General features: G+C 42.7%; 3 protein-coding genes across 9 annotated transcripts; 1 reads left to right on the top strand and 2 right to left on the bottom strand.

The window, feature by feature from the left end:
* Positions 1-15,576: 15,576 nt before the first annotated feature.
* On the bottom strand, positions 15,577-67,087 carry CAPN11 (calpain 11). The gene is made up of 22 exons (XM_054977788.1): positions 66,906-67,087; positions 44,481-44,771; positions 41,419-41,488; positions 38,196-38,314; positions 37,874-38,007; positions 37,530-37,698; positions 36,402-36,485; positions 36,234-36,319; positions 35,775-35,849; positions 35,052-35,212; positions 34,647-34,816; positions 34,537-34,548; positions 33,804-34,015; positions 33,503-33,542; positions 31,826-31,891; positions 31,442-31,499; positions 31,235-31,299; positions 29,942-30,010; positions 29,748-29,826; positions 20,290-20,406; positions 18,886-18,944; positions 15,577-18,349 (listed from the first exon to the last, which is right to left on the bottom strand). The coding sequence occupies exons 2-22, from the start codon at positions 44,724-44,726 to the stop codon at positions 18,323-18,325; spliced, it is 2,118 nt and encodes a 705-aa protein (XP_054833763.1). The 5' UTR covers positions 44,727-44,771; positions 66,906-67,087; the 3' UTR covers positions 15,577-18,322.
* A 9,520-nt stretch (positions 67,088-76,607) lies between these two features.
* Positions 76,608-203,106, bottom strand: TMEM63B (transmembrane protein 63B). Of its 4 annotated transcripts, none has more exons than XM_054977679.1 (24): positions 202,979-203,106; positions 128,869-129,055; positions 127,145-127,228; positions 123,109-123,143; positions 115,030-115,120; positions 109,399-109,436; positions 107,115-107,257; positions 104,493-104,544; positions 104,210-104,318; positions 102,338-102,408; positions 101,906-101,986; positions 100,931-101,054; positions 100,137-100,270; positions 99,367-99,504; positions 98,860-99,013; positions 95,636-95,742; positions 90,553-90,639; positions 90,291-90,356; positions 89,495-89,657; positions 85,746-85,851; positions 85,199-85,366; positions 84,005-84,120; positions 81,830-81,910; positions 76,608-79,518 (listed from the first exon to the last, which is right to left on the bottom strand). In XM_054977679.1, exons 2-24 carry the CDS (start codon positions 129,031-129,033, stop codon positions 79,351-79,353), a joined length of 2,481 nt encoding a protein of 826 aa, XP_054833654.1. In that variant the 5' UTR covers positions 129,034-129,055; positions 202,979-203,106; the 3' UTR covers positions 76,608-79,350. The 4 variants fall into 4 exon arrangements, with proteins under 4 accessions (XP_054833654.1, XP_054833670.1, XP_054833663.1 ...); XM_054977695.1 differs by having other exon boundaries at positions 76,608-79,515; XM_054977688.1 differs by lacking the exon at positions 202,979-203,106 and adding an exon at positions 184,861-184,884.
* Positions 203,107-203,213: 107 nt separating this feature from the next.
* MRPL14 (mitochondrial ribosomal protein L14) lies at positions 203,214-220,243 on the top strand. Of its 4 annotated transcripts, none has more exons than XM_054977725.1 (3): positions 203,214-203,320; positions 209,391-209,484; positions 219,749-220,243. In XM_054977725.1, exons 2-3 carry the CDS (start codon positions 209,411-209,413, stop codon positions 220,113-220,115), a joined length of 441 nt encoding a protein of 146 aa, XP_054833700.1. In that variant the 5' UTR covers positions 203,214-203,320; positions 209,391-209,410; the 3' UTR covers positions 220,116-220,243. The 4 variants fall into 4 exon arrangements, with proteins under 4 accessions (XP_054833700.1, XP_054833708.1, XP_054833715.1 ...); XM_054977733.1 differs by lacking the exon at positions 203,214-203,320 and adding an exon at positions 203,340-203,413; XM_054977740.1 differs by lacking the exon at positions 203,214-203,320 and adding an exon at positions 204,070-204,088.
* Positions 220,244-288,358: the final 68,115 nt, after the last annotated feature.

Below are 288,358 nucleotides of genomic sequence, written 5' to 3'. Positions count from 1 at the left end.
CTCTGTTCCCTCCCTAAGTGTGTTCCATGTATGGGTGGTGTGGGCCTGTGATCTCATCAGCTCACGTCAGTTGGCTGCATCCCTGCGTGCCATAATGTTGGCAATGGGGACACACTGCTTCATGATTGGCAGATATCAGCAGGGGTGCCTGAGCATTGATAGAGGGGTTCACTGTCATTTTCATTCTGTAGTGTGTGCATAAGATGCCAACTAGCAGCACTGGTACCATATTGGTGCCAGGGATGCCCTAGTGTTGGGATTTTAGGTTGGAGCTGCCATCAATTAATCCTCCAGTGTTAGTTCCACTAAAAGAAACGTGAAAACTGCCTGTTTGTTTACTTCATTTATACCCTGCCTTTCTCCTCAAAGGGTTTATAAATGGAGAGGGCTTCTCTCCATTTTATCTCTACAACAACCTGAGAGGTAGGTTAGGCTGAGAGTGAATGCTTGGCCCAAGGCCACCCAGCAAGCTTCCATGGCAGATGAGGAGTTCAGACCTGCATCTTCCAGATCCTAGTCCAACACTGCTCTCAAAAGGGGCAGTAGAGCCAAGGAGACTGGCTTACAGCCTAGTCACTCAGAGGCTATTAAAGGCATGTGACCACAATGACAACTTCATTGCAAAACAGAGCATCTCCCCCCCCCTCCCCAATACATCTACTTTAAGGGGCCAAAATAAGTGGATGGTAACCCTTAAACACCATCAAAGCTGGAGCTAGAGTCTGACATCAGCTGGGGTGGGAAGAAGAAAGTAGCTGGAAAAGAGGTGCGAGGGAGCCCAAACAATGACTTTTGCCCCATGACAATTGCAGACACAGTGATAATGAGTGATTCCGCACACGTTGGATAATGCACTTTCAATGCACTTTATCAATCTTTTGAGGTGGATTTTTTGTTCTGCACAAGAAAAAATCCATTCCAAATGATCTATAAAGAGGATTGGAAGTGCATTATCCAACGTGTGCGGAATCACTCAATGTTGAAAAGCTTACTTATTGAAAGTGGGGATGGGAGCAGGGATGAGGTTAATGAACCCTTGATAAGAGTCACTTCAAGAGATCTGGCAAGGTGTTCCTTAATGCAGGCCAAGGAGGAGATAAAGCTGCTACATGGCTCATTGGTATGAAAACCATATGACCAGTGTTTTTTGCTAAATAAAACAGAAGTCCAGTGGACAAAATACAAGGCTTTCCCCCAGCTTAATCACAATTCTACGCAACAAGCGTGCATATTTGCATAAATCTTACTGAACTGGCATAAGAACATTAGCACTAGGCACTTGGGGAGCAGATAGGTGAGATGAGAAGAAAGCCCTGTGCCAATCCATCTTCCTTTACGCACCAAGGGAGGATTGATGGGTATGGGAATGTGGATGTGATATCGGATAGTTTAGGCTTTGTGATATGGACTGGAGTATGTCAAGGCACATACTATATCCTGCGATAATACAAATTATTGGTGAAAACAATAATTTCTGTCTCCAAGAGGCCCAGTAGAGATCACGCAGGACAATGCTACACCAGGAACACCACCCTTTGGCAGTAAGTGTGATAAATTATAGTGAGCCTGTGCAGCAGCTTTATAGCTCCTGGGCAAAGTCCAGAAGAGGCCGTAGGAGGTTGCTGGCTGCACAAAGGATCCAGGTTTCTTCTCCTGAAGGCTACTGAGTGGCATTGCTGAGAACAGCTGCATGGTAGACCTCAGTATTTTTGTGGCTGGAATTGTAGATGTCTGGCAGACTGATGACAACTGAATCCTACCCCGCCCTACACACAAGAAGGATACAATGTGGTCAATTCATTCTTAAAGGATTATAAATAGTTTGGGAAAGTGTGTCTTGGCTGTTTCTTCACTTTGCCTGTTGTGAAATAGCAGTTGTTTGAAGCAGGTGGGGTCGGCCAGCTGTCTCCCATCCTGTTCTCCTAAGATTCTTTGGGCCAAACCTGCTGTCATTAATGTAGGAAATGGCTCTCTGTCTTCTTGAGACAGGAACAGGATATTGCTGTGTTCTTCCTCTTTCATCCCATCCCCTCCAGCCCAACCAGAGTCATCCATACAGTTGCCACATTCATGATTAATACCAGGGGGTTTTTTCTGGGAAAAGAGGTGGTGGAACTCTCAAGAGGGAAATGAGGAAGAAACACATGGGTTTCTTTGAAATAAAATTATTTTCAAGCACTATTGTCAAGTATTTTCAAGAGCTTCCGGAACTCTGTTCCACCGTGTTCCCCCTGAAAAAAAACCTCTGGTTAACGCACATCACATGAAATTTGTTTTATTTAACACATTTATATTCTGCCTTACAAGATCAAAAAGGCTGTCAAAGTAGCTTTGAATATTAAAACAATACATGAAAATGATTCTAAAACATTTTATAATAATGAATACCAGCCTATAATAAATAAAAAGCCTGAACAAACAGAAGGGGAATAACTAAAATATCTAGATGTAAAAACCCAGTCAGGATCCAGCATCTACAGAGCCTAAGAAGTGTAGGAAATGATCAAAAGCTTGGGTAAAAAGAAAAATTTCTAGAGGCACCTTAAACTTAAAAGGATAAATGCCAGATGGTAGTTATCTGTTAAAATATCTGTGCCCTTCCTTTCCCTATGGCTCAGAGTGAATTAAAAACTCAAATTCAAAATATACAATAACCCCTTCAAATAATCACCACCTCTCAAGAAAGTTCTGACCAACTTACAGTACCTATTGAACCCCCGTATAGAGATGGCTTCTCTCTCACTTCATCAGGAATCCAGATCAATTGAATGGTTCCATGGAACAAACAAGGCTCTGATTGATCGGATGCAAGCTGGCAAAGGGGAAACAGCCAGCACATGGCAGTCTGAAGCCTGCAGCTGGCACATGGGGGAACGATGGGTCTTTACATATGTGGATTCTAGGCACTGAGGCTCTTTACAGGTCACAGCCAGCACCTGGAACCCAACTTTGAAACAAAATAGCAGCCAATGAAGCTGTTTTAAAATAAGCAAGATATGTTCCCATCAGCTAGCTTCAGAGAAGATTCTGTCTCTTATAACCACCTACCCTCTTTTAGAAGATAAAAATAGTCTTCAAAGAAGATCAAAGTTGAACCTGCTACCTTTTTAGTCTGGTTAAAAGCACCAGATCTAACAATTGAAAATTAACCAGGTAATTACTACTGCTAAGCAACTTGGGAAGATAAGCAGGGTACACTCTTAATTCTCTGGAATACAAGGGGTAGCAATAGGTGCATTCATTCTGCCCCCCCCCAATTTTGGCTTTTGCAGTGTCTGAATTATAGCAACAAAACATGCTAAGGGTGTCTGAAGTTGGCTTGTGGTTTATGCAGGGTTTTTTTCTGGTAAAAGAGGTGGCAGAAATGAGGTGGCAGAAATGAGGAAGAGGGAAATGAGGAAGAAACATTATTTCTTTGAAATAATTATTTCTTTGAAATAATATTATTTTCTCACACTATTGCCGAGTATTTTCAAGAGGTGCCGGAACTCCGTTCCACCACGTTCCCCCTGAAAAAAAGCCCTGGGTTTATGCATTTCAAGCCTGTGCTTCTGCCAAAATGTTTCTGAAGTGTTTTATAGATTAAAATCTATCAAAGAAGAGTTTAAAATATAGCGAAACCCACAAGCAATAGGATCTGTAGTTGTAACTCATTGGATGTGACACTTTAAAATGACAAAGGGGTAGCCAGGCGTGTTAGTCTATTGTAGCAAAACAAAAGTCCAATGGCAATTTAGAGACTTAACATTTATTTTAGTATGAGCTTCCGTAAGTCACAGCTCACTTTAGATATGTGAAGGGAAAATCACACTGGAAACTCTTCTTATGGGGAAGGTGGGAATTCTGCCAGGAGTCTTTAAAGTATAAAATGTAAGGGAGGAGTAAAAGTAGTAAGGTTACTAACTGCTAACTGAATTAGCAGTTACACATAATGGTTGATGAGGGAGGTTAAAGGTTTGAGCAGATAAGCAAAGTGATGGACTGGGATACAGGAAGATGGGTAGGAGATGGGGGGAAATTGGAGAAACTGGTTGCCCAACTTAGTATTTGCACAGGTTCGTGCAATTTTGGCTCATTAAAACATTTGGAGAAATTCACCCATTTTTATACAAAATGTTCTTGATTATCAAAAAAATGAAAGAGAAAGGAAGAGAGGAACTGAGTCAATAGCAAGGTATGGCTTTCTGAAGTTTGGTCAGCGAATGAGAAAACACAGTTAATGACCAATTCTAACCAAAGGGTGTTATATTCATCAAGTACATGTGCTATGTTAGTGCAAAAAGAGGAAAGAGCAACCCATTTTTGTTAATGTTTGCTTTTTAGAAAAAAAAACAAAAGAAACATAAGGGCAGTTTCTTTCCGAAAGCCATGAATCAGTATGCGCTAAAATAGCCCATTTGTGATATAGTGGAAATATTAGTCACAAAAAGTGGACAGCAGACTTTCTGGTGGTATCTAACAGCTATTTAGAGAGCCAACCAGGGACAGTTTCAGCCAAAGATGAGTTCTCTGCTTCTGAGGATGTTATAGAGGGGCTCAACTAAAAACACGCCAGCTGTGAATGGGAAGAAAATTGAGTCCTCCAAACTGGAAATGGCTCCTTATTTTGTTACTTCCAGAATGGACATTAATGGGACACCAACTGAAGTGCTCAGATGACTTTACATTCTATGCTATGCACGCAAAACACTCAGCCTATGGGGCTTTGCCAAAATAGCCTTTTAAGTTCTCCTGCTGTGTCATTCTACTCTTCCCCCCTCTCCTCTGTGTAGAGATTACCTTAGTCCCATCTTGACACCTGATGCACATGCAAGACAAACTGTGACATCAAGTGCAACCCTACAGCTTGACTTGGTGAACAGGAAGAAAAATCAAAGAGATCAGAATCATGGACAGCAAATTTAAAAAAAATTAAAAGGAATCTTGGACAGAATTTTCAGTGATGAGGCACACAAAGCAGCCCTCCGCTTTTGTCTGAAGAATAATCAAGGCATGACAATCAAAAGAAGGTTAGCTTGCTGCTGTAGGCAACCTGTTCCTGCTGGGGCTGCTGCTACCACCTTGGCAAATCACCCGGTCTGAGCAGCCAGAATCATCTTAAAGCAGTGTGATACTCCAAAATTTGAAGGCATCCCCTGAACAGAAGCAGCAGCTGAGCATCCTGGGGCCTCTCCCCTCTTCGCCCAACCTTACTCCATACAAAAGGCCTTTTGTGTCAGCCAGTGTGGAATGGCTGCAAACAGGATTGGAAAAAGAAGGAAAAACCCACATCAGATAGGGAGAGACAGTGTCGGACAGGCTGTCTGCAACAGGCAGCAGCTGGCATAAACAGGTGGGCACAGGCGGTATAAATTCTCCCCCTGCCTCACCTCCTTTTGCTCAGAAGCTGCTGACTGGGAGAAGCTTCAGGAATTATGCAAGCAGTTGGGAGTGGAAGCAAATGGCAGAGAGCTAGAAGGGCAGCTAGCTCCTTGGTGGTAAAACCATAAACTTAATTGGAAGCTGCAGTAGGAAAGGCTGATGGCCCCCCAAAACCCAGTGTATGTTATACATTTTGTGGCACTACTTGCTGCTGAGAGTCTGCACGACTTTTGTTCCAAGTTTATGTATGCCAGTATGCTTTGATATTGTCAGGTATTGGGTTATCAAGATCACAGGCCCATCTGGCCATTCAACTTTGGCCTGTTGGAGACAACTGTATATACAACAGGCCATACTTAATCTACCTTTTGTTAATTAAAACAAAATCACAATTTTTTCAAATTCAACTGTGCTTTTTAAAAAGGATGAGATTTAACCAAAGTTAAGCACCCTTTGGTCTCACTGATTTTGGTCTTATCCTCTCCCAATGAAATCAGTGATATTTCAGAGCATTGGACATTTGCTGGAATGTGCACAATGTGCTTGCAGATAATTGAACACAGCACCCCACACTCTAAAATCAGTTGCTTTGAAAGTTATATTTATTCTCCTCAAGAACAAAAATATCACCAGTTCCTACCAGTCCAGTTCTTCCTCTTTTTTAAACCCATTATTTATTTGCAATATCTACATTTTATAACAGAAGATTCAGTCTAGTGTCCATGTGTGCATTTGGAAATTGTACATAATTTCCTTACACGTTTCATAGTGCTTTATCAGTGCCTCAACTCCTACATGGCAGAAAGTCTCCTGAGAAACTGCCCCACAGAAGGCAGGGACAGAGCAGTAATGTTAAATTCAGTAGTGATACCACTTGTCGCAGTAGCCATGCCAGTAAGCCACATAGCTCCCTTTGCTTGTATTCTGTCTCAGCATGTAAACAATGCAAAGTGTTCTATACACATACATACACACTTAGGTTAGTTACCCCTTGGTCTTCCCCCCACCCAAGTGGTATGCTCCCACTTGTCCTCTCTCCTGGCCATCTGTGCTCTGACCCCAGCTGCAGTTTGCTGCAAGCAAGTTCCGTCTCAGGCTTTAGCCCATCTGCCTCTTCCCTGGGAATAAAAGTGGTGACAGTTCTAAACATGGTGCTTTTCAAACTGCCTAACAAGAATTAGATCAAGACGATCTGTTTCCATAGCATGAGGCGGCCTCAAAAATAACTAGTTCCACATCCATTAATCACACTACACTTTTGTGTCCAATATTGTATATCACAAAAACTGGTAATTCTCTGATAGTTCAAAACCACCTTGTTTCCTCCTTGCTCCCAACCCCTTGTATAGGCTTTAATTTAGGCTGTTTACCACGGCCCCTCCCTGTAGTTGAATGATATGTATTCATGACCTCTGGCAAGCAGGTCCTGTTCAAATTAAGCCTTGGATATCAGCTGCTTTGTTTATCAGGGAATTACTCTGGTCATTTAGCAATATGCCAAAGTGGCCCCCTTTTAAAGCAAAGGGCTCTGTGTTCTTGGCAGGATTTCCTGCACATAGGTTTGTGTAAGTATTTCTAAGAGCACTCACACCAGCAATCTGGCAAGGAGTAATTCTACCTCATGCTTACTCTATTCTTCATCCAAGGAGTTCAGAAAAGGTTATATAGTTCTCATTTCTGTTTTTTAATAAAAGTATCTCGTGAAGAAGTTGAGTGGCTGTCCCAATTTTATTAATCTTATGAATTGCTTGAAGATTTGAACTCGTGGTTTAAGCATTCTACACCAATGCACTTACATAGTAGTAGCTCTCAGGTGCACCTGAGTAACAATCATCACCACTTCAGACCTGCCTTTCCCAAATGACATTCCTGTAGCCAGTTTTGTGTAGTGGTTAAGAAGACTTATCTGTTGAACCAGGTTTCATTCCCCACTCCCCTGCCTGAAGCCACCTGGGTGACCTTGGGTCAGTAACAGCTCTCTCAGCCCCACCCAGCTCACAGGGTGATTGTCATGAAGATAACAACACACTGTAAACCGCTCTGAGTGTGGCATTAAGTCCTGAAGGGCGGTATATAAATCAAGTATTGTTATCTATCATTCTTACTGAAGTGGGTTATTCCTGTGAGGTGGGGTGCAGGGATGTGTGATTCAGGTTCAGGTTTCATATTTTAATACCAAATTTTACCAACTTTGGTAAGATTAGGTATTATTGAAGCATGTTCCGTATTATTGAAGCAATTTGGTAATACTGAACTTAAGTTTACCGAAGTGCTTTGGAAAGCTTCGGAGAGCTTCAGGAGCCCCGGCAGCAAGAATTGCGGTTCCCTGCTTCGGGGCTTTCCAGGGGCCTGGGAGTGCCATTTTCGGACTGAATTTTACCAAATTTGCTGGGAACCTACTCCTAACTGTTCTCTCACGACCATCCAACTTTCATGAAGGTGCCCCTATCTACCTTGAATCTTCATTATCCCTTATGCAGTTGGAGTCATTTTTCCCCCACAATAGAAAAAATGGGGTGGCTTGGGGCACTTTCTTTGGGGAGCCATAAAATGCCCCTTGAAGTCCAGCATTCATTAATCTTGGGTCTTTACAGGACAGTCCACTGAAAATTTTATAATTTCACAAAATGCAAAGCCCCCCCCCCCAAATCCAGCACCTCTGGGGCAGGCTAACCAGCCACTTTCCATTCGTTTCTATTGTGTGTGTGTGGGGGGGGGAATGAATCCCACTGCAGAAACACATGAATCATGGCCCCCGAGGGTCCAATCTCCCTGAAATTTGGGGAGGAAGGCGGTTCTAGAGGACAGTTAGGACTAGGTCCCCTGGAAATTGGGTGAATTTTACTTGCAAAATACCACCCCAGCCCCATGTTTAGCTTCCCTAGATAGCTCTCTTGGTTAGCTCCCCTAGTTTTCCTCAGAAGGAATAATGGAGATTGGAGGTGGATAGGGGCACCTTCTTTGGGGGAGCTATCTAGGGGAGCTAAATTGCCCCCCCAAAGTCCAATCTTCATGTGACTTAGGGAGCCTTGAGAGGGCAGTCAGAAGTATGTCCTCTGAAAAATTTGAAGATTGTGTAAAATGCCTCCCCCATCCCCTTGGATAGCCCCAAATTTCCCCCATAAGAAATGGAGATTGGAGGTGGATAGGGGCACCAGGGTGGATTTGATTTAAATCAAACTGATTTAAATCACGATTTAAATCACTAGTCAGTAAGGCTTGATTTAAATCATAGTTTTCTACATAAAGACTAATTCTTGCTGGTATAACTTTAATATGCAAGTAGATGAAGATTTTTAGAACAACTTTTCATATTAGTTTTACAGTTGTATAAAATATTGATTTTAATACTATTAGAAACACATTATAGTTAATTTATTGTGAGATGAATTATCCCCAGTTTAGGTTAATCATTCATATTTGGACAACTTTTCTGTTGTACTTTATTGGAAGGAGAAAAATAATTATTACCTTAATAATAACAATTTAAATAGTTTTATTTATTTAACTGAAACAATAACATTACAGCATATGTTATTTGCTTAAACAAACATCCATGTTTGTTAACTAATTTGGCTAAACAATATATATATATTTTAAGACACTTAGACTGTCAGCCCAGCCTACACATGAAAAACTTAAATACTGTCCTCTGTAGCTCACTCGTCATCTTCTTCTTCTTTTTTGTTCATAATCTGGAAAAGAAAAACAAGCTTTCCTGCTTTTTTGGGTCCCAAACGATTTCTCAATTTAGAATGAATGAGTCCAAAGGAAGAGAATATTCTTTCAACACCTGCAGAAGAAGCTACTGCTGTTAAAAGTGAAATCATTACTTGAACAGTCTCTAAATCCAAGTGCTTAAGTGACTTCCACCAGTTCACTGGTGTGACTTTCTTTAAAATATCTTCAGCAAACATATATTTTTTGAATGGTTCCCCCTTAGCACTGAAGTTTATTATAGTTGGCATTACAGATGGATGATTGCTGGATACCCATGTCATAGCTAACTCCTCTTCCTCAGCACTTAAGTTTTGACCCTGGTACTGGATATTGACAATATTTGCCAAAAAATGAGCTGGAGACAGTGCTTGTTCCATTCGTTTTTTTAATGCTTGTAATTTAATTCTGTCCATGTGTAGTTCTGTTTTTAAGTGTTCACTCAGTTCCTTCCAAATTTCAACAGCATCAGCAATAAAACAGCTATTTTTCTGTATTTTGTTTAAAGCTTCAGAGATGGGTTTCAGGATGCTCAGCATATGTTCAACATTTCTCTTAAGCCCAATGTTGAGGATTTTGGCCGTGACAGTGCCATCTATTTTATCTCGATTTTGTTCACAAACTGCCATCAGAATAGGCCAGTTCTTGATATACTGCTCAAAACAGTCCACCACAGAGTTCCATCTAACATCTTGTGGGAGCGTTAGCTTGGTTCCACCCATCCTTTTCAGAGCTGCTGCAGCAAAATGATTGTTACGGAAGTATTTAGCAATTTCAACAACATTAGTCTTTATTTCTGGAACACTTAAGACTTTGGCTACGAGGTGCAGCAAATGAGCACTGCAACCATATGTTATTAGCTTTGTATTCCCTTCCTGCTCTTCTAAATTTCTTCTCATCTTGGATACATTTGCAGCATTGTCTGTGACCAAACTGCATACTAGACATTTGAATTTTTGTTTACATGTTATTATAGCTTTTACTGCCACTTCTTGTATCTGCTGTGTGTGCATTTCCTGACGTATCAATTGTTTATGCAAGGAAGACTTTCCCTTCTTCTGTTGTTATACAAGCACATACAACAGGATCATTGTGGACATTACTCCACCCATCAATACTTAGGTTAACAATTCTACCCTCCAGAGCTGTTGCACATTGCTCCATTTCTCTGTCATACACTTTATCCAGCAGTTTCCCGGCAACATCTGCTCTGCAGGGTGGACTGTATCCTGGTCTCAGTGACTGAACCATATTAATGAAATGTGGGTTCTCAGTCAGACGGAAAGAAGAGTTCGTTGCATAAACAAACTGGGCAATTTTTTCATCAATTAACTCTTTTTCTAATCTGCTAGTTTTTATCACAAACTTATCTATGGTGGTTCAAGGAGGGAAGGGTTTTTTCTTTCTTTTAGGTGATATACTGTGGGTGTCTGATGATGATGCAAATGAAGCACTATCCGGGATGGATAACTCTGAAACTGTAGAACAGGAGGATGGTGATCTTGAAGGTGGATAGTTTCCAGAATCCTTAATGTTGACGATGAATTCCCCTAAACAAAAAACTCAATGCTGTTATTTTATTGTTTATACAATTTCTGCTTATTGTACAGCACTGCCCCAAAAGGAATATTTGCTTTTCTTCATAACTGTACCAAATGATAGTAACATGCAGTAATAATAAGAAATATAATTTTGCTCAAACATGACAGTTCAAGGCAGTCTTTAGAAATATGATTCAATAAAAATGTTTACCAACCTGAAGATCCTGCCTGTTCAAATGTGTTTCTTTGGTCATCTTCATCACAGCACTTCTCATGATGTTGCCTCATTCGGGCCACCAGGCCTTGCATTTCTTTGTTGCAGTGTTTGCATTTTGCATGCATGCCTGCCTTACCGATAGGTAAAGGAACTTCATTAAAGTATTCCCAAACTGGGTCTCTTTTACGGCCTGCTGCCATTATAGGTTTTTTCCTCCAAGGAAAGAATGTGATAAACCTCAGGTCATGCACACAAAAGATCCAAAGACTTGTGCAGTATTGTGCTCAAAAAGTTTCACTTTCATTTTGTACTGCTTGCCCCTCCCTCCTCACATTTAGTTTCTTCTTGTGCAGATCTATTCCACTCCAAACAATCAGAAAAATATTGTTTCTATTCACTGAACTTCTTGAAACTTAGCACTGGAGGGGTTGATTCTGTCTTCATAGGTTTGTAGAACAATAGGATTAAGGTCTTTTCCTCAACTCTGTTCATATTATAACATTTTTGCTGTGAAGAAGAGGCATGTGATCTCTGCTGAGCTGACACAAATTCAGTTTTGAGAATTGCAAAACATAAGAACATAAGAACATAAGCAAAGCCATGTTGGATCAGGCCAGTGGCCCATCCAGTCCAACATTCTGTCACACACAGTGGCTAGAAATCCAGTGCCATCTAAAGGACTGTCAGTGAGGCCAGGACACCAGAAGCCCTCCCACTGCCTTCCTTCCAGCACCAAGACAACAGAGCACCACCTCCCCACAAAGAGAATACCATCTATCTCCTGTGGCTAATAGCCACTGATGGACCTCTGCTCCATACATTCGTCCAGTCCCCTCTTGAAGCTGGCAATGCTTGTAGCTGCCACCACCTCCTGTGGCAACGAATTCCATGTGTTTATCACCCTTTGTGTAAAGTAGTATTTTCTTCTATCTGTTCTAACCCGACTGCTCAATAAACCAAGCATCTGTGATAGTATCTTGTAGGCAGAGAAACTGCCCAATAATCTTACAAAAACCTCTGGAAGAGCATGACATTGTGAATGGATTAATGGAATTTATTTACCAAAAAAATTAAACATATACAGCCTTATTCTACATAATTAAAAACTAATCTTTATTTCATGATGGAAAAACCTTTGGATGGTAATATATTTTCCTCAAAAAGCATTTTATTTAAAAAAATCCAATTTAAATTTTAAAAAATCTGATTTAAATAAAAAAAAATCTGATTTAAATAAAAAAATCTGATTTTTTTTATTTTTTTAAAAAAATCATTTTTATCCACCCTGAGGGGCACCTTCTTTGGGACGCTATAACATGGTCTTCTAAAATCCAGTCTTCATGAAAGCTGGGTGGTTTTGAGAGAACAGTTAGGAGTAGGTCCCCACAAATGTATTATTCAGTAAAAAATGTCCCCCAGGGCCTCTGGATATTTGGGGATGACATTTCCCATTGGAAACAATGGCTGAAGATTACAGAATAATACCAAAGCAGTTTTGGAAATTCGAAGCCAAAGTGGGAAACTGATTCAGGATTTGGGCTTGCCTCAATTTTTCCCTTGCTTCAGTAATGCCAAAGCAGGAAACCCGAATCTTTTCCCTGTGCACACCCTAGTGTGATATACACAAACAGCATCATGTGCCAAGCTGTTCAAGTGAAGCACCTTGCCACAAGAGCTGCAGCAATTTCCCCTCAGAATCTGTGGGGAACTCCTTAACACAACTTGCTTTCCTCATCAGTCACTGCATGGGATTGTTAAAAGTATATTATGTGAGAAACCAGCTACATAATAGGATTCAGCCAGACACAGACATACTCATGCTTTGAGCAGCACCAAGCCTCCACCTTCATTGGTATGCATTTCCTGGAAGCCTTTCATATCCAGCTGTGCTCCACTGGTTGATGAAATAACTCTGGAAAGAACTCCCTCAAAGTCTAAGTAAGGGCAAGGGCCTTGTGTGGTCCACTCTCACAGCCAGCAGGCTGGAACTGCTGCTCCGTTGCTCTTGTTAATCCTGTGGTTTCTGAGAAAATTCTTGATCTTCCCAGACACTGTAGAACCCAAGAGAGGCAACAGCCAGGTGGAAAAGAACATCATCTCCCCTTTTTGGAATGTTGGCACAGGGCTTCTCGGTTGGACCCAACAAGTGGGATCCGCACTCAGTGCCAAAGGACTGCTGAAAGTCTTGCCTGATGCTCTGCCTATGGCCTATCTTAAATTATATCAAGTGCTAGCATTTCCTCAATTAAAACAAATGCTTTGAACAAGCATTAACAGCTGTACTTCTTAACATCAAGGGCAAAAGGCGCATATTAAATATTAAAATCACATTTGTGGACTATACCCTTCCTTCAGTTCCTGCTATGTAGATAAATCCTTCCCTGCTGATGTCATGACCTGAAGCCCCCACTTTTGAGGTGGCCAAATCCACTGCATTTTATCCTTGGGTTGTGCGCAGACAACCACCTGTCAGGAACAGGGAGATGACACTGAAGAAATTGTACATGGTCCACATTTATTTTCTGTGCTGCGTCATGGTCTCTCATAACAGAAAAGATGACATTACTCCATCCAAATGTGAGTGGTATTACTGAAACAAGACATGTCTGCTTTTATATGACCATTACAAATGCCTGTACTTGGTGGGTGACTCAATCCATCCCAACCAGACCAATTTTGGAACTATATGTAACTTCTTGAGGGGGGGGGGGAAATCCCATATATGGAAGGATGAGTGCTTATCTTACACCATAGATATTTTAAGAAGCAGAAAGTGACACACTTTCCCTGTAGCAAATACCCCCTTCCCCCTTCAAAAAAAGTCTCTCATAGGAATGAAATTGGCTAGAGCAGAAGCCATTTGGAATGTGACCTGGTCAGATTTATAATTTGACATTGTACAGAACTAAAAGATGTGACTGCAATCTGGAAAACATTTCCAGCTCCTAGAAATGAATGCTTCTTACTCTCCCTCCATTTGTGAGAGTACCATGCTAGTTATATAGAACCATCCTAATTATGCTAAGGAAGATTGTTTCTATTGCTCTACAGAAATAACCATCTAAAGCTAGTCTTTGTTAATTGGGGGTGTAGTAAATGGACAATGAGCTGGGTTCAAATCCCACTCAGCCATGAAACTCACTTGCTGACCTTGGGACAGTCACCTTCTCTCAGCCTGAATTCAGAGTTCCTGTGAGGACAAAAGGAGGAAATAACCCTGATCTCCTTAAAGGGAAGATGGTAGAAAAATGCAGTAGGATTGATGGAATAAGGCAGGAGTCCCTGACAATGTCTTGCACCTTTCCTGGTGAATACCAAGTGATTTTAGAAAGCAGGTGGGGCCCAGCAGGGCTTTTGATCGGCTATTAGGGATCTAATCAGCTGGTAGATTAAAATAATGTTTTAGTGATAGTTGCCACCAGTGCTGGTTTTATTCTCTCTCATTCCTCCTTCCCAGTGTATTTTTCAAATTACCTTCTTCCCCCAGCACTCAGGCTTCCTCTGTCTGTAGCTCCGCTTTCTGGGGCAGCCACTGTGTGCTGCACTGACACCCATGTTGGAATTCAAAAAGTGCTGCAGGCTCCAAAAAGGTGGGGGACCCCTAGAATAAGGCATCAATGGAACTCTAATAGTTTTATGTAAAGCAAACACAAAGAGCTCAGTCTTCTCAAGCAAAGGTGCTTTGCATCAGCTTCCCCCCCCCCAATATAAAGCAGACAGTGGTGTGCCTTCACCTTTTACTCAGAATTAAGGCATAACATACTTTTGTGGGACACTGCTGTGCCTATTCCTTTCAGCCCAGGCCAGTAGAATACTGTGACAGGGAGCACTTCCAAACATTTTAAGACACAAGAGGAAAGACTGTAAGAGTCCTTTGGCCACCTTTTATTAGGCTCCCTGCTTCTCCTCAAGATGTTCTTAGGGGCTGGAAGGATGCCTGAGTGGGCTGAGATCAGCAAGAGGAGGAGGGAGATGATGCTCGATCTGGCAGCGGCTTCCATGCCTTTCTGAGCCAGCCCCCTCTTCACTAGTTCCAATACAGTCTTCTTCCAGACTCGGAGCCAGCAGGACAGCTCTGCTGGAATTTAGTCCATTGGCACTTTAGGGATGACAGCATCAGTGCCAGACAGCAGGAAAGATGGCAGCTCATACTCAGGGAGCAAAGAGCAATGCTGCCACCTACTGTTATGTAGTTTAAAAGCAAATCCCGTTTGCATTTTATTTAAATATTACAGTTTGACTTCATGTGGCCAAATTCACAACTAGTCACTGATCATGGAAAAGTATAAATTGGACTTAAAATTATATTTTATGCTTGCTTCATAGCGGGAAACTAATACCTATCAACAACAAACATTAAAAACCTATCTGCTTATTTTACCACTATTGGGCTGCATGTTTAGATGGAGAGCAGAACCTGGTTTTCTGCATCCTTCTGGGTGACGGACGCTCCAGGAAACCAGCAAACCCTCCGCTCCCCCTGACCAGTACCTCTGAGCCCAACGATACATGTTGATCTTTCACAGCTTAAGAACTCAAGGGAGAGCTGCAAATTTTCCATAAGCAGTCAAAACCCTTTCAGGTTACAGATGCACAGAATACTTTTACAATGGTATGAAGTTATTAGCACAGTAGATTTTTAGAAAATGAATAATATACCTGAAAGCAGAATAAATAAGCCTACTAAGGTGCCACCACAGTGACATTAACTCTGTAAGCTGACACACTCACTGCACCAGAGTAGATACAGCTCTATTTATTATTTCACATATGTTGCATGTTGGCTAAAGAGGCAGCTCTGCTATTTGAGCTGGAGTGGTTATCAATACAGACAGAAGTCCTAAGGCAGTGGGAAGGTGCAAGTCCCTGCTGCAAAGCACCACCAAGGCCGTTGCCAATGTGAATGAGGGGTTTGGTGGCTGAAACTGGGCAGGAAGACACACCTGACAAAAGCATTGGGGTTCAGGGAAAAAAATTGACTATGTGATGGAATGTCCTTCTAGAAGAGAATGACAGGCAAAAAAAGAGCAAACAGTTTTCTGCATGCTGATCTGTTATGGTGACTTCTAGTATCTGCTGCCCAGAAAAGCCCCTTTCCACCCCAATCTGCGTAATGTAACACATCCTCCAGTGCTACAATTTGGCTTTTAAAATGGGGACTAGGTATTATTTTGGCAATTCTGAACCCACCCACCCCACCACACACACACACAATTAAAAACTTGCGTAAGTTTTTTTATTCTGAGAGAGCTGGGACAGTGTTCAGAAAACAAGGCTGCAGCACAGCAGACAATCAGATCTTGCAGCCATAGAGGATGCAGCCACCTCTGCATCCTGCTGTTAGATCTACTACTCCCACTTAAATCTTACATCCATATTTTTCCCAATAGCTGGTTTAGTATTTTAATAATATCATTACCACTAATTGTATGACTCCTCTATAAAACACTTTATTTTATGTATAATTTGTATGCACTGTGTACTGCTGATTTTTGGTAATGTTTAACTGACTGTGGATCATAATAAACTATGGATGGGATACACAGCCAACCGAATGCATGTCCATCCTGATCACTACTGTCAGGCATTCCCACTAAGAGCAAAGGGACAGTTATACTTTATGCCTTGCTGAATGGTGGCTCCCCACTCACCTGCCAACGACATTTATGGATGGAGATTCTTATCTACAGAAGAGCAACATTAACCTAGAAGGAAGCAACAACCTTAAGAACATTCTTCTGGAAAAAAATATTTTTGTTGTGCACCTGGCAAGGTGGGAGGTTTGATAGGTATCTGCAATAGCTGCTAAACTGTGAACTCTAGCAAAGATCCTGTTAAACTCATGCAGTAGGAGGAGTGCAGGATAAGATGCTCTGTAACAGCTTAGCATTAAGAGGACACCTGAGTGGAACTCATTCCATCATTTATGTGTGTTATTCCATTCAAAAACCCCTGGAAAAGACTGATATATCCTGATCTGCCACAGAAAGGCCTATTAGAGCTAACAAGGCATCTCAGAGATCTTCCCTGTAGGCAATGATCAGCTTCAACCATGAAAACCACATTCAGGAAAAGAAATAGGAAGTGGTCACAGATGGGTAGGAGCGGCAACAACTGGACTGAGATAACCTCGTCTGGATAGGCAATGACGCTATGGTTACAGCCCTAAGAACACTTTCCTGGGAGTAAGTCCCACCAAACAAAATGGGACTGACTTCTGAGTACACCTGCTTAGGATTGCTCCTTATGAGTAGTTCATACAGTTACTGAGACACATTTGGGCAGACTGCAAGCTCCCATTTGAAGGCTTTCACAGCTGTTTCCTTCTATTCTCACCAACCGATTGTGGGGGTAAACATGAAAAAGAAACTGAGCAGCTTAGGAACAAGCAGGCACGCCCCTAGTAGCATTTTCCTGCTGGCCCTAGTAGCATTTTCCTGCTAACTTTGCTTCCTTGCACAATTTCAAAAAGCTAAATTACTGTTATGAGTATATGGCACTAACGGCAGGACTCCCAAGTATCTGGGAAGAAATAGGAAGTTACCCACCGCCTTCTCTTTCCCCCTCTTAACATGGCCACCAGTGCTGAAACTTTCTCCCTACCTCTTGACGATTTTTTTTTTGGTTGCCTTGCCAGAGCAACTTACATAATTGGGCTTGACCTAAGAAGAAAGCAGAGACACTTTGAACCAAAGCAACCAATTCTTGACATAGTGCTCACTAGCATGACCTAACTGATCTTGGGGGGCCTTGACTTCCAAGCAGGTGACTTGGAAGAGGCAGAGACGACCGTAGGTGTTTCATGCAAAGATAAAATGGGGACAGTACTGGCTATTGAGCCCTTTTTATGCCTTGGGTACCTGGTAAATATGTGACCTCCATCTTTTTGGCTGCTCTATCACTTGATAATGCACACCAAGAGTTAAATTAAAAGTTAAACCCTTAATCTGCCACTGAGTTAACTTACTAGAAAAAAAGCAAAGCAGAGCTTGTGGTAATGCTCAGAGAGAGCAAGTGAGGTTTTTCTTGCAGGATCCAGATCAGTAGCAGTGGCCAGAGAGGAGGGAGAGAAAGCAACACAGCCCCACACCCTCTGCTTTGAAGGTAGGTGCCCTCCTGACAAGTGCAACTACACTAAAGCCTACATGCAGTGACCCCAGCATGCATCTGTGCCCCCTCTCACACCTCTGTCCCAGCTCTCTTGAGCACTGGCACATGCCATGCTCCAGCAGGAAACAGCTGCCCCTCAGCCCTACTAACTAAAGAAACTGGATAGGTTTCTGAACAGGTGATGTGGGGCGAACTTAATCCTGGGGTACCGATATGTTTGCCATCACAAGGAAAGGAAGCACATTCTGGGCTCTGCATAGGTGGGTGAGAAGAGAGGGGCAGGGCGATGAGTCATTCTGTGTGTCAGCCTGACATGAGAGAGGCACTTGGGGCAGCCTAGTCCAATGGGATCTTCTCAGACAGTTCCGTCTTTGCTTTAGCCGCACATTGTGAACATCAGCCACTGTAAACAAAAGAGGGTGAGACAGTAAACGACTTGCAGAGGATCCAAAGGCAGCAGAGAACCCACATACCCTCAATGTGATCCGGGAGCAATGTGGCAATTTGTGGTCAACTTCACGAGGTTCTGCCACAGTGGTCAGTTTTCCAGCCCGATAACAATCTGTCAGTGACTGGAAAGGATTTTTTTTCACTTGTTGAAAGCACATCCCACCCTACTTTTATTTCTTAAAAACTGATTTTGCATGCCTATCACTTTTTCCTCCTCTTTTAAAACTAATTTTAGAATGTCAGTTTAAAAAAATAAAATTGTCAGTTGCCAAAAGGTTTATAGGACCAGTGAGTCATCAGCGAGAGACCACTCTGCCCCGTCCTTTGGGCTCCACTGGCTTTTGTATCCATGCATATTGAAACTTTCCCAAGAGATCTACTGCCCCTTCGATGGTTTCCTCAAGTTTTTCTTGAGGAAAGTAGGCTGATCCCCTTTTCTCACACCTGCTGTCTTCAAATCAAACCAGAATCATGCCTTAACTTTCTTACCTCACCAAGATTCATCTCAGCAATCCCAGTACCTTCAGGATCCATACTTTGGAAGAATCCTGCAGAGTTTCAAGGAAAAAAACACAAAAATTGTAATGGCAGGCTAAATTAAGAGCAATATTTCCAGTTAAGGTTCCCAATTAAGACAGTGACCTTCACGCAATTCTTCTTTGGAGCATATGATTCAGTTTGCAGTCTGCTGACCATGGTGAATTTTTGACATGAGATAAGGGTGGACATAAGTTATAAACTAGAAAAGGCGTGCATCACAGCACTTAAGAATGGCAGGAGACCAGGGAGGTCTCTAAAGGGAGACCCTTCAAAACCTGGGGCACCTCCTCTCTTGAATATCGCTCCTATTCTGTAGCCATTCCACTAGCTACTCATCAGTTACTGGGCTCAATTCAAAGTTTTTGACTACCACGTAAAAAGTCGTTCACGGCCTTGTCCCCTCGTATTTGCAGAACCGCTTCTCCCCCTATCCTTACCATGGCAGCTTTGCTCAGCTGAACAGGGCCTTCTGCAGATACCACCCTGCAGTTTGGCAATATTTACAGGTGACTGAACATGAGTTTTCTCTGTGATAACCCCTACCTTATGGACTGGCCTGCCTGAGGAGTTCAGGAAAGCTCCTACTCTACTGGTTTTCCGCAAACTATACAAAACTGAATTATTCAGGAGGGCTTTTTTACTCAGATAACTGTGCTGTGCTATAAGAAATGGCTCAGAGAGATGCCTTGGTAAAGGGACAGGGACTGCAGAATATTCTACTGGGTACTGTCTGTTGATGTAGATATGTTCCTACTACAGAGTTTCCACATTGTTAAAGATGTCATGTCTAATGAATTATTCTTTTTCTTTTTAATTTCAACTCATACCCTACTGTATTTGTTCAGTGAACGTCTTAGCAGTTGATCTTATTGACTTGCACTGTGTAATCCACTTTGGGTCTCAGTAAGAAATATGGACAATAAATTAATTGTAAAAAGCTAAGAACAATTATCTTCGTCATCAAGACAAACTCTGTTCCTTCATCATCACATCTCAAAAGCTGAACAGAGTCTAACACCATCTTTGTCAGGATACTTTTAACACAGTCTGAAAATGCACCAATTAGAAGATGCTCTCCCCTCTCACAACCCAAGCCCATGACAGCATCACTAGAGGAAGGTGTTAGTTTTCAGATGAACTCAGAAGGCAGATATGTCCATGCAATAACCCTGCTTCCTTTTGCTTTAGGGCTAGTTCACCCATACAGCGGAATCAGTAGTTATCCTGACCATCTTATCTCTCTCTCTTGTAAGAGAAGGACAGGGATGTGCAAGCCTGCCTGAAGGCATCTTGTTAAGGCCTGCGAGATTCACCAAAGGCTACCTCTTCAGGACAAGCCATAGCAACACTTACTGAACATCGTCTCCAACTTGACTAAACAGCAGACAAAATTATCGAAGTCCACACCCAGTGACTCATCAGCATAACGTGCCACCACCACCTGGTGCAGCTTGTTATCCAGTTTGAAGCCTGAAAAAGAAAGAAATAAAAAACATGGGTGGACAGCCTGCTCCAAAAGCTAGAATGCAGAAGTAGGAGTCCTGAGAGCCACTACACAGCCCACTGTACTCTGAAGAGAGGAATCAGAAACTCAGCTTGGGGGTGCCTGAGAAACAGGGTAATGGACCATCAAATGCTAGATGTCTGGCAACAGCCTAATCCCAATGCTAAACCAAAAAGAGGCTCCCATGGGGAAAAAAACTACCAAAAACCTGGGTATCAACCTTCCGGGGAATATCATCAACTGATACAGTCAATTCATGTATATATAATATACATTCAGATCAGTGCATAGAAAAGTGCAACAATAATCATAAATAGTACAATAAGTAATCCAATAAATAGTCTCCAATAAATACAATCTTAATCACGTAACAGAATCACGACATCCAAGATCCTATAAACAGTCCCACCTACAGTGGCATCAAACAATTAAATTCGCTGCTTGTGCTTTATCTTCTTCAGGTTGACAAGAAATTACCGATGGCAGAGTCACGCTGGGCACCAGGCAAGTAATCAAGCTCGTATACTTATTTAGACAATGTCTTCTTTATTGCAGGTAACTCAATCCCGGGGGACGCTGCCGATGCAAGCTCCCCCCAAGTCAACAAGAAATTACCGATGGCAGGGTCATGAGGGGCACCAGGTAAGTAATCAAGCTTGTGTGCTTATTTAGATAATGTCGTTTTCTTTTTTGCAGGTAACTCGAGCCTGGGGGACGCCGCTGGTGCAAGCTCCGCCCAACAGACTGCTAGCTCCCCATCTGTTTTGCCATGCTTTCTCTTTTTTTTTTTTATAAATTTTTTTTATTGGATTAGATGTCATTAAATTGTACATTACAATCAGTTTCCTTTAATTTTTCCAATTCTAACCCCCTCCCTTTCCCCCCCTTTTGTTGACTTCCAACAGTTTTCCAACCCCTTGTCCCTTTTTCCTTACTCATTTTAAATTTATTCTATCTGTCAAACGTAAACTTTCACTTTCTTCTAAGCTTATCTATATAACACAATGCTCCTTCTGTCTTCCTACTTACTTTAACAACTAAATAATACATAACTAAATAATACATTCTTGGCATATTTTCTTTTGATAATAATCATTTAGCTAATTTTGGTACTCTATACTCTATCTTATAATCTCATCTTCAATATGGGACAAACAATTTATCCCTCATTTAGCATAATTTTAGATACTTCTATAAACAGTACATTCAATATAAGTCAACCAATTTAACTTATACTCTATATATTTCTTTTTCTACATATCTTCATACTGTTTTAATTATATAATTGTATTATTCTTTCATTATGCAACTATCCACCAAAAATAGTCAACCAATTTGACCCATATATACCTCCAAACCAATTCAATCAATTTAATACATGATCTATACATTAATATATATTTTCCCACCTTACTTAAATTCCTTCATTGCAATTATAAAATTATCTCCATTATACAATTATTGCCAGAAATGAAATTAATTAGTTTCTATCCTTATAATTAGTTAATTTCTATCATTATAATTCTTGTAATAACACCTATAATACTTAATGCTATATATAATAGTCTAATAAAATAGTTGCTTAGAAATTCTCATTTACCTCTCCACCCCCCGGTAAAGTCACCTCCCTCTACTTTTATTGTATTTCAGTAATTTTCAAACTGCCACAGTTCTCCTCTCACCTCCCATTTCTTCACTAAATATTGTTTCAGCTTCTCCCAATCCGTGTTGAACTGTCCTGGATCAAGGTCTCTCAGTTTCCTTGTCATTTTGTCCATTTCCGCCATGTACAGCAATTTATATATCCAGTCCTCAATAGTTGGCACTTCTTGCACTTTCCACTTTTGCGCGTACAAAAGTCTAGCCGCTGCTGTCATGTAAAATAGCAATGTCCTATATTGTGCTGGAATATCCTCCATTCCCAAGTTCAGTAGCAGGAGTTCTGGGTTCTTATTAATTTGAAATTGTAAAATCTCGCTTATTACTCTTATTATTTCCCCCCAGTACTGCCTAGCTACCTCACAAGTCCACCACATATGATACAAAGATCCCTCATGCTTTTTACATTTCCAGCATTTATTAGACGTGTTCAAATTCCCTAGCACAATTTTCTTTGGTGTCATATACCAACGATAAATCATTTTGTAGACATTCTCTTTAATATTGGTGCATGTCGTGATCTTCACTGTATTCTTCCACAAGTATTCCCACGCCTCCATTGTTATTTCCTTATTAAAGTTTATAGCCCACTTCACCATTTGCACTTTAACTGTTTCATCTTCAGTATACCATTTCAGCAGCACTTTATATACCTTAGAGATTTCCTTTTTATCCTCTTGTAAAAGTGCCTGTTCTAATTCCGAATTCTCCATTCTTATCCCTCCACACAGTCCGAATTATAAAGATCTCTGATCTGTCTGTACTGAAACCAATCGTAACTTGGAGACAACTCGTCCTGCGTCTTTATTTGGGGTTTAGAAAATTCCATTCGGGTTATCTCCTTGTATGTTAAACACTGTTGTTCATTATCGACAGTTCTCGGATCTATTACTTCATATGGAACCACCCATGAGGGGATTCCATCTTGTAGGTAATTTCTGTACTTCTTCCAAGTTGTGAATAGGCTTCTCCGAATATAATGATGTAAGAACATAGAGTCCGCTTTCACTTTATCATACCATAAATATGCATGCCATCCGAATATTTTTTTATATCCTTCTAAGGCCAGTAATTTCCGGTTTTTCAGCATCATCCAGTCTTTCAAACACACTAAACAAATTGCGTCATAATAAAGTCTTAGGCTGGGCAGTTGCATTCCGCCTCTTTCTTTTGCATCTTGTAACACTTTCATTTTCACTCGAGGCTTTTTGCCTGCCCAAACAAAATCTGATATTTTCCTCTGCCATTTTTCAAACTGCTTAGAGTCTCGGATAATTGGTATTGTCTGTAACAGAAACATCACTCTTGGCAACACATTCATCTTAATTACTGCAATTCTTCCCAACCATGACAAGTTCAGTCTGTTCCATTTAATCAAGTCTTGCTCTATCTGAGTCCACAGTTTCTCATAGTTGTTTTTAAATAAATCTATATTCTTTGCAGTCAGTTCAATTCCCAGATATTTCACCTTACTTGTTACTTCGCAGTCTGTTATTTCCATTAATAGTTGTTGTTTTTGTTTAGTCATATTTTTACATAATATCTTTGACTTCTTTTTGTTTACGTAAAATCCTGCCAAATCTCCAAACTCCTTAATCTTCTCTATTACTTTTGGCATATTCTCCATTGGATCTTCCACAATTAGCATTATATCGTCCGCAAATGCTCTGGCCTTATAGGAAAAGTCCTTTATTTTTATTCCACGGATTGCATTGTCTTCTCGTATCTGTATCATCAGTATTTCCAAAACCAAAATAAACAACAGTGGAGACAACGGGCAACCTTGTCTTGTTCCTTTACCTATAGTCAATTTCTTGCTCACCTCGTCATTCACCACAATTGCTGCACTCTGGTCTCTGTAAATTTCCTTTACTGCTCTTATGAATCTTTCTCCCATTTGTAGCTTTTCCATGGTGGCAAACATAAAGTCCCAGTTCAAATTGTCAAACGCTTTTTCAGCGTCCACAAAGAAGAAACCAACCTCCTTATCACAACATTTGTCATAGTATTCAATAGCATTTATAACTGTCCTTAAATTGTCTTTGATTTGTCTATTTGGCAAAAAACCAGCTTGCTCCTCCTCAATAACTTCAGAAAGCCATCCCTTCACTCTTTCCGCCAGTATCTTCGCAAAAATTTTATAATCATTATTAAGTAACGATATAGGTCTATAGTTTTTCACGTTAGTCAGATCTTGCCCCTCTTTGGGGATCAGTGATATATTAGCTTCACTCCAAGTGTCTGGGATCCGTTGATCCTTTAAAACACCATTAATCACATCTTTTAGGAATGGTGCCAGTTCATTAGCCATTACCTTATAAAATTTGGCTGTAAGTCCATCCGGTCCTGGCGCCTTTCCCAAGTTTGTTGACTGTATTGCCTTTCTTATTTCTTCCTCCGTTACTTCATTGTTCAATTTGTCTCTCCAAGCTTCCGAAATTACTGGGAGCTTCATTTTCTCCAAGTATGTCGCTATTGAGTCTTTATTCACCTCTTTTTTATTATACAATTTGGCATAAAATTTATAAAAGGCTCTGCTAATAGCTGTCTGTTCCAGGTACACTTTATTGTCCTCACAGATTTTATTTATTATTTTCTTCTCCTTTCTCTTCTTCAATTGCCATGCCAAATATTTCCCAGGTTTATTTGCGCCTTCGAACGCCTTTTGATTCATTCTCTTAAGATTCCATTCCAATTCTTTATTATTCATTGCTGTCAGCTGTTCTTGAAGAATTTTAATGTCCTGGTAGATTTTCTTTTTCCCTGGTCTTTTCTTTAACTGTATTTCTTTGGCTTTTATTTTCTCCGTGATCTCCTGTCTCTTCTCCTCTTTTTTTTTCCTGGCTCTTCCATTTAAGTCCATCAATATGCCCCTAATTACTGCCTTGTAGGTGTCCCATACCTTGTTGGTTGGTACTTCTCTATTCATGTTATATTGTATGAAAAACTTTGTTTCTCTTCTCAACACCTCCATTTTTTCTCCCTCTTGCAGCAAATCCTCATTTAATCTCCATCCTTTCCTTTTACTCCTTTTCCCCAACTTCCACATAATTGGATTATGATCTGAGCCTACCATAGGCATTATTTCCACATCCTTAGTCCAAAGCGCTAAGTCTTTTGAGGCCCAGATCATATCGATTCTTGATAGCATAGAGTGTCTCGCGGAGAAAAACGTATATTGTCTGCATTTGGGATTTTGTCTTCTCCATACATCTTCTAAAGTTTCCTGTTGCATCAATACAAAAAACGTCTTTGGTAATAATCCTCTTTTCTTTTGTGCAGTTGCTGACTTTTTATCTAGTTCCAAGTTTGTCACTCCATTGAAGTCTCCTGCAAGAATTATCTGGTCATAAGAAAGTTCATCTAATTGCTTCCTCAAGTCCTCAAAGAAGCTTTCTTTTGCTCCGTTAGGTGCATAGATTCCAATCACCAATACTCTCTTTAAATTCCATATACATTCCACTGCTATAAATCTGGCTTCCGCATCTCTCATCACTAACTTTGGCTGTAGCTCCTCTTTTATATACAATACCACTCCCCTTTTTTTCTTATTAGAGGCCGCTACAAAATCACTGCCCAATTTATTCAATTTTAGATACTTTGCATCCTGTTTTCTAATATGAGTCTCTTGCAAACATACAATATCACATTTTTGTTTTAATAGCCAGTGGAAAATACTTTTTCTCTTATTCGGTGAATTAAGTCCATTTACATTCCAAGATAAAACTTTGCACTCCATATTCATAATCTTGTTGCTGGTAAGTCCTTTTCATTGTCCCTTATAAACTGCTCCATCTCTGATTCAGATCTAATGCGCTTTTTCGCTCCTCCAAATTCAAGGGACACTCCTTCTGGTAGTTCCCATCTGTACCTTATTTTCATGTCCTTCAGAATCTGAATTAGAACTTTATATTTTTTTCGATCTAACAACACTGATCTGGGTAATTCCTTCATGATAATAATCGTCTTGCCATCAATCTCCAATGGATCTTGAAACTGTTTAGTCACAATCTTCTCTTTTATATTTCTGGTCGTGAATTGCACAATCACATCTCTTGGTAGTTTCCTCTGGGTCGCGATTCTTGAATTTACAAGATATACCACATCTAGGATAGCCACAACTTCCTCCTCCTCCTTCCCCAGGTATTCAGCTAACACCTCAGTGATCTGTTCTTGAGCTGTCTTTCCTTCCACTTCCGGCAAGCCGCGAAACCTCAGCTGCTTCTCCATATGTTTACTTTCCGCAACCGCCATTCTCCCCCTCATCACCCTCATCTCTGTTCGTTGCGTATCTGCTAAGTTCTCCACCGCGCTTTCCACTACCTTGACTCTTTGCTGTGTTCCCTGCAGGTCATTTTGCATTGTTTCCATACCTTTCTTCACTTCTGCCAGCTCATTTTTCACTGTCTCTTTAACCTCTTTAACCTCTTTCACCAACTCCGGTTTCATGTCCTTGAGCTCTTTAATCACTTCTAAAAGTTTTTTATCCAAATTCTCTATCGCCGATTGCCACTCTTTTTTCGACATCGTGGGGCTTGCTTTGGCTCGCTCCCACGAGTCCGCTCTCTTCCTTAGCTCCGTGGCGTTTAATTTAATGTCCTTTTAGTTTAAATGTCCCGGTCTTTCCAAAAAAAACTTTTAAAGAGTCCAAAATGTCGGGCGTCTTTTCTCTATGGTTCCTCTATGATTTTTGTAATCCAATATGGCTTACTTCCTCTTTCGCTGAAGCTGCGGCTCTTCCCCTTTCAAAAATGGCGATTCCCTACTTCCTGCCCTCCGGCAAGGGCCGCCTCTTTCCAGCAACTCTATTGTTGTATTGCACTGATTAATCAGATTTTCCCAGAGGATGTAACAGCCTTATTCCATCATTGTCTGACAACCAGTTACTTCCAATGGGACAACGAATTCTATGAACAGATGGATGGGGTGGCCATGGGGAGCCCACTCAGCCCAGTTATAGCAAACTTCTACATGGAACATTTTGAAAAAACAGCTCTAGAATCAGCACCCCACAAACCCAGTGTATGGTTCCGGTTTGTGGATGATACATTCATCATTTGGAGCCATGGGGAGGAAGAATTGATGGAGTTTTTGAATCATCTCAACAACATCCACCTGAACATACAATTCACAATGGAGAAAGAAAGTGAGGGAAAACTCTCATTCCTGGATACCTTGGTCATCCGCAAAGCAAACTTTCAGTTAGGTCACAAGGTCTACAGGAAACCAACTCACACTGATCGGTACTTACACAAAAACTCCAATCACCACCCCCGACAGAAAAGAGGCATAACGAAAACATTAGTGGATCGTGCAAGACGGATATGTGAGCCGCGCTTTCTCAATGAGGAAATTAATCATCTAAACCACGCACTTCAGGCAAATGGCTACTCCAGAAATGAAATCCGAAGAGCAATCAAACCCAGGATGAATCAAACAACCAAGGAAAAACAGTCACCTACAGGAAAAGTGTTTTTGCCATATATCAAAGGAATTACTGATCAGATGGGAAAGCTTATGAAAAAGCATAACCTTCAAGCAGTATTCAGACCCACCCGAAAAATACAACAGATGCTACGATCAGCAAAAGACAGCAGAGACCCCCTCACCTCTGCAGGAGTATACCGTATACCCTGCAGCTGTGGACAAGTTTACATCGGGACCACAAAGCGTAGCATCCAGACAAGAATAAAAGAACATGAAAGACACTGCAGACTTGGACAGCCTGAAAAATCAGCAGTGGCTGAACATAGCCTAACTCAAACAGGGCACAGTATCTTATTCCAGGACACCAAAATACTGGACAACACTTCCAACTACTTTGTCAGACTGCACAGGGAAGCCATTGAAATTCACAAGCATAAGCAAAACTTCAACAGGAAAGAAGAAACCTTAAGAATGAACAGAGCATGGGCTCCAGTTCTGAAAAACACCAGGCCAACAAAACACTCCACACCCGACAATAGCCCTGCAGAGAAGATTAGCACATCAAGCACCAATCCATATGCAAAAGAACCTCCTCAGGATACAATGAAGCCTCCCGCCATTAGCATTCCACACCCTGGGAAACTCTTACAGAATGACTCAGCTCAACCCCACCCCTCCTGAGTAGATACAAATGACCTACATCTTTTCCACACTGTGACACTGAGAGATCTCTGTCTTTTGGTGCTACACCTCTGAAGATGCCAGCCACAGCTGCTGGCGAAACGTCAGGAACTACAATGCCAAGACCACGGCAATACAGCCCGGAAAACCCCCAACAACCAACTCTATTGTTGTTACGTACTTCCTGTTTCCCGACTTCCCACAGCAGTTCTCGCGATGGTGAAACTTTCTCACAGCCTGATATCTCCTTATAGCCACAGGTATTCAAAACAATAGTCCAATTTCTTTAATAACTTCGTTTAACTTAGTCCTTTTTCTAATATAATTCTTGCCGGGTCCTCCCCTCCTTATACTTAGTCTGTTGCAGTTTAAAAGTCTGCTTTAATTCTTCTTTACTTTAAGTAATCTGTCCCGTTTCAAGAGATAGTGATCTTTACCTTCTCATTCACTTTCCTTGGGTTGTAATTGCTGTTTCAATCTTAGATTCCCATCCACTCTTCCTTCCCCTGTTGAAGCTTGGGCATGTAGGTCTTATGCCAACCGCATTGGCACCAGGACTGCCGCAGAGATTATAGCCGACCTGTCTTAGGGTGGGACCTCAAGGGTCGGGAGAGGATCCGTTGCGTAGGACCCCCCCTCGGCCGAGATCGACGCGCCCTGAGGTGCTTGAGCATTCTATGCCTGTTCTCCGCCTGAGAACAGTCGGCCGTGGGCTTGATTTTGCCCCGCCGGCCGCTTAAATGGCAGCCCGGTCAGCTCCACGATTAGAGCTGCGTTAGACCTTCATGGATCCCAAACCGGAAGTTTTGTTTTGCCATGCTTTCTCAAGGGCAGCTCAACTTGTGGCAAACAAAGACAGTTCATAGATACATGGATGTCTCATACTCCATTACATGGTGGTCGGTCCTGCAGTCTGTTGGGCGGAGCTTGCACCAGCAGCTCCACCTAACAGACTGAAGATTGTATTTATTGGAGACTATTTATTGGATTACTTATTGTACTATTTATGATTATTGTTGCACTTTATGCACTGTTGTACTTTTCTATGCACTGATCTGAATATATACTATATGTACATGAACTGACTGTATCGGTTGATGATATTCCCCAGGAGGGTGGCATCCAGGTTTTTAACAACCCAATCCCACTAGACTCTTTGCCATACAGGTTGCAGACTGTCCCATTTGGATTCAAAGAAGATTTATTGTCTCAAGACTCTTAATACATTTTCTGCCAACAATATGACTACAGGTCCCAAGAATGCCCCATGCAAGGGGAATTGATACCAGGTATTAAAGGCAATCCTCACTTTCACAAAGCCCGTCGGAGAGGCAGAACTACCTTCCACTCAGAGGACATGATCAACAGGCTCTGCCTTCAGTTTCTGAGAATGGGACTTCATCCTGAGCATAGCCAGCTGCCCTGATGACTGTACAAGACAGCTGTTAATTCAGAATACCTGACAGCTAATGTTCCAGTCATTTAATCAATAACGGCTTCAACATCCCACCACCAGTGTTGCTTTATCTTCCAGGCTTACCAGCTGATTCCAGAGCCAGACGCATCTCATAAGCACTCATGGTGCCTGACTTGTCTATGTCATGCTGCCGAAAGATGTTCTGCATTGACAGAGAGGGGAGATTGTGAGGAGCCATGACCTTTCTCCACAGTACTTGACCAATCCCAATTTTCTTCTTCTCAAAGAATTTTGTAAGCCAAGAATTCCCTTCTTACCAGCCAAGCTCTGATCTTGTTCCACAAAATCTGAAACTCCACAATGCCCAGGCGAGCACTGCCATCTTTCTGAAGAGCAGAAGAGTCAAGGACAGAATTTTTTAAAAATAAGTTTAAGAAGCTGGATCTCTCTCTCTCTCTCTCTCTCTCTCAAAGCCCACAAACTGGAACCCAGAAAGCACTCTGATTTGCCAGGTCTACACCCATCCCCCCTGGACAAGGCAGAGTCAGATGTTGAGAGGGGGGAAGGATGTGACTCAAAGGCAAATTGAATTGCTTGTTAGGGAGAGCTCAATTGTCTGTCCAATCATGATGATTTCCTCATAGACCATGAGAGAACAGTTGTGACTGGATAGAGTTCAACTCTCCCTAACATGTGATTCCATTTGCCTTTAGGAGTTTCCCCCCCCCCTCCCCTTTTTTGTCTAGGAAAGCTGCAAAGCAAGGAGGGGGAAGTTATTGTTATTTCTGAACATTTCGGGATTAAATGGGACCAGCAATACTGGTATATCCAAGAATTCTGATATTGCTTGGCATTCCTGAATATACTCAAACTATACCAATAAGATTTTTCTGGCATATTTTGGAACTGGATATACCAAATTGCACAATCTTATTATGTATCCTTCAGGCTTTGTTCACAAGACCACTTGGCACAGTACTGTTCAGGTCACTTTCTGATGCCAGTACAATTAACACTTGGCATTCAACTTGGGGTTTGATTCTATTTACGGCACATAGCTTATTGCTACTAAAGGATAAGTCTACACCTCTCATACAGCACTACTGATTCTCTGGAAATAGAAAATATAGATCAGGAATAGGCAACATACTTGGGTTATTGGCTCTCCTGTCCCCTCTTGCTCTCATTCTCTTGTTCTAAAGTGCTCTGCCTGTAACCTGTGGAGGTCTTACTGGCACTATCTTGCTGTGCCCAGCATTGTCAAAAACTTCTGCAATCAGCATTATTGTAATGCTACAGAAAGTGTACATAGTTCTTTGACAACAGGGCGAGTGTTTCAACAAGTTTCAGTTACATGCTTTGAGCATGCAACTTGTCCTACAGTCTATACAACAGCCAAAAACAAACACTTAAGACCAAGGAGGAGGAGGATACTGTGCAACCGACCTCAGAAAGTTCATTCATCATAAGCCACAGTGCATTCAGGCTGGGGAATGACTATTTGCAGCACTCTGTTAGACATTCTATCCTTTTAGCCTATCTATGATCCTCCCGTTCTTAATAGGAAATCCTTCACATTTCTTTGCCACCCTTCCACTGGAAGAGGATACATCCATCAGGTTGACCATGTTGCGGCAGGAATCCATGCTGAACCCGTCTGTCTTCAGGTCCTTGTCTGAGAAGGAGAGGAAAGAAAGGCAGTTATTTTGAAAACCATATTCAAGCCAGCACTTGGATGGGGCAGGTGGGGAGAAAAATGCAAAAGCTGCTCTCCAACCCCATACTGCAGGGTGAAAGGAGTAAGAAAAAGCTCTTACGCCTGACAACAACTCTGTTCAGGATGGTCCGGAGCTCAAACACACTGATTTCCATGTCCTGGAGGAAGGGAGAGGAGAACGTTAATCACTTATTTGTTCAAAGCAGAAACCACCAGTCCATGTACTAAATGGGAGACAGGATAAATAAGGAAAGCAGCTTCTGAATATTTATGACACAGAAATCCAAACTCTGTCTCATATAATGCAGCTTTCAGTGAACAGTAACTTCTGGTTGCAGGGAAACGTCCAGGATCTCACTGCCTTCTTAAGAAGGTCATTCAGAGTCCTCCAGGCACATTATCAAAGTTAATCAGTTGCTCTTTTACCAACTCATACAAAACTGCCACCACCACATTCCCCGAAATGGGGAGTCACAGTACCTACCTCTCCTGCAAGCTGCTGGAACATGTTCCGGAAGTTTTCATCTACATCATCTTCAGAGATTTCCTCCTGAAGAGACGCACCAGAAGGAGCCGCTTAAACTATGCGTTTCAGACTCTAGAAGCTTCTAACAATGCATTCCAAAAACTTGGACCAAGAGCAGTTCATGTCCCTCTTATCATGAATAACGCCTGAATTACTTGTTTGTTCTTTCTTTTATCCAGCAGCTGGCCTCCTCCTACCCCCAAGTCTGTCCACAGCTTCATCTTTCATCCCACTCCATTTTAATCAGTAAGGCTTATCTAAGCCAGTTAAGGCTTATCTAATCAGTGTTACTTTGAATTAGTAGGAAAGGAGGTAAATTTGCGGCCCAGGGAACCAGGAAACGGACCACTATAAGACCACTAAACTGTAATAAGGAAATTTCAATGGAAGCTTGGGAAAAGGTATGGAAAAATGTAATTAAGATTTCAGCATGTACCACTGTGCGTGAAAATGTATACAAAATGTTATGTCAGGTATTTTACAAAGAAATATAAATAAAACCCCGGAATTGCTGTTATTATGTATGAACTTAGAAGATTTTGATAAAATGGACAGAGTTATGGTGTTCTATATGATTACGGCGGCCAGAATGCGTTATGCACAGATGTGGAAGACTCAGGAGATACCATCTATGGAAGACTGGATTTTGAAAGTCTTGAATATGGCAGAAATGGACAAATTAACAAGGAAATTGAAAGAACAAGAAGAATTGGACTATATATTAAGCTGGGAAAAATTTAAGAAATATGAGGAGAAAAAGTGGGACATGAAGGGGAAATTGTGGTCTTTGGAGAAGTAGGGGAGATAGAAACTTACTTGAGGTTAAAAAGGGGTATATTTTACTGTATTTTATTGGACTAGTATAGTATATTTACAGGGGAGTATAATTATGAGTAATAAGGTTATAGGGAGTATATGTGAAATATAGATAATATAGTTAATTGGTATGTGAAGAAAAGTATGTTACATATATATATGTAGTTTCTTTTTTAGTTAGTATATGTACCTATTATTACCTATATAATTTTTATATTTTTAATTAAGATAAGCAATATAGTTAGGGTAGATTGTTAAGATAATTAAAGAGATTTGATAGGTATAATATAGATATATATTACATTATTATATTATTATTTTAGATTTTAAGAATTTATAGGATATACTTTTTAGATTAAGTTGGGTATGGAAAACTGCTGGGAGTCACTAGAAAAGGGGGGGGAAGGATGGGGAAAATGTAATGGGGTGAAAAATGATAATGATTTTTATGTGTATGTTTATAAACCCATCCAATAAAAATTCTTTAAATTTTTTTTTTTAAAAAAGACCACTAATCCATCTAGGATCGTACTGACTGGCAACATTTCTCCAAGTGCCAAGCAGAGAATGATCTTTCCCAGCACTTGCTACTTTAGATCCTTTTAAGTGGAAATGCCCTGGATTGAACTTGCATTTTTCTGCACGTACAGCATGTATTCAGTTATGGTCACTTCCATGTCCTAATGGCATACTTTTAAGGGCAAGGATAGCCCAGACACAGGTTCCTTTCAAATATCTGTGCACACAAGTTATCAAAAATGTAGCACAGCAGGGAAGTGCAACCCTTCACCCCTCCTGGGTTTTGCTTGGGGCTCTTACCTCATCTGGCAAATCTGCTGAAATCTCCTCATCCAACTCCCTAAAGAAGCAAAACACACTGTAAGGAAAACTCCAGCAAAGAAAAACTTGTAGAAAAAAGGCTTTGGCAGAGATGTCCTCAGATGTTATATACAGAAACTTGCTAACATACAAGCAAAACATGAAAGGTTACTATGGGAACCACTGCACATTTCTCAACTACTTACGAGCTTTTGAGCCTCCAACATCAAAAGCCTGAACGATTTTTCCCCATCTCCTAGCACAGACACCTTTCTTATAGCGGTACAGTGCATAGACTTACTCTGTGTCTGACTGCTTCTCAGTGAAGACCCGCAGGACGAAGTCTGCTTCTTTGTTAGGTTCAAATGTAGAAGGCACTATGATGTACTCGCCAGGGGGCAGGCGGATGTGGTTGCTCACCTCCCGTAGGTTGATAAAGGTCTCTGAGCGTGCCCGAGACTGGTTCCTTAGGAAGAAATCCTTCTTCAAGTGAACACTCTGGCAACCCTGGAACTGAGAGAGAAGCAGCCTAAAGTGTACAACTATACAGGTAGGTAGAACCCCCAGCACTGAGGCCTACAGCATACAAAAACATGTACATAGAGAACAGAGAAATAAAACTCAAACAAGAAGGGCAGATCTTTGGATTCAAAATTTTTTCTTTAACTACGACAGTTGCAGGTAGGCATCTTACAAAAAAAAAACCCTCACCAAATTAGCTTAAATATGAACCTTGGAAACAGAATTATGAAAAATAAATGTGTACATTTTGCACAATTAATTCAACTCAAACAGAGCAGGCGTCTCTGATGAAGAATTTGGACTTTTCCGTGATTAGTTTTGCACACAAGAACTTCAAGCACTCACAGAGGAACTCTATTTCACATCCAAGAAAAAAGGAAGTACTATTTCAAGACTTCTTCCAGAATAATTAGGGAAGGGAAACATATTTTGACTCAACCCCTTTAAGCCAAATCTGAGATTTCCATCTTCATATACAAGTCAGCAATAATTTTGGGTGACTCAAGACATACCTCCTCAGGAACCTGCAAAGAAAGAGGAGAAAAAAGAAAGCCAATATTAGGAATTAATTCCTGCTAAACCGCTTTGCTCAGAAGACCACTAAGATAGCTTGTGGGATTACCTCATAGACTGCAAAGCCAATAGTGTGCATATCTCCTCCAACTCGGCGCTCTTTTCGCCGGTGTTTCTGCATCAGCGCCACTAAGAAGCTGCAAGCTACTTCATCATCATCTGGGTCATCATCTTCTTCCAAGAGCTTGATCTTGAACTGTGGATTAACCCAGAATGTGGCTGCAGGGAGAAAGACAGATTAAGGTAATGTATGGTGCTTCTCAACCTCAGGCCACACAAGCTGGTGCTTGGTTTCTATAACTGCCAAGGTCTATAGAATGAATCCAAGGCAGGCTCCAGATACAGTTTCATACTACATACACACAGAAAGGCAAACATAAGATTGGGCTGTTTGCTAGCACTCTACCACCAAAAGAGAGGAGAGATCAGAGGTGGCAGAGAAGACTGGAATTACCTGCATGGTTCCTGCAACCCCCAGCAGTACTGCCACGGCGCCAGCTGCCCTCAAACAGAGTGGTGTGCCACTTGCTCAAGTCATCCTTAGTCAGAGCATCCGGGGAGAGGTTACAGATCTCCAGCCTAGAGAACTCACGCATAAAGTCTCGGAAGGACATCCTGCAGGGAACAGAAGAAGCAGTGAGGCTGAAGAGAATGTCACTGTACAACTGCTCAGAGACCTTTCAAGTCAAGAGAAAACACTCACTTTTGCTATTCTCTAACCACCCTTGAGATAGGAACTCAAAAGGGGCAAGGGGATTTGAAGAGACAACTAACTGGCATTAAGTACTTCTGAATATACTCCTGCAGAGTCAGGGTGAAGTCACCATGAAGGCCACTTGGAAAAGTCCCAGTGGACTGATGGGCTGGGCCAGCCACCCCAGCCCCAAATGAGGCGGGACTCCTGATGCAATCCCATGTGAGCAGAGCATGAGTCACCACCACACCAAGGCTAGTAAGCACGAACCATAGCCTTTCATTTTCAGCTTGCTCTTCCTCCTTCCCTCCCTCCATTGTGGGGGGGCGGGGGGGAGGAGGAGGAACTTTTCTATGGCCATTTTAGCTTCCCAGTCTGCCTCAGAACAGTGTTATCAACCAGCGGTTCACTGTCAGGATGTGAGCATGTGCACTGAAAATGAGTGATGTCATGTGTCTTAGAACTCACCACTCATACACTCACCAAAATTCACCATCCTCCATTTTTAGCTGCAGGTCCTCTCTCTGATCAGGGTCCACTTCATTCCACTCAGAAGAGCTAAGATGGAAGCACAACAGCAGTGAGGCAAGACGATGCAGTACTGAGTTACACTTCAATCCCCCCCATTTCCCTTTTCAGATTTTGTTCTGCAACAATCACATCTAAAGACCAGCAATATGCCAGTTCACACAGATATGTATATCACTTAATGATTCATTGCTGACTTTGTGAACTAATTCCCCTGAAAAATAATGCGTCAGAACTTGTGTATGAATTCAACCTGTGAAGACTCATTTGCACATGCAAACATGCTTTATCAAGTGACAAACACGCATGTAAACCACTCCTAAGTGCTACCCAAGGTCCTTACCAGATGGAATCCCTCTCAGCTGTAGTAGCTTGGCCCACTCTAATAACGCTATAATACCACAGCCAACTAACCTGTCACTCCAAGCTCCAGTCCACTCCACCTGCCCCCAGGGATTCCTTATGCGAATTAGCTGTTCCTGGCGACCACGATGCTCCACCTATTAAAGACCAACAGTTAGACAACCTGCAGATTTCAAAAAGCAACCTCCATGTCGTCTCATTCCATCAAGAGAAACTTACATCCCTAAATCCTGTGACAGAATAAGCATGACCCTTGACTAGCTTCTTGAAAGTAACTGCTTCCATGTCAAATGCACTAGTGATCTGAGGAGAGAACACACACAGCATTGGTTAATAGGCCTCCATGCTTCCTTTCATCATAATCAGCCACCTATTGCATACTTCTGGGCTCTCAGAGAAGGAAAAGGCAGTGCAGGGGAAGGATATAAATGGCTGCCAAGAACAACAAACTAGAAGCAGCCCACAGCTTGGCCAACTTATTGAACCTGAGCTGCCTGACTAGAAAGACTATTTCCAGTATTTTCTAATGTTCAGATGTAAACATGGCTGTGTATATCACTACTTTCATAAGGACTACACAAACAAAACAAATGGTCCGCCTCTAAATTAGGAAAGGACTGAAAACTTTGCTTCCCAGCTTGCTATCATCTGGAGACCCAAGAGGGAAGCTTGGAGGGAAGCTCTGATGACAGCCAGCTCTCAATGACTTCCAGTTTGCAGCATGCCTCTAAGGAGATTAAAAGGCGTATGAGGAAAAGAAACAGTATTTGGGGCACTGTGTCTGCAGTACTTTTCAATAGTAATTTGAAACCATAAAGCTCCCCTCTTGTTTACAGCAATATGCATTTGAAAGCCATTTCTCCACTTACATTTTAAAAGTGCCCACAGGGAAATTGACAAAAAATGGCTAGACACCCAGTAACTGAATGAGAGCCTGAAATACGTTTTGAAAAACCTCCTAATACAATCTATCAAAATGGCACCTGATTTTTTGCACAGAACAAAATCATTTCCCTTTTTTCTGTAGGCTCTGCTTGAGAAGTGAAATGGACACACCCTTGTGTTTTCTTGAATCAGAATAGTTTGTGGTATGCATTTCCACTACAGCCCAAAACAAAATGTTGTTTAACATGGGAAATAGAATGCAATGGCACAATGCTTTTTGACTCACATTTTGTTCATCCTTGAACCCTTTCTGCTGCTATGCCCTGGTCATCCTCCACCGATTGAACCTCAGCTATGCTGACACCTTGCCTCATAATAGGCCAGCAAAATGAGAGCCAAAAAGGGAAGCTATTCTGAATATGAAGTTATTTCAAACACTACCCCTCTTTTGGGGTTCCTTACATCAATGGAGCAGCCAAGCAAGGATCCCCTGTCAAGAGCCTTGCAAATGACCTTGGAGAGGTTGTTAGGGGGGCGCTTGAGGTCGTACATTTCTGCCACACCACCTGTGAAGTCTTCAAAGCCCTCAGTGGTGCTGCCCCCTGATAGGGCCTCATAAGAGCCATTCAACCTGTGCATAAGACAAATGTGAAAATTAGTAGGATAGTTAGAAGATCCATATGGGGGGGGGGGGGTGAGAGTGAATGGAGAGCAGAAATAAAACCAGAACAGGGCCTGCTTGCTAGAGAAAGTATGTGAAGGATTGGGGAGCACCTCTGCATAATCTCTACCAAGGCAGAACTCACTTGGCATAGGCCTTTTCCAGCAGAGCACTCCAGAACTCTTGGCATTCTGCAGAGTGCACAAAAACCAGCTCTCCATCCTTGGTTGGTAGCCGATCATCTACTACGACATCCACCCATTCACCAAATTGCCAGATCTGGTGAAAAGCAATGGAGAAATAATGAGGTATGGCTGAGCTACATTTGAATACACCCTTGAGCCCTTTGTTTGATTTTAGACTTGGCATAGTTCAGCATCCCACCTGTCAAGAAAAAAGAGGTTGATTTCAAATCATTGTGAAGAACCTCCCATGTGAATGATGGACCACCTCCCCCTTGGCCTTACCTGGAAGTGGAAGATGCCAGCATAGTCCTCCTGAAAGCTCTGTCCATGAGGTACAACACGGTGTAGGAGTTCCTCATTGAGTGTCAAGGAGCCAATAGCAGCCAACAACCAGCAGTCACCTGAGGAATACAGAAATAATTTTCCATTAGATCTGGGTTTTAATATCTCCATTTCCATGCTAGGCTTCTGTGGAGAAATTCCCTCCACCCTAGAATTCACCTCAATATTTCAATGATTGTGACTGCACTCTGTTCATGAGCAGGAACCTACCTACAACTCATAGCTGGCAAAAAAGAGGAGGTTGGGTGAAGAAGGTGCCATTAAGCTCTAAGCACAGAGCACTCAATTTCTTAGTTATGCTAATGATTCTAAGTATGCAATTGTTTACTACACCATATCCTGATGGAAGGTGACATCCAGGGAGAGAGAGAGAAACAACTAAACTGCTAGACTGTATTTTCTTCCTCATGGGGCAGAAAGATCTGAATGACCCTGGGGCGGGGAGCAGGGGAGAAAATCTTCCATGGGAAGATGATGAATTCACTGGACACAGGGAAAAAACTCTTACTCTCTTCTACAGTTTCTGACCAGGGAGTAGTGTTATGTCAGCAGCAGGCAGGATGGGGCAGAGGCCAAGGACACCCCTGCTGTATGTAACTGTGTTTTTCCCCCCTGCAGTGCAAACTTCACTCTCAGTAAAGGGGAAAATGGGAACTTTATTACTTTATGGGCATGGATGCTCACATCACGGGACAATTTGCCCATTTAATTCACACATGCTTCTACTTTTTGTTAACAACAAATCAGTGGACATCAAGGAGAATTTTCTGGAATTTCTGAATGTCACAGATACAACAGAAAAGGTTCTGGCAAGCACTGTGTTGGACAGGATGGCACAGTAGCTTTTAAACGAATCCTGGGGCAAAAGCCAACAGAGGCAAGGAACCTCCAGTTTAGGACAAGGCCGTCGAAAGGGACTATAGTGTGATATTGGTAGGAACTTGAAAGAATATGGGAGTGAGAGTAGAATGGCAAAGGAGGGCCATGTGCAGAGACTAAGGGACTGGGGAAGCAGAGGGTTGTTGGAGAGGGAGACAGGTTTCAGGTGTCTGTATGCCAATCTGAGCTAAGCCTCTGAGGCAAGGTGGGGGAGTTGGAGCGCTTGGTGCTGAATGAAAATTTAGGTATAGCAGGTGTCTCAGAAACATGGTGGAAAGGGAAGCTCAATAGGATATAGTCATCCCTGGGTATAAGCTCTACAGGCAGCACAGGGAGGGATGTGATGGGGGGAGGCCACAGAATAAAATAAGTTAGAAAACATTAAGGGAATGAACTTCCCTAGGGGAGTGATGTGGGTGGAAATACTAGGCCCTAAGGGTTACTTAAAAGCGGGGATTATCATTCACCTGATCAAAATCTTGAACCTGATCTTGAGATGCAGAAGGAAATCAAGGAGGTGACAAAGGCAGCTAATGTTGTGATAATGGGAGACTTCAGTTACTCTCACATTGACTTAGTAAACATACACTAGAGTTGAATTATTCAAAAAGGCTTTTTACTCAGATAGGAGGGCTGAATTGTAGGGAGGGGATTGCACATGATCTGCTAATGAGTTAGGAACCATAGACCTCACTACTATGTTGTAGTGGATTCCTACTAATGCTACGTTTTGTGAACCTGTATCTATTTACCCTATGGCATTGTTTATGGAAATGTTCCTGGTATTGACTGTACTAATCTTACACTGTGTAATCTGCCTTGAGTCTCAGTGAGAAAGGTGGACTATAAATAGATAGATAGATAGATAGATAGATAGATAGATAGATAGATAGATAGATAGATAGATAGATAGATAGATAGATAGATAGATAGATAGATAGATAGATAGATAGATAGATAGATAGATAGATGAATGAGACTCTTAAGACATCATAAATGACTATGTACTAGAACAGTTGGTCACAGAGCCAGAGGGACAGTCATATTGAACTTGGTTCTGTGCAGGGCTCAAGAGAGATGTAGATACTGGAAACAGTGACCACAACGCTATTACGCTCAGAATTCTTGCTAATGGAATATTATCCCTAAAGTCTAAACTTCAGAAAAATGAGGAGAACAGTTAAAAGGAACCTTGAAGTGAAACATAAGAGAGTCAAATCCTTAGGAGGATCCTTGGAAACTATTTTAAACCACACTAACTGAAACCCAGGTAAACTGCATTCCCCAGGTTAGGAAAGGCAAAGAAACCATAAAAAGCAAAAAGGCTTATTTTAAAAAGTGTTAGTCTGCCTCAATGAAGTGATTACAGGGTATGGAAAAAGAACAGTAAGTAATTAGGCATGCAAAAAGAAGAATTTGAGGAGCAGACTGCTAAAAGCATCGAGACAAACAAACAGTTCTTTAAATGCATCCAGAGCAGGAAACTAGTCAAAGAAGCAGTTGGGCCTTTGGATGACCATGGAATAAAAAGACTGCTAAAGGAAGATGTGGAAAAAGATTTCCCCAGCAGTGCAGAATTAGAGGTTTACAGTTAAACAAACAACATGCACCCATGTGAGCTTTTATGCCCTTGCAGTTGCAGAGAAAAGCACAAGAACCCATGAGAAGAGTGATGAAACTCAGGAGCCAGAGGAGATTTGGCAAAGGTTCTAGTAACTGAAGAAGAAGTCAATAGCGTCCTTTGCCTTGTTTCCCTGAGCATGGCAAGTACTATATACTCCTCACCCCATATAACCTGCATATCCTTCTACCATAATTTTAGCACTAGAGGGCACCCAATGAAGTTCATGAACAGATTCAGGACAGACAAAAGGAAATACTTTATGCAATGAATAATTAAACTGTGGGATTCACTGTGAGTGGATGGCTTTAAAGCAGAGTTAGAGAGATTCATAGAAGATAGCGGCTACTAGTCGTGGTGACCAAATGGAACCTTCATAATCAGAGGAGGCAAGCCTCTGAATACCATTGCAGGGCACTAGGAGGGGACTGTGATCTCTCTCCTGTTTGTTGGCCTTCCACGATAACTGGTTGGCTGCTCTGCGAAATAGGTTGCTGAACTAGATGGACCCACAGGGCTCTTTTTATGTTCCTATAACCACCATCTCCTTACCCTTACGCTGCTTCTAGTTGCCTAGTCATTGGAAATCTTGCTCTTAGAAGCCGCTTTTAATTTGCAGTATAGTAAGATATGCACAAGTTTATGCACAAGATATGCACTAACCTAATGCTCCTTGGCAGATATCTGTCCTTGTGGCACCTCCAACAATAAATTGAGGGTCATCTACAATTTCCTGCAAGAGGATAAAAGATGAAATAAACCACTGATGCACAGCGTCTTCACACAAGTGTAATAGCAGTACAAAAACACCCTGGTTGCTTGAACATTAAACATAGCATGGACACAACATAATTTGTCACCAATCCATTTTTTCCTTGCTCAAACGCAGGTGACTGCGGCTTATTGTATTTCTCTTCTATTTCTCTCTGTGTCTTGAGTTCTCTTCAGAGATCATTATCTTCCCTTGGTTGAGGGAATCACTTAACTATTTTGGAGGGCTTTCTTCTTCTGCTGCTGCTACTTTTTTAAAAAACCACAACTGTGGTTTGTTGCAATTTTCTTTGCTTATATCTTATTGTCTATGGGAGAACTGGACACAATATGTACTTCATGTATTTAGGACCTCTCTTCACATTGCCAAATGCGAAAGGGCTGAACAGGTCTAAGAAAAGGTCTAAGAAACAGATTTGATTCATATACCACTTACCTACTCACAGAGGCTCTCAAAATGTAAGACATTTGAAAACAGAGACCTTGTGAAAACTCATGACATAAGTAACCTGACAGAGCACGTATATATTAGAGCAATGCCTGCACTTTGTTTTTGGTGCTTCAGTGCCAAACAGAATAGGGGGCACTGTACTCCAGATCAGCACCTGCTACAAGCCACATAGTGAGCCTCATACAAAACATATCCAAGAACTCCTTGAAAAGCCATAATTGGCTCAGGGATGTAATAGAGTATTCTCTAGTTTGTACTCAGAGATATTTGTTTATTAAGTTATTTTTTCTCTCTGCCTTTTCTTAGAAGCCATCCACAAGGTCCCTAATAACAGCAGTAAAAAGCCACAATGATAAAATTACAGAATCTATAAATGTCCGCAGAAATCTGGTGTAAATAATAAAGCTGAACAGACAAAAAGCAAGAAGAAATGCTGATAGATACTAAAACTAACCGAGGGCCCCCAAGAGTTCTCTTCAAAAAAGCTCAGCTTTGATTTGGTGGCAAACATTAATTAAGCAAGGGCCAAAACAGATCTCCCTGTGAAGGAAGTTTCATAGTTTTGCCAACACGATTTAGAAAATCCTCTCTTTTGTGGTTACCCACTGAACTTCAGATGATGTGGGCCCTGGAAAAGGACAAATGAGGAAGTTCTCAGTGAGTATATAGATTCAAATGGGAAGTATCCTTAAAGTATCCTGGGTTCAGTCTATTTAGGGCTTTAACTGTTAAAACCAATACTTAAAATTGGGCTGGAAACAAATTAGCAGCCAATGATCAACATAATAAATCCACATGACTAGTGCAAGTTAACGAACTGGCTGCTGTGTTCTGAACTAGTTACTGTTTCCAGCCATGCTCTTGCAAAGAAAAATCCCAAAACAAAATCCAGGTAATATCCTTCCTTAAGACCAACCTAAATGATACAGATCAGCTTCTATACTTCCAAAGCTTTGATGTAATCAAGGTATGAATTATTCTAGGTAATTCTTCTCTAGAAAAGGATGCAGTCCAAGCCAATAAAAACAGCTTCTAGCCACTACCAACCTTTTGTACATCCTGGGGCAAAGATGTATCTAAGAGCACACTGAAGCTGTGACCTCAAATCTTAAGAAGAACACAGACAAGGGAGGTATACTACAAGAAGCAGTTCTCAGTTTGCACACTAAATTCAATGCAATTTGAGGCCTACAGAGTTAGTCTGTAGTCACAAAATAGCAAAGAGTCCAGTAGCACCTTTAAGACTAACCAATTTTATTGTAGCATAACCTTTTGAGAACCACAGTTCTCTTCATCAGATGCAGAAGACAGAAACTATAAAGCAACAGAGAAGCTTTTAAATGTATTTTTAGCATATCAACTCAACTTCTGGGAGAAAAGGATTTGGCGCTCCCCCCCCCCCCCGCTACAACTGAATGCATGACAAAGACCAATGGGAAAGACCTGGCCCAAAGCAAGGATACATGAAGTATTTAGTACAAGGATGAGTACAGTTGAAGGCTGAGCCAGAAAAGAGGCAGCTCAGGAGAAGCCAACATGCCACATCTGTGACTCAGCAGGATCTGATCTACAGTCACAACTGTAGCAAGATATGACCATTCACTTAAATAAGTTTGGCAGCAAGTCATGTAACAGCTGTACAGTTATCGTTGCATGTGTTCCATTCACTGAGTGATACAAAATTCAGCGAAGCCCTAGAAAGTTAAGGGACTTCCAATGTTAATTTTTTTTAAATAAATGTGCAAGTTGAGCAGACAAGTTGACATGGGAACAAGCTCAAAGGCAAGCAGTGATCCAAGCCATCAAGCTCCCCTCAAAAGTCACTGTCCATAACCTCCCAAGTATACAGTCTTGTAGCTCAGCAGTTTTAGCTCCTTCTCACACAGAGAGAATGGGAGGCAGTGGCATATGGCTAAGTCCAATCAGCAAATTCACAGTGGAGCTCTGAACTAGGGATATAGACCTCACATGTTTGTATCTTTTAGAGCCCACTGTCTCCAATCAATGGGCAAACCACATCAAGATTAACATTAAGTGTTGCTCCATACACGCATCTCCAAGTCATAGCTATTATATATGACTGACTTCAAAATAATTACTCCAAAGTACTGAACTTGGTTTAGTAATATAGGATATTGCTAGGCGTTCTAGAGAATTCTATGATAACGAATGCTTAAGTAAAGAAAGTGGCTGGCATCTTTCTCCTGTGCTGAAGGCAAGGCTTCCTTTCATAAGCTCAGATACATCTGGAACTTGGCTAGATTCAACAATCCACTGAAATTTACTGCAGAAGTCAAAGAGAGACTTCGGTAGGAAGGAGATTAATTAGAAGATGGAGAGAGGCTGTTGGAGTAATTAATATACCCCTGGGTAAAGCAAAATATGTTAACATCTGCTAACAAGACATTTAGTGAAAGCTGCTAATATGAGCTATTACAAGAAATAATAACTAACCAAAATAGTCCTCTAAGGGCCCCCAACAAGTACAGAGCCAGGCACTCACCGATGGGCGCATCCAGCGCACGCCACGGGTTTTGCCAGAACTGGGTCCAAGTTCCTTGAAGCCAAGAACGGAAGGAATGGCAGGAAACTGGGGGTCTTCAAATAAAGTGCCACTTTCCAAACATTCCTGCTTCAGAGAATCATAATCCTGACTGAGGTATTTAACAGCATTGTGGTGATCGCCCACTCCTTCTGCCCGCAAACGATTCCTTTCCAGTTTGGCAGCAATTCCTCCAAAAGTAATCATGGTACGGCCAGCTAGACACTGGCAACAGAACCCTCAGCAGTTCTCCTGGAATCCAAAATAAATATGTGAGAAATGGGCCTGACTGTATGAATGTCAAAAGCAAGACCCTCTAGTACTCAATATTAAGGACGAGGAAGAACAGTTGAACTGGAAAAAGTTACAATCAAAAAATCCGTAACATGACACATTTTCTAGCCTATACTGTACTCCTGGTTTAAAGATGTAGTGATTATAGTTTGTTTGGGGTCTTTTTCATAAAGTATTTTCAAGATATTGAAAATCCATTGGTCTAGGTGAATAAGCCCTGCTACATCAAGATTTCAACCTGGGAGATAGGGAATTGCTACCCTGGGATAATCTGTGGATAGGATATGAATTTTACATGTCGCACCTGCACCCAACAGCTGCATGATATAGGCAGAGATTCAACATGAAAGCTTTCCTGCCAAAACTTTACTTGTTGGATTTCCTCAGTTGGCAACCCAATTTGAATAGACAAAGTCCAGTGGAAAGAGAAATGCTTGCAGCTGGACTGGCCACACAATCTGACTATTCCTGCCTCAAATGGGAGCTTCATCCAGCACTGAGGTAGGGGATGACAGGGAAGAGAAAGAGAAGGGACAGCCTAGCATGCAGAAAAGAACTTCTAGCAAGTGAAAAGGCTCCAGTAATTACACTACTTTTCTTCCTCTCAGCTCCAATGAGAGAATGCTTGCTGCTGAGATCAACCTACAGGAAAGACTAAAAACATATTTTTAGAGAGAAATTTTTATTTTATTAGCAAGATTAAAAGCCCAGTAAAAAGGGCAATTCGACATTTCTCTGCTTAGCATAATTCAGTTTTTTCTCTAATTCTATTACTGTTAACATTGATAGCTGTTGTTGCAAACATTTTATTTCTTGTTGCACCTTAACATTCCCTGGCACAGTTCTTAATTCTTCCGCCCTTAAAAAAAAAAATTCCTGCAGAATACTTTGCATTTTTCCTGCTTTTTCCCTTTAAATCTGAGTTATGACATATAAAGTGGCCTCTTATAAATGCTTTGCTTGCATCCCAAACCATTCTCAAGTCTGTACCCTTGTTCAAATTTAATTCAAAAAATTCTTTCAGCCTTTTTTTTACAATCATCAACAATTGCCTCGTTCTGTAATAAAGATTCATTTAGTTGCCACCTAAATGTATTAGATTTGGTTCTATAACTTACTCTTATAGGATTATGGTCTGAAAAAGACTTCAGCAATATTTCCACTTTAACCATTTTGGTCACCAAATTTTTTGATACCCAGACCATATCTATACGTGACAAAGATTTATCTCTCTCTGATCAGGGCCTTTTTTCTGGGAAAAGAGGTGGTGGAACTCAGTGGGTTGCCCTCAGTGAAAATGGTCACATGGCTGGTGGCCCCGCCCCCTAATCTCCAGACAGAGGAGAGTTTAGATTGCTCTACACGCTGAGGTCAATCTAAACTCCCCTCTGTCTGGAGATCAGGGGGCGGGGCTACCAGCCATGTGACCATTTTCAAGAGGTTCCGGAACTCTGTTCCCCCGCGTTCCCCCTGAAAAAAAGCCCTGTCTCTGAGTAAAATGTATATTCTCTTGAATCCCCATTTTTTTGTCTCCAAACATCCACCAAACCCATATTATCAATCATATCAGAACAAACCTTCGGTCATTTGTCTTGAGTATCTTTTATGTTTTTTTCAGAGCACCTATCTATTTGTGGAGATACTACTCCATTCCAATTACCCATCAACCAACAGTTTTCATAGGACAAAACAGCCAATTTTTCCCAAAGATATTTGTAGACCCTCCCCTTCTCATTTGGTGCATCAATTCCCACCATCAAAAGTTTACTCCCATTTAATGTCACCTCTGCTCCCATCGATCTGCCATGGTTGTCAGATATAACAAGTTCTGGTTTCAATGCAACCTTTAGCTACAATACCACCCCCCTTTTTTGTTATTTAAAGAGACAAATCCTCCCCCAAATTTTGTAATCCAAATATGAGTTTCTTGTAAGCAAATGATGTCAGCTCATTTTTTTCAAATAACGAAATATTTTTCGTCTTTTTTTGAAGAGCATTAGCCCCCAAAACAGATCATCTTAAGCTACTTTTTTAAAAAATCATCAAATTTGGCAAACTCTCTTGACTCCTGATGACAATGCACCTGTAGTATATGGCTGTCCAAGGGCTGCCTATGCATGCATTGTGAGTGTTTATCAAAGATCCTCCCTGACATTTGTTTTTTACTCTTTCACCAAGAAGGTTAGTGCGCCACATAGTAGTTGTCTAATTTTTTCCTTACAACAGCCCTGTGAATTGATTAGGCTGAGATGCAGTAATCTTGCTGCCGGCTATATAGGAAGCTTTATAGCTCATCAGGGATCAGCGTTTGGTTTTTAGGGACAACATTTTAAATAGTGAATCAGCCTGGAGTATTGTTCAAGCCAGTACTGTGAATAACCCTATTGTCTGGGTTCATCCTCAACTGAATGCACAGCAAACTGGAACATTCTGGATAATCCACAACACAGTTTCTAACTCTGCACAGACGCAAGTGCCTGCAGGTTCAGTGAAGGGAAGTGGGAGAAGCCTCACTTCTGGCAGCAATGTGGCTCATTTAACAGGAAAAAAACTCTTGGGTAAGTATTATCAGACAGAAAGATCAGGAAAGGTTTGAAGTAGATGAGATGCTAAGAGATCTGTTATTGGATCCTCCTGACATTTAAAAAAATGCACACAGAAATTCCATGAGGACCATATTCAAAATGGGGCTGCATGGGAAGCAGGAAAGAAACTCTAGTGTGGTTTCACCCATTAAAACCAACCCCCATGCACTCTTATTAGCCATAAAAGGAAAAAAAGAGACAGACTGCTCACCTTTTTCCCTTGAAGGTTAACAGCAGCATGGGGCTTCGACTGCTGAAACTGTACTGGCAGGGGGAGGGTTTTAAACCACTTTTATCCCTTGTGCAGCTCTAATCTAGATCTGACCCTCGTGTCCAAAAATGATGACAGATTAAGAAGCTCCTCATCTGTCTACCCTTTATAAAAGCAGCATTCTGTAACCAGAAAACCCAATTGCAACTTGTGTTGTCGAAATGTATATATTTACTCCATTCTGATAGCTAAATGTGATATATGTTTGTCTTGGAAAAACCATGGGAAGATACGAGTGATGAGAAGTAGAAATTATTCAGAATGAAAAATTCTGTGCCTTCTCATCACTAAAAAGCAAAAACTAGAATCTGTGTTATTTTAAACTTTATACAGAAATGTTGCTATAATTCTTTTCTGAATCTATGGGGGGCTAGAAACTTGGTGTTTTAAAATTACAGGCTGCTTCAGAAGTCCATATGGTTCCTTTCCTACTGCAACCCTTGAGTTAATTAAGATACTCCTCTGCTCTGGAGATGTTATTACTAGGGATGGATTCATTCTCACACTGGGATCTATTATGTATAGAGATCAGTTCCATAGGAAATAGTGGCACTCTCACATATACACCATCATGTACATTCTTTGAATATGTACTAATTTCACTGCATGTACATTCTTTGTGAGTCCATCATCAATTGGGACTTCCTGCCTCATGTACATATGCAACAACATATATAATGGAGGACCTTGAATCAGTCACAGCTCTCTCAGAGCTCTCTCAGCTTCACTTACCTCACAGGGTGATTGTTGTGAAGATAATAATAATATACTTTGTAAACTGCTCTGAGTGGTGTTAAATTGCCCTGAAGGGTGGTATATAAATCAAATGTTATTATTATACACATCCTTTTCCACATGTAAAAATCTAGATCTTATGGATTGAAACTGTCTACATTCAAAACAGCATAAATGTTCTTCCATTGTTCTAAATTTCTACAAATTAAGTGCATTCTGCCCATCTACAGCTGTTGTACTGAAAGCAGTTGACCAAATTTACCTCTGAACTTTAATGACAAGAGCTACACAAACATGTACTAAGAATAACTACCTCTATCATTACACCGAGGTTGATGGCAATCACCCATGAAATAACAATCCAGTTTACCTCACAGTAAATGACGTAAGAATAAGTTAATGCAAACCCTTCCCCCTAAACTAGGTACATATCTTTCAAAAGAGGCCTGACTCACTGGATGAGGTGGGGCAAAGCAGAATATCTGGGCATGGCTTCTCTATTTCCTGGTTTGTGGTTTCCCTTTTCCATATACATTGTTGTGTGCTAACATAAAGCAGGCCAGTACAGCACCAACAGGGATGTATGGATTCCCCTTTAAAGACACAGCTTTTCCAAATAAAGAGTGGTATCCCTGATGTGATGGTTCACAGCCTTGAAAATGTATGACATTTCTCTATACTTGTGCATACCCACAATAATCTAAAAAGTCTACTAAAAGCCCTAAGCAAACTGGAAAATCTAAAATAAACATTAAAAATCTACTATATAAACCCAAATAAATGGATCGAAGATACAAGGAGTGCTTTGCAAAGAAATACTATGTTACTAATTAATTTAGTAATTACTAGGTAAATAATAAGCGTGTCCTACAGGAATCATTCTTGTCTAAATACATTCTAATCTTTTTTTCAGAAAAAAATTTATTTATAAAATGCAATATACAAACATAGTTATATTTTTTTATCTTTTGTTAACTTAACCAATAAACACTAAACATTATTAAACTATGTACATCAATTCTGTTCTTGTTATCTTCTTTGTGTAACCATTTTTGTTTGCTATGATACTAAAGAAAAGGGATACCGTAAAGTAAAATTATAATATTTCTTTACATAAATTCAAGTGGTATTGTGAAGGTAGTTTAAATTATCAGTTTTATTTTACAGTCTAATCTTTAAACACCAAGAAAAAAGAAAATCATTGGAATGTTTAGTTCTTGCATAATGAGTCAACATCTGGTTACACAGGTGGTTGCTAGAAGAATAATTATGGGTTCTTTTTCTTCCCTATCTAGCTTTATCTGACTACACATATTAGGAGCCCAATATACACTATAACTTCCTAATGTATACACTTGGACTGGGGGGAGGTCTTCTTAATTATACCACCGTTTATACCACATGAAAGCCCTGCTTCTTCCAATACAGAAATTAGTATTTCTCTACAGAGGTAGGCAAGTATGTCCATTGAACTGTCCAGGAAAAGGAACTGGGTTGATGCCTGGTACTATATAGAACCCCTGGAAGGGAAAGAATGAGATGATGACAATGACAACAATGGTGTGCTTATAAATACCACCCTTCTGGACAAATTAGTGGCAACACAGCTGGGGCTGAGAGGAGCAGTTTAGCCAAGGCCACTTGCAGAGTTCACAGCAGCAGTGGGAGTCAAACCATCAAAGTGCTGGCTCAGAGCCCAGCCACTTAACCGCTATGCTACAGCAGCACAGCACAGCACCCATGATTAATGTGTAAAGTACTACAGAACAAGATCCAGTAATATTCTGAATTATATATGGTCCACTTCAGGATACATAACACTTGCAGAATTTTATAAAAAGTAACAATTATAAAATTTTGTATAAATTAATGAGATAATTAGAGATTGAAACATTTTGCATAAAAGAATTGGGCATTAAGATTTAATGTAATCTCTTTAAAGCTGATTTTTAAAAGATGAAATGGAAAGGAAAAATCCACTAGGTGGAAAATCAATTAGGCATTTGCTAAAAACAGCAGATAATAAGCATGTCTTAACTGGAAAAAACAAATTCCACTTTCGCGGAGGCTTTTCTACATAGCAAGTACTTCCATGCAGATTAGCAAAGTTTGCCTATAGTCATGAATTTTGTTTGCAAACACTTATGTATGTAGAGTAAAACAGGGCTGCGCTTACCTGTCACTGTTGTTCATCAACCGTCTTCTGTGTAAGCACACATTGGGACTGTGCATATGCAGGCCGGCCTCAGAAAGAGCTTTTTAGCTCTAAAAATCTGAAAGCAGGCGTTCTGCCTTGACCTTGCATGCACAAGCCCCTTTCCAACCAAAATGGATGGGTAGGCAGAGTGCCCCTATTTCCCTCAGTTCTCCTGGGCTGAAATAGGGAAGGTACAAGCAAAATCTTGCACTCACAGTGGGGCAGGAGGGAGAAAATGTGTGCCTGCACAGAAGACATTCAATGAACAACAGTTAGAGGTAAGTGCAACCCTGTTTTTGTTGTCATTCTTCTGTGCAGTCCCACAAGCTACTCACCAATGGAGGAGGGTATATGTGGATCAGCCAAACAAGGAATGCAGGAAAGCTTTTTCCACTGCTGATTCTCTTCTGGCATTCGTGTTGACAGAGTAGTGCTTTACGAAGATTTCCACTGAAGACTACGTGGCAGCCTGACAGATGTGTTGAAGAGGAACCCCTTGCAGGAACACTGCTGACGAAGCATGTGCCCTGGTTGAGTGTGCCTTGATCACCAAAGGACATGGGACCCCAGCCTTACCATAACAGAATCTAATGACTGTCACTATCCAGCATGATAAAGTCTGAGAGGATGCTGCTAAACCTTTGCAACATCCAAAATAACACAACAAGAGTGATATGGATTTGCTAATACCCTTTGTTCTATGTAAATAATACAATAAAGCCTTCTTTACATCCAAACTGTGTAGGGTATGTTCTGCATCCAAAGTAGGTTTTGGAAAAAACACAGGTTGTGTAACTTTTTGCTGTAGGAAGGAATTCAAGGCTAGTACATAAGACAACTTTCTCTGGGAAGAACTGAATAAAAAGGGGTTCAACCTGAAGGGCCGTGATCTACCCTACTTGTCTAGCCAAAGTTATGGCAACCAGGAGTCCTACTTTCCAATACAGGGAAAGGGGGCAAGAACAGTGGTAGCATGAGTTGAGAAAGAACCAAGGGCAGACTCCACTGAGGGACTGGTGGCAATCTTGGTGAGAAAGTATTAAATATACACTTAAGGAACTGTTTAGGAATGTGACGGGAGAAGACTGTCTTGCCATCAACACTTTCAAGAAAGGCTGAAATTGTAGCCAAATGTACTTTAATGGAAGAAACAGATAGCCTTTGTTTCTGGAGTGATAGTAAATATTCAAAAACCTGAGTCAACAGACAGGGAAAAGGTGACTATCTAGGTTCCAACCACACTGTGAAATGGTTCTATTTGTCATGGTAAGAGGAGTGTATCGATGACTTGCGAGCATTTACAATGATCTGGGTCACTTCCCTGGAAAAGGATGAACCGGTGGGTTCAACAACCATGCTATCAATCTCAAAGTGGCTATATTGTGGCTACACCTGACCCCTGTGCAAGAGGTCTGGTACTGTGGAAGCTGGAGGTACTGGCTTTGGGACATACCCTTTAGAGTGGATGACGGATTCTGCAAAGGAACTTGGTTATTAGAGGTGTAGGTAGAAAAAGCCCTTGAGCCCATGGGATTTGGAAAGCATCCCCTAGAGAAAGGGGGTTGGCACCTACCAGGGAACAGAAATGCTTGGTCTTTGTGTTGAATTGTGTTGTAAACAGGTCCATGGTAGGGAATCTCCACTGCTGAAAAACAGGCAGGATATATTTGAAATTGACTGTCCACTCATGATGAGTGTGAAACACCCTGCTGAGTATGTCTGCTCTGCTGCTCTCTACACCAGCTATATGGATAGCCTGCGGAAGGGCATTGTTTAGTATCGCCCATTCTCACAGAGTTGTAGCCTCGGCACAGAGGGTTAGTGATGCCATTCCTCCCTGCTTGTTCAGACAATATAGTTGTGGTGTTATCTGTGTGACTCTGAACTCTCTTCTTGAGAAGTAGACCTGCAAAAGAAGCAAGGGAGTAATGGATTGTCCTAAGTTCTAACACATTAATGTGCAACCTTGATTCCCTCAGTGACCAAGTCCCCTGAATTGAGGAAGGATCACAATGGGCTCCCCAACCTAGTGCTGAAGCCTTGGTGGTGACAGAGTCGAGATGTCAGCATAGGCCTCCCCAAACAGGCACCCTTGAGTCAAATTCTCAGGTTGGGCCCACCATATCAAGGATCTGACTACAGATCTGGGGACAGATAACCTAACACGTTGACTGGTCATGGTCGGGTTGCAGGGACATAAAAACCAATTTTGTAATGGCCTCATCCTCAGTCAGGCAAAAAATACAACAGAAGTGGTAGAGGCCATGAGACCCAGTAATGTCTGGATTAATAAGGTGGATTGATAACGCTTGGCAATAAAGAAGTTAGTCAACAATTGGAGCTTCTTTATTCATTCAGTGCATAGGAATATCCTCTTCACCCCAATGAAGTGTAGAGTTTTCCTGGAGGTAAGGATAGATTTCTCTCAATTCATCAACAAACCCAGACTGGAAATAGTGTTTAGAGCATGGTAAATAGGTTCACAGAATAATGCTGGGAATTTCATTACCAGAAACTAGTCATCCAAGTAGGGGTAAACAAAACACCCCTGCAAACTATACATCCATGTCTAAAATTTTAATGACAGTGGATAAGGTAAGCGTGCAAAACTTTTGAGCCTTATGTTCGGAATTGGACCCACCAGACCTGCCGGCAGCCTGCCCAGGCTGCCTTGCAATGCCCACCATACCCCCAACTTGCTGGGGGAGGGGCACAACAACTGCAGCTCAGAAGCATGATGGTGGAGGCAAATGGGTACCAAGAAGTCAGCCTGCCAAGTAGAGCACTGCAGGACGGAGAGTGACAGAGGAGCAACAGCCCATACACCCTGCAGCCGAGCTGAGCCACACTGACAGAGAAGATGGGAGCCCAGGAGCTGCATGAGCCAGGGCCAGATGGAGGCGAGGCCAGAAGAACGTGACAGAGGCTGCCGAGGAGAGCCCCTATGCCCAAAGAGATCCACTGCCCGCCAGCCAAGGGGCAGGCTCACCTTAGACCTGGCTGGCCTGCCCAAAAGACCAAGAATAGGGCAGGATGGCCATCAGAGGCCAGGTGGGGGTGGGGCAAGGCTCTTTGGCAGCCCATGGTGCAGGTGATGGGTCTCACCTTGAGGGTGGGACCCTGGGGGCAGGGCGGGGTGGAGTATCCTTTAGTAGGAGGGTATCAAAAGGGCTCATAATCCTCTGGCCAGGGAGGAAAGTGGGAGGACTGTTCCTGGCGCAAGAGCAGCTTCCCAGGTGGGGAGAGAGTTTAGAGGCTCATCACCCCACTTTCTCACCTGTTGTATCTGAGGCCAGAAAAGGGGAGATCCCCTGGGAGGAGAGGGACACCAAGGGCTGGCCAGGTGGCCCGGGCAAGGCACCCTCTACTGACAAAGCAGCTTCTCCACACCCCTGGTACAACAGCTGACCTGCGCAGGACCAGCGCGACCAACAGGCAACTGCACACCTTAATGAACTTATTTAAGCCAAGAAAGTCAGGGATGGGTCTAACTCTGTCATCTTTCTTCTCAACCAGAAAATACCTGGAGTAAAAAACCATAAAGGGGAAAATCCGATTGAACTCTTTAAATGGCACCTTTAGCCCTTAAAAGCCACAATGGCCTCCTTGAGCTCAGGAGAACAGGGACCTGAACAAAGGAGGCAGAAACAAAGGTGAGAACTCAGAGAAATACAACTGGTAACCTTGTCTAACTACTGATAGGACCCAAGTGTCATTCGTGATAGAGTCCCATATTGGAGCAAAGGGATACAATCTGCCCAAAAAGAATAGAGGTGACTGACTCAACATTGGTTAGTCAGAACAAAGACTTATGTCGGTTGTTGGGGGTTTTCCGGGCTGTATTGCCGTGGTCTTGGCATTGTAGTTCCTGACGTTTCGCCAGCAGCTGTGGCTGGCATCTTCAGAGGTGTAGCACCAAAAGACAGAGATCTCTCAGTGTCACAGTGTGGAAAAGATGTAGGTCATTTGTATCTACTCAGGAGGGGTGGGGTTGAGCTGAGTCATTCTGTAAGAGTTTCCCAGGGTGTGGAATGCTAATGGCGGGAGGCTTCACTGTAACCTGAGGAGGTTCTTTTGCATATGGATTGGTGCTTGATGTGCTAATCTTCTCTGCAGGGCTATTGTCGGGTGTGGAGTGTTTTGTTGGCCTGGTGTTTTTCAGAACTGGAGCCCATGCTCTGTTCATTCTTAAGGTTTCTTCTTTCCTGTTGAAGTTTTGCTTATGCTTGTGAATTTCAATGGCTTCCCTGTGCAGTCTGACAAAGTAGTTGGAAGTGTTGTCCAGTATTTTGGTGTCCTGGAATAAGATACTGTGCCCTGTTTGAGTTAGGCTATGTTCAGCCACTGCTGATTTTTCAGGCTGTCCAAGTCTGCAGTGTCTTTCATGTTCTTTTATTCTTGTCTGGATGCTACGCTTTGTGGTCCCAATGTAAACTTGTCCACAGCTGCAGGGTATACGGTATACTCCTGCAGAGGTGAGGGGGTCTCTGCTGTCTTTTGCTGATCGTAGCATCTGTTGTATTTTTCGGGTGGGTCTGAATACTGCTTGAAGGTTATGCTTTTCCATAAGCTTTCCCATCTGATCAGTAATTCCTTTGATATATGGCAAAAACACTTTTCCTGTAGGTGACTGTTTTTCCTTGGTTGTTTGATTCATCCTGGGTTTGATTGCTCTTCGGATTTCATTTCTGGAGTAGCCATTTGCCTGAAGTGCGTGGTTTAGATGATTAATTTCCTCATTGAGAAAGCGCGGCTCACATATCCGTCTTGCACGATCCACTAATGTTTTCATTATGCCTCTTTTCTGTCGGGGGTGGTGATTGGAGTTTTTGTGTAAGTACCGATCAGTGTGAGTTGGTTTCCTGTAGACCTTGTGACCTAACTGAAAGTTTGCTTTGCGGATGACCAAGGTATCCAGGAATGAGAGTTTTCCCTCACTTTCTTTCTCCATTGTGAATTGTATGTTCAGGTGGATGTTGTTGAGATGATTCAAAAACTCCCTCAATTCTTCCTCCCCATGGCTCCAAATGATGAATGAAATCCGAAGAGCAATCAAACCCAGGATGAATCAAACAACCAAGGAAAAACAGTCACCTACAGGAAAAGTGTTTTTGCCATATATCAAAGGAATTACTGATCAGATGGGAAAGCTTATGGAAAAGCATAACCTTCAAGCAGTATTCAGACCCACCCGAAAAATACAACAGATGCTACGATCAGCAAAAGACAGCAGAGACCCCCTCACCTCTGCAGGAGTATACCGTATACCCTGCAGCTGTGGACAAGTTTACATCGGGACCACAAAGCGTAGCATCCAGACAAGAATAAAAGAACATGAAAGACACTGCAGACTTGGACAGCCTGAAAAATCAGCAGTGGCTGAACATAGCCTAACTCAAACAGGGCACAGTATCTTATTCCAGGACACCAAAATACTGGACAACACTTCCAACTACTTTGTCAGACTGCACAGGGAAGCCATTGAAATTCACAAGCATAAGCAAAACTTCAACAGGAAAGAAGAAACCTTAAGAATGAACAGAGCATGGGCTCCAGTTCTGAAAAACACCAGGCCAACAAAACACTCCACACCCGACAATAGCCCTGCAGAGAAGATTAGCACATCAAGCACCAATCCATATGCAAAAGAACCTCCTCAGGTTACAGTGAAGCCTCCCGCCATTAGCATTCCACACCCTGGGAAACTCTTACAGAATGACTCAGCTCAACCCCACCCCTCCTGAGTAGATACAAATGACCTACATCTTTTCCACACTGTGACACTGAGAGATCTCTGTCTTTTGGTGCTACACCTCTGAAGATGCCAGCCACAGCTGCTGGCGAAACGTCAGGAACTACAATGCCAAGACCACGGCAATACAGCCCGGAAAACCCCCAACAACCATCGTTCTCCGGCCGTGAAAGCCTTCGACAATACAAAGACTTATGTCCTTGAGGAACAGGCTTAGGAGAATATGGTCTGTCAGCTTTACCCTTGACCCTCTTTCAGTGATGTGGCGTTGAGCTGATGAGTAAGACTTCTGGATATAAGGCTGATGGTAGGGATACCTTCCTGGGTGGTGCTGATAAGCTTGAGGCCCTTGGTTTTTAGGTCTGGTCGGTTGCAGTTGGGAGGGAGCAATAACTCCCAAGGACTTTGACGTCTGGTGGTTCTTTTTCATTGGGGTCAATGACTCATCTGTTTTTTTCGGAGAACAGTAGTGTGCTCTTGAAAGGAAAGTCTTCAATTTTATTCTTTTTATCTTGAAGGAATGCAGTGAAATGTAACCAGGCATGACGTCTCATGACAGTGGCAGACGTCACTGATATGGCAGAGCAATCAGCAATGTGCTTCCCTGCTGTCATCTGCTGTTTAGCCAATTTAGTGGCCTCCCCTTGGAGGATCTTCACAAGGGCAGGCCAGTTGTTAGGGAGATACGGAGTGTAATTGGATAGTCTTTCCAACAAAAAAACTGTAGGACCCCATGATGGCTTGGTAGTTCGCGATCCTAAAATTGAAGGCCACAGAGGGATACATTTCCTACCCTCTCTATCTGCCAGGGCAGATAAGCAACTGAGGCAGTACCAGTCCTGCACCTCTTCCACCACCAGAGATGATGGGCAGGGGTAAGTAAGCAGAAAGAGGCAATCCTGCTGTTTTAATTCTCAGTCTTCTCAATCTTCTGAGAAGTTGCAGGGATGGATGCCAGGTCTTCCCATATGCTGCGTGCAATGTCCAAAAGATCCTCCACTGGTGGAAAGGCTATCAAGGCAGGGGAATCAGAGTATAAAGTTTGCAACACCTTACTCTTTGGCTTAGGGGTGGATGCCAGTTCAAGTGCCCTGGCCATGCATACCATTTGCTCTGAAAAGAGGTGATAGTCCTTGTCCTTGTTCAGGGAAGACAATGCAGTATCACTCACCATTTCCTCCGGAGGTGGATCTAATGCCAGTTCAGAAGCGATATCAGAACATGAGGCAATGTCTTCCTCCTCTCCTGAATCCAAAAAGGCCAGTGAAAGTGATCGGAACTGATGGTGCAAGGCTGGTGGAACTTCAGGAAAAGTATCTGCTGGAACCATCACGGTCGGAACCGGTGGCAGGGCTGGTGCCATCAAAATGGGAACTGATTAAGAGCCTGGAACCAATGGCATAGGAATGGAAAATGGAGATCCTGGAACTGAGGAAACACAGAAGCAGATTGCAACCATTTCAAAAAATCCTGCCAATTATTAGCAGGTGGTGGTATCGGAATTGTAGGCCAAGATGCACACCACTGAGTAGTTGGGGGTGTGGATATGGTCTGTGGAAATCATGAGGCAGAAGCCAGATGTTGTATATTCAAGAACCGAGAAGGGCCCTGCAAGGTCATCGGAACTGATGTTGGTTCCGTAGGTAAGTTTGGGGGTGGCAATTCTTCAAGGGGCATATATTCCTCTTCCTCCTCATTCAAGAATGGTATCTGAGGCAGTGAAGGAGTCTGAGGTGGGTCCATGATTTCCTCCTCTATGATAATGGAAGAAGTCAATGTTGGAGAACGACTGTGCCTGCTGTGTGTGGCAGATGCTGACCTCTTCTAATGCTTAGTCTTACTTTTCACCTTCTTCACAGGTGGTTTAGAAGTGGCATGCTCCAGATGGGTTGGATCTGGGGAGTGGTGTTTCCTGCACCTGGATGTACAACCAGATAGAGGGGTCACGCGCAGTGCAGCAGGAATCCGAGAGGAGAGTTGTTGGAACTGATGCACAGTGATTGGTCAGATCAGAAGACCTGGTGCTCGGAACAGTAGCAGATGGTTCATTGTGGGACTGGGGCAAATAACTTTCGTGGCAGATAACTTCACTGCCAGTTTGTCTGAGCCAAAGAGTACTTTCTCTCATAGTGCTGCCTTAAGCTGAGAAGTTCTGTCACACCTGGCTTTTGGTGTGAATCTTTGGCAGTGTTTGAAACCTAACACACTGTGAACCTCACCAAGATAAAGGAAGCAAAGATTGTATTCACCGGTACGGCACTTTCATTTTGCATTGCAAACATTCTTGAAAAGTGATTTTTGAGACGTAGTGAAAAACTGATGAATGAAGGAGCTAGGAAGAACCTCTCTTTCATCAGTGGCAGAAGAAGAATTGAGGGAAATAGGGGTGCTTTGCTTACCTAACCACTTCTTGGTGGGAAAGGGACTTGCACATGTGCGATCAGGGCAAAGCACCCCTTTCAGGTTTTCAGAGGTAGAAATCTCTTTCCAAGGCCAGCCTGCACCTGCGCAGTCCCAATGTGGGACTGTACAGAAGAACAACGATGAATGGCTAATTGCACAAGCACATATTTCACAGCATGCACACATGCTGGGAAGGCACTATGAAGCAGTAGGAATTGTTAGGGAGACTTCAGGGTTACTATCGTGCTTATTCACTAAAGTGCAAGCCAATTTGTGTCCAAGGACTCCTTTTCAGCCTTTTCTATACTCTTCCAGAGAGGCCTCATCCCTGTTTTGACACTGCTTCACTATTTTCTCAGGAACCCTGCAAAGTTCAAGCCACTCTGCTACTGAAGTTTCCAAACTTAGAAGTTGTCCAAATGTGAATTTTCTAGCAGCTTCAAATGTGTACTGCACTTGAAAGACTTTGTCCAGCTCCGGCTGCAAGCAACATAAGCCAACAATACGACAAAGGGGAAAAAATGGTCATGCTGCACAGACTTGTGCTAAGTCTGTTCTTTCCTGACTGGCAGGAAAGTTGTTGGGTCATCATAATATCATCACCAACAAGACAATGCAAGTCTGTAAAAATACAACAACAAAAAATTGCTGGCAGAGAGGCACAGGCACTGCAGATCAAGGTCAAACATCAAATCCCAACTTATTTCAAAAATAAATATATGAAATAATTTTAGTAACAGTTTAGCAAAATTAGTAAGGTGTCAAGTGCTGGTGCTTTTACAAGTCTCCTTTCACTGACCAAGTCACTACAAGTGGGCAACAGGATTGTTTCCTACAAAACAGTTGGGGACAGGATACTGCCTATATATTTTTCTTTATATTTCTGCAGGTCAAAAAGAGGAGGCTTACGTTGTCTTTGAAGTAAAAGACAGAAATAAAGAGAAAGGGACTGCAACATCTCTGAAAAGGCCAGTCGCCCTCACTGCAATGCAAGTCTGCCATTCTGCTGTAATGGGCCCATGGCCAGTCCTACAATAATAAGGAAGAATGAAGCTATGTGAAAGAGCTGGGACTGCCAGTACATGAAAGCGTTTTAAAACAGTGTGTGCTGGTGGTGGTAGTGGAGGCAGAACGCAGTTAAATTTTCTAACGAAAGTAGCAGAAGGAAGGAAGAATTAACCAGCAGTGGGCAACGTGATTCTAAAGAGAGAGCTGCAGCCTTATTTATTAATGATATTGCTGACATTATTATAAACACTGACAATGTAGCAACAGCATTATTGTCTTTTGGATCACACTGCTAGGGCACTATAGTATTTATTACTGGTGTGGTGCGTGAGTGATCTGATGATACTAGGTGTGTCTGCGATTTCACTGGAAAGTATTGCATATGTGAGTAATTACTTCTGGTATTACACCTCTTTGGATATTAACTCCTTTAGAAGAGAATGTAACTGTTTTGACCAGTCTCTCACATGCTTCAGCCTTCCTACCCCATGCCCAGTAGAGTTTACTCTCCCCAACCAATCATCCCTCTATTCTCTTACTTCCAGCAGCATCTGGTACTGTTCATACAGTTGTCATGGGAATCTTCCCAGTAGCCCTGCAGGTTATATACTTAGCCCCTGTGTCATAAAGATGTTGCTGGGTACAGCAAGAAATTTCAGGCAGCTCAAGGTGAAAATAGCCCAGAATTCTCCTGATCCAGGAAATGTGCAGGATGCTCCTAGAGAGGCAATCCTATGACCCTGTCTAGATCAGCTGCATTACCTCAGTCTAGGCAACATTTCTGAGAGGGGACACTAAGCTCTCTCACTGTGCCTACCCCAGGTACTGACCTGTGCCCCTGGCACACATACAGCTTAGCAGAAAAGTGAGAACTACCTCAGCAATGCAATATTGTAAAGGAATCTGGTCCTATAAGTATCAGAGCAAGTCCACACAAACAGTTAAAGCAGAATTCTGCTAGTCTGGTTTTCCAAAGCACTATGCAATGTTGGGAGGGGAGGGGAACTGTATGTCCATATTGAGGAGCAGTGGGGAGCAGTGAAGATTGGCAGACCCTCCTGCCTCTCTTCCTTTTGTGAGTCATGGCCAACAGCTGGTCATTTCTGCTATGTCTGAAGCCCAGAACTAGAGTCAGCTGTGAAGCTGTTGGCCCCAAGAGGTGCTCAGAAAGGAATATTAAATTCAAAGCTAATATTAGATTCTGGAGCATCTCACAATGGCTATCTTTGCATCACTGGAAGGCAGAGTTTGTTATGAATCCCGAAGTCCAAGTGTTAGTTGCACACATTTCTTCTCAGGTACAGTATCCAGTTCTACAATTATTGGGAAGCAAATCCAAAAACTGCCAAAGAGAACAGACATGTGGATGGAATGTCACATCCAGAGATCCTTCTCTTCTCCAGAAATCAGGTATTCCCAGTGTCTGTAGGTCACATCTAGAGAGCCACATGGCTTCCAAAATTCAAAACTGCAGTTACACTGCCCGGCCCATTCATCATGATCTCCTTCCTGGTGGCTCTTCCTTTTAGTTCTCCTCAGCACATCCTTCAAACCTGGCACTCTGCCAATCAGAGCAGCCAGTGATTAGTCAGCTTTTAAACATTTGTTAGCAGAAGAGAATTCTCCCTGCCACCCCCTTGAAACTGGTAAGCTCACCCATTCCAGCACACTTGAGCAAGCCCATGCAACTTTGAGAAGAGTGGAGCACAGCTGGCATAATCATTTGATTTTACAGAAGCACTTCCTGCTACTTCCATTTCCTGTCAGTGTGAACTAAAAATGGCACTTCCAAATTCCCAATGGGGCAGCTTTCTATTTGAACAGTGTATTGAGATCCTATGCAATGCAGTGTTTTAACCTTTCAAAGTCCATTTAAGTACATTGCCTTAGAAGAGTAACTGAGTTTAGGACTGCACGAAGCACTTTTCCTCTACAACATGAGCACTAAAGCTGCACCCTGCATTGATTTACTTCCCTTTTCCTCTTCCACCAGACCAAAAGAAGCAGCTACTAGACAGAACTTTGGCCTTATGAGAACACTTGCACTAGACTGAAAATTCTAGGAATTCTAAGTTGCAGCATGAAGACAAACAGTCCAGATGGATTTTTTGACAACTCGAATCTGCTGATTTTATCAACTGATTATTACAAGTACAAAACTTATGCAAAAGGTGGTACTCACTCCAAGCATTGAGTTAAAGAATATGACTTCTACTGTACACACCCTGGAAAGTCACAGATGAAGGAAGAAGCAGGAACTTCAAGCACCATAACAGTGGTGTGGCCCAAGCACATTACCATTCAGCATCCCAGCCGACTACAGAAACTCCTATCAGTGCCCAGCCACCCCAAGAGCTCAGTCTCCTTTCATGTAACTTTAGGTAGAAACAAACATAGCTTTACACTGTACCCACTGATCTGCAAATATTTCAAATCCCAGAATACCCTGGATTAATGCTTTAGGGTACACTGAATAAACTGGGACTGCCTGCTAAAAAGGGTGTTCTGCAAGGCGGCCAGGTATTCCTCCTATTCCTTCTCTTTTAGATACACAATGCTGTACTTTGGCAAGTTCTAGCTCCCTGCCCCTGCTTTAGCATTGGTATCAGGCTCCTGCTGTAATGTAATAAGCTTTCTGCTTGTGATTTCCACAAGTCCTTTGCAGCAAGCACACCCTGACCAAGGTCTGCACGAAACTGCTCAAAGAAAAAAGTGATTAAAGTGCATATCATCCTATAGACTAGAAAGGGTAAGGAAGCTAAGCAGATAGACCAAAGTAGCTGAATCCTAGTTTCTTATATTCCATATGACTGGGGGCATGATGGACCATACAGATTAGCTCAAATGTGGGCAGTGACTCGATCATATACAGCATTATTGGAACAGAAGCGACTCAGCATGCCCGTATACTAGGGGTGTTATTTTCCCCCTTGGATGTGGACAGTGATGCTTCTCTATCTGATCTGGAAGCTTCATCTGACTCCTCTTCCTCCCGTGCCCTTTTGTACTGTCTTTCCTGCTGGTTTTACCAGAAGCCAGATGCTTTCCGCATAGTACTCCTGTGCAAGTGTGCCACTCATGTGCAGTAGGATTCGCTGGAGATTTGCAATAGGGAGCAGGGTTATTTGGATTAGGTTTCTAATTTTTATTCTGCTACTGCAAAAGTGCAAAGGAACATGAATCAGCTCCAATCAAAATCAAGTTTTATCTGTTGCAGTATGCTGGCATGGAGAGTGTTACACCACACGATTCTACACTGTCCTGACTCTGCAACTTTGGTGCAACTAGCAAATATTCCCAATATAAACAAGTATGTGCTTCTTGGCCCGTATCACTGCAAAGGAAAATATTAATTTGTCAGCAATACCCAGTATATTCGGACAGAGTTTCCAGAAATCAAGATACAAAGCTACATTTTCCTGCTCCTGAAATCTCCTACTGCCCACTTTCATTTCCTTTCTGCACACTTATCTCCATACCTTTTGTTAATCCAACCTTTATCTCCTTCCCCTCAAAAATACTGGAAACCCAAAAAGTAGATGCAGAATAAACTCAGCAAAATATTCAGAAAACCTTAAAGAGTCCAGTAGCACCTTTAAGACTAACCAATTTTATTGTAGCATAAGCTTTCGAGAATCAAGTTCTCTTCATCAGATGCCTGATCAAAACTGGGCAGATACAGAAGAAGAGGGGAGAAGAGAGAGAGAGAGAGAGGAAAGAACATATATCACAAAGAGACAGAATGCAATTAGCGTGGAGGCAATCAAAACATTCCTTTGCTTGGAAATGTAAACATCTCCTTTTGGTGTGCAGTCAGTTTGCCGTATTAGTTTGTAGCAGTGAAGGTATCCAATTCCTATGTAGTATAAGCCTTCGATAACCACAGCTCTCCCTGCCAGCTGCATCTGACAAAGAGAACTGTGGTCCCCGAAAGCCCACACCAGGCATCACTGGGCTCCCCCAGATCACGTGAGTGATCTGTTTTGATCAGGCACCTGATGAAGAGAACTTGATTCTCGAAAGCTTATGCTACAATAAAATTGGTTAGTCTTAAAGGTGCTACTGGACTCTTTTTGATTTTGCTACTACAGACTAACACGGCTAACTCCTCTGGATCTATGACCACAGAAAACCTTAGTTTGCATAATTTGGTCTGAACTCTGAGTTTGGTTTTCCATTTGGATGGGTGGGGGAGAGAATACAAAACTTTCCTTCCATGAATAAGTAATCAATCTGGAACATTTAATGCTATTTGTAGTATATTACTTTAGGAACCCTGATTCCAAAATGGCAGACAGATCAAATCCAAGATTCATACTTGATCCATGTTTCAAAGTGAGCAGCAGTCCTATAACTGAATAGTTTATGGTTACAAACAGGGCTTAACAAATCCTAGGCATTAAGGTGCATAGAAATTTAATGCAGCACCTAGTATTTTCAGCAGTCATTTATTGTAAGTGTTTCTTGGTGATTCTCAGTAGATGTACAAAGTTTATACAGGTTAAGGATAGAGATTAGCTTTTTGTTGTGATGACAACCAGTGTTAACATATATTTATTTATACACTACAACACTTGCTATAGCTTTTAAAAATGGTGAGAAACTGAAAAAATTAGAGCTAGGTTTTGGGGCAGCAATAATTTGAAAACATAGGCATTAAAATATAAAACCCTGAAGGGTCCTAAATTTTGTGGCTCCTGAAGGCTCCTCTAAATTTTGTGTTGGGGGTGACTCCAAGAGCCGAAGAACATTTGCCAAGGCTTGGTTACAAATACACATCATTTGAACAGTGGGGCCACTCTGAAAGTTCGTTTATTGAATTTTTTTTCAAACTATTGTTTCTAAAATCCAGTTCCACAAGTTTGCAGCACATCAGCAAAGATTGTGTGGTGTCTGTGACATCATAATCTATTTTTGCATCCCAAGTTTCTCCAGTTGTTTAAAAAAATGACATGAATGTTTAAATATATAACAACACATGTATAACTGTACAATGTTCCAAGGCACAATGGGAAGGGTACGATGAATATTTGAACTAGCTGCTACATATATCGGTCATTTCCATTGAAAAAGTAGGAGAAAGCTGGGCTCACCCACGAGAGAAAAATATCTATTGTAATTCCTGTTTTAATGTTATAGCTGTATGTACACACACTATATGCATTGTTTTCCTAGATTTGTAAAAGGCTATGAATTGCCACACCCAGCAAAGCTTAAAGAATATTCATGCCTTGTGCTGAGCCATCCCAGGGTAGCTCACACGAGAGGGAAAAAATATAGAAGCTCCAACACAGGAATGTATGGGGCAAGAAGAACACAGCAGCTAGGTTACAGGGAACTGCAACAAGGAAAATCTGACAAAAATGGTAGGGAGACACCAGTTTAAGCTGGCCGGGCTTGCAGTAACACAAGTCCATGGAAACTGGATACCTGTAATGATTAAAAGGAAATCGGGATCACAATTTAATATGGTCATATTGTGTGCACAACAATTTTCAGCCTACATCTCATGGTCTACCAACTACAGAGAAGTTATTAGTCATTCATCAAGCATCATAAACTCCATAGCACACAGGCAGTTTGGATGCACAGTTAAACCAAGTGACAGAGAATGCGATTTTTCCACTGACATTCAAAATGTATTTGGTTGTTTAAGCAGGGTAACAGATACTGTGCCATAAGTAGATAGCTGCTACTTGTGCATCTCAGATTGTCACAGAGCAGCCTTCTTAGACCAAACATTGGCCTGTAATGTGGCCAAGGTGTGTGTGTTATGTGCCGTCAAGTTGTTTCCAAACTATGGCCACCCTATGAATGGAAGACCTCAAAAACGTTCTCTCTTTAACAGACTTGCTCAGATCCTGCAAACTGGAGGATGTGGCTTCTTTCGTTGAGTCCAGTCATCTTGTTTTGGGTCTTCCTCTTTTCCTGCTGCCTTCCACTTTTCCTAGCATTATTGACTTTTCTCATGATGTGACCAAAGTACGATAGCTTTAGTCTTGTAATTTTAGCTTCTAAGGAGAATTCAGGCTTGATTTGGAAACACTGTCAGTTCAAGAACTGTAACATGTGAACCCACTTACACAGAAGGGAAACATGGATGCCTACATGTACAGCTCAGATGGGCATTTCCAAAGGTTGGCCTCCCTCCTGGTCCTTGGGATCATGAGCAGGAGCACCTGTAACCACCCCAAAAAACAGCAGCATCTCAACCCCTAAGCCCAACATAACCTGAACTGTTCTGTGTGATTTCTACTTTGCTGCTAGCTGTTGCTGAGATTCTCCCAACCGCTTTAGTAATGTTTCCTTTCCCCTTCCTACAACCTGTAGTTTGACCTCATTCCCAGAAGAACGGCATTAGAAAGACAAGAATAAACGGGATAACAGCTCTGGATTTCCAAACTGCCTGTTCCCCTAGTCTGGCATTTCACTGCCACATATCAGTGCAGGGGCGTGGTGGGAGGAAGAAGGGCATCCCCAGACATTTTATCAGGGTTGGCTTTGAAACAGTGGCAAGGAATCCCCCCCCCCCCTTTTACAAGCCTAAGAACAGCCGCTTCCTCTTCTAGAGCCCAAGGCGACGCAAGATTTTGGCCTGCCCAGGGCCTTCCCGAGAGTTACGCATCAGCTGGCGTCCATCCAGACTTACTTGCAGCCACCAAGCCTAGGGGTGTCTGAAACCCAGTAAAGTGCCCTAGCGGAAATGGAAGGAGAAATGTTTCCCGACCCCGATTCTCCTGAGTCCCCACCCCACTGCTTGCATATACAGCATTCTGAGAAAAGTTGCCCTGGGGCTGCTCTGCTCCTCGTCGTCCAGACTCGAGCCACAAGCCTCGCCCAACTGCGAGGGAAACCCTCAACTCTGCAGTTTGCAGCAGGCCCCCAACCTCTCTGGCCGTCCAGTGGAGACCGGGGCCACTCTTTACGAGGAGCACCTCGGGACACCTTGGCTCCTCTAGATCGACGCTGGCACCGAGAGAAGCCGCTACCTCAGCCCCAGAGGAGCAGGGCGCGTGTGCGCAGCCGGCTTCCGAGGCCCTGCGGTAGGAGCAGGGAAGGGTCATTAGAATTAGCAATACCTCGCGAGGAGCTCTTAATCGGATCTGAGGGCGGCTGCTGAGCAATGCCCGGACAGACTTACTTGCTTGCCTTGCGAGGCCAGAGCTCCGTTTCCTTGTTGGCTGAAGAGCAGCAGCGGTGATGAGGCTCCTACACCCTGCCGCCGCTCATCACCGCAGAGTTCGAGCTGAGCAGCTACCCTCCCCGGCTCCGCGCAGGGAAGGTGGGGTTTGGCCCGGCAGGATGTGCATGCGGCTCAGATTGAGCCCTGGCGAGGGGGATGGGCGCAGGAGTTAAAGGAGCCGAAGCGCCTCCGCCCGGCCTAGACGCCGCCGAAGACCGCTGCGCGCGAGCCCTCCGCTGTACGCCGCGCGCAAACACTCGGGGGCCGAAAAAAAGTGAGGGCCTCACTTTTTACACCTCATACTCATGCCTGACTCTTTCTCTGCCAACTAACGCTGCACCTTCCCCATCAATGACGAGGACACTAATTTATACTACAATAAATTTGGTGACAGCAACCTAACGTGACTACCTTTCTCCGAATGATTTCCAGTCTAACTATGGTCCCCTCACACAAGGTCAGGTAGAAATCCCCATTCAGGCAATGAACCTACACAGGAGCGTAAACATATATCCTTTAACCTTTCTTGTATTCTTTATGGCAAGTTGTGGAATAGTCTCTTTTTGGCACATTGAGACTCAAGCTCTTCCATTTCATGCAACTCAATATTTTTAAACAACCGGTTATGACTCCCTCAGGACTGGGAGGTGAGACCAGCGGGATAAGGATGAGCTGGAAAAGGAGCTCCATGGCAAATTTGTATGTTGCTCATTAATGTTAACACAGATGTGAGACTCCAGCAGTGTGTGCTGAGAAGGGGGAAAGTAGCAAGGAGTTATTTTGCAACTGGGTCCCAAAAAGTACAATAAGGGTAGAAGTGGATCCCACTCCCAAAAAGTTGGGAGTACTGGTTTACTGGTTGAGCCATAACGCTGCTGTGTGTGTGTGTGTTGCTGCTATGCCCTATTAAATTATTACCAGGGCAGACTGAAACTAATCTTTTGAGTATACCCCACCTTCCTCCCCAATAGAGACCCAAAGCAGCTTACATCGTTCTCCTCTCCTCCGTTTTTACTCACAACCATCCTCTGAGAGAGGTTAGGCTAAGACTATGTAACTGGCCCAAGATCACTCAGTAAGCTTCCACAGCAGACTGGAAATCTGGACCTGGGTTTCACATATCCTAGTCTAGCAATCTAACCACAACATGACACTGTGGCTTACTCCCAGGAAAGTGTTTTTTAAGATTACTGTTAGGCTGAAACACTAAGTACAGTTACTAAGGAGTAAGTCCCATTGGCCTCAGTAGGACTTACTTCTGAGTATACATTCTTAGGATTCTACTGCTAATTGGCTTCTTTCACCATGTTACCAGCACGGTTGGGCTGGCAAAGAATGTGCTGCTACTGCAATTGTGCATACAAAGAACCTAGATATGTAAGTACTGTGCTTTATGGGGTTGTAAAAATCATTGGGATTATGCCTAGCTGAGAGTGAAAGGCTGAATGAGACAGGGAACAAGCACACTGGGAAAGTGACTATTGAGGAATAAGCTTGGATAACGCCAGCTTGGGAACTGTCCCTCCCCACTATTTGTTTAAGCTCACTAGAGTGTCCCATTTCATGTTTTTTCTTTGTTGTATTTGAGTAACTCAGTACATAATGCCTGGCTACAGGCACAACAGACATAAAGAGGGTAGGGACAAATAGGTTTCCCTAGAGGCAAGTTTATATTGAAGGGTAGGGCAAATTCCACCTTCCCCCATTTTGTTCATGCCATGATGCCATCATTCAGGGTTTTGCAAGTGATGGCTTGATATATGCCACAGAATATCTAACAATTTGGCAGCCACTTTTCCCATTACAAAATCCAGTGGTTTCTCTTACAACCATTGATGACACCAGAAATATAACAAGTGAACACTGCCTATGAACGATGAGACAAACGTGACATATAAAGGAGTTCTTTTTAAAAAATTAGACCAGTTTGCCTTGGAGAAGGCAAGAAGGAGGCTGAGCACCAAGACCCTGCAGGATGAAGAAAGCCAAGGTCTGCACATGAAGAGTCTCTTACACAGCCATATTAGCACTGCGGTTACTGATAAGGTAAATAGAATATGTGACTTCCCAGAACCGGGCAATGGAAACACATTGCCTCACCCCTACCTAGGTATGTGTGTATTGACACAGCCATAGGGGATGAAGTGAAGGGAGAGAGAAAAGAGAACATGACTTAAGGTGATGCCTCATGTGATGGAGCTAATACCACAGATGGCTGGTGTAAATTTTTATAATGGTTGGTTGGTGGGAAAAAACCCACGGCCTGTTTCATACATGCCTATGCTAGTGGCTGGTCAATTACAACACAAGTCTTCGGAGGAAGGCAGAAGGCACCGGAAGAATCATTTGTATGAACAATCCGATATTCAGTTAATGGATTTTAGCCGCACAAAGTGCGACTCTGCAAAGAAAAGGGAAACGTACTCCAACTTGAGTGCTGGTAGAAGTGAAACTTACAGCATTCAAAGCCAAAAGGCTTTGCACTTCCCCCCTCATTTTAATGGATCATGCAATGAAGCCTGCCATATTCTCCATTAGTGCCTACTCTTTACAAATGCACAAGAAGTATACATTACTTTGGATCTCTGAAAGTTCCCCCCTGGAAAACCCAGAAGTTGCTTACACATCACTACTGTATAAACAATACATTTTCAATCTAACAATTTCCGCGGGAAAGAAAAACAAATAAAACAAACAGAGTTCAGCCACGGCAGAAGACTAAAGAAAAAAAAATGAAACGAGAAAAGGAGCCTGCATCTTTAAGAGCGCAGCCCTGCCCTCCTCCTCTTCAAACGACAGGCACCACTGCGTCTCCCTGGAATCTCAACCCCCTTTCTGAGTCAGGGCTCTGCTATGCCGGCCAGCAGCTGCCACACCCAAAGCGGCTGGGGTGCATAACGGGGCGGGGAAACTACTGCCACTCAGCGCTCAGGCTTGGCTTTCGCGGCGATCTCCCGTTTAAGGCAACAAACGGAAGAATGCCGCGGAGTGAGCATGCTCGAAGTGCTTTCCCCTCGCTGTTGGCAAAGAGCAGCGGCGGCTACCGCCGCCTCCCAGAACGCCTGGCAGATTCAGGGGGGCTCCCAGCAGCCTTAAAGCCGTCCCCTTTACGTCTAAAGATCAAGCCCGCCAACCTGGTCGCCAAGAGCACAGTTCAAGAAGACCACCGCTGACTGCGCAGACCCGACGTGATTGGTTCGCGACCAGCTTCTGCCTGGGCCAATAAAACAAAAGAGCCGCCCCGCCCCGCGGGCTGTCGGTGGCAGGCCGACCTGCCCTAGACTTCGGTGATAGCTGGCCGAGAGCCGGTGTTCGTTGCGCGTAAGCTCCTTCCGCTGACACTGATCAGACGTTTCTTCAAGCGAAGTTTCAGCCGTACGGTGGTGGTGGTCTGCAGTAGAAAAGCTAGATTCGGCTCCGGCAGCACCTTAAAAACCAGCTAGATTTTCTTCTTACTCTCCAAAGCTGATACCTGGGAAATCAAGTTGGTCTTTAAGGTGCTACTGGACCCACCACGAAGTTTCAAAATGGGCATGAACGGCCTCAACTTGATCGATGGAAGCACCACGGTAAATGGGGTGGCTCCTTGGAGACTACAGTGCTGGTTTAATATTGTGGCAACTTTGAGTCTAGTAGCACATTAAAGACCAACAAGATTTCCGGGCTACAAGCTTTCCAGAGTCAAAGCCCCCTTGGTCAGATAGCCAGCTGTTGTTTGAATTGGGAAGTGAGCCCAGAGGGTGATGGCTTTCTTTCTACAATCATGCACTCCTGCCTCTCCAACTGGTCTTTATTTTCCTGCATCCTTTTACTGTCTTGGGTGAGAGGAGCATTCTGGGGAACATCAACTTGCCCATTATAAAGCCCTAGTGTCCTCAACCTATGGTGGCAACACATGATCTGGGAGCTGGGTTCTGAAGAGCTTGGAGCTTAGTTGGATCAGGGCCACAGGGAGTGGCAGCTTAAGTTTTTCCTCCATTTTATTGATCTGAAAAGCTATGGGGAGCCATTTGCCCAGTTAGAGAAACTTACATGAAGCCATCCAATACATGTTACTCAACATCTGATCAAAGAGAGTGAGGTTAATACATTGGGTATATGCTGGCTATTACCATATACCTGTGAGAAATCTCCCCAGCTATCTGTTCCCTCTAGGGATCCAGTGTGCGTGTGTGTGTGGGTGTCACAGCAAACTTGTCCTTGTATGTAAATTGCAGGGCTTTTCTGACATCAGCATTTCTTCTACTGCTCCCTATTCTGACAATATTTGAGCATGGTTACACTGACAGATACTTCCCCGTCTCTGTTTAATCAAAATGCTTTCCAGGAGCCCATCCTTTAGTGATGTCTTCATTTCAAGCACCATTTTGCTTCCAAACACTAGCAGCACAAAGGGTTTATTGTTGCCATTCATTGATGGAGGATTTTGCTGGCAACTGCTGCAAAAAGGATGCTGGGCCAGACAGACTCTTGGTCTGATTCAGCAGGTCCTCATTTCACATAATGCTACTCAAATGATTTCACTTGGCCAGTTGCTTTAGGCTGTTCCTGCATTGGGCAGGCGGTTGGACTAGATGGCTTGTAAGGCCCCTTCCAACTCTATGAATTTGGCAACACTGAGGTATAACAACAGATTCCAAAATGAAGTGCAATGGAGACAATTCATTTTATAGGATAGCCCCTCCAACTCCCAGTCAAGTGTCAGCATAATAAAAAAGGATAGGCATGAGCATCTAGCTCTGGAGGCCAGCAATGCTGATGTTTGCTCCACCACACAGGGCTATTTAAAAAAACGAGGGCAGATATATACTACAGTATTGTAGAAGGAAAGCAGACTTTTAAAAACCCTAAAGAAAATACAGGAATTTAGCAGCACCTTAAACTTTAAGGCTTAAAGGCTAATACAATTTTATTTCAGCTTAAGCTTTCATGGCTTTATATCCTGTCCTCTTCATTCCATGATTGCCACATATATTCGGGTGGCTTAGAGAGGGATTCTCTTGACCTTATAAGTCAAAATACAGAATATCTGTCTACTGGCACAGTTATCCCTTTGCTTAACTTCAAAAGGGTGGTGAAGCAAGATATTCCTTTATAAAAGCTCTTCCTCAGTAGAGCTTGTTCTTCTAATTACTTAAAAGTTTTATCTTTAATAACAGTTCCCGCTGATCTACTTAGAACAGATGTTAAGCTAACTGGCTTGTAATTTCCTGGCTCTTAAAAAAAAAATCCCTCAGCATTACATTTGTTACTTGCCAGTCCTCTGATTAGGAGAGTGATCTTAGTGACAACTTGCATGTTACTGTTAGGAATCAATCATTTGAGGTCTTTAAGAACCTTGCAGTGGATACCATTTGGACCCAGTTTTAGGCGGGCAGTCATGTTGGTCTGCAGTAGAACAGCAGGATTTGAGTCCAGTGGCACCTTAGAAACCAACAAGCTTTTCAGGGTATGACCGCCCTTCTTCTGATACCATTTGGACTCAGTCACTGGTTGGTTTTGATTTGTTAATTAGGCTTAGAACTTCCATCTCTGATCACCCCTATTTTGTGTTTTTTCATGCACCTTCCTTGAGAACACTACTTCTTGAATCTCTCATTACCAAGGAATCTCTCTTTCCTCAACCTTAGAAGGGTATCTTCAGTGTAAGGATATTGGTTTACCATCTGATCGATGTCATCTTTGTGTCCCAAGATCCTAGTTCTTAACAGCAGATGAACTGACAGCGTGGGAGCTGAATGGCTCAGAGTGGAAGGTTCCTGAGAGTCACCTCCATGAACATCTCTGCCTTTCTCAGATAGCCTAATATCTAATGATGTGTGGATGTTATCAATGCACTATGTAGTCATTTGCAACTGGACTGGCTTCTCTGTGTTATGTGTGTTACGTGCCATCAAATCACTTTCGACCAGTGGCAACCCTATTAATTAATGACCTCCAAAACATCCAATCATTAACAGCCTTGCTCAGATCTTGCAAACTGGAGGCTGTGGCTTCCTGAATTGAGTCAAGCCATCTCAATTTAGGTCTTCCTCTTTTCCTACTGCCTTCTACTTTTCCTAGCATTATTGTCTTTTTCAGTGAGTCTTGTCTTCTTGTGATGTGACCAGAGTAAGACACCATCAGTTTAGTCATGTTAGCTTCTAGGGAGAATTCAGGTTTGATTTGATCTAGAACCCACTTATCTGTCTTTTGGGCTGTCTAGAGTATTTGTAAAACTCTCCTCCAGCACATTTCAAATGAATCAACTTTCTTCCTGTCAGATTTCTTAATTGTCCAGCTTTCACATCCATACATAGTAACGGGGAATACCCTAGTATGAATTATCTTGATCTTGGTCCCCAGTGGCACATCTTTGTCCTTAAGGATCTTTTAGTTCCTTCTTTTCATGGCTGCCATTCCAAGACTCAAATCTTCTTGATTTCTTGGTTGCAGTCTCCCTTTTGTTTGATGATTGAGCCAAGGATTAGAAAATACTGAACAATTTCAGTTTCTTCATTATCTACCTTCAAATTGTGTAATTCCTCAGTAATAACTTTTATCTTCTTGATGTTCAGCTGTAATCCTGCTTTACCACTTTCACTCTTAACCATCATCAGTAGTAATTTCAAGTCTTCACTATTTTCTTCCAGTAAATATCTCAAATTGTTAATGTTCCTTCCACCAATTTTCTCTCCACTTCATCTAAATCTAATCCAGCTTTATTTATGTTCTATGTATAGGTTGAACAGACGGGGATAATATACATCCTTGTCTGGCTTGTCTAGTTACAAATTATTGTTATGTAGTAGAAGTGGGAACGACCCCGGAAAAAACCAAACTGTGCAGTTCGTGGTTCATCCTGTTTCACGAACCACAAACTTTCACAAACTTGCTCCAGTTCGCGAACTGGTTTGTGGGGTTTAAATGCCCCTTTCCATGCTGCTGCGAAGCAGCACAGAAAGAGGCATTTCACCCCCACTGGCTTGGATCAGCTGCTTGGTGGGGAGATCCCCGACAAGCAGCTGATCTGGGGGCTGAAATGCCCCCTTCCTTGCCACTTCACAGTAGCATGGAAAGGGGCATTTCACCCCTGCAGGTGTGGATCAGCTGCTTGTCAGGGAGATCCCTGACAAGCAGCTGATCTGGAGGTGGAAATGTCTCTTTCCCTGCTGCTGCAAAGCGGCACAGAAAGGGGTATTAGGGTTTAACACAAACTAAACAAACCGGCAGATCAGTTTGTGGAAGTTTGTGGAAAACAGGCTTCCACGAACCGCTGGTTCACAAAGCACGTACTGGCCTGGTTCATGATGAACTTTAGTTTGTCTTGCAGTTCATGCCCATCTCTATTATGTAGTGCAGTATCCAGAGGTGTGTGTGGATGCAGCCTTAGTTTTTCCACCTTCCTTCACTTCAAGGGAAAGAACCAGGAGCTCACTGCATCAAGTACATGTCCACAGTTGCCCCCACCTCATACTGGTAGCACCCATTCCCCTCCTTTACAACCATTATTACTTTTAGATCTTTTTTTTTAAAATTTAATTTTAATTTCCTTTTAATTTGTAAAGGCTGTATCCTATCATGCAGTTCTAAATACTCACGTTTTTTCATATGGGGCAGCAATTTCTGCCAGCTTCATCCTCCCTCAGCAGGCCATGGAGCCTCTTTTCAAAATATTGACTCTGGAGCCACAGGACCCTGAAGACATGGGGCAAAGTAGAAGTCTGAAGTGGAAGGAGAGACTCAGCAGAAATCACTGCAGGCTCTTAAGGAAACTTAAATGCCCTTAAGCCTTCAGAAAATGCAGATGGATAGAGGTCAAAACTTGTAATTAAAACTTATTCTAAAGCTTCCTGAATTGTGAAAAGAGACCCCCAGTGCAGTCTTCTTCACCTTGATGCTGAACTTGGTTGTTTCAAGTTACCTTATCCAAGAATCTTTGTCCCTGATTCTTTGTTGTTGGGGTTTTTCTTCTCTTTGCAGAGTTACAATTGAGTGCAAAGGTCTGATAAATACCTTTGGTTTACTCTCCCCAATTTCAATAGTGACTAATTATTACAAAAGGAAGTATGACTGACTCACTTTCTGTGATGATTGAACAAAGGGCGGCAATTATAAGGGAGGGCTCTAAAGGTTCCTGTAAACCTTTCTCTAGCATAGATTTATTTTTAGCTAATGACTTTTGATTCTTAATGGTGGAAGGGAGCTCACAAAGAGCAGGAATCAGTTTGGTTGCCACTTTCAATGAATTTATCTTTGTATTTTATAGGGGAATGGCTGCTCTTCATCCCTCCCTCCCCCCGGAGTACAGTAAGACTTCATGTGGAGAAACCAGCCCTCAACCCATGGCTTTAAGTGGCCTGATCCTCACTGATAGACATTGTAACAGTGCATCTGTGTATGCAAAGCATATGAAGATCTACTTCATGTCTTTTCAATATACAAATATACCCCTCAGCATAACGTGTTAGTCACTAATAGTTATTAGTAATACTCAACAGCTTGCCTACTCTTTGTTGGATCATCATCATAATATAGCGTTGAACATTGTATTTTCTAGACCATGACAATCTTCACATTCTAACAATTTTCTCCAACTGCCAGTGTTATCAGAATTTCCCCTTTGACTGTGCTTGTGATCTGCGTTAAACTCAGATTGATTCTTCTGAGTGGTTTTTTACTAGATCTACATCTTTTGGTGAAAGGTTGTGCAAGATTTTTAATTATATGGAATTCTTCACCAAGCATAATAGAAAAACTCTTTAACAATGTGGAAAGATGTTCAGTAATGAAAAACAGCTTGCTTCTTGGAATTTCCCCAGCTCAAGTTCTCTCTTTACTATGCTTTACTTATCCTTTTGTTCATACAATTGAAGTTGCAAAAAACTGCCCCCCTCCCCACCAACAATGAAAGAAATACATCAACCTCTTTTTTGGTTTTTGCAGAAACTCTCAGGACTAAAGGATCAGAACAGAAAAACTGTCTTCCATCATGTATCAAGATATGTGAAAAAGGATTTAGTCATTCGGAGAGTGCTAATTGTTCCACTTTAGATAGTGGCTTGCCAAATTAAAAATATTGTGGTGTGGTTGTCTTTAAGACATTGGGGCAGTCTTTCTCATGGCCTAACCTACCTCATAGGGTTGTTGTGATGATACGATGGGGAAGGGAGAACCATGTACATGGCTCTGAGCTTCTTGGAGGAAGGAAGGATGAAAATGTACTAGATACATATACAGCTCTCAAAAAACAAAAAACCAACTTTCCCCTGGAAGTAAAACTGTGACTTAATCGGGGGCTTCAACAAACCAATCAAATCCATTTCTCCACTTTTAATTATCTTGATGAAATGGGTGCAGGGATATGTCTGTGGTTAGAAAAACAAAGCAGGCTTCCTTTTTTCTGCATTGGCTGTACAGCTGTCAAACTACCAGTTTTGTAGTTCTCCCTGCAAAGGGAGAAGCAGCTCTTTGGAATCTGCCAGAATGGCTTGCTTGCAGCTCCGCTTTACCCTCTTCTGATTGTAACCAGCTGTATGCATAGCCTAGCTTTGCTGATGCTGTTGTTTGCTACCCCAAGATCCCCCACTTTTCCAAGCAGTGGGTTAGTCTTGCTCTCCCCCAACTCTCCCCTCCATTCCACCATAATCCGCCCCATAAAGAACACAGAGAGACCAGAAATATGGTAAGTTCCTTTTTTGCTTTTTTTACACAAATATATACAGGGTATTATACACATCTCTACACAGACATAGTGCCAGTTAGAACACAGCTCCCTGCAGGGGAGCACCAATGGTCCACATCCAACGCATCCATTAATCACCAGCATAGGCCAGCCCTGCACTGCAGCTGTATGGACAGAAAGATCAGAGCCATTCCAGTCAGCTCTTGCTGCATTGAGGACAGGTTGGGGCAGTGGGGCTGCTGCAGATGGGGCAGTGGTGGCTGGGCTTAGGAATATGGTGCTAAGGGACCAGTATAGGTATAGACAGGAAATCCTGGCATGGGAAACAAACTATTTCTAGACAGTATCAGAAAGACATTGTGGAATAAACAAACAAAAGAAAACCTCTGTGCATTTCAGCTGTAGTGCAGTTGGTGGTGGTGGGGAGAATGAGAGATGCTCTAAACACAGACTTGGCTCCTCCACCTCGTTCCCCAGACAACAACACAAAAAAACCCACTACAAGAAGAAACCCATCTGGTAAGAGTGAACTGGGTTCCCCCACCTCTCATGACTCCTCTCCTGGAAGGGTCCATGAAGTCCAGCTCCTCCTCCCAGTTTTCTGAGAATCCTAATCAAGAAGCTACAAGCAAGGGCATCCCGGTGTTATACCCAATTTCCATAACCGTGACCAAGTCTCCTCTTCCAGTGCTTCGGCTCCCTGCTTCAACCAGGGCAGGGGAGGGAAGGTTTATCCCATCCCAGTACAGTGGTAGAGATCTTGATTCATTAACCTCTATAAAACCTTTCAAACCACCAGCTGGAAGAACAAAGGCAATTACAGACATCTCCCATTTGGAGGCATGAGTATGTGGTTGGAGGGGCATCATCTTTGCTTCCTCTTAACACTGATATCTCTCAAAGGCTGCCTGTGGTAGGCAGGAAATAGAGGAAGGGAATGCAAAAAATTAAAAACAGCAGGATGTGTCCTCCTTTACGTTTTTCATGATGGGGAGCAGGAGGTGGTGGTGCTTCAGAGAAGAGATTCATCTCAGAACAGCTTTGACCCACCTCAGACAGTAGACCTAGAACCCCTCCCCCCGCCTAGAGAAAGCTATGTCTCACCAGAAATGAAAAAGGAATCCAGTGCTTTCCCACACCTCCCTCACCCCATCCTGCATGTGCCACCCCCAAGGCCAACTGCTCCATCTCTCCCTTTCTCTTTGCTTTTATCCTGTGAGTTGGAAGTACCAAAAGGTATATTAAAGTGCCTATAAAAGTTGATTCTATTATCACCTTTGGTTCATGCCAATCTTAAAGAAGCTAAAAGCCCTATTGGTTGAACTCTGAGCAATCCCAGCTGTCTGCGCAAGTGATGCAGACAATGGATGGAAGTTTAGCAACTCTTGAAGAGCAAAGCTCGTGAGACAGCAACACCTGGAGTGGGAAGGCAATTCCTTGGGGCTGCATACAAGGCAAAGGGGCTGATAAAACAGCTGAGCCACCAGTAAGTGTACACCCAGGAGGCCTTGTGCAAGATCCTGAGGTGAATCTGGGAGAGCTGGAAGGTGAACAGCACCTGGGATCCAGTAGTCTCTCCCTCTACAGCAAACCAACCCTCCTCTTCCCTACAAATCAGACGGGACAGGAGACCATTTGGGTTTTAGTCAGATTTAAAAGTTAAAACAAAAATGTGCAAAAATGCTGAGTAGCCAAAATCATTGTGCCTCAGGATCAGGACCCATGGCATTACTCAATATGGGCCACTATACTTTTTTCAGGGATGTTGGTGGGGGGAAGCTAGCAAGAAGTACAGACAGTCTGGCTGGGGCAACCTCTCCTGCTTTCCCCCTGTGCTTCCCCTTGCCCTGCTAGAAATGTTTTGCTGCTAGAAATGTTTTTGCCATTTGCAATTGCTCGCTGGCAAGTATATGACACTGGGTAGCACACTCCAGATGCGGCTTTCACTGGGCAGGTGCATGGCGGCAGCCTCTTTTGGTACAACACCTCTGCCTCTAGACTGCTCATGGGCAACCTTTCCCTGGGACAGACAGAGTAGGAAGGACTGGCAGAGACACCAGATTATCACAGGGCTGCATCTTGGGCACTGGAACAGGAATGCTGGCTGACGCACAGGCTTGTAGGAGATTTGTACACAAGTTAAAAATAGCTTTGTGTGGCTGGAACCACCAATCCTTGCTAGGATCAAAATCCAGAACCTTGATTAAAGATCAGTTCTTTTTTAAGCTTAGTAAGCAATTAGTGTTCATGATTCTGGATCAGGGATAAGAGACGGGAGTGGGCTGTCAAGGAAGTGCTCCCCAAAAGAGGAGAATCTTGCCGCTAGGAAGCATCCAGACTCCTGTTGTCCAGTCTGGCTCCCATCACAGTGGGAGCAGTAAGGAGCAAGTCCATGCCGTGCCCTACACGCCATCTTGGCTTTGTAGAGTTTTCAGTAGTAAAGGGTAGGTAGCATGTCAGATAAATTCCTCCTCCATCCTGAGGGGATGGGGAACACAGAGAGAGAACTGCAATAGCAAAGGCAGGAAATGGAGGTCTGATGCAAGGGTCCCTCCTCGTCTTGAAACGAGCAGAAATGCAGCAGCCAGGTCAGTGGGAAGGAGCAATGGTTGGTGCCTCTCATGGGGTGCCCTTTTTCCAGTTCCATTGTCCCCCCCACCTCTCTCTCTTTCACACACACACAGCAGCAACCTCTTCATCCCATAGGACTCCCCTGCCCCCTTTCATACTCCTACGTCTCTAATGGTGGATCTCGTTTTCTATCAGGCTGTCTTCACAGGACTGGAAATCTGTATCATTCATGCCATTTGGGTTGATGAGCTCCTCATCTTGGGAACCCTGTTCCTCAGTCTCAGCCACGTCACCTTCAGGCGAAGCATCTTGCAACACTTGGGCGATGTACTTCTGCTGTGGAGTGGATATAATAAAACACAATAAGGGACCGATTAGCCCAGCCTGTCCACAGGTACCCCCTGGCAGCAGAGCATGATGGGTAAGTGCCATGCAGCTGAGTTGCTCAGAGCAGTCATGCTGGCACAGAAAGGAACCCTACATTGTATGGAATAGCTGCTTTATAGCATGAAGGAGCAGGAGTACCATGTGACCAAGAGCTTTTCTTTAAAACGATGGACAATGTTTGTAACTTTGTCTGAGGTGTAGCATTTACCTTTCTGGATTTCATAACTACAGAAGAACAGAAGAAAAGCCCTGTGGGGTCAAACCACTGATCCACTTAGTCCATCATTCTGTCTCACAGGCGGGCCTGTAAGACAGAGATGTTCTGCCAGGCGTATGGTTGAGGCGATCAGGGTTTCCACCAAATGAGCCTCTCTCCCGGTCTCCTCTATGTGTGTAGGGGGTATTGACCATCTACCCCGCCCCCATATGAGCGACCATGCATGGTTAAGCTGCACCTCCACCTCTGTCAGATGCTATATGGTTTTTATATGGTGAGCAGGTGTTTTATTAGAAAGCTGTGTTAATTGATTGTGATTTTATCTTGTATATTTTATCTTATGTTGTGACCCACCCTGAGCCCGCTTGTGGGGAGGGCGGGATATAAATATAATAAATAATAATAATAATAATAATAATAATAATAATAATAATAATACAAGGTGGCCAACAGTTGCTCTGGAGGACCAGCAACAGGGCACAGAGGCCATGGCCTCCATCACATGTTGCCTCCTGAGACTGGGTTTCTGAACTTACTGCTGCTGAACAGAGAGTTATTATGGCTAGTCGCCAATGATGGACCTATCCTCCCCGAATCTGTCTAAACTCTCTTTAAAGCCATTTATATGCTATACTACATATTAAGATCCTGAAAAAAATCCTGCAGATTACAACGATTTGCACTGATGATCTTCTGACATTTCCCTCCTCTGGGGCTTTTTGGATCAAAGAGGCTTGATTTTGTCTTCCTTCAGCAAGACTCAAGGAAGTGGTTGAACTCTATATAGTTTTCAAATAAGACCTCTCAAAGGCCACTCACTGTGGATGCACAAATCTTAAGACTGTGTGTTCCTGCTGTCCCTCTCCAGGCCCATAACCTCAAGAGCCTCTAGCAAGTAAAGTTGTTTTTCTGGGTGGTAGAGAGAATGCCTCTAAAGTCATGGTTGTGCTTCAATGCCACCCTCTATCTGCTGGGCCAGTAGATGTGAGAAATATGGAAAATCCTATTATTTTTGTTCCATGTTGGTTAATCTCTTGGATGCAACAGAAGGTTGCTTATTAAGAAATCAACATTAGAAGCCATTAACCATAAAGCAACACCCCTCAGCAATGTTGTGACAAGCTATTCAAATCCTGTCCCATTTTTATTTTTTAGATCTGCCTAAGCAAGGGACTAGTTAGGGTTGCTTGAGCAAATCACTTTCTGTATGAGCCTCCTTTCCTCATCTAGAACACAGGATGTATACTTGTAATATACTTGTAAAGACAAAAATGAATACCTGTCTCAAATCACTGATCTGTCACAAGGAAAAGTGCTCTGATGCACCAAACAAGCAATTCCTTTGCAAGATTTCTCCATTCGTTCCAATGGAAGAGGAAATGCCATACATTTAAAATGATGAGCATGTTGATCCTCTTTCTCCATTGTGTAGCGAATGGAGATATAAGGCTCTGGATTAAGTAAAAGACAATAAGGAATTTTGCACTTCAGGAAAGTTGTATAAAAAGCTGCTGAAAGCCCTGTTAGATTTTTTGCTCTTTGTGGCATGACTTCAGCCATTAGAATGTCCTCAATGCCTGTTCAGACCTCGAGGAACTTGGGGTGCAGGGAAGGGGTCCACCATGAAGCCTCCCATAAAATAATGTTCCCATTCCAATAAGAACTATTTGCATTGGGAGAAGATGGCCCCAGCTCTTTCTGCAGCACTCACAGCACATGCCAATGCGTTAGAGCCAGAAAGCGAAAGAGAAAGGGGCACTGACCAGTCTGGTTTCATTGTCCAGCTGAGAGACAGAGGCAGAAAGTGAACAGACAGCATGGGGAGGGGAATAAAAAGGTTGCAGATCCATCATCTCAGACAGGGCCAGTAACAGAGAAGCCTGTTTTCTGCCCATGCTCCTTGGATGCTGTCCGTGCACAGCCAAAAAGGTGGGAGTCTGACAGGAAATCTGTCCAGGCCTCTCCCTCCTCCCCAAACTCAGACATAAGAGGACACAGAACATCTGGTGATTCAGGAGGCCAATGGAGGAGCTGGAGACTCACAGCTGATTTAGGAGCTGGTGGGTTGGCAGCCGGTCGTCCATTTTCCCTTCCATCTGGAGCATCCACCTCTGTGTGATCAATCTGGAAGGCAGGAGAAGAGGCATGAAACCAAGTGGCAAAGAACACAGCCTGCCATTCTGTCCCTGTTGCAGCTGCAGGAGCATTTCTGCATAATTCAGCTAGGAGGGTGCAAAGGGTGACAATCTCTTGTATATGACAAAGTGGCCTATGGCTATTTATTTATTCTGTAGATGGTTATACCACACTTTTCTCCCCACAGAGGACTCAAACTGGCTTACAACATTCCTGACTTTATTTTATCCTCCATTTTAAGGAATGCTCATGATGCAAAACACTGATTAGTCATTAGCACATTGCTCTGTGCAGCAGACTAAACAGTTACCCATCTGGAATTCATCTCTGCCAGAACTCCCAGGTGTTGAGGTTCCAGTATTCTACATATGGAAAAGGGTGGCCCTCAACCTCCTCAACATGTCTTCTCTAAGAGCAAAATGTCAATGCCTCACTGTGGAAGCTACTTCTTGGTTTCTTCCCACATCTCCAGATTGGAGTCAAGTGGCACCATGTGTGTGCCGCTGCTGACTTCCCTGGTCAACATTCTCTTGGGAAAGGACTAGATCATTGCCCTTGTCCACATGGTTTCTTCATCCACACTACTACAGTAGCTTGAGAAGATGCTATGGGGAAGCAAGTCCCTCAGGGAGACCCATGGAAGGGCAGCAGCTTTCCTTATTCTGTACCAATGTTATACAAAAGGCACAGAAATACCATTGTGAAAGAGAAGAGAGTAGCAGACACTCTTCCATCATCTCAATTTGACATATATGTACTCCCCAAAAGCTTTTGACAAATTTCCTTGCCGAAGACTCCTGAGCAGTGATGGGATAAGAGGACAGGATTTTGACTTCTCTTAAGGATTCAAAATCGGTTAAACAGTTGGAAGCAGAGAATAGGAATAAGTGGACAGTTCTCAGTGGAGGGAAGTAAGCAGTGGGTCCCACAAGCATCTGTAACTGGGGCCAATGCTATTCAATCTGTTCATAAATGATCTGGAACTGGGGATGAGTATTGTTGTGGCCAAGTCTGCAGATGACACAAAATTATTCAGGATGGTAAAGACCAAGGCCAACTGTGAAGAGCTCCAGGAGAACCTCCACAAATTGGGTGAGCGGGCAACTACATGGCAAATGAAGATAAGTGTTGGTAAATACAACAATAACAACAACAACAGCCTTAACTTTAAATATAAGTTTATGGGGGTCTAAACTGGCTGAGACTAAAACAGAAAGATCTTGAGGAAACAGTGGGAAGCTCAGGAAAATGTTGACTCTGTGTGGCAGCACTGAAAAAGGCAAATTCCAAGCTGGGAATAATCATGAAAGGAATTGAAAATAAAATGGCCAGTATTATAATGCCCATGGACAGATCTATGGTGCATCCTCATTTGGGATACTGTGTGCAGTTCTGGTCACTGTATTTCAGAAAGGATATTTCAGAGCTGGAAAAAGTACAGAAGAGGGCAACCAAGAAGATTAAGGGGTTGGATTACTTTCCCTATGATGAAAGGTGTAGGTGCCTGGGTCTTTTTAGTCTTGGAAAAAGGTGGCTAAGGGGGAACACAACAGGCATATTAAATTGTGCATGTGGTAAAGGAAATGGAAAGAGAGCTTTTACTTCCTCTCCCATAATACTCCGGGGCACCTAGTCAAGTTGATGGGTAATGGATTCAGGATAGACAAAAGGAATTATTTTATTCAATGAATAATTAAATTGTAGACTTAATGATGGTGATTATTGTAGATGGCATTAAAACAAGGTTAGACAGATCCATGGAGGATAGGGCTACTGGTTGGTTGCTGTGTGAAAAGGTATGCTGGCTTAGATGAACCACTGATGTGTTCCAGAAGACCACCTCTTATGCTCTTAAGTCTGCTTCATACATGATGATTTTTCACTTACATGAACTTCAAGTAAAATGGACATGTACATGCTCTCCCCATTACAGTGTACAGAAGTTTACATGGATTTTTCTTTGTAAGAAAGACACATCTTTGTAAGAAAATGACACATGAAACATTTGGGGTAGCCATCACCAACCTACTCCCATGTCTGACCTTATAACACCCATTCCTCAAATATATTTTAGTTCATTACCTTGTAATTGTGAGCACTGAGGTATTTGAAGTGTCCAAAGCAGACGTGACACAAGCAGATCACTATGGTGATGACCAGAACCACAAAGGTGAACATGGATGTGAGAGCCAGAAATCCTGAAGGAGGCAAAGATCCACTGTCAAAGCGCAATCTTCTTTTTCTTTTTGCTTCTACTTTGGCCCTCAGTCCTGTGACATTACTGGTGCTGGCCAGAAACATCCACCCCATTTCACTACTATTGGAAGTTACAGCCTTAGTCCACCAGTGGGACCAAGAGGCTAAAGAAGCTATGGGCAGACAAAAGTGGGTACTTCTGCACACAATGCTGAATAAATTTATGGAACCCACTTATGCTAGGATGGCCTCTAACATAAGTGGCTTCAAAAAGGGATGAGACAAATTAATGGACGATAGGTCCATTAATTACTATTAATTAATACGTCCATTAATTACTATTAGCCATAATGGCTAAATAGACTCTCCAAGTTCAGAGGTAATAATATCTGTGCTGGGGAGCAACCACAAAGGGAAGCTTTGGATTTGATGCCCTTGCTTCTGGGCTTTCTGATAACATTTGGTGGGTCACTGTGGGAAAGAAGCTGCCAAACTGGGCTGTTAAGCCTTAACCAACCAGGCTCTTGTTGTCATCTCCTCCCTTCATTATGATTTGGAGGATCTGTTACATCTGCATGGGGAATCTAGTATCCTGGAGCCCCTGGTTTAAAAGAGAAGTGCCTGCCTTCACTCAAGTAAACTGCAGGTAAAAGATCCTATAGGTTTCCTTGACAGAGGGTAAGCTGGTAGAGCCTTTTGAGTGGAACAGCCCATATTTGACTTCATTTATACCTAGGCTTTCTCTCCAAAGGGAACCCCACAAAGCAGGTTACATTGTCCATATTTCTGTACTCTGATGAGGAATCTGTAGAACTGGACCCTTCTGCCTTCATCCATCATGCCCCCCCTCCCCCAGAATATACTCTAACAGAATGAATCAACTCCTTTAACTGCACTTTGAAGTGACCTGCTTGAGGGATAATGGGTGCAAGTCAGCATACTGGTTACATCTCAATGAAAACCCTCAAATATTGTCAAGACACAGGTTAGCAAACCAGACAGAGTATCGGGATAAAAATCCACCAATGAAGGTGGTAATCTGCCTCCCCATCCTTTACCTACACTATCTCTGCCACTCACCTGTGCGCACAGTAGAGAAAAAAAGGAGCCAAAAGAGACAGAGGATAGGTGCAGCCACCACCTGGTTCACAGCCCCTGAATGGATCTTCTTATCTAGCTTGGCTGGCAGGTAAGCATAGTATAGGTTGTACCGGTCCACCAGGTGCTTCAGCAGCATGTACATCAGACCTATAAGAAAAAGGAGAAGGAAAGAAGAGCTGAAATCTTGGCTGATTGGCAGACAGGAGACCACAGTTTTAATCTGTAGGGAGGGCTTGTTCTCTTGCCTGCTGGAAAATGGACTAGACTTAAAAAACCAGCTGCCTTCATGACTGAGCTTTCCAGCCTCCATTAAGCAATGAACCAGGATATTGTAGTTTGCAGTGCTCATCAAAATTATCTTGAATTGAGAATTTTCAGGACAAACGATCAACTGCTCTGTATCACCCAGATATAGTTTTAAATAAACCCATTACATTGAACCTAAATAAAACCATTGTGGATGGGCATCTATCTGGTTAATTATTTTATAACCAAATCTTGGCAAAGTGGGACCAAGGAGGCTTACCAAAGGGAACAATGATAGGGCAGGTGATACTGTAGGTCATGACAACTGTGAAAACGCACATCATCCAGGCATAAGCAGCCCCGAACTGGAATTCATAGGCCTGATGCTGAAAGACAGAGGGGAAAAGAGATCCTGTCAGTAAAGCACATGCAAAAATGGAGAGCCATGGAGGGAGAGCCATGATAAAGCAATCACCTTCAAGACTCGCATAATTTAAATCTCATGTAAAGATGTGAAGGGTAGGGAAAGTCTCCCCAATTTTTCCCCAAGGCATTTCCCCTCAAGTTTTTCATAAGGAAAAATGGAACCATTTGGGGAAACACCGAAAAATAAAGCCTTGTATGAAATATTTTCTCTTTTAGAATGGATGAAACATTTCTGAAGGCAAGTTTTTTCATACTCAAAAAGCAGAGCATAAAAATGCCTGAGGACTTCCCCAGTTTGGAATACCATTGCTGGGAGGCAGTCGGAGGAGAGAGCTTTGGCCTCTAGAATAGGGCAGCTGGTTGGCCACTGTGTGGAACAGGATGCTGGACTAGATGGACTGCTGGTCTGGTCCAGCAGCCTCTAACTTTTCCAATGGCAGAACTGGGAAATTTTGGGGAGCACTGAAAAAACTTCTATGAAGTATTTTCTCAGATGAGAAAAACTTTGCCTTAAAAAGTATTTCAGTCATTCCAACTGCATGGCCTGAAAAAAGTCCTCTGACTGAAATTTTGGAGAACACTGAGAAAAACTTTTCCTTTTTGGAATGAGTTTTCAGAGAAAAGGTTTTACTCAAACTGTGCAGCATGAAAATGTTTCTGTAAAAATCAACAGCACTAGAGAACAATAATTCCTATGCATGCCATAGGCATACGCACCATATTCAAGAGCATTTTTGTTTAAATGTAAATAATTTTGGCAACAATATGCTATATAACTCCTAGATGGCAAAAATTAAATATACTTGTGATATGATAGCATAGGGTGCAACAGTTTCCAACCTATTCTCAACTTTTGATTTTTCTTATAGAACTTGTGATTTTTCTTATAGAAAAATGAAGACATTTATACTTTTCAAAACCATAAGCCAACTAAAGTATTTTCTGCATGGGGCTTTTTCGCCAGTTCTTGTCCTAAACAGCTTCGATGTATCCTCCGAGTTCTGTAGACATGGTTAAAATACCCCGATTCATTCTCCAAACTGCTTCCAGACTTCTTTGTGTTCTGCATAGAGCAAGGCTGCATCTGTCGCAGAACTGATCTTTCTCCGGCTTTTCTGCAGCTTTTCTCCCTGAGCAAATAGCCCAAATTTTCTTTCTCTCAAAGGCTGATTCCGCACATGTTGGATAATGCACTTCCAATCCTCTTTATAGATAATTTGGAACTGATTTTTTTGTGTGCAGAACAAAAAATCCACCTCAAACGATTGATAAAGTGCATTATCCAACGTGTGCGGAATCAGCCAAAGTTAAGATGCCTTTTTTTCAGTGTAGAATGTTTTCTTTAGGATAAGCCTCTCCTGCATCCTGACTGGTTGAATAACAATGTGAACACCTTTCCTCTCCTTTCTTTTCTCACCACTCTTGGCCATAGTCTTTAAAAAAAAATGGTAGTAATTTGTTTTGTGCTTTGTGTGCACAGTAGCCTTGGCAGTTAACCTGGGCAGTAAATTGTTTTCTCAGGCAAGAAAACACTGCTTAAAAGACCTTTGTTTTTCCTGTTTGTAAAAAAAAATGTTTTAAAACACAAAGGCTGCAGTGTTGCCATTTCAAAAGGGGGAATGGTCTACAGAGACCCACACCTGTCATGGGTTGGCCACTCAGCAGGTGCCACTTGGCTTGCAATTGGGTACCTGCATGAGAGGGGCTTGATGCTTTTTGTGCTGCAATGTTCACAAAAGCAGCTGAGCTTGCCAACAGCAATGGTGCAAGGGAGTGCAGCTGGCACATGGTTTGGTGCTGCAACACATTGCAACAGCCTCTCCAGTCCTATCTTCTCCCCTGATGCCAGTGGAGGGGGGGGGGATTTTCTCACACAGAACCCTTCTAACATCTAAACATTACAATGTTGCTACGTGTGTGCAAAAAAAACCCTGACAAAACTGCTGATGTGTCGTCTCCCCTCCAAAAGCCCGCAGCAGAATCGGGGTGTTTTTCTAGTGCAGAAATAAACAGACACCACTTCACTTTAACTCCCTTAAAGTGTGGAATTAAAGAACTGAAGCAGTCCGGGGCCAGAACTGATGAATAAAGCGGATCCAAGGCTCATGGGTTGAATATGCAAAAAGCTCAATGTAAAGTTCACTATGTAGAGGAGGCCTAAGTTTTATATGCTAAGTAGTCTTGTGCATCTAAGGAACCCTTGCTGGCTGGATGATGGTCCTCAAACTGAGAGGTCCTTATACTGACTGTCCCATCAGCTAAAGAAGCTCACCTGGTGGGTACATGGGAGAAAGCCTTTTCATTGGCAGTCCCACGATTGTGAAGCAGTGTCCCCAGGGAGGTATGCCTGGCACCCTCACTGCTGATCTTCAGGAGGCAGCTGAAGACTTATTTAGGATGGTTTTTGCTATGTATTTTAACTGTGTTTTTTAATCTGTGTTTTTAATGTTTTCTCATATTTATATTTCTTTAAATTTTATATTCTTAGCTGCCTTGAGCTCCTTTTTTGGTGGAAAAGTAGGTAATAATTTTTTAAATAAATAAATAAACTAAGTTTCCAAATTGCTATAGAAATTGCCAACGCAATAACTCATCTACATTTAGCCAATACATACCCAGCAAAGTAAAAAAAAATAAATCCAAAGACTGTATACAGTAAACATGAAGATGGTTAATCTAATAATACACACAAATTAAATCTAATTCTTCCCTTTTAATATGTTATCTGTATATTATAGTAGTTGACACCTATCAAAACAAATAGCACATAAACAGTCATAGAAGATATACAAATCAAACATTATTTGATACCATGATTAATGGCAGCTCAAGATTACTACTGTGCAAATCAAACAGGTCAAATAAGCTGCAAATGTCCATGTGATCTACTGAGAAATGCCAAATGTTAACCACAAGTTAAATCATTCAGTCTCTGCTGAGTACTGCTGAAGCAAAAATCCTGAATGCATCAGGAGTACGGAGCAACTGGAGCAAGAATTAACAGATAGGATGTATACCACCACACTATATATGGGTATCAATTAATAACCATATTCTTTAATTTTTGAAACCCACAAAATATACTCAAATAATTCCAATGTTAATCGTAGCTCTTGTGGGTTAGTCCGGATGTAAATCTCTTGCTCAAAAGGGGAATACACTTTCAGGTTTTATGGTCTAGGAGGTAGAGAATGCGCCTCTCCACTGATAGGACACTGGTAGATATTTAACTGGACTCTTGCCAAAAGCCAGTTAGGCAAGATTTGTTGCATTCCACAACAAATTCTGAAGAAAAGATTTGGCAAGAGGATTCCATTTGCATATTTTCAGTCATATTACACTGATAATCTACAGATTAGTAAAGAGTCCAGTAGCACCAGATGCATCTGACAAAGAGAGCTGTGGTTCTCGAAAGCTTATGTAACAATTAAGTTGGTTAGTCTTAAAGGTGCTACTGGACTATTTACTATTTTGCAACTGCAGACTAACACAGCTAACTCCTCTGAATCTACATATTGTATCTGTTTCTAGTGGCCGTCATACATTTCCTATAATATCTAGTTACACCCTTGGTTATGCTCTGCTCTGGCCTCATCCACATACCCGTTTGACATTCCTGCGTTCAGCAGCTGAGCGGGCCAAACAGAGCCGAATCATGTACATCAGCAGGCCAGGGATGCGTAGCAAGTCCATGGCATTTCCAATAAAAGCAGAGGCAATCACGTAGTTCACAAAAAAGGCCCCATTGTCTGGCAAGAACACACATCTGAGGAAGAAATACAGACCAGAATAACAAAAAACAAATTACCTATATGTACACACACACATGAGGTGGCATGAGGATCAATGGAAAGGAAGATACCTAGTTCATATTTCTCTATCACTGAACATACGTACTTCATTGCCTGTAAGCACGATGATCACGGCTTACTCTAAAAGGAGTTTTTTCTTAGTTTTACAGGCTGTCTCCACTCTTTAAAGGACCATTAGTTGTGCCACAAATCCATAGTTCCTGAATCCAAGTATGCTGCATACTTGTTCATATACAATGGCCTTGTTTTATTCTCAAGTACTGGTATTTTATACAGTTTGTGAGCATGGGTTATTCTTTCCCCTGCATCAGCTCTTTGGTTTTATTTTCTGTATTTGCAGTAATTTAGGGAATGTGGCAAATGGGATTCAAGGCCATTGTCAAGACAACAGAAATGCAGTGGAGGACAGTGGAAAATGTTGTGGCTCATATAGCACATTGGAAAGGACCAAGTGGTAGGAGGTCAACTGCAGGCTGTCTATTAAGCAAGTGGTGTGAGCAGGTTTTGCAAGGAAGTCAGACTTGTTATGCACAGGAAAGGCTATGCACAATGCATCCCTCCCCTTCTTGTTTTAAGACACCACTTACTCGAATCTCACTGCAGCCTCATCCAGGAATTTTCTGTCAAACAGCCAGCGGAAAAACACATCCAGACTAGAGACAGAGACATAAAAACAAGAAGTGCAGCATGATCACTAAGTGGCACTTGGGATTGAGATACTTTGTCACTGGACATCTCTTCAGATGCTGTGCTTGGTCAACGCCAGGCTATGCTGAACCACCATTTATCTGGATAGTGCTAACTAGTCAAAGTCAACATATTTTTTCCTACCCAACGTCCCTCATTTACCTGCTCAGTCCCAGAGATGGCAACAGCAAGACCATGAAGATGAGGAAAGTGTAGCATTTGTGCATAGTTGTCCTATTCTCTCCAGACCTGTCAGCACACAGAAAATTAGCACATGTAATACACTAGCACATGGGAAGCAATTGAGGATACAGCAATACCATACCAAAGGAATTCACACAGATACTTCCATACAGCTCTTCTCTGTATAAGAACAGTGTTTCCATTTCACAGACAACAACACTGAGTCATAGAAAAAGGGTGCAATCTGCTTTGCACGTTGGGGCTTGGTTTTAATTTCCATTGTCAATTTCAGGACTGAGCTAAAAATCCACAGCTGAACTATTTGGGCTTAAAATAAAGACTAGGGGTGGTTGTCACAAAAGCTGATTTGTTTTGTCCTTTTATGGTCTTTTCTATCAGCCACAATTCTGTGTCTCCCCTCCCTCTGTTATTAAACAGAAGATGTCATAGTGAGGGCAGGCACTGACCTCACTCTGTTTTAGCAATTGCCGAGCTCTTATTATGTTACCCTTGGGCTAAAAATAAAGAAGAATGGTGCCCACTAGCAGTGGAGAGTACACACACTGTTGGGAAGTGGTACTGTTGGCTTTATCCCCTTTTTATAGCCCCCATTCGCCAAAAAGACCAACCCCATTCACACATTGAACAGGGAGCATTATGGGAGGGGGGATTTCAGCTAAGTCCTAATCATTTAATGACATGAACAAGTAGTTGAGTGGTGACTAGGGATGTGCATTTCGGCTTTCTGAAAGCCGAAAGAAAGCCGAAACAGAAGTGTTTCGGCTTCTTTCAGGTTAGCCGAAACGTTTCGGGCTAAGCCGAAACGTTTCGGCTAGCCGAAAGAAAAAAAGCCGAAACGTTTCGGCTTTAGGCTTTTTCAATGGGAAAATGCCTCCGGCGTCTTCCCGGACGTCTGGGGGAGGCATTTTCCCACCGAATCAGCCCAAAATTGGTGGGGACCTTCCTCTAACCCCTCTCTACAAACCCCCCAAGTTTCAGACCGATTGGACTTTGGGGGGCCATGTTATGGCCCCCCAAAGCAGGTCCCCCTATCCTCCCATAAGAAAGCGAGGGAGCAGCATATTGTTAGCATGCTGCTGCTCATCTTCTTCATTATTTCCTATGGGGAAAAATGAAGAAGCAGGCTTCCTTTGCCAGGGGTGGCATTTTGCATGCAAAATGCCCCCTCACCCTCAGGGGCCCTTCTCCCACCCCTCCTCCCACCCCCCACCAAGGCTCAGCCTGCTCCCACTTGGGGGGGCCATTTCATGGCCTCCCCAAGTAGGTGCTCTAATCTCATTTTCTACCACTGACAGCTGGGGGAGGCTTGTCTTGCCAGGGGTGGCATTTTGTATGCAAAATGCCCCCCAACCCTCTGGGGCCCTTCTCCCACCCCCCACCAAGGCTCAGACTGCTCCCACTTGGGGGGGGGCATTTCATGGCCTCCCCAAGTAGGTGCTCTAATCTCATTTTCTACCACTGACAGCTGGGGGAGGCTTGTCTTGCCAGGGGTGGCATTTTGTATGCAAAATGCCCCCCAACCCTCTGGGGCCCTTCTCCCACCCCCCACCAAGGCTCAGACTGCTCCCACTTGGGGGGGGCATTTCATGGCCTCCCCAAGTAGGTGCTCTAATCTCTACCACTGACAGCTGGGGGAGGCTTGTCTTGCCAGGGGTGGCATTTTGCATGCAAAATGCCCCCCAGCCCTCTGGGGCCCTTCTCCCACCCTTCCTCCCACCCCCCACCAAGGCTCAGACTGCTCCCACTTGGGGGGGCCATTTCATGGCCTCCCCAAGTAGGTCCTCTCAGTCCCTAAAGTCCACCCCTTACAGCCCCACACAAACCCAATTCCCCCCCAGCTGCCACACACAGACCCAAATCCCCACATTAGCCCCTCACAGACCCAAATCCACCCCCACCTGCCCCACATCCATAACCCCAGGAACAGGCTGGCAAAGGCCAGCCCTCTCCCTTTGTTCCCTATGCTGGGAACTTCTAAACTCTCTTTCCCTGGGCAATTCTGCACAGCCCAGGGGTGCCACAATGGTGGGCACACTTCTGAGTGCCAGCTGGTCCCTGTGAAAGAGCACCTGAACCACAGACACCCTCCCTCAAATTCCCCCACCACGTACAGAGATGGCTGGCCAGCCAGCCCCATTGTTCCCTATGATGGGAACCAACTGCACAACAAAGAATAAAACAAGAACAACACAAAATTTTAAAAAATTATTTTCTCCCTTCCAAAGTACAAGTAGGCAAAGCATAATGACACATTACACATGCAGTCCCCCACACAGAAAAATAACACAACTCACTTAACATCAGAGAATCACAAAGCACGATTCCTGTCAAAAACACTTTATTTCTTGAACAGCTTTAGGTTACACAGCAGGGGGGGAACACCAAAGGGCATGGCAGCAGTATCTTACACAAAAATAACACAACTCACTTCACATTAAAGAATCACCCCAAAAATTGCTGTCAAAAGCACTTTATTTCTGTAACTGTTTTAGGTTACACAGTAGGAAGGCACAACAGAGCAGGAAAGCAGTGTACTACACAAAAATAACACAACTCACTTCACATCAGAGAATCACACAAACACAATTGCTGTCAAAAACGGTGAAGTGGGTTGTATTATTTTTTGTAGTACATTGCTATCATGCCCTGTTGTGCCCTCCTACTGTGTAACCTAAAGCTGTTCAAGAAATAAAGTGTTTTTGCCAGGAATTGTGTTTTTGTGATTCTCTGATGTTAAGTGAGTTGTGTTATTTTTGTGTAAGATAGTGCTGCCATGCCCTTTGGTGTTCCCCCCTGCTGTGCAACCTAAAGCTGTTCAAGAAATAAAGTGTTTTTGACAGGAATCGTGCTTTGTGATTCTCTGATGTTAAGTGAGTTGTGTTATTTTTCTGTGTGGGGGACTGCTGCCATGCCCTTTGGTGTTCCCCCCTGCTGTGTAACCTAAAGCTGTTCAAGAAATAAAGTGTTTTTGACAGGAATCGTGCTTTGTGATTCTCTGATGTTAAGTGAGTTGTGTTATTTTTCTGTGTGGGGGACTGCAGGTGTAATGTGTCATTATGCTTTGCCTACTTGTACTTTGGAAGGGAGAAAATAATTTTTTAAAAACTTTATTTTGTGTTGTTCTTGTTTTATTCTTTGTTGTGCAGTTGGTTCCCATCATAGGGAACAATGGGGATGTCTGGCCAGCCATCTCTGTAGGTGGTGGGGGAATTTGAGGGAGGGTGTCTGTGGTTCAGGTGCTCTTTCACAGGGACCAGCTGGCACTCAGAAGTGTGCCCACCATTGTGGCACCCCTGGGCTGTGCAGAATTGCCCAGGGAAAGAGAGTTTAGAAGTTCCCAGCATAGGGAACAAAGGGAGAGGGCTGGCCTTTGCCAGCCTGTTCCTGGGGTTATGGATGTGGGGCAGGTGGGGGTGGATTTGGGTCTGTGAGGGGCTAATGTGGGGATTTGGGTCTGTGTGTGGCAGCTGGGGGGGAATTGGGTTTGTGTGGGGCTGTAAGGGGTGGACTTTAGGGACTGAGAGGACCTACTTGGGGAGGCCATGAAATGCCCCCCCCAAGTGGGAGCAGACTGAGCCTTGGTGGGGGGTGGGAGGAAGGGTGGGAGAAGGGCCCCAGAGGGCTGGGGGGCATTTTGCATGCAAAATTCCACCCCTGGCAAGACAAGCCTCCCCCAGCTGTCAGTGGTAGAGATTAGAGCACCTACGTGGGGAGGCCATGAAATGGCCCCCCCAAGTGGGAGCAGGCTGAGCCTTGGTGGGGGGTGGGAGGAAGGGTGGGAGAAGGGCCCCTGAGGGTAAGGGGGCATTTTGCATGCAAAATGCCACCCCTGGCAAAGGAAGCCTGCTTCTTCATTTTTCCCCATAGGAAATAATGAAGAAGATGAGCAGCAGCATGCTAACAATATGCTGCTCCTTCGCTTTCTTATGGGAGGATAGGGGGACCTGCTTTGGGAGGCCATAACATGGCCCCCCAAAGTCCAATCGGTCTGAAACATGGGGGGTTTGTAGAGAGGGGTTAGAGGAAGGTCCCCACCAATTTTGGGCTGATTCGGTGGGAAAATGCCTCCCCCAGACGTCCGGGAAGACGCCGGAGGCATTTTCTCATTGAAAAATCCGAAAGCCGAAAGCCGAAAGTAAGCCGAAAGTCGAAAGCCGAAACGGCTGGCCGTTTCGGCTTTCGGCTTATATGAAAGAGAATCCTCTTTCGGCTTTCTGCTTTCGGCTTTAGCCGAAAATTTTTGGCTTGCACACCCCTAGTGGTGACTTTTCCCATTCATTTCTTATAGTACAACTTGCTTGCGAGCAGACTTATTTATAGTTGAAAGAAGTTAGATTTTTTGTTCCTCCAAGCACATGAAATATTTTGAGATTGATGGGGCACTTTCATAAGAAACCACGGGGCAAACTTTTTCTCTTATAAAAGCTATTAAAGAAGATCTGAACAAATAAGGGCAGAAATATTGGGCTACCGCCCAGCCACTAAGTTTTACTGCTAGAATCCTCTCCAGTTCAGCTAGCAGGTGCACACTAACAGTGCAATCCTAAGAAGAGTTACTCCAGGCTAAGCCCATTGAAATCAATGGGCTTAGACTGGAGTAACTCTTCTTAGGATTGAACTGTAAGGTATATGTAACAGAACATGGGATCCAGGGTTGGCAAGGCTGCTTAGATTTATTATTTAAATATATAGGCTATCTTTCCATCCTATAATGGTTCCCAGGAAAGCCTACAATATAACTATGAAATAAATACACTATTACCAAGTCCAGTAATAAAAACCTTAACATTCACATTTAAAAGACAGAAAAGAACATTCTGTTTGCAAAAGAAGAAATCATAAAATGCTTTTAAAATCTTTTGTTAATTTTCTCAAGATAGATTTATGGAACTTAAACTAAGGGGGGATTATATCAGATTTGCTACAAGACGAAATTAAAAGTCCATTAAACCTATTTGAAACAAAAAACAAAGAGGTGACATGGGGGGATCAGTTCTGAGCCAAGTCAGCCCTTGGGCACACAGCACTTCCCAATGCTCACCTGGTCCAATGGGCTTCAAAGAATGCCGAATAATACACAATTGTAGGAAGCAGAGCAGAGAAGCACCACAGCAGCAGGGTAGGGAAGAACTGGGTGATGATTGGATTCTGATAAGAGAAAACAAAAATATATCACTTGTTTCAAGTAATGCTAGATAACTTAGGGAGAATGCATAGAAATCAAAATACAAAGTATACAATGGCAGAGGCCAAAAGAATAACTTAGCAAGGCTTCTCCACGACAAAGTTCTATCTGCACAGCCACAATTTTTCTACAGGGCACTGTTTTCCCTTTCTTTGGAAGAACCAAAAATTGAACAGTTTTTGCAGAATAAAGTATATAAGCTCAAGCTTTATACTGGAGCATGGCGACCTCCCCATAGAGTTCATTGCTGGCCTCTGTTCATCTAGAAAAAGCCAGGATTTCTGTCCATTTGACTTGCAGGCATAAACTTAATATGTGCTGCTAGTGTGGTGTTTTCAAACTACGGCATTTCTTTAAAAAATCTTCTGGATTTCCCAATCAAGCATGAAAATGAAAGGGGCGGGGGCACACCAAGGCAAAATGAAGAAGGAACAGCAAATGGTGTAAAAGGAAGAATTATTTAATAATAAGTAACCCCTACGCATTTTGCATCAGCTTTGTCAGACTCTGCAATGTGCATATACAGAATAGACATTAAAAGGAGTTTTGATGATCCCCTTGATGAAGCTGATGCAAAACACATGGGGCTTCCTTACTATTAAAGAATTCTTCCTTTTGCGCCATTTGCTGTTCCAATCAAGCATGAATAATCTATTCCACAGGTGAGCATGGAGAGACCCTTGCACACTGCCTGCTATTCCATGAAGGGATCCATTAACTTGGAGTACTCATCCCAACTGTGGCAGTTCAATAGTGAACCTGCCCACCCTCCACTGCATAAGCAAATATTATTAGAAGAAAGCAGCAGTTCTTTCTGAGCTTCCTTCTTTCCAAATCACATCAGAATGACAGGATATCGAGGGCAAAGGGATCCAATATGGATCAGTGAGGATCTTCCGACAGTGGCAATAAATTCACTCAGGTCTTGGCAGGAGGAGGAGCACATAGATAATTCATATATTCCTATTCTACCCTGGAACTGTTCCTCCCTCTTGATATTTCACCCCTTCAGGTGGGCACCACATAATCTGAAAACTGTTCTGCTAACAGGATTTGCTGCAAAACTCAAGATTTGAAAGCAGGGTAACTTTTGGCTTTCTCAAATATCCTGCAGAAAAATCCACACATCTTGAACTTTTGTACTCTCAGTCAGCTCAGCTATCCTGCATACCACTGAAGAATTTTGTGGATTTAAACAGGTCTAAATACTGTAAATGCCTTGCTTCAGAAATACAAATTTCCACAACTGACTGGCAACGTTCTATCATTCACTCACACACTTTTATTCCACTGTTCTTCCCTGGCATTCAAGTCAACATATGTGTGCACACGCTACTCTCAGGTAGTTTCCCAACCAGACATGGCCAGATCTAAAGCTCCTGAGCTTCAGCAAGGCTATAGTCTCCTACGCCTTCCAACTGCACCCATGGCTACAAGTTGAGGTATCAAATGCAACTCAAACTTTTGCATTTGTTTAATTACATGTAAAACCATTTAACTGGCATTGGTTTTGCTTTGAAGCTTGGATGCACACAACACATTTTAAGCACTGGTGCTCTTGTTAAACTGCTGTGAGGCAATTTCTCTTTGATTTTTTTGCAGATAAAATTAGAAAAATTGGATTTAAAGCAGTGTGACTTTAATTATGACTTCCAATTAAATTACATCTCTATTTGAGATCCACATATTAAGTTATGTTCTGAAATCCAGAAGTCACACAAGTCTATAGTCTCCCAACAAAGGAATGCCAGTGACCACAGCAAAGAAATTGGTGTCTCAAAATCTAAGAGTAGGGTCTGAAGGTATCTGATGCAGCCTTTACACAGGGCTGGCTCTAGTCAGTGCATGGATGGGAGGCTTCCTTGGAAATCCCATGTACACCATCTTGAGCTCCATGATGAAAGAACAGTGGGATATTAAAAAGTAACCAACATCAAGTCTCATGCTCATGGGAATCACAGCATCAAGTAATCTAGTTGCGGCATCCTAAATTATACTGTTGAGGTTCACAAAAGGCAGGAAGCTTAATGCAAACACCTGTCCAAAAGCAAATTCCCCTCAACATTCCATAATATGAACTGTTTTAATTTTATTCAGAGACTGAAAAAGTGTACTTGTTTGAGCCATGGTGTGTAGCTACTTCACCAGACTTAGCAGTACACATATACACCTCATTAATCCTCATCTCCTCTATGAGAGCATGGGGAAATTCTAAGTTTATAATACAATCCTAAACAAAGTTACTCTCTTCTAAATCAATGGGCTTAGAAGGTTGTAACACTGCTTGTGATTATGCTGTTAGGCATCAAAGGGAGGAACTCTTTCAACTGGAGGAATATGACTTGCAAAGGGGATTTTGCTTATGAGGATTGCTTGCTTTCCATCCACCAGGTATTATTACCCAATTGGGCTTTTATTGCATCACCTAAAATTAATCTCCAGTTTTATTAACATAAGGACTGCCATATGTTTCTTCCGCTGCCCACTGTTCAAGGGGACCTGTGTGTGCTGAATAACTGCTGGCTTTTATATTTCCAAAGGGAGAACAGGAAATTTTTTCTTCTCAAAACCCATTTTGTACCATCTAAATCCAGTTAACTCTGCAATTCCTCATTTATTCTCTGTTGGTATATAGATTCCTATAGCTAAATGAATGACTGAACTGTGCTAGTCTGGACCAAAGTCATTGCAAAAGACAAGACCTTTTCAGATAAGGAAAATCAGATCTAAAATAGCAAACTATTTTAAGACTCTACAAACTACAGGCTTTCTCCATCATATCCTGAAACATCTTCTCTTTCATCCCCACTTTCTGGGGACCTTGAAAACTTGCTCACTATTTGTAACATTTTCATTGGTACCGCTATGTTGTCTACAACATTACTACTGTCTCTCCATTCCCCCTCTCTGTGCAAGAGACCTCAAATCCACAGGACGGTGGGAGCACTCAATCCGATGATGAGACCAGGCATATTGAACATGGAGGAGAAGAGCCATTTTCTTGGGGCTGTTTCTGTTCCATGCCTTTAGACAAAAGGGAGGGGAAATCCTCATTACAAATCCTCCAGTCCATTTCTTACATTCAGGTACTCCACTGGCTTTGTGACATTGAACTTGTCCATAGTGGTGATGATGATGGCAGGAGTGGTGAGGAAGAAGAGCAGGATGAAGAGTACCACATTGATGATGAGGCAGCGGAACCACCAGATGAAGCCACGAATGGATAGATGTTCCCTGAAGGGAAGAAAAACCAAATTGAAGTGTGGGAAAGCCTGATGCTGTATTATCTATATTAATCATTTCTACCCAGCTCTTTCCACCAAAGATGCTTGAGGCAGCTTGGCAAACTCTGGGCCATCCAGTCCTCATGGACCTCAACTCCCTTTAAAACCATCCTGTTCCTTCTGCAATCAAATGTAGTCTCAACAAGAAGCCCATGACTGGCCCCAAACCAACCACAGGATTCAGAAGAGAGATTAGGGAGAGTCTAGCTTCTCAGCATCCGTATAGAGATGATCCTGTGAAAGGTATGGTGCTATGATGGCGCATTTGGTTTCCAGGCTGATGACAGGCAGAGTTTCATTTACCAATAAATGTTCTGAGGGTCAGGTGCATATGAGACTGTCCAGTTTGAGACATGGAGGGACTCGCTGCAGGAGGATGCCCTCGGTTCCCCACGGCACTTGCAACCTTGGCACTTGCATACGTTGAAGTCTTTAAGGATTCTAAGAGGAAGAATGAAGAGGAGAGAGATGAGGGAACAGGTTATAGGGAATAGCCTGGCAATAGGTCCAGAGCCTTCACAACAGAATGTCCCACTCATATCTTTTCCTGGCCCAAACGAACAATCAAAATTCTCTTTGGAAACAATCAAAGAGGATAGTCTAAGGCGGGACATTCAAGGTTTATAAAGTTATGACCACTCTGGTAATAGTAAATAAAAAGACACTTCTATAACACACATGATATCAGAGCAGAGGGATTCTCATTGTCAATAAGACCACAGGTTCAGGAAAGGCGACCTGAAGTACTTCTTCGCACATTGCATAATTAACAGTTCCCTGTTGTGTGAAGTGGTAGCTTAAATGACTTCTTAAAATCATAAAGAATTAAAACAATTTGATGGAGGAGTGGGCTGTTAATGGCTGTCACCCTTCCAAAGCCAGCACACCCTGTGATTTCTCAAGGACAGTCATCATTTTTATTATGCCTTGGATACAAGTTTCCAGATGCACCAGCTGGCCACTGTCAGAGTAGTAGACTAGATAAATCCTGGTTCAATCCAGCAAGGCAAGTCATATGGTTTTATGTTCTCCTTCCCTTTCTACTATACCATGGTTGAACTCACTGTACTCACATGGCTGTAATGGCCTCATTGTGGAAGGTGACAAAGGCCATGCCCAATGGCTTTTCGTTCACCTTCTCCTTTTCTCGCTTGTAGTCCTCTTTGAGCTTTTCCTCCAGTTTGGTGTAGTACTCAATGGCTTCCACCTAAATAACAGAAGCAGTCACTATAACCCCACCGTCACTCCCAACTACTTGGCCCAGTATGTTCTAAGCCCAATGGATGGCAGTGTTGCACTTCCCAAACATCTTCAATTGCCCAGTGAGAGAAATGAATAAATGAAGCAAAACCTCTTGGAGTTTCAGCTTTGTACCCTCTTGGACTCAAGAGTGTCAGTCTTGGACTAGAACTGAGAGACCGAGATCCAAGTCCTCACACAGCCAGGAAGTTATAACAACAAGTTATAACAACAACAACAACAACATTCAATTTATATACCACCCTTCAAGACAACTTAACACCTACTCAGAGAGGTTTACAAAGTATGTTATTAGGACAAGTCACTGTCTCTGCTATAGCTACTTCACAAGATAGTTGAGAGACTAAATGAGATCCCAATACTGATAATCAAATAAATAACCATCTTAACTGTTAAGGCACATTAGTAAAAATACTGTGATGGATATGTAAGAAGGCTAAAAAATTATAATGCATGTATTTCCCCCAGAGGTTTCTTTGAAATTCTAGGAAAGTGATCAGGTGCCAGCAGGAAAGACAGAGGCACGAGCCAAGTACCCGAGATTCTCACTCTCCTGCTCCCAAGCAGCATCGTTCTGTCCCTTGTAACCCCCACCCCCCCTCCACACCTCTTCACAGCCTTTGATAGCACAGCAGCAGAGATGTCCACAGGGCTTAGGGTTGATCATAGATGGGGTGTTCTCCTTGGTCTGCAAGTTGGTAAAGTAGATTTTCCCTCGCTCTGCCTTTTTCCTGAAACAGAAAAGACACAAGAGAAGACAAAGCTCAGAAAAACTAACACTGATGATTGTAAGGGGCAGCAAGCTATGTAGGCATGGAAGGACAGAAACAAGCACAGGGTTAGGTCTTCTCCATGTCCATGCGGGCATCTCTTATGGTATATTCAGGGAAACAATCCTGTGAAGGTTTCCTGTGAGTCAAAATAAGATGCTGCGTTAGAGAGCTTCCATTGATATCTTGTACCATAGTGAACCACACAAGACTGCCTCTCCTGAAAATGCACACTCTGAAGGAGAAGAGACTGATGCTTGGGACACTGGACAGGATTTAGGAGATGCATTCTCTAGCCCCTGCTCTGCCATAGAGCCTCTGCAATATCTGAGCAAGCAGTTAACCCTTCACTGATATAAGGTTACTGACAATAAATTCTTGCTTTAATGGGCAAGTCATGAGAACGCTGGGTAAGAATATGGGCTCACAGTAGCAACATACTTCATTCATGCCCCTTTTGGCCTTATGCCCACCATCTGGAGAAATTCCTTGTCAAGAGTCCATCCTTACAGAGTTCGGCCACTGTCCCTCAACGCAAACCAGGAGACCTTGCTGTCCCAGCCTGTCTTCCTTATATGGGCCTCAGTCAATGGCCCTGAAATTAACCCATTAGCTCCCCTACCCCACCCCGACATGTTACTGTCACGTCCTCAGCCTCATCTATATTTGTCCTGGGAATGAAAAGGCTACTATGTGAGGCAAACATGTGCTAGAACTACATGCGCTGCACATGCAGCCTAGCCCCACATTTTCCAGTCCTCTGGGCCTCCAACAGGTAGCAGCTTCCACTCCATACAGCCCCTGAACGCTACCTCTCAGCATCGAGGAACATCAACCTGGCCACGTCATAGCAGGGGCGAGCTTCCAGCACCGTGCAATTGGCATAAGCCTCCCTGCAATAGAAAACAGAGACTCGTGCAATAGAAAGTGGAGACACATGAGAAACCCGAGGATGAGCAGATCCCCCAGAAAAGCGATTCTACCTGTCAAGGAACATGGGTAAAGGTGTACTCTAAGCCAAGGGAAACTGTGCTTTTAGCCTCTTCAACTTAAGCTTTTGGGGAAAAGTTCACATATGAAGGCTCTGAAGGGGGATGGGAGGAGAAGGGGATGGCAACTGAAGAGAACGAAGGGTAGAGGAAAGCACCTCATTTCAGCTATTCCTATATAGCAGATGCCTCCATCCAAGCCACCCTTTGACTGCACTGAGCTGTGCACAAGGATATTTAGCCAGTAAGACTCACTCAAAATGTTTTTTGATCTTCTCAGGCTCCGCATATTTTGAGATGCCATTTATGAAGAGAGTTCGCTTCACCTGGAGTAGACAAGAAGTGAGGAATAAGTGAGATGGGCTTTGGGAGCCATCCTTTGCTCATCCACAGCTGCAGCAAGCCACAGACACAGTATCTGGTTTTCCATTCTGGGGAGAAAATGTGCACATGGGGGGCGGGTTGATGGGCAAGCCTGTGTCCTAGTAATTTTGAAAACACATTTATTTGCATGTAATGTTACCTTTCAGTTGTGATTCCAATGTGGTTTATAACAGAAACGATAGAAAATAAAATAAAATAAACCTGATAAAACCCAGCAAAACATATCAAAAGGATCACAGTTCTATACTAAAATAAACACCAATGAAGAACTAATTTTACAAAAGTCTGGCAGAATAGGAGTATGTCTGCTTCTGAAAGGGGGCCCCTGTTCCTCTTGTGGGAAGAACGTTTTCCAGAGTTAGGCAATTACCAAGAAGGCCCTGATCCTAAGGGATGCCAACCTCATATCCAGGAAAGTATCATAAGTGGAGTTCGCTGGCAGATTTTCAGACCCAAATAGTTTAGGACTTGACAGATCACAGCCAACAACTTCAGCTGGGCCCCAAAGCATCTGGGTAACTCACAGAGATCTTGTATGATTGGTGTATATGACCCCACAAGTTTACACCAGGCAGTAAATATGCTGCTACATTTTAAGCTAATTTTGTTTCCAGACATATTAACTCACAAATTGAGGAACTAATAATTTAAAAAAAACAGCCCCAAGGATCACCATAGCTCTAACCATTCAATAAATAGTACAAGGGCAAAGGAGGAAGAACAAAAAGGTCAAAATCACAGGAGTAAGAAGCTTACAATTATACCCTTCAATGGACTTCGAAGGGTGTAGCTCTACTCAGTACTGCACAATTAGCATTGGCAGTGCTCTTGGGACAACTGCATGGCAGCACTCAGCTAAGGAACTCCACTCAATTCGTATTGTGGTTAGAAAGGGTGATATTCACCTGCATTAGCAATAAGATCAGGAAGATGAAGGGCAATGGGACATGTATGAAAAAGCAGCGAGAAGGACTGAGTCCAGTAAGTAAGAGAACCTTCAGCATTATTACATAAACCTCTGGTAACCTCGTGACTGGGACAGAGCAACACACTGTGCATGGGGTCATTCCTGAAACTTCAGCTGCTCAGGTATGTAGCTGCACGTATTTATTCTGGAGCTAACTACAGAGATCATATAACTTCTGTTTTCTGAATAACACTGGTTACATGTTGAATTAAAGTCTTTTGGGACAGATTTTGCTTTAACTGAGAGAAGCGGCTGTTAATTCAGAATAATGCTCTTTAGCAGTGGCGCATATCCTGTGGAGTTTCCTCTCCTGTGAAATTTATCAAGCCTCCACTTTGATTTTTAGGAAATCTTGCAACCAAGTATTCTGAAAACTGGGATTGTCTTTTGTTTTACTATGTAACACGCTGCTGTTAAAATATTGTTCAGTAGTATTTTATTTTGTTTTATTAAAGTTTCACTGTCAGCTTGAAAATGGCTTGGAAATTTAAACTTACTGCTGTTTGTTTTGCACCATATCCCATTACAGTGTGCACTGTATAAATCATAAGTTAAGTAAAATTTATTCTTTAATAATCCTGTGCTTTTTGCTTTAATGTTTCTTATCCAATGAACAATTATTATTCTATTCACAGCAACAGAAAGCCAAGTTATTTGTTTTGCTGTATGTTTTTGAGCAGGATCCTTGGTGAGTCCCAAATGGATTATTTTCTGTAGGTCATTTGGCAACCCTGGAGAAGGCAGACAAGCTGAGGAAGATGATGGTTTGGACTCACCAAGTCATCCTCCTTGTAGCGCATCTTAGAAGTGTGGCGACGCATGCTGTACACAGTCAGCAACAGGTACAAGAAGGCAAAGGAGGTATGCAGCCATAAAAGGTTGTCCCTATCACAAGAAAAAGGAGAGAGATCCTAACATGATTACTTCTGGAGTTATCTTTTGCCCAAAGGCCAGCTCATTCAACCAATAACAAGCCAAGTGCCTCCTGATGAGAAACCTTTCCTCCAACAACACTGTATAGTCTCTTTTTAACACGATCCCTTGATGTATCATACTTACCCCGAATTCAAGTTAGCAATAGTTGTTCTCCCAAAGCTGTAAGGGTTGTTCTCTGGAAAGAAACAGACAAAGAAATCTAAATTAGATGCAGTCTAATGAGAAAGTAGTAGCAGGAGATATGATTTATTTATTTGGGAAAACATTTTTTACTCTGCTTTTATCATTGAAATTCAAGGTGATCTGTAATAAATAACACATCATTAAATCAGGAAGCATTTACTATAATGGAATAATGGATTCTCCACATTTTTTTCCAGATGCTTGAAGTATCCATCTTCATCCTGGACTATTCATTTATTTCTGTTTACCTTTCTGTTTACATTTCTCCAGTGATTCAAGCTCCAGCTTTGACAATTTCATAAGTATATCTCTGGGTCAAGTGAAAATTACTAATACCAAAGAAACCGCATTCCTATTGCTAGTAGAAGACACATGAAATACACCTGAAGGCAGCTGAATACAGGATATCTGCTGGCTAGCTGTGCCTCCTAGTACATAGTAAAGGAGCAGATCAACAAAGAAGAATGTTATCCAGAGTCAACCTGCAACAAGACAGCCCGAAGGAAGGTAACAACAACAGAACCCCACTGGTTGCCACCTACAGCTCACAACTTAAACCACTTCAAAGCATCATCAGTGACCTACAGCTTCTCTCAGATCCATTGTGTGCCAATGGTACTATCTACACTGGACATACATGTTGATTCCTAAATAAGTAAATCAATGAACATAAATCTAACACAAGAAATTACAGCTTTCAGAAACCAGCGGGGGAACATTTTAATCTTTCAACATATGGTTACAGATCTGAAAGTCACTGTTCTACAAAAAAACTTCAAAGGGAATATACAATGTGAAAGCACTGAATTAGAACTCATCAAGAAATTAAATAGTACCTGTCACCCTGTCTTAAACAGAGACTTGGATTTCTTTACTCACTATAATTTCTACTAGCTCTACAGGATTCTTTTTGTATAAACCTTAACATATTGTATCATACTATAACCCTGATCTGATGTTACTTGTCTTATAAGACAGACAGCTTCTTCCTCAATCTGCTGTAATTAACCAGTTTTGTTTATCTGTAACCCATGAGAGAGGCAGGAACTTCTGACATCTCTTACCATCCATTATGTGTAATGACCTAATCCATCCTTTATACAGAGAATCCCACTTGAAAGATTTATGATGAGATTCACACTGAGCCGTTCTCTGCTCCCAACTCCTCCCTTTCTCCTCTTATGTAATGTTTGTTATAAAATGTGGAAAATGATTTCCTTTTCATAGCATCTGAAGAAGTGAGCTCTAATTCAGAATGCTTACACTGGAATAAATGCTGTTAGTTTTCAAGGTGCCACTGGACTTCTGTTTCATCTTACTAAAATAGACGAACATGGCTACCCATCTGGAATTAGGGTGGACAGGATCCAGTCAATGGTAAAAGCCTCTAGCAAATGAGCAAAGCTAGGCTGACACACCTCTTCTAGCCACTGGGCTTTGGCAGTAAAGATGTTCTGCTTGTAAAAGATTCCCGCCCCCCCTTCCTTCCCACTGTCTTCACCCAAGAGGCAGTGGAGAATCTGTGTGCGTGTGTAAAAAGGCTTGTTTCACTTGCCCCCCTCCTATCTTCGATAGCCGTCACCACTTAAGCTCTGCCTGTTCTTTCTTTACCTATGGCTTGAGGCACAGATTAGGACTATGTGCATGTGTGTGTGTGTGTGAACTGCTTCACACACACACCACCTCTGGCCAGCTGTCTGTAGCCCCATCAGGAGTTTCAGGCACCTTGCCATGGTTTGAGATTTTTTATTTATTTAGCAAAATACAATCTCAATTCACTAGAGCACAAGGGAACTGGAAAACTACGGGGTGTTACAGAATTAAGAAAAGAAATAAACACATGAGGCTAACTAAATTGTACAGACACTGTCGTTACCTTGGCATTCCCTTCCCTGGAATGGACACAAGCGTGCTGGAACTTTGAAAAATAGAGGCTGGTCAAAACAGGCTTCACTCCATTGCTCCCTGTTCCCCGTCCCTAGGCTTGTGCACCTCTGACAGGGTGTCCGGACTTTTAATCCTTCCTGTCCCACCTGACCTATTCTGAAATTGGGTTTAGAGTCCTCACATGTATGGCTTTGCACCGTTTCTCCAATCAAATCAAGGTTCAGGTCCCACAACCTTCATGGCTCAACTCTGGATATCCAAATAGCCATCCATCTTGTTCAGCCTGAAATCTGAGAAGTTAAATTACTTTGTTCCCATGAAAGAATGTTTTGTCTGAAATTAGGGCCTCCCTGGATATTAATCAAAATATCCTGCATTCCCTTATCTACTTACTGGTTGGGACAGCAGTTGTTGAATGAACCTTGTGGGATGAACAATACAACAAGAGGTATGCCAATTATTTCTCTTCTTGCTCCCTCTTTCCTTTTACTTCTGTATTTCCAAATTGCTTTCCTGTGTAATGACAAGCTATTTGGGGCCTGAAGGGGTGCTCCTGTGTCCTGGCAACCTACATTCTCTTTGGCCCCCTCAGCTAGCAGTAGAATGACTAGGTCTCAGCACTGAATGAACTTGTCTAATTCCAGCAGAGCTGGAAAGCAACAGCTACCCACTCACCTAGTAGATCCCCTGAGAAGTTTACTGGCAGCACAATGCCCACTGAGAGGACACCCACGGCAACCAGCAGTCCTATGATATGCCGCTGAAAGGAGAGGTAATGGACTGCGTCACCTCCACACTTATCCCGAATCTCGTCATCTCTGGAAAGGAACAGACACAGGTAATTGAATCTCTGGCTAGCCAAAGGCATCACAAGACAAGTTATGAGCGTGCAGCTGTATCTTCAGAGGAAGGAGTTCCCTTACTGCCAGGCAAACAACAGATTTTCAGGAATGGCTGGAGACAGACACATTGTCTCCTTTCTCCAAATGGAAGGAGGCAGAGGACTCATTCAATTGATTGCTCCTTAAGAGACTTGGCAGATACTGCATGATGGGAATTCAGAGAACCTAATAGATAAGTTGTAATTATATTCAACTGCCAATTAAAAAATACACCCCTCCGGTGGTGGGAAGAAAGTTGCTGCTGTGCGGGACTGGGGCATGGAAAATGGTTCTGATAAAATCTAGACTCTTCCTTGTACATGGGTTCTTCCCTGCTTTGCTGCAATTTTTCCAAAAACAGCTCAGGAAAGCAAGTCTCGGAAAGATGAAGAAACCTGGGAGAAGCACAGAGGCACCACGATGATGTGAGGAAGCAGGGAAGAAACTCCACTTCCCAAGCTAGGGCAAATGACTTAGATGTAAGTCACCTAAATCAAAAGAAGGCAAAACATGGCATTTTAAGTAGCTGTGCCCTTTCTAAAGAAATAGCTATGTCCAGTTAGAGACAGAGGGGCAAGTAACAGATTACATTTTCTTTAACATTAAAAAGCAGAGGTGTGTGTCTGGAGCAGGATTTTCAGTGCTGGGGTGGGGGGGTTGCTCCTCCCCTCTGTGAAATTTCATGAACAGAATTTACTTTCCCTGGAGCTGCTATTTTCTGCAAGGTGGGGGAAAAGACAGGAAACTGTATAGCACTTTTCTTTTCTCCCTGTCACATCTAATAGCCATTATGGGGAGGAGGTGTTTCCAGTGGAGAAAATACACGAGAAGAAGAGTACAAGTCTCCCCACCCTGGCTTCACAGCTCCAGTCCAGATGATGTTAAATGATAATGTTAAAGAAGCGGTCAGAATATCTAATAACGACTCTCTCATTTGGTCTCAGGAGCATTTTCTAAGACATTGGCTTTAATCTTTTGCAAGCCAGCCCATTTATACTGTGATGTTTACAGTTTTGTCCTAATACACCATGCAGTTCTTTGAATCAGTTTGCACCGTGAAATTTCATAAAACTACATGCAACATCAATTCTAGATATTTCCTTTTTAATTTCATTTTATATTCCTTTTTATTTTTATTTCCTTTTTATTCCACTTTATATGCAAGTGAATATAAATATTAAAACTTTGACCTAGTTTTTCAGTTCTCACTTATAGGAAGTCAGCTGCTGCTGATGGAGGGGGAGGGTGCCAAATCTGTTTCTTTTTTCTTCTTCTTTCAGCCCTGTGTTTTCAGCCCCTTCCCATTTGGCAACAGAGCTATTGCTCCAGTTTCTTTAGTGCTTCCTACTTCCAGCTTTGTATGCTCAACCTCCTCATCTTTGGAGAGGAGATTTATAGCCCCAACTGTGCATACTTTAAAACATTTTGAATGAGGGCATCTCAAACATCATCAGAGACTTAACCAACTGTGTGTAAATTCTTCATCGTGGGACATGACTGCCGAAGGTGGAACACATGCTCAAAGAAGAAACAAAATAAAAAATCAAAGATACAGACAATTCCTAGTTCTGAAATATACTCCCAGCCAGACCTTGGTAAAGGCCTTATTTGGCCATTTATACAATGCTGATTCAATACTGGGCTGCATCCATTAACCCTTCAACAGAAGGTGCTGGTGATCATGGATCTCTCCCATGCTTCTTCCAGCAAATGATTTCCAACTTCAAGGAATCAACTTTCCAGGTGACATAAATGACTGCTCAGGGAGGAAGAAGGAAAAGCAAGGAAGATTTGTGATCCTTGTGCAAGAAGATCACTGGATCCAACTCACTGTTTCCTACCCTTCTTCATTTAACTTAAAGAGAAAGACAGTTCCTTCTTTTCCTTAAGCAATAGCCCCTTGGTATTGTTTGGGAATTTCTAGATACTAAAGTATTAGTAAACAACAACAAATCATAATAGCATTAGAGATACAACCTTAAAGTGTTAGGGCTCCTGCCACCTTGATCTCTTCTGGTTGTTGGTGGCACCTAAGAGCTAGAATGCAGGATTATCTGCACAGACATGAGGTAACTTACTTTATCCTGAAGATGGCTGTTAACCAGGAGCAGAAGCCCTGTACATTGACAAAAAGAGTTCAGGTTAAGCTGAATTCTCTGACTGCTTATCATTTTTTGCTACCTCTTCTTAACCTGCTCTCTTCCCATGACCCTCAGCTTTCCTTAATGATTTATCTATAACATTTATTACTATTATTATATTATTTTTATCCTGCCCTTCCTCTTAAAGGCTCAACAGCTTGCTCCCATGTTATCCTTACAACTACCTTGTAAAGGTAGTTTAGACTGAGAGGGAGTAACAGGCCCAAGGTTACTCACCTAGTGAGTTTCATGAGGCCAAGAGGGGGCCCTAGTCCTAATTTGAACCTAAACCAGAATAATACACTGGGTTGGATCCAGTCAGCTTTTCTGCTCAATCTCACCTTACTTCCCTCCTTACTGCAGCCCCCATCCCATATGGCTTTTGTACATGCAAGTCGCACGATTCTCAGCATAGCCTTTTAAGGCAGTCCTTCATGGTTCACTTGTTGAAAAGCTGACATTGAAAAGCTGACTGTATCCAACCCACCACAACACACTGGCTCTAAAGTGTCAGACTGAAGACAGAACTGAAAAAGGCAAGGACCAGATCAGTCTAAGATATGGAAGACTGCAGGCAAGTTCACCTGGAAGAAGTCACCAAATCATCACTACAAGTTAGAAAATATCAGGCCTCTGGCATCCAGGAACCTGACAGAAGCATTGGTTGTTGTGGATTTTCCGGGCTGTATAGCCGCGGTCTTGGCATTGTAGTTCCTGACGTTTCGCCAGCAGCTGTGGCTGGCATCTTCAGAGGTGCAGCACCAAAAGACAGAGATCTCTCAGTGACAGAAGCATTGTTTGCTGAGCTCCTCCTGTGTCTTGGAGCCAAACTACACGAGACGAGTTACACAAGGCTACGCAAGTGTCTAGAATCATGTCTGTTCCTATATGCTCATGTAGCCCTAGTCCGTGCACATGTTGGGTAAGTGGTGTAGTTGTGGTTGTGAGTGTCCATAGTCATAATCAGCAAGTTGTCATTGCAGAGCATCGATTTCGGGCAGCTTCCGCTTCCTTCTCCTCTCTTTTTGCCCTTAGATCTGGCTTACATCCAAACAGTTTTGCTTTTAAATTCTCCTGTTTTCTAGTTGACGTTGCCGCCTCCCTACTCCTCCTTCCTTCACCCTCCACCCCCTATAACTTCTCCTCCTCTCCATGTAGCGTCTTTGGTTAGTATAAGGAGGAGGTGGGAAGAAAGATCATGGCGACATGATTGAGCATCTGATTGAGCAGTCCTCTGTTGGGGAAACCTTTGCCTTCCTCTCTCAGACATGTTCCCCTTCCCTCTCTCAACCTCTCCCTCTCTGTATGGCGCCGATACCACCCCACCCCACAACTTGTCCTGCCCATCCCGTCCTGTCCACGAAGGCAGGAAGGTGGGTGATGTCAGCTGCAGCCGCCTTTGGGCACGGGGAACTACCATGGCACAGCAGCTGCCTTTGGGCCTTCCCGGTCCCGCTCTTCAATGTGGCCGTGACAAGTGACCCTCCTCTCCCCGACAAGATCCTGGACTTTCCCTCTTTCGACCAATTCCTCTCTGGAACATTTCAACCCTGTCCTACGACCTCCTGTCCTGCCCATCCCATCCTTTCCGTGAAGGCAAATTGGGGGGTGATGTCGGCCACTGCCACTTTTGTCCACAAGGGACAGCTCTGCTGCTGCTGCTGATAGGGTTACCCCGCATGGTGCCCCCCTTTCCATGGCACCTGCTGTCCCCTCTGAGCAGGGGGGAATGGGTCCCTCCCACCCTTTCCATGAAGGTGGGAAGGTGGGTGCCGTACTGCTGCTGCTGTTTCTTGACAAGAGGGGCGGCTCAAAAGCTTTTGCAGATACAGTTTTGCAGCAAGGTAAGGTGTGCCCCCATCCATGGGCACCTTCTGTTGCCTCTGAGCATGGGGGGGGGGATAGGTCCCGCGAATCACTTCCCTTCCACGAAGGCAGGAAGGCGATTGATGTTGTCGGCAGTTAGACACGACCTCTCCTGTCCTGTCCATCCCATCCTTTCTGCGAAGGCAGGACGGTGGTTGATGTCAGCTGCCGCCGCTTTTGGCTATGAGAGACAGCTCTGCTGCTGCTGCTGATGACAGGGCCCTGTGTTGCCCTATCTATGGGCTCCTGCTGACCTCTGTGGGCATGGGGGGGATGGGTCCCTCCCACCCTTTCTGTGAAGGCAGGAAGGTGGGTGATGCCAGCGACAGCCTCCACTGTGACACAGGAGGGGCAGACAAGCCTCTGCCGGAGCAGTCTGTGCAATCCAACATGGTGGATGTTGGGGTCCTCCTCTCCCCGTCAAGCTCCCCCTCCCTCTATGAAACCGACCCTTTCTGGAACCACTCCGACCCTCCCCAACGACCTCTCCTTTCCTGCCCACCCTATTCTTTCCGCGAAGGCAGGAAGGTGGGTGCTGCCGGCAACAGCCTCCACTGCGACATAGGAGGGGCGGACAAGCCTGTGCCGCAGCAGTCTGCACAATCTGACACGTTGGATGTTGGGGTCCTCTTCGTCCTCCTCTCCCTGTCAAGCTCCCCCTCTCTCTATGAAAACGACCCTCTCTGGAACCACTCTGACCCTCCCCAACAACCTCTCCTGACCTGTCCATACCGTCCTTTCCATGAAGGCCGGAGGGCGGGTGATGGCTGCATCCGCCGCTGACAAGATCAGTGGGTTTCGAAGAAGGCTCCCAATCTGTAGGTGTTTCCCAGTCCTGCTCTGCAAGGCAGCCAGGAAGTGGCAACCCTCTGTCCCTGTCTCCCTGACAAGATCACCATCCCTCTTTGAACCTCACCCACTCTTGAACCGCTCCGACCCCTCCAAAGGATATCTCCTCTCCCTCTCATCCTTTCCACGAAGACAGGAAGGTGGGTCATGTCAGTTGCCACCGCTGAGCACATCAGTGGGTTGCTCGGAGGAGGCCTCGCAACTGTCGGGATCTTCCCAGTTCCTCTTTTGACCTATTCCTCTCTGGACCCATTCCAACCCTTCCCAACGACCTCTCCTGTCCTGTCCATCCCTTCCTTTCTGCAAAGGTAGGAAGGTGGGTGAGGTTCGCTACACCTGCTTTTGGCCACGAGGGACAGCTCTGCTGCTGTTGCACATAAAATTGTACCTTGTGATGGCCCCTGTCAACAGCAGCAGCTGTCCCCTCTAGGCAGGGTGGAATGGGTACTGTCATGATCAGTCACGTCCTTTCCGCAAAGGCAGGAAGGTGGGTGATGCTGGTGACAGCCTCCAATTCGACACAAGAGGGGCAGACAAGCCTCTCCAGCAGAAGTCTGTGCAATAAAACATGGTGGATGTTGTGGTTCTCACGGTCCTACTGCGCAATGCGGCTGTTAATATTATCCTTTGCTTGTCACGCCCAAGGTCCCTCTTTGAACTTCACCCTCTCTGGAACCAGTCCAACCCTTCCCAACGACTTCTCCTGTCCTGTCCCTCCCATCCTTTCCGTGAAAGCAGGAAGGCGGGTGATGCTGGTGGTAGCCTACGCCACTTATTTGAAGTGCCTGTCCTGCCTGTGCAGGAAAGGTGTCTGAGTGGTGTGGACTGCTCTATCACCACTCAGTTCTTAGGGCTGCTGGTCCCTATTTAAACTTCTCCCTGTCCGGAACCACTCTGACCCTTCCCAACTTCTCCTGTCCTGCACATCCAGTCCTTTCTGTCAAGGCAGGAAGGTGGGTGCTGCCTGGTGCTGCTGGTTTCGGCCATGAGGGGCAGCTCTGAAGCAGTTGCTGTCTGTTGTGAGCAGGGGGGATCAGGTCCCATGACTCCTGTCCTTTCCGCAAAGGCAGGAAGGTGGGTGATGCGGGGGGCAGCCTACAGCTGCACACGTGGGCACCTACCTGTCTGCCCACAATCCCCTTTCCTAGGGGAAACGATGTCTCCCCCACAAAGGGGGGAGGTCATCCTCCACCGCCTCAATGGCCAGCACGTGAGCCTCTGCTTCTACACGTTAGGGACAGGCCCCACCTCCCACCCTTGGTTCTTTCCTTCCAACTTTCCAATGACGGGATAACGCGGATAGTAATGCGATCCACCTGTCTCCCCAATGTCCCTGAACACGGTATCTGTCTTTCCTGTCAATCCAATACAGGTATTCCATGTATCCATGCATCCCTCTATCCTATACAGCTATGCACCCGTCTACTGAGAAACCTATCTATCCCATGCACCTAAACATCCAATGCTCCATGTTGAGCCGGTGCATTTGTGCGGTGACAGCCTCTGCACCACGTGCGGTGTGGACAAGAGCATTGGCTCCAATGCCATAATGTCTCCATCTGGTGGATGTGTGTTGGTGTCTCTGACCCACCGGGGTGTGTGTTCGTGTGCGCAAGGCCTCTGCGCACACCATCATGTCTTGCTAGAGGGTTTTCTTTGTAGACTGTTGCTGGGTCATTTGGTTATGCGGTGGCTGCAGGCATGACCCACATTACTGCCTTGGCGGAAAGTAGCCTCGGGGAGGCCTGGCAGACTGGCACATGGGGGTGCTGCTGGCCAGCAGCCAGACACCACACCCCCTACAGGGGAGGAGGCCTGCCTTCTGGTCCACCGCATGGGGCCAAAGTGAACTGGGGAGGGTGGCTCCATTTGTATTGAATGGGAGTTTCCTGGGGGTGTCAAATTTGGGAATGTATAACTCCAAGATCCATACTGCAATCTTGACCAAACTTGGGTGATGGCTGGAGGAGAGCCTGCTACACATTCCCTGTGAATATGGGCTCTCTAAGTGTTAAGGGGGCTGCTCTGGTGCCGACGAACAACCAACACCGAACATGTTAGTTAATGGGACATGTTCGTTTCTGTTCAGCTGTTCATGTTCATCGTCGGCAACGAACAACGAACAACCTGTTCGTTTTTTTCCCGTTTGTGCCCATGTCTAGTCCTGAAAGGCGGTATATAAATAAAATGTTATTATTGTTATTATTATTATTTAGAGGACAGTTAGCAGTAGGTCCCCTGAAAATTATGTAGATTTATTTTGCAAAATGCCACCCCCATCCCCCTGGATAGCCTCCATAGTTTTCCCCATAGATGATAATGGAGATCGGAGGTGGCTGGGGACAAACAAGCAGGAAAGATTGAGCTGACTGCCATCTTGTTGCAAAAATAAAAACCCCTTTAAAAAAATCAACATGCATGACATACATATAGTTTGGAACATTCAAGCTTCTGTGATGGGCTGTGTCAGTGTAGGAGCACAAAAAGGGTTTTGCAGGGTTCACTTTCTGCCTGTTCCTTCAAATAATATTTGAGCGCTGTACCAAGCAGCACAGATTATGAAAGGAAGGGTGAGTGACGGCTCCTGTCTCATCCCAGTGATGATGAGTGGCTGCTGATTCCTTGGTAACATGGACAGGATTTCCAGCATCTTCAATATGAGGAGTCAAAGCCCATCTTGCTAGGCTCACATACTGCATGGCTTTAACCATACAATTTACTGGCTCCAGACCAGTTATGCTCCTTGCTTTATGGCTCACAGATGTCATCGTCTCCATTTCCTGGTCCATAATCCAATACTGGGCAACAAACCTAAACAACCCCCTAGGATTCTTTTCCTTTGCTGCCACTCACATTGTCTCTTTGGTCGAAATCCACAGAGCTGGAGACGGAGGTGAGGCGTTCATAGCGATCATGGCTGTCAGAATGCAGGGCAGATGCCACACTGGAATTACAACAGATAAAGACAGTTAAACAGAGGCAGATGCTGAGCACAGAGGCCAAGTTCCCATAAGGTCAGAGTGGTTAAGTCGTCAATTATTGCCTCAAGCGAGATGAAGAGAAAACTTCCATAGACACCAGAAAGAAAAGACAAGAGAAAAGCCATTAGCAAGAGACTGCCCCTCTCTTTCCCTGAAAGCCTCGTGCTGAGATCCATTGCAGACCTGTCTGTCTCAGAATCCAGCAAGAGACAGAGAACTGGGCTTGGGCGTGGTCCACTCACGATTATTGCTACAGGCTATTTCATAAGCAGGGTTGTGTGTTCTATGCATTATTACAAAAATAATACAAAATCTTCTCAGAAGCCACTGGAAAAAGGCGGCTAATTTTTTCTGAACTGTTATGTTATTCCAGTTTTTACTATTTTGCATAATGTATTTGAGTTTTACTAGTCATGGAGAAGGCAAAGAGCTACGAAGGGCACTGAAGCCCTATTCCATCAACTACTGGAAAACTATTAACCCCTACATTTCTGATATTTCAGATTAAACACTCTTTGCAGTTATAAGGGCTAGGATCTTGATTTTAAAAACAACAAAAAACAGAGATTCTCAGCAAGTTCTACATTCAGTGCCATAGTCTACATTCTGTACCCCCACCACCCTCCAAGAATTGTGGCACACACACAGCCCTGTTCATGAATTATAGTTTCCTATGTAAAAATTAATTGGAGAGATTATTACTGCATGGGAAAAAAACAATATATGAAGTTGTTCTCAGTGGCTTTAGAAGTTAGCATTTCCCAGCCTAATTGCCTGATAGCTTGTTTTGAGACTAAAATGATACTGTTTGCAGAGCATTTCCTAGCCTCAAAAGTGCTACTGAAATGCATAATTAAAATTTAAACAAGTCATTTGTGACTACGAGAAAGACAGGGGCTTCCATTCTCTAGCCTACTTAAGTCACCACAAGGCCCCATCGGTGATGCTGGAATCCATACGCCACCAATGGGCCTGTGTGTTGAACCAAAGCGAACAAGGCCTTCAACTACTCCACAGCCAAAATCCCATGAGACACTGAAGAGACACATAAAGGAAAATGCGAGAGTTAAAAATCTGCTCCAGAAGGAGATGAATAAACAAGGGGAATAGAAATAAAAAACGAGTGTTTCCCATTTTGGGACATGACTTAAAGGAGGAGTCCTATGAAATTACTGAAATACAAAAGCACATCGCTACTAATATACTAAAACTACCTCCTGTAAGCACAGGAAAAATATTTAACCTGATGACATTCATGCTACTAACTAGTGGTCAATTATTAGCATGGGTAAGTGGAAAGCAAGAGTGCTAGGATTTACAACAAATATTAAGTAGACTTCAGTACTGACTTAGAAAAATGTCCCAGTTGACAAGGAAAATTAAACTAATATCCACCAACGACAAAGATTATTCCACAACTGTAGGATTTTAACTGCTAGAGATGATTCCTACATAGGCCAGATGTTGCAGCAGATCAACATCAAAGTGAATTACAGTACCATCATTAACAGAGCTACATTGATTTCAATGGACTTAGAAGGCTGTAGCCCTTTTTAGAACTACACAGTATGCATGTACACAATATTGATATTTTATATATGCAGCTTTCAATTTACTATAAAGGTCGAGGATCTCTATTCACTTTACTATTGCTTATACTGCCTGTATACTTGCCCAGTGCAGCAGAGGACCTAGAGAGCCATTTCCTATCAAGGGAATGAAGAAGAGGGGAAGAGTTAACCCTCCCCCATAGTCCTAACACTAATTGGGGCCTATTTAAGAAGAACACACATTTGGGAGTTCTGGGAATAGCTCTTCAGTTCATGTGACTAACATGAATATAGTGTTTGAAAGTTACTGAGGAACCAGAGGCTTTTCTGTGGAGATCACCAGGATTTATAATCAAGCACCATGGGTGAATCACGATGGATTTCTGCATTTTCTGTTCCTTCTCCTCAATTTCACCTGGTCTCCTCTCCCAGGCTCACCTTTGGGCTTTGTACCACGTTGTTTCCTCTGTCTGAACTGAACCTATTCTGTACTCATTCAGGCACCTCTCCCTCCTTCAAGGTAAACATGCAAATCTATAAAATAAAGGGAAATTTACTTAATAGGCATCCTTTACATTGAACTCCGTTTTTGTAATATTTTGATTTTTATGTAAGGAGTCACGAGGAAGAGAAGTAGATAGGGGATAAGTGTATCACGAGGGGAATATAAGTAGAGGTCATAAAGACAAAGACAAGTAGCTCAGATCTACCATTAAATATCAATGCCTTTGGAAGACCCCTCTTGCATATTTCCAATCCATTATGAGGATTAGAAAGGTGATTTGTTTTAAAGTCACGGTTGTGTGCTGAGCTGGTACTAGATTGAACAGGAAGAAATTGTGGAAGATGAGGAGCATTATCTATACAATACCTGGAATGGAAAATTTGGGGAGGCGCTTTTTATGGGCTTGTCTAGATAGTGCTCACTCCGAGTATCAAGAGCACTGATGATGGGCTTCAGTCCATGCAGGCCTTATTAACATAGGCAATGAGAATTCTGTTTGGCATATTTGAGCAGAGGATGTCCTGTGGGAGGAAAGTATTGTCCTATCTTTGTGACACTTCCTACACTCTCATTATAGGAAGACAGCTTAAGAGTATTGCAGGATCTCAAAGATACAAAATGACTAGTCAACCAGACTTATTTTAGCCTTAATCACCCATACACGGGACAAAGGCTGCTTGCCTTATTTGCTGAGTGAGGCCATGTTTTGCAATCAACTCAGCTGGATCTTCAAGAGGCGACATTCAGAAGTTGCCAAGAGGATGTTAGGTCATCTTGGCTTTATGCAGTGTTAAATGTTCTTTTCCAGTGCTAACTAGCTCCACTGCCCCAACACTGTGATCTCAAGTTCCAGCCATTGGAGGAAGGGCTGTGGCTCGGTGGAAGAGCCTCTACTTTGCATGCAGAAGGTCCCAGGTTCAATAACCAGCATCTCCAGTTTTGTCAGGTAGGAGGTAATGTGAAAGACCTCTACTTGAGTCTCCCCTACAGATGCCAGTCTGAAGAGACAATACAGACCTGGATGGATCGATGGGCTGATCCAGCATAAGGCAGCATTATGTGTATTTCTCAAATACTGATTTATAGGATTAGTTTCCTACCTATTCTTTCAAAAAATAAAAGAGCAAACCTATCAAAACACTAATTGTTCAGTAACAAATTCACATATGGGCCGTTTCCACACGGCTTACTTTGTTATTGCGTCTTCTCGCACGATTTCGTGTGAGATTTTGTTGTTTTCCAGAACAAGGTAAGCCGCGTGGAAACAGCCCTGGTTAAGCTGGTCTCTGGTTAACTGGGCTTGGCCTAACCCCTCAGATATTAGGGTTGGGGAAATTTCTGATTTGTTATGTTCAGACTGCCTTGAATTTCTTAATCCAAGCCCAGTCAAGAATCTGCTTTGGGGAGGTGGGGAGTACACAGAACTGACCAAGAGTGTGAATTGGTGGCAAGGGATTCTTGCTCTTTATTTATAATTCCAAGGACTCAACATACAAGTTGGAGGAATTAAAAATAAAGTTGGTAGAATTAAAAACATATGATTCATGACAAGAAATACAGTAGCCTTAAAATCCAGCTCTTTAAAGCTTGGTTGCGCAAGCAATTAGCAGGAGTGGCCAACATGGAGCACAGGTCCTTTCAGGTAGTAAGAGTTATTGGTGTCTCTACCAAAATAGCAGGAGGGCCTGTTAGTCTGACATGATGCCAAAGCCATTTCTATGCAGTTGCCCGGTGTCCAGTTCAAGACATCAGTGGCAAAATGATTCTAAGCCCTTACTTGGGCTGCATATGCAACAGAATGGCCCTGTGGAAACTCGCCAAAAAAGACAGGTAGGAAAACAAAGGTGTGATTAGCTTCATGCTCCACACCAAACAACCTTCCTCTTCTCTTAATATCAAGAATGTTGATTTTGTGCAACTGTCACTTGTGTTTATGCATTTGCAATATAATACTGTCATATAAAATTGAACACAGAGAGTCAAAGTCCACAAGAGGGAGCTATAGGGTAACATGTTGCCAGGCAGATTCCAATAGTGGGTTTGCAGCTGTGTGATGCAAGATGTGGGTGCGGATCCCAGTGGGGCTGTGAGAACCCCAGACCTCTCTTAGAGATTGTTGTGATGGGATCTCTTTGACATACAGCTGCCCTCCTCCTCCTGCTGATAGCTGATTCATAGATGAATGTAGGTGTAGAGGAGGAACAGGGGTTGAAGAAGCTGCTGCACAGAGTAAAGGCTTTTCTGCGATGAAAATTCCAGATTGCTACAATGAGGAGGCAGGAAGTGCTATGGAAGAAAAAATGCTCTGTGCTGAAGGCGGTACTGGCATGGCCAAACTGTAACGGTTTGAAGTGTATGAATGTTCCAATGTGACAGCTTTGTTCTTCCCAACAAGGTCTCCGCGCTCAGTTTCTCAGGGGCAGCTCCGTATCTGAGGAACAGCCTACGGCAAGAGGTCAGGGCGGGGGGGCGGGGTCTACTACCCTCATGGTTTTCCAGCCAGGCTGCTAGACAAAACTATTCTGTAGACCTTTAGGGGCAGACTGAGTCTGATCAAAACGGAATATCGTCCTACTGGGGCATAAGATGTTTTAAGTTTGGTTTTTAATATAGTATTATTGTACTATAGACCTGATTTAATTTTTCAAAAATCCAATTGTTATATAATTTATACTACTGTCATCCACCTTAGTTTCTGATATTTTAAATAAATCAATACTAGGGCTGGGTCATCATTAAGGGCTCTGAGCTTATTTTCCAAACCAAAATGCTGTCCTGGAAATGATAGGAAAGATCTTTCCTTATATTCAGAACCTCTATTCTTCCCCATCAAGTAAATATAGTTGGTCTTGAAATATCTGCCATTGAGTGTCAGGACTCCCACGCAAGGTTCAGTGATGACACTTCTTTCTTCAGAGATTAATACTAGCAATAGTCCTGTGACACACTATTTCCCTCTCATATTAGCCAATGTCATGCAGTGGACAGACTGTCAGATTTGGAATGGGGAGACCTGGGTTCAAATCCCTGTTCAGCCAAAAAGCTTGCTGGGTGACTTTGGGCCAGCTGTTTCTCTCAGCCTCACAGGGCTTTTGCTTAAGATGATATATTGGGGGTATGGAGTATTACATTTGCAACCGAGTCTCTTGAAAGATGGATGCAATAAATAATAAATATCCAATTTTGTTGCCCTAGATGGGAAATACAAATTAGGCCTCTCCCTCATAACAGAACAAAAGCAGTCAGTCCAGTGTTCCCTTTAAAAGGCACTCAAATCTCCTATCTGAGGCTCCCATCTCACTCTACTCCATGGGTCAACCCTGATGTTCCAGCTTGTCCTTGGATAGAACACCAAGTTCTGAGGCCTGGGGCATAGCAGTAGGAAGGGGCTGTCTCCCAATTTCTAGCTCTCTTCTTTCAGCTTCAGGAAAATCTACACATTAGGAGCCCACAGAAAACAACATCCCTAAGAGACTAGCTAATCAACTACTTGGGCTTCTGATATTGGTCATGATGAGAGGGCCAAAGGAAGTTACATCAGAAGATAAGTTTCCACTTGGTGACAAGAGTAGCAAATATGCCAGAATTGTTGGCCTGGGCCTCTTATGCCTTCTGCCAGATTAACCCATTATAATAGAAGCAATTGTACTGCTTCCCTGGAGTGCCACAACACTCACCAAGGCCTAGTTAGTTGTACTGTTTTTTCCCCAAAAGGGGAAAAGGTAGAACCTCTTCAGCATGGGTCTTGAACATTTGAGGATGACAAGCTTATGCCCTGTGAACTGTTTGAGCCTTTCTGTATGGAGGTTCAGCATAACAAGTGCCTGCCTAAGATAAAAGACAAGGATTGAATTAACGTAAAGCAGTGGCTTCCTAAATATCTAGCACGGGGGAACGCTTTTTCATCTCAGCTTTTCTGTCAAGGACCCCTCCCCCCACATACTGAAGAAGATTCTAGGGCACGATCAAGGGCATCTCCTCAGTTTGTGTGGGGTGCTGATCAGGCCTGTTGGACCTCACCATCATCCCAAGTGGCATGAGAATGCACCTGAGAGCATACCAGTCCTCTCAAGTTGCAGATTACAAAGGGAGGTCATTAATGGCAGACATATCGCCTGTCTTTCTGGGATACTTGCCTATTCTTTCTTGCCTGCTCTGTGAGGTAACCTTTTGAAGAGCAACTAAGTTTGAAAACTACAGCAATAAAAGCTAAGATGGACCAAGAGTCCTGACCGTTCTCTTTGTTCACAAAGTCTAGATGATGAGGGCATGCAGTAATAGTTCTCAGTGGTTGACAAGCAATGATGGGATTTTGTCACGCTGAAGATTTATCACAAGTTACAAAGGGCTGCCTGTTCCTATATGGACATTCTTATACATTTTAGTAATCTGTGTATCCTCAGTGTCACAAGTACAATGTCACAAGTACATGACAGGGCCTTTTCAGTAGTGGCTTATGACTTGCAAATTCCCTTCCTAAAAGAGGATGACTCCTGTCACATGGCAAGCATTTGGCTTTGTTTAAACTGTTCAGATTGTAGCACTGATACGTGGCTTTATAACTGAGTTATTTTATTTTGTAATCATAAATTTTATTACCTTGACTTTCTTCTATGCTTTATCTCATTTTATTATATGCTTGGGAAGAGTTGAATGAGTGACAGAAATATTTTAAGACATAAATCATAGCCTGAATATTAAAAACCTCTTTGACCTTTAATGTAGGATACAGGTTTTCTGAGGTTACAATGGAAAACATGAAATGTGGATGGTATCATTACTAGGAAACTTAGTTCAATCAAGTTTTGCAGTTGTGGACACATCCATATATATGTCATCCACATTTTCTGTTTGTTATGTGGAAAGCACCGTGTAGCACCACTGTTTGTGCAGCAAACACAGCATGTGAGCTACGTGAATCTGAAGCTGCTCTAAGGACAGCAAAATACAGTCGCTCCAGCTGGCTTGCAGCGGCCGGGGTGAGGCAGAGAGGGGTATGTGTGGTGACCAGGGGAGGAAGGAAGATCAAAGTTTCATAGTCTGGCATTAGGTAGTTTTTATTTTTTAAAGTCATGGTGAACCAGATAAACTAAATTGATTTTGCGGGTCTTGTGGCAAAAGAAAAGCCCTCTGTGACATGCTAGTAGACTGAGGGTCTGGAGGAGGAGAAAATGGCGTGCATGAGGGGTTACTTTCTCTCACACCCTGTCAGGACTTTCTAATATTTTCTCTTATAAAACATGATTTTCTAAAATATGAGATTTTAGCTTTTCTATACACCTTCTTCAAAATATTTTAATAACTATGTAATTTGGTCAGTTAGCATCAATGCAAACATGGAAGCAAGGGATCTTTCAAAGCACTTCCAAGGTTTATTTATTTATTTATTGTCCTTTTCAAGCCTTAATTATTTATATATGTATAATTCACAAACAGACCAAGTGCATTATGTGTATACCTTAGGCATATAAAGTTCCTGAGGTAGCAAAGTTTAACTCTGAGAAGGAAAGAAGTTTGCACAGATTTCAATTTATCCTGAAATTTTATTTCTGTCCCCCAACCCGTAAGACTCAGCCCTCCATGACTTCATAGTTTCCTAAAACCTTACATACCTAGTCTCATCCATATACTTCCAGCCATGCTATAAGTAACTAGATGGAGTCCCAGCCCTCTTGCATATTAACCTTTCCCTACTCACACTAAGGTACTAGACAATAACAGTGCATAGTGATCAGAGTGGACAAAAAATTAAAGCCCTGCTTTCCCAGTGATGATTAGTCTGGAAGCAAAAAGGAAAGCACACTGCAAAAGCAGACGCAGAAAAGTGGAGGAAAAAAGATGAAGGATGGAAAGGGGGTGGGTGGGGGAAGCATCCTGGAAAAAAACAACAACATACTATTCCCGTTCCTCTCGTTCCAACTGCCAGCGTCGCTGCCTGAAGACAGAGAAAAAAAATGAAAAAAGAGTTGTAGACAAACTGAAACTTTCAACAGGATGCTCCTCTCTTACTGAGTGGTCTTTCTAGGTCCTGGGGAGGAATCCCTTGATGAAAATCTGAGACACTCATGTGTCTCTCTGATGGTTTAATGGCATAAATGGATCAGAAGAACTGGGAATAGTCTTTTCCCTTCATTCCACTACCTCTGGCATTGGAGAACCAGTTGTACATTTCCATCAGAGTGTTACATAAAGACATTCACAGGTAGAGATGGGAAGAAGTACAAAACAGGAAGTGCCCTGCCCCCACAAACATAGGGTTGTCTTCACCTGAAGTATGGCAGAACATCTACCTTCTTGTAGAAAGTAGGTCTTTCTCCAGACAAATTGAAATGTAAACCAAATGTGGCTGCACTACTGAAGAAATGAGATTGCGCCATTCCAGCAGAAACTCTCATGTAATATAAGTGATCACAGCTGTAGATGAAACCCATCCCTGTGGAAATGCACCAGCTGATATTTGGGAATGGCCTCTGGAGAAATGCCTCATTTACAGTGCCATCCTAAGAAAAGTTACACCATTTCAAGACTATTGGCTTTGATGTACTTAGGAGTGTAACTCTGCTTAGGATGGCACTGTTAAATGCCCTGGGCCACATCTGTTCCTTCTTACCTTTACCTTCCCCTCCTGTCTTCTATTTTACCTCCTTTCTTCTTCTCTTAAAATTCATATTCAAGCACCTTGGAACAACCTTCCCTTTTTTACGTTACTGTGTAAGATGCCACATGTATTGATGGCACACTAAGCAATGACAACAATGGCAGCAGATATGAGACAACCTTGTTATCATTGTTCTCTGAACAGCCTGGGTTTTTTTGTGATGCCTCCTCTATCAGGGAATCCATGCCACGAGCAAGGAATGCCAAAGAATGCCTTATCGGGGACCTTAGGGTCTAGTGATAATGCTGTCTTTAGTTTTGCTGCCACCCCAGATATTCACCTTTCACAGACACAAACAGCAGACACAACCCAAACAATTACTCTCTCACACACACACATACACGCGTGCACACCTCAGTGGGTTCAGGCCACTGCATAATCACCAAGTGTGAATACATCACAATCACTACACACATTGGTTGTCTGTAAGAACGAACATGAGTTTTAGAAACTCAGTGCGCTTGCCTTTTCTCAGTCCCCAGTAACACTACCCTACTGGCAGAATTCAAAGCTAGATTTCACTCACTATTCAGACCATAAATATACAATTTGTGAGATACTAGAACCGGACAGTAGAAAATAAAGGTAAGGCATATGGAACTCTTGGTTTTAATCTCTCTTTAGAGCCAAAGGCACCAAAAGCTCAACAATTCTGGGTCTGTTTCAAACCCTGTGCATGCTTCCTTATGCTCCCAGGAAGAAAGGCAGGCTATAAATGCAATTAAATAAATACAAATGCATGTGCAGTTATTTAATATTCTCATAATTAAGAACTGTACTGTTCAGGTGGGTTCCTTTTGTTGAACACTCCAGTCTCCTGCTTATATCATATATTAAAGTTCCAGCAACAAGCATTACAGATGGTTATAGTTCTATCTTTCCCTCTGCTCTGCCAAACAAGAGCTTCCAATAACTCAACTTATGCTCCCTTATGCAAAATACTTGTTTGTCCCTTTGGCTCTCAATTTTATGACCACACTGGCACATCCTCAGAACTCACCAAACAAGAACCAGGGCAGGGGAGGAGCAGAAGGTAAGTGGATCTTGTCATTGCCAGCATGCAGCATGGGGTGAGGGTATTAAAGAAGGCTGGCATTTCCATCAGTTGTAGCTGTTCTGGTTCTTCATAGCATTTCTTTTCCTTTAAGCTCTGAGTTTGCCATCTGGGTCACATCTATTAGTTTTTTCTAGCTATCCTTCTCCTACCAGCTTGTGTTGTTTGGTTCAATGTCCCTCGTCTTGAAAAATTCACAAGTGCTTCCTTAGAGGTCAGGAAAGTGGCGGGAGACTTCACACCAGTGTGCTAGAAAAGATGTGGTCTCCAGTCCAGAAAAATCCTAGGAGAAGTGAATGGGGAACATCTCCAGCATGGAGGTACTGGGGCCAAGTACAGAAATGTGTTACTGGACATTCCGAGAAAAGCAAGCAAAGATAACCAGGGAGGCTCTGCCTACCTTCAACATGGGTACCTTGCTCAGTAACACAGTAGTGACATTCTCTGATGTCTGAAGAATGGAGCTCTGTCTCTCGAAAGCTTACACCCTGAAAATCTTGTTGGTCTCTAAGGTGTCACTGGACTCAAATCCTGTTGTTCTACTGCACACCAACCTGGCTAACCATCTAACTATTCTCTGCAGAGATGACATTTCATTTTTCTGAATAAATAAATATGTAATAGCATCTCTCTCATACTTCTCAAGCATCAACAATTGCCAATGCGTCCTAATATGAACCTAATTTTTAAGCTGTTCTTGCAATGTCCCCAGATTTCAATTTCATCCTTTTACTGTCAAAGTAAAAACTCTCAAATATTTGAAATTACTGTATCCATTCTAGAAAAGGAACTATTCTCAGGCACTGTTCCATAAGCCACTATGGAACAGATAAACTGACTTTTACTAACTCCTCTTATTTCCAGAGACAACTCCAGCCTTACAGAAAGTCCATACCCCTTCAAAATCCATCCATTACACTTTAATAGGAAGCCAGGAGAAGCCTGACCATGGTTTTGAAGTCTGTAATAAATTTGCAAATTTCCCCTTGCATCTTTATCCCTCTCACTTGAGCCACAATAATGAGAAATATGTTAAGTTACCTAGGGTATTGTTTCATAATGTAGCCTGAAGGATGAGATAAGGTCAGAAATTGAACATTTGAGATTGATAACACACGGAATTGTTGGATGGAGCACAGAAGGCATCCTGTCTCATTTTCTGAGGCTCTGGCTCTCCATCTCTAACATTCAGCTTCTCTTGATTTGCTTGGGTTCAGCTTCCCCATGAGAGCAGAGGGCTCTCCAAGAGTGGCAATTCTGCGTGGGCCACGCAGGGGTAGGGTGTGGGGCTCAAGGAAGCCATTTTCAGTTGCAAATTCAGCTGTGCAGTCCACATGGGGATGAATCATACAGAATGACAATGCACTAAAAAAATGATGCTGGCCTAAGGCCGCCAAGCTCACTTTTCCCTCCGTGCTCTGAAGATAACTTTGCCTTCCTTGTTCTTCACTCTGGGTTTGCAGGAGCACAGGCAAGGGGCATAACAGCCAGTGGGGATATAATTAGCTATTACTTTTATCAGACCGTTTTCTTATATGAACTTTAATACAAGGCAAAATTTCACCTCTGAATGATTGCCAGCCCTGCCAACTGAAAACTGTACTGTTTATACAAAAGAAATATGTAATACTCAAGACCTCAGCATGCAGCTCTCAACACTATTTGAAAACAAACTATCAAAGACCTGCCTTCTCTCCACAAGCTGTTTTGTAGGCTAAAAAGCTATGGCGGCATTGCATATCTTGAATCAGGTTTCCTTCCCTCTGTACTCCATCTCTTGGTGGACTGTCTCTGGCTCTTCAGGGCTGTGAATTGCCAAATAATCCTTTTATGACTCTTATACCTACATGAAGGGCTGGCCATATGGCTACACTTCCTTCCATATCCCTAATGGATGAAGAGTATGTTCTGGGATAGTCAAGCAGCTACAGTGAGCCCCTGAACAGCCAAAAACTGAAACAGCCAATAGGAAGATCTAGTGGCTAACTACAAGCAGCCTCCTGCAAGTCAAGTGTCTTGGCTAGATAGACAACCCTTTAATAACCTCATTTGGGCCTACAGTAATCTGCTAGAAGGAGGTAACTAGAAGAGATTCTGATTCAGAGTCTTAAGCTGTTGGGCCTGCTAAGGCTTCTGTTTCAGAAATTCTAAGCTCACCCTAGCTGTCATTTTACACAAGAGGATGCTTGTCCACTGTTCAGTCAAAAGAAATAGCTGTACTTGCCTGTCAGCATCAGTCACCAATGCTAGGCGCCCATAATCCCAGGCCACTTTACGTAAAATGGAAAAAACAAACAGCAGCACCTGCAGAAAGGCAAATAAGGAAAAATAAGGCAAAGCTCCACTCACTCCTGTCCACCACCCAGCCCAGGCGGCAGTACAGATGACTGTTGCTTAATCAGCTCCAAATGTGTGCAATAAGGAAGTTGGTCTTACTGCATTTAAAAAAACATATATTTGGTCTGTTTGCCGTAAGTCAACCACTTTACAGAATACTACTAGTAATTGAAGGCTACTGAAACTGTAAGGAAGTCTGTACATGTACTTTGTCGTGTACTCTCAACTTTCACTGTGGAAGAAAGATTCTAGCCTTCACAGCTGTTGAAACAGATTTGAAAACATGCTGCAGCAACTATCCTTAAAAGCACCTCAATTACCCGTGATATTTTGCCAGCCGCCTACCTCAGAGGCAGGTAGAAAGGGTTGCAGCAACATGGAGCGGCCTGACAGCCCTGTCTCTGTGGCAAAGCACCATTTCGAGCAGTGCTATGGAGCTGATAAGGAGGTGGAATTTATTTAGAAAATGTCTCTCTCATACACTGTCCAGAACCTGCCAACTTGCCAGAGGTACAGGGAAAATCTCTCTCTCATGTTTATATCTAATTAAGAAAAAAAACATGGTTTGGTATTAAATTTATAAGGAATTGACTATTTCAGTGAATAATTGCAGTTATGGCTCCTAGGGTTCTGGTTATAACCTTTAAAGTCCTTCACAACCTGGGACCCACATATTTGAAGGACTGTCTTGTTCCATATATCCCTCTGACACCTACACAGTCTTAGGCAGCCACTTGTTGGTGATCCTGCCTCTTAGGATGGCCTGTCTGGCATCAACCAGAACTCAGGCCTTTTCCATTGCTCTGGGGAATGGTCTCCTTGAGGAGGTAAAGGGATTCCCCACCATGGAGAACTTCAGGAGGTGCTACAAGGCCTCTCTGTTTGCCAGGGCTTTTGAGGAGGTTTAAATGGCAGGCGTCTTTTAAGGAGGGGAAATTTGGGGGTTATTTTATTTTGGTTTTAACTGTAAATGTTTTAAATCTACTATTGTAAACTGCCTTAAATCACAAGGAAAAGAGAGCAAAATGTTTATATAAACAAACAGGTAGCAAGTCTGACCTTCCAAACTACTTGCATTTGATACCCTTGGGCTAGAAAAACTCCTATTAAATAATGGCTTGAAATGCTTCTTGCAAAAACTAATCTCCCTCAAAAGCCAAACTCAGAATAAAAGTGAACGAACTGGGCTTACAATCATTTTTAAAATTAATCCCTGCACACAACAACGAAAACCACTGTAATTTTTTTCACACAAAGAAACACAGTAACAGAGACAGGCACATGTTTTCAGCAGCAGAAACGCCATGGCTGCATCTTTACTTTCTCCTGTGGCCAAGCCCCCTAAGAATGACTATTATGTTGCCACTGAAGATGCAGCCAGAGAGTCAAAGGGAAAGCTAGGCTGGGTGAGGTAACTTGCCTCAGACAGCAGACTTTAGGGTTCCATTAAAGAACAACAAACTGTTAATTGGTTTGCTATTATATTTTTATCACCATGTGAGAATTTAGGTATTCTGCCTCAGACCCCCCAATACACTTTGAGCTGCCTCTGGATAAGGAGTGGAGTCTCATGTCAATTCAGGCTATCAGTGTGCCGCCATACTTACAAGAAAGCACATAAAATCGAGGGCGAGGACAGTAGGCACCCCTCCAAAGGGTAAGCCTTGCAGCACAGTGCTGCGGATGCGGGCACTGTAGCAGTAATCCTTGGTGCTGCAGTTGCTGCAGGTAGCCCCTGTTGAGCCCAGGGCGGCAATCACAAAGGGAAGCATCTCTATCGCTTCATCGTCTTACCTACCAAAGGAAGAGAAAAGGCCAGTTAGAGGCAAACAAGAGGGTCCCACCCATCTGGCACCTCAGAGAAGAAGAAAACTGCAGAGGATCTTTTTAAAAATGGTTTTATTTGAAAAGATAAATAGAAATGACAATAGAAAGTGCATAGAAGCTTATACAGAATAGAAAATATTACATTTAAACTACAACAGAAAAGTATATTCAAAATATGTGGCAACCCAACTAGCTTATGGGATAGTTCTCTCCTTAATTGCTTATACCTAAAATTTAATATCAATAGTTTTTAATCAGTCATCTCTTCCATGTTTTATACTCAATATTTTTTAAGGTATCTGTGTTATGATTGCTCTATTTTCATATTAATTACTCTTAAATTTTTCTTTGCTTCGAGCAAAGTAATCAAAGAAATCTTTCCACTTTTGCTAGAATTCCTATATTAGACTATTATGCACATAAGAACCACAGAGGATCTTGAGGGACCAGTTTTCCCACTTTAATCTCCCAGCTCCTTTGGCCTCTTCAGTGTCGTAAACAAGATATTGATCATATGTTTTTGATCTTCCTTTTAACTAAAAAGGAAGACGAGACAAGTCACAGTATAGAATAGCCTGGCAACCTTCAGTGCAAGAGAGCACACTTTTAGTGCTGGAAACTATGAAAGCTGAGGTAAACAAAAAAATTGTCAGCTGGTAAGAATGTGTTCATGACCATGCTCCCACAGTGCAAACTGCAGAGCCAGTTTGGTGTAGTGGTTAAGAGTGCAGGACTCTAATCTGGAGAGCCGGGTTTGATTCCCCACTCCTCCACTTGAAGCCAGCTGGGTGACCTTGGGTCAGTCACAGCTTCCTGGAGCTCTCTCAGCCCCACCCACCTCACAGGGTGTTTTGTTGTGGGGATAATAGTAACATACTTTGTAAACCTCTCTGAGTGGGCATTAAGTTGTCCTGAAGGGCAGTATATAAATCGAATGTTGTTGTTGCTGCTGCTGCTGCTGCTGCTGTTGTTATTATTAACATGAAGGCAGTGAAATTAATTTCTATGCTCATGAACAACACACAAGCACCCTATTTTCTAGAGCAGTCAGGAAGAGGCTTCCAAAGAACCCCCAATCAGGGGAGGTGACAGCTAGCCAATTAAAATTTATTTGAAAAATAATTTTCTCTATTGTATTAATACTGAATGAAAAGTAGAATGGTCTTGAAATAAGACGATTCTAGTGAATAAAGTCTCTGGTATTTTACTCCATGAGAGACTTTTACACTCACAGGTTTCTGACAGTGGAGAATACGTGGAATTCTGCCCCAATGAATCCTCCCTCTTCTATGGCATCAACCCAGGTGCCCTTCCTTTTGACAGTCATGCTACAGGATGCATATCTCCACGGATGGTCAGATTATGAAAAGGAACATATTAAAAATGATAAAGACTGGACCTATAACTGCTGCATACTCATGACATCAGATAATATATAACTAAAATGTATGATTTTTGAAAGGGAAAAAAAGCCTGCAGAGTACATTAGCCAGCAATTCGTCTCTTCTGGAATATGACTCAGTAGTTTGGAAGCACTCAGGAGATCCAGAAAGGGTATCTGGCTATATTCTTAACTGCTTTGGTATTGAACCGAGAATGTGAAATCCTCCTACTCCTGGTATTCAAATGCACCCCCCCCCCCCGCCCAAGCTGGAATTATTTGATGATATTAGAGGAAAATACAACACTAGCCAAGTGTACAATTTGTTCTGTACAAGTGAACAAAACACGTGGTCATAGCTTCTCCTTTTCTCTAATTGGAAAATTTATTTAATTTTTAATTCTAATTTATTTGTTTGAATTATTTATTTAAAACATTTGTATGCTGCCTTTCTTCTCAGTTTGGGAGCCAGTTTGGTGCAGTGGTTAAGAGCGGCAGGACTCTAATCTGGAGAACCAGATTTGATTCCCCACTCCTCCACTTGAAGCCAGATGGGTGACCTTGGGTCAATCACAGCTTTCAGGAGCTCTCTCAGCCCCACCCGCCTGACAGGGTGATTGTTGTGGGGATAATAATACACTTTGTAAACCACTCTGAGTGGGTGTTAAGTTGTCCTGAAGGGCAGTATATAAATCTAATGTTATTATGAATATGATTATTATTAAATAGGGTTGCCAAGGCAGCACATATTTTAAAAAATTAAAATGTTTTAAACAATTTTAAGTTAAAACAACATTTAAAATAGTATAACAATAATTAAATTAACACATGCACACCAACAAACAACACCAAGAACAGGGAGGAGGGCCAATTACAGTTATTGAGAGTATGCCAAACAAAACAAAAGAAGTCCTCACCTGCTGACAGAAGACAGCAATGGAGGAGAACAGACAAGTCTCCCTTGCTTCTCTGGATCCAAAAGAATGAGGGGGGGGAAGGGTGAATATTTGTCCGTCAGAATTAAAACAATGCTGAAGCCTACTTAACATCTAAATTTAACTGCAGATCAAATAGGAGTGAGAGACTCTTTAGATCTAGCACTGAATAGTGGTAAATGCCACCCATCCAAGTTTTTATTCAGTCGGTTCTATTTTGCTTGAAAACCACATCAGCATCCCAGCAGCAGCACTACTTTCTGGTTGGTAATGATGATTGATGCTTTGCGCAGAACTTGTATTGTTATATCACATGACCCCTTTCCCAAGTTAATTTCTAAGGACTTGAATGAGGCATGCTCACATGGACTCATGCTGGCAGAGAATGGTAAACAAAGGGACAGAAGAGTATTGATTGGCAAGTGGTGCCTTCAGGGAATCACCACAAGGCTAGGACTTCACTCTCTTAATAGGGGACACAAAGGATCTGGGAAGGGAGCCATGTAGTGCATTAAATTAAATTCAGGAGGTGAAGTGAAAAGATAGGGAGATACTGCTGTTACTGCAGATGGATGATGAGACAAAAAAAAAGCAGAGCAGCAGCATGGAGCTTTGAGATAGCAAGTGGGAGCAACCACTGCAAGATTCCATTAGGTAAAATTAATGAGACAGATACCAGTGGGAAGCCAGTGGAATGGAGAAACTGTGAGTAACATGGGTGGAGAGTAGAATATGTAGTCAGCAAGGGTGAAGAGATAGGAATAGGCAGAGCTTTTCAATGGCAAAAAGGAGCTTCTGATGAGACAGAGGCACCACCCGGCCAGACTGAATGCACAGCAGCTCTTATTCAGAAGCCTAGATGTGGTTTGAGACTATGGGCTTTTCCATATGCTTGACTTATTCCTGATTTTCTTAACACTCAATATACAAGCATTGCAATTGGTTTGGGTGTGGTTCTTCCACACATCTCTCTTCATTTTGCATTTTTGCAGTTGTTGAGTCAATTCATTTTCTTCCTTAAATAATTAGGATTTTCAAGCAAGGGTGCTATCATCATTGATGACCTCATCAGTGATGTCACAGCAATCCCTTTTATTTTTTTGTGCATTCTTATGTTGCTATATTGATATACGGGCTGAATTTTTAAAAAAAGATTTTAAAAATGTACAGACTGCCAGTCTTTGCCTGGGGAAGCCTAAAAGGGAAGCAGCTTGGCCTCTCATACCTAAGCCTCACACCTGTGTCCAAACTGGAGACCTCTGCCCAGGATGACCCAGAGCCAGGAGGTGGAGGCTGACACTGGTGGGGCAAACTGGCTTCAGTGGGGATGGAGTCTGGAGGAGCAATGGCAACATCCTTTTCCAACTGTGCTGCTTTCTGTAGCCAGAAGTGGCTGGCCACCCTTACCTTTGTTGGGCTACCAGGCCATTTGCATTTTTTTTTAAAAGTCAAATCCATATCACTATATTTACCTAGCGTTATAATAAGAGGTGCAGCAGCTTCCCTGAATTGCCAGCTTTCATTAAAATAAAAATTAAGTCTCTAGCCCCTTATCCTGCAGAGAGATAAGGGAAAAGGCGTATCTCTGCAACAGAAGGGACTAAAAATGTACTTTTAAAAAAATGAAAGCTGGGAATTCAGAGAATTTACTGCAAGTATTGTTACAAAGGTATGTTGATATTATGATATGAAAATGACAATTTAAAAAGATAGAAAAGAAAACCAAGAGGAAGGGAAAGAAAAGTGGGGGGAATGGACTGGTTCGAGGATGACAAACATCTAATAATGAAAAAGTGGGTTGAAGGTGGGTAGAAGAAAAACAAAACTGAAAGAAACATGCAAAAGGAAAAAAACTGGCTCAAAATCAAGTTCCAGAAAAAGACTGGGGATTGCTGAGAGCCAGCATGACACAGCGGTTTGAATGCTGGACTAGGGTCTGGGAAGTACAGGTTAGAAGTTCACTGAGTGATCTTTGGCAAGTCACACATCCTCAGCCTACTCTACCTTACAAGATTTTTGTGTGGATAATATGGAGGAGAGGAGCATGATGTGAGCCCCTTTGGATCCCCACAGGGGAGGAAGTCAGAGTATAAATAAAGTGGAATAAGTAAAATAAAAGAAAGTGATTTCATAAGAACTAGAAAAAAACCGGGGGGAAATATCAAAAATAAGAAAGCTAAAACTAAAGGCAAAAATTTAAAAAGTGTGCAGAAATCAGGGGATAAACAAAAACAGTATGTGCCCATAATTGATGGGAAAACCTGCATGGGAAACCCCTATGAGGCTCCCATTCAGGGGCAGTGGGTTTTCACACCCAGCATTAGCCAAGTCTGACCCACATTCCCCAGGGAAGTTCTCCTGCACAGCCCTTGGTCATATAAATGGGTGTGGCCCACAGGGAGGGTGTGATCCATGTGAATGTGTGGGCAGGGGAGCCAACTGTATTTGCTGCCATACCCCTAGCACCTTTTGTTGTAGAGATCTCCATTTTACATCACTGTCAGCTTACTGCTATTCAGGGTTTTTTTTTTAATACCTGGAAATATAGTTGCTGATTGCCTCCTTTGGGATGTGGAACAGACATCCTGCTCAAAGCTGCACAGAATATCTATGAAGCCCACTGCAGCGAATAGGATGGATATATGTCTGTAAGGGAACTCACTGAGATAATAATCAATCTTAATATTTATATAACACTTTTAATAAATGTTCTGAGCCCTTCCTATGCATTCGCAGTCATCTCTATATAGTTGTGTAAGGCAGTGTACTATTAGCAGCTCTATAGCACAGATGAAGGGCACAGGCTGAGAGAGAATGCTTTCTTAAATAGCATTTTTACTATTTTGCAACTACAGACTAACACTGGAACTGCTTCCTTAAAGACACTTAGAAATTTGAACTAGGGGCTCCTAGCTCCTGTGTTGTAGTAGTCAGAGTGTCAGACTAAGACCCTGATTCAAATCCTTACTCTGCCTTGGAAGCTTGGGCCAGTCACACACTCTCAGTCTAACGGAGGAGAGTGACATAAGTTGCTTTGGACTTACCTTGAGGAGAAAGGCGAGTTATAAGCAAAGTAGATAAATACCTCACACTATCTACCACCACGCTGTGCTGTAGCACTTGCCATGGATTCCACTATGTTGCTTACTTGGTTTAACAGCTCTCTTGGGAAGTCAGGATACATGTGAGGAGGAGGTGGAAGAATGTATCGTTCAGAAGAAGAACCAGGCAATAAAGTGTTGGTGGCTTAACAGTGTAATGGCAACCTACCCTTGAGACTAGGCTGCAGTTAACCCCCAATGATAACACTTTTAAGTGCTTTCTCCTGAAAAAGCTAACTGCAAGTCCTCTGTAAATTAAAGTTCACAGCTGAAAGCGGGCCCTTATCATCAGCCATGAGCCTGAGTTTCCTTGCATCTTGAGGTTGCCTGGTTACACCAACTTCCTCTGAGTCTCAGTTTCAGATCTTTCCATGAAATTTTGAAAACCACATGCTAATTAGTCTACTCAGTCACAGTTACACGAATGAATGGTTATTACAGCCAATTAGATACAAATCAGAAGTTCAAAGTTCTTTGAGAGCAACAGCAAGATACGAGAGCAAAGGAAGATATTAGGTGAGACTGCAGTTTGAATTCTCCTGGGCCAGACTACAGTTTGTTCAGTTAGGCTCAGCTATCAGTAGCTATCCCTACTAATTAAAATTGCGCAACCACTTCAGTATTAATAATGCGGGCTGGAATTCTATAGAATACGCATGAGATGTGTTTCTTTCCTGTCCCCTTTTCAAAATTTGAAATGTTGATGCTTGAAACTGTAAGAGTTGCACGGGGGAAAAAAGGAGGTGCATTGGGTAGGGGTGGACCTGGTTGACACTGCTTCTATGCCAATAGACATTTCTCCTGACTAGAGATGGGAACGGACAGGAAAAACCCACAGGCTGTGGGTCCATGGTGTTTCACGGACCACGAACTTTTCATGGTCCAGTGCCAGTTCGCGAACAGACCAGTTTGTGGGTCCGGGCTGGCGTCAAAGCACTTTAACCCCCCCCCTTGCTCCAGCTGACTGGTGGGCCAGCCAGTTAACTGGAGCAACGGGGGATTTAAATGTTAAAGCACCCCTGGTGCTGCTTGTGAGTGGCGCTGGGAACACTTTAACTCCCCCCTTGCTCCAGCTGACTGGCGGGCCTTGCTAGAGGGGCAGGGAGGTTTCAATGGACCACGGACCAACAGTCTGGCAAAAAGTCCATGGGGTCTGTGGAAAACGGCCATCCTACGACCTGCCAGTTTGCAAACACTGAACCAGCCCAGTCCATGTTAAATTTTGGTCCATTTTCCGGTCCATGCCCACCTCTACTGTGGACGGAAAAGGGGAGGCCAATTTTCCTGGTGGATCTTAATCACTGAAGCAACTTTAAATGTGCTAAAAGTACCCTATCAGTCCAATTTCTGTGGCTCTCAGTTACACACCCCCAGTCTATAGGTCAAAGGTTAGAAAATGGAATGATCAACAGCAACTGCAGAAATCACTCAGGCAAGTACAGAGCCTTGTGCTACTGAAGCATGCCCTCCATTCCAGCCCACATATGCAACATTTAAGCACAACGTAAGCTTGGCCAATGCAGTGAGGTGCCACAACACACTTATTATCAAGTGTAGTGGATCCTGTTAAATGGAACTACTTACTGTTCACCCAGGCTTTCTATTTTGTTAAGGACCCAAACAGCTTACAAAAAATGTGAGAAATATAATAAAGCACTGACTATATCATTAAAACAATAATTAAAAACAAGGTAGTCCAATAAATATACAAAACTGGCAGTGTACAAGCTGAAATCTCAGCAGTCTGTTTCAATTTTGTCACTCTGTACACTGTCCTGAAAACTTCCTGGCTCTTGTACATAAACGGACAGTGCGTTAACCTGGCAAGTCACATCTCTCCTCTCTGGTGAGGGAATATGGTCTGCTAATTTTTAGCAGTGTGGCTACAGCTTTTAAAAAGTACTATTCCTTATACTTCACATGGGAATTGCCCATGTCATGATGTTACCACCCTAAAATTCACTAATTTTCAACAAAAGAACTTTAAAAGGAGGCTACAGCGTGGAATTGATAAGCTACATTTTATCAAGAAATTGCATTGAGAGACCGTGTTTAGGGGTGTGCACCCAAAAGATTCAGGTTTCCTGCTTCGGGTTTACCCAAAGCAGGAAAAAAATTCAGAAAAAACTGAAACCCAAAGCAGCAAGCAGCTTCGGGTTTGAGTATTTAAGCTGATTCGGATTAGGGAAGATTCAACCATTGTTTCCACGGGATAACACTGCTCCCAGCTATATGAGGGCCTGAGGGCACATTTTCTTCCCTAATGCCACATTTGCAGGGGACCCTTTCCCAACTCTCCTCTCACTACCACCCAAGTTTCAGGGAAATTGGACTTCGGGGGGCCATGTTATAGCCCCCACAAAGAAGATGCCCCCAACTGCTGCTGATCTCCATTGTTCCCTATGGGGAAAATGGGGAGAAGGGGGTTCCCAGGTGGCTGGGGGTAGCATTTTGCAAGTAAAATGCACCAAGCCTGCAGGGGACCCTCTCCCTATCCTCCTCTCATGACCACCCAAGTTTCAGGGAGATTGAACTTCGGGGGGGGGATGTTATGGCCCCCTAAAGAAGGTGCCCCAGCTGCATTATTCCCTATAAGGACTAACCTTCATGCCAGAGAATTACACTAAGAAAAAATTAATTTAATATACACAAAGCAGACACTCTTGCTACTAGAACTAAACTGAAGCCTGTCCCCATAATCAAACGAATGCAAGGGGAACAACTTCACACCAGAGAATCACACTAAGAAAAAAATAATTTAAAATACATAAACCCCTATGAAGCAGGGATACTCTTGCTACTAGAAGTAAATTGAAGCCCCCCTCCCCAACAACCAAACTAATGCAAGAAGAACAACTTCACACCAGAGAAACACCAGAGAATCACACTAAGAAAAAATTAATTTAAAATACATAAAACCATATGAAGCAGAGACACTCTTGTAACTAGAAGTAAACTGAAGCCCCCCCCATAACCAAAGTAATACAAGGGGAACAACTTCACACCAGAGAATTACAATAAGAAAAATTTAATTAAAAATACACAAATCATATGAGGCAAGCAAGTGCAACTAAAAGTAAACTAACTGAACAAACTGCCTCCCCCTCCACACACACCAATACAACCAAACTGATGAAAGGGGAACAACTGTAAGGGCAAAAGTATAAAGAGACCTACAACTAAAAAAAATACTTTTAAAGGCTCCTTTTTAGAACACTCTCAGAAACCTCCCCCAAAACAAAATCTCCCCCACACAGCAAAGCAATTGAGCAAACAAGAGGCAATAATTAAGCAGAAGATTTAAAATCTAAAGTACAATTACCCACAATTTTCCCTTCCCTCGACCCACCAAGACAAGAGACAACCCCCCAATAGGAAAAAAACCCCCAGTGAGTCTAGTGACTCTCAAACCAGTTGCAGACAGTCAATCAGGTTCAGCAGGCAAGCCACGAGGCAACACAGAGGAAATAGCCTCCAATTTAAATCCATCATCGATTTTACCTCAACAGCATTGAAATTCAAAAAAAAAAATATACTGGTTTCCTCCCAAAGAATCCTCCAGTCAGCAAGGGAAGAGAGAGCTGCTCCTGCAGAGATTGGCACTCTCTCTCAGCCATTCTCCCTTCTTTGATCACTCCCATCTCCCCTCCCTCTCCTGCCTCTCTCACTCCCCTCATCCCCCCTCCCATCACGTAAAAGCCTCGGGAAGGGGAGGAACTGTTTCCTCTTGCTGTCAATTAGGAACGGCAAGGGAAAAGGCTGCTCCAGTGCTTCACGAAGCTTCCCAAAGATTCCCGAAGCGCTTTGGGAAGCTTTGCTTCAGGTTTTCCCGAACTGGCCCAGCTATGTTGGGGTTGATTCGGGAATCACAAATGAATCTGAATCGGGCCCAATTTGTGTTTCCTGAACCTGAAGTACTCATCCCTAACTGTGTTATCACCAACTGTGAGTAGTCACTGTACTTATCTTGTCCACATCTGAATTTTGCATAAAAATACCACACCCTGTACTATTTTCATTGCATGGCCTCTCAGTCCCAAAGACCACACTTTCCCCATCATATTAAAGAAAAAACTAAAGATACATTTCATGCATCTGATGAAGGGGCTTTTATCTAAGAAAACTTATGGCACAATAAACCTATTTATCTTTAAAGTGCTACAATGCTTCCTTCATTATCATACGGCTGCAATTAGACCCATGAAGGGTGACTAGCTTGCTTGCCTAATGATACAATGCTTTCGTACATAATTGCTGAAGGTCAAGGTAATACAGCAGGAATAATTGCTCTGAGCAGACAGGTGCTGATACAGTTTTTCATGCACATACAATGAATATCAGAAGAACAAGATTTAGGTTCAATAGCACCTTAGAGACCAACTAGATTTCCAGAATATGGTCTAATGAAGGGGGTTTTGACTCTCAAAAGCTCATACCCTGGAAATCTAGTTGGTCTCCATGGCACTTCTGGGTCCCAATCTTGCTCTTCTACTACAGATCAACATGGCTACCAAGTGAACATCAGAGGTCTGAAATAGGTGGCAGAGATCAGATGCTTTACTCTTATAGGGCAGCTTGTAAGGCAAGAGAAAAGACCTATCTATTGCAGTGCAGTGACATCACTGCTGATGGCAGTGCTACAGCCTCTGTTCCAGCAAAGATCAGGTGACACAAGGTGCCTAGAACATCCCACATGGCTCTATAAAGCTAATTGTAGTCTGATGTTCTGTGTGGGACCAATTCTATGAACGCTTTTCAGGTATTAAGCTTGACTACAAATATAGGTAGAAACTGGTATACACTGTTCTCTCAATATGCTCCACCACCATTTATCTGTAAGGGACAATGCATGTATTTCTAGCCTCAGTATACACATACTAGAACCATGGAAAATTAAAGTTGTGGTGTGCACGGTCTGAAGCTGGAACATATGCACATTGTTCCTTTCAGACAAAATGGCAACACCCATATCAGGAGGACCGTGTACAGCTTGTTCTCCCTGTACACATGGTTAAATGTAATGATTGAAAAAGACCATTTATGATCAGGTGGTACATTGAAATTGCTGTATAATGTTGAACTAGGTTTTATATAGCTCTGTTCACAAATTGCACTGAACACAAATACAATCCATGTACAGTGTACACTTGATATTTCTTTATATGTGCACTGAATAATTCTGATGTTACATTCAATGCATGTACAGCTGAAATGTGATTTAAACCCCACATTTATCCAAATATTGGTACCTGGTTTTATTTGTAAAGTGAATGCATTTTTTAAAATTAGTTTTTATTAATTTTTCATAAACAAACATAACACATTTAAAGAGTGAATGTAGCAAAAGTAACAAATTATTAATCTTGTGATAGTACAATATTAACAATCAATTCCTTTTGAACTTGATAGATTAGTTATACTAGCAGTATAAAGATTGCTTAGGTTTTCAGAAGATACAAAAAGCCAGAGTAAATAACTGAGTAATACAATTAGTAATAGTGCAACATTTAGTAGGGCTTATGAGTTTGAGACTCTCTCTCTTGAATTAGTACACCTGTGAAAAAAGATTTCTACATTCTTACAAAAACTCTAAAGAAATATAAAAATAAGAATTTTACCCCCTACCCCCACCCATCTAAAAGGCTATGTAATATGCTTATACCTTCCTCCCCCCTTTTCTCCCCACAAAAACTACTGAACTCAAATTAAAAGCAAATTGCAGGTGATTTACATACCAAATGCTAAACATAAAAATATATGTATAGCCCCTGAGAGACCCTATGGGGAGTATCCTCCTTTGGGTCTGTTGAACAAAAGTACAACGTCAAGGGGCTGTCATTATTGGGAGCAAGAGAAAACTGGCTCCCCCCCCAAAACCTCAATACTGCTGGGTAGCACGAACAGCTTGTTACATTTTAAACTATAATTTCTCAGTTCTGATTATTCCTCCTTCCTCACTTATAAAACTTTTAGGGAAGGAAAAAGGATCAGTGTTTCTTGACTCTGGAATGCTTTCCATTTTTGTTGCTCAGGTGTTTCTAACTGGGATTTTGCTTTCTTTATGAGGAGTAGGTGGCTGAATGAGTTTTCTTTTTTGTGCAGATTTTGATGAGTCAGTTGGAAGAAATGTCCAGTTTCTGCAGTAATGCTTGTCCTGATTCATGATCTGATACATAAAGACGTCTGTCTTTAAATTGGATGCAAAGTGTAGAGTATTTGATCCATTTATATAGTATTTTTGCTTCACGTAATGCCTCGATGGCTTGAGATCACTTCTCTTGTTTAATATCTCCTTGGGAAGATCGGTAAAAATCTGGATCTGGGCTTCATTACACTTAAGCGTTTTTGTTCTCTTGCAATGTCCAGAATTCTTTTTCTTGTTTCCCAATCTGGGAATGTAGCTATAATATCCCTTGGAGTTTTCCTGTTTGCTTTTAGGGGGCCCACCCGGTAAGCTTTGAAAATTACTGGAGTGCTTTTGTTGGGCTGCAAACAGCTGGCTAGACACTTAGCTAGAAATGAAGATAGATTTAGTTTTGATGTAAATTCCTCATTCACCCCCCTAAATTTAAGATTCTGCTGGCGTGCTATTAATTCCAGGCTTATAATTATTTCATGCATCTCTTCTTTCTCTTGTTGCAGAGTGCTTATTTCAGTTTGCAAAAGTTAGAAATATCTAATGCATTATCAGTCTTTTGAATAACATTATTCATTTTTGCTTGAAGGTCAGCCATCTGATCAAAGAGTGGCTTTATAAGATCTGTTATTTTATTTAATATATTAAGTTCCATGCTTGCAAACAAGGTTGCTAGTTCAGAGTTAGGAGGCGTATTCAGTCAAGCTCCTACTTCGTTTCCCGCTGGCTGCATTTTGCTTGCATTGCTTGCAATTGCTTGCTCAAGCGTCGCAGCTTGAGTTGAAGAGAAAAAATCCTGCAGACGCTTTGCAACTGTGCCGTTTTGCTTCTTAGTCTTCTCATTGTGCTTCCCCATGTCTGGGAACAATTTTTCTTAAGATAAGATGTGGGTGTCAGGGTGGATATGGATGTCAGACTATGGATGAGCCTCTTTCAGGGCTGTGGATGTCAGACTATGGAATCCCCATTATCTAGAGTTCGTCTCTAGATAAATACTCTACACTTTGCATCCAATTTAAAGACAGACGTCTTTATGTATCAGATCATGAATCAGGACAAGCTTTACTGCAGAAACTGGACATTTCTTCCAACTGACTCATCCATAGTCTGACAGTGGGTTTAGTGTAAAGTGAATGCATGTTGGCTCTTTCTTACAAGCAGGTGTACACACATACATGCAGGTTGTACATGTATTCACTGTAACGCGTGAACAGGGCTATAGTCTCTCGTTCTGTATTTTGAAGGAAGTGATTAAATAGTTTTTTGAACTGCGATGCATGCTGTGCTGCTGGATCACTTACAAGTCTTTAATAAAATTTGTTACTTTGAATGAGTGTATTCAAAGACTGGAAGAGAAATACTTAGTGTAAAAACTAGGGAAATTTGCAAAACAACTGATAGGAGAGATACACAACAAAGAAAAATTTCAAACCCACACTCTGTCATAAAACTTGCTGGGTGACCTTGGTCCAGTGACTCTTAGCCTAACCTACCCTACAAGGTTGTTGTGAAGCTAAAATGGAGGGGAGAATGATGTACATCACCCTGAGCTCCTTGGTGGAAGAATGGGCTTAAAATGTACTAAATAAATATAGCTCCATCATGAACAACATACGAACACTTGACAAAAGTGAAATTTCTAGCACATTTTTAAGGAAATGATGACATTTTTGTGACAAAATGGGACTGAGAGAAAGAGAAAACATTTTATTTATTATTTATTTTATTTATTTATGTTATTTATATCCTGCCTTTCTCACTGAGACTCAAGGAGGATTACATAGTGTGAGATTAGTACAATTAGTGGCAAGGACAAGGGCAGGCATTTCCATACAGTTTCAAGAACATTTCCATAAACAATGTCATAGGGTAAAAGAATAGAAGTTTACAAAGATATAGTATTACAATGATCCAGTATGGGGTTGAGGAATTGCTGAAACAGAACATAATCAGTTCTAGGACTTACATTGAACAACATAAAGCACAGGTAAAAGCAACAGATAATATATAAGGCAACATAATGGTGAAATCTATGGTTTCTAACTCATTAGCGAAACATCTGGGATCCCTTTCCTACAATACCACCCTCTTAGCTGAGAAAAAAGGCCTTTTTGAATAATTCAGTTTTGCATTGTTTGTGGAAAGCCAGGAGGGTGGGGGCTCTCCTAACCTCCTGAGGCAGGCCGTTCCATAGGGTAGGGGCCACCACAGAGAAAGCCCGTGTACAGGCTGCTATTGATTTCACCCATGTACAGGCTGGCACCTGCAAGAAACCCTGTTCCATACCTTGGTAAATTGATATTAGAGGTTGCAATATCCACAGAAGGAACATATTACTCTGCAGTGAGGCTACAATGTTCATGTCATCTACCACTATTTTCAAATTTTGTTTCTAAAAAGTCTAGATGACAAATTCAGCCAATACATAAGAGGAAAGACTGCCATTGCTGCATCCCCTTCCCTTCCTTTCAGATATTGCCACTTGCCCTCTCCTGCTGCGGACGAGGATTAGAGTTCTGTTTAAGAACAGAAAAGGTTCCTAACTGGATGAAGCCAGTGGTCCATCTAGTCCAGCATTCTGTTTCACACAGCAGCCAACCAGCTGCTTTAATGAGCAAACGGGGGAGGAGGGCAAATGACAGGACTCCGAAGGGAGGGCAGCAATCTTCCCCTCTGCACTGGCAAAATGGGGGCTCTGACGGTTCTAATCTGGCAACCACAGTTTGCAACAGACACTCTAAATTAAGAGGTGGTATTTACAAGGTGAGATTGTGAGGCAGCACTTTCGAGGAAAGAAGGTAAATCCTTCCCTCCCTATTCTTTACATCATGCCTCAGCTGAGAGATGGTGTTGTGTGTGTGTGTGTGTACTTTAAGAGTATCAGGCCATCTATCCCCATAGTTAAAACACCTTTGCCCTGTGGTTCCAAGTGGATCCTACTTGCCTCTACAGCCCTAAACCCATGTCCCCAATGGGCCCATTCTCTGACTACATTCCAACCAAGGTCTGAGATCCAGGAGCGGTAACTTGGTAACATTATCACACTGTTGTCACCTGATAATACAATATGAGCAAAAGTGTTTTTCACAAACAAACAAACAAACAGCTGAGGAAGTCAGCACAGATTAGCCAGGTTTATCCAGGACCCCCTCTCCATTCTGTTGGTTATTTAGTAATATATGTACATTTGTTTTTTATTTGTTGTCGGGAGCCTATGTGTATTTCCTCAAAATTGTGCTTCCATTAAAGGGAGAATATATTTTCCAAACATACCAACTATGATCCTGGGGAAATAGGATTCTTTCCCTACTGAGCAATGTGATGGATGTGGTTGCACTAGGAAATAACTGACAGTTTCCTGTGATTAAATCAGTGTTGAGGAAAATCAGATATGCCATCAGGCTTGGATCTTTTTGCAATTTATTTAAATTGTGTTTTTAAAAATGTTTATTTTCTTTCCTAGATGTTGTGCACTCCTTCGTGATTCCATACTGAAAAGCTCATTAGGACATATTTTAAAAACCAGCAAACAGCCAAACAGCAGCTTGTCCATCTCCTCTCCACCCAGAACACCACCATTTTCAATTTCTTTGGAGGTTATATATGCCCTCTTCCCTGCACTTGAGTAGGCATCCAGCTAGGTGTCTACTTGCAAAAAAGAGATGGAGTGGCATCATCCCTTCCACCAACACACACACATACACAATTCCCCCCCCCCCCGGGCATGCAGAATAGTAGGAGTATTATGTAAATGCACAGCCGCAGTACTATTGCGCAACAGTAATGTAAGAAAGGCTCTGAGGGAGTCAGAATCTCAGCTCAGGTTCCACCTGAGTGGCAGAGAGGGTGTGCCAGAGAATGCAAAAGGTGAATAACTGCTTACCAGAAGGAAAGATCAAATGAAAGAAGTCTGCAAATGGAATTAGTTCAAAGAACAAGTGTTTGTTTTTACACTTCTCATACTCGTACTTCATTAAAGGAATCTCTTTCGTCCTTCCCCACGTGCCTATGCAAGCCTATGATGAGTCATCCAAGAGCAGACCTCCGTCTTTGTCATCCACTGCCCAAGCAAGGAGCTGAGAGAACAATGGAGCTGGCAATGATCTCAGCCCCAGAAGCAGCAAGGCTGATGCCAGGGGCAAAGCAGAGGCCACTGCTGGTGGAGATAATGGTGGTGGAAGCGACCCTCCCCTGAGAGCAGCAGCAGAACTGGAGGGGCAGCAGCACTAAGAGGATGTAATGGCAAAATGGCTGCCAGGCTCTTTCTGAGCTGCTGGCTGAGGGCAAGTGTCTCTTGCTTGCTGCCAGTGTCCCTCTCAGTTCTGGAGCAGTTCCAGCAGTAAGAAGGAGACTGAGGGCCAAGCTACAAGTGACGAATGACACTTGAACGGCAAGTGTATTTCTCCCTGTTCACTTGCGCCCCACTCAATCCACTTGCTGTTCAAGTGTCATTCGTCACTTGTAGCTTGGCCCTGAGTGGAGATGGCAAGAGCGCAATGTTCTAATTGTGCTGGAGGAGCACAACAACCTGGTGGAACTCTCTGTCTGAGGACACCCGGGCCTGTCAGGATCTTCTATCATTTCAGCGGGCCTGTAAGATGGAGATGTTCCACCAGGCATATGGTTGAGGCCAGCATGAGATCCTCACTGAGCCTCCCACCAGCCTCCCACTAAGTGTGGGGTTATACAGTGTCCACCAGCTGGCTGCCCAACATATGAGTACAGCACGGGGCTATGTAGTGCCCATTCGTTTGCTGACCCACGTATGGGTTGCAGTACATTATCTGTCTGCTCCCCTCCTTCTGTATTGTTGATGGGCAGGAATCTGGAATTGACCCCATCTTGGGACAGTTATTATCTGTTGTTGATTTTATGATGAACTGTTGCTTTATGAATTGTTTTAATATTGGTATTATATTTTTATAACTGCTGTACCTTGCCTTGAGCCCGCTTGTGGGAAGGGTGAGTTAAAAATGTAATAAATAATAACAATAATAATAACTTCTTCACAGCCCCCTTTCAAAAGAGAGAAGCTATCAAGGTGCTGCTGGGGTCGCATGAGGCCGTGGTAGGTGGCTGAGTGACTGCAGAGCCTGCTGCGGCTGCTGACAAATTCGGTGTCCTTCTCGGCCCCAACGTGAGGCAGCAGACACAAGTGTAGCCCAAGCTCCAGAATGCCCTTTTCTAGGGACGCCTACAGATGCAGCCTACATGTGCAGCATTGCACTTTCTGGCCCCTCAAGAAGGGTTTTTGGAAGGGGGCACACAAAAGGGAAAGGGTATTTGCAAATGGAGGAGGAACATGGAATGGTGTTTAGGAGGAAAAGACAAAAAGGGAAGGGTGTCTGCAAGTGGGGGGAGAGGAATATGGAAGGGTGTTTGGGGGGAAGATTAATGGGGCGATCCTGGGGAGTAGGAGTCCCCCCCCATCATTTTTGCAGGTCCCCTTGTCATATCCCCTTGTCATATATCTAATTTTGAAGTGACCCTGATAGGTGCTAATTGGGGCCACTTAGCAACACAACAGATCTTTCTACAAGTTGAGGGCACCCCCCAGGTTTGCAGAAAAATCTGAAAAGTAGAAAAAAAGGTTTACCCCCCCCCCTCACTCAAATAACAGCACATAGTCTGCGTATGTGCTACTAATCTTCAGGTTAGGGGAAGCCATGCAAGCTGCTGCTACCACAATGATGCTCCAGAGGGGGCACTTTGACAAATAATGTTGGGAAGAAATTCCCCTCATTTTTTTTGTGGGGCCCTCCACCTGCTTACAAATACTACATGTTAAAAAGAAAATAAAAACTTATTTAGTGTTAATTGATATGAAATTTCTACATTTTATGGTGAGGAATGAGAAAGAAGCAGGAGGCTACTTTGCAAACTGGTCCTGAAAAGAAGGGTCCAGTTTAAAAATTTGAGAACTCCCATGAGACAAAGAGGAGTGGACAAGAAGCAGTAGTTTTACATTGCAAAGAAGTCACTATGTCTGGATACAAAAGACATAAGTCTGTAGTAAAATGTAGAAACAAATACCATGCAATTCTTTTTATTAAAGCAAACTGAAAATAATATAGTGTACATGCTTTTAAGTTCTTCAAAACTCTTCAGGCTGGATGTTAAAAAGCAAAGGGGGGGGGATTTTTCTTAGATCATGATCCTAAAGTCTCTTCATTTGTATCTTTCTTAGGTTGCTTTGCTGATAACCACCACAATCCTATCAGTACTAACTGATCTCTAAGCTTCCACACTTATCAAAGAGCAGTCAAAAGTAGCTGGACTCAAGAGGGGAAGACAGAATACTTTCACAAGGCTAAGAAAAAAACATTTCTTCTAGGATCTGTCACATTTTTCTCCTTTCTTTCCTCCAAGGCACTCAGGGTGGTGTACATGTTTTTCCTTTAGTGAACTTTATCTTCACAATAACCCTGTGAGATATGCTAAGAGAGAGTAATAGGCTCATGGCCACCAGTAGGGATCTGAATCCTGATCTCCCCAGTCCTAGTCTTTCATTGCAAACTCTGTGAGATATCGGAATCATCAGTCTGTCAGTACGTAGAAGTCTACAAAAGGATGAATGTGAGTCAGTGAATGTGTGTGTGTGTGTGTGTGTGTAAGGGGGGGAGGGCACCATAAGTAAAATGTTTTCTGTTATGATGCTGCTTAAAGATCCACCAGATCAGATGAGAGAATTTATCCGATTCTATAGTTCTTCTTGGTAACAATATCTTTATAGATAACCTCCCAGCTTTGGCAGCGGGATTACCCCAGGACTGTCTTCTGAAAATATCATGATTACAACCAGGGCTTTTTTTCTGGGAAAAGAGGTGGTGGAACTCAGTGGGTTGCCCTCAGAGAAAATGGTCACGGAGGGCAATCTAAACTCCCCTCTGTCTGGAGATCAGGGGGCGGGGCCATCAGCCATGTGACCATTGTCAAGAGGTTCCGGAACTCCGTTCCCCCACGTTCCCCCTGAAAAAAGCCCTGATTACAACCCTGCTAGCCTGCAGGGTGCTAATGAAGAGATGCAGTGGTGTCTTCAGAAATGAGTGGTTACAGTGTTATGGAGCTCCCTTTTCCAAGAATCCTAACCACAAGGGATATTCCTCAGCATGTTATTTAGAGAAAGCGTGTCTGACATTTAGCTTAAAATCTTCTACTATCAAAATACTTCAAAATGGCTCTCTCATTTTTTTCCTCCTAAACTTTTGGGCCCTTGTATATTTTGGTTTCTAGTCCACCTTGCCCATAGGTAGTTGACAGTCCCCAAACACGGTACACAAGCAATCACTAATTCAACAAACATCAGCCAGATTTAAATTTCAGCTAGATGCTCTCCCTCTCTCCAGCAGTAGCCTAACACTTAAAGTAAAGCTCTATCAAACAACTTTGAGTGCATCTAAACACTATGATTTAAGCAAGTCTTCAGGAGGGGGGAATTCCCCCATTGTGGAGCAACAATCCAGAAGGCCTCACTTTTAACCCTCTGCGTAAATTTGGAGAGCAAATACAGTACGGCCCAGAAGCAGTTCTCAGTCAACAGCAGCTACTCTGACAGGACATATGGGAGAAAGTGGTCCCTTTGGGATCCAAGCTATTTTAAACCTTCTTCAGCAGATATTCAAACACAGCCTATGCCTTATTTTTTGCCAGTGGCTTTTACTGGCTTTCTTTTAAAACATTTACATGCTCTGAAGACCAATAAGTAAGATTATTTCAGCTTGTTCTCAAGTGCTGTGAGGGCCCACAGACAAGGACACAGGAAGATCTACCGATTTCTGCTGTTGTCTTATCTGAGAAGACTAGCACGGTCTGAGTACTTACTCTCAAGGGCCTTTTCCTGCAAGAGGAGAATCTCAGAGGGGCTGCCTCCTTAATCACCATGTATTAACAGCCTGCCTCTTCCAATATATCCTGAGGCAAGGATCCAAAGAGCTAGTTGGGGCTTGCCAAGTGGCATTTTGGACTTTCTCCCCTTTTTCTTGGAGAAGAGGAATGCAGACAATCTGCTTGTGAAAGTTCACCTCATTTCAAAAGAGTTTGCTATGAGTGGTGAGAGGGCATGAAATAGGATTCAAGACTTAAATCATTTTAAAGAAACTATCTTGATTTAAGTAGCCCTTTATCTAAACATTCTTATAGGATTATATGCAGATGGAGACATTATCTCTATTTTCAATTGTAAAAATAAAGTAAATGATTTTGTTAATGCATATAACTAACTCGCAGCCTTGGTAAAAAGAATCAACCATCATTGACCGAGTTTCTAATATAGCTTGACTGCTGACATGGGAAATATCCCCATTTTGCACAAGGATTGGTTTGAGAAAGAAAAGAAATAAATGGCTTGTTTCTGACCAATGAATAGATTCTGGCCTAAAGTGATAATTATAAAGAGAGAGCTGAGGATGATTACAAACTACTCGCTTTCCTATAATCCTTTGAGGAGAGACAGTGTGGCATAGTATACAGATTGGATACCTGGGTTCAAATTTCTCCATTTTAAGAAGCTCACTGTTTCTAAGCAGAGGATAAATGGTAAGAATTGTAATAGAATAAGGAACTCCTGACCTACTGACCTGACTTCCTTGATGGATGACAATGAGCCAAGGGTGATAATAGCAATTCTACATTCCCATGATTTTTTCTGGTAATTATTGGATGCAGAAGCCATTTCTCACAAGTTGATAAAGGATGCATGTAATCTCTAACAAAGATACTACCAAATTCATATACACAGACTGATCTATTCAGTAGTATCTCAGAGTTGCTTTCACCGTAACGGAATGGGACAGACCCTGCTTAAATGCCACATAGAGCTGTGACTAGAAATGGTACAGTGAGACCAAGCATAAATGCACAGAGTTCAATTAGGGTGTGTTGCTGTAATTGGATAGACGTTCTTACTGCAGCTTCTGTTTTCTTAGGCACAGGAAACAGGAAGCAGTGAGAACTGGCATAGGCAACAGGAAAACTGGCCAGCTTGGGCAAGAAACACCACATTAAATAGGAACACACCACAACTTCAGACCCACACTTAAGTAGGTCCTGGGCTATATTAAGACTGACTGCACTTGGACATGGAAAAGTACAAAGATCCAAGCTAAAGGGAGTTACCTTTTCCAGGCTTCCCTATGTTCCCCTTGGGAGGGCACTGCTAGCCAGCCTAGTTTGTTTACAGTCTATTCCTGTCACTGTAATCTTGCCTCAGCCTTATGAACAAGCAAAAGGGGTGGAATTTCACACCTGGCAGACTGCCCTTTCTGACAGCAGTACCTTGATTAGGAGGGGACGTGGCTGCTCCACTAGACTTTCAGGGAACACACAGCTCCTCCAATGAGCAGGCAAAGAAACAGCATCTGGACTCCTGCTGTCAGCGATCAGAGGATCAGAGCCTTCCTTTTAATTAGTTAAAGAGCTGCCATAAAAAACAATGGTTTATCAGGGACTCTGAAGGAGAATAAAAAAGCAGCTTAAATTGCAAGAAGGAATGATCTAGATTTAGAGGTAGGAAACTTCCTATCTTAAAAAGAAAGGCTGAGTGATGAAGCAAATCGCTCAGGAAAGCTGAGAACATCCATGCCCTAGGATGTTTAAGAAAAGCAGATATTGATGAATTGCTTCATTCTAAGGCAGTATCTGAGGGGGCAGCCCCTATCAGGGCTTAGTACACCAAGAGGATGAACATGTGCCACCATCTGAGTCTTTTAGGTACTATTGTCAAAGGAAGTCAAGACTCAGAGTGTTCCTAAGTGGAGGTCACAACTCCTTCAAGCTAGCTGAAAGGAAGGAATGGTGTGCCAAGTCCTTGACTGCTGTGGGATACCATGTTACTCTAGGATGTCTTCTTGTCTTACTCTAGATCTAGAGGACAAGTACAAGTGCAAAATTGGAGTAGGAAAGAGGCAGGTGTACCCAATGACAGTTCTACGGCAAAGTAGGGTGGGGGTAAGATACAGAAAGCAATATAAGTTTAAAAGAACAAAATCGTTCAGAGGAAGAGATAGTACTTTTACATCTGTTGCCAACTGATTCAGGTGGAGCAGTAGCTATGTTAGCCTTATGCAGCAAAAAACAAAAAAAAACAGGAGTATTGTGGCACCTTAAAGATCAACAAAATTTTATTTCAGAATTAAGCTCCTAGATCCCAGTTCCTCACTATGCTGTCACTTTATACAGCCACCCTGAAAAACAAACAAACCACCACCACACAGCAGGGTCAAGGGGTCATGAAATGCCAGAAGTATGGGGTGAAAAATAATTATGAAAAACTAACAGAGATCATTCTCTAGTTAAGCTAGTTAACATCAGTAATGGATGAGCAATCATAGGTTTTGTTAAGTTTTTTATTTCATTATATCTATGACTAAGTTCCAGTTCAACTAAGGAGAGAGAAGTAGTTTGAAACCTTTGAATCAAGTCAGCCATGCCAGAGCCTCCCTTGAAAGTTGTCGTTGAAGGATAATGACTTAGAGGCAGCATCCCAGGACCTCAATACTTGCCAAATCGGCCACATGATCACCACAGGCACTTGCAGCAGGATCAATTTCCCCATGGGAACTCAACATAAACGTGTTTTAGGTGCCTGCCTAATTCTGGTTGGGACCGGGGGTGGGGGAGGGCTCCTGCTTTCCCCTCACTATCTTCCCCAACCTGAAATGGTGATGGGGGGCATTATTTGCCCTATTCTGGGGGGAGGGGTACACATCTAAGGATTTGGCACACATGCAGCTCCTCTGACAGGGCAAATAACACCCTCACATTTGTTCTGGGTTGGGAAAGTGGTGTGGGGGGCAGGCAGGAGCCCTTCCTTCCATTGTGCCATGGTCCCAACTAGAATCGGGCCCCTGTGGTGCTCCTAGTTTGAGTTTCCATGAGGAACTTGCAATTATCACATGGCTGCAAGTCTGGTAGATATAATGTGTGGCCTCCATAAACAGAAATGCTTTTCCACTGGTTTCGAAACATTTTGATTTTTCATGTCAGATTTGTGTCCGTATATTGTTTTGCACAGGACTGACTTATTTGTCCAATGAGGAGAGTGAAGGCATTGCTGAAACAATCACACTGGAGAGTGTGCAAGTGGATGAGCAATAGATGGCCTGGCTGATATTATTAGGTTCTGTAATGCACATGTACATGGGGACAAATATGGCATGTGGTTTGATGCAGGGTCTCAGCTGGCTGCAGTGGGAGACCTGGTGTCTTGCAGGAGCAAGTCTTCCCTAGACCTTCCATTGAAATTGGCCAGAACTCTGTATTTGTTAGGGCAACAACCAAGCCTTGCCTATGTAGAGAGGCACTAATTTCAAGGAGAAATCAGTACTTCTTAGCGGAGCCCAGTCACCACCAAGAGCAGTTTCGGGGGGGGGGGAGTATAAGAATGTCATCTCCCACCATTATGAAACCTGTCTTCTGAAACTTCTGCTTCATTCCCACTCCATGAGGCAGGGATGCTGATTTCAGAACATAGCTTCTCTCTCAGCAAGGAGACGGCATTCTGAACCCGCTTGCACACAAAAAGGGTCTCCATTGCATCCCACAGACTCGCAAAGTGTCCCATGCGGGGGTCAGAATGCCACAGCCCAGAGAATAGCTGAGAGGCAGCATTCTGACCCACTAGCCATGGTCATTTTTTCCAGTTCATATCTGGGGTTTACAAACATATGCTTCCGTCATAATGCAGCCAGGTGCCATCACATGGCAACCAACTTAGCTCCAGTTAAGATCCATTACAGCCCACGGAATTACTTGAGTTGTGCACCTTTGAAGTATTTGTTGATGACACTTGACTCTAGCTCTCTATCCCTGAACTTCACTCAACTTCTAATCCTAAATCTCCAATTTCAATCTTATATTTCTGACTTGTGGTCACATCAGCATATTAAACACAATACAACCAAGGCAGATCTTTCCTCCAAAGACCTCCTCTCCCCATATACTCTCTATATCCATGGACATCATCACACTCCACCCGACAGAACGTGCAGAAAGCCTTGGTTTTATTACGGAATCATCTCTTTCTTTAGCTTCACATAATCAGTCTGTCACAGTCATGTCACTTCTTTTGTTAAAACACTGTAAAGAGGTTCTCTCTCTCTTTGGTAAAAATTCTGTCCAAGCTCTGGCCACCTTTGGTCTTCACTTCTGCAACTTCCTTTCTGGTTTTCTGAGGATGCAACTTTGCCTCTGCGCATTTGTGTAGCACTTTGCCACCAAAACCATTCACCTCTCTCACCCTGTCATGCTGACCATGTGAAAACTCCATTTGTTTGTCATTTCATGAAATCAGGATATTCAAAGAACTATACAGTATGCTTAAGAACAAAGCATTTGCGCAGGCTAAACTGATCTCTGGGGACACTGTCAGAGGAAACAGTTTCAGCAAATGTACAGATACAGATGCATTTTTTAAAAAGGAAGACTGGGTAGACCATTGGTCTGGCTTGTAGAAGGTAGTATGCCAGCAGGGGGTTGGGCGATATCCAGTATTTTGCACTGAGTGTCACATGTACGACTATCTGCCCACTGGACAGAAGTCTTGGGGGTGTGCTTGGTGCAAGGAGCTCTTGGTTCTCAGGGAGCGAGTTCGCACCCTTGAGGCTGAGGTGGCTGACCTGAAGAAGCAGACACAATCAGTCAGACACGTGGAGAAGACTCTTGGGGACTTTTTAGATATATCCCACTCTGAGAATGGCAGCCCCACTGCTGCCAGGGAGCATGAGGGTCGAGAGAAGACAGGGCACCATGCTGAGGATAAGGGGAATATGCCCTCAGGAGGGACCTCAGTTGGTGAACGGGTATCCTTTCGCACCAAGGAACCATCCCTGGGCAGGGAGGGAGGGGGGCTCTTGGTAGTTGGTGATTCGATCCTTAGGCGGGTAGACAGCTGAGTGGCAAACCCACATACTGACCGTATGGTGGCTTGCCTGCCTGGTGCGAAGGTAGCGGACATCACACGGATTCTAGATAGGTTGGTAGACAGTGCTGGGGAGGAGCCAGTGGTGGTACATGTTGGTACCAATTATGTGGGGAAATGCAAGCATGAGGTCCTGGAGGAAAAAATTAGGCTGTTAGGCAGGAAACTCAAGGCCAGGACCTCCAAGGTAGCCTTCTCAGAAGTGCTACCTGTTCCACACGCTGGGCCAGAGAGACAGGCTCAGATTAGGCGTCTCAATGTGTGGATAAGACGATGGTGTGGGGAGGAAGGGCACTGGGATGCTTTTTGGAACAAGCAGGAGCTGTACAAAAGAGATGGTCTCCACTTGTCCCGAGAAGGAACTAGGCTGCTGGTGCTTAAAATCAAAAAGGTGGCAGAGCAGTTTTTAAACTGAATCTTGGGCGAAAGCCGGACAACAGACAAAATGTCTCTGGTTCAGGATGGTTCATCTCAAAGAGATGAAGGGTTAGCTGTTACTTTTCTACAGGGCAATGGACTAGAGTTGTCCACTGAGATGGTGACAAACAATATGGACTGCCTGGTAAGGTCTCGAAGCAGCAGGAGGAAGGTTGCGGGCCGAACGTGCCTGGGAAATTATAGATGTTTATATACGAATGCAAGAAGTGTCCGAGGTAAAATAGGGGAGTTGGAATGCTTAGTGTTGGGGGGAAACATAGACATTGCAGGCATTACAAAAACTTGGTGGAATGAGGAAATCCTGTGGGATACGGCAATTCCTGGATATAAATTATATCGTAAGGATAGGAAGGGAAGGGTTGGAGGTGGGGTGGCTCTGTATGTCAGAGAGGGTATACAGTCCAGTAAGATTGAGAAGGTAAGAGAATTAAATTTACTTCTGGAAATGCAATGGATTAAAATAATGGGTCCAAAAGGAAACAACTCTAGGAGTTTGTTATCGCCCACCGGATCAAAAGATAGAGGATGATTATAACATGATGAAAGAAATAAGGATGGCGGCTAGACGAAATAACTGTGTAGTAATAGGTGATTTCAATTACCCACACATTGATTGGGTCAACATGTGTTCAAGTCAGGAGAAAGAGACTGAGTTTCTAGACACTCTCAATGACTGTGTGCTATAGAGCAGATGGTTGCAGAACCTACCAGGAGAGAGGTGATCCTGGACTTGGTCCTAAGTAATGCCCAAGATCTGGTGAGAGATGTAAAAGTGGTTGCACCGCTTGGGAACACTGACCATAATGTTCTTGAGTTCAGTATTTGCATAAATAGGGAGTTGCCCCAAAAGACCAACACAACCACTTTTAACTTTAATAGGGGTAACTTCTCTGAGATGAGGGGGCATGTGAAGAAGAAACTGAAAGGAAAGGTCAAAAGGGTCAAAACCCTTGGGGAAGCTTGGAGACTATTTAAAACTACAATCGTAGAAGCTCAGATAAAATATAAACCACAGGTTAGGAAAGTCACAAATGGGTATAAAAAAGGCCTGCATGGTTAACAAACAAAGTAAGGAAGCTATAAAAGGTAAGGTTTCCTTTAAAAGGTGGAAAGCTAGTCGGAGTGAGGTATATAAAAGGGAACACAGGCTGTGGCAAAGAAAATGCAAGTCTGTGATCAGGCAGGCAAAAAGGGACTATGAGGAACACATTGCAAAAAACATAAAGACCAACAATAAACATTTCTTCAAATATATTAGAAGCAGGAAACCAGCCAGGGAGGCAGTGGGGCCCCTGGATGATCAAGGAAGATTACTGAAGGACAATAGGGAAATGGCCGAGAAGCTAAATGCATTTTTTGCCTCTGCCTTCACTGCAGAAGATGAGAGGTGCTTGCCCACTCCAGAACCGCTGATTTCGGGAGGAGTGTTGAAAGACCTGAGTCAGACTGAGGTGACGAGAGAGGAGATCCTACAACTGATAGACAATTTAAAAACTAAAAAATCACCAGGCCTGGATGGCATACATCCAAGAGTTCTGAAAGAACTCAAATGTGAACTTGTGGATCTCCTGACAAAGATATGTAACCTTTCGTTAACATCTGACTCCATTCCTGAGGACTAGAAGGTAGCTAATGTCACCCCCATCCTTAAAAAGGGTTTCAGAGGAGATCCAGGAAATTACAGGCCAGTCAGTCTAACGTCAATACCGGGTAAGTTGGTGGAAACCATTATTAAAGAGAGAATTAGTAGGCACATTGATGAACAACTGAGGAAGACTCAGCATGGGTTCTGTAAGGGAAGATCTTGTCTCACGAACCTGTTAGAGTTCTTTGAGGGAGTGAACAAACATGTGGACAAGGGGGAACCAACAGATGTTGTCTACCTGGACTTCCAGAAAGCTTTTGATAAAGTTAGTTCCTCATCAAAGGCCGCTAAAGTAAGCTCAATAGTCACGGGGTAAAAGGACAAGCCCTCTTGTGGATCAAAAACTGGCTAATTAGGAAAGAGGGGAAACAAGAAAAAATATGGAGTTTATCAATATAAAAAATAATAATAAATAACGTATTTCATTAAGTTTATTTGTTGAGTTAAAGGTTTATTGTTATCAGTGGAGTATTATATTGCATTATATAATAATATAACATATATATTAGAAACTGTTACTTATATATTAATTTAAAGCCTTGTGACAAAAAAGAAAATAATAAAAATAAAACAAAACAAAAACAATATATATATACTACATACACACACACATATATATTTACTTTGATAAAAATTATAAATCTATAACAATTGTAAATATACAAAGTTAATACTATCAGTTTGAGTTTTCCCCAGCATTTTTGAATAGCTTTGTAACTGTTATCTTTATTCTATTAAGTTTACTTGCTGAATTAAGGTTTACTGTTATTTGAGGAGTGTTATAACAAAGTGCTAAATAACTATATACTATACCAGGGGTGGCCAAACTTGCTTTATGTAAGAGCCACATAGAATAAACATCAGAAGATATCTGAGAGCCACAAGACATGATGCATTGGAGTGACGTCAGATGAAGAGGCGGGTTTGGGGGAATGTCCTGAAAGTGACATCACAAGAAGGGGTAAGGTTTTGCTGCAGTATGCTGGAAGTGACATCATTGGAAGGGGTGGAGCTTGGGAAGAGCCATCACCTGATCTTTGACTTGGAAGTGACATCACAAAGGTGATGTCACATCCTTGCTTGGCTTCATCCCCAAAGTCCCCAAGTATTTTCTGAGTCAGACCTGACAACCCCAACATTTTTACTGAAAATATAAAAGACATGGGAGGGAGGGAGGGAGGGAAAGAAAGACACGGAAAGAAAAAAAAGAAGGGAGGGAAATAAAATAAAATGTATGGCCACAGCGATACTCAAAGACTTCTGGGAGCCGCACAGTATGTCTAGAAGAGCCACTTGTGGCTCCTGAGCAGCAGTTTGGCCACCCCTGTACTATACAAACATAATATTAAGATTGGAGATTGTTATACATATATTTAATTGATATATAGTTATTTTTAATTGTAGAATGTGTACTTTGATCTTATAACTTATATACATATATACATTGTTAGTTTATAATTACTGTTAACTACTATATACAATGTTAATAGTTTTGACTTTTCTAAAGCATTTTTGAAATACCCTGTGAGTCATTAAGCAACGTAAGTTCATTTAATACTAACTAAATTGTAAGTGCTAAGATCTAGCATCCTATTTCTTTGTACAAACCCAACCACAAACAAAGTAAAAGAAAGCCACCTACATCTCTTTAAACAAATTTGTATCTGTCAGACTGAACCTAAATTTATATAATCAAGGTATATTATAATATATATTGAAATTACTTCATCTAATTATGCAAACCAATATTAAAATACTATCTTACAATGTGAGAGGCCTTAACAACAATATTAAACGAAAGAAAATCTTGAATGTTTTGGCACAGCAAAAAGTCGATATAGCTCTCCTTCAAGAAACCCACTTCCATTCTTCTAATAATACGTTATTAAAAGCAAAATGGATCCAACAACAACATAATGCCAAAGGATCATCAAACCCCAGGGAGTTTCGATAATAATATCTAAATCAGTTAACTATCAACATGAATCTACTTTAATAGACCCTGTGGGAAGATTCATATTCATAAAAGGCACAATTGATAACCAACCAATAACCCTAGGCTCAATATACGCCCCAAACTCCAATCAATTAGAATTTCTTAAAGATACTCTTACTAAACTGACCACATTCCAACAGGGAGAAACTATTATAGGAGGGGACTTTAACTATGTCAGCAATTACAAGTTAGATAAATCAAACTATAAACATCTAAAAAGTGGGAAAAACTGGCTAATTAATAGGAAACAGAGAGTGAGTATAAATGGGCAATATTCACAGTGGAGGGTGGTAAGCAGTGGGATACCGCACGGCTCAGTATTAGGTCTGGTGCTTTTCAACTTGTTCATTAATCATTTGGAGTTGGGAGTAAACTGTGAAGTGGCTAAGTTTGCAGATGACACTAAATTGTTCAGGGTAGTGAGAACCAGGGAGGACTGTGAGGCACTCCAAAGGGATCTGTTGAGGCCGGGCGAGTGGGCATCAATGTAGCAAATGAGGTTCAATGTGGCCAAGTGCAAAGTAATGCACATTGGGGCCAAAAATCCCAAATATAAATACACCATGATGGGGTCCAAACTGGCGGAGACTGACCAAGAGAGAGATCTTGGAGTTGTGGTAGATAACTCATTGAAAATGTTGATACAGTGTGCAGCGGCAATAAAAAAGGCCAACGCTATGCTGGGGATTATTAGGAAGAGAATTGAAAACAAATCAGCTAGTATCATAATGCCCCTGTATAAATCAATGGTACAGCCTCATTTGGAATACTGTGTACAATTCTGGTCACCACACCTCAAAAAAGATATTATAGCACTGAGAAAAGTGCAGAAAAGGGCAACTAGAATGATTAAATAGATGGAACACTTCCCCTATGAAGAAAGGTTAAAGCGTTTGGGACTCTTTAGCTTGGAGAAACAATGACTGAGGGGTGACATGATAGAGGTTTACAAGTTTATGCATGGGATAGAGAAGGTAGAGAAAGAAGTATTTTTCTCCCTTTCTCACAACACAAGAACTCGTGGGCACTCAATGAAATTGCCGAGCAGTCCGGTTAGAACGGATAAAAGGAAGTACTTCTTTACCCAAAGAGTGATTAACACATCAAATTCACTGCCACAGGAGGTGGTGGCAGCTTCAAGCATAGACAGCTTCAAGAGGGAATTGGATAAACATATGGAGCAGAGATCCATCAGTGGCTATTAGCCACAAGGTATAGATGAAGCTCTCTGTCTAGGGCAGTGATGCTCTGTATTCTTGGTGTTTGGGGGGGGCAATCAGTGGAAGGGCTTCTAGTGTCCCTTCTCCACTGGCATGCCTCCTCATGACACCTGGGTTTTTTGGCCACTATGTGACACAGAGTGTTGGACTGGATGGGCTATTGGCATGATCCAATATGGCTTCTCTTATGTTATGTTCTTAAGTGAAGAACCACAGCAGAAAATTGTCTGAGAGGTATGAGAAAAGCTCATTCATAAACACATCATCATTAAAAAACCTGAAGTCTTCTAATAAAACAGATTGGTCTAAGATGACATTCAAGAGACAGCAATAACTGCTTCCGCACATTGGTTTTGCTCCAGTTTGGCTTCCAAACTGAAAAGTGTGTTTTTGGAGCATCCATAAGACATCTTCTTCTAATTATCTACTTCCTTTGTTGTTGTTGTTTTGCTGGGATGCTTCCTAAATTTGGTTGACTACAATCTTTTTGGAAAGATTCCGAGTTAAAGACTGTTTGTATGCCATGTGGATGGGAAAGTGTATATTTTTGCAGGTCACATACACATCAGCACAATTTTAGTTGTCTCAGTACCTGTAGCTGCTATTTCCCCACCCCCATGGGAGAAGTGCTTTTAAAAAAGAAAGAACTGGCAATTGACACTACAATCTTGTAGCAATTTATGTACTAGTTCCTCCAAATTTGCATATTATTTAAGAAGTACGCCTCTAGCCCTTTCCCTTGTGGAGATATGCCTTCCTGCTTGAATCTTCACATGAGACAGACTTTTTGAAAAACAAAAGCATAGCAATAGGTCAACTACCATTTTCTTTAAAGCCTAAAGAGGTGCCCGCTGCATGCAGGGGAAATGGCAACAACAGGGTGGGGGAGGGGGGCACAGAAGGAACATGTGTGGAAAATTGTTATCTGGATGCGCTGTTGCTACTATGAATGCCTTTACAATGGCAATGAAAGCTGCACAGAAAATCATAGCTGTGTGGAAGCAGGCAAAGAAGTGAGACCAAGAGTACAGAAAACAGGCAGGGTTTGCTACCCCAAAGTATCTGCTATAATCCTATTCTCTCTGCTTAACAGAGAATGGATGGCAGACAGTTCATAGGAACAGAGAGAAAGAATCATTGTGAGAAGGGATGCTGCTAAAGCAACTATACTCTAGAAAGGTTATCCTTGCATATGGCAATTCATACATACACAATCTTTGTTCTTATTTTCAAGATTAAATAACTTGACAAACACACAGCAATAATACTGGGGAAAGACAGGATAAACATCAATATAATATTTTTCAAAATTTCACCTAAAGGTCATGCTGCAGGCCTCAAGAGAACATTATTTATCTAATCCAACTCTGACAGCTCTTAAAAGTTCCTTATTTTTCTTGTTGTTCTTCCACCTACCCATTTGGTGTTGATTCACTCTTGCACACATGCTCCTAGGCCTGCTCCACCAAAGCCTTAAAATGCCTTGATGGATATTTATAACAAAATGGCAGGAAAGACAATTTACTCACAAACTACTACTTTACACAGGATATTACTTTTCTGCTCTGAATAGCACTCTCCTACTTGTGAAAATATGCAGCATCCATGACAGTACAATCTTGTTGAGGAAATGATAAAGATTAAATTATATGTTGGCCTTAATGTATTTGAATTAAAAGAGACCAGGAAGGACTGGACATTCTGAAGGAGGCTGCTGTTCCACCTTCAGGAACTAACTGCCTGTGAGACATTGTGCTTCAGCTATACAATCAGAATACTGACTCCCTCCACACACAAACTCCTCAGCACTTTCCCAGTGGCTGTAATATTCAGTTTAAGAGAAAAAGAAGCAAACAATTTATACAGTATGTCATACAGAAAATGTGTCTGCTTTAAATCACATACAGCAAAGCAAACCGGGAGGTGCGAGGAAAGTAAAGCATTAACTAACCAGTGCTGTAAACTTCACTCCTTACTTCAGCTTCAAAGCAGGGGATTCTTAGATACTGTTCCTTTCTGTACAGGAGCTCTGCCCATGTGCCTGCCTACATATTCAGAAAGATGACATGACAAGAGTTTAATGGGCAGGCCTCTTACAGCCTTATCCACTCATATTGGACACCATCCAGCTTTCTGAGGTTGGCAGAGACTGGTACAGAAATCATCAGATTGAAAAGAATAACAACGACATAAGCTTAGACCACGCATTGGGGCTAAAGAAGGTGCCGATTTACTCAACTGCCTAATAACAAACTGTATTTGTACCTCAATTCTTTGAGATTTGCATACTCATGTTGCATAACATTTGAATTCATAAGTGGGATGCCAGCTAGGCCTGAAACACACAGTTCTCGTCAGTGCAAGTCTAGTGAAAAACTGAAACTGACAGATACGGCCATTAGTTAATTAAGAAGTCTGTTCATTGTAGTTTTAAGAGTCAGGGAAAAGGAAGAGGTTAAAGAGGTTACACAGAAGAGGTTAAAGAGGTTACACAGACAGTAAAATCGGAGCTGTCAGAAGTGAAAAAAGGTATGGAAACAATACGAAGTGAATTACAAGGAACGCAGCAGAGAGTTAAAACAGTAGAAGACGCGATGGAGAATTTAGCAGACACGCAACAAACAGAGATGAGATTGGTGAAGGGGAGAATGTCAGTTGCAGAAACTAAACATATGGAGAAGCAGCTACGTTTTCGTGGCTTGCCAGAAGTGGAAGGAAAGTCAGCGCAAGAACAGATGACTGAGGTGTTGGCTGAGTACCTGGGGAAGGAGGAGGAGGAAGTTGTGGCTATCCTAGATGTGGCATACCGTGTGAATTCGAGAATAGCAACCCAGAGGAAACTACCAAGAGATGTGATTGTGCAGTTTACAACACGAAATATGAAAGAGAGGATTGTGACAAAACAGTTTCAAGATCCATTGGAGATTGATGGCAAGACGATTATTATAATGAAGGAACTGCCCAGATCAGTGTTACTGGACCGGAAAAAATATAAAGTGCTAATTCAGATTTTGAAGGACATGAAAATCAGGTACAGATGGGAGTTACCGGAAGGAGTGTCCTTTGAGTTTGGAGGGGCCAAAAAACGCATCAGATCTGAGCGAGAGATGGAGCGATTTATTAAGGACAATGAAAAAGACTTACCAACAAGATCATGAGTATGGAGTGTAAAGTATTATCTTGGAATGTAAATGGACTAAACTCACCGAATAAGAGGAAAAATACTTTTCACTGGCTACTAAAACAAAAATGTGACATTGTTTGTTTGCAAGAGACCCATATCAGAAAGCAGGATGTAAAATATTTAAAATCTGGAAAATTGGGCAAAGAATATGTAGCGGCCTCCAACAAGAAAAAAAGAGGAGTGGTGTTGTACATAAAAGAGGAGCTACAGCCAAAATTTGTTATGAGAGATGTGGAAGCTAGATTTGTAGCAGTGGAATGTATTTGGAATTTAAAGAGAGTGTTGGTAGTCGGACTTTATGCACCTAACGGTGCAAAAGAAAGCTTCTTTGAGGATTTAAGGAAGCATTTAGACGATCTTGTATATGACCAGATAATTCTTGCTGGAGACTTCAATGGAGTGACAGACTTGGAACTAGACAAAAAGACTACAACGGCACAAAAGAAAAGAGGACTATTACCAAAGCTTTTTTTTGAGTTGATTCAACAAGAGACTCTTGAAGATGTATGGAGGAGAGAATATCCTAAAAGCAGACAGTTTACTTTTTATTCTGCAAGGCATTCTACATTATCAAGAATTGATATGATCTGGGCCTCAAAAGACTTAGCATTATGGACTAAGGAGGTAGAAATAATGCCTATGGTAGGCTCAGATCACAACCCAATTATGTGGAAATTTGGAAAAAAGGAAAAGGAAAGCATGGAGAATAAATGAGGACTTGTTACAGGAAAGAGAGAATATGGAAATACTGAGAAGAGAGACAAAGTTTTTTATACAATACAACGTGAATAAAGAAGTACCAACCAATAAAGTTTGGGATGCTTACAAGGCGGTTGTAAGGGGCATACTAATGGACTTAAATGGTAGAGCAAGAAAGAAGAAAGAGGAGAAAAGACAAGAGATTGAGGAGAAAATAAAAGCCAAAGAAATACAGCTAAAAAAGAGACCAGGGAAAAAGAAGGTATACCAGGAAATTAAAATACTTCAAGAACAGCTAACAGCAATGAGCAATAAAGAATTGGAGTGGAATCTCAAAAGACTGAATCAAAAAGCGTTTGAGAGTGCTAATAAACCTGGGAAGTACCTGGCATGGCAATTGAAGAAGAAAAGGGAAAAGAAGATAATAAATAAAATTTGCGAAGATAACAAAACGTATTTGGAGCAGGCTACCATTAGTAGAGCCTTTTATAAATTTTACGCTAAGCTGTATAATAAAAAAGAAGTAAACAAAGAATCAATAGCGTCATATTTGGAGAAAACCAAACTTCCAGAAATCTCGGAAGCTTGGAGAAATAAGTTGAATAGTGAAGTAACTGACGAGGAAATAAGTAAGGCAATACAATCTGCAAATCTAGGAAAGGCGCCAGGGCCAGATGGACTTACGGCTAAATTCTATAAGACAATGGCTAATGAACTGGCACCATTCCTAAAAGAGGTGATGAATGGGGTTTTAAGGGATCAAAGGATTCCAGAAACTTGGAGTGAAGCGAATATATCATTGATCCCAAAAGAGGGCCAAGACCTGACTAATGTGAAAAATTATAGACCTATATCGCTACTCAACAATGACTATAAAATTTTTGCGAAGATATTGGCGGAGAGATTGAAGGGGTGGCTCTCGGAAGTCATAGAGGAGGAACAAGCAGGCTTTTTGCCAGACAGACAAATAAGAGACAACTTAAGGACAGTGATCAATGCTATTGAATATTATGACAAGCGTTGTGACAAAGAGGTTGGTTTCTTCTTTGTTGACGCTGAAAAAGCGTTTGACAATTTAAACTGGGACTTTATGTTTGCCACTATGGAAAAGCTACGATTGGGAGAAAGATTCATCAGAGCAATTAAGGAAATTTATAGAGACCAGACTGCAGCAATTGTGGTGAATGATGAATTGACCAAGAAATTGACGATAAGTAAAGGAACAAGACAAGGTTGCCCGTTATCTCCATTGTTGTTCATTTTAGTATTGGAGATTCTGATGATACAAATACGTCAAGATGATGAAATTCGTGGAATAAAAATAAAGGACTATTCATACAAGGTCAGAGCATTTGCGGATGACATAATGTTAACTGTAGAGGACCCATTGGAGAACATGCCAAGAGTGATAGATAAGATCAAGGAGTTTGGAGACTTGGCAGGTTTCTTCATTAACAAAAAGAAGTCAAAGATATTATGCAAAAATATGACTAAGCAGAAACAACAATTGTTAATGGAAACAACGGATTGTGAAGTAACAAGTAAAGTGAAATATTTGGGAGTCGAATTAACTGCAAAGAACATAGATCTATTCAAAAACAATTATGAAAAACTATGGACTCAGATAGAGAGAGACTTGATTAAATGGAATAGATTGAATTTGTCATGGTTGGGCAGGATTGCAGCAGTTAAGATGAATGTGTTACCAAGAGTAATGTTTTTGCTACAGACAATACCAATCATCAGAGACTCCAAACAATTTGAAAAATGGCAGAGGAAAATATCAGATTTTGTTTGGGCAGGCAAGAAGCCTCGAGTGAAAGTGAAAGTTTTACAAGATGCAAAGGAAAGAGGCGGAATGCAACTGCCCAATCTGAGACTTTATCATGATGCAATCTGCCTAGTTTGGTTGAAAGAATGGATGACATTAAAGAACAAGAAACTATTAGCCCTAGAGGGATATAAAAAAATATTTGGATGGCACGCATATTTATGGCATGACAAAGTAAAGGTCAACTCGATGTTCCTGCATCACTTTGTTCGGAGAAGTCTATACATAATCTGGAAGAAGTACAGAATTTATCTACAAGAAGGAACCCCTTTGTGGGTGGTTCCATATGAGGTGATAGACCCGAGAGCTGTTGATAATGAACAACAATGTTTAACGTATAAAGAAATAACTAAAACTGAAGCATCCAAACTTAGAATAAAGACACAAGAGGAACTATCACCTAACTACGATTGGTTCCAGTATAGACAGATCAGAGACTTATATAATTCGGACTCTGTAAAGGGAGGTATACGAATAGAGAATTCGGAACTAGAGCAGACCCTTCTTAAAGAAGATAAGAAAAGAATATCCAAGGTATACCAAGTACTGTTGAAGTGGTATACCGAGGATGAGATAGTTAAAACACAAATGGTGAAATGGGCTATAAACTTTAATAAAGAAATAACAATGGAGGCATGGGAATACTTGTGGAAAACTACAATGAAGACAACGACATGTATTAATATCAAAGAGAACATTTATAAAATGATCTATCGTTGGTACATGACACCAAAGAAGATTGCGCTAGGGAATTTGAATACTTCTAATAAATGCTGGAAATGTAAGAAGCATGAGGGCTCCCTCTATCATATGTGGTGGTCGTGTGAGGTAGCCAGGCAGTACTGGGGGGAAATAATAAGAGAAATGAGTGAAATTTTACAATTTCAAATTAATAGGAACCCAGAACTCCTGCTACTGAACTTGGGAATGGAGGGAATTCCAGCCCAACACAGGACGTTGATATTTTATATGACAGCAGCAGCTAGACTTTTGTATGCGCAAAAATGGAAAGTACAAGAAGTGCCAACTATTGAAGATTGGACTTACAAATTGCTGTATATGGCTGAAATGGACAAGATGACAAGAAAATTGAGAGATCTGGACTCAGGGCAGTTCAACACAGACTGGGAGAAGCTGAAACAATACCTGGAGAAGAAATGGGAGGTGGGAGGAAAACTGTGGCAGTTTGAGAACTACTGAAGTATTGAAGTAGAGGGGGGAGACTTTACCGGGGGGAGAAGAGATAAATGTGAATTAATAAGCAGTCAGATTAATAGATTGACATATATATAGATATATATAGGTTAACAAACAGAACATAGAGAAAATAATCAATTATAAGGACTAAATATAAGGAGCGATTAACTAACAATATTTTCTTTTTTTTCTGACAAGTTTTGTACCAAACTGAATGTCTGAAGATATAGATGGGTCAAATTGATTGACTACGTGAGGAGAGATATATAGAACTATTATAAAAAGATAGAATGAGTAATATATATAGAGAATAAGTCAAATTGTTTGATATAAACGAATGTATGATCTATATGGTTTATGATATATAGAAATACCTGAAATTGAAAAATTGGGATAAATTGTTTATCTAAGATGGAAACAAAGGCTTACAGTTTGGGCATATAATGTTAAAAATAGTTAAGGATGTACTGCTTAGAATAATGGAGAATATATATTTGTTTTAGATAGAGGAAGCTAATAAAAGTAAGGGAAAGGGGACAAAGGGTTGGAAAGCTGCTGGAAGTCAACAAAAAGGGGGGGGAAAGGGAGGGGGTTAGAGATGAAAAAATTGGGGAAAATTGAATGTAAATGTGGAAATAATGGATTCTAACCCAATAAAAAATTTTCAAAAAGGAGTCAGGGAAAAGATGTCCATCAAAATTAGTTCATGTGTGCACTGCACCATGCCAGCACACCTTTACAAGCACAGACTTTGTGTAAGAAGAAATGTATATAATTCTTCTGATGCAATACAAAAGTGCATTTTCAGTAGATTCCTTGTTTCAGGCCTGGAGGTGCCCCCTGACAACGGCGACGGCGGGTCAGAGCGGGGCGGCCTCGGCGGGTCCGTCCTGGGGCGGCGGGTAGGCTTGATGGGGTCAGGGGCGAGTAGGCTCCCCTCCCCTGGCGGCCTCAGATAGGGCGGCCCCTGTCTGTACCGGGTACCCTGGACAGCACTTAGCTCCACCCAGTCGACTGCACCTTGGCTTCAGGGCAGTCTGACTTCTCTTCTCCTCCCCGGCCTGCCAGGGGAGTGCTCTTAAATACCCTCTGGCTCCTTTCAGCCCCACCCCCTCTCCCATGCTTCTCCGCCCAAGGCCATCCCCACCACCTGGGCCAGGTGTGGCCATGCCTGCCAGCCCCGCCCGGCCCTAGCCCACTGGTGGGCTCCGGGGGTTCCTCCAGCCTCCCTGGCCCGACCACCCTCCCTCTCTGTGACTGGCGGCGGGCTGAGCCTCTCTTGGCCGCACTCGGCCCGGTCTGCCCTTGTCCGAGGGCTGGGCTGGGCCTGGTTGGCTCCTTCCCCTCCCCCTCGCTGCCGCGGGGCAGGGCCCAGGCGGGCGGAGAGCACTTGCGCCGGCGTCCGCCTGCCCGGCCCGGCCCGACATGCCCCTGGCCTTCCCGCCGCCCGGGCCTCGCCGTCGCGGCCATGGTGTCGGCCGCCGCCGGGGCTGCCGGGACACCGCGCCGGCGAACGGCCGTCCGTCTGGGCTCTCGGCTGGCGGCGGGGTGGCGGCCGCGGCGTCGGGCGCCTCGGGAAGGGGCGGGCCACCCCGCTGATCCAGCTCCACGTCCTCCTCACTTGCCCCGTTGTCGGCCTCCAGGTAAGCGACGGGGCGGGCGCGGGGGCCGCTGTGGGGGCGGGGGGCGCGGCGACAGCGAGTCTGAGGACCCCGGGCCGGGCCTCGGACACCTTGGATTCTGAATCCTTGGAAAATGTTTAAGAAAAACAGCACAACAAATGATGAAAGCATTATTTTTGCTTACTGGCAAATTCTAAGCAACTGTGGTGGAAAACATGGTGTTCAAATGATTCTGCTGAAAGGTACTGCTTATGGTAGCAAAACATCTACAGCCACTCAGGCCCTGGTAATGATTGCTATGCACAAGTGCATAACTAGGCAAATTTTGCTAAATATTGAACAACTATTCCCCAGAAAACAAACAGGAGGAAGGGGAAAATGCATACAAAGAAATCATGTGATGTAGGAGGCACTCTTCAAGACCACAAATGATAGAATTCCACAAGATTGTTTTAAGTTAAACGAGCTGAGAATACTCCAAAAAGAAATTATTTTCAGTGCAAATATGCAGTATGGACAGGCAGGGGTCATTTCGTAGAAAAAGAGCATAACTCATTAGCTTATGCCAAGACTCTTGCCATCGCCCGAAGTGTGTCATTAGTATAACTTTTTTGCATGTGCCACACCCCCTGACATCACCTATTCTGGCTGTTTTGGACCCAATCCTGGCCATTCAGGGCCGAAATTGGGCCCAAAATGGCAAAAAGGGCCTGAAAATGGCTGACAAGGGGCCCAAAATGGTCAGGGTCAGGCCGCTGATGAGCGGGAGAGTGATCCACCACCCGTCAGAGGCCCAATTCAGGCCGTTTCGGCCCCAATCCAGGCCAAAAATGGCCGAGAGTCAGCAGGGTCACCTGACATGTGACCTCTTTTAGGAACTACCGGAACTGCGTTCCTGTGCGTTCCCCCTTGAAATGAGCCCTGTGGACAGGTCAAAGAAATCAAAACAGCTGGATTTTATTTATTTTAAACATTTTTATGTTTAAACTTGAGAGCCAGTTTGGTGTTGAGAGCCAGTTTGGTGTGGTGGTTAAGAGCGTGGGACTCTAATCTGGAGAACTGGGTTTGATTCCTCACTCTCCACTTGAAGCCAGCTGGATGACCTTGGGTCAGTCACAGCTTCTAGGAGCTCTCTCAGCCCCACCCACCTCACAGGGTATTTTGTTGTGGGGATAATAACATACTTTATAAACTGATCTAAGTGGGCATTAAGTTGTCCCGAAGGGCGATCTATACATTGAATGTTATTGTTAATAATAATAATAATAATAATAATAATAATAATAATATATGCCTCCTTTCCACCCAAAACAGTGTCCCCAAGGCAGCGAACAGATCATTAAAGTAACATTTCAAATGCATATATAAATATATATAAATACAATAAAAATACAGACATATAAACAAACACATATACAACCAGGTAGGAGGACCCATAAGAGTTTACTGTCATCTGCAGGCAGAAGACAATGACAGAGGGACACAGGCGAATCTCTCGTGGAGGGAGTTCCAAAGTTTCAGCACCACGACCAAGAAGGCCCTTTCAGTGAAATTGGATCAGCGGACTGTGAATTGCTTTCTTAGCCGAAGTGGTAGTAAAAGAGCTAAGAAATGAATAACACTAACAAGACTTAGCATTTAATATATTTGCAGTAGAATGTTTCAAAAACTTTATTAAAATTACATTTTATGTATTTTACATAAGCAGTCCTTATAACACCCACATAAATGCAGTTGAATATTATCCCCGTATTTCACATGGGATGTTGAGGCTGAGACAGCGGCTTGCCACTTACACCTAGAGAGTGAATATCAGAAACACAATTTAAATCAGGCTTCCTGGTCCACAGCTCAGCCTCTTAGACACTAGACCAGCCCTCTATTACGAGCGTAACTGCAAGCGTTCCAATACAAAGCAATAACTAGCATAATTCAAAAATCCTTCTCAACTTGCTGATAAAGGTTTTTATTATAATTCCAAAGGGGGAAACATTTAACAAATGGAATGGGGGAACATTTCCTATGTGAAGGAAGGAAAAGAACAGACAGCTCTTGGAGAGGGAGGTCTTCTGCCTATACTAATGTAGAGTATGGGGAACAAACAAGAGAAGGAAATTATGATTGGATTGGATTGGATTAATGAGACTTGGTGGATCAAGATGTATGAATGGAATACAGGAATGATAGGATATTTTTTTTTAAGAAAAGTATAAGTTGGGCAGGAAAGGAACAGGAGTGGCGTTGTGTGTTAAAGAGGAATGTGACTGTGAGGAAATTCATGGTTGGAGGGAGATGGGCTGGTTGAGAGTGCTTGAGTGAAAGGAAAAAGAGCAGGCAGGGATGGTGATGTTGTTTTGGGAATCTCTAGACCACTGAGTCAAATGCAAGAATTAGAAAAGGCCTTTCATGATCAATTATCTTTAGTTCATAAAAGGAGAAAGGTGGCAGTGATGGAAGATTATAAATATCCTGATATTTGTTGGGAATTTTATTCTTCTAGTACTGAAAGGTTCAATAACTTTGGCTTGCCTGCAGACAATTTTATGTTACAAATGGTGGATGAGGTAACAGCAGGCGTTCCTTTTTTACACCTCATTTGGACTAATAGGTAGGATCTTGTAGAGGAGGTTGAAGTAGTAGAACCCTAGATGTGAGTGATCATGTCATCTTAGGGTTTACTACGGGATCATGGTGAGAGCTGGATGACTACCCTGGATTTCAGGAAAATTAATTTTGAGAATTGGAGGGAAGTACTGGGTGGTAGCCCATGGTGATAAAAGTTTCAAGGAAAAGGAGTTTAGGAAGGGTGGGGATTTTTCTTTAAATGCAAGATACCAAAGGCACAGTTGCAATCTATTCTTATGAAGAAGAATGGAGGACATCAAAGGAATCCAGAGCGGGTCCATAGGGAGCTTTTTGATGATTTGAGGATTAAGAGGATTAGGTATCAGGAGTGGAAGGAGGGATATATTGATAAAGATGAAAATACAATGGTGGATACCATTGTAGTCAAGAGGACTAAGGTCCAAAACGATTTTCAGCAGGTAAGAGAGGTAAATAATAATAATAAGCGTTTAAAAAAATGATGTTAGAAGAGAACAAGGAAAAACAAGTAAGGAAGCATAAGGAGAATAAGGAAGTGGTAGGTCCATTTAAGGGAGGTGATAGGTAAGTTTTAACAATTGAGAAACGGCTGAGCTTCCCCCCCCCACCCTGTAGAGGAACTATAAAGCAGGGGGGGTGGGGTGGGGGGGAGAGAGGGAAGGATCAAGTAGGGATATTTTCATTCAGAATAAGTTAGGGTTTGGGAACTCTCAGTTGCTTTAAATTCATACAAGTTCTTGGGATTTGATGAACTGCATTCTAGGGTGTTGTGAAGGAGTTGGTAGATGTCATCTCAGAACCTCTCTTTACTTTTTGAAAAAAACTTTGGGAATGGGGAAGGCGGTGGGAAAAGGCTAATGTTGTACCTATTTTTAAAAGGGGATGGTCTCGGAAATTACCAGCTGATTAGTTTGATACGGATTCAGGAAAGATTTTAGAACAGATAATTAAGGCATCTGTTAGTGAACATTTGGAGAATTATGGCATGATTGCTAAGTTTCAGTATGGCTTTCTTAGGAATAAGAAGGGCTTTTTTTCAGGGGGAAAGTTCTGGCACCTCTTGAAAATACTTGACAACAGTGTTTGAAAATAATATGATTTCAAAGAATCCCGTGTTTTCTTCCTCATTTCCCTCTTGAGAGTTCCGCCACCTCTTTTCCCAGAAAAAAAACCACTGGGAATAAGTAATGTCATACCAATCTGATTTTTTTCCGACAGAGTTACTAGTCTAGTGGATCAGGAAGTGCTATTGATGTGGCTTATCTGGATTTTAGTAAAGCTTTCAATATGGTGCCCCAGGAAGTTCTTGTTGAAAAGTTGGTGAGATATGAAATAGACTACTCCTGTCAAGTGGATTAAGGTGTGGTTGGCTGATTGTACCTACAGGGTGATAGTTCGTGATTCTCCATCAATCTGGAGGGAGGTGACAAGTGGGTTCTGCTTTGGGTCCAGTCCTATTTAACATATTTATACATTACTTAGATAGGAAGTAAAGAAAGTTCTCATCAAGTTTGTGGATGATACTAAACAGGGCAGGGTAATTAATACTTTGAGGGACAAAAATAGGATGCATCTGGACTTAGATAGGATGGAGAATTAGGCCCAAGCTAATTAAATGAACTGTATTAGGGACATGTGTTGCACCTGGGTAACAAAAATCAGTTGTATAAATATCAGATGGATGAAAACTGACTGGACCCGTGAAACATATCTGGGGGTCCTAATGGACCATAAACTTAATATAAGCCAACAGTGTGATGAAATGTTTAAAAAGGCTAATGCCATCTTTGGCTGCATTAATCGAAATGTAGTATCAAGATCACACAAGGTATTAGTTCTGCTTTACACTGCCTTGGTTAGGCCTCATCTGGAGTATTGTTTTCAATTTTGGGCATCACAGTTTAGGAAGGATGTTGATGGTTGGGCAGCACACCAACACAATCACAATCCTGTCTTGCACAACCAGCACTAGATACACACTTAATAAACTGGTAGAGCCGTTAGATGGCATATGAACCTCTTGGGATAAAACTCCATCTTACTATCCCTAGAAAAGGATGGGAAAGCAACAAGGGACTCAATATAATCTTGAAACAAGTATAGATTCATTTATACCCTGCTTTTCTCCCCAACGGAGACCCAAAGGAACGTACATCATTCTCCTTTTCTCCATTTTATTCTCACAGCCCTGTGAGGTAGAGTAGGCTGAGAATGAGCTACTGGCTCAAGTTTAGCTTCCATAGCATAGTGAAGATTCAAACCTGGGTCTCCCAGGCCCTAGTCCAACGCTCTAACTGAGGGTCCCCAACCTTTGTGAACATGTGTGCACCTTTGGACTTCTGAGTGATAAGCACAATCGCAAAATGGCTGCTGCAGGATGCAGCAGGAGGTGGAGCTCATTATAAAATGGCCACTTTAAGAGGTGGACCCAGCCACAAACTGACAGAGAGTGATGCCGTGAATAACTCCAATAGTAACTCTTTAATATTTCATGCAGAAGCTGTTTAACAGGATGTCTATTAAAATAAACATACTGTCAAAAATATTTTTGTGCATATATACAGCTTACTTTCTATCATACAGTAAAGATCCTTGTGCTGTGTTGGCAGCTGCTGTTGCCAAAGCAACTTTTAAAAAATCTGCATAGCCAATCAGAAGCCCTGCTGGGTGAAAAACCCATTGGTCCCAACCCACTTAAAAAACCAATGGCAGGTGCCCCATTGGGGGACCCCTGCAATAACCACTACACCACAGTCTTGTGATGCTGCATTAGCAAGGTAACATCCCTTGTCCTCAAGGGATTATTGATTACTGCTGCAGCCAAAACCAGTGCCTCTGCTACCAGACAACAAGGAGGAAGCCCCAAAGGAACTGGTTAATAATAGCTAAGACAAATGCGGGGTGGGGGGTGGGGAAGAATTTATGATTTTAGACAGAATAAGAAACCACTGTTCATCTTATCTACAGAGAATAAGCGCGAATTACTCACTGGTTTAAAACTTGAGGTAAGTTTAAGTTAAACATTGGGAAAACTTCAAAGAGTAGTTTCACCAATGGAATAAGGTGGCTAGAGAACATATACATACGAACACTTGAAGCTGCCTTATTCTGAATCAGACCTTTGGTCCATTAAAGTCAGTACTGTCTGACCAGACTGGTAGCGGCCCTCCATAGTCTCAGGGAGAGGTCTTTCACATCACCTCTTAACCAATCTTCTTAACTGGAGATGCCATAGATTGAAACTCGAGACGTTCTGCGTGCCATGCAGATGCTCTACCACTGAGCTACGTCCCTTCACCATGTTCCAGAACTTTCTGCCTTTCAAGTTATCTATTAAAAGGGCTCTGTAAAGTGTGATTACACTGTGCAAAGAACAAAAACTGGTTCATGCATGGAACTGAGCACATTGAGGACCATTTTACAATGTCAGTTTCCAGTCTTTAAGGCTATGAGGGCTTTGAAAGAATGTGGGCTTGGGGAGAGGCTGAGCTCAATGGCAGAGTACTTAATTTTACAAAGAAAGCCTCAGGTTCAATACCTGGACAGTTCCAGTTAACAGGACCACAGGCATCAGAGACCAGGAAAATTCATTTGCCTGCAGACTGTGTCTTAGAGAGCGGCTGCCATTCAGAGTAGACAATTCTGGGCCAGTGGTCTGATAGTGTAATGTAGATTCATATAGTCTGGAACCTGGGAGGTATGGGTGGGGAATGAAAAGGTCTGAACAGGATTTCTAGTTGCAGAAGGTCCATCAACAGTGCCTCCCCCCAAGACAAAACTCAAGGAACAAAAGATTTACATGTAGCTTTAACCGAAACCTTTTAAGTACAAGGCTGGGGTCAACAGGATAAATTGCTTAACTTCAGGGATTCCCCTTTGTTTACTTGTGTAGTAACTGCGCATGTGATATATAGTTAAGATGATGCAGCAACATCTTGTGTTAGCTGTCATATTGTTTTGATGAGTCATAAAGATTTCCAGAGCTACTTACTAATCCTCTGCAGTGCTGCTCAGAAGAATGCTTCATTTAAACCAAGAAAGAACAGATAATTGATCTCTTCTCGTATCCTATACCAAACTGTCAATACCTGCCAGATGATCCAAGAGTCATGTTTCCTAAAATAATCACCTGTGCTCAAAGCAGTCAAATGCCCCCGCCCCAAAATGAACAGCTACTCAAGTGAAAAGTGCTGTTCCTCCTGCAGCAAAATGGCCAATGTGAAAACAGTATCAGTAAAAGCCTTTGTTAAGCAAATTTCTCACAATGAGTGAGCGTTAAAAAGCTTGTAGTCAGAGATATATTCAGACCCCAGGCTAGGAGGGAGACAATTAGAAACTCACCAGATTGACTTTCATCTCTTTAATAGCTGTATAGAAATTAGTACTTACAGCTTTATCTCATTTTTTTTTAGTTGTGGGAGAAGTGGAATGTGCCAAAATTCTCTTATCTACACAGCTATGAAAATCCTAAAAAGCTCTATTTGCAGACAGAGGTGCCTCTGGGCAATTCAGGGACACATAATAAAATTATGAGAACTCCAGATGTCATTATAAGAGTCTGAATCAATGCTGTAAAATATATATTACAAAATCAATTTGATGGGTAAGAGAAGAATCAATTTAAATGTGCAATTATTTTCTAAAATTGTGATTTCTAAGATAACCATTCAAAGATTTTACTGCTTCATGTTCTTCCTAGGAAGATCATTAAGAGTAAGTGCAGATTTTAGGAATGGGTAAAATTTTAGTAATATGTAGGTTCTGTTATTTGCATGGAGCCAATACTGGGATGTGGGTAAGCTCTGCCTTGCTGGAGGTTTTCAAGTAGGGCTGGACAGTCATCTGTCAGGTATGTTTCATCTTTGGATCTCCAATACTGAACAAGGGGCTTGCTGTAAGACCCCTTTCATCTCTATGATTCTTGGAGTAATGCAGATTAGCAGTGGTTGTCTAGCTCATGGAATATTTTTGGTGTGGCCTTCAGAGCAGTGCATATTTTAAAAATTGGCAATTAATGGGCTAAATTTCTAGTCAATTTGCTGCAACACTTTTAGGCTGTACTTGATTTTTTTTTTTTGCTGCACCTTTCAAGTTCTCTGGCTTGGATCCCCTTGAGTTTTTCTCAGATGGAAGAACTTCCGTCCACAGAGAGTGCCTTCCCTGTGGTCCCCTACCCCATGAATTCTCAAAAAAAGAACCTGCACCTTCTCGATGTGCCCAAAAGTTCAACAGCAGCAGCATTCTACAAAACCAATTGTCAACACACCTGCGGGGACTGTGTTTTGTATTCTGGCAAACTCAAAGCAGCAGCAAGGAGACAGCAGAGCCCAATACTGGAGCCCAGCATCTGAATACCAGTCTCTCCTCCTTTCTACCACTCCAGTAGAGGAACAGGCTCCACCAATCACAGCTGATGTCCCTGTGATGGCAAAGGCTAGTGAGAATATAAAAGGCAGGGAGATTAGGGAGCAAGAGCAAAGCAAAAGGAGACTCTCAACAATGGGGGCAATGCTAAAGACACCTTCCTGGGAGTAAGCCCCGTTGAATATCATGGTGCTTTCTTCTGAGCAGACCTGCTTAGGATTGCTCTCATGGAGGAAGTGTAGGAGAAGAGGTAGACATTTTATGTTTAAATATGGAGGGAGTAAGAGGAAGATCTATTCTGGCATATAAATGCAACAGGGAAGGCTTTCTTCCACCACCATAATTGCCACACCACCATTCCTCCTCTCTGGACATGCCACCCAGCTCTGGCTCTGAGACCAAATGAAGTTGCTCATTCCCATTCTCCCTGCCCCACTCTAGAGCTCTTCCATTATCAGTCCCTCAATGATTTTGGCAACAGCAGCACTATGGCTGCCCAGCAATAAACCCTCAGGCAGTTGCTTGGCTCTGGGACAGAAGCAGCAAGGGAAGCAAGCAAAGCCAGCTGAAGGCGGGGGGGGGGGGGGCTGCAGCAGTCTAGGTAGGCAGGCACCATCTAGCTTTTCAGACTACCCAGTGGAATGAAATCCCTGCCCCCCCCTTTAAACACCAGTATGTTCAACTAGACTAGGAATTACCTTCTAGTTACAGATAATTCTGTGATGAGTTTGGATGGTGGAAAATTGCATGTGGTTGCCAAGCCCAGCTACAATTTATGAACAATAGAATAATGGTCAAAAATACGAATTACTGTCTATGATGTTATGGGATTATATTTAAGTTCTGACCCACTATTATTTTTGTGACCAAACAGGTACTGGAAACTGGTAGCTCATACAGCCAAAGTACAAGGGCATTATATGATAAGTCTTGGAGAAAAACCAGAATTTCACCCATTTAAGGAACAAGAAGTCAGTTTGCTAGATAATACTGGAGTAGGCACTCATGGCTTTGTATACACAAAAATGGGATTACTAAAATGGAAATAAGGTATGTGTTTGTAGACTTGCTACCTTTAAGCAGATAGTGGATTTTTTTTAAAAAAGGCACTTCACTAATATTTAAATTGAATGAAAACATTAACTATTTCCTGTATACACCTATATATCTATAGAGTGAAATTGTTGACGTTATGTATTTTACTGAAAAGATGTCATATATACCAAAAAAGGGATTTAAAAAACTGCAAGTCAACAAGTGCCAAAGTGCCTCAATCCATCTGCATATCCTTATCATCTTTCCAGAATGAGATGCATTACACATTTCTGCTTTTTGAAAGCCACAGTTACATAAGGTGGCAGGCTGTTCCGAACTACCCCAAGAATTGTTGCAGCACAAGAACTAGGCAACTTTGTCTACCAGTGCATCAGAAAAGCAAACCACCACCATGGGATCAGATCTCATTGAAGCCACTGACCCCTTCACAGCCTACATTTAAAATAAATAAGGCAGTTTTCTGATCCACCATTAACAAGTTTAGAGAGATTATTTTTTTACCCTTCAGAGATCATAAGACTGATGTATTGTCGAAGGCTTTCACGGCCGGAGAACGATGGTTGTTGTGGGTTTTCCGGGCTGTATTGCCGTGGTCTTGGCATTGTAGTTCCTGACGTTTCGCCAGCAGCTGTGGCTGGCATCTTCAGAGGTGTAGCACCAAAAGACAGAGATCTCTCAGTGTCACAGTGTGGAAAAGATGTAGGTCATTTGTATCTACTCAGGAGGGGTGGGGTTGAGCTGAGTCATCCTGTAAGAGTTTTCCAGGGTGTGGAATGCTAATGGCGGGAGGCTTCACTGTATCCTGAGGAGGTTCTTTTGCATATGGATTGGTACTTGATGTGCTAATCTTCTCTGCAGGGCTATTGTCAGGGATAGAATGTTTTGTTAGCCTGGTGTTTTTCAGAACTGGCAACCATGCTCGGTTCATTCTTAAGGTTTCTTCTTTCCTGTTGAAGTTTTGCTTATGCTTGTGAATTTCAATGGCTTCCCTGTGCAGTCTGACAAAGTAGTTGGAAGTGTTGTCCAGTATTTTGGTGTCCTGGAATAAGATACTGTGCCCTGTTTGAGTTGGGCTATGTTCAGCCACTGCTGATTTTTCTGGTTGTCCAAGTCCGCAGTGTCTTTCATGTTCTTTTATTCTTGTCTGGATGCTACGCTTTGTGGTCCCGATGTAAACTTGTCCACAGCTGCAGGGTATACGGTATACTCCTGCAGAGGTTAGGGGGTCTCTACTGTCTTTTGCTGATCGTAGCATCTGTTGTATTTTTCGGGTGGGTCTGAATACTGCTTGAAGGTTATGCTTTTTCATAAGCTTTCCCATCTGATCAGTAATTCCTTTGATATATGGCAAAAACACTTTTCCTGTGGGAGAGGTCTTTCCACTATGGGAACCGACTGAGTTTTGATCTGCCGTTTGGGTCCGTTTACGACAGATCCATTTCGTTTCCCGAACTGGGGCTCTCGGGTCCTCCTTCGCTGATTAGAGCGGTTGGATCAAGGTCCATAATTTCTTCTAGCTCTAATCCTTTCTCAGGAGGATTCCTTCGGGAAGTACCTCGCCCCCTCGCAGATCGTGGAGCCGGCGTTGGACGGTGTGGCGGGGGAAGGGTGGTAGAGGCTAGTCGCCATGGTGGGAACGGAGTTCTTTGCACAGGCCTAAGTGGACATTGTGCAGCGAAGTGACCGCTTTGGCCACAATGTAGGTACAGTCCTTGTTGCCATCTAGCATCTCTCGCTCCTCTGGCTCCTCTGGCGTATCCTGCTCCCCTTCCCCCTCTCACAATTATAGGAGTCCGCCGGAGCCCTGTCGCTTCCTGTTGCTCTACAAGCCATACTTCCTGCATACCGTTTTCTACTTCACATGCCAATTGAATCCAACCCAAGAGTGTAGGGGGATTATCTTGCATAAGGGCAGATAATGGTGTTTTTCAGAAGTATCTTATTCCAGGACACCAAAATACTGGACAACACTTCCAACTACTTTGTCAGACTGCACAGGGAAGCCATTGAAATTCACAAGCATAAGCAAAACTTCAACAGGAAAGAAGAAACCTTAAGAATGAACCAAGCATGGTTTCCAGTTCTGAAAAACACCAGGCTAACAAAACACTCCACACCCGACAATAGCCCTGCAGAGAAGATTAGCACATCAAGTACCAATCCATATGCAAAAGAACCTCCTCAGGATACAGTGAAGCCTCCCGCCATTAGCATTCCACACCCTGGGAAACTCTTACAGGATGACTCAGCTCAACCCCACCCCTCCTGAGTAGATACAAATGACCTATATCTTTTCCATACTGTGACACTGAGAGATCTCTGTCTTTTGGTGCTACACCTCTGAAGATGCCAGCCACAGCTGCTGGCGAAACGTCAGGAACTACAATGCCAAGACCACGGCAATACAGCCCGGAAAACCCACAACAACCATCATAAGACTGCTTTACTATTGTGCTTGCTCTTTCACAATATTTCAGTGTTGCTATTTCACAAGTTTTGCTATTTCACAAAGCAAGTTTAATTCCTCCCTCCTTTAGCTCAAGCCAGCAAGATCAAGGTAAACTTGAGAACATGGTGACTAGAGATGCTCTACAGGGTAGCTATTCAAAATACTGGTATAATTAAGCACTGTTGAATCTAGGATTGCCATCGTCCAGGTGGAGCCTCGGGATCTCCTGGAATTAAAACTGATCTCCAGATAACAGATCAGCTCTCCTGGAGAAAACAGCTGCTTTGGTGGGTAGGCTCTATGGCATTACACACCACTGAGGTTCCTCACCCCAGGCTCCACCCCCAAAATCTCCAGAAATTTTCTCACCCAGAGTTGGCATCCCTAGTTGCTTCAGAAGCTCAGGCCTGAGTCACTGGACACTGTAATCCTTTCAATAATTCAAAGCATGAATGTGCATGTTCATGATTGCTGAGGAAGGTGAACTCATAATGCCTGTAGAACTGCTGATGTGGGGTGAATCAAGGCGAGTCTGGATTCCTGTTGTAGGCAAGGAGACATCATTTCCCTGATCCTTCCAACTGTACATCTGACTGATGGATATATGGAACAGGAGGGAAATAGCTGACCATCATGATCCTATTACTCATCTGTTTGGACACTGAAGATTAAAGGGCACAGGAAATGGGAAGAGGAGATGTACTGAAATAAACAAAAGAAGGTTACTTACTGAGACTAAAAAGGGACATAAATATGGACCAAAAGTGGTCCCTTGTTCAAATAGCATGGAAACCCATCCCAGGTTTCTTTGGCCCTCTGACAACGGATTTCTAGAATATTTTTGGAACATACACTTTTAGCCATACCCCTTCTCCTTACTGAATGGGCAGCCTATGAATATGAAATAGCATAAGCTCCTTCCTCATGTGCCATAAGCACAAAATACTGCCTGGCCAGACAGGACAGATGCCAACCCCGGCAACTCTAACCCCTGGAGTTGGAAAATTACCAGAAGGTTCATTAGGCTGATTAGCTGCCCCTCCATGCCCTGGAGAAACACTTAAGTGAAACAAAGAGGTCTTCCAGGAGTTCCTGTTTGATCTCATCAGCACCCTTCCATACCTTCCTCACCCACCTTTCCTAATCTAGGCTATTCAGGGACCTGATAAGCCCTTTCTATCCAGCAATTGTGGGGCATCAAGCACCCTTCCCACCTATAGTTCTTCCCTGATATGCACAGTCAAGCCTTTCCCACTTTATTGTTTCACCTCTGGACAAACCATCAAACTATTATTTGGGGGAGGGGCAGATGTAATTCTGCCCCAGGAGATGTGTTGCTCTGTAACTAGGCTGCCCACAGCCATGTATTGTGTGTGTGTGTGTCCTTGGATCCAATGCACACCCTCAGACACATGTCTGAGCCCTTTTTCTTCCTGCCGCAAGGCACTGGTTGCTCATGCAGATGTCTCTACTGATGTCCTCCATCTCCTAGCCTGGTAAATATCACTCTACCCTGAATCTCTCTTCCTTTTCCTTATTTTCTAGTTAGCCCTGTGTGTGAGTGTCTTGTGTGTTTGCTTTTGTTGCTCCTTTAATAAAAAAAATTCTTGTTGAGGTCTCGACTGGTTTATTCATAGAGTTCTCTAAGGAAACAATCCTGGTACACATTGGTGGAGATATTCTGGTTAACTGCTCTTGCTGCATCTCCTTGAATGCTAATTCCCCCAGCTCACAAGGAGACCTCCCCCCCATTTAGGGTAACAACACCCTTGTTACTTGGGTACAGCACCATTGGTCTTTCAGTTATGGTTCAGGCTGACTGCGTAATAGGCATGGCACCAGCCTATGAATGAGTCCCAGTGTTTATACCAGTGGTATGAACAGTTATATAGTTAAGGATTAGCTCTTGTGGATATATTCTACTAATTTATGCAGATTTTGCAAACATGAATTATGGCAGAAGGAGCAGTGGCAAGATCCATTCATCCATTAGTAGTGCTGAGATCTCAGACGTAGGGCAACCAGCCCGTATACTGGACCGAGTCCTATTTGTGATTCTGATCAGCCCCTTAACTCAAGCTACATTGGATGTCAGTGACTGGGCCTGGGAGACAGACTAAATGAATTTCTTTTTGGAAGAGATCTCCATAAAGCATGAATTATATTGTCCAAGAATGGAGTACATCTTTACTGACCAACAGCATACAAGTGCTAGGTTAAGTGACAACACACTGCAAAGGTATACAACGACATTTTAGTATGAATAATCCCTGAGTTCAATAGCCATGGACTGAATGGGAAATTCAGGGCAATTCAGCAGCCTTCATTATCCTCTTTAAAAATGAAAATAATTACTGAAATAGTGGCTGTGGAGAGACACACTCCACACTAGAACTCACCTCAATAATTCAACCACAGGATTACACTGTATCCACATCACAGCAGCCCCTCTAGAAATCTGGAGCTGTCAGAAAGGACAAGGACTGGGAATGATTCTGAGAGCCAAGCTACAAGTGACGAATGACACTTGCCTGGCAAGTGAACAGACTCACGTGTATTCCTCCCTTTTCACTTGCCATTCACTTACTCTCCACTTGACCAAGTGACGCGCAAGTGAATTGCAAGTGAACAGGGAGGAATACATGCGAGTCTGTTCACTTGCCAGGCAAGTGTCATTCGTTACTTGTAGCTTGGCTCTGAGTTATTCTGCACGGTCAAATTACATTGGTTCAGAGTCAAGCTTCCAAGTTCCTCATGGTGAAAGGTGTCATCTGCTGCAGAACTGTTTCCCCCCAAGAAAGCCCATAGCAGAAATGGGGCATTTTTCCTAAGATACCACTTCAGTTCAAGTCCTTGAGTGTGGAATTACATAAGCCCAAACTGGATCTGGTCCTTGTAGACTGAATACCCACAAAACCCACTGTAAGTTGAGTGTACAGAAAAGCCAATACACTCAAACTCCTAGTTTTGCAAATGGAAGGCTGAGGAAAGACAAAGGGTTTGCCATCTTGCACACTGCTACAGTGTCATACTCCAAGGTATGCAAACTCCTAAGGGGAGATTATAAACACAGGAAAGAACCTCTCTTCTATCTTGTTTTTTTCCTTAGTTGAGCACAAGCTATGAAGGGCTATGCCTTTTATCTTGGGTCCCCATCATGGCCACGTGGCGAAAGACAATCGGGAGAAGTTCCAATTCTGAGAATGAAGATAATGTTGGACTCTTAACTAGTGCAACTTGAAGAAATACTAACCAGCCTTAATTAAACATTGTTTAGGTTAAGTACCAAGTATAGGGCAAGAGAACTGCATGTTTCCACCTTTCCTTCGTGTTCTTGCTCAGAGGCTTAAAATCTGATGCTTGAACAGACCACATGTACTTTTTTATTTTTGTTTATTACTTTTTATTTGTGTTTATTAAATTTTCTTGTATTTTGAATGCACTAAGCCTTAACTGTAAACACACCACATATTCAGTCTCACTATCTAAAGTGTGGTAATGGTGATGAGCTGCAGGTAAGCTTGCCATCCCTGAAGCACACCAATTCAATATTGCAAAAATGTGACCAACTGTACCTGCTCTAGCTTGTAGGAGCAAAGTGGGTGAAGTGCCAACTAGGCAGAGCCTCTAAATGGCAGCACAGGTATAGTGTGCTGGAAGTGCACATCCATCCAGAGGGAGATACATTTTGATTTGTGGTGGCAGCAGTTACTACCTAGTTTGTATTTTGCTCCCCCTCCCTCCCAGAATAATGGAAAGGGGCAACATCACCAAGCAGAGATCTGGGATGGGTGCAGGATTTTCTGACTTCCCAGGAACCCAAAAGAACCAGGCTTCACAGTGATATTTTGTATACTAGAAACACTCAGCATATAAACAATTCAAAATTCAATAAATCTAAAACTGTATGAAGTACTCAACATCTTAGTGCAGATGCTACAGCTAGAACAATGTCAGCAGACAGCTTTGTTTTACTGTGTCAGCAGGTATCTTCAAAGATCCTCTTTGGTTAAATAGCATACCACTAAGAGAGAGGACCTAACATCCCAGAAGAAAAGAAACTGTCTCCTATTATTTTAAGCTTTGCTTGCAAAAACTGCAGAAGGTTTGGCTTCCCACTATGAAAGCTGAGCTTGTAAAACAGTTTCTCAAGCCTGTTAAATACAATGTAAACACATACACAAGCACACACAGGGGCATCTTTGACAACTACACACTTAAACAGGTCACTGGGGAGAGTCAGAGATAAATGAAGATTAGCAGTCATTTACAAGAACATCCAGGATGGTATGTCACGTGACTCATCCTTCAGCTTACACAGAAGCTCCATTAGCAATGCACCAAAAACCAGAGCATCACAACAATTAGAGCACATGGAACCTCCTCTCATCTTTGATGGAGCAACAGACAATTCCACAAGGGCTGAGTTTGGGGCAGAGTTTGGTGGCAGTTACAGTGCTTCTATGGAGTGGGATCTAGGTCCAATACTTTAAAGACCAACTAGATTTCCAAGGTATGAGCATTCGAGCATCAAAGCTCCCTTTGTCAGATACTATGGAGTATGAAGATACAGGACTTACAGTCCAACACTAGAAGTAAAAATGCCCAGGCCTTCTTCACTCATGACTTTATTACTTATGCTATGAGTTTCTTCCATACAGTAATACCTTTTTTTTGCATTTACAATATCAGCAAATCAAATTAAGAAAATAACAACTGAAATATATTTTCTAGTTAAAATAATTCCTTTTGCAATTTCTCTATTGCATGAATACCCACAAGCATCTCATTGCATACTAGAAGGCATCTTTACCATTACTTATGAAAGCATTCTGACTTATTGTGGCATTATTAGCAATTACTACATCCTCTGATACATAGTGTTTCTTTAAAAACTCCACACTATAATAAGTCTAGTTAACTCTATTCTCAGGCACCCTTTAGGGCAAACAATGTATTTTCTACCAAAATTCCAGAACAAGACAAATTCTGTCTACAGAATGAAGTCACTGAATTAAAATTCACAAAACTCACTCAATGTGAAGAACAGATGACCTTTGCCTCAGAAAATGATTTTATATTTATTTGCATGATTTAAAGGTGCCACCCCACCCCCCCGCACACACATGCACATACCCTTTCCAGAGGGCAATTCTTTTTGAAGAGATGAAAAATGAACAGGTATAACACTAGAAAAAAATACTTCAATATAAATGAATAAAAGACACTTGGAACAGCTACTACAAAATTTAAGAATATATACAAACCACAGTCCCATTTTCTTCTAAAATGGTAGGATCACTGTACTGTTTAGCTATAATACTCACTGGGAAAGCAATGTTGTTTCTGCATTGTACTAACGCAGGTGGGGGTGACAGAACATTCCTCCGTGAAAAAATATTCCTACACACAGAAATCCAGCATGGTACAGTTTGTGTCAGATTAGGAACTGGGAAGCCCAGGTTTGAATCACTTCTCTGCCACAGAAGCACAGTAATCCTGGGCCAGCCAAACACTATCCGCCTACCTACCTCACAGGGTTGTTATGAAGATAAATTGGAGGAGAGAACTTTTGAACAGAGGAATATTCAGTCATGAGTCTGAAGTGCAACAATCCAGACACAAGTCATCCACTTCAGCAAGAACTAGGCATTATTCTCTTGGGAAAGACAGGCTTCTTATTGCTACAAGAAGTTCTAGCCTCATATACATGAGACAGAAGATCATTTTTAAGAAAGCTAAAAGTGTTTGGGGACAGATTTCACCTTCTTTACTGTACATACACATTTTTAATTGTGTCTGGTCAAACAGATTTTGCAGGTCGTTGATACCATGCAAAATTGAGTAAACTTTATTTACCAGTGACCTTCCCCTTTCAAATCATCTTAAGCTCTGTGAAAAACAATCAACTTCACGTCTCCAGCCTAACATGGGGAAAGAAAAATGAAAGAGGAGGCTTGTTTAATGCCCCAAAGCAGAAAGAATCACCATTTCATACCTTGATCTCCATATTGAATTAGCATGGTGTCTCTGCGTAACTCCTGACCTCTTTCCAAAGCATGCTGCTTTTCTTTGGCTGACTGTAGCTCAAGTGACACTTCCTCTTGAAAACATGCCAGTCTTGCCACAGGATGGGGGTGGGGGTAGGTTAGATAGATGGGATCACGGTGAAAATGTTTACAGCCTCACTCCAGGAACAGTATCACACTGCCATGCCATTCCACATCAGTTCCAGCTTCAAGGCTATTTTCAGGGCATGAAATCAACATTTGTACACAGCAGCCAAATCTCTTGCTAAAGTGTCCTCTGTGAGCTTTCTTTTTGGATCTAGGATTCCCCTTGTGTGAGGAAGGCTTTTTTGAGGAAGGCATGTATAGTTGCCAGAGGACACAAACGTTTTCCTCAAATCCCCCCTACAACCATTAAACATGAGCCTTGTTCACAAGTTACAGCAAACACATGTCCAGGAATAAAAGGATTGCTAAAGGAAGATGGGGATATGACAGGGAAGCTATATGAATACTTTCACATCTATGTTCACTGTGGAAAGTATTGGGCATGTATCCAGGCCACAGTGATTGTTTTCAAAAGTGCAGTCTAAAGAATTGAGCCAAATTGAAGTGACAAGAGATGAAAGTCTAGACCTGTTGGGGAAATTAGAAACCAGTAAGTTTCCAATTCCTAGTGACATACACCTGAGGCTTCTTAGGGAATTCAAATGTGAAATTGTTGATTTACTAACGAGCACATGTAACGACAATCAGCCACTATATCAGAACACAGGAGAGTTGCATATGTTTCACCATTTTTAAAAAAGGGTCCAAAGGGAAACCAGATTACAGACCAGTTAGTCTAATGTCTGTTTCAGGCAAATTAGTAGAATCTGTAATCAAAGACAGAATTATTAGATAGGATTTTCCCTCAGCAGGAACAAAGCCTGCTGAGGGAAAATCCTGCCTCTCCACTTTTTTGGAGTTTTTTAAGAAAACAAACAAGCATATAGATAACAGAGACCTGGTAGACATTATATATTTGGACTTTTGACAAGCTACCTCACCAAGGACTCCTCAGTAAGCTTAGCAGTCATAGGATAAGAGAGTGAGTCCTTTTATGTATTATAAACTGCCTAAACAAAATGAAGCAGAGAGTGGGAATAAATGGATAAGTTTCTCAACGGAGGTAAGCAAGCAATGGAATCCCACAAGGATTGGTACTGCGATTGGTGCAATTTAATTTGTTCATAAATGATCTGGAATTGGAGATAAGCAGTCTAGTGTCAAGTTTGCAAACAACACAAAATTATTCAAGAAGATGAAAACCAAGGCTGACCATGAAGAGGTTCAGTGAAATCTGTCTAAACTGGGTGAGTGAGCAACAGTGTGGCAAATGAAGCTTGGTGTCAGTAACTGTAAGGCAATCCACACTGGAACAAAAAGTCCCAATTTCAAGTACATGCTAATATACTGATTACATGAACATGCTGGGACTGAGAGGAAAAGAGACTTTGAAGTCATAGTGGATAGCTCAATGAAAATGTCAACCCAGTGTGCCGCAGTAGTGGAAAAAGGCAAGATATGATGGAGATTATTAGGAATGGAATTGAAAATAAAATAGCCAATATTATAATGTCCCTGAACAGATCTATGGTGAGGCCTCACTTGGAGTACTGTATGCAGTTCTAGTTACTGACTCTCAAAAAAGACTGTGCAAAGCTGGGAAAAGTAGAAGAGGGCAAGCAAGATGATTAAGGATTTGGAGCACCTTTTCTATAAGGAAAGAAAAAAAGAGATGACTAAGGGGAGGGGCATGATAAAGGTTTATAAAATTATGCAACAGTAGAGAATGGACAGAAAGAACTTTTACTGCCTATCCCCAAATACTAGAACTTGGAACACTACGTGAAGTGGATGGGCAAGTAAGATAAAAGGAAAGGCCTCTTGGTAGATATAAGGGCAGAGCTGGCATCTGGGTCTGTTGCAGGGCCTGGTACCTGTGCTGGTGACTCTGCTGGCCGATTCATGATTGTGAGTGAGAAGTCGTTTAAGCGTAGGCTTCCGGGGACCACAGTTCTCTTTGTCAGATGCATCTGACGGGGAGAGCTGTGGTTATCGAAGGCTTATACTACACTGGAATTGGATGGTCTGGCTGTTTTGCTGCTACAAACCAACACGGCAAACTCCTTTGAAGCCTCACACAAGCCAACTAATCTCCACACCAAAAGGAGATGTTTACATTTACTAGCAAAGGAATGTTTTGGTTGCATCCTCCCTCTCCCCCCCCTAATTGCATCTTCTCTCTCCTCCCCTCCTCCCCCCTCCTCTTCTATATTTGACCAGTTTCTGTACCATGCATCTGACGAAGAGAACTTGATTCTCGAAAGCTTATGCTACAATAAATAAAATTGGTTAGTCTTAAAGGTGCTACTGGACTCTTTTTGATTTTGCTACCACAGACTAACACGGCTAACTCCTCTGCATCTACGACCACAATGTTGGGATACACTTGCTCTAGAGGCCTGCCAAGGTCTTATCATACAGACAAACATTCTGATTTGATTTCATTTTTACTAGCCATAATGATTTATTTTTATATTTGGTATGTATTCTTTTGGTTTTAGGGACCTATCAGATAATTTTGCTTGTGTGGAATAAATATAAAGTTGTTAACTATGGTGGAGGGAACTATGTTCAGAGTAGTATTTCTATCACAGGGCAGTTCATAGCCGCAATATTTTATTGTTGGAAAAACATGTTTCTTCCCAGAGTCTCAATTGTCATATGGCATCATAGCCACCACCTGTACTGGTAACATAGTTAGTAATGAGGGACACAGCGTCCTTTCCTATGCTGTTGTTTTAAACATCAATGTGTATGTACTTCTGTTCTTTAGAGGATAAGCATTTCACCATTGTATCACTTAAGCACTGAAACACTCCTCTGGGGTACGTTTGGAAGACAATTGATATAGGAACTTTGCTGAGGCTACACAAGTCTAGTCAGTGTTTGGATGAAAGGTATGGAAACCCCATGTAAGTTACCTTTAGTTCCATGGGTGGGGGTGGGGAGAAAATAGAGTCCTTCTAAAATGATGAATCCAAGGAAGTCTTCGATTAACCCTCTGTTAATCTTTTGCTTCTTTCTCTCCCTTATTCAAATATTGTAAGATTTTTTAAGGCTGTGCGCTTCCACTGAACCACACAATCTCCCCCCCCCTTTTAAAAGTAGTTGAAAACTTTATTTGAGGCTTTCCTTTTACATCAAGGTTTGCTCCATCTATCATGCAGCCACAAGATACCATACTACTGGCAACACGATGGATAAAACTTAAAATGTCATTCTAAAGGGAGAAGCACAATTTCTTTTTTAAATACCCTGGGAAGGGCTTCATTATTTTGCTTGCAAAGCAATATCACCTTCCCCAGATCACCAGACTTTGGGACTGTGCAGGTTACACAATAAACATATAATAAATAATAAAGATAACTCAATTTGTAACCTTATTCCACTTACTAGTGTATTTACCAGCCAGTAATGCAGCTAGGCCAAATGTAACTATTTTCCCTGCATGTTACCCACAGGGAACACACCAGCTTCCTGTCTTCTCATAGATTGCCTGTGGATTCTAGCAGCCATCTGCAGTTTCCTGCTTCCAGACTCAGAGAACGCTAGACAGGCCACAGCTTTTCCTATATCCTTCTGATTATGATTTCCAATTCCTCTTTGAAACAATCTTGCCTTTGCTTCTCTTCCTACAGCTCTTTAAAGTAGGCATTGGATGCAGCATACTATGATTTACCATACTGCAAGCACCACTGCTTTTTGTTTTTAAAAAAGTGTTGGCATTCATATAAAATGTGCTGGTATTCATCAATGAAGTTGGAAAGATTTCCACCTATTCAGAATGGACAGAAAGAACTTTTACTGCCTATCCCCAAATACTAGAACTTGGAACACTACGTGAAGTGGATGGGCAAGTAAGATAAAAGGGAAGGCTTCTTTATTCAATAAGTGATTAAAATATGGGATTTACTGCCAGAGGATGTAGTGATGGCCACAGACATAAAAAACAAGTTTAAAAGATGATTAGACAGACCTCCCACCATGCATCTAATAGTGGGTACTAGCCATGGTGACTAAACGGAACCTCATCATTCAGAGGCAGTAAACCTCAGAACACCAGTGTCAGGATGCAACTGCAGGGGAAGGCCTTGGCCTTTATCCCCTGTTGCTGGCCCTCCATAGTAACTGGTTGGCCACTGTGTGAAACAGGATGCTAGAGTAGATGGACTTCTTATCTAATCCAAAAGGGTTCTTCTTATGTTTTTATATGGATTCTGCAGAGACTTGAAGACCTTTTCCTTCCAGTATCCCATCACAGTCATTTAGATCTGCTGATACCACTTCCTTAATGATTCTTTGTACTAAATGCATGGACTGCATAGAAAGTGACATTGATTGCTCTCCCACAATGTTGGCAAAATCAAAAAGAGTCCAGTAGCACCTTTAAGACTAACCAATTTTATTTATTGTAGCATAAGCTTTCGAGAATCAAGTTCTCTTCGTCAGATGCATGGTACAGAAACTGGTCAAATATAGAAGAGGAGGGGGGAGGAGGGGAGGAGAGAGAAGATGCAATTAGGGGGGGGGAGAGGGAGGATGCAACCAAAACATTCCTTTGCTAGTAAATGTAAACATCTCCTTTTGGTGTGGAGATTAGTTGGCTTGTGTGAGGCTTCAAAGGAGTTTGCCGTGTTGGTTTGTAGCAGCAAAACAGCCAGACCATCCAATTCCAGTGTAGTATAAGCCTTCGATAACCACAGCTCTCCCCATCAGATGCATCTGACAAAGAGAACTGTGGTCCCCGGAAGCCTACGCCAGGTGCCACTGGGCTCCCCTAGACCCTGCCTCTGTAAAGGAAATCTGTTACCTGTGATAATGTGATAACCATTCATAGTCCCTATTCATTCCCAGCTTGACAGAGTCAAATTTGCATATGAATTCCAATTCAGCAGCCTCCCCTTGGATTTTGTTTTTGAAAGGTTTCTGTTGAACTACAGCGACCTTTAAGTCTTTGATGGAATGTCCTGGTAGATTGAAGTGTTCTCCCACTGGTTTCTGGATGTTTCCACTTCTAATGTCAGATTAGTCTTAAAAGTGCTACTGGACTCTTTTTGATTTTGCTACCACAGACTAACACGGCTAACTCCTCTGCATCTATGACCATGGAAAGCACCGCATTCAGCCGAATGGAGAGGAAATCCATCAACCTCATGAAGAAACTGCAACAAATACAAACAGACATCAGGTTCCTTTCTAAATGCAAAAAACTGGACATTCTACCCAAGGGACTGTGTGTGAGGAACCCATTGAAATGCACTTAACACACAGACTACAGTGAGAAACTATGCAACACCTTATCCAGAAAACACTTAATTCACCTCATTGGACTGATGTATAGCAAGCAACAATGGATCAAACAAGAGATCTCTGAACTGGACTCTTCCATGAAAAACAATCCATGAAAAACAGACCCAGATGCCAGCTCTGCCCCTATATCTACCCAGGGAATACAATTACAGGACCCAATGGCATTAACTACACTGTCTCTGGCTCTTACAGCTGCTCATCCTCCAATGTGATCTATGCCCTCATGTGCCAACAATGTCCTTCTGCTCTGTACATTGGACAAACCAGCCAATCTCTACGCAAAAGAATAAATGGACACAAATCTGACATTAGAAATGGAAACATCCAGAAACCAGTGGGAGAACACTTCAATCTACCAGGACATTCCATCAAAGACTTAAAGGTCGCTGTAGTTCAACAGAAACCTTTCAAAAACAAAATCCAAGGGGAGGCTGCTGAATTGGAATTCATATGCAAATTTGACTCTGTCAAGCTGGGAATGAATAGGGACTATGAATGGTTATCACATTATCACAGGTAACAGATTTCCTTTACAGAGGCAGGGTCTAGGGGAGCCCAGTGGCAATCTTGCCTTTGCTTCTCTTCCTACAGCTCTTTAAAGTAGGCATTGGATGCAGCATACTATGATTTACCATACTGCAAGCACCACTGCTTTTTGTTTTTAAAAAAGTGTTGGCATTCATATAAAATGTGCTGGTATTCATCAATGAAGTTGGAAAGATTTCCACCTATTCTCCCATGAAGACTAGGCAGATCCCTCCAAAAGTTGCTGATACTTAGTCTCACTGAGTACTGCCCAAACAAAAGCCCTGACAAACACTAAAAAGATGAATGCTTCCTAAAATGAGGATAGTTTCTTAGAATACATATGTTACAGAAAGGCCTGCTTGCAAGTATTAGGGAGTAAAGGAGGACAGAGGCCCAGCACTCTATGGTGCGTGGACCACAGACTACTGGGCCTAGGTTCCCCTTTGCTCCCAAATTCTTACAAGCAGGCCTTTCTTTCTATATATATATATATATACACATGTAGGTTGAGGCTACCAAGATTTTTTTAAAAAATAAAATTAGGGATGCTTTCAGAAATAACATAAAATGCTTAATTTACAGACAGAAGATACTGCAAGAACCTTCTTTGTCCCCAAATACTGAAATTAATCTCAAACTTCCTAGAATGCAGTGTATGTTAGATAATAGAAGACTATGCTTCATTGGTATAACACAAACCAAAAAGGAGGAAAGTTCTCCCAAGTATAACACTACTTCAACAAAAAAAACTTCAAATGGTAACTCCAGCATGAAATTGTAGAACTAGAGTCTATGAGGGTATCTTATTCTATTCATTTTGGTCTTAATTGAGATCATGAGGTTCTCTCCAGTTATTGGTGGGACATTATCATAGCATAGCTAAGGTATCACAATTTATATGTGAATGGTTCACATTACCTTGTCTGTATTTCAGCTTTGCATAGGATACCACAGACTTTCATTTCATAGCATTTTGGCCTCGCTGTTTACAACATTTTTCTTTAAAATATATATATATTCTTTAAAATATACATATATATACATATATACATATATACATATACATATACATATACATATACATATACATATACATATACATATACATATACATATACATATACATATATATATATATATATATATATATATATATATATATATATATATATATATATATATATATATATATATATATATATCTCCAAAGAATATTGCGGCACAAGGTTTCATGAGCCACATCCAATTTGGTGAATGAATGCAGTGTTATACTCAGAAAGCTAGAGTAGAAACAGAAGACGGACATTTGTAGGGATGGCTGTTATAAAAAAGGAAGGGCAAAAGACTAGACATGGGCACGAACTGCATTACGAACCAAAAAAACCCACGAACCGCCGGATCATCTGTTCATGATCCGGCAGTTCGTGAGGGTCCATGGCCAATGAACCAGCGTTCGTTGGAAGCCTGGTTTGCTGCATTTGCCTGCGGTTCGTGAAGCCAGACAGTCAGGCACCATCAATCAATTCCCTTGGAAACGGAGCTGGGGGAATGCCTGAACTCTGTCTGCACTCCTTCTGTTGTCCTGGAAACCTGAATCGAAGCCCAGCTTACCTTGATCGGCAGGTCTTCCTTCCAACCATAGAGCTGCAAATTGGTTACAATTGGTTACATAGGAGAAGACACTGGGGGGAGGGGGGTGTTCTGTAGCCATGGGCACTCCAATCTCATCCCTGCAAACCCTGATAGGCAGTTCTGATGGCTAAGCACTCCCTGTGAATATAGGTTCTCTAAGTGCAACGGGGGCCATTCTGAGCCCCACAAACCATGAACCGGTTCGGTAACAGGAAATGGTCATTTCGGTTCATTTGTTCGGGTTTGGCGGTGGCACCGAACCACGAACCACAGGTTCGTTAATTTTTTTGGTTCGTGCCCATGTCTACAAAAGACCCAGCAATTCAAGACATAAGTGCATGACATTATCTGTGGTCTGCAAAATAAAAACAAAGATCTAGTCTAAAGAGCCAATGATCCAGAGTGGTTGCAAGGTGCTCCCAAATGGTTATGAATTGCCATTTCTCTCACACTCACACACACCCCTACCACTGAAAAGAACACTAAATGCAGGAAGTAAGGTTCACACTCATGCTACAATAAGCTACAAAAAGAAGCATCCAGTTTGGACAGAAAAAGAGGAGCATGGATGAGGAACACATTATCCCTAATCACAATTTACATTCCTGCAGACTCATTCCAGCTCAGCACTGAAACTTGCAGAAAAGAAAATTTTCTGGTGGAATTACATGTAAGAAAATCACTGACGGGGGAGGATATTCCATTCTTCACGTGTTACTTTGTTGTTAAAATTGAACCCTATAAAATATTTTTTTTAAAAAAATTGAACCCTGTTGTACTCTCTTGCTATAGGATTGGGGTACTGTTTAATAACATGGATTTGCATGCCTCCCATCTGATGCTGCTGCTGGCATACATATATTGGACTTGGACTATCATTAATAGTCTTTGAACCAGGCTTGTGTTATTGATCCTGACCTTCCATTAGCTATACCACTTGCCATTTTCTGATACTGTTACATATTTATAGACTGGATTTTTAAAAAAAATCATACAGCTAGTTTAAGTATGAGTCTCTTCTTTAAAAAAACTTTCTCCACTGTCATTCCCAAACTCTTTTTGAAAACTCAGTTTTCAATGCAGTTTGCTATCCATATATCAAACTAGCATTCAGGGTGGTGGTGAGGCATTGTTATTCAAGCAACATAAACCAAACTTTCCTTCAGTGCACTGAACAAGTTGAATCTTGGCTACTATGTTTTATCTTATACTTAAATTGGCATTTAAGTGCTACTATTGTTATCCCCCCCTTTGATATTAAAATCAGTGCTCACTCAATTTACCTTTAGAGCCTTATGTGACCTTTGACTATACTGGAAGCTTGCCAAAAAAACTACAGTGTCCACAATTGCACACAGTTAAACAAGAGTAATATTTTGAGATACCTTAAGCACATAACATACTGTTTATATTTCCCACTGTGCATCTCACACAAAAATAGTGTCTAAGGTCCCCATCTTGTCCATATGTTCATGGGATCTGACTATATATGCATAAGATTGGACTAAATGTTCCAACATGTAATGTGTCATGTCGGCTGCTTGCATCAAATACAAACCTGCTTGCTGTAACATGTAGTCTTTACTGGCTATATCACTCTCTCAACAGTTAAAGCAATGTTGCTTGTTTATAAATATATCTTAGCTTCTACTGGATCTACTGAAGTAAAGTTCAAGAAATATTACTTAATTAAAGGTATCTTGATCTGATAAAGTGAAACTCAGCTAGCAATATTTCTATTTTGTATCAGTAAAAAACATTTTTAAAAGCTTTGCTCACTGAAAGGTTTCTATAGCACACTAAATTATTATTTTGCCCCAGACACCTTGCAACAAGTACTTGGAATGCTACTGACATGCGAAATAGATGCAAAATTGTAAAATGCTAATAGTATTGCATCTCTGAATTTTCAAGATGTTTGCAGCAACAAATGTAGCGGAAGTGAAAATTCAATGAGAAAAGTGAATCTGAAGGACATAAAAGGGAATGTCAGTATATACATAACTTAGGATGGGATAAAGAAAGGATTAAAGGGGAAATAAAAGTAGAGATTTTATTTATCAAATGGCACATAATTGTTCATAATTGTAATTCTGGACAGAGATGTTAAATAAGATATTCTACATGATCAGTAGATTGCTATAACATTATTGGGAACCTGACAGTTTAGTAAGTCTAATCTATCTCTATATATAAAGACAAGTGTCCTGACTGACTCATCAACGCCCAGCCCAAACCCCTGGACCTAGAAACGTGAAATTTGGACGGGACGTTCCCTTTGTGGTGTAGAGGCTCACTAAGAAGGGATTTTAAGAAATTCGCCCCCTAAGGGGGTAAAAAGGGGTAAAATGTGTTTTCCCATGGAGATACAGCTTCCCTGTGTGGCTGGCAGGGTCCCCTCCTGCCAACTGCCACTCTTCACTGAGCTCATTGGTATATGCAGCTTTGATTGGTCATTGTCCCAACATTCTAAACACTATGCAGGACACATGCAGAACCTCAGGGGACAGTCAATGACTTCCAGTCACTGAAAGTGTCTTGAGGTAAAAATACACCTCACCTCTAGGGTTGCCAATCTCACTGTGGGGCCTGGCTTTCCTGTGTGGCTGGCAGGCTGATGGGTCAGCTGTAGAACTGTGTTCTGAGGTAAAAATCAGGTAAAGGAAACTGGAGACAGTTGAAAAAAAGGCAGTACAAGACTCCTGAAAAGGGATTTTATATAAAAGTCAGTATGGCAACTGAATTTTTAAATGTTCATGGGGAGATGGTGCATGACCTTTCTAGGGGCCATTTCAATGCAAACCTCTCACATGAACCTGCCAAAGGGCCCACCATAGCACCCCTCCCTCAGTCCAACTCCATCTCACACCTCTTGCAGCCATCACCTCTTACTGCCCCCAAGAAGCCTCCTGGCAGACGTTGTGCAAGATATACTGATGCTAAAAGGAGGAAGCAATTTAGAGATGCGGCAAATAAATATGCATATCGTACTCCTGTGGTGCACTGAGCAGCAGTGGGCAAGTACCAGCAAGTCCTGAGTCCAAGGGAAAGGTGACCATCCCTGACGACCCTAGAAGACCTAACAGCCACGATATACCCTGATATCGTCACTATCATGAAGAAGTCCATGGACAGGCTGTGCAAGTGTGCCACTCTGACCCCCAAGAAAGACAAGGCTGCCATCATTAATGAAACACAACTTAACTCCCTTGAAGGGGCAGAAATGGAGTACAGATCTGTGGACTCAGTGGTGCAAATGGATGATGCGGTCCACTACCCTGTGGTGTTTCTCAATATGCCCAGCCCTCCTGGCTTTCAAGCCCACAAGCTTCTCCTCAAAGTGGGGGCTCCAAAGTGGGGGGAAACCACCAATGAGGTCTACAAAGAGGTCCTTCAGTAGAAAAATAAGGTTGAACTTTTTTCACGTTATTTACTGCACTACAATCTTTTCCTTTTAAAAATCTCTTCAATAAATGTTACATTTCGAAATTCACGTCATCAGTTTTAGGCATCAACATGCTTTGCTTTATTGAATCACTTATGTGAAGCTCTGTTACTATGCTATTATACTACAAAACCAACTCAACCTGCCCCCCCAAACCACAAATGTCACTTGACTTACCCATAAATATTATAACTGGATTTACAGTAGTTAAATACCGTAGCGAAGCATGGGCATTAAGCTTTTGTGTGTGTGTGTGTCATCAACACCCAGCCCAAACCCCTGGACCTTGGGGAGAACATTCCTTTCATGATGTTAACACCCACTAAGAGAAGATTTTAAGAAATTCGCCCCCTAAGGGGGTACAAAGGGGTAAAATGTGTTTTCCCAAAGGGATACTGCTTCCTCGTGTGGCTGGCAGGCTGCTAGCTGCCCCCCCCCCGCCCACTACCAGCTCAGCCACTCTTCCCTGATTGGGCCAGCCTTTCAAGGTCATTTGCATATGAGGGCTGATTGGGGCTCACCAAATTCCACACCTCATCCCCCCCCACCTCCAGAGACAATAGTAATTTGCATATACGGCCTGATTGGTCCCCCCTCACATTCTATACAGTATGCAATTGTTACTGGGAGTCATTGAATGTGTCCTGAGGTAAAATGCACCTCCCAGTCTTCCCTTCAAAGTTCACTCGGGTCGCCAATCTCCCTGTGGGGCCTGGATTTCCTGTGTGGCTGGCAGACTCCTGCCTGCTTGCATCCTCCTCTTTCTGATTGGTCAGCTGTGGAACTCTTGTGTACTGAGGTAAAAATCAGGTCAAGGATAAGTATTATAACTGGATTTAAAGTAGTTAAATGCTGTAGTAAAGCACAGGTATCAAGCTAGTATTGTATAAAGATTTTGTTTAACTTTTAATTCAAGCCACAGATTCTCATAAACATCTGCCTAAATTTTAATTAGGCATTTCCCAGTGTCTGAAAATGCCAACAGAAACCTGTTCTTCCTAATTAATAAAATTGCAAACAAGATCCCGATTAACAGGATTGTTTTTAGTCCAACCCAGGATGCAAAGGGAAAGCAAGTCAGTCCCATTATAGTCCTATATGAAATAAGTTGAATGATTTCTAGCTAGTGTAAAATTGATGCCTAAGGCAGAAAATAGCCCTCCCCTCCAGCAGAGAATGACGATACACAATGCAGATGGAAAAGTTTTTCCCCAGGCAAGAAAGCTTCCCAATTGCCATTATTAACGGTAATGCTTTTAAATGCTTTTCAGTGCCTGGTTTGTATGAAGTCCTCCTGGAGTTACTGTGTCTGTATGGCTCTGCATCAGGAAAAGGTAAAAAGCTTTTAAATGTCCATTTAGTCCATCCCAAAGTTAGAGGGTCTGCAGTAGCATCTGAAAGGCATTATTTATTCCAGCATACAGGTATCTACGAAGCCCATAACAGGCTATCAACAGTAGCACAATAACATGAAAAGCTTAATCACACATTTATTTTATTTTATTTATACCCCACCTAACTCTTTAATGGGGACCCTGGGTGGCTTACATAATTCTTGCCTCTATTTTATCCTCGCAACAACCCTGTAAGGTAGGTCAGGCTGAAAGTGTATAACTGGCACACGCACCACCAGGGTTTCTGGCGCCCGCAGCCACCCCCATGTGATGTCATCACACAGCAAAGCTGGGCCTATTGGCCGGCAGGTGGCAGGGCAGCGTGCGGAGACTGCCCATGCACCGCATGCTGCCCCGGCCACATGCTGTTGCGCCTGGCTGGGGGTGTATGGCGGCGGTGGCGTGGGGCTGGCCAGTTGCAGCAGCTGTGGGCCAGCCACGCCAGCTCCGTGGCACACGTCTCCACCCCCAGCACCCCCTCTGGCACCCACCTCACCGCCTCAATGGTGGTGCTGGCCCTGAGCACACGATCTCCCAGCAAGCTTCCACGGCAGAGTGGGGAACTGAACCTGCTTTTCCCAAATCCTAGTCTGACACTTTAACCACTATACCACAATTGGCTTGAGTTTGGGTACCAGTACATATAACAAATGGTACTGAACAACATTCCACAGACGACAACCGAACAGGTACAGAAACAATTGATGATATGTTTACATTTTCAGTTTGAGGCGGTCTTCCCTATTCATATTTCTCTTGGGTTTAGTTTTGCTATTGTTACTTTTAGATGATGCTAATAATTTATGCACTATAGTGTATTATTTTATAGTTGTCAGCTGCCTTGGAGGCTTCAAACAAACCAAAAGGAGGGATAAAATTATAACCAGCTCTTCAGGACTGAAAGATATTTGAATAATGAACCTGACCACTTACACAAAGTAAGCTTCTCTTACGATGATCACCTCTTGTTCTTTATAACAAAATGCGAAGGCAGAGACAAAAAGGAACATGAGAGCTGCCTATGCCAGGTCAGACCATTAGCCCATTGTTATACCCGCCCCCACCCAAGCTCACAAGCAAAGCAAAATGGAAGTACTTCCCCCCACTTGCTTCCCCCTCAGGATCTGTTCCTCAGAGGTATAAGCCTCTGAACACAGTGGCTGTATTTAGCTCTCATTCCATACCTGTTACAGGTCTATCTATCTGACAACACTAATGTATCTGACAAAGGGAGCTTTGACTCTCAAAAGATTATACTTGGAGATTTTCTTTGTCTTTAAGGTGCTACTGGACTCAAATCTTGCTGGTCTACTGCCAACCAACATAACTACCCACCTGGATCCCTTTAACCCTTCTTTAAAAAAAATCCTATTAGAACTAGAAGCCATCAATTTCTCTTGAGATAATGAATTTCACACAAAAAGAGTGAAGTAAACTCTTTTGTCTTTCTTGAAACAACTGCCAATCAATTTCACGAAAAGACCTCAAGTTTCAGTTTTTCCATACTTCTCATTATTTTAGACACCTTTAACATATCTCCACTTGGCTGTCTTTTCTCTAAACTCAAAGGCCTCTTTCATTGTAAGAAACCCCTTAATCTGCTGTTCCTGTTTTGCACCCTGCTTTAGAATGTTCATTTGAGACATCACAAAGTGTTTCAAATGTAATTGACCCATAGATTTCTATAATGGCATGTTATTTTAGATTTCATTTCCTTTTTGTTGTCTTAGTGGACAATCTTAGCAGGTCTATTCAAGTCTATTCACTGGGACTTATGTGCAGGAAATGGCACCGCTGGCTATCTAGAATCAATATACCCAATTCTGAATATGGTTTCATCTTTTGGACCATGTCAATTTACAAGCTGTTTCAATACAGCTGTGATAACAGCATTATCAACAAATACAGACATTTCATATTAGCTGAAATTTTCAATTATGTCTTCGTTTTTAAGACATGGTTTTTATTCTTTGTAATGATGGATTGGCTTGTAAATTTTATGTTTACATTACTTTATGGTGAATATTAGTACAAGTATTTGTTTTTGGATCTTTGAAATTTTGTTGGAAATAAATTCTATACAATATTCATCTTAAACCAGTTCAATATGAGTAGGATTGTTTTTTAACATGCAGAGAAAAATACTGACAAATTGTTCTCAGTTACTAGACACCCAAATCTCATTTCTCATTTTATACTAGAAATAAAACAACATTACAAAAATGTCTGTGCCATGTTAATAGGATGAAAACATGTTAGTTAGTTATCATTCGTTTAACTCAAATGATGTTTCTTCACTTAGTGCTTCCAGGATTGCTAGCCTACAAACAACCCTTTGAATTAGAGCTGGGCTCACTCCTTCTGCAATGCTTATAATCAACTGTCCGAGGCCCGGCGCAGCAGCCTCGGACTGCTGCCACGCCCGCCCCTCCCCCGACGAAGACCCCAGCCCCACTCACCCGCAATGGGGGCCACGGGGGAGCCGAAGACCGCAGCGGCGGAGAGCCGTGGCGGCCTCATGGACCCGCCGGCCACCACCGTGCCACTGCTGGGAGCGTCGGGAGGAAGGGCGACCGGCGGCGGGAGAAGACGCCGAGGAGCGCAGCCGGCCACGGCAAAGAAACCCCGACATGGGGGAAGGCCAGGCAGGGCCGGGCCGCCCGATGCTGGCGCAGGCGCACCAGGCCAGCCCAGGCGGCGGCCAGGGGCTGCAGAGCGGGGAAAGGGACCAGCCCGCCTGGGACGGGAGGGCCGCCCAGGAGACGGTCAGGCCTTCCAGGCCCCGCCGGCAGTGGCTGGGATGGCTGTCCGCCACGGAGGAGGAGGGCAATAGGCCGGTGGAGAAGGAGGGAGGCGGGACAGCCCTACAAGCAACCCCCCAATGGGCCAGGGGGAGGTGGGCACAGTGGGCGTGGCCACAGGTGGTGGGGATGACGTTGGGTGGAAGCACTTGGGAGAGGGGGTGGAGCTAAAGGGGAAAAAGTATTTAAGGAGGCTCTGGAGGCAGGCCGAGGAGGAGGTTGCCAGTCGGAGTGTGGCTGACGTTGCTGAAGGAGGCCACGCTGCCCTGAGAGCTAAGGCACAGCTGGCCTGGGTGGAGCCAAGTGCTGACCAGTCCCGGTTCAGATAAGGGCCGCCCGTGGGTCTGAGGCCGCCTGGGAAGGAGCTTCCGCCTGCCAGGCACCTGCCTGCCCTGCGAAGGCACCCAGAACGGACCCGCAGGGGCCACCCTGCCCGGACTCGTCGTCGCTACCGCCAGGGGGCACCCTGCAGCGCGACATCAACAAAAAGTCCAATCCTTGGTATTCAGTCACAGTCAGTTCATCTGCCAAAATTAATATTTAAAAAATACATGACAGATACATATCTTTCACCCAACCTGTAACAAACCAAGAACCATTTGCCACACAGATGCTTGCCACTTAATCACTGTTTGTAGAACAGCTGACCAGCCAGATTAAAAAAACCAGCACCCACTGCATGAAATCGCTGAGTTAATTCTAACTTCTTTCTTTTGACTCTCCAACCCTAATACAATACAATACAGTGCCAAATCAATCATTGTAGAAACAGCCATCTGGACACATTTTCAGACTAGCCAATCAGGGCCACTGGTTGGATCTGGGAGACCATGTGTTTGAGTCCAACCATCAACCCTAGACTCACTGTGTGATCTTGGGATGTCACTGTTATTCCCTGTAACAAGGGAATAACAGTGACATCCCTTCCAGGTTGTTGTGAAGATTAACATAGTATGACCGTAAAAACATTTTGTAAATTAAAAGCATTATATAAATGACAAATAGTCCAGTAATTAACAAACAGGGGTCTGTGGTCTGTTTTCAGTTTTGCACTTTTTTGTCTTTCCAGCAGCATATGTAATAGTTCTTTAAAAATTATGTATTTACTTCATTTATAGTCCATCTTAGTCTTGTAGACTCACAGGTAACTATCAACAAAGGTAAATTTAATTAGGATGCAGCTAGAATAAGACGGCTCTAAACCTCTTTTCCCAGTCAATGATATTGGTTACCTGAAAACCATCCCTAGAGCATTTTAACATCCGAAAATAAATGTATCTCCTGATATGAGTACCAGATTCAAAAGCTAGAGGCAGACTTTATGCTATCTAATAAAAAAATATTCCGCATTCCAAAGTCTGCTGCACCAACAGCAACAAGAGTCATCTCCAGTGGTTCTCTTTAGATAGTGACATAGAAAAATCTGGTCACATCCACAATAGCAGACCAATACTTAAAGCAAACCATTGTCATTAACATGAATGGAAATGGAGCTTTAGAAAATGCACAACACAGTAATAATAAACTAGAACACCAGAGGATTCACTCCCTCACTTCCCCCTCCCCTTGTGCTTTCCAATCTGCCTTCTACTGCATCCAAGCTAACTTTTTATTTATAATCACAGCAGCAGGAGCACGCTGGAGGGACTGCTGGAAGAAGGTGGAGGATAACAGTGAAAGAAAGGAAGAAAAAAGAAGATGGGGGGGGAAGGTCTGGAGTGGGAGGAAGAAGCAAGGGGGAAGTAAAAAGCAGAGATAGGGAAAGCAGTGGACTCTTAAAAAGAGGTTTGGGAGGACTAACCTAGATTTCTATTCTCTGACACTCCTGCTCATCATGATTGAAACTTAGAATGGTTTGTAGGTTCCAAGCTCAGCCAAGCTGGGAAATGCAATAGATGGAAGCATTATCACAGGAGGAGGTTTGTGCCCCTTCCTGTGGGGCATTCCTCAGGGAAACAGCCACAGTAAAGGAAACACAGGTGAGCTGGGGGAAAGGAGCCCTGGCTGACTCTTCTATCAATCATCTTCATGACAAGGACAGAGGAAGATCCCTGAAGAAAAAACGTAGTAAATTTCAAGGCTAAGGAGGAGAGAAGTGATAATATGGATGTGGTCCCCTCTGTCCCCTCACTCCTGCGGCTGTTTCCCAGAAGCATTAGGTGCGTTTTCTGACGGGTGCCAAGGAATGCTTCAAGCAAAACCGATGGGAAGAGAAACTTGCTCAGTGCAAAGGCCCCCTCTGCTTTCCCTCCCTTGCCGCGTCTTCTGCACAAGGAAGAGGAGCTGGACTGCAGCGGCATCGCCAACCAACATCGCCACCATCGCGATCTCGCCAGCAAACCGGAATACGGCAACAAAGACACAATCAGCTCCTCCACCCCAGATACATACACCAACCAGCTTTGTGGGGTGCGCCCGGCGCGGTGACTGCCTGATGGCGAACAAAGCCTCTTCGCGCCCGCCTCCCCCTCCTGACATTGGCCCGGGGAGTCCGTGGGACTGCAAGGAGACGCGGCGAAGCGCCAAGCCGGGGGGGGGGGGGCGGACGCGACCCTGCCCCGAGCCTGTCGCAGGGCTCCGCAGCGGGGCTCGGCGGCTGCAGCGGCGCGCGCGAGAGGCAGGAGCGGGCAAGGCACCCACCGGCGAGCGCGGAATCTCTGCCATTGTTCTGCCGGGAGGCAGGGGGAGCGGCACGCGTCCCCGCGGACCCCTTGGGAAGCGAACTGGGGAAAGGAGCGGAGGGAGGGCGCCATTCCGCGGGGGATGACCCAGCTTTTCGGGCTTCCTTGGAAACCGGTCCTGAGAGCTGCGACTGCTGCAGAGGGGGAGGGTAAAAAGGAGGACGCCGGGAAGACATTGCAGCGCCGCGCCAAGCAGCCTGGTTCCTTACCGCAGCGTCAAACGCAGACTAGCTTCTCTCAACCTTGCCGCCCCCTTCCTAGGGGGTGAAGCTTACTCAGGAGCACCCCGGTCGCCCCTCTCCTCCGGCGCTCGCCTCTCCCCGTTCCGGCTACCAAGCGTAAGGAATAAGGAGAGGGCGGGGGCAGAGGGAGGAGGGGGCGTGGCCTTTCGCCCGGCGCAGGCAAGAGCACCGGGAGGGGGCGAGGAACCTGCGCAACACCCTCGCAGGACTTTTGCGCATGCGGGCTCTCGGAGTGCACGGAGTGCCTTTCCGAAGAAGGCTGGAGCCTGCGCAGGCGTACTAGGAAGAGCACCTGGGCCCGGCAAGCCTGTGAGTGATTGGGGAGAGGGAGTAGATTTGTTTCCCCGGGGACGGGAGCGGCCCGGTGCTACTGCTTGCTCGGGGGTGGGGAGCTAGGATGCGGTAAGGGGCTTATCTCGGCCCGTAGTAAGGAGTCTGTTTGGGTCTTTTCGATCCATCGTGCAGCGTGGTAAAGTAATAAATCCCACTGAGTTCTATGAAGCTTTATCCCAAGAGTCCTATGTAGTTTTACTATAGTAACTCTGCCTGGGATTGTACTAGGAATGCCTGAAGTAATCTTTGGGAGTTTACTCGGGGTCAGCCTTGAGACCAACGGGACTTTCTCGAGGACGGTCAACGAGCGCGCACGTACTCGAACTCAGGGGGACTTCCTCTCGAGGTGGCAGCAGCTTCTCGCTGGGAATAAGTGGCACTGGCAGCCAACGTCAGTGCACTTACTGGGGGGAGCAGGGCCCCTTCAGCGCTGAGGGACTTGCAGGCTCCCAGGCGTGTGTATCTGAGTGGACTATCCGGTTAGGCTGTGAGTTGTGGATTCCAGCTTTGAGTGTTCCTTCGCATTAAAACTTCCGTGTAAATAGAGAACTAGTACAGCAGAGAGAAGGGTTTTCTCCCTTTCCATTTGTTTGCTATGCTGGTTTTGTATTTGCAAATTGCTTTAATGTCAGAGAGGATTCCAAAATTGAACTCTCGACGTTGTTTCATCTATATTCCGAAGCAGTGTATTTCCATTCTACCTGCTTCAGCACAGCAAATTTTCCTTCATATGGGAAATCTCAAGTGAGTGTATATAAGAATAAATGAAATGGCCTTCGTTTTGCTTCTTCTGGGATATGCAGCTCCATGGGACATTGTGTGGATTTCAGAATATTGCAGTATTGCCTGTAATGACAGGGATTTTCAAAACCGATATTTAACTTTTTTGAAAAAGGAGAGAGGAAGCTGGATGTGGGGTAAACTATAGAAAATAGTGTCTTTAGCTTCAGCCTGGTTTGTGGTGATATGAAAGTCTAGAAAGGATGGTGCATGTAGGGACAGCATGATGGCAGGAAGGTAAGCAATGTAGTGAACCATGAGCAGGTGAACAGAATGAATGGGGAAAGGGAGAATTCTTCCCAGAATCACAAATGTGAGGCTGTGAGGAGCAGGGCTGTCCTGAAGAAAGGGTTTGGTAAGAAAAGTTTGGGAATTTCTCTTGCCATAGGGCAATTAGAATAGATCCTCTTTTAAACTTAAATCAGGCAGTGTGTTAATTGCTAGTATTACATTAGAATTGAGAGAAATATTGTAATGGGAAGTCTAAGACTAAGAATGAGACGACCCCCACTTTAGAAGAGTTACAGGCTAGTCTAATCTATGTATTTTGCACAACGACAAGTCCCTGTGAATTCAGTAGGAGTTAATTTTTAGTAAATGTGTTTTGGAATGCAGCCCTGCTTATAAGAGTTGTTTATCCTGTGCTTTTCATGGGAAAGTGCCCTGAGCTATACATCTTCTTGGGCACAAAGGATCTTACGAGTATTTTCAGTGTAATGTAGGTCCGATTAGGACACCCAGGCATGAATTCTGCTGTGTGACCTTGGGCCAGTTACTCAGTATAACCTACCTGATAGAGCTGTTGCGAGGATAAGATATGGGCAGCAGAATCAGGTATGCTGCTGTAAGATCCTTGGAGGAAGAGCAGTGTAAAAATGTGATAGATACTATAACAACAATAACAACATTCAATTTATATACTGCCCTTCAGGACAATTTAATGCCCACTCAGAGCGGTTTACAAAGTATGTTATTATCCCCACAACAAACACCCTGGGAGGTTGGTGGGGCTGAGAGAGCTCCAGAAAGCGGTGATTAGCCCAAGGTCACCCAGCTGGCTTCAAGCGGAGGAGTGGGGAATCAAACCCAGCTCTCCAGATTAGAGTCCCACTTTAGTACTAGTACAACATCTTTAATTTTCATGATGCTTTTCAGTTTTCATTGTGTTTATAATAATCTAGCCTATTTCTTCTTGTTAGATTAGGAACTAAAACTCGGGGAACTGGCACAGACTTGCAGTACTTCTGTAGCATTGGCTAAATGTGAATATAATCTCAGGTGGTCTCTGTATTGGTTAGTAATTGAAACTGCATCTTGAGAAAGTTGATTGGTTTACAGTTTAGAGTCCTTCATAGCCTGGATTAAGCTTAATTCAGAGTCTATCAAGCACTTGGCAGTGGAATCTTGGGCTTGCCTTTTGACCTAGAAATCCATCCTTTCTTAATCCCTTACCACATTTCTCTGCATTAACTCTGCTTGTAATGGCAGTATATTTTGTCACTTTAGTCACTTTAAATCTTTGATGATTATGCTTAATCTGACTGCACCCCCTGCCCCGCCCTGGCAATTGATCACTTGTGATTTTTATAATTAGATTAAAACATATCCAGGCAGCTCTCAAAAGTGGAGCTAATGGATAAACACTTGATGTTTGCATAAATGTGTTAAGATAAACTTATTTGAGTTCTCTGATCTTTCAGGAATTGTTCTAGTTTGGTTTGTGTGAGTGAAGAGGAAACCATACTTTAAAGTGCAATCCTAAAAACACTTTCCTAGGAGTAAGCCCCATGGAATAGATCTGTGTAGGATTCTTAATAGACCTACTTAAGATGGTGCTGTTAGTCTAGTGAACCCAACAAAACATAAGTTAAATTCTAGGTACTGGCTAAGTGTAATTTTTAATAAGGTAGTTTAGAACATTGACTGTATACTGACTTTTAATAGATAAAAAATACCTGTAGTACCTTATGTGGGCCAAGAAATTTCACCTAACTGAATAAAATCTAAGAAGATAAACTTGTGTCTGAATCATCTCTCTTTAATCCAAGCATGGTACCTCTAGCCATGTTCAAGAAACATACAACAATCTTATAACCATACAGAAATCACAACTGACTGCTCTTCTATACATAATAACCTCTGAATAGAATACTAGATGTCTGGGGAAGGTATTCTTACCTAGTCATATCCCTTATATGAGAAGTTTTTATGTGGACAGGTTTTTTAAATGAACGATTTTGAATATGTCGTGTGTCCCCCCCCCCCGCCCCCATCTGCAGTACCAAATGATACAATTGAGACACAGTTTTCCCATATCAGGGAGAATGTTACAAAAATAATTAGGTGACTCAGGTATGGAATATTGAGAAGTCAGGAGTGAAATAAAAGGTAGAACAGGCTAGAGAGTGAATGAGTCAGTGTCTGCAGACAGATGATGATCTTTTGGAGTACAGAGAGCATTTCCCTCCCTTCACACTCCAGTTGCTTGCTCAACTGCAGATCCACCCCTTATATTATGTTTGTTCAGATGAGTGGCGAAGGAACATTTTTTGGGTGGTGGGAACTGATCCAAGAGTTGCTTTTTTTTTGCTTATTTTAAATTATTTACATGAATATTCATGCTGAACTTCTGTAAAATGATCATCATAGAAAGAAAGAGGGAGAAAAATGGCCCTCTTGTCTAATGCTAAAAAATGCACAGGCTTTGTGTGTGGACGTAGTGGTGGGAACACCATATCTGTTGCCCTCACTGATGTCCAGTAGGCTCACGTGAAAGTTGCTCAGTCACTTCATAAACAGCAATTTTGATAGCAACGATGTTACTGTCAGGAGAGGAAGGTAGGAGAGAATGGTGTTTAACCAGCAGCAACCTCTAGTTTTGCAGTGTGCTGAGTTCCCTGAAGCTTGGAAAGAAGAAATCTGTATCTTTGGAAGGATTTCTGTAGCCCTTCCAGCTATGAAAAAATGGAATGTCTATACATAGGGTGGAATTGTATGTTATCTTAGTAAATATGTATTCCTCATATGCCAAAATATGAATGCAAGACTGATGGGCACTTGCAGGGTGGTGGGAGTGGTGCTTAAGTGCCACCATTCCTCTCCCTCAAGTTCCCACCCAGCAAGGCTTGATTTTAGAACTAAAGCTGGGGAAGGAATATGGAAGATGTCCATGGGGAGGAAGGTTCATTTGCAGGGGAGAACTTCAGACAAAGGAAGGATTAAGTAGCTCTCTTACCTGTTGGTTTTCTCTCACCTTTTTCCTTAGGAGGGAGCCCTGCATTTCTTACAGCATCCAGTCCTGCCCCGCCCTGAAATAAAAAGAGTTTTTTTCTCTCCATCCTTTGTGCAGCTTATGTCAAATTCATATTGGAATTGCACCCAAATAATTCCTTGTAAATGTAAAGGAATGAGATAAAATGATAAGTTTCTTGATTTAGAGTGCTCAGAATGGTTGATTTAAGTTCATGGTTTTAAAAAACAAATTTACTACAAGTCAGAGGTTAAATGCGGCAATCGTGGCATAAATTGGAAAAGGAGAACTGTGTATATAGTTGCCATTTATGAGAACTATAGATAGATGCTAAGTGTATTGTGAATATCCCTATGTCAAAAATCACTTTTCAACTTGTCAGCTTTATGTTGAATATGAATTAGTTTTTTTGGCTCAACAGTTTGTTCAGTAGGTTTGATGAAAATAATTGAAATGTCATCTCTCTGAAAACTGATGTGGTTTCCTTAAATCTTTTTGCTAGTCAAAGCACAAATTGTACTGTCAAAATATTACTTAGGTAGAAACATGTTGTATAAAAATTATTTTAAAATTTATTCCTAATGAGGAATTGGAATTTTCTCACACCAGTTTAAAAACAATTCAGAAAAGGGACAGAGAATTTAGCTTATAGCAACTTTGTTGTGTTGTATATTTGTACCTCTTTATCTGCTTCTAAGGCATATAAATTTAGGGGAGAGAAGCTAGATAGGGATGCACGTGTCCAGAGACATACAAGTCTTGATTTGGTTGAACCAAAGTTTAAAAAGAACTGCAGGCTTAGTATGCTATATTCAGAAGTTTTATACAAGTTAAAAAAGATTGTTGTGGTGGTAATTGCAAAATATATTTCAGAAAATATATTTCAGAAAATGTGGATCAGCTTAGGAATTTCAGTCATTCCTGTTGTGAAAGGATCACTGGGCAGTGTCTAATTTTAAGCATATTTTTAAAAATACTCATGTTTCCTTTAAGATAGTTTTAAGTGGGAAGCCATGTTAGTCTACAGTAGAACAAAAGGATTTGAATCCAGTGGCACCTTAAGAGACCAACAAGATTTTCCAGGTGTAAACTTTTGAGAGTCAGAGTTTCCATGAATGGAAGGGAGTCAAAGATCTCTGATGAAGGGAGCTCTGACTCTCAAAAGTTTACACCCTGAAAATCTTGTTGGTCTCTGAAGTGCCACTGGACTCAAATCAATATGTTTCTTGAGTATTTTCCTATTTGAAAATAAACTGGAAAATGAAATCCTGCCCTCAAGTCATAGCTGACTTATGGCAATGCCTGGTGGGGTTTTCATGGCAAGAGACTATCAGAGGTGGTTTGCTGTTGCCTGCCTCTGCAACCCTGGTCTTCATTGGAGGTCTCCGCCATCCAATTACTAATCAAGGCCAGCCCCGCTTAGCTTCTGAGATCTGACAAGATCAGGCTCCCCGGGGCTATTCTGGTCAGGAAAATAAACTAGGCAGTGCGAAAAAAGACATCGATTTTGATACTGAACAGGGTAGGTTACAAATGATTAAATGTTTTATTCCAGCCTCATTTGAATCATGGCAGCAAATAAGTTTAATGTATCTTCTGTTTAAATACCTTGAAAACAAATGGTTTCTCTAGCAGTGAAGTCCAATATCATCTACTAATAGGTGGAGGACTGTGTTCTCTCCATGCATAGGTATTCTTGAAATGCTAACATTTCCATCTTAGGTTAGAAGGTTGATTCTACAGAGAGGAGCTATATGCGTGAAGAAGAAAGCTGCACTGCAGTGCTTTTTTTAAAAATACAGTACCACTGTGTTTCATGTATCTGAACTACATTGACTCTGTCTTGAGCCGGGAATATTTCTGTGCTTTTGTTACCAATACAGTGTGTGTATTGAAGGCTTTCAGGAGACCATTCAATAGAACCTACCCCACCCCCCACCCCCAATGTGTCTATAGTACAAACACAATTTTCTATCTTTATAAAAAAAGCAACTGGTCAATTTTTTTTTTGTCTAGGTCTTGTTACCAGCATCCTGATGGCTCTTTTGAAAAAGTGTTCAGTGTTATTCCTAACCCAAATAAGCAGAGCAACCAATCAGCGGAATTTCAGGTATTTATTCCAGTGCAGCTAATGAAATAGAGAAACTGCCTTTACTCTTTCTTTAAAGCCAACCAAGTGTTCCTGTGCAGGCTTTTTCCTTCCATTTTTTAAAGCAGCCATAATTTCTAGATTATGTATTAATAGTTTGGTTTAAGGATATTTTATGTTGCTTCTCCAGATAAAAATAAAACGATTAAGAATACCCATTAAAATTATTTTTTAATTTTTATTTATTTCAAATTTCTATTCCACCCTCCCCGCGAGCGGGCTCAGGGCAGATAACAACATATTAAATACAATTAAAAATTCACCAACATTAAAACAACAGTGTATTAATACACGTTTAAAACAGGATGGTGGACAGCCTTCACAGGGAGGGTTAAGATTTTATACACCCCTTTTTTTCAGGCCGGCAGAGGCCCAGCCTCAGTCATATGCCTGGCGGAACAACTTTGTCTTGCAGGCCCGGCAAAAGGATAGTAGGTCCTGCCGGGCCCTGATTTCAGCAGACAGAGTGTTCCACCAGGTGGGAGCCAGGACCAAAAAGGCCCTGGCTCTAGTCGAGGCTAGGCGGGCCTCCTTGGGGCCAGGAACCACCAACAGCTGTTTGTCCCCTGATTGGAGTGTCCTCTGGGGAATATATGGGGAGAGACGGTCCCATAGATACGCCTTATTTGGCGCTCTTGTAATAACACGTGCCGCTGCATTTTGTACCAACTGTAATCTCCGGGTCAGGCTCAAAGGCAGCCCTGCATAAAGCTAGTTACAGTAATCTAGCCTAGAGGTGACCGTTGCTTGGATCACTGTAGTTAAGTCACGGGTTGACAGGTAAGGGACAAGTTACCTGGTCTGCTGCAGATGGAAAAAAGAGGACCTGACAACCGCTGTGATCTGTGACTCCATTTTCAGGGAGGCATCCAAGATCACCCCCAGACTCTTAACCCTCAGAACTGGCACTAACGGTGCCCCATCGAGGGCCGGGAGCCGGAGTCCCAAACCTAATCCCCCGTGGCTCAAGTACAGGACCTCTGTCTTTCGTCGGGTTCAGTTTCAGCCGACTCTGCTTCAACCAATCAGTCACGGCTGCAAAAGCATGTTCCAGGACATCTGTGGCTGAGTCAGGCCGTCAGTCCATCATCAGATACAACTGGGTGTCATCTGCATATTGATGACACCCAAGTCTGAAACTTCGCACCAGCTGGGCAAGGGGGCGCATATAGATGTTAAGCAGTAATGGGGAGAGTATTGCTCCCTGTGGGACCCTGTACACCAAAGGGTGGCAGGATGACAATTTCTCCCCAAGCACCACCCTCTGTCCCTGACTGTGGAGAAAAGAGACAAGCCACTGTAAGGCAGTCCCTCATATCCCCAGATCGGCAAGGCGGTGAGTCAGAAGATCATAATCGACTGTATTGAACGCCGATGACTAATCCAATAATATCAGCAGCGCTGAGCTGCCTCGATCCAGATGTCTACAAAGATCGTCTGTGAGGGCGACCAGCCACATCTCCATCCCATGTCCCGGATGGAACCCGGACTGGAAGGGGTCTAGGGCCGAGACATCCTTCAGGAAACCCTGCAGCTGTTTCACCACTGCCTGCTCAATCACCTTTCCCAGAAACGGGAGGTTCGAAACCGGGCGGTAATTGACCAGGTCAGTGGGGTCTAGTGATAGTTTCTTTAAAACAGGCCACACCCCAGCTTCCTTTAATGGCCCAGGAAAACCCCCAGAACGTAAGGATAGGTTAACAATGGCCTCCAGTGAGGACCGCAGCCCCTTGGCACTGGTCTTTACCAGCCACGATGGGCATGGGTCCAAGGGACATGTGATGGGCCTAACTAATCGCAGGGTCCTGTCAATCTCCTCCCCAAAGAGTGGGCTGAAATGATCAAATATTGGCCCAAAAGGTGGCCAAGGGGTCTCTAGCTCATTCACTGAGTCAACTGTGGCTGGCAAGTCGCGGCGGAGAGACAAGATTTTATCAGCAAAAAAACTCCCCAAAGCCTCACAGCTAATATCTGAATTCTAAATTTGATGGCCTCCCTCTGGCAAGGAGACCAAAGACCGAACCACATTAAACAATTTTGCCAGGCATGAGCTAGCTGACGTGATGGAGGCTGCATAAAACTCTTTCGTCACAGCCTTCACCTCCACCTCATAGGCTTTCATAAATGTCCTATAAGATGATCTTGCCTCTTCGTCCCGAGATCGTCGCCACACTCACTCAAGCTGTCTTAGCTTCCGCTTCTTCCGTCAGAGCTCCTCTGTATACCAGGGAGCTCGTCTAGCATGGGGGTAAAGAGGGTGGCAGGGGGTGATTTCATCAATGGCTTCGGAGAGCCAGCAATGCCAGTCCTCCACCAGCTCATCTAACGAACCGCTGTGGAGCATTGGATCCTGCAAAGCATTCTGGAACCCAATCGGGTCCATAAGTCTCCGCGGGTGAGCATAAATCAGCTCACCGCCCTTGCAAGGGGGGGGGGTATCCCTAGCCGAGCCTTCAGGACTGACCATGGCACCGGTTCTACCACTTCCAGATCCACATTTAACCCCATCTCAAAGATCAAATCTAGCGTGTGGCCTTCTTGATTTGTAGGAGTCGATACAAATTGGGAGAGTCCTAGTGCTGCCATGGAAGACACCAGGTCCGCAGCATGCACAGAGGAGGCACCATCAACATGGATGTTGAAGTCCCCCAGCTCCAGTACTCAGTCTGGAGTACTCCAAGGCCCACCCCGCTACCACCTCTAGCAGGCGTGACGGTATCTGCTGGTGTGCTAGGCGGTCGGTACACCAGACAGATAGCCAAACTCTCCTCGGTACCCCACACCAGGCCTACACATTCAATGCCAGAGATCTCAGGGGCGAGGAGCGGCCTGAAGGAGAGAGACTGTTGGGCAAGGATTGCCACCCCTCTCCCCAACCTCCTATTCGGGACTGGTGAAGGACTGAATATCCCGGGGGGGGGGTCTCCCAGGGCAACTGTTTCATCCTCCCTCACCCAGGTTTTGGTCATGCATACCAGGTCCACACCACATCGCTCATTATGTCAAAACATTTAACTAAAATTAACTAGTTATTTACAAAACTATATTTCATGAATATATAGTATTGATAAGCATGCCGGGTTCATTCTCTTGACTAAAATAATTATTCCAAACCCATATAAAAGTCAGTTTAAACTGAAAACATTATATCTGCATCTGCTTTCTCAAATTCTAACGTACTTTAATCATTTCCATGTCATTCTGTACTCTGATATTCCAGTTATACACTAGAGCTTGATCCAATTCTGTTCTAGCTTCAAGTAATAAAAATGTGACTCATTCTAAATTTGCCACTTCTATTGAAGTGGATTCAGTAGTAACTTCTACTGAGGAAAGGGATTTCTTATAAAGCCCAAAATGATCCCCAAAATGTTGCTCCTGTCCTAGGGGACAGGAGTTCCTAAGGAACAGCAGGAGAGGTTAATTAGGAATCTGCTATGGGAGGCGGAAATTGGCAGGTTACCCTGATGAATTTCATTTTGTCAAACTCATCATCAATAAACACTCAGTTATAAAGGCTGCATCACTCTTGAAGAACCCTGATGCTTTGCAACTATGTATTAGTTGTAAAGTTCATTGAAGTGTCTTTGCTATTAGGTTTTCAGGTTGCTCAGATCATGTATATTATGATAGTACAGATAGACTACTGTACAAACACTTGCACGGGTTTTAAATTGCTGCAGTGTCTCAGCCATGCCTTCTACAGTTCCATCCTGTGCAGATTGGGTGGGATCCTGCCCCTGTTCTACTACCCTAATGAGCAAAGTTTGTTTATTAAAATATTTATACCTCACCTTTCCTTTCCGTTCAAGTTTGAAACCTTCCTCTAATCTGTGGAGTCTTCCTCCAACTTGTGGCTCTTTCTTTGGAGGAAGAACTACTTAAGTTGGAAGAAGGCTACTTGGATGATGGCTGGATCCACTACATTTACTCCAACCTAAGTCTATTTAAACCAGTGAGTTTTGACTGGAATAATTCTAATAGGGTTGTACTGCTAGTCTTTCCTTCCAGGCCAAGAGAGACAACTGCCATAGTGTCATGCTGCTCTTCCTGGACCAAAGAAGGTGCATTGCTGCAGCTGTAACAAGCTGGGCACTATCTACCACTTGCTCACTAGAGCCAATTGCTGCTTACACCAAACAAACAGGCCTGTGGCTAACTGTCTTCCCTTTTCACTATACTTCAACCAATGAAATTTCTAGTAACAGTACCTGTAATGAATACAAAGGGATTTTAGCAGCCCTGTTCTTGATCCTTAGAAAGTGGCTTGATACATAGAAATTAAGCTGATGAAGCCTTTCCCTGACATAACGATGAAATGATTTGGAGAGATTTAGCTGCATCATCCCTTTATGCACAAGTTGCTGTTAAGGGTTTCTTTCTCCACCGTTCCATATTCTGCTCTTTTTAAAATAGGCAGCTTCTTTACTTGGTATCTCTTCTTAAAAGGATCTTAGGTGACAGTGCTGGGAAAGACTTCTGTCTAAGACCCTGGAGAGTTTCTGCCACTCTGAGTAGAACATGCTAGGCTACAAGGATCAATGATCTGACTCAACTTAGATCATGTTACAATTAACCCATTTTGTGGATCCATTGTGCATGTGTGTATGAGGCATTATTTGGCAGCCCAGTTTTGTGGATTCCCAAATACCTATTTGTGGTTTCTGCCACCAGCTAGAAATTTAAGTATGTTAATATGTTGTTACAGGCCTGCCAATTACTCTTTTGTTGAACATAGTCTGTGTACATGTATGAGATGGGGGGGAAGGATCCCCTCTCTGACTCCCTCTCTGACTTTCTTACTCTCAAAAGCTTACACTCTGAAAATCTGCAGACCAACACTACAAACCACCTCTCTCTTTTCTCCCTTATGTGGTAGAGTGTGGTATGAGGGAAAATAATCCAGAGTCTTTCAGTTTCAAAGAAGAAATAAAAAAATTCTGTTCTATACACACAATTAAGCTAATAGGGCAATCCAATAGGAGAAGTATACATAATAAATAAAGTAAAATAAAAGTGCAGTGCAGTGCTTGCTGCCTAAAATGTAGGACTTCAGATCTTCACTGGTCTGATACAGTAACAGTGTGGTGTAGATTCCAGTTTCCATGAAGCCAAGTATGCTTGGCGACTGTGGGCTGGTCATTCTCTCTCAGCCAAGCCTACATCACAGGGTTATTGTGAGGACAAAATGGAGCAGGAGTGAATGCATTCCTTCAAGGAAGGACAGGATACAAATAAATTTGTCACCATTGTATGTCATAAATGTTCTTTTTAAAGGTTTAAGTGAGGGCAAATATGTGTCCTTCCTCCTTTGTCATTTAGTATGCAGCTCTAGGAAAGAGTAATGAGTTGAGTGTCAAACAACTTCACATTCAAGAGGGAACACAAACCCTTGACATTTGTGGTTCCTGTATAATAAATGCTTTGTAGAATGAGAGAGTTCCTGAGGGGGGAGAACCCCTCCCTGGCTGTTCATCATGTGCTACTTGAATGGGCAGTGCAAACAAACAGGGAAACTGCCTTTAAGCCCCAGTCTGGACACTGGAACTGTGCAGGCACTGAAGTATGACCGGCAGGCTGCTTTTACAGATCTTAGTGTGTACAGGTGAGGCATTCCCCCCAGAGACATAACAAGTACTTTTCAAGGACCAATACTTTGTAATCTTCAATAATGTTACTTTTCGCTAATATGTAAAACTTAACAAGCAAAATGTCTCTTAAACCTGCAGTTCTCCTTTGTGTGGTTTTTAAAAAATGTTTTGCTGCTTGTCTGTATATTTTTTATCTTAAAAGCTTGAAGGGATATAACAGGAATTGGCAATTTCAGCCACACTTAGACCACAGTGGCTGCTCAAATGTGCTGCAGACCATATTGTTTTTTTTGTGGGGGCGGAGGGAGTTGACTGTGGGATCTGAGCTTTTGGGCTCCTCTGAGGGGACAAGCCGAATTTGTTTTGTCTTGAATTTTTTTCTTCCTAATTTCTTCTCTAGAATTATTATGGTAGTAATTTTCTGGTTTCCATATGTTGTAAGATGACTGTGTTTAAAAGTAGCTCTAATGCTGGGTTCAAATATTAACGTCATGGTTTCCTCAAGTCCAGGAAACCACTGCCCAGGCATCCTCATGCGTGAGAGAAATAGGGTCCAACTTTTTTTTAAAAAAAGAATTTTTATTGGATGGGTCAATATATACATAAATCACCATACACACTTTGTAACAACCATCACATTGTATTATTCCCACTCATTCCCCCCCCCTTTTCAGTTGACTTCCAACAGCTTTCCATTCCCTTCCTTTATACTAAATCACTATCTCCTACTATATAACCTTAAATATTTCTACATTATAATAGATACTATATAACATAAGCTAACCTTTAGTACAGTATAACCATGATATACTCATCTCTGTCTATCATATTCCAAATATCTCTAATATTTATTTCAATATTACTGTATTCTTCTTAACATATACTATCATATTTCCATCACTAATTACAAACAAGTAAAGATCTATTCTCCCCTTCTAACCATTATCCAAAGACCACATTTTTCCTTTCATGTCCCACTTTTTTCCCACATAATTCTTAAATTTCTCCCAGTTCATAACATAGTCCAAAGTGTCTTGTTCTTTTAACTTTCTTGTTAACTTGTCCATTTCAGCCGTATTCATTACTTTCAAAATCCAATCTTCCACTGATGGTATTTCTTGAGTCTTCTATAGTTGTGCATAACACATTCTAGCCCCAGCAATCATATAAAACACCATTATTCTGTCCATTTAATCAAATTCTTCTAGGTTCATACACAATAACATCAATTCTGGGGATTTATTCACAATTTTCTGTAAAACATCCGACATAACTTCTATTATTTCTCCCCAGAACTGTTTAGCTTTCTCACATGTCCACCACATATGATAAAATGAACCTTCGTGTTTCTTACATTTCCAACATTTATCTGACATTTGGCTATTACCGTTGGCTAACTTCTTTGGTGTCAAATACCATCTATACATCATTTTATAAACATTCTCTCTTACAGTGGTACATGCTGAAATTTTAACTGTATTTTTCCACTTCTCCCAAGCTTCCATTGGTATGTCTTTATTACAATTTATTGCGCATTTTACCATTTGAACTTTAACAACTTCCTCTTCTGTAAACCATTTCAACAAAATCTTATATACTTTAGATATCATTCCCCCCCCCCCCCCCGGAGTAAACATTCTTCTATTTCCGAATTTACCATCCTAAAACCTACTTTTCTACGGTCTACATCATTTAAATCTTTTATTCGTCTATATTTAAACCAACCATACTGAAATGGCAATTCTTCATTATTTTTAAGAGTATATGCATTCTGGATAACTTCTAGAATTTCTTTCTACATCAGCCACTCCTCCCCAGCACATTCCATCTTTGGATTTACAGCTTCTGCAGATATAATCCACACTGGTGTTTGCTCTTCCAGGTATTTCTTGTATTTTGTCCATACCATAAATAGACTTCGTCTTACAAAATGATGCAAAAACATAGCATCTACTTTCACCTTTTCATACCATAAATAAGCATGCCATCCAAAACGCTTGTTATATCCTTCTAGAGCCAAAAGCTTATAGTTTTTCAGCACCATCCATTCCTTCAGCCAGACCAAACATATAGCTTCATGATATAGTTTTAAATTTGGTAATTGTAATCCACCTCTTTCTTTGGCATCATATAATACCTTCATTTTCACTCTAGGTTTTTTCCCGGCCCACACAAAGTTCAAAATCTTTCTTTGCCATTTTTCAAATTGCTTATTATCTTTAACAATTGGTATTGTTTGTAGTAAAAACATTATCGAATAGGGTCCAACTTTTAACACTTTCTTCTTCTTACCTTAGGACAAGTCAGATGGGGAAAAAATAGGGCCATGTGTGTCTGCAGTGTGCTGTAAAGTGCTAGATGCCCCAGTGTATCCCTCAGTTCTTGACTTGTAAGGGTCAGGAACTGGAATGCTAACCCAATCAGTGTTGGGGATGATGTGCTAGTTCTTGGCCAACCAAAAAACATTGCTTGGGTATAGATTAAAGTTAAAGGGTATAGATTAAAGGTAAAGGTAGTCCCCTGTGCAAGCACTGAGTCATTACTGACCCATAGGGGGATGTCGCATCACGACGTTTTCTTGGCTATATATATATATATAGCCAAGAGAGAGAGAATAGCTTAGGAAGGAGTTAATTACCAGCATGCCCCTGAGTGACGTCTACTAGGTGGTAAGAGCTGCTGATCTGAAGACTCTTTGCAAGCTGTCACAGGGAGTGATCTGGAAGGCACAAATTTTGTCTGGAGTAGATGAAGCATAGAGACTGTATTTCTTCCACCCCCAGGAGACCATTACATTCATATTGCATATATGGAATCCTGGGGTTTGTGGTTCCACTAATGGCAGAGAAGGTTCCCTGAAAGACAGGCTGCATTCCACTACCAAAGTTCCATTAGAACACACAGCCTAAAGGAGTATGCTTGGGTGTGCCAACATGTGAGGCTACAGTAGTGCCCAGTAAGTATTCTGTAAAGACAAAGTCTCTACCTCTCAAGAACACTTCCCTAGGAGTAAGCCCCAGTAAGTAGACTTTAGTTGGATTCTGAGTAGACTTGTTTAGGATAGCTCTCTTGAATTATGAAGAATAGTCATAGAAACCCACAAAGATACAAAAGTATTTATTTCAACAGCAGTGCCACAAAATGTTTGGCAGAGGAACGCTCCAGGTGTAAAGTTAGGTTAAAAAAAAAGGTAACGGTAAAGTTAATGTAATAAAACGTAGTTAGGTAAAGTTAATGTAATAAAAATTGGGGTCAGTTTTGTTTGTAAAAATATACTATTACTTCTGTCTGATTCTTATGGCCCCTGCTTAGACTTCCACTAGCAAAATGTATATTGAAATATATCAGTAAATAAGTAATCCATGTTTTGTGTACAATTCAGCAAGACTACCATATAAAGCTGCTGACAAAATAATCTAAAAATCATAAACCAGTAATCTATAAGAAAATATGTAAGGGGCCATGTTATCAGTTTACAGATGCAATACAACATAATCTTGCATTAATCATAGTGTCTTGGAAATCCAATTCTTTACAGTAAATATAATACCCATTTAGACCTAAGGGGTTACAAATGAATTGTTTCTAAGATACAAAACTATGAATGATTACATTAAAGGTATACTCAAATATATTTAGTTCTCTTTTATTATTCCTGTGGCTTTCTGTGATTATCTGCCTTCATATTTAATAGGTTTTATGCTGGTTTTGCTTAATTTATTTGTTGCATCATTCTGGATTGTAAACGTCCTTGAAAACAATTTAGTAATGAGTGCAGAGTAAAAAACTTGTTAAATACAATAGATATAATAACAACAACATTCAATTTATATACCGCTCTTCAGGACAACTTAACTCCCACTCAGAGCAGTTTACAAAGTATGTCATTATTATCCCCACAACAAAACACCCCGTGAGGAAGATGGGGCTGAGAGAACTCCTAGAAGCTGTGACTGACCCACGGTCACCCAGCTGGCTTCAAGTGGAGGAGTGGGGAATCAAACCCGGCTCTCCAGATTAGAGTTCCGCGCTCTTAACCACTACACCAAACTGGCTCTCATTAACATTTTTCTCCCTAGGCAAGAACTTCTGCTTCTGTTCCTTGGCCTGGATATCTCTTTTTTTGCATTAAATGAATTCTGTAATTTAAAAAAATAACAAGTGCATGGTACTTGCTAACAACTGAGAAGTCACTTGTAAGCTGCAATCCCAAGGCACTTTCCTGGGAGTAAGCCCCACTGAATAACATTACTTTTGAGTAGACATGTTTAGGATTGCTCCCTAGTGTCTCATTTGCTACATTTCCTCTACATAACCTTTCTGCTCTTCTGCCCCCCCCCACTAGTATTTAACTGGCAGTATCCTCCTGTGTGAACATTAACAAAGCTAAGAAACCAGTTCCAGATTTTTATTGGCGATGCAGTCCTGAGCAGAGTTATGCACTTCAAAGCCCTAGAAGAATGTAACTCAGGATTGTACTGTATGTCCACCAAGTACCAGAACCTGTATTCATGTTTCTTCTCTTCTCAATGATGTTCTGAAATGTTAAGAAAACTTTAAACATGGGAGATTGGTATAATGCCCCATTTCTTAACACAAAGGTTTGTTTAGCATTCTCACTTCTCTTTTGCCAGCACCAGTGGTATGTGCAGTGCGATACAGAAGATGACCCGTGTACGAGTGGTAGATAACAGCTCCTTGGGAAACACACCATATCACCGGCCACCGAAGTGCATTCACGTGTACAACAAAACTGGAGTGGGCAAAGTTGGAGATAAAATACTTCTGGCTATCAAAGGAGAAAAGAGGAAGGCCTTAATTGTGGGTCACAAGATGCCCGGCCCTCGCATGACTCCCAGGTTTGATTCCAACAATGTAGTACTCATTGAAGATAATGGGAACCCGATAGGGACAAGAATTAAAACGCCAATACCCTCTTTCCTGAGAAAGCGTCAAGGAGAATTTTCAAAAGTATTGGCCATTGCCCAGAACTTTGTATGAAATGTCCTTAAAACATCCTGTCACACTGTACTTCCTTTCCTATCCTAGATCTGAGGAATAAATACTAAAATTGAACAGTGGAAGTGTTTCCTCCTGCTTATAAAGTAAAACCTATTACTTAAATAAAAGACATTTGGCTCTCCTTTTTTTGCCAGTTCTGATGTAATATCGTTAAAGCTTAAATGTTAATTTACAATTCTGTTTTCTACAATTGATGCTTTGGAGGGGCGGGGAAGTGAGAGACAGAGAATGATTTCACCTCATTTTCCAGTGACAGTTTTAAGTTTTACTGTTTGAATAGTACATGGGTAGGACAATATGCATACCATATTAGAAGATATTTTGGCATTTTTTAAGGTTTCTAGTCCACATTACTTTTGAAAACATGGGTGGCGTGGATACTGTTAAGGCAGCATTGTTCTTGGCCCCCATTCTTTATATTTTTTCCATCCTCAGCCCTTGCCAAAAACGTTCCAAATTCTATGAAATGCTGCAAGCAGCCTAAATTAGTTTAATAGGCATGAGAGCATGCTCTGCTTTTGAGCTTTGTCTCCAGTGACAATAACTGGTGTATTTAAAGCCCCCCGTCTGGGGTGGATAACATTGTTTAAAATCTGACTAATTTCTTACGTAGAACTAATGTTCTACACAGTGTCATAGTATCTGTTGCAAATGTGAGAATTAAAATGTGTTTTCTTGTTACCAAACTGCTAGTGAGAGTGTCTGAATGGAATGACATTATGTGAAAACTCACAATCCACGAGTCAGGTGTTTTATGGCAAGATTAGAGGATTTCCTCCCTCATTGTGCCATCTAGTGGTGGCAATGTGGAAGTTTCTTTACTGCCCATGTAATGTTACTGAGTTTTGTGACTGTCAGCAACTAAACCTCTGTATTATATTTGTGTCATGCACTACAGACTCTGAAGCAAACATTTTTCTGTGCATAAAACAGTATTACATGTCACTCATAGGTACATTATCTGTTCCTGTTACCAAGATTAACTTTCCCATTCCAGGCTAGCTGCAAGGGCTAGCCTGGAATTCTTGGAATTAAAATAGTATATTAAGCCTTTTTTCCCAGTAGTAAATGTTATAAGGGCCTGTGAATTAGGCTGTGTGAAATTGACCATCTTTTAAAACTTCTTTTAAAAGAAGTTTAAACTCTGATACCGTTTACCAAAAAGGTTGTGTTCCTTTAAAAGAAAGTGTTGGTCATTGTGTTTGAAGTTTGGTTAACTCTAATTGTGAACATGTAAGGATGGGTGTTTGGGGGCAGACAAATGGTTCATCCACCCAAGGATCCCACACTTGGTTCTTTTAGTTGATACTTTAGAGGAGAAACACGACTTTCCAGCTGATCTGCTGGAATGCACTTTGGCTGCAATACTAGCATGCTGGCTTATCTGCAGTAAGCCTCACTAAAAACAGCAGTGATTACGTCTGCATATATATGCACAGGATTATACTGTTAGTATTTTGTAGTGAGACTCAGTTTCTAACAGATAGAAACTGTTTCTCTGCCCCTTGACCATTTATACAGTTGCTGGGCGCTTACATCATATATCTAATTCTGAACTGGACTTTAGAGTGTAGATCAATAGATCTGCAAAATGGAGCTAGTGATAGATATGAGGGGTTTCTATAAAAATTGGAAGGATGTCTGAAGTTTGCAAAAAACATGAAATAAAAAAAAATTAAAAGTCCCAAAATAATAGAAACAACACTTGTAGCTTAGAGAAAATATTGCCTGCTGAGGCTAATGGAGACCTGGGCATGCCTTATAAGCAGATGTGTTCTGTTCTTGTTCATGCATTCTAGTTGTTCTCCTGCTGCCTCCATACCAGGTATCATGAATTTGAGAGATACTGGAGGCCCAACTGCACCTGGAGTTCATAGTTTCTGTCTTGAGAGATCTTTGCCATTCGGATCGCTGCTCATTCTGATTGCTCACTGGTGATAACACAAACACTGGCCAGTATCCCACCACTCCATAAAGAATTTTTTAAACCCATCCAATTGAAAATTCTTAAGTTGGAGTAAGGCTTCTTAGTCAAGAGGAAGGTAGGATACTGCCCAGTATGCATTTGCCCAAGGTTTTATGATTATGACTTCTGGTATGTTGCTTCCTGAGCAATTGTACAAAGAGGTTCTGAAGTTATGATCTGGAAAGCTGAATCGTGTAAAGCCCTGCTTCTAGAGAAGGAGTGAATAAAAGGTGGAAAGAAATGGGCCATGTTCTACAAACAGCAGCACACAGGGAAAGAAGCCCCCCTGTAATCACTCCCTGTGGCAGTCACAAGACCACATTTTTAAAAGTGTCTGACTGGTGGGTTCCTGAGTTTTTGCACTTCTCGTAATGAGTACTATAGCTCTTTATCTGTTATATATTAAAAAAATCTAGTTTGCTTTGCTAAAATCTGGCTTTGATTTTGAGTCTTTAAAGGATTGTTTATTTGCTTATTCACAGAAAAAATTATTGGTTTAAGATGGATCATGTGACCAGCTGTGCTTATAGGGCACAGTAACAAGTTTTTGGGTTGCACAGAAATATTTTTAACCCTTCTGTGCATGTAAGAAAGACTTGCTAATCTGATACTGAGGTCATTTGGCCACCTAATCAAGTACCAAGACACATACACACTTTTAAAAAAATGTAGAGTAGCTGTTATGCTAAATGTGAATTTTCACCATGTTGGGTCATTTAGATTTCCAGGATCTTGTGGCTCCTTCACTTTAATTGGGTTCTAAATGACCCCAATACCTTTTTAAAAACCCTTGAATGCACATCCCAGACAACCAAGTGTCAAATGTCTCATACTGTAAGCAAATACATGAAATGTACATTAGAAGGGAAAGCTTTATATATTTTATTATCCTTCAGAGTCTGTTACAATTCCAGATATGTAGGAGTGTTGGAACTGGAGTTTGGATTTCATCATTTGGGACTAAAAATCTGGAGGTATGCTGGTCTTGTTTTTCTTAAAGGTTTGGCTGCTCTTAAGGTTGATGACTGCAGCGACTGCTCTCTACAAATCTGAACAACCTAAGCCACTTCCAGTGATTTTTAATATAAGTTGAGTTTATTTCACGATGTACTGCATACAGTCGATTTATATATGAGTCACACTGAACCTGGTGAGTTTCATATTGTGATGGGAGGTTAGTTTCTCTGTTCAACACATGAATCTGGCCATGGGAAAATCCAGGCTTTTTGCAGCTGTTACTTCTGTGTCCTTCATGTGTTTTTTGAGCTTATTGCCGAATGTAATGGTGGAGATGTCATTTCAAGAATTCCTTAATTTGAAGCTGTAAGAATAATTTTAGGTGCTCAGAGTATAAAATCTCGTGTTTTGGCTGTTGGAAATTTTAACACCATCATACAAATCCAAATACCTGTTGCCTTTGTTTCTAGTACAGGAAACTCAGAACTCACCTGTACTTTGAAGTAGAAGGAAGCTGTTCACTTTACCACATTTCTAAACATTGGGACTCATGCATTTATTTGAACTTAAATAGCTCCTGCTGTTAGCATATTAAATGGTGCACTGAAATCTTATCTCTCTCCTATAGGGCCAGTGAACAAGGGAATCTGACAAGACAATGGGAACACACTTTAATCCTAGCATAGACAGACATTTTATTTGTGATATTTTGATTAAAGATCTTTAGCTCAAGAGCTTAGTTTAAATAGGCATACCAGACAACTCAGCAAATATTTTCTTTGGCAGGCATGGGGGCAGGTACCTACAGTTTTCATCAAGCTTATTTCACAAAAGGCACACTGCTGGAAAATTTTTGAAAATAAATAAATGCACCCCCTAAGAAGAAGAGGAAAATTTTTGAAAATAAATAAATGCACCCCCTAAGAAGAAGAGAAAATTGCAAATTCCCATTAGTGTGATGGTCATGATTTCTTGCTCTGATCCAGTACAGGAGACTGGCCAGCCTACACCTAAGAACCATTGGTACAGGCTTCTGGCAGGTGTATTTTGGAGATGTCTCAAGGACAATTCAAAGGATATTTTCCCCTAAGATGGAAAGGAGCCTGGGAAAACTTTCAGAGACACTAATAGAAAAAGACAAGCAGCCCACAACACTTGAGCTTCCAGTATTCAGTTTCAACTGTATCTCACTTCCTGCTTAGTTCCTTTAGGTGATCTGGAAGTTAGGTGACTGCAAGAGGTCACAGCCCTGTGAGCTGTTTCTCCTCTAGATGGGAAAGCCAATTGTGCTTCTTCCCTTTGTGGTGGAGAATCTTTCCCCATTCCAAGAAAACTGAGCAGGTGCCATTTTACTGTTAGATAGGCATGTGAAGGGCTTGCCCTCTGTTTTTAGCAACGAGTGTGAACTCCTTGGTGTACCCTCACGGGCTGCCATTGTCCCTGGATCTCAGCCTGAGAAATGCTGTTCTAGGGTGTGTTTGCAGTTCACATAGGTTCCACCCTCTGTTGCTCCCACAGAGAAAGCTTCAGATTGTTTTGGTGCCCAAGGCAAAAAAACCCAAGGATTGCCCCACTCCTGCAGATCACAATATGGTAAACTGGGAATTTGCTGCCCTTTAATGGTATATCATAACTTGCTTTCTACCGAGGGCTTTCACCCTGCCCTCGTCATAGCACTGGCTCTTTCCTCCCCCAAGCAAGGGTTTAATCCTCATGAGCTTTACTCTGACTGTCCTCTGTATGTTACAGAGGCCTCACTTTGCTCAGGGTACTGTGAAGGCAAGAGGAAATGGGAGAGAGTGCTGCTGTCATCCTACCTGGATGCTCTGACCAGTGAGAAGGGTGATGCTTTTTTTAAAAAAAAATCCCAGTGGACCATTCCCTCTCTAACCCATCTTGGTGCCCTGTGGGATGAATTCTCTAGTGTTGGCTTTCCATGCCAGTGGAGCACCTCGGCAGTAATGAATTTCTCTTGGAGTCTCTTTCCGTAGCCTTACAATTCTATGAGATTAGGTGGGGCAGTGGCTCGTAGTTATGAAAGCTGAGTGGAAAGAGTGGTGGTGGTGGTGACATCTCTCTTCAAATACACTTGCACAGTACTGGATTGGGACTAGTGCTGCAGTAAAGGAATCACCATGCCTGTTCCTACAGTGTGTGCGTTGGGGAATAATCTGCTCATAGGTTTAGTGTCACCTCTGCAAATGTTTGTTGTTCTGAGCAAAAGCTTCCATTCTGAAGTTTATGAGAAAATGTAGTGAAAGCTTTTTACTACCACTGGATGGCAGCTTAGGCAGGCGAATACATCCCTGCATGAATGGCAAAGCACCTTCTAGAAATTGTTATTTAAGCCTGACTGACACTAAATCCTTACAATCTACCTCTGTCAGCACGTTCCCAAGCCACAGGCAACTCAGCAGAACAAAACAGTGGAAGTCTCAGACTCAGACTGGGAGGAATCCTGAGCACACAGGCAAGAGGTTGATTATTTAAGGGGAAGAGTGTGTGGTATGCAGGCCGAAGAGCAGCCCAGTCTCTTGGCAGTGGCTTCTTTACCTAGTCCTTACCTGTGGACTGACTGAGTGAAGAGCCAGGATAGTCTGGTGCTATTGCTGGGGGGGAACAGGAATGGTCACGGATCACGTTCATTCAGAGACCTTTTAGATACCCCCTGAAACTGGGCCAGTGCTTTAGCTGATAAGCAGCCCCCCTCCCAGGTCCTTACAATGTCAAAAAATCTCTTCTGTTCAAGAATCACATTGTCTGATTCCTTTAGGGACTCCAGGATGTCATCCACTCAGGTGATCTTTACCCAGTAATGTCCCTAAAGCACATGGCTTTGACTGATCAGCTATGGAAGTCTTTGAGTAACTCTTTTCTGGCACTGGATGGTACACCAGGATGTCAACTCAGCAGTCATTTGTTGGGTCAGTTTGCTAGTCTATTGAGAATAAGGGTCTCTGTTTGTCACTTACGCGTAGTACCAGGTTTTGGACTCTGCCCTGAGTCTCAGATAGAAAGGTGGACTATAAATAACATAAATAAATATGCCCTGGGGATATGGCTAAAAATGGCACCCCAAGGTAAATTTTGTCATGCCTTGGATTTCAGGATAGGGGCCAGGATCCTCACATCGTGAGTTTTCCTTTATTGGAAAATCAGTGTCTTGATGCTGTACCACTGGAGGGGGGAGGGCAGCTCTTCAGGAGGATGCCTTAAGTTTGATTATAAGGGCTCTAACTGACTGTAAGAAGTTGCCTTGCACTGGGGAGAAATAATCATTTGACTCCATTCTTCATTTTGCTTGAAGAAGATTAAAATGTTTTTGGTTTGTGGGTAGCTGAACTCTTAGGTCCACTTTATTCATAAAATTGCACAGTGCAACTTTTGTTGCAGTTGAGACTGCAGGTGAGGGATTGTATGTTTGACTGTTTCCCAGGCTTCATGCACAGAAAACTAGGATATAAAGAACAATTCTTGGCTAACCATCCTGATGTGCTGTTTCTTACCACTAGGGTGTATTCTAAATTGCAGCATGTTGCTTGTATCTGTTACAAGGACTGTAGTTCTGTGATAGAACAAACACATGTTTTGCATGCAGAATATCCCAGGTTTGATTCATGGCATCTCTAGTCAAAACATCTCAGGTAGCAGGTGCTGTAAAGGCTGTTTTCTGCCTCGAAGAGCCACATCCAGTCTAAGCAGTACTGAGATAGCTGGAACAACGGTCTAACTGTAGAAGGAAGCTTCAGGCACAGGAACTGTACTCAGTAATTGTGTTTCTTCTGTCGGGCAGCTGTAAATGGTAGCTATTCCCATGCATTGAAGATTTGTGAATGATTTTTTTAGATAATGGATAAACCCATCAGTTTTAAATGTGACTTTCAGATACAACTAGATGATACCCATTACCTGAAGAGCCATCTTAGGAACAAATCCTGAAAAGTGAAATAAGGTGAGAATATCACTGAGCCATATACAAAGTTCATTTCCTCCTACTAGTGAGCAGCAAATATGTTGGCTAAGAGGGAAGGTTTTTAAAGACAGAGAGGATAATTTAAGCCGTTTGGGTCCTGACAACTCAGATTGCAGGAACTGTATCACTCCAGTCTTGTTCCATCTGCACTGACTCCAAATTTACTTCCGAGCCCAATTCAAGATGCTATTGCTGATCTTTTAAGTGCTACTTGTCTTGGGGCCAGCATACCTTAAGGGACTTTGTTTTCCCATATGAACCTACACATCCACTCTGGACATTCTTGGAGGCCCTGCTTTAGGTACCCCTGCCATCTAAGGCTAGAAAGGTGGCAGCCCAAGAAATGGCCCTCTCAGTTGTATGACTGGAACTGCCTTCTCAGTAGAGTTATCTGGTCCCCCCTGCTGGGGGAGCGGTCCTTGCCATTGTGATGGTGCTGTCAATGAACTGATACCACTCCCCATGCGCCTGGAAGAGACATCAGCACATTGCTGGCAGCACCTTGGTATTTCTCAAAAACTTACGGTCCTACCACAGAGTCTTTGAGAAATGCCAGAGCAGCTCTTGTCACTTAAGATTTAAACTAGAAGTGACACTGGCATTCCAGGCCTCCCCCTGCCTTTCCTCTTTGAATGTCTCTTGCCTTGAAAAACCTATAGAGTCACCATTAAGTCAGCTGCAACTTAAGAGCACTTTCCACCATGCCAACAGGTGAAGACTTTTTAAAACATTTGCTTGGTGTACACCTGATAACTGTTAACTCCCTGTTTGTGGTGTGTGTGTTTATATGTTTTTATTGAATAGTTTAAATATTTTATCTATATCTTACTTTAAATGCTATTTAATGTTTTAAACGTTTTAATATCTTGATGTTCACCACCTGGGGGATCATTTGGGTAAAAAGGCAGCATAGTACTTTTTACAAGTTAAAAGAGGTAGCAGTCAGATTAAACCATCTGCCACAAATGGAGGAATTAAAATGAGCAGGTGTCATTTTCTAAGGTCATCCAGGTGGCAGTGCTCCAGATATTCAAAAGGTCTATGGCAACGAGGGTTGTTTCATAGACCTCCAACAAAATTTGCACGAGGGGTGGGGTGTGTGGGTTCGACTCCCCTATTGTCCTGATTGATAGTGAAGGTGAGATTCTTCCCAGGCAAGTCGAGCCCATTGGACCTTTCCTGAGAAGGGGAGGAGGGTAGGCATCCTGCTGGGAGAAGCCTGATGTATATTCTGAAGGCCACAGCGGTGTCCTTGGCCACTGCCAGCATCTGTCAGCGATGAACAGATGCTGAGGCTGGACCATGGGCTGAAAGTGCCCTCACTCAGCAGGCATCGGTCTCCTCATTCTCTGGCTGCAGCATGTGGTCCTGGGCACAAACACAAGAAGCTGCCTTATACTGAGTCAGATTGTTGGTCTATCAAGGCCAGTATTGTCTGATCTGATGGGCAGCAGTGCTCTGGTGTCTCAGGTCAAAGACTTTCGCACCATCTATTTACCTGATCCTTTAAGTGGAGTTGCTGGGGATTGATGCTGGGGCCTTTGCATGCCAAGCAGATGATTTCCCACTGAGCTACAGCCCCTCCCTTTGTCTGTTTTGAGAAGCGGCTGTAGTGTCATTCTAGGAAGCCTGTGCTCAACGTCCCCATGAAATGCCACTTCTGTATTCTTGAAGAGACTCAAGACAGTTCTGTAGCCGGGGTGTGTGCCTCTTAACCAGGTGCCAAGACCCCACAAGCCTCTTACTCCTAGAATGACTAGAGGTGAAAAGGGGGGAGAACTCTCACCTTTAATAGTTGTGTAGAAGGAAAAACTTCAGCCAGTACAGCTTGTTATGAAAAATTGCACTGGCTGAAATTCCCTAGGGAATATTTTCTAATCTTCTCTTTTCCTCCCTGTTATATTTGTTATTAAAAGAGAGATGATGTGAGATGCATGGGCAAGCAGGCAGTGGCTCTCAAACACCCAAGGCATGGAAATCCTGGCTGACTCCTAGTCTGGGAAAGCGTTCACTGCACTGGCCACCTGGTTCTCATTTTGTGTTTAAAGTCCATCCCAACTTGTTGAGCAGAAATGAATTTTACACAAAGGCTTCTGAGGTCTGGGCCAACCTTGTTCTGTACTCAGCTGCAGCTGCTGCAGCATAGTGGCAAAGAGAAGGAGCTGTGAATTTGGAGAGGTCCACCCTGCCATGAACTTACTTGGCCTTAGGGAAGCAGATTTAGCTGCCCACCTGTAATATGGGGTTAATAATAATGACCTACTTTGCAGGATTGCTATTAAGGATTACACAAAGATTTGTTACCGTCTGCATTTTACCACGAGAGTGGAAAACCACAACATGACTCTGCAAAGTGTTTCTCCTACCAGTTCTTGACAGCAGTATCAAACGTGTGAGATTTGTCCCATTGTGGCAGTGTGTTGGTGGGAAAAGCACTTCCAGTTGAATTTCTGCTAGTCATGGAGATGTTGAAGACCCAAGATCTCTGGGTGAATGAAAGAACATCTGAAGCATTTTGCAGTGTAACTGTATCAGGTGCTGAAAATCTACAAATGGAACATTAGCTGGTTTTTGAACACACACAAACCTATGAAGTTGCCTTATATTGCATCAGACCCCTGGTCTCTCCTGATCAACACTGTCTCCTAAGACTGGTGGTGGCTCTCCAAAGTCCTTTTAATCATTCTTTTTAAGAAAGACTGTTTTTGTTCTGTACTTTGCAGCATACAAAGTGCTTTCCATTATTTCTTTTAGCCACTGAGACCCACGAAATTTGGAATGTGACCCAATCGTGTCAGAATCTGTATGGGACAGACATTCTATGCCTCTTAGCATGTGCCGAGAAGGAAGAATCTGGGCAAATGCTTCTTTCCCCTACCAACACAGAGGAGCTGAAAATTTCCCAGACTCTGATATTGCCCCGCCCCAGCCAAAAATGGCCTGAGCTTAATTGATTCAGCTGGAAGCACCAAGTGCCCTGAAGGGTTAACATGCAGCCCTCTCACTTTCTCACTCCCTCTTTCTGGCTTGCCTTGGGAAGCTTTGTTCATGGGGTATTAAATTCCACAGCTGTAAATAATCTGCAGCAGGAGAGATTATCAAGGCCTTGAGAAGCAGCAGCTTTTATTAATAAGATTGGGTCTCCCTGAGAAGGATCACGTAGCTCCTTTGCACCCTTTCCTAGCTGCTCCTCTCAGGTTTTGAGGGTACTCTGTGCGTGGGCAAAAGTTCAGAATCCAGGCTTGCTTCTGGAACCTTACTGCCCAGGCAGGTACACTCAAACTTTCCTTGCCTCAAGCCCAGCTGCTGGCTAGCAGAGAGGCTGAAGCAGTCACACCCCAGATTAGCTTCACTGGCTGCAAGTGAATAGTTACTTGAGGTGTCACAGGAATCAGTGAATATCCTGACCCCAGGCTTCTCATTGTTTTTATTATATGCCACCTTTCCTCCCAAGTAGTGTCCCCATTTATAAATGTAAACATCTATACTGTTAACTGAGCTTATAGATAAGAATGTCAGTTGATTAAATATTTTTCATGTTTAATAATCTTTTTAGAATAGGCTTTCTAGCCTTTCAGTTGGCTGCTGTGCTTCCTCCTGTAGCAGATGAACAATGCATAGAGGTTACCTCCAGGTCATGTTTCCTCTATGCAGTGGGTAAGAATCACTCGCTGGCTTCTACAGAGCTTTGAAGCCACAATAATAGGCCCAGCTGTGCTCTCTTTGCCTGGTGGCAACCTTCTTTTTAATTGCATTCAGTATAAATGTTTGTGTATACCTGGAACTACAATATAGGGCCCTTTCTGAGGCCTTGGGAGAAATTGCATAATTCTCTTGCATCTTGAGATAACATGCAGCTTCTGCTTGGAAAGAAAGGCCAAGGTTAATACTTTCTTTTTCATCACTTTGTAAAGATAGAACGTTCCTGACTAGCTTGCCAAAGGCAAAACAGCATCAAAAATGAACAAATCTCTTCTAGGAGGTTAGATTTCAATACAATCCAACTCCAGTTCCATCATTGCTGGGAGAAAAGCAATAGAATCCTCACCCTGGGTATAAACTGGATGAGGAAACCCATTATGTCTTTCATCAAACTTTACGAAGGAAGGAGACCTCTGACAACTTTAGATTCACCCCTTAATCTAGGGCAAATATGAATAATCCTTAACCTTTGACAGATTCCTCTAAGAAAAGGTTGAGGCTCTTTCTACCAGTTCCTTGGCATGGTTTTTGCCTTACTTTCTTATATGTCAGTCTCAGCTGCGTCTTTGTGCTCCTTTGAGGGGCCAATGTCAAAGCAACTTCTGTAGAAGTAAGTATACAGCCTCTGAGATGGTCTATCATATTATGAATACAAAGAAGATACAAAGCAAGTTAATGGTGTAATCCTAAACAGAGTTGAATCAACTTTTATTTTTCCAGATTGTTTTGAGAGGCAGCAGCAGAACCACACTAAAATTGGTTCCTACTTTGGGTCTTCCCTACTTTTGGCATCAGCATGCCGGTTCAGTGCTAATGCTCACCATTCTCTGTTCATGGGATTCCAGTCTATTCCCTGGTAGCCTAATAATAATAACTGCACTTACATACCACTCTTCGAGACAGATTATTGTCTCACTCAGAGTGGTGAATAAGTCAGTGTTGTTATTATCTCCACAATACGGCTGGGGAGCTGGGGCTGAGAGGAGTGGCTTACCCAAGGACACCTACTGAGCCCATGGCAGTAGTGGGATTCGAACCAGCAGAGTGCTGAGTCACAGTCCATCCACTTAAGCAGTGTGCTTACAGCATTGCCTCTTGTGCAGTCTCTTGTCCTGCTTCCTTATTCTATTCTTAGTACCAGTTTAGAAGACTTTCAAATCTTCTGGTTACACCTGATTTTTGTCCTTGGTACCTCAGGTCAAACATAGCTAGGTGCCTTTGCTTAGTACATACAAAGGGTCCTTGCCTTGGGCAGCTATGTAACAGGCAATAATTCAACAGATGCAGCTCCCCCTTCCAACATGAAGCAGTGGAGGGAACTCAGGTCCCTCAGCATTTCATTCACCTATTCAAGGTAATGAACCAATAGAAAGGGAAGCAAGTGGAAAGCGTAGCTGATAAGCCTTGGCCTAGCCACTAGTTCATCACTTTCTTAAGTTCATTGGAGAGGCTTTTTTGCCCTGTGCTTCTGAAGCCAAGTCTCTTTCTCAATTCTTCCAGTTCTTACAAGCAGACCCAGTCTTATTTATTTAATGCATATTTATGCCACCTCCACAGAGACCTGACTACAGCTTTTTTAAAAACCATAAAACATAAAATTATTAAAATTATCATTTAAAACCCACACAGAAGCATTAAAGCACATAAACTCTTACTTTTACTTCTCTGCAAAGAATGGACCTTTCTGTCTGTGACTGGCTGCTCCATTTGGTAATCCCTGGCTGCTGGCATTCCAGAGGCAGCTTCAGAGACTACTTCCCACATGGCCAGAGAAATAATGCAGACTGTACTTACTCAGGCTTCTGTTAATAAGAATTGCCTGGATAAGAGGGCAGCCTTGCTTTCTGGGAATGGAATTCCAAGCAAAACAGATTCACCTCCACTGCAATGGTTTGATTCATGCCCAGCTGGCATGGGAGTGGAGGTTTATTTGGGGAGGAACATGGATGGGTGTAATATCAAATCCAAACTCAATTTTGACTACTTCAGACCCATCATTGGAGGAGCTCATAAGGAACTGCCTTATGGAATCTAGCTCAGTGTTGTCAGAGTAGGCAACACTCTGAGGCAACTGAGGTCCATCTAGTCCAGCATCCTGACTCACTCAGGGCGAAGCTACAAGTGATGAATGACGCTTGAACGGCAAGTGTATTTCTCCCTGTTCACTTGCACTCCACTCAATCCACTTGCCGTTCAAGTGTCATTGTCACTTGTAGCTTGGCCCACAGTGGACAGCCAGTTAATCTAGAGGCCCAACAGGAGGGAATAGAGGCCCTGAATTTGCCCCCCCCCCCGGAGCTGGGTTTAAAAGTACTACTTCTTAATAGCCATTGATGGACCAATCCTCCTTGAATCTGTCAAATCCCCTTTTAAAGCCATCTGGGCCTGTGGCCATCACGACCTCCACTGGCAGTGATTTCCACAATGTAATGTTGAGTAAAGAAGTATTTTCTTTGGTCTGGCCTGTACTTATTGTCCTTCAACTTCTTTAAGTGTCCCAGAGCTCTGATATTATGGGAAAGGGAGCAAAAGTTCTCCCTGCCTGCATTCTCCACCCTAGGCATAATTTTGTAAGCCCCCTTTAGCTGTCTTTTTTCCCGAACTAACAAGAGTATGGTTTTTCTCAAAGCCTGCAATCAGAGATGCCAGAGACTGAATCTGAGACTTCTTCCACGTGAAGCACGTTTCCTTACTAAGCTGCAGACCCTTTTTTTGTAATCAGTTATATCTCAGTGTAAGTTTAGTGGAATGTTTATGGTCCATACACTTCAAAGCATGCTATGGTATCTGCCCTCAACATGGACGAAATTTTCCAATTTTATGACATCAATATAATTAGCCTCATATACCTAATTTTCCAGATGGGTCCTATGATGAGGGACTGGCTTCTGACAAGATAGGGTTGCTAGACTGTGGGTGGCAACAATGTAGAAACTTCTGTCTGATAGGATTTGTCTGCTTCCTCAACCCCTTTCGACTAAATGTTAGAAGAGACCTAAGTCTGTCACTTAAAATGGCAGCTGGGTGTTGTTTTCCCCTCTCTAACCAAGTTGTACACTTTATCTTGTGCCTAATGTTTCTCTGTTTCCCTGCGCTCTCCACTGTATTGGATGCTGCTGTCGGGGAAAATGCAGAGTGTAATCGTAGCAGGACATGGGCCAAGCTGTGCTACACATGATGTAGTGGAGCTTGACAGGGGCTGCTGTTCTTGGCGTGTTTCTCATAATGTTTAGTTCATCCATTAGTCCAGTGCCCTGCTGCCAAAATCTGGCTTGGTTCTGCATCCTACAGCAAACATTTGAACTTTCCTCCTCTCTGTCTGATTCCCCCTCCTCACCTCAATATCGCCCTTCTGTGTTCTTTGCCTAGCCCTTCTTTGGGCTGCATTTGAGCTCACAGTGAGACTGTTTTCATGTAAATGCCTTGTACGTACTCTGAGCCATGGGCTAGATCCATTCAGAGATCCAAAGAGGCCTGCACCACTTCCAGGTTTTGCGGTCCCAGACATGATTAAAATTGAGGACAGATGATGTGTGTAAAAATAAGTTGTGGAACTTTATCGAATGCCAAAAAAATTAACAAGTTTCTAAATTTGAGACTCAGGCCAAATGGCCTGCCCACACTCCCCTCTGATTGACTCTGCTATGGGCTGCCCTTACGTGGTGGCCTCACATATTCGCTCATGGCAGCCCTTGCATGTACTGCATCAGCTCTGATGTGCGTGTATAAGCGAATGTGGCATCAGTTAACATGAAAGTGGAATTCTATCTTTTCCAGACTTGCTGAGCCACACCCCAAAAGCCCCTGCAGTAATGGCCTGGACACATGCACATTGCTTTATTAAAACTGTTATTACCCCACCCCTGGGCACATGACTGGCAAGGCAGCCAGCCAGATGCTTTGAATTGGGCCCACCCCCTCCATGTTAGCTTTGATGTGCTGAAATCCTAATAGTTGTTAGGGTTTGATCTGTTCCATCTCCTTTCCAGATTCATAACATTAGGAAGTGGGTGGGTAGAGAAGCATGGTCTACAAGCAACTGGGCCTTGCAAGAAGGAGTTTTGGGTGCTAGTCCCACTGGAGGGGTGGGCAATGGAGATAATGGGGGGTAGCGCCCACGTTTACAAACAAAAAATAACACTGTTCAGAATGTTTCACCAAACAGTGTGCCCAGCCCTGAGCTGACTGGGTGCCACAGAAGGGAGAGGAGGGGATTGTTTGATTCCTGCAGTGGACCTTAATCCGTTACCTAGGCAAGTCCAGTCTTGGTGATAACCCAATGACAGAAGTGCCCCACAGGGCCAGAAAAGAAACCTTGGTAGAAGCAATCCGAGGTCTGTGAGTGTGCTGTTAGACCTCCACTCGAGGAGGCAAGGCCTCTTTTGGATTAATACCTGCCATCGGGAGGAAGAAATGAAGTCTCACCAACTCTGGCAGTGAAAGGTAAGATCTACTGGAAGGATGAATGTCTGGAGACAGATTTAGTCCCATCATTCGCCCACTAGAACAGAAAAGACATGGTCACTCCTGACTTAGCAAACCTTTTAAGGGAAAAGGGATGGTAGGTCAGCTGATTTCCATTGTGAACATGGCTGAGAATAGAGATGACAGAAGGCCCTTGACAAGATAGAGCAGGACAGTGCTGATTTCCACAACTAGTTATTGGTGCCCAAGTCTTCAAGTTCAACAGCTCTGCTCCATTCTTTAGTGTCTGCCTCATCGAATTGAATATGCTGCTTTGATTTTGAAGAACCAGAGCTTCGTGTTCTTGCATGGACAAGACATTGCTAGCAGAGAGATACAAGGAGAATCATGAGGCTTAAATTAGGCAGGCCTTTCTTCCTCCTTGTTCTTTTGTTCTAAATAGAGGCCTCTTGCACAGCCTTTCATGCAGGGCACAGTGCCTAGCCACAACCATTCCACTTTCCACCCAGTGCTTTGGACTGCAGTTTGATCTGCTGGAAGAAGATCATATTCCCAGCTACTTGACTTAGTAGTTCACATGCTGGGGACCTGTGATTCTCCTGCAACAGCCGCACTTGCTGAAAAAAATCAGAGTATGGGTGTGGGTGGGTGAGATCAGCTTCGTATGCAGAAGGTCCCAGGTTCAGTCCCCAGTACCTCTAGTTAAAAGACCAAGTAATAGGTGACATGGAAGTCCTCTGCCTGAGTTGCTGGAGACCCACTGCCAGTCAGAGCAGACAAGAACTCTTCTTATGACTACACCAATTATGTATTCTGAATTGTTCAATATTTTAAATCTATTCCCTTCCATCAGTGTTACAGGTGGGGGCTGTTTAAACATACCCTTACATCTTTGGATTAAAGTGCAAAGGGAATTCTCTATGCTTGTTTCAGATTTCTACAATCCTATAGTACATGGCGTATTGGATGTCTTCTCCTATTGATCCAGAGGAGTTAGCAGTGTTAGTCTGTAGTAGCAAAATCAAAAAGAGTCCAGTAGCACCTTTAAGACTAACCAATTTTATTGTAGCATAAGCTTTCGAGAATCACAGTTCTCTTCATCAGATGCATGGAGGGCAAAAAGAAACCGGTCAGATATAGAGGAGGAGAGGGGAGGGCGGAGTAGATGCAAACAGCTCCTTCTGATATGGAGATGCAAACAGCTCCTTCTGATATGGAGATCAGTTTGCTTCTGTTGAGGAAATCAGTTACCTCTGATAATGAGATAACCATTCATAGTCCCTATTCAGTCCCAGCTTGACAGAGTCAAATTTACATATGAATTCCAATTCAGCAGCTTCCCGTTGGATGTTGTTTTTGAAAGGTTTCTGTTGAACTACAGTGACCTTTAAGTCTTTGATGGAATGTCCTGGTAGATTGAAGTGTTCTCCCACTGGTTTCTGGACATTGCCATTGCTAATGTCAGATTTGTGTCCATCTATTCTTTTGCGTAGAGGTTGGCTGGTTTGTCCAATGTACAGAGCAGATGGACATTGTTGGCACATGAGGGCATATATCAGATTGGAGGATGAGCAGCTGTAAGAGCCAGAGACAGTGTAGTTGATGCCATTGGGTCCTGTAATTGTATTCCCTGGGTAGATATAGGGGCAGAGCTGGCATCTGGGTCTGTTGCAGGGCCTGGTACCTGTGCTGGTGACTCTGCTAGCCGATTCATGATTGTAAGTGAGAAGTCGTTTAAGGTTGGGGGGCTGTCTGTAGGCAAGGAGAGGTCTTCCACCCAGGGCTTCTGAGAGAGAGGTATCATTTTCCAGGATGGGTTGTAGCTCACTGATGATACGTTGGATGGGTTTGAGCTGGGAACTATAGGTGACAACCAGTGGTGTTCTGTTGTTAGTTCCTTTAGGTTTGTCCTGGAGCAGGCTGTTTCTGGGTACTAGTCTGGCCTTGTTGATTTGTTTCCTCACTTCATTTGGTTGGTACTGTAGCCCCAAAAATGCTTGTTGTAAATCTCTTAAGTGGGAGTCCCGATCAAGAGCATTGGAGCAGATACGGTTGTAACGTAAGGCTTGGCTGTAGACAATTGACCGAGTGGTATGTTTAGGGTGGTAGCTGGAGGCATGTAGATATGAGTATCGGTCTGTGGGTTTCCGGTATAAGGTGGTATTTATCCGTCCATTATGTAGTTGTACAGTGGTGTCCAGGAAGTGTACCTGTTGTGTAGAGTGGTCCAGGCTCAGGTTGATAGTAGGGTGAAAGTTGTTGAAGTCCTGATGAAATCTCTCAAGGGCTTCCTTCCCATGGGTCCAAATGATGAAGATGTCATCCAGGAATCTTAAGTATAGTAGTGGTTCCAGTGGATGGAAGCTGAGGAAGCGTTGCTCCAAGTCCGCCATGAATATGTTAGCATATTGTGGTGCCATGCATGTGCCCATGGCTGTGCCATTAACATGTAGATATAAGCTGTCACCAAATTCAAAGTAATTGTGAGTGAGTACGAAGTGACAAAGTTCAGTGGCGAGGTGTGCTGTGGTTTTGTCCGGGATAATATTCCTTATGGCTTGCAGTCCATCTGCATGTGGGATATTGGTGTATAAAGCCTCCACATCCATGGTTGCTAGGATGGTGTCATCGGATAGGTTGTCAATGGACTGTATTTTCCTGAGGAAGTCAGTGGTGTCCCGTAAATAGCTGGGTGTGCTGGTGGCATAGGGCCTGAGGATAGAGTCCATGTATCCTGAGACTCCTACTGTGATAGTGCCTATTCCTGAAACAATGGGGCGTCCCGGGTTATCTGGTTTATGGATTTTGGGTAGTAGGTAGAATCTTCCTGGTCGTGGTTCCTGGGGTGTGTCCGTATGGATGCATTCTTGTATGTCCACGGGGAGAGTCTTTAATATTTTATCGAGTTCTCTTTTGTATTGCTCCGTAGGGTCAGAAGGTAGTATTTTATAGAATGTTGTGTTGGAGAGTTGTCTTTCTGCTTCTTGTATGTAGTTTTGTTTGTCCATGATGACAACTGCTCCGCCTTTATCAGCTTCCTTGATTACGATGCCAGAATTATTTTGGAGGCTGTTTATGGCCTCTCTTTCTACACGGCTGAGGTTCTGCTTTAGGTGTTGTTGTTTGTCAATTATCTCAGCCTGGGTACGTCAACGGAAGCATTCAATGTAAAAGTCCAATGAGGAGTTCTGGCCCTCAGGGGGTGTCCATGTGGAATTCTTTTTTCTGGAGTTTTGTAACGATGATTGCGTATTGCTGGGTTGGGAGGGTGATTGCTGCTGTGATGGTGTCTGTTCAGTGCTTTGTTCATCATTTTGTTCAGCAGAGTAGTTGAAGAATTCTTTCAGTCTTAGGCGTCTAAAATAGGCCTCCAGGTCTCCACAAAGTTGTATGGTTTGTGTGTGTCTGGATGGGGAAAAGATTATTCTCCTATTGATTGCGCCAATTTACACTGGGTAATTATCTTTTGACTTGGTCCGAAAGGTGAGCTAGAAATATAGTAAATCAGTAAATTCCACAGAATATCAGAAGGTAGCCATGTTCAAATGGCAGAACTGCAGAACTAAAAATAACCACTAGGTGTCACCATGGTGTTGAGTTTCTGAACAATGTTGCATTCAATGGGGAAGACTAAGCCATATGATTGAGCAAAGGTGAGTGGAAAAGGAGAATCTCACCAAAGAAGAAAGAGAGGTCAACAGAGAATTTGAAGAAGTTCCTCCATAGGATCAGCCTTGGGAAGCCTCTTCTTCTGTAGTAGCCTTGTTTCTAATTTTCTTCCCAGTGTCCTGATTCTGCCTGCTGTATTTAATGTGTTGTAAGCAGTTAGTACACTTTCACAACAATATATCATACCTGCAGGGAAGAAGCGGCACAAGTCTATGATCTCTCTGAGACTGTTCTATGCTGGGAGCTGTAGTGCCTTTTTCTTTTTTCTTTTAGACCAGTTAGTTGTTGTTGAGTATTGACAAAGGGTTCTCTGGAATTCCCAGCATGCACTAGTTCCTCAGCGCCAACTCTCTCTGAGATGGTGTGGGGCCCAGTGAAATTGTCTGAAAACACAATATAGTATATTCCAAAGGTCATGGAATTTGAAAAGGGTTTTTAAAACAAGATGGTCCTTTTTAGCTCCTTCGAAGGCATAAGAGTAATTCCACATGGTACTTTCTGTACCTGGATTTCCCAGAACAAAAGACCAGTTTGAGGCACCAATTCCTGTGGTTTCTGCAGGCTTGGATGCCAACTAATTCTGCATAGGATAGGACTGGTAGGAAGATGTGGGGTGCTTAGGTTGTGGGGGTCATTAGGAGGAATTGTAAGATGAAAGAAAGCCCTGGTCATTTTGAGCAATTATGTCAAATTTCAAACGCTTAAAACATGAATTAATTTTCCTGTATCTGTGGATTGCTCTCAGTTGAATGAGTTATACTAAGCCTCAAGAACTCTACAGCCAAGAACAATATCTCAAAATGCCAATCATGAAATTTCAGAGCAGTAGAAACTTCAGGAGGGGAACAAAACCAGCATGTCTCAGCTACACCTGGCTATTATCTCAAGAAGAGGTCTCAAAGACAGTAGAAGAGAATAGGCTCTTGGGTAAGTAAAGTTACCAACCTTATGGTGGGGTTTGGAGTTCACCTGGAATTTCAACTATTCTTCAGAATATAGAGATCAGTTCCCCTGCAGGAAATATACGCTTCAGAAGGTGGACTGGGCACTGCTCCCAAATGTCCAGGAATTTTCCAAGTTGGAGTTGGCAACCCTAGTTGCAATGGTAGCTTCCTGCAGCCAGCAATCAGGTTGCCCATGGGAAAAAAATCCCCCCCCCCCCCGTCATGGGGAAGAACAATGTAGTTGCCTGCAAGCGACAGAATGTGCTCCTTGATCTCTTTCAGCCCCTGTCATCTGCAGTTTAAAATGAATTGGGTAGCAGGGGATGTGAAGGACCTCTGTCTGGAAAGCCACTGCCAGTATGAAGAGCCAGTCCTGGCTCTGATAGACCAAGGGGGCTGATTCAGTATAAAGCAGCTTCATGGGTCGTTATGGCCTTCTTCTCATGAATCCAAGTTAGGCAAAGGAGGACACATCAGGCGGGCTCTGAACTAAAGCCACTTTCTGCACAGGGCAATTTGAGTCAGGATGAGAGCATGATGGGTTGGAGAAATGGGGAGCGGAGGTCCTGTGGTATTGTCAGCCTACAGCTATTCTACAGAAGCCAGTTTATACAAGCAGCCCCCCCTCCTTTTCATCTCTTTGTCTCCAGCTCTAGGTGTGGGAAACTCCATTTTTGCGCCGGGGCCTCTCTTGCCCTGATAAGCTGGCTGGCTGGCAAAGGAAGATGCCTCAGCCAATCACGTTTCCCTTTGTGATGCTGAAGTGAGCTGTCTCTCGATCAGGTGCAGCACTGCGTGCTCTGCCTCACGTACCAAGATGCTGTCTATCCTCCAGCTATTCTGTTTCCTGCCAGCTCATTCCGCACACGCTGCACTCACAGAAGGGTTTGTTTCTATTTCTCAGCCGAGATGCTGAGACAGACAGTGTGTTCCATTCAGATTAACAAACTGGCAGATCATGCACCTGCACTGGAGGCTGTTCATCTGTGTTTGTGTGTGTGCCAACAGTTTCCACACAGGCATAGTTTGGCTATCAGGCTCCGTTGCTGGTGGTTTCTTTTGCAGGAGGAGGAAACTGAGGCACAGAGGAAGCCACTCGCTTGCTCAAGGTGACTCATTTGCAGGGTTCCATCTCTGCTCTAAATAGGTGAGGCCGGAACCCCTGCCAATGCTTTCCTTTACACCACCCTCAGTGTTTGTGTGAGAAATTCTGAAGAGAAAGAATGGGGATCTGGAAGTGTTTACAGGGAGTGCTGAGAGAATTAAGAGAGCTATACCCTGAGGCTTTGGGGATTACTCACCTGTCAGAAGAAAGGGATGGCACCTAAATTTATCTCTTTCTTCCTGTAAGAGATTCTTCATCCCCTTGAAAACAGGATTCTAGAGAGCAAGAAAACACAGACTTGCATGTTTGTTACCTTCTGGGCTGCTCAGAAGGAAATGAAGTGGCTGTCTCATATTTGTCATTATTTACCGACTATCCCTTACGGAACTGGACAGGGCATAGTAAGGGTCCTGTCCGCATATAAGCGAGGTAATTTGCTGCAGAAATAGGGGCTTTTAGATTGCTGGCCTGGAGGACTCAGGCTAACCTGATGTTGTCAGCTCTCAAAAGCTAAGCAGGGTTGGCCCTATTATTTCTTGGATAGGAAACCACCAAGCAAGTCCAGGGATGCTACACAGAGGCATGCAATGGCAAACCACCTCTGAATGCCTCCTGACCGCAAAAAGAAAAAAAGGAAATCCTTCTCAGGCATCCACAAGATCTTTGAGGTGGGATCCACATTCCAACCCAGTTCACTTGCTATCCATGGGCCCAGTCACCAATTCTTTTCCTTCACTTGTAATATTGGTGTGTGTGTGTGACTAGTGACTTAGCAGATGTACAAATGTGAAAAGGGAAAGGTATTATTCACCTTCAGAGGGAAAATGGGTTGTCTGAAGAAGAAAAAAAGATGCATAACTGCTGTGTTTTAAATATTTATGTGGTTTTATTGGTTTTAAAGTTATATGTATTTTAAATTACTATACCGATTGTAATCCGCCCTGAGAGCCAAGCTACAAGTGACGCCTGACACAGGTTGGACACTTGTCAGCTTCCCTCAAGCTTTGATGGGAAATGTAGGCATCCTTGTCTTGCAGCTGTAATGGAGAGCCAAGCTGTAAAACCAGGACGCCTACATTTCCCACCAAAACTTGAGGTAAGCTGACAAGTATCCAACCTGTGTAAGGCGTCACTTGTAGCTTGGCTATGAGCCTGCTGATGCGGGGAGGGCGGAATATAAATTGAATTAAATAAATAAATCAATAAAAGAAGCATGTCATTCCACTGGCAATTGCTAACATCCAGAACAGAAAAACACCCCTGATAAGATATGGCATTTTGCTTGAGCAGGATCCAGAATCAAAAGACCCATTCTTATGCCAAACGTCTTCAGGTGCATATAATTCCTTATGGGATTGTTTATATACTTTGGTGAGGCCAGAGTTTCTTCAGTGTAAGAATCACAAGAACTTGTCAGAGGAAAAAAAGAAAAAAGGAACTGAGAAAAGGAAGCTGGAGAAGGGAGGGGGAGAAAGTCTGAGAAGTTTGCATAGGAGTGGTGGGGAAAAAAAGAACATCCGTAAGGGTAGAAAAAGACCTGGCTGTTTGCCAGAAAGGGGCACATTGAAAGGGAAAGGATGGAGAGGAGGAGGGAAGGGCATGGAAGGAGGGAGAGTGCAGGAGAAGTGTTGCTCTGGGGAAAGGAAATTGGGAGGGGGAGCAGGAGAGTCATCTTTTCTCAGGACTCTGGGTTATTATCACCTCCAGCTGCGAATGCCAGATGCCACATCTGAAAAAATTGTACCTATTGGTTTACGTGCACGTGCGCCTCTGTTCCCGAATGCACAGGTGCTCAGACACAAGTCTGCCTGAGGAACATCTATAAAGTGCACCACTTGTCAGCGGATGTGCCACTGGGGACAGCCGAACTCAAGACAAGTGTGATTGGGTATTTTTAAAATACATAATAGGACAGAGTAAGATGAAAAGCAGGGGATGGTTTTTGAGTCTTCAAACATGTCTCGTCTTCAAGGGGTGCTCTCCTGGACACTGGTCCAAGCAAAAGCTCTAGTCTTAAGCACTGCTTTGCACTTTATATTTTAAAGGTGAAGCACGTGCAACTAAAATATAATTTTTAAGGTGCATGTATCGTACGTGAGCCAGAGAGCAGGGACTGCCTTTCACTGTCCATCACGTGTTGGCAGGCACACATTTCCCGTGTGTAACGTGTGACTCCATAGTTTACATATGGCATCTTGGCAACGTTCCTTCCGGGAGCGAAACGCGAGGACGCGGCCCTCTGAGCGTGTCCAGCGATGCGAGGCGCCCTCTTCTTCAAGGGCTTTGTAGCCCCCGTAAAAGCTGCAATGAAACTGCCCGGTCCCGACAGGCTGCCTGCCTTTTGCAGCCGTTCACCGGGGCCCAGCCGCGCCTTCCCCCTGCTGCGTGGCGATCGGACCCCGTCCGAGCGCCGCGGCCTCGCGCGACCACTTCGCCGCCTCTAAACTAGGTGGCAGTGGCCGCCCAATTTTTATGAATGAAGCGCACGCGGCGCCCCCCCCCTCCCCCGCGAGAGGAGAGGCGGCCCCTCCCCTGCTATTAGCATAGGGCGGCGGAGGTTTACATGTCATTCTGCACGTTGCCTCTCAGCGATCCAGGCAGTTAGCGGCTTTGGCAGCCGCCCAGCGAGTCAGCTGCTTCCGAGCGTCGGAGGAGGCCGGGCGCAGGCTGAGGCGAGCCGGAGCCGCCGGTTTTAAGGTGTCCCCGCCGAGTTGCCTTTTCCAGTAGGGCGGCCGGCGCCCTTGCAGGAAGGCGCCCGGTTGCGCGGGACGGGCCTCCCGCTTCTCTTTGTCTTGCGAGGGGCCTTGCGCGAAGAGGGCGAAAGTGGGGAGGACCACGCACCTCCGGGGTGCGTGTGGCTGCCCCCGGCCCCGCCCCGTCACTTCTCCCGACCCTGCCCTGCCCTGCCCTGCCCTTCACCTTTTCCGATTCCGAACCTGCCCCTTCCTCAGTGGAGGGCAGGAACGCGCCATTGTGCATCCTCAAGCACCGCAGCCAGGGCGGTTGCGATGCCCCAACTGGAGCACTGATTTGTTTCACGAAACATGTTTTAAGGAGCGGGAGGAAAGGCTAAGTTGTGACATGACAACTTCCATTTAAAGCTTCTGGTTAAAATAGGGAAATCTTGTTAAAACAAACGAATGGCAGCTGGTTCCCCCCACCCCCTTTCAGTTTCTCCTGATTTAGAGTGGATTTTTCAGTATCAATATTATTCTTCAGTGAAGGTGGTGGGTGCTGTTCTTTCGGTGGTTCAGAATTTAATGATGGTTGCTGGACAACGGCCCCATCTTCAGCTTTCCCCACTGGCTGGGTGTTTAAAATTAATGATTCATTAATGACATTAACAATTCATAGATATCAAAATGCATGTAGACATTTGGGCTTGTTGAAAGAGTAGCAGATGTTTCTGATAGTTATGGGAATGTCACTGAGTTTTCATTTATTTCTTCAGTTCTCACATGGAAGTAAGGCAGCATGAGCAGAAGAAAACATAGCATCAGCACCCAGCCCAACAGGCTCTGACCCCATGTATGCACCCTGACCCTACTATTATGCAGCAAAACTGCTTCCTTGGACAACAGATTTTAAAAGTGCCATCCAAATATTGTTTACCAGATAATCAGGCCACTGATGCATCTAGTTCACTATTGTCTATTGTCCTGGGTTTTAGTCAGGAAAATTGTTTCCCAGGGATTCTGTGTGCAATGCCTGAACTCTTGCTATTCCCCCTTCCATTTCATTTATGATCACTTTATGCACTGCAGATGTGGGCACCATTTAGATTTCCTGCTTTAGATATCAGTGTCTAAGCCAGACCTTGCCTGGTTGTATGCTGTGCTTCTTTTAATTGGTTGTGTCTCACCCCAGAGATCTTGTATATTAGCACTGTTTTCCTCCATCTCTGGCTCATCTTCTGATTTGTCTTGTAGCTGCTACTATTGCCCACAAATGGTGACAACTGTAAGGTCCTTTCATTCTGTATGTATGTTTTTCCTTTAGATGACTTCACATTCTGTTTGAGACCTCCCATTATAAAAGACTGGAAGGTTTCTCTGCAGTGTTTAAAAAGGAGAGGAATGTAGCATCAGGTGATTTCTGTTAAGGGCACAGGTGAGTTCAGTATTCTGGGAAAAATTTATCAAGTTTCCTTTCTCAAATAATCAGACCAAACATACCTCATTCTGGAGTTGGATTTGACTCCCTAAGTAACGGACAGGATTATTCATTCTGCTGTTAGCCGATCTTTTGGAAGTTTTGTTATTATTGGTAAATTGTGTAATTATGATGCTTTAAAAATGTATAGGGTGCTTAACAGGCTTTATTGTTTTCACAGTTGCATGAACCCTGGGGGATAGGTTAGTAGTCTTGTTCTTTATAAGTGGGTAGCTGAGGCTGAGGGATTTGCCTATCATTCCAGAGGTGAAACTTGAGCCAAACTTTCCCAGAATTACTTCATCCATTCAACCATATTTGCTTTAGGAAAGTGATTTTCATGCTCCACATATGAATATCCTGCGCCTTCAGGACCAAGCAGGTCAGTTGACACCTTTCCAAAATGAACTGCAAATCTCAACCATTGGTTTCCCCGCTAATTCAATCTGTGTCATGCTGGAGTAATCAAACTTGCATGCAAGGCATCTGGCTGACTTGGCAGTTTGGTATTCTTTATCCAGTGGGTGGTCCGTGGGCCAGGAAGACTTTTCAGAGAACAGAGCTCCTGAACTAGCACTAGCAGTTTGTTTCTGGGTGGAACAGTTTCTAGTCAGTGTGCAATAGCCAAACTGTCCAACTTGTGTCGTGATTGTAGCAGGAGATAGTAGTAGCTAAATATGATACTTCTGAGCTGACTCAGTGCCATAGATAGGAATCTTCCTGGAGGTGAAGACGAATAATTTAGGAGTGTGGTGGAAATAGTTTTAAAGTATGTACATTACATTTGCAGGTATCTGCTTCTAGGGCAGAGAATGTGTATTCAAACCACTGCCACCACACCTAGTATATGTATGTTTGTCTTCTCTCTGGGAAGAGATCATGGTATCCTAAGGGATAATTCTTGCATTGAGATCAGCAGCTCTCCATTCCCTGACCTCAGATAACATCATGCTACAATGGTGTCCCTAAAACACAAAAGGAACTCCTGAAGGCAACTCAGCCCCACCCTGAGCGACTCAGGCTAAAATTGCTGGGATGCTGAAATCTGTGGCTGAATTTCCTGATTTGTTTTGTACTTTAAAGCAACTGAGGGAGGGGATTAGTGTGATTTGGATCAAAGCAATGGTATTTCTATAATGTATTTCAAAAGCTGCTATTTTCTCCAGGGGGGGGAGGATCAGGTACACATTCATTTCAGAAATGTCTTTCATAGCCCAAACATGATACTTCTGCAGGAGAAAAGTGTAAAGTCCCATTTTTATTTCTCCTGGAGTGCAAAATGTACTCCTCTGAAACAGTGGTGAAAGTAGGCATTAATGGCCAGGTACAGGAAGAAAAGCATATGCATTGACTATTGAATTACAGCTGGCATATAGCATTATAGGAACACCAGAGCAACTCTTAATCCACTTTGCTCTCTTCTTCTTGAGTCACTCAAGCATGAAATCTCTCCCCTCAGAGATTCCAAAATACCATTTTTAAGGCCGGCTTTTCTGTTTGGTTTAGTAGCTCTGTGCAAGTCCTTGTATGCATTCAGGAATGTGGATCTTCTCTGCATGGCCAGAAATCTGCCAGTTGGTATTACAATGGTAAAAGATGTGCAGTATGGTGTAGTAAGTGGACACAGTGCTGTATCTGAACCAACATGGCCTAGTCATTGCCTATCAGGTGACCTTGGGCCAATTACTCTCTCCCACCCTAATTTACCTTGCATGATAGTTGTGAAGATAAAAGAAGATGGCCTCATAGATGCTGTTGTGAACTCTTTGAAGGAGGTTGGAGCAGAAATGAGACAAATAACAAATAATTATTAGGAATCTCTCTGTTCTAAAAAGACAGTGTGTTGCTGCCTCCCCAGTGGTGTTCCCAAAGTGCAGCACGTTCCCTTTTAACAGTGAGTAACACACAAAGGGGAGAAGGTAAAGGTGATGCTGGGGAGTTTAAACCTGCATTTTGCCTTCGGTGATCCCATTTTTTTTGGAGAGAGCCAGGTTTTGCCCTCTGCCTGATCATCTTTCTATCCTTTGCCCATAAGAGTTAGTGGGAGCTGTTAAAAACCAAACCTGCTTCTAGCTGCATAGCCTAACCTGCTAATTATTGTGCTTGTATACTAACAAGAAGACAATCTTCCTTCTAATGTACTTTTAACTGCACTTGATGCAACTGGCTGGGATGTGGGGTATATGTCATCTTGGACCACATCCTGCCCATAGGACTCTACTGACTCATGAAACCAGAGCAATAAATGTGTATAAACTCCCATCTCATCCTCCAACAGCATCTGATGGAATAGGAATCTGTGATGCTCTTTATCGAGGTTATTGCATTTATCCTTGCAACCTCTCTGTGAATTAAGTCATCTTGACTGACTGTCATCGATCCACCTATGTGAGGGCACCACAGCTAACAGGATTTTGAATCTGGTTTGCCCACCTCCAAACCCTTCACTTTTTCTACTGTGTGCATATATGTATGAAAGAGAATAAAAACACATTAGAAGCTTGCAGTCAGCTAGTAAACTCCAAGGCGCACAGCCCTTCCTGTGGGACAATCTCTCTTTTTCTTCCTCTACCCTGCCTCTCTCTCTGCCAGGCATGCTCAGTTGCCTGTAACAAGGCTTCACCACTGCAAGTGTGATACAATATAAGATGCATATGTATATAATATATGGATATGAACCACACATGACATATGTACAGTTCATACAGCAGGTAGGAATAGGCTCTTGTCTGGGGCATGCCCAGGCAAGGGCCTGAAGTGGGAAGAGGAAGGAGGTAGACCATATGAAAAATGAAAGTATCTATTTCTTAAAATAGCCTATTTAAATTGAAACCACTTTCATAAAGAGATGCACCAAATTTCAAGTTACAGATACTACATAAAGCATTTATACTTCTGCCAAAATCTTGTTTGCACTTATGTGCTGTGAATGCATTAGAATGGAGTAAATAAGAATTACAGGAAGAAGGCAGGGGAGGAGGTCCCATCAGGTGGAATCTTTGCTCCATGCAAGTGCCAAACAGATGTAGGGAGCCACCTTAAAAGAGCTTTCGGCAGTCCATACGACCAAATGTCCAGCACTCAAAGCTAAATGTTTTATCTACTATATTCTATAGTCAAGGCAACCTTAACAAAGAACCATGTGCTCTTACATTTCCCTTCAGGCTTTTCCATGCTGCAGCTGGGCCTGAGGATTTTTAAAAAAAATAATTATGTCATCATTTCATCCCCCTTTTCATTCACAGAAAAAGAGATGAAGTGATGCCAATGCAAAATAATGGCCATTTGAACCGAGTTTGATTGAACAAGCAGTGTGTGCCTAGGGCAACAAGTCTTTTTACAATTAATATGAACGTATACATGGCTCTGTTCAGCATATGAACCCTCCATTTTAGCTGAATGCAGAAAGTTGGGCATTCATCTCTCTTAGACTTGCATTTCTGATGTTTATCTCTACAGAAAAAGAATCGTTCATTTTAGGGAGAGTGTTTAGAGTTGGGTTCTTCTTGATGATCACTGGCAGAGGAATTTTCTCTATGTGGGAGATTATATAGAAAATTTAGAAGGAACAAGATTTTTTTTAAAAAAATGTTGTCTATGTTGCCTGAAGTGGTTGCAGGGACCATATCACCACAGTCTTGTTCCATCTGCACTGGCTCCCAATTTGCTTACAAGCCCAACTTAGGGTGCAGGCATTGACCTTTAAAGTCCTATATGGCTTGGGGCCAGCATACCTTAAGGACTGCCTTCTCCCATATGAACCTCTCCAATCACTCTGGTCATCGTCAGAGGCACTGCTTCAGGTGCCCGTGTCATCTGAGGCTGTGTGTGTTGTGTTATGTGCCGTCAAGTCGTCTCCGACCTATGGCAACACTATGAAAGAAAGACCTCCAAAATGTCCTATCTTTAACAGACTTGCTCAGATCGTGCAAACTGGAGGACATGGCTTCTTTTATTTAGTCGAGCCATCTTGTTTTAGGTCTTCCTCTTTTCCTGCTGCCTTCCACTTTTCCTAGCATTATTGATTTTTCCAGAGAATTTTGTCTTATGATGTGACCAAAGTACAATAGCCTTAGTTTTGTCATGTTAGCTTCTAGGGAGGATTCACGATTGATTTGATCTAGTACTCACTTATTTGTCTTTTGGGCTGTCCATGGTATCTGCAAAATTCTCCCCCAGCACCACATTTCAAATGAATCCATTTTCTTCCTGTCAGCTTTCTTCACTGTCCAACTTTCACATCCATAAATAATAGTGGGGAATACCATTGTTTGGATTATCTTGATCTTGGTTCCCAGAGAGACATTTTTATCTTTAAGGATCTTCTCTAGCTCCCTCACAGCTGCTCTTCCAAGTCTCAGTTTTCTTCTGGTTTCTTCATTGCAGTCTCCCTTTTCGTTGATGATTGAGCCAAGGAATAGAAAGTCTTGAACAATGCAATTTCCTCATTGCCAATTTTAAAATTACGTAATTCCTCGGTAGTCATTACTTTTGTCTTCCTGATGTTCCGCTGTAATCCTGCTTTGATGCTTTCTCCTTTAACCTTCATCAGTAGTCATCTCAAGTCTTCACTATTTTCTGCCAGTAACGTGGTATCATCTATATATCTCAAATTGTTAATGTTCCTTTCACCAATTTTCGCTCCACTATCTTCTAGATCTAATCCAGCTTTCCTTATGATATACTCTGCATAGAGGTTGAACAGGTAGAGCGATAATATGCATCCTTGTCTGACACCCTTGCCAACTGGAAAGCATTCTGTTACCCCATACACTGTCCTGACAGTAGCCTCTTTTCTGCATCAAGTTCTGCTCCTGATTAGTGCTCCACATTATATTAATGAAGTATTACTGTTCTTGAGATGCCCTTAATTCAATCAAGTTAGCACATAAGGCCATTATTAAAAAGTAAGCTGAGCAGGTCCAGCATTCTCTATTGAGAAAGTCCAGTCATATGAATTCCCAGAAAAAGCAGGTTAAACTGAAGAAATACATTTACTGAAACAGAAAGGAGTAATATAGTCATACTGTAGAAAATAAAACATAAAACTGTGCTGAGTTGAAGTGGCACCTGCTAAGATGGTAAGTCATGGCCTTTCTGCCTAAAAATACAGGGAATTAAAACTAAAAAGCAAAATCCTGCTTCTTTCTTACAGTAGACAGACACGTCTGACTCAGAGGAGTTAGTCGTGTTAGTCTGTAGTAAAATCAAAAAGAGTCCAGTAGCACCTTTAAGACTAACCAACTTTATTGTAGCATAAGCTTTCGAGAATCACAGTTCTCTTCGTCAGATGCATGAAGGGCAAGAAGAAACTGGTCAGATATATAGGTGGAGAGGGGAGGGAGGAGTAGATGCAAACAGTAGCTTCTGATATGGAGATCAGTTTGCTTCAGCAAACCACATCCAATGTGGTTAAAATTCTGTTAAAGTTGAGAGTTAATCTATAATACCACTCTCTCTCTCTTTTTTGTTTTTAACCTGCAACCTGAAGAAGAGCAGCTCAAAAGCTTGTCTGTTATATCATATTGAGCTGTATTGGTTGGACCTAATAAAAGTATCTTGTGTCTTTTGTTTTAACATTTTTTAAAACCACAGTGTTTTAGACATCTTAAACAGGTTGATATGTGGAATGCCAAAATAATACATGCCTTTTCAAATGCATAAGAACATCTGAAGTGGCTGTCAGAGACAATATGGCCCCTAGCACATAGCATTTTATAAACCAGGTCCCAAGACCTTGTTTAATGTCAGAGCTAGCAAAAGAGACAAGGGAAATCATAACAAATCTCCACTTCTAGAACATAGTTTCTCTCCTTTATTTCCTTTGCAGCCCCAAGGTTGGTTTTCTTTCCAGAACACTAGGATGTGACATGAAGGATGCTGCTAGTGGATAGAATCTGTGGAAGTTGGAGACCCATCTTGCATGATCAGAATTGCCCTCTGTTCATGGAATGGCTCCTGGATCCTGCTTATTAGCTTTCGAGGGATAGACAAACTAGCTTTTCTAGGTGTTGATTGGGGGTGGGGAGGGGATCAAGGAGATGTGGTTGCAGAATATCTGTTTGTTAGAATCTAGATGCTGCCAGATTCCTAGTGTGTGAGAGAGAAGAACGTGGGTGTTGGTATAGAACTCCTTCCATTCTTGCCCCCTCTTGAAACTACCAACTGTTTTTCTCCTCCTAATGCTAGAGGAAAAATTTGGGTGGATGGGTGGGGAGCACTGGAAAAGTTTGGCACTCCCATTTTCCCCCGTAATGCTGAATTTTTCATGTCTACCTGCTTTGTAATAATTCAGCAAACCCACACTATAACGTACAGGTCATGCCATCCAAATTTCAAGTTTGCTCTTGATATCTGGCCAAACTGGTTTTGCATCTGTACCATGAAAACAGATCCCCAGAATGACCACTGCAGCTGCAGCATATCATGAGTGGCCATCAAGGGCACCCAGGACTGAAGAGCTCCTTTCCAGTAACATACTCTCCTCCATGCATGTTCTCAGAGTAGTTTTGGAACTCTTTTCAGATTACAAACAAAATTATTTTAAATGTGAAAGCACAGACACTTGTCCTCATGGCTGCTTAAGTAATCATTTTCTAAAAAAGAAAGAAAGAAAGCATGCTTGTGTGCTCAGCAATGCCCCAGTATCCAAGAAATTTGGAGAGGGTTCCCTTGAGCTTGTCTTTCAGTGGACTAGAAACTGTTGTGATCCAGTCTAGTCAATGTTGCCAATCTTTTGTTACGTATGGGACTGAAAAGCAACTGCAATCCAGAATAAGAGTAACAGTGCGCAAAGACTCTGCTGCTGATCAGCTACTTCCCTCTTTCATTACATGTGGTGTTTTTCTCCCCCTTTTAATTCACGAGTGAGTCACACAAGGAAGAACAGATATTCCATTTTCACATTATAAAAGCAAATAATTTTGCCAATAATTGTTATTGTTAAAAAGGAAAAAGATAGCGTGGAGTAATAATGAAATAACAAGGTCTTTTAAATTATTATTAATATTAAATATGCAGGAACAGGCTTCAATGTTGCTTGTGTAGTACAGATGGGAAAATATATATTAGTTAGCTTAATAATTAATAATTTTATTACTCTCTTTTTTAATATTGGTAAAAGTTTTGGTTTTTGAACTCTGTATTTTAGTAACCTTTGTAGCACATAGTCATATATTCGTCTTAACTTTCCTCCCTTTCTTACCCCCTTTCTTTCTGTACCCCCTTTTGTTTAAATAAAATAAATAAATAAATAAATAAAAGCAAATCCTGCCAAGTTCCTCCCCATCCCATCCCCAACCTCATATTCTTACGAGTTTTGGGGAGATATCCATGACTGGATTGACTGGATGGCCCCAGCAAGGGATAGTGCAGCTGTTGCAGTTTCACCTCTGATAAATGCATCTCCTTTACCAGAGAATAAGCATCCTTCCTCTCAGTCTCACATATGAAATTAAAAAGTGCTTAACTTTGTTGTATAATTATTGCACTAACCACAAATTCTGAACCCACCAATATTAGCACTGACTGGTGGGACAATATTGCTAGCCCAATCTGGGCTAAGCCCACTGGAGCATTTACACAGACGGAAGGATTGCTGCCTGTGGGACACAACTTCATGCTGCAGCATTTAGGAGGGGGGGCATTTTAGAGTGGGAGAGGGAAGTGAGAAAATTGTGCTTGGCAGACAGAAATTCTTTTGTCTACAGAAATACTAGTGATCCATGCTAGAAAATGCTCAACAATCAGAGAGAGCTTTTTTTCCAAACTTTGTTTCAAGGAAACATACCAGAAATTCCTCCATCAAACTTCCTTAAAAGACAGCTTGATCTCCTTTAGCAATATGTGCTGGCAAGGAGAACACTGGGCAAGCCTGAGTGCACTCTATTTCTCATAGGGAAACTATAAAGCCCAATAGTTCTAGCTTGCACCCCAGTTAGCTGACTATACACACTAGAACTTGCCCTTGGAATCTTCTGCAATCCGTGGCAGACATGTCCATAAGAAAAGGGTTCTCTGGAAGTAAAATGTTTGAAAGCCTCTCTCCTATGACCCACGTTGGACTGACTATGAAGCATGATCTCATACTAATTAAAGAAATGGTTAGCAAGAATGGTTAGCAAGAGTTCTGTTCAGTGCTGAACACTCAATTGCAGGAGAAATCACGATCTTCTTCAAGCACAATATCTCTCTTGGATTGCTAGAATAGTAACTGACATGCTTTAAAATCATAGTAATTATTCTTTAACGTTTGCTTCTTTTCAGTTATTATTGCACTAGTTCCTTCCATGGGCCTAATCTGCCTTCCCTTGATTTGGAAGAGTTCGTTCAAGTTATGCTACCCATGAATCCAAGTTATGGCAGTGGCTTTGCTTAATAGCCGTACTTATTAATGAATATGTGTCTAGAATGAGATCACTGTGAATGAAATACTTCTTATTCAAACCTATTTGTATTGAAGAGTGGAACCTGCTACAACTAGCACTTCCTTCTGTGAGCATGACACACTTTGAACTGTTATCTTGTAGAGTTATTTGCTAGATTTCAATCTGGTCTGTATTGGTGGTTTCCTCACCATCTTTGGAGATTTTTAGACTGGAAGAAAAGCACCCAGAGGAATATACACATGTTCCTTGAAGTATCACATATGCCAATCATCTTATCTTGGAGAGTATCACTACATACAGCCTGTTAAGTCATATAAAGTCTCTTTTATGGATATCTTTGGAAATATATCATGACTTTTAGTAGAGGTCTGTAGCAAGGAATCTTCATGCAGGAACAACACACAGATGGTGACTTTATGTTTTTCAAACTTTAATAAACAGATGAGAGTCCCACAAACTTGATTTCTTTAGAACTTGTTTTCTAGCTCTCTGACATCTACTAGCATAAATGACACATAGCAGCCGTGCATTCAAGTTGAATAATATATTAAGAATGAATGTATGTATTTACAGTTTTCATTCTTTTATACATTCCTCTTTGGTGGAACCATGCTCTGATGCAAGAGATGAAAGAGAGACTGATATACCTGTTTTTTAGATTGCATATTTGCATGGTTTCTCACACTTTTGTGGGAGGATGTAAATTATTGTTTTGTACTTTGTAGACTAGAATTGCTTTCCAAAAATTTCTTTACTCATTTGTAGAGAACATGAGTTCTCTGAATGGCCAAGAGCATTTGTGCTAAAGCCTAATTTAGCATGACTGCAACATAGATTTTTGGCATCTGTAAGAAGAGAAGCTCATGAAGATTTTTAGCGGATTCTCCTTATCCCCTGTAGCTTCTTGGTCTGTATATTAAAATGGAAACATGGACAGTGATATTTTTACTGAGCCTCCAAAACACCACAAAGAAATTAAGCAACCTCTGTCTCCCACAACAGGCAAAGGCATTGTGAATCTCATATCTTCCAGGATTTTAGTTGCGTCGGAGTAGTTGGTTCCTTATTTGGTGGTAACATTTTCTTTCTTTTTAATTTTTATATAAAGTTTATTTGATTACTTACTAATAATACACATAACAAACACAATAGTATGATATATAAGATATAGAATCCTTATGATTTACAATTTGGTTAAGTCAAATACTGTATCCTAAAACAGATTGCAACACAATAAAAACATTGAAGTATATTTTGTCTCTGTTCCTTTTTGTAATGATTTACCTCTTATTGAATTACCATGTATGTTATTTAGCCAAAATGCTCACAAATGTAGAGCAGTTTAAAATGTAACATTTTCAGTTACTGTTGATCTCTTAAAAAGAGGTTGGTATGGAATTCGGAACTTGGAATGTTTCTGTCTTTGAAGTCAGTGGAGCTGCATTGATTTGCGCTGATTAAGGATCTGGCCCCTAATCTCTAGCCACCTTGGATAAAAATTTCCCAAAGCATCAAATTAATTTAGGATTATGTTGAAAGCCTATAGATCTGAGGTTCCTATACAAAGGAAAACACATCTTTCAAAACACTGCCAAAGGATGAGCTCATTTTTCAAAGGCTAAAGATGCAAGAAGAAAGGCATGTTTGTGTGTTTTTGTGACATTTCCCATTCTCGTTTGTGTCCCTGATCTCAAGCATGTAGAGACTAGGAAGATAGCTACCTCCAGACAGTTCTAGGCCAGAACTCACAATTTCTGCACAGCAGAAGGAATGTACATTACTTTGTGTTTTTTGCCTCATTATCGAAGAAGATTTTCATCTAGACATGTTGGGGACTTCATTGCAAAACAGGAAGGTAAAACTTCTAATACTTCCATGATCTATTAACTGGAGAAGCTACAAGGGAAAAAACAGAAGTAATCGTCCTGATGGCCACACAATGATAGTGAAATGGAGAAAAAGCTGTGCCTGGGGTTAACTTACATTCTGATGTCTTTAAATGGTTGAAAAGAGGACCTGACTCATATTGGAGACTGCTGAGGTCAAGCATCAGTTTGCCTTCAAACTAAGAATACTTTCCTGAGAGTAAGCCCCATTGAATGGACATGAGTAGGCTTGCTTAGGATTGTTCTCTAAATTCCTTGGATCTCCATCATGCTAGCATAAGAGGAAGTATTCTTCCTCTACCTTATAAAGGTAAAGGTAGTCCCCTGTGCAAGCACCGAGTCATTAGTGACCCATGGGGGGATGTCGCACCACTATGTTTTCTTGGCAGACTTTTTACAGGGTGGTTTGCCATTGCCTTCCCCAGTCATCTATGCTTTACCCCCGGGAAACTGGGTACTCATTTTACCAACCTCGGAAGGATGGAAAGCTGAGTCAACCTTGAGCCGGCTACCTGAACCCAGCTTCCGCCAGGATCGAACTTGGGTCGTGAGCAGAGCTTGGGCTGCAGTACTGCCACTTACCACTCTGCGCCATGGGGCTCTATCCTCTACCTTATAGTAATGACATAAAGATAATAGTAACTACTACTACTGCTATTACTATTACTATGAAGATAATAGTAAATACATTTAGACAAATAAGGATTGTTTATATATACAAGTTAGTCTGCAAGCATAAATAAAAGTCTTGTCATTTTAAAGAAATTTTATTCCAAGTTAAACTTTCATTGACAGAGACCTTTCATGAAAGGAGATCAAAGTGGTCTACAAAGAACAAACAACTTCTATCAGAATTTATTGTACAGCAGTATCATTCTCATGGCATTCCATTCTCTTGGATCTTGAAGTGGAGACTCAAATGAGAAACTTGCTGAATTAGAATGTATCAACAAGTTCAATTGTATAACAAGAACTTCCCAAATCTGGTACTTCTCTAAACTCAAGAGGTGTTAAACAGATTGACATAAATAAGTCGTGTTATCACCAACTACAACTGTTGAATGTTCACCAGTGTTTACTTTTGAGTTTTGCACAGAAATGCTATACATTTAATCTATTGGTTCTTTTTTATCTCCTCATAACCATTGTATATTTATTTCTGAATAAGGTTTCACAAAAGGTTGTATTTCAGTAATTTATGTTGTTTAAAGTGCCACAAGACTCCTTTTTTGTTTTTACTGCAATAGACTAAAATGGCTACCCTACTAGAATCTGCCTCATAACCCTTTGTTTACAGTTTGTGCTAACAGCTACCTTGCCTTTATATCAAAAATGAACACGTTAACCTGACTTGAATATTACCTGGTGAACTGGTCTTCTGAGCCTATGTACTTCCTCATGAGTTTGCTGACTTATTGGTTTATTTTGAATTTCAGAATCACCACATACATATTCAAACTGGACTGACTTCATTCAGGTCAGTTTAAAATCCAACACAAAAATAACTCATGTGAATCAGCCTTTACATACAGTTTGAAACTTCCCAGCAGTGCTTCAAGTCATCTCAAAATGCTTCTAGTTCTTAAGCTCTTCACTGAGATCTGGGCACATGAATCATGAGCCTGAATTGGCCTTCTTCCATCTGTTCCATTTGATATCAATTTGTCCCTGGAAAAGTGCATATCCAGCTCCCAGCTGTGCACACTTGCTTGCCAGGGCAGGGCTGATTAGATTTGCAGCTGTGCTAAAGCTTCCTTTGTTCCTTGCATTAAACTCTTGGTCTCGGACTGAAACAGAAAAGGGGAGGGTCAGAAAGACCTGTAAAGAAGAATGCTGCCTAATAGGAGGAGTATTCTATCTCAAGGGTTAATTATTTCTGTCTTGTGGTATATTTTTCAACTATCCTTTTCATCTGGTCTTTGCCAACAACTAGCTGAAGACAAGGATTCTCCTGGAAACCTTTCTTCATACCAACAGTGAATATTTGCTCATTCAGGTTTTAGGCGATTGTCCAGAACTTTGCAGCCTTGCAGAAGTTTCTTAATAACAGTTTTCTCATCAAAATATTGGATCACTCCTGTTTGTAGGAATATGGTAGATGTTTCTGCAAATTCTTGGTTAATTTCACTCATTGAGAGATACAAAGTGTTAAAGAAGGCTTTCATCACCAATGCTTAATAAAGTTGTTATAAAACATCTATTGTGGGATATACAGAGAGTCTTTCTTGGACAGTTAAGGGAAGTACTAGGAAGATAGAGATGCTATTACATTAAAGAAAACTGCTGAACATCTCAATTAGACAGTGGCAAACTGAGGGGAACAAAAAATTGGCCAAAGTGAACCAGTCAAAAGTTAATTCAAAAGGATCTAGGTACTGAAAAAGGCATATTGGCATGCCAGCAGACTGAATGTTCTTTTGCATGCAATAGACATCTATAAGAAGAATACTGCTGTTTGTTGCTACTGAATTCAAGTGACCAATAGGAATCAACGTTTGACTGACCTGGTTACATGTGTACTCTCATTTGTCCAGAAATATCTCTGCCTTAGTCCAAGGACTATTTTATCCCAAAAGCCTGTTACTTACTAACCATAATGATTTCTGGAAGAGGCAGCTGGAAACAACTGGAAGAGGTAAGTTCAGTTATTAGTGGAAAAAACAGTGTACCCCTTTGTGGCCAGTACGCCATATAACTCTGATAATGGAAGTACAACCATCTATGTACACATGCAAGAGAGACAGAGAGATTGTGTTGCCATGTTAGTCTGGTCAAGTATAATATGAAATCTGTAGAATTCGTCACTAGGCAAAAATGGAAAGTGGAGATAACTGTCAAATTTTACCTTGTGATAAGAAAAGAATTGAATCTTCAGCTTCTGTTTCATTCTGTATGCTGGTGAGATCTGCATAGCCCAAATGGGTGAGTGTTCTTATACAACATTCAGTCTAAGAAAAGATATGACCTTGCCTCCATTGCACATATGTGAAATAGGAGGAAACCATTATAAACTATCTTTCCTGGTTAACTGTAGCATTGGTCTATGTGGCAACCACACAAAGAATTGTTCAATTACAAGATTTTAGTCACCTTTTAAAGAATTTGCACATGGCTCTGCAATGGCTCTGGAGAGGTTACTAAAACATTTAAAAATATTAGTTTATAATTTTTAGTAGGATGTTTAGGGCATTGTACCTAATACTTATACTTTAGCAATTCAGACAGTGAGATTTAAGATTTTGGTATTAACCTACAAAGCCCTGTGCGGACTAGGACCTGTGTTATCTGTGGGACTGCCTCTCCCCATATATCCCCTGGAGGATGCTTTGATCAGGAGAGAAGCGGCTCTTGGTGGTCGCTGGTCCCAGGGAGGCCCGCCTAGCCTCAACCACAGCCAGGGCTTTTTCGATCCTGGCTCCAACCTGATGGAACTCTATTGAGACCAGGGCCCAGCAGGATCTGTTATCCTTTCACCAGGCCTGTAAAACACAGATGATCCACCAGGCATATGGTTGAGGCTGGGCCAGGCCTCTGCTGGTCTGGTAAGAGAGGAAGAGAAACTATCTAAACCCTCCCAATTAGGTTTGTCCAACATCTGCTTCAAATTAGATAATATTGAATGTTGCCATCTGTTGCTGGTGATATTGTATGAAATGCTGAATGCTGATTTTAAAAAAATGTTTTATTGGTTTTATGGAACACGTGATATTTATTATGGTTTTAAATGATGTGATCCACCCTGAGCCTGCTTGCTGGGAGGGCAGAATAAAAGTCCTAGTTAAATAAATAAAATGAGAGCGAATTGCAGGGAACTGAGTCACATATCTTGTTCTCTTACAATTTATTGAAATCCCTGGATTTGGTCAGTTAGAAGACATAACAGTGGGTTATTGGTCTGACTCATTCTATTCCTATGTATGACTTTTTCCTTCCACCAGAAATGTTTACCATGAGCTGTTTCATAGAAGTGACTTTCTACCTATTTAAGGCACAATTACAAATGCAGATTCTATGAGCATATGCAAATCAAAGCTTTATTAATCACAGCAAGCATTATAAACCAAGGTTCTAGTTTTGCCTTTCGTGACAATTGTCTAAGTCCAATGATGTCAATAAAATAAAATATCAAAGTGCTTCAAGCATAATTAGCATTTTGCCTCAAAGGCCAAGGTTATGTCAGGACATTTCCACACATTCTCAGAATGCAGCTGGTATAGAGATCAGTATCTCAGCAGCGATAAGATGCAAAGACAAAAAGCTATAGGGGTGCGATGCCCTATTTCAGCTGACCAGAACTAGAGAGATTATCCAAATGGTGAACACCTGCTTTGGAAAAAAAGTAATCGCTTACAATGTTTTGCCATGTAATGGCACCAAAAATCTCTACTCCCACATGGGATTCTCATAGGTTTTACAAGCCAAACCAAAGCTATGTGCTTCTAAGGCATTTTCTTTGTCTCCCTGGCTGTCTCAGCTCACTGCTGGAGAAGTGTTTAGGGTTTCTGAAAATTTAAAAGATCCTCTATATTTTACAGCCACAAAGTCTTGAGGAAATGTGTATCTAGCTCTGCAAACTGAGACCCCTTTTATCTTTTTGGAAACCAAGAAACTTTACCAATCCATAAGGAAAAAGCATGTCACAATTTTTTGTCCTTGTCCTTTCTTCCACTGCCTGATCTTATTGTTCCCCCAATGTGTTAATGAAAGTTAATCTGCCATGTTAATATGGAATTGCCATAATTTATTTTATACATTCAGTAGTTGCTTTTCAGCTAAAAACAACCTATTTAAAATGCATGGCCGACTTAATGTGCGCTCTCTCAAAAAAAAAATGCGGGGAGGAGGGAGGATAGGGAAAACATATATCGAAGTGTGTGTGCCGTAGCGGTGGTGATAGTTGTGTGGACTAGTAACAGTGATTTGCCTAAGACAAAGCCACTATTTTCGACTCTCAATACGCGCCCGTATATAAAAAGGTGTGCGTTATCTACCTTTGTTTAGAACCGCAATATTGTGCTTGCTCTGTGGGGAGACGGGGGTCAAACCAGGCAAGAAACCCGCTCCCCTCTACTGACGGCGTTGCAAAAAAAAAAAAATCACGAAAGGCCTTCCTCCCCCCGCCCCGGACTTGCGGAAACGGAGCGTTTCTGACAGGATAATAGCAGGCCGTTTACGAAAGCCCAGGAGGCCTGGCAGCAGCCCAAACGCGCGCGCTCTTTCTGGCACGAGCGGAGGTGGCGGCCACCTGCTCCTCGCCTTCGATTTCCCGTGCGAGCGGAGCGGCACCTCGGCCGGAGCAGCTGCTTCCCGCGCGCGCGCGCCCGGCCCCGCCCCCCCTGCCTCCCGCCCTCCTGGAAGACTGACAGCCCCGCTCGCCTCCGCCGGCCGCCAGTGCAGACTCTCAGCTTCGCACGTAGCGAATGGAGGCGGCGGCCGCGCTCCCCTCCACCTCCCCTCTGCCGCGCATGGAAACTACAAGCTTTCATGTAGTACCTCCCCCCCCCCGCCCTTTAATTCTCTTTCTCGAGGCGCCGTCAAGCGGTTCCGTGAGCGCAGAGCCTTCTCCTCCTCCTCCTCCTCCTCCTCCTCCGGCCGCAAATGCCATTTGCTCACTGCTGGGCATATTGTTCTTCGAATGGCTTTACAGTCAGGCGACTCTCGACTGGAGGAGGAGGAGGAGGCGGCGGGGTGGGGGGTAGCTCGCAGCGGCTGCTTGGTCGGTCCCCTTGCAGAGGAAGCAAGAAACCGACGGGACGAAGCAAAGCAGACTTTTAGGGACTCGGTCATGCTCAGACTCCTTCGTTTACAGCGGAATACTTAACGGCTCCGCCCGACGACACCTACGCTTTAAAAGCATGTTGTACACGCTAATGTGAACTAACTCTTTATCCCTGCACAGATACGGGTGGGTTAGGGAGCCTTCTGTTCCCTGTACTGTTTTAGATAAGTCTGTTAGTGGTGAAGGAAACACTGCACATGTTCAGAAACTCTTGCTTCCTTATTGTTAAGGTTTTCACAGATTTCGCCTTGCATTAAAAATAAGCGTGGAGACAGCTTTGGGCCACGTTATCCTTGCTTACAGGTAAGGAGGAATTCACTATCATGGCCCTGTCAACAAGAGTGAAGCTTAAGGTTAACCTGATGTCCAAATAGGGTTGCCAACTCCAAGTTGGGAAATTCCTGGAGATCTGGGGAGGGGGGGGTGAAACCTGGAGAAAATGGGGTTTGTGGAGGGAAAGGACCTTGGCATGGCATAATTCTGTAGAGTCCATCCTCCTCCCCCAAAGTAGCCATTTTCTCCAAGTGAACTGATCTCTGTGGCTTGGAGACCAGTTGTTATTCCGGGAGATCTCCAGCCACTACCTGGAGGCTGGCAACCCTATGTCCAAATGCTATCTTTATAAAAATTTCTTTCCAACAAACTATCCTTGAAGGGCAAGAACATCATTTAAGTGTACTCTTTGGACTCTTGTCCAGTCTTGGTCCAGTCTTGTCAGCCCTTGGAAGCTAAGTAGGATCAGTCCTGGTTCGTACTTAGATGGGAGACCACAAAGGAGAACTCCAGGGTCACTACCTAGAGGCAGGCAGTAACAAACCACTTCAGAACACCTCTTGTCTTGAAAAGCCTACAGGACCCCCATAAATTGCTTGCAACTTGACTGCACTTTCCACTACTCAGGAGTATAGCATGCCCCACTACAAATGAAATTAAGTGGAATTTCTTATTACAGAGAGTGTTTTTCTTAACAATAATTTACAACACCATAGCATTTCAGACAACGTACACTGAGCTCCACAATAAAATATATTTCTGAGGTTTTTGACCTAGAAATGTTAGAAAGGACTTTAAAAAACCCTTTCATTAGATGGCATTCAATCTAGTTCAAAGAACCAAAAAAAAGGGAGGGAAAAGATACCTTTAACAACTTATTCAGTAGCAGATTCTTTGAATTAAGAAATGTTTGTGGTAAACTGCCTAGCAACCAAATCTGTGTGAAATGGATGGAGTTGAGGTGGTTGTGGAGAGAAAACTTGGATCATATTTTTGAATGGATCATTGACTCCTGCTCTGCACCTCATCCTGGCTGGGCAAAGGTGGAGGGCAGGTATTGCCATCTGCTCTGCGCTTGAACCCAGCCTGGGCTTCCCACTGTGGCACGCTCTCAGAGGGATGTGCTGTCTCTTCTGGGCTTCCCTCCATGGCAGCACCTTCTGGAGGCATACCAGGGTAGGAAGTGAGTTGTCTGGAACACAGTAAGCCTTTTATATAGTAGGATACCTGATAAGAGCAGAAATGTTTGAGAAAGTAATTGCAAAAGTACTGCTGTATGGTTAGAATGCTGATTTTGGGTTTGAGAGTGCCTGGTTCAGACCTTTGGCTTGATATTTCAAGAAGAGGGAAGTGGGATTGGGGGCCAAAGGCCATCTCTCAAATAGACTCCTTCCTTCCAACTTCTGGGTTGAGAATTTGTTACACAAAAAGTGCCCTTCTGCCCTTACCCAGATTCTTCAGAGCAAAAGGAGGAGACAGACAAGTGCTTCTTTCAATGATTGTGTTGAATATTGCAATAGGGGTACCCAGCTTTCAAAGGAGCCATTAAAATCTTAACTCTACAAAACTGGAAGACCAGGTGACAACCTTGAAATGGCTGCATTTTGGCCTGAATCTGTGAACTGCTGAACCATACGCTCTACTGAAATCAGTTCTAAGACTCTCACTGGTTTTAGTGGTTTTGACTAGTTCATGCGTACAGATTTTCCCCCAAATAATGTTTCAGAATGTTCATACAAATGCATTACAGAAGAATAGTATCAGATAAGTTGTCCATCAGTATTTCAATATGACATGCAAATTGCATTAACTATATAGAAGCCTAAATTAAAGGTGCCTCGCCAGTCTATACTAGATTACTATTATCCCACCCCACCCCCCATGCTAGACAAGTTGGCCACAGTTGAATGAACTTAGAAATGAGATTTATAGGAATTACAACTAGATAAAGTAGTGCAACTATGATTTTCTGCTTTAGCCTTCATTATGTGTTCTGGACAAAAAGTGTTATAGTGTTGCAGTGTTACGTAGGAACCTCTGTGAAAGTGAATTAGAACATTTTTTCCACCAAAAGGAAAAATAAACCCCTTTCTGTAAAGCTGAAGAATTATGCTGCAAATTTAATGCTGTTTTAAAGGGCATTTGAGTTTGTTACAAAACTGGAGTAAGATGATGGTGTGACCTATTGCTATTTGAGAGAGCGATGGAGAACTCTCTGGGGAATTATTGGACTTTTCTCTTTGAAATACTTGATACCTGGTGTGATCTGATCTGTCCCAAAAGAAAAATGTTTCCGCTCTGAAAAATGTTTACGACCTCACGCATTTGTTCTTTCTAGCAAGGCAGTGTATATAATAGCCAGGAAACACAAGGCACAGGGAACCATACTGGATCAAGAAGTAAATCTCAGCCACACCACTCAGTAAGACTATAGAATGTACCCCATGACACTACCCATACTTTCTCATCTTGCTTTGTATTTGTATTGTAATTAAGTGTATAGCCTCTACTTTTAATCAGAAACATGCCCTTTGGGAGACCCACTGATAGATCTTTGTGGTCAGATGTTCCATCTAGGGCAAAGCACAGTTTATACAGAAATATATTGTATATATGTTTGGTGGTGATGAAATAGCAGAACTGCTATACCTGATTATATTGCTATAGGGCAAGCTGCCTTTTTTGGTTTGTAAAATGCGCTTAATCTAGTTATGCATTTCCTGTATGGGCAAATGATCCTAAGTAATATACCACACTAGTAAAAACAGTGTTGCATCTCAAAAATTATATTACTGTAGCTTTAAGCAAATTGAACCCTTTGTTTACCTAGCTCACAAAAGTTTGTGACTCCCTGCCCCCTGTGCTATTTATTATAGTTTTAACACAGCAGATCAAACAAAACAAAAGACAAAAGTTTACTGAACAAAAAACAATAATGAAAATGAATAATAAAGATAGAAGACATACAGAGCAATCCTATGTGGGGGGTTGCCGAAAGTGCTTTAAGAGCCAACTAGGAGGTACAATGGTGTATCTTGGAGTTAGGCCATCATATACCTGACATGTCAGCAGGGCATCCAGTCACTGTCCCACCCGGGTTCCCCACCAGCACCCAGTCTCTATGGCTGGGTGTGGGCAGATCTGTGGCATAAATCCTTGTGTTGGTAGGCTGGGGGGCATGACAGGGGGCGTGGCACAAGTTAGTTTGCTCCCTAAGTGGTTTTGGGCTCAGGAACACCCCTCTGCAGCAGTAGAAAGTTATACCACAAAAAAGTCACATAGCCCATAGGCGCCCATGTTATGGGAAAATCCACCTCCCTTCCCCACTCTGGCCCACCCAAATGACCCAGAGGAGCATAGGATGCTAATTAGAATAGCAAGCAAGCTGCTTGCACCCCCACAGCAGCTGAGCCCCTCCCCCACATAACCTCTGGCCAGGGCGCCCTTAACTCTGGTAAGCAGGGGGTGGCACAAAGCTCTGCCCAAGAGCTCTCTGCTGTGGGGACTTAGAGCATGAGGCGGGAGAGTGAGCACATGGTGGTGGTGGGGGGAGTGTACAGTGGGCATTTTGTGAAATTGGTCCAGCACTTTGCACTAACACACAGGAGGAGCTAAGTCCAGAATATCTAACAGCTTCTATTCAAGTTCCCTTACAGGTAACCTGTCTCCAGAGTCTTGCCTCAGGGGCCATGGACACACTAACAAGAAGGAGCCAGGGAGCCAGCTGCTCCAGCTTGCTCTTTCACACCCGCTCCCCCCATATAACGGCCTCTAAGGTTGAGGCTGGCTGGGGTGGGGTGGGGGGCTGCCCTAGAGGCACCATGCCCAAACAGACAGTCACCCAGGGAGCTGTGCTAAACAGCTGTCTTCGATGGGAAGGCGGGGTGCTAGCAGATCCTGTCAGGGCTGCATGTGTAACTTATTTAATTCAAGAAGCAATATCAAATAATTTTTTTTAAATTTAAAGAACCTAAAAGAGTTCAGAGATTCTTTCTACATGAGACCTCTTACATGGAATTCTCATGTGTAAGGAGACAAAATTTTAGCCGGGAAAGGTAATTTAAAAATTTCACCTCTCGACACGAGGGTAGTTTAAAAAGACAGAGCTGGTGGAGATTGCTCCTTAGAGGGTTTGTTAATTTCATCTTCATCTCCCAGAAGGCGCTGTCAATTTCTCTTCCCCTTTCCTTGAAGCAATGCTTTGCCATTTTGGGAACCTTTAAAAAAATTGCTTTAGTTGTGGGTTATTTCCCCCTTTGGGTGCTGGAGTGCACATCTTGGAAACTAAATTTAAAAAGATGAGAAGACTGTTCTGACCTTAAGACTATTCCCCTCTGCAGATAGGCAACCAGTACCAATCTGTTGAAAAGGGAAGGAATACTGCAGTACAAGCATGACAAAATCCAAATATTTTCAACATCAGGAAAGGCCCTTATGGAAGGCACCATAGAAAAGTATTTTTCTCTTATTCACTGATTTTTTAAAAATTATTCTTCAGAGTTCTCCATGAAACAGTTACTTGGCTCTGCAACTGAAGATCTGGCAAGTTTGAACAGGAGATGAAAAGAGAAAGCAGCACAAATTATGATCAACCCAAGCAGTCAGATGCAGAATTATACATTATACTCTAGTAACCTGCATGGGAACCATCTGAATGACACTGCAGTGGTATCAGCTCTCAGTGGCCAATGACGTACCAGAGAAATGTGGAGTGATCTCAGACAAAGCCAAGAGAAGAAGGAGGAGTGCCCCAAAGCCCTGACCCTATTCTGGCAGCCCCACACACTCTGTTAGGCTGTGGGAGGTGCAGTGAATGTGCAGAGAGCTTGGCTACAGAATATCCCATAAATGACCAGTCTTACTAATCTTCCTGTCCTTAATAACTTTGTGACCATAAGAATGAGCTATCATGACAGGATTCTGGTAGCTTCAGGCAATACTCTGCTGATCGAAGACAGAGGAAGATTCACATAATTGATCCCCCTCCATGACTAGACAGTGGAACAAGTCTGAGCTGATACTGATGGCCCACAACATTACTATCCAACCCCCTGAATATGTTTGAATAATTGCTCAAATACCCGAGTACTGCAAGCTCCGTTGAAGGCTGACGTGGCTAGTACCTGAACACTGGATAGCCAGCTCCTGTTGGCATCAAGTTGGGTGTTTGCAGGGGTGTTGAGACAGGGAAATGGTGCTACTATTTTCACTTTTCAAGCGGGCGCCCAAGAAAGCTAGAGGCAATGTAAGAGAATTCTCTGTATGCATTCTCTGCCTCTTGCATGCGTCGCTTCTGTGGGAAAGGCAGGGACCACAAAGAAGAGAATCCAATCCTGCTGTCTTTAGTGTGTTGTGATCCCTTGTGTCAAGGCGAGAGAGATCTGGGGTGGCCAGTTCCTATGTACCAGGGGCTTCTTCATACAAGATCAAATTTCCTACATGAAAATCACATCTACGTAGGAAATTGCATAGTGCCACCCCAGCTGTTTTTTTGTTGTTAACATTCAGATTTGGGACATGAATTTTGAAAAGAGAGGTTTACATTAAATTAAAAAAAAACCTTTTGATGACCTTCATATTTTCTGTTTCTGCTCTTCAAGGGGGCAACAGAAAATATAACACATTAAATGGCAACAAACAGAGCTGTCGTTCACATACACAGAGCAGGCTGAGACACATACCTGTTTGGAACCAAGGGATGTGGAGCAAGTCTGGATAGGCAGCAGTAACTGCGGAGCAGCAGCTTTTCTTAATCCCATTCTGCTCTAGCTCTTCCTTACTGCATGTGCACAGGAAGCATGGTAATGTATGAGAGTTATAGTAAATTTCTGTTTCTCATTGAATATTTGACGTTTGTGTGTGTTATTGTGATCTCTGTATCCGCTGGTTCTTGGGATGGCCCAGCCTCACATATGCTCGACATTTATTTATTTATTCAAGTTGACTTTGCATATTGTGCTTATTCCATCAGCTTCTGACTGTATGCCCATCTTATGTTATGCAGTTGTTCGTATATCTCTCACCACAGCTGCTGGAGGACTGTGCTGTACAACAGAGACATCTGGGTGTGATAACTAAAAGGCAGTCAACATTAAATCTGGCAGGTAAAAAGGGATCCATGGGGGATCTAGGATATTACAGGCCAGGAAGCTTAACATCTGTTCTGGGTCAATTGATGGAAAGCATTATTAAAGATAAAAATTTAGCACAAAAATAAACATGGCTTCTGCAAAGGTAAGTCCTGTCTTACTAATCTTTTAGAGTTCTTTGAAAGTATCAATAAGTATGTGGACAGACAACAATGAGCTGGTAGACGTTTATTTAGATTCCAAAGAGCTTTCGACAAAGCCCCAAAGACTCTTGAGCAAACTTCACAGTCATGGACTGACAGGACAAGTCCTCTTATGGACTGGAAATTTGTAAAAAAAAACTGGAAGCAGAGGGTAGGAATAAATGGCCATTTCTCACAATGGAGCAATGTGAGCAGCAGGGTCCCACAAGGATCTATATCAGGGCCAGTGTTTTCAATTTGTTTATAAATAACGTGGAGCTAAAGGTGAATAGTGAGTGGGCCAGATTTGTGAATGACACCAAATGGTTTAAGGTGGTTAAAATAAAAATGGATTGTGAAGAGCTTGAAAAAGTTCTCTTCAAGTTGGGGGAATGGGCATTAAAATAACAAATGAGATCCAATGTAAGAATGTGTAAAAGTGATGCACATTGGGGTAAACCCCACCCCAACTTCACATATACACTGATGGGAAATGAGATGGCAGTGACAGACCAAGAAAGGGACCTGGGAGTGGCAGTGGACAGCTAGATGAAAATGCTGACCCAGTGTGCAGCCCTGTGAAAAAGGCAAATTCCATGTTGGCCATATTAAAAAATGGAATAGAGAATAAAATTGTGATCATACTGCCTGTTTACAAATTTGAAATGACCCTGCTCTTAGAATGCTGTGTACAGTTCTGGTCACTGCATTTGAAAAAGGATATTGTAGAGATTGAAAAGGTGCAGAAAAGAGCACCAAAATGATGAGAGGGCTATAAGGATAAATGCCTAGAGCTGTTTAGCTTAGAAAAAGGTGAGCAAGGGAAGACATGACAGAGGTCTATAAAATTATGCGTGGTTTGGAGAAGTGGATAGGGAGAAAATTTTCTCCATCATAATACTAGAACCTAGGCTCATCTACTGAACAACATCATTTGATTTATATACCGCCCTTCAGGGCAACTTTACATCCACTCAGAAAGTATGTTATTATTATCCCCACAACAAACACCCTGTGAGGTGGGTGGGGCTGAGAGAGCTCTGGGAAGCTGTGACTAACCCAAGGTCACCAGCTGGCTTCAAGTGGAGGAGTGGGGAAATCAAACCTGGTTCTCCAGATTAGAGTCCTGCCGCTCTTAGCCACTACACCAAACTGGCTCTTAGGCTAAAGTCCAATACTGAAGCTGAGGGGTGGGAGATTCAGGATGCAGAAAAGGAAGCACTTCACACAATGCATAGTTAAAATGTGGAGCTCACTGCCATAGGATGTGGTAATAGCTGCCAACTTGGAAGGTTTTAAAAGGGGAGTGGTCAAATTCATGGAGAATGGGACTATCAATGGTTACTAGTCATGATGGATACCTATTCCTTCCACTACCAGAGGCAGTATACCTCTATATCAATTGCTGGGAAGCACCAGCAGGAGGATGCTGTTGCAGTCATCTTGCTTGTGAGTTTCCTAGAGGCAGTTGGTCAGTCACTGTGTGAGCAGAATGCTGGACTAGGTGGGCATTTGGTTTGATCCAACATGGCTCTTCTTATGTTCTTATGTACATCCAGAGGGCCCTGAGTTTTCATTTTTCTAGAGACAGCCTTCCTGTGGCTTAGAGGGACTTTTTCAGGTAGAAAAATCTCCACTTAGCTTTTCATTTTGGAGGACATCACTCCCTCATTTTTTCAGAAAATTAAATACCTTGTTCAGGTTTGTATTCTCTCAGGCTGAAGTCCAATATGAAGTTTGGGTGAAACTAAAGGATAACAGTACTCTAAAATATGAGGAGAAAAGGGGATGTATCTGCTTTCTTTAGTATTTAAAACCCTAATTTTCCCCATTCCTAATGACTTGCAAGCAAACTGTTCTAAATCAAGAATGATGGGGCATCGGATGACGTTGCCTCGTACCATTCCTGACACCATAGAGGTGCCAGTCAGCTCACTGATGCTTTGCATGATTGCACAGGTCTAAAAGTTGAAATCTCACTTCTGTAGTCATTATAAATAATGTTTCCTAGGGGAAGATTACACATGCTTTTACCACCTTGCATGTAAATGTGGGAATAGACATAGGCTGCTGTCTCAGGACTGGATTAGATTACTACTGTGTGTGTGTATCCTTATTAAATTGCTTGTATCCTATTTAATTTCTACTGCTGGTTAGCAATTATAAAAGAAGCAATTTACCAGCCAGATACTAGTATCTCCAACTTTCCCACAGTGAATGATAAAGGTATTTAACTTCATAATTTACCGCCTACCTGTAATTTCCATTCATGACACACCCTAAGAGTCTATTTAAAATAATCAGAACAGAATAATCTATGGGCTCCCTGGCTATTGCCAGGAACTCTGAAGAAATCATCACGATTCTTTTGATGATTTGGCAGCTGTGATATTGATACGGGCTTTGATCATTTGGCAGATACAGCAGGTCTGAGGAAAAGCTTACATTCGACATGGTGGAGAAACAGGAGTCTTGTAATCTATAAACCTTGGTGCAAAAGCATAATCCAGAAGCATCCTGAGGATCTGACCAGTGAAAAGTTGTCTGATGACAGTTTGAAATACCTTCCAAATCAAAATCCAGTGATGACCTAAAGGCAAACAAAGCCACAGACACTTACAAGGAAAATCTCATGTATTGTTTACAGTAAATATGCACATAATCATCACTGAGCAGAGGCTTAGACTAGATGACCCTGGAGGTCCCTTCCAACTCTATGAGCAGAACCACAAGTGACAAAAGGCACAGATTGGACCCTTGTCAGCTTCCCTCAAGTTTTGATGGGAAATGTAGGCAGCCTGGCGGAATGTTGGACAAGTGACAGTTGAAAAGTCCATTGGACAGCAGTCAGAGAGCGAAGCTGCGAGACCAGGATGCCTACATTTCCCATCAAAACTTGAGGGAAGCAGACAAGTGTCCAATCTGTGCCTTTTGTCACTTGTGGTTCTGCTCTTAGATTCTCCATCAAGTCATTCTGGCAGCCATCAGCAACAATGTTAATAATCCAATAGTAATTTACCATGGAACATCATTTCTGGTGGTACCAAGCCAATATACTCTGGTATCCATATCTAAATTATTTTTAAAGATGTGAACCTGACCTTTGTCTCAAAACCATATTTGTGCAAAATGGCCTCATGATGCTTTGTGAGGAAAAACTAGCATGAACAAAGCAATGTATGAGCATTGTAAGATTAGGATCTATTGTTATGTCTTGATGGAAATGTACATGTGATCCTTATGGTCACATTAGTTAAGAAATGACTAACCAGAATTTTAACACCAAAACACATGCATGTGCTAGGCACAAAGTACTAGCCTTTATATCACTAAGCTTTTACAGTTTGATGCTGCAAGAATGACATTTACTATTTCAAAGAAATGCATACATGCCACCAAAGGATAACCTGATGGCTGCAAAATGTTATATTTGTACAGCCATTTAATTCATTGTGTGGCATTTGTGATGAAGACAATATAGTCAAGAGGGAATCGAAATAGGCCATGAGAAATAGGATAGTGCAGAAACACTTTTATTTGCTATTTATTTTGATTTAATGTGCCTTGTGTAATTTAGGAATTGTGCTTTTTAGGTAAAAGAAGTTACTCAGGTGGAAGCAAAAGAAGAAATAGCTCTTCTGCAGACTGAATAAAGAAATGACCGGCCAGTCAATTTTGGACCCTGCATTCCTCCCTGTTCTAGTTTTTACCATGCTATGAGGCTAAAAATGGAACTGGAATGGAAAATGGAACACCATGGTCTTAAAAGAGACATCAGGTCAACAGTTGGGGTTTCCACAGAGAGAGGGGGAGGGGAGGGGGAGGAGGAGGGAGCATCAATAGCTTTAAACTATCTCATGGGGGTGACTGTCACTTGTGAACTGTCCCACAGAAGATTGTCTTCAAGATCACTGAGCATATGCTAACTATTCACATTTCAAAACCCTTTACAGTGCATTTTCACAGTAAGATCAGCCTGAAATGGTGCACATCTGTATGCACCTTTACAACTATGGTTTCTTTCCAACCTTCAGTCATCTGGTTATTGAGATGATGCCTCTTGTACTCTGTTAGGTCTTCCATATTCATCTGCACAGACTGCAGGAAATCGCAAGCAACATTACAAGTAAAGTGCCTCATTGTGAGACTGGCAGGGGTGACTAACTACTCCTTACTTTTCCATTTAGCTGAACTGAGTGATGCTATTGTGAATTCTCCCTCACTGGCCAGCCTCTAAGGTTAATAAAGGTCACTGGTATGTGTGCAGACCATATGGTAATCAGTGGAAGCTGCTAGCATCTCATTTTAACATTGTAGCTGCCAGCCACAGAGTAAAGATGTTGGAACAACACCCAAGGGCCATATTAGCTGAGGAGAGATTTTCCATGCTCATTTGAGGGAAATACTGCTACATGAAGAGCCATGTGGTGGTGGTATGGGGAGGTGGTGGAAGAAGGGGGAGATCTTAGTCAGGCAACCACAGATGAAGCAAATAAACCAAAAAAGCCTTCAGTAAGCAATCTGTAGGAATCTGTGGACCTTATGTTGCTGAAAACAGAATCAAGACTCTCATTTTACTTATGGGCCAAGTTGTTGCTTTGGTGGGGCAATATCTCATGTTAGTGTAGTTGTGAAGGAACTGTTAGTCGAGAGACTAGGAGAGCTGGTGCAATAATGCTGACATAGTACTATTCCTGGACAAATGGTCAAACGTAAAGTAGCACTTTCGCCCCCACAAACCTGGCCTGCTATTGAGGTCACCGTCAGAGGTCCTTTCCCAGGTTCTCCTGTTTTCTAAAATCAAGTGAATGTCTATTGTAGACACATTATTTTTGGCAGCAATAGCTTATGGAACAATCGTCTGAGACATGTTCATCCGGCACCATTTCTGTTCTTTTAGGAGCCAGGCACAGGTTGGCCTGCTTTTCTGAGCTTTTCACAGTTGAGTGGCCTCCTTGCTCCTCACCCTGGCTTTGTATATATGTGTGCCTATTTGGATTGTATACTAATATTTTAATTAGCATTTTAATTGTCATGATTCTATTGTTATTTGAGTACCTTGGATGATTTTTAAATGAGTACAATTTCCTAACACTAATTCTTCTTTTCAGTTATCATGCATTATTACTAAAATATGTACATCTCATCTTTCCAATTCAGTTTCAATCTCTGAATCTTTTAGATGCTTTGAATGTATTAAATATTGGAACTGAATGTTATTAAAGTCTCTCTCTCTCTCTCTCTCTCTCTCTCTCTCTCACACACACACACACACACACACACACACACTTTCCAACTATGCTTTCTAACATAACAGTCAATCTTTAAAGGTTGTCTTGTCAGCATCTCCCTACTACTTCAGCTGCTATTGTTTTAGCCAAAGAATATATCGTGACGTACTTATTAAACAATAAATCAATTTTCAAATATAAATGTCTTATTATTTGTAATAAATATTTTCTTGTATGCATGGACTGCCTTCAATATATATCATTACATGCAAACTTCCCACCACAATGGCTGTACAAAAAGTGCTAGTGCATACATAAATATAAAGTCCTATGAACAATCATTAAGGTGCTAATAAGGCATGATAGGCATATTCAGCAGCAATTCAAAGTGAACCGGGCAGACCAGTTCACTTTCTTAATCCCGTTTCCATTCTTTATCAAAGATGGTTGAAGAGCTGACGTCAATTTCAAGTTCTAGAAGCAAGCCATTCGGTATTGATAAGACAGACATCAAGAGATGCTCCTGAGGAATGCAGCCTTCCTTAGGAGCATCTCTTGACGTCTGTGTTATCAATACACGAATGGCTTGCTTCTAGAACTTGAAATTGACGTCGGCTCTTCAACCATCTTTGATAAAGAATGGAAACGGGATTAAGAAAGTGAACTGGTCCGCCCATCAGATGGTCCTTCCATCTACATCCTTTGTGCTGTTCCTGGCATTTTTCCTACGAACTTTGTTTTGAATTGCTGCTGAATATGCCTATCTTGCCTTATTAGTACCTTAATCATCATAGGACTTTATATTTACGTATGCACTAGCACTTTTGTACAGCCATTGTGGTGGAAAGTTTGCGTGTAATTATATATATTGAAGGCAGTCCGTGTGTACAAGAAAATATTTATTACAAATAATAAGACATTTATATTTGAAAACTGATTTATTGTTTAGTTAGTACTTCACACTATTGTTTTAGCAGCAGGCCTGTTATGACCTGTGAGTGTGAAAAGTTCAGTGGACAAGCTTTTGTCTCAAGCTCTGTGTCTATTTAGGATTGGGAATGAATTTTCTTCTAGGTCAAAAGGCTTGTGACCTTAACTGGTGGTGACCCCCTCCATTTTTATCCTTCTCTTGAAATATGTGGCATGGTTCATTTGCTTCAGCTATGTAGGATTGCTTTATGTAAATTGATTCTTTGTCCTACAAACACCTCAGTTCCCTGTTAGTAGATGATACAGGTCAATCTGATAGAAGGCTTTGTATACAGAAGGCTGTGTCTGGGTGATGAGGCATCAGACTAAATCCCTACCAGGAGCCATCTAGAGGGATGATTAATATATCATCAGCTGTGGTGGCAGTGGTGATGCTGCTGCTTTAAACATTATACAACAGCAAACATTAAACATGGCAGACACCATTAGCCAATCGTGCCTATGCAGTGAATGTACTGGTATGATAAACACGTGCATACATGTGTCTTTAAAGCTTATAGAGATTCATTATCCGCCCTGAGCCTGCGAAAGTGGGGAGGGTGGAATATAAATATAATAAATTAAATTAAATTACCCTTTCTAGGATATTGGCCATCCACACAACAATGAACATTTCCTCATTAAAATAAATAATAAAAGTAAATTTAGGAGAATGAAAGACAAGCCACCTGCAGACACATTGAAAGCATGGATCACAAATGTCAGCTTATTAGACATAAGGCAAAAATCATATTCAAAACATTTACCGAACGGAAGAAACAGATCACAATGCATAGGGTTGCTAGGTTGCAATTTGTGGAATGAAGACAGCAATCTCCAGATTGCAAGCTGACAACCAGCTCTAAGAGGACATTATAATGAGCAAATCTGCATCAGTTTGAGGAACACTGAACTGCACTACAGGCAAGACTTTAGTGCCTGAAAAGCACAGAGAGAATTCATTCCAGCTGGCCTGCAAGGAATCTTTTCAAATCAGCACTAACTGTAACCTCACAGGTTACAGTTATGATAACTTAAAGGTATGCCATCTTCTGAAAGACTTGCATTCAGTTGTCAGTGATGAACTCTCATTTTAACAGGCATACTCTCAGAACACAATGAACTTCCCAGTTTCAACAAAATACAATGGGGAACTAAGTGCATTCTACAAAATTTGTGCAGGCTAAAGAACAGCTGAATGACCTAACTATGGTCTCTGTGCATCAGCTCTTCTCTCGAGCACTAACTACTAATCCAGTGTTCCTGCTAGAGACTTCTTGCTCAATAGCTGATAGACGCCAAGTAATGGAGTTATAAGTAATGGTGACTAAAGATGAGGTCTACCGAGCGGGAAGGCTGACATCAAGTCACCAATCAAAGCTGGGCAGGAAATACATGGTATAATTTAGACTGCCCAGCACTATAAGCAGAAACAAGTAGAATAGTGGTCTAAAATACTAATCTTTCCCCCCCTTCATCCAGATGACACAACCAGAGAATCCAATTTCTGTGATGGGAATATATTTCGCAAGTTAGGAAATCTTCATTTTCTGATTTTGGAATGTTTTTTTTTTTTAAAAAGTTTTGCTCTTGCACATTTTGGAACTGTCACCAGAGACTGGAATCTGCAAAGAGAAAAAGGAGGTTAAGACCCATGGATCCCTGGTAGATAATGCAGGGTTCCCAACCACAAACCTAGACCCTCCATGTGTGCAGAATGTACAGGCAGTTCAGGCAATAGACTGAATCCGTGTAGATAGGACAAGAGACCTGTTGCCTTGATCCTCCTCCCCCTGTCCCCCCCCCCGGCCAGTCTATGAAGATTGAGAGGGCTTAAAGGGCTAGTGAAGGTAACTTCCACTTGAAGTAACAAGATTCAAGTTCAGTAGCACCTTAAAGACCAAACAATATTTGCAGGATATGAGTTTTTGAGAGTAAAGCTTATACCCTGCAAATCTTGTTGGTCTTTAAGGTACTGCTGAACTCGAATCTTGCTGTTCTACTGCAGACCAACATGGCTACTCACCTGGGTTGGGAAATTCCTTGAGATTTTGGAGGTGGAGCCTAGGGAGCAGAGTTTTGGGAGACAAGGGACCTCAGTGGGGTGTAATACGGTAGAGTCTACCTCCAAAACAGTCATTTTTCTCCAAGGGAACTGATCTCTCTCATCTGGTGATCAGTTGTAATTCCAGGAGATTTCCAGCCACCACCTAGAGGTTGGCAATCATACCTGAAATTATCTTCCACTTGGAGGTTTTCCAGGACTGAGATGTTCAATTTTAGTTTACCTGAGACTGTGTCAGATTACACATTATGTTCTCTAGATGTATTTTTTAATATTATAAAGCAGCCAGAGTCAGTGAGATTTGGGTGAGGGCCACAGTGCTGGGAGGTGGCACTTAACTCCAGCTTCATCTTCCTGGTTGAAGCTGGCTTGTCCTGCACAGTGATTGATTCCACTGAGGGGGGAAACTGTCAGATACGAGTTCCTGTTTTCCCCACTGGATTAATAGCAGACTGTTGTGTGTATATGGGGGAAATTTCTACTGGTGAAATCACATGAGAGGAAATGAGACCTGCAACTAGGGTTGCCAGGCCCCTATACTCTCCCAGCGGGGGGACAGGGGATAGGACACAGCACTTACCACCCGGTTCCCTGGAGTCTTTCCCATGTGCATGTGGGCTTCCAGTGCTTGCACAATGACGCCACTTCTGGGAAGTGATGTTATCATGCCGCCCATGGGAGCGCTCCTGTACTTTGTGCAAGGGAAATTCAGCTCATTTAGGGCCAAAATTGGTCCCACAAAGTGCAGGAGCATGCCCATGGCTGGCACAATGATGTCACTTTGGGAAATGATGTCATCGTGCTCCACTGGGAGCATGCCCAGTGCACGCTTTCCTGAGTTGCCTGCCAGTGACAGGCAATTGCGGGGTAGGGTGCAGTTGCAACCTCCTGCCAATTGCCAGCGACTGGTAAACCCCCTGGAGATTGCCTGCCAGTGGCAGGTAACTGGGAAGCCTACCTGCAACCCAGCACTTGATTCCTGGTCCAAATTGTCCCTCATAGTTACTTTTTAATGGTAAAAGATATCTTTTGATCCACATGTTATATGCATGTACACGACCTGCCATTCTCCCCCCAATATGTCCACACATGCAACAACTGTGAGGAACCATGGCTGTATGTGGATGTCACAAAATCACCAAACTAGGAATATGAAAAGCTTCTGCACAGATGTGCCTTGTATGGTAAGATAGGACTTCTTCAACTACCTTTGTTATGAACAGAGGCACCCTGCCCTTAACAGCTATGCTGCAGGGAGAAAGGAACTGAAACTTGCCCCAGCATGGAGTGATGGCAACCACCCCCCCACCGATTTTTCAAGCCATAGGTACCCTGTCCAGAAGACAGGTAGTGTTCCTGGTTTAGAGGCAGAAGACAGAAATCTGAAGCCATAGAAACTAAACGGAGTGAAGAGCCCCCGTCCCTTGTCCACTGTTTGAAACCACCTGATGTCGCTCCATGTTTCCTGCTGCAGAATATTTATTTGTCCGAGAAAGGAGATAATCAGATTGTACTGCTACAGAGAAGTGGGTCTGCCTGCAAACACCAGCCTATGACGGGTAGAAAACAAAACTTTTGCAAGGGCTTGAGGAAAAACATTCACATGATTCTCCCCCCCCCCCCAACCCTTTGAGGATTTACAGACCAACAATTCCCACTAATCTCCAGGGATTGGGAACATTAAACTAACGGTCCCCCTTTGTCTTAATCAGACCATACAAACCAAAGTCTCAGGGAGGTAATCAGATGGTTTCCTTGCCTCAAAGGAATAAACAAACAAGCCCCTCTTTGCCAAGATCTGTTCACCAGGCCTCTTTTCCTTGGTAGAGAAAATAGCCCTGTTCCTGTGAACTCTTTCCTTTCTCACAGAAGGGAATAAACAAAACATTTCAATTTAGACCCTTAACTTCAGGGCACAAAGTTGTGAATCTTCTGATCAGTGTTGGAGAATGCATACATCCTCTTGGGCTGGCTGTACTCTTAATAAGGGCCAGCTGAAGACCACACCCCCAGGGCCTGGTCATTTAAAGCTCTGGAGGTAGGCCAGATTTTTATTTCAACAGCAGCACTGATCTGATTGGTGTGCTGGTCTTGCCCTGTAAATAACAAGCCTACTACATGTATGCTGCTACAAAAGCACAGGATTCAAATAGGGCTTTGCTAAAGTATATTGATGGCCAGCCAGCATGGTGGTCTGAATGGCAGACCAGGACAAGGGAAAGTTGAGTTTCCCGACTCGCTGTGGTGACCATGGGCTAGTCATTTTCTTTCAGGTGGCTTCCAGAGCTTGATTTCCACCTGAGCTTCCAAACAGAAGTCCTTTTGGGAGCTTCCACACATCATCATGCTGTAAGTGTCCTCTTTCCAAGTTTTCCATGTCTTCAGTAAGGATGTTCCCAAATCTACTTTACTCTGCTATTTTTGGAAAGAGTGCTACTTAAATATATTTATTGCATCACTTTGATGAAATAGCATACTTTTTCCTGCCCTACAAAGCTGCTATCTACTGTCAGCCCTTTGTGGGTGCTATTTTCCCACATTTTATTTTCTGCTGCGTACGTACAAGGCTTTTGGTAGGATTTTAAAACTGAAATTGCTGTTGTGCTGTAGTGCAACGACGTTTAAATGATCTATCTATTGTTACTTAACTATTTCCATTTCTTAGTCCCTGTTAGTCCCACTAAATTCTCGTTGTGGAGAAATGCCATTCACCCCAATATTTCAGTAATTGGAACTGCACTCTGTTCATGAACTGGGACTCAGCTGCAAATTTATAGCTGGCAGAAAGGAGGGTGTTGAGGAAAGTAGCCATTAAGCTCCAAGAACAGAGCACTCCAGCTCTTGGTTATTCTAGTGATTTATTCTAGGACAATAGTTTAGCACCCCACACCCTGCTGGAAAGTGACACCGAAAGGAACAGAGAGGGAAACAGCCAAATTGCTAAAATGTATTCTCTTCAACATTTATTGTTGTTGTTGTTGTTTATATATAGTCCATCTTTCTCACTGAGATCCAAGGCAGATTATATACTGCAAGCAAATACAATATAATCAATAGCTAAGACATTCACAGAGGAAGAATAAAGTATGATCAAAAGTCGGGACATTCCACGAAAACAGATACAATAGGATATGGTAGTTGTAAATTTGAAAACTAGCCAAACACAGATGAAACCTTTCTGATTAAAGTGTAGGTAATTAATACGGCATTTTTAGTAATGTTGAACTACCCGGTAGGTATCTACATCGGCAGACAGTACCCAGTCGCTTTGTCTACAGTCCCTGTCCCTTGCCAAGGAATCTCTTTGAACTGTATTGTCAAAGGCTTTCACGGCCGGAGAACGATGGTTGTTGTGGGTTTTCCGGGCTGTATTGCCATGGTCTTGGCATTGTAGTTCCTGACGTTTCGCCAGCAGCTGTGGCTGGCATCTTCAGAGGTGTAGCACCAAAAGTCTTTTGGTGCTACACCTCTGAAGATGCCAGCCACAGCTGCTGGCGAAACATTAGGAACTACAATGTCAAGACCACGGCAATACACCCCGGAAGACCCACAACAACCATCTCTTTGAACTATTTCTTATGAGAGCCCTATAATCTGAGTAGAAAGCCCTCCTGAATAATTCAGTCTTGCATAGTTTGTGGAAAGTCCCAAGGTGAGATGGACTGCCCAAGGCAGATTATATATTCTCAGGAGACGGAGAAGTCTCTCTCTCAGCTTGCCACTTCTGACCAGGGAGGCCTAGCCACAAAGGACTAAGCTTTACCTAAGAATTTCATTTTGTCCATGTGGCAAGGGATAATGGGGAGAAGTCCCAGCCATGAGGTCTAAGGTGAGGCTGAACATTATGGAAACTTCAAGTAAACCCAGCCTGTCCTATTGAAACATAATTTGAGGATAAGTACTGAGTGTAGGAAAAGGGGCCCGCATGTTTTCACATTTGCTTGGTATCGTTACTCAGCCTGAATACTTGAACAGAACCTTTGTATTCTTTTTATTCATTTACTAACTTGATACCTGTGCTTCACTATGGCATTTAACTACTTTAAATCCAGTTATAATACTTATGGGTATATAACATTTTTTTGCTTTGTGTTTCTTTTTTTGAGTTTGTTTTGTAGTATAATAGTATAATACCCAAGCTTCACAAAGGTGTTTGAATAAAGCAAAGCTTGTTATCCCTATTCAGGAGTCTTGTACCGTCTTTCTTCAACTGTCTGCAGTTTCCTTTACCTGATTTTTACCTCAGAACACAGAGTTCCACAGCTGACCAATCAGAGAGTGGTGGGTGCAAACAGTCAGGAGCCTGCCAGCCGTACAGGAAAGCCAGGCCCCACAGGGAGATTGGTAACCCTAGTAAACATTGAGGGGAAGACTTGGAGGTGCATTTTACCTCAGGACACATTCAATAACTCCCAATAGCAACTGCATACTGTTTAGAATGTGGGGGGTGAGGACCAATCAGGCCACATATGCAAATGACCTCTGTTCCAACTGTCTCGGGGGGGGGGGTGAGGTGTGGCATGTCGTGACCCCCAATCAGCCCACATATGGAAATGACCTTGAAAGGCTGGCCCAACCAGGGAAGAGTGGCTGAGCTGGCAGTGGGCGGGGGCGCAAGCAGGCAGCAACCTGCCAGCCACACAGGAAAGCTGTATCCCTTTGGGGAAAAAAATTTACTCCCTTTTACCCCCTTAGGGGGGGAATTTCTTAAAATCCCTTCTTAGTGAGTGTTTACATCATGAAAAGAATGTTCTCCCCAGATTCCATGTTTCTAGGTCCAGGGGTTTGGACTGGGTATTGATGAGTCAGTCAGGACGTGTGTCTTTATATATATAGATTAAACATATTTTGAATGTTCTTAGCTTGATTTCTGGAAACACACTGTGCCTATTTGGACTTGCTATCTGAAGTATGGTAACAGAGGAGCAGTGAGTAAGCATGTCATTCCTGGAGGATGATAGCTCAAAATTGCAAAGATATAGCTTATAGGAGCAAGTCAGGAGGTACTCAACAAGGTAGAGCCTCTGAATGGTAACACAAGTACTAAATGCTAGAAGTGTGATTCTGTTTAGCAGGAATACTCATTGATGGCTGCAGGAGTTACCCAGTTTATTTTTGGCAACCCTGGGGAGCTAGGGAAAGAAGTGGCATTGACAAGTGGAGTCTTGGGATGACTGATTCCCCCCCCCCCCCCCGCCTTCTGAGGATCAACCTGAAGGAACAGGAGAAGTTTGTGTGTCTGTTCCTTTACACCCAATTTTTTAAACAAGTCTCCAGCTGCTTTTCTTGTGGAGATAAAAGAGGAAAGGTGCTGGGAAAGGTGCTGCCAATTTTTGTTTTGGGAAGATGATGTACAGGTACATTATAGCAAGTTGTGGAAGCATTTCAGCTCATATATGGCTTAAGCCCCTGAAAATGATCTGGGAAAATCTTGCACATGCTCATTTATAGTGTTTTGAATAATTTCTTAGTGGTGATGGTAGATTGTGGATAGCATTGTGTTTAAACTGGGACATGGAAGCTAGAAACTCCATAATAGTTGTATACATTGAGAATGAGAGCCATTTTCTGACACTCTCCAATCTCCATCTAATACAACCCCAGTTTTTAATTTTCCCTGATCTGTGCTCAATGCCTCCCCCAACTTGTGTGATGAAATAAGGACTGCATAATACTCTGGCAAAGGTATACAGAAAGGTTGACTTCTGCCTTCTCCTTCCTTTAATTTTAGACACCTGTCTTGGCTTCCTCGTCTTCTACTATGGATCACAGTTGCTGCAAGTATTTGTAGAACATCTGTAGGAGATGGATGAGCTTTTGTAAGCAAGATAATGGCTCTCATCTCCCATTATCCAATTGCTGAAATAAGACACACCTAAGAAAACTAACAGTGCAATCCTAAGCAGAGTTACTCCAGTCTAGGCCCATTGATTTCAATGGACTCAGTTTGGTGTAACTCTGTTTAGGATTGTACTGTGCATCCTCACTAGAGGGCATTACCAATATATTTTTGGTCTTCAAAGTACTGAGGGAAGATGCACACAGTCCTAACTCCTGCCCTTTGCTCATCCTCCTTCTCTGCCTAATTAACAAGAAGGACTCTAATTTTGTCCCAAAATAGGGAGAGGGATAGGGTTTAATTCAGGTAGAGCCTAATAAATCTTTCAACCAACTTCTTGCTATGCTGACACCACTAGGAGAAAGTGAGAACTGCAGTTTCAGTAGGCAGTAGTTCCGTTTTTCAACTTTTCAAAGGATCCACTTCTATGCACAGGCTGCATCCACAGAGAAGTTGTCCTCCACCTTGGCTATCAAATTGCAGTTTTTATTTTTATTTTTTTAGCATCCATACAAAGCTGTCCTCTAATCATCCACTTCCCATGCTTTCTCTTTCCAACCAAAGAGTTATGAGTCTTATCTTTACTTTTTCAAGATGGAGGTACAAGCTACTTTCCCCCACCAATACCAGTCCACTGGGCTTGGTATACACCTGGGCTCAACCTTGGTACCACTTTTCTGGGTTCAGCTACAGGACATAACTGGAGAGAGCTTCCAGGCATGAGCAGAGTGCTTTCTCTTTACCTCTTAATAACTACAGCCCCTTGTCCATCTGGGAAAGACAGTAGTCCTTCTCAACAATGTCTGGAGTTGCATTAACCTGAAAGGGAGAAAAAATGGGATCACAGAAAAGGTTGCCAAGTCAGAGGGTGAAATTTTCTGAAAATAGTAATAAAAAAATCAAGTAGTACCAATGGAATCTCCATACATATGGCATTATTTGGATAGTAATTCACAACAGATTAACAGACTTGCAAATGATATAGGATGTGCACAACTGTAGCTCTTCTATACATCTCTTCTAGCTTGCACGTCTCCTACAGCTCTAGAGCTATGTGTACCCGATATCTACAGCTGCACACATCTGCAGAAGGAAGAGCCATACACTAGCAGTTTCAGTCACCACTGAATATCCATTATTCCAGCCTTATACAAACATTGTTGTGTGTGGGCAGACGTGATTCCAGGCATGGCTCTTGTGGGAACCTAACGGAAATGATCCTGGTTTCCTCAGCTGTGTGTAGAAATTTGTATTGGCAGTGGCCTTGCCAGGGAAATTCATCCCTCTTCCCAGTGTGCAAGGAGTTGCAGTCTTCTTAATTCCTGTTATGTGTTAACTTTGAAAGGAGAAATGGTTGATAGTGGAAGGTTTCGTTGGGATTCTTTTAGTATAGTCTGATGCATGCTTACTCAGAAGCAAGTTGAGTGTGATCACTTGGATTTACTCCTCAGGTAAGCGTTCATAGGATTGCAGCCTCAGTTGAAAATGAACAAATGGGCTAGGCCTACATTTATTTTAAAAAATGCTTCCCCCCCCTATATGGGTACTACTATTCTGACTGATTATCTCATCACCATTCTTCAGTTTACCAAGTCACAGCAGGGCACTGATTAAACATCTCTGCAAATGTGCATCCTAAATCCTTTCTGCTGTGCATTTGTCACTGAACTCTCATTTCTAAAGCTCTGCTGATATTTCTTACTTTGGTCTTCTTCATACCATATGAGGTATTATTTTTGTTCCTTTGACACTTATGACAAGCTCTTCCTACAAAGAATTAAGAACAGTTTGCATGTAGTATTCAGGTGGTCCGCAATCTCAGTGCTGTTCATGCTAGATGTGTGCACTCCAACAGAAACTAATCAACATCTAACCAAAACATATACAATTCATTAATATAATTACTGCAGCTAATCCCCAATTAACTATATTTAGAAATAGCATGAGAACATTTGTTAATCCACTGTATATTTTCTGGTATCTTGTTGATGCTATTTCTGTTTCAGGTCCAGGAGGAACAAAGGAAGGAAAAGGAAGGAAAAGAGGAAAAAAGAGAAAAAGGAGAAAGAGTGACTTAGGGGCATTGTTCAGCCAGAAGATTTTAAGGTGTTACCACTGAACAGTGTTGTCCTGATTGTCATTTTTGTGCCCTGTACTGTCTCACTGGCTTTCAAAGGGCTTTTTGTTTCATACAAGCAGGTGCATAAACTATTTCATTCTTTGGGGTTACACTGCCTGCTAAGCAGATGGGCCAAACTTTTGATTGTTCCCATTGACAGGTAGGACTGCAGAGGGAAACTGGGTGAGAGAAGCAGAGGTCCAGGCTTCCTCCCCCCCCCGCCGCACCCCCCCCATTTCCGGCAATAGATAGCTCATAAAGGGATAGATGACAGTGATAGTACTAGCTGCTGGCATACAAACATGGCTAGGAGGGGGTCGAGGAGAGGTAGGGTTGCCAGCCTCCAGGTAGTGGCTGGAGGTCCCCCAGAATTACAACTGATCTCCAGGTGACAGAGATCAGTTCCCCTGGAGAAAATGGCTGTCTTGGAAGGACGACTCTATGGCACTATAGCCAGCTGAAGTCCCTCTCCCTCTCAAACCCTGCCTTCTCCAGGCTCCACCCCCTAAATCTCCAGGAATTTCCCAACCAGGAGCTGGCAACCCTAAGTAGAGGCCCAAGCTTCCTTTCCCTGTGAAAGACAGCTCACCTGCTTTACAAGTAGTGGGAGGGAGAGAGCCTTAGGGTTTGCTCCCCCTAACAATAAAAGAATGCCCATGCCAAACCAGATGAGATAGTTGAACTACATCTAGGGTTACCAGATTTATTTCTGGCTCTACTTCTCCGCTTTTGACATCAGCCTTGCCTTACATACAGGAATCGAGCAAGGAGAGCTTTTCTCTTGACTTCATCTGCTTTCTTTCTCTGTCAGGAACAGCTTCTCTTAGTGAACTTCTGTATGCAAGGCTTTTGTTAAAAGTGCAAAGGCAGTGCCGATATAAGCAGTTGGCAGCTGTCAGTTTATCATATGCGTTAATATTTTTACAAAACTCTCCAAATCAAATCCATGGCAAAAAGGAGGGGGAGAAGAGGAAATGGTAAACAAAGATGAAAGAAGTAACACTATAATATAAAGAAGGAAGTAAAAAAAGAAAGCGAGGCTAGGGCAAAGGGATCTGAATACTTTTTTGAAGGTATTTTGGGAGCAAAGGGGAAGTGATGCAGAGTTTATTACAGCATCATTAATCTGCTGCAGAAAATGAATGTTTTGAAGTGTTTTATTAGTACTTTGGTAATCTTACACTTTGAATAAACAAGGTAGAGAGTTGGTAAAAGAGCCCAAAATTATTTGAAGCTGCCCCTGGTCTCTGTAGACAGGCCTTTAAGAACAGCTTGCAACCTTTGGGCTGTTCCACAGGATGACACTAGTGTTGCAGCAGCTGCCAATGCAGTGCAGTGCTGATGGGGCTTCCATAGGGCAGGTTTCTTTGAATTTTTTGAATGTTTGAATGTGTTTTTGAATGCGTTTTCCCTCCCAGAGCCACTGCAGCAGCCATTGCTGCTCACCCCACCCAAGCTTTTTGAGAATATTTTAAACTGGTGATTGACAAAGTGATGTACTGTTATCTCAATCTATCAATGTGTCAATTTTAAATGTAAAAAATTCAGAAAGGCCCCAGTGGAGTGCATGGAGTATGTGGGTGCAGGGAGGCTGCCATAACTGGTGAAGGAAAAATGACTGCCATGTGGGAGAACCAGTAATATCCAGAATTTCCTGCCCACATGGCAGGGCTTTGCTATGATTATTCCTAAAACTTTGCAGTGATGCAGGTTTGGGAAAGATCAGAGAAAAGTCAGGAAGTGCACAAATGCTATAGGGGAGCAGGATAAACCCCCTTGCTTTCCAACGGTATCAAACCCAGTAAAAATAACATGTGTGGAAAAGGTCGTTAGCAATTGATAGGGGTATGGCTGGAATGTGGTAGTCTGGATTGCCGCCCTTCATTCTGCAGATGACTGCTTCAATGATGAAGCAGTTATCTGCAGTAAATAACTCTTTGGAAATTGTTTAAAAAATAGTGAATTGGGGAGAGAGGTTAAAGCCCCACCCTGTGCTTGCTGTGCTTCTTTTCTCTCTGCAAGAACATAAGAGAGCATTCAAAACTGTGGTCTCTGCCCTTCCCCTCAACCCTGACCTACAGACAGAAATGGCTCACTGCATCCTCCTGTGTCAGCTTTTTCTGTCACCTCTTTCTGCTGCATGTTTAGACCAAGCTCTGGTTTGTTCCATGTTATAGGAAAAAACTTTCCCCACTACTATTAAAGGCATAAGAAGGAGCCAGGTTGGTTTTTCAGGACATATGAAGATGGTCCATCTTTTTTTGTTTTGTTTCAGTGTTGAGCTAAAGATGATGCGCCATTTGGAGGGGGGTGAAGTCAGGATTAAGGCAGGGGTGTCCACTTTGTGTTTCCAATTCAGGAAAAATACCCGAATTGGACCCAATTTGCAAAGATACGGGATTTCCAAAATGGCCCCAGCATACTGGGGCCGTTTCAGGAACCCTGAATCAAAGATTCCCGAAGCTATTTGTATAGCCTTGGGAAACCTCGGGTCAAGGGGCTGAAATGTCTCTCTCCATGCCCATGCACGGCAGGAGGGAGAGGGACATTTAAACCACCGATCAGCTGTTTGTCGGGAGTTTCCCAACAAGCAGCTGAGTGCAGCCTGCCGGGGTTTAAATTTCCCTCTCTGTGCTGCTGAGCAGCAGCACGAAGAGGGACATTTAAATCCCCAACTCAGCCACTTGTCAGGGGTTTCTCTGACAAGCGGCTGAGTGCAGCCTGCCGGGGAGCGTTCTTCCCTACAAACTCTCCCCTCATTCTTCCAGCTGGCTGGAAAGGGGGAGAGTTTGAAGGGAAGAAGTTTTCCCGCACCGTTTGCAAGCTGCGCAGAGAACATTTTCCCCTTCAAACTCTCCCCGCTTCCTCCAGCCATCTGGAAAGGGCCCTTACGTGTTTCACCTGGGTTGCAGGGGTTTCCCCCACGACTCAGATGGTGTTTAAAGGACCGGCCACAAACCCCGCCAAGCAGCTGATCTGCTTGGTGGGGTTTGAACTTCCCCTCCTTGGCTTATTTCACCCAATGGGAGGGGAAGATTCGGGTGTGCTCTGAATCTTTACAGAGCATACTGAAGTGGGTCAAACAAGGGATTCCCGAAGCGGCTTGCTGCTTCGGGAATCCCTTATTTCTGACTCTTTTTTTCTTCTTCGGGTTTCTCAAAGCGGGAAACCCGAATTATTTTTTTTTGCACACCCTAGAGGAAGGTTTTCAGAACAGCTTTCTGGATTGAGCTTTGATACCTCCATCATCTCTAGACTTTGTTCCTCCCAAGTTTCACTTGAGGTTTCTATGCTCTTTGCCTTATTTTCCCTCACTCCTGATTTCATGAACTCAAAAGACACTTCACTCTCCCACATTGTTTAGCAATCAGAAAATCACCTGATGGACTATGCTTGGTCGTAATAACAGGCACACCCATCCCCTCTGAAGTGTTTTTTCCTAACAGAAGAGCTTCAGGGTGAGTATATTTCACAATGCAATAAGCACTGCGTGGCCTCAGGACACAGTCCGAATGATGATAATAGCTTTTCAGAGAAAACAAATATGCTTTGGAGTACAGAAAGTGCTTATCTCAGGGACTGGATGCACAGCATAATTGTATCCAGTGATGTAGTATGCACAGGCTGGGGCTTCTTCTTGAACTGAACCTGTTCGCTTAGAATAATGGTGGGAGGCTATGGGATGTTATCGTGTGAAGGTGCTGGGGCTGTGGGGAAGAGAAGCAGTTCCTGCCATTTTGAGGGATCGTTTTGTCATGGGCTATGGTCTGCCCCACCTTGGGTCTTTGTCCACCTCCTGGTGGCTTCAATCTAAAGGGGAGAATGTTCCACGTCACCCTCCTCCTCTTCTCTTTTACTGTTCTTTTTCTAATATGTCCTCTGCCACTTCTCTCTTCCATTTTACAGGCCATATTGCACTTAGCACAGGTCCCTTGAGGGGACCAGGCCTTGCATGAGAACTGCGAAGCCACCCAATCACTGCATTGGGAAGGGCTGTCACTCCCCAGTTTTTAGCTCACTGTTGCCCATCAGCAGAGTGGCAGGTGAATAGCTACCAATCACCTCAGCAGTGACTGAAGTGCTACTGGCCAGGAAGGTTTCCAAATCCAGACTGGGAAATTATTACAGAATTTGTGGAAGAGATTAGGATTGTGGGAGGAGAGGGACCTTAACAGGCTATAAATCCAATCTCCAAAGCAGCCATTTCCCTCAGGGGAATTTATCTGTTATATAGGGATCCATTGTAATTCCAGGAGATCTCCAAGCCCTATCTGGAGGTTGGCACCCCTACTGGCTGACTAGCCAGTGAGTGGGACTTCCCCTTTGCCCTGGCCACCACCAATCAGCTGGAAGGCAGGCAGGGTCTTAATGGGTCTGCTTACTGCAGTGTCTGTTGTTTGAGTCCAGCCCTTCAACAGCTGGCCTACACTAGAACAGAGAGTCCAGCCAAGGTCAGGGTCTTTCTGATCCCCTGAAACTGGGAAAATGCTGTTTCCCTGCAAGTAACCAA

This window comes from Eublepharis macularius, chromosome 1 (genome assembly GCF_028583425.1).
Source record: "Eublepharis macularius isolate TG4126 chromosome 1, MPM_Emac_v1.0, whole genome shotgun sequence".
Taxonomy (NCBI): Eukaryota; Metazoa; Chordata; class Lepidosauria; order Squamata; family Eublepharidae; genus Eublepharis; species Eublepharis macularius.
The sequence above is the reverse complement of the archived record's forward strand: the minus strand, read 5'-3'. Positions and strand labels throughout refer to the sequence as shown.

What these genes read in the sequence shown, in the direction of transcription:
- MRPL14 (XM_054977716.1), top strand. Translation starts at nt 215,001, where the DNA reads ATGTGCTACTTGAATGGGCAGTGCAAACAAACAGGGAAACTGCCTTTA. An exon ending in ACAGATCTTAGTGTGTACAG is followed by an intron (nt 215,129 to 219,748) that starts GTGAGGCATTCC and finishes CTCTTTTGCCAG; the next exon opens with CACCAGTGGTATGTGCAGTG.
- CAPN11 (XM_054977788.1), bottom strand. Translation starts at nt 44,726, where the DNA reads ATGATTACTTTTGGAGGAATTGCTGCCAAACTGGAAAGGAATCGTTTG. An exon ending in TGCTTGGCTGCTCCATTGAT is followed by an intron (nt 36,486 to 37,529) that starts GTAAGGAACCCC and finishes TTCTCTCCTCAG; the next exon opens with ATCACTAGTGCATTTGACAT. An exon ending in CTGTCACAGGATTTAGGGAT is followed by an intron (nt 36,320 to 36,401) that starts GTAAGTTTCTCT and finishes GGTCTTTAATAG; the next exon opens with GTGGAGCATCGTGGTCGCCA.
- TMEM63B (XM_054977679.1), bottom strand. Translation starts at nt 129,033, where the DNA reads ATGCTTCCCTTTGTGATTGCCGCCCTGGGCTCAACAGGGGCTACCTGC. An exon ending in GAACGAGAGGAACGGGAATA is followed by an intron (nt 115,121 to 123,108) that starts GTATGTTGTTGT and finishes TTGTAATTCCAG; the next exon opens with TGTGGCATCTGCCCTGCATT. An exon ending in TTTGAAGCCCATTGGACCAG is followed by an intron (nt 90,640 to 95,635) that starts GTGAGCATTGGG and finishes GTGTGCTGACAG; the next exon opens with GTCTGGAGAGAATAGGACAA.